The sequence below is a fragment of the Coregonus clupeaformis genome, chromosome 6, assembly GCF_020615455.1.
Source record: "Coregonus clupeaformis isolate EN_2021a chromosome 6, ASM2061545v1, whole genome shotgun sequence".
NCBI lineage: Eukaryota > Metazoa > Chordata > Actinopteri > Salmoniformes > Salmonidae > Coregonus > Coregonus clupeaformis.
Genome location: NC_059197.1, coordinates 17279643 through 17560771, shown reverse-complemented (window position 1 = coordinate 17560771; position 281129 = coordinate 17279643). Strand labels below are relative to the sequence as shown.

Below are 281129 nucleotides of genomic sequence, written 5' to 3'. Positions count from 1 at the left end.
GAGTTTGTTGTCAATGACAAGTGTAAATAACTGGGGTTGTTTTGAGTCTGACGCAATGAGATGATGCCACTTCCTCATTCAGTACCCTCCTTGTCTGTCTGTGTCTGTCTGTCCTTGTTTGTGTGAGTGACATCACTTATCTCAGAAGCCCTGAGGCACAAGGTGTTTGAAGTGCAGCTGGTTTTGGTCTCCAAAAGTTTGTTTTGGCATTTGTCAGGTTTGTTTCTTTGGGGAGACACAGTCTGTGCGTTCGCTTTTCATTTGGCCTACTTAGTGTTAGAAACAGCATTGGAAACAGAAAAAAAAAATACATCTGATAAAAATAAACGTCATGCAATGGTGGATTACTATGACAACCAGGGACCAATCAGTTTGAGTTTGATTTTAGATGGGCAGGGTTTTAAGTTAGGGAGTGGTAAACAGAGGTGCTGGGAAACAAAATGGTTCCCTACTAACTAATCTTATCTTTCAGAGAGGAAGAGGCAAAGCGAGAGGTTTCTCACCAAAATCTATCCAAAATAAGCCCAATGCATTTCTATGGGCTTATTTTGGACCTAAGCTTGTCGCCTGCCTTCCCGCCTTTGGGACAACGACTCCCATTGTTAGGGCAGAGACATGAGCATCTCGTCATTATACAGATCTCTGCTATCAACCAAAGCCAGTAAACTGTTGTTCCAGCTGACAGATAATATTGGCCACTCCTGAGATCATTAGTGTTTAGACAAGACAAAGAACTGCCTTCCATTATCGATCAGGTCAAGAACACTTACAGTGAGGGAAAAAAGTATTTGATCCCCTGCTGACTTTGTAGGTTTGCCCACTGACAAAGACATGATCAGTCTATAATTTTAATGGTAGGTTTATTTGAACAGTGAGAGACAGAATAACAACAACAAAAATCCAGAAAAACCCATGTCAAAAATGTTATGAATTGATATGCATTTTAATGAGGGAAATAAGTATTTGACCCCTCTGCAAAACATGACTTAGTACTTGGTGGCAAAACCCTTGTTGGCAATCACAGAGGTCAGACGTTTCTTGTAGTTGGCCACCAGGTTTTCACACATCTCAGGAGGGATTTTGTCCCACTCCTTTTTGCAGATCTTCTCCAAGTCATTAAGGTTTTGAGGCTGACGTTTGGCAACTCGAACCTTCAGTTCCCTCCACAGATTTTCTATGGGATTAAGACTGGCTAGGCCACTCCAGGACCTTAATGTGCTTCTTCTTGAGCCACTCCTTTGTTGCCTTGGCCGTGTGTTTTGGATCATTGTCATGCTGGAATACCCATCCACGACCCATTTTCAATGCCCTGGCTGACGGAAGGAGGTTCTCACCCAAGATTTGATGGTACATGGCCCCGTCCATCTTCCCTTTGATGCAGTGAAGTTGTCCTGTCCCCTTATCAGAAAAACACCCCCAAAGCATAATGTTTCCACCTCCATGTTTGACGGTGGGGATGGTGTTCTTGGAGTCATAGGCAGCATTCCTCCTCCTCCAAACACGGCGAGTTGAGTTGATGCCAAAGAGCTCGATTTTGGTCTCATCTGACCACAACACTTTCACCCAGTTCTCCTCTGAATCATTCAGATGTTCATTGGCAAACTTCAGACGGCCCTGTATATGTGCTTTCTTGAGCAGGGGGACCATGCGGGCTCTGCAGGATTTCAGTCCTTCACGGCGTAGTGTGTTACCAATTGTTTTCTTGGTGACTATGGTCCCAGCTGCCTTGAGATCATTGACAAGATCCTCCCGTGTAGTTCTGGGCTGATTCCTCACCGTTCTCATGATCAATGCAACTCCACGAGGTGAGATCTTGCATGGAGCCCCAGGCCGAGGGAGATTGACAGTACTTTTGGTTTTCTTCCATTTGCGAATAATCGCACCAACTGTTGTCACCTTCTCACCAAGCTGCTTGGCGATGGTCTTGTAGCCCATTCCAGACTTGTGTAGGTCTACAATCTTGTCCCTGACATCCTTGGAGAGCTCTTTGGTCATGGCCATGGTGGAGAGTTTGGAATCTGATTGATTGATTGCTTCTGTGGACACGTGTCTTTTATACAGGTAACAAGCTGAGATTAGGAGCGTTCCCTTAAAGAGTGTGCTCCTAATCTCAGCTCATTACCTGTATAAAAGACACCTGGGAGCCAGAAATCTTTCTGATTGAGAGGGGGTCAAATTCTTATTTCCCTCATTAAAATGCAAATCAATTTATAACATTTTTGACATGCATTTTTCTGGATTTTTTGTTGTTATTCTGTCTCTCACTGTTCAAATAAACCTACCATTAAAATTATAGACTGATCATTTATTTGTCAGTGGGCAAACATACAAAATCAGCAGGGGATCAAATACTTTTTTCCCTCACTGTAAGCAGTATTGTGGTTGGAAGATACCACAGTAACCACGGTTACTGGCCCAACACTCATAACCACTAGGCTACCTTAACTAAAGATCCACAGCAAAGACTAGAAATAACAGTTTTAAATGTCTTGGGAATACATCTATGTGCCCTATACAGTGGCTTGCGAAATAGTTCAACCCCCTTGCCATTTTTCCTATTTTGTTGCCTTACAACCTGGAATTAAAATTGATTTTGGGGGGGATTGTTTCATTTGATTTACACAACACGCCTACCACTTTGAAGATGCAAAATATTTTTTCTTGTGAAGCGAACAAGAAATAAGACAAAAAACTGAATACTTTAGCGTAAATACTTTGTAGAGCCACCTTTTGCAGCAATTACAGCTGCATGTCTCTTTGGGTATGTCTCTATAAGCTTGGCACATCTAGCCACTGGGATTTTTGCCCATTCTTCAAGGCAAAACTGCTCCAGCTCCTTCAAGTTGGATAGGTTCCGCTGGTGTACAGCAATCTTTAAGTCATACCACAGATTCTCAATTGGATTGAGGTCTGGGCTTTGACTAGGCCATTCCAAGACATTGAAATGTTTCCCCTTAAACCACTCGAGTGTTGCTTTAGCAGTATGCTTTGGGTCATTGTCCTGCTGGAAGGTGAACCTCCGTCCCAGTCTCAAATCTCTGGAAGACTGAAACAGGTTTCCCTCAAGAATTTCCATGTATTTAGCGCCATCCATCATTCCTTCAATTCTGACCAGTTTCCCAGTCCCTGCCGATGAAAAACATCCCCACAGCATGATGCTGCCACCACCGTGCCTCACTGTGGGGATGGTGTTCTCGGGGAGGCAAGAGGTGTTGGGTTTGCGCCAGACATAGTGTTTTTTCGTTGATGGCAAAAAAGCTAAATTTTAGTCTCATCTGACCAGAGTACCTTCTTCCATTTGTTTGGGGAGTCTGCCACATGCCTTTTGGCAAACACCAAATGTGTTTGCTTATTTTTTTCTTTAAGCAATGGCTTTTTTCTGGCCTTTAAGACCAGCTCTGTGGAGTGTACGGCTTAAAGTGGTCCTATGGACAGATACTCCAATCTCCGCTGTGGAGCTTTGCAGCTCCTTCAGTGTTATCTTTGGTCTCTTTGTTGCCTCTCTGATTAATGCCCTCCTTGCCTGGTCCGTGAGTTTTGGTGGGTGGCCCTCTCTTGGCAGGTTTGTTGTGGTGCCATATTTTGTGGTGCTCCATGGGATGTTCAAAGTTTCGGATATGTTTTTATAACCCAACCCTGATCTGTACTTCTCCACAACCTTGTCCCTGAACTGTTTGGAGAGCTCCTTGGTCTTCGTGGTGCCGCTTGCTTGGTGGTGCCCCTTGCTTTGTGGTGTTGCAGATTCTGGGGCCTTTCAGAACAGGTGTATACAGTTGAAGTCGGAAGTTTAAATACACTTAGGTTGGAGTCATTAAAACTCATTTTTCAACCACTCCACACATTTCTTGTTAACAAATATCGTTTTGGCAAGTCAGTTAGAACATCTACTTTGTGCATGACACAAGTAATTGTTTCAACAATTGTTCACAGACAGATTATTTCACTTATAATTCACTGTATCACAATTCCAGTGGGTCAGAAGTTTACATGCACTAAGTTGACTGTGCCTTTAAACAGCTTGAAAAATTATGGCTTTAGAAGCTTCTGATAGGCTAATTGACATCATTTGAGTCAATTGGAGGTGTACCTGTAGATGTATGTCAAGGCCTACCTTCAAACTCAGTGCCTCTTTGCTTGACATCATGGGAAAATCAAAAGAAATCAGCCAAGACCTTAGAAATAAAATTGTAGACCTCCACAAGTCTGGTTCATTCTTGGGAGCAATTTCCAAACGCCTGAAGGTACCACGTTCATCTGTACAAACAATAGTACGCAAGTATAAACACCATGGGACCACGCAGCCGTCATACCGCTCAGGAAGGAGATGCGTTCTGTCTCCTAGAGGTGAATGTACTTTGGTGCGTAAAGTGCATATCAATCGCAGGACAACAGCAAAGGACCTTGTGAAGATGCTGGAGGAAACAGGTACAAAAGTATCTATATCCACAGTAAAACGAGTCCTATATCGACATAACCTGAAAGGCCGCTCAGCAAGGAAGAAGCCACTGCTCCAAAACAGCCATAAAATCGCCAGACTACGGTTTGCAACTGCACATGGGGATAAAGATCGTACTTTTTGGAGAAATGTCCTCTGGTCTGATGAAACAAAAATAGAACTGTTTGACCATAATGACCATCGTTATGTTTGGAGGAAAAAGGGGAAGCTTGCAAGCCGAAGAACACCATCCCAACCGTGAAGCACGGGGGTGGCAGCATCATGCTGTGGGGGTGCTTGGCTGCAGGAGGGACTGGTGCACTTCACAAAATAGATGGCATCATGAGGAAGGGAAATTATGTGGATATATTGAAGCAACATCTCAAGACATCAGTCAGGAAGTTAAAGCTTGGTCGGAAATGGGTCTTCCAAATGGACAATGACGCGAAGCATACTTCCGAAGTTGTGGCAAAATTACTTAAGGACAACAAAGTCAAGGTATTGGAGTGGCCATCACAAAGCCCTGACCTCAATCCTATAGAACATTTGTGGGCAGAACTGAAAAAGCGTGTGCAAGTAAGGAGGCCTACAAACCTGACTCAGTTACACCAGCTCTGTCAGGAGGAATGGGCCAAAATTCACCCAATTTATTGCGGGAAGCTTGTGGAAGGCTACCTGAAGCGTTTGACCCAAGTTGAACAATTTAAAGGCAATGCTACCAAATACTAATTGAGTGTATGTAAACTTCTGACCCACTGGGAATGTGATGAAAGAAATAAAAGCTAAAATATATCATTCTCTCAACTATTATTCTGACATTGCACATTCTTAAAATAAAGTGGTGATCCTAACTGACCTAAAACAGGGCATTTTTACTATGATTAAATGTCAGGAATTGTGAAAAACTGAGTTTTAATGTATTTGGCTAGGGTGTATGTAAACTTCCGACTTCAATTGTATATACTGAGATCATGTGACAGATCCTGTGAAACTTAGATTCCACACAGGTGGACTTTATTTAACTAATTATGTGACTTCTGAAGGTAATTGGTTGCACCAGATGTTATTTAGGGGCTTCATAGCAAAGGGGGTGAATACATATGCACGCAACACTTTTCCGTTATTAATTTTTTGAAACAAGTACGTTTTTTTCATTTCACTTCACCAATTTGGACTATTTTGTGTATGTCAATTACATGAAATCCAAATAAAAATCCATTTTAATTACAGGTTGTAATGCAACAAAATAGAAAAAATGCAAAGGGGGATGAATACTTTTGCAAGGCGCTGTACATGCTGTAGGCATGATACTTAAATATTTAAACAATTCCAGGAATATACATTATTTTTGCTATTTTCTACATTGTAGAATAATAGAGAAGACATCAAAACTATGAAATAACACATATGGAATCATGTAGTAACCAAAAAAATGTTAAATAAATCAAAATATATTTTATATTTAAAATTCTTCAAATAGCCAGTCTTTGCCTTGATGACAGCTTTGCACACTCTTGGCATTCTCTCAACCAGCTTCACCTGGAATGCTTTTCCAACAGTCTTGAAGGAGTTCCCACATATGCTGAGCACTTGTTGGCTGCTTTTCCTTCACTCTGCCGTCCGACTCATCCCAAACCATCTCAATTGGGTTGAGATCGGGGGATTGTGGAGGCCAGGTCATCTGATGCAGCACTCCATCACTCTCCTTCTTGGTAAAATAGCCCTTACACAGTCTGGAGGTGTGTTGGGTCATTGTCCTGTTGAAAAACAAATGATAGTCCCACTAAGCCCAAACCAGATGGGATGGCGTATCTCTGCGGAATGCTGTGGTAGGCATGCTGTTTAAGTGTGCCTTGAATTATAAATAAATCACAGACAGTGTCACCAGCAAAGTACCCCCACATCATCACACCTCCTCCTCCTCCATGCTTCACGGTGGGAACCACACGTGGAGATCATCTGTTCACCTGCTCTGCGTCTCACAAAGACACAGCGGTTGGAACCAAAAATCTCAAATTTGGACTCCAGACCAAAGTACAAATTTCCACCGGTCTAATGTCCATTGCTCGTGTTTCTTAGCCCAAGCAAGTCTCTTCTTATTATTGGTGTCCTTTAGTAGTGGTTTCTTTGCAGCAATTCGACCATGAAGGTCTGATGCACACAGTCTCCTCTGAACAGTTGATGTTGCGATGTGTCTCTTACTTGAACTCTGTGAAGCATTTATTTGGGCTACAATTTCTGAGGCTTTTAACTCTAATGAACTGATCTTCTGCAGCAGAGGTAATTCTGGGTCTTCCATTCATGTGGCGGTCCTCATGAGAGCCAATTTCATCATAGCGCTTGATGGTTTTTGCGACTGCACTTGAAGAAATTTTCCGTATTGACTGACCTTCATGTCTTAAAGTAATGATGGACTGTCGTTTCTCTTTGCTTATTTGAGCTGTTCCTGCCATAATATGGACTTGGTCTTTTACCAAATAGGGCTATCTTCTTTATACCACCCCTACCTTGTCACAACACCACTGATTGGCTCAAACGCATTAAGAAGGAAAGAAATTCCACAAATTAACTTTTAAGAAGGCACACCTGTTAATTTAAACGCTTTCCAGGTGACTACCTCATGAAGCTGGTTGAGAGAATGCCAAGAGTGTGCAAAGCTGTTATCAAGGCAAAGGGGGGCTATTTGAAGAATCTCAAATATAAAATATATTTTGATTTGTGTCACGATCGTCAGGGAGAGAAGTAGACCAATGCGCAGCGTGATGAACGAACATGTTACTTTATTTAATAAAGCACGAAACAAAACAACAAACGACTCGTAACGTCCTTGGTAACAATGACCAACACGGAACAAAAACCCACAAACACAAAGGGAAAACAGACAGTTTAAATATGGCTCCCAATCAGAGACAACCAGCCAACAGCTGACACTCGTTGCCTCTGATTGGGAGTCACTCAGGCAAAACATAGAAATAGATGAACTAGAACCCCCAACATAGAAACACACCACATAGAACAAACACACCCTGGCTCAACAACTAGAGTCCCATAGCCAGGGTGTGACAGTACCCCCCCCTAAAGGCGCGGACTGCGACCGCGCCTCAAAAAGAGCAAAACAGGGGAGGGCTGGGTGGGCATCCCTCCTCGGCGGCGGTTCTGGCTCCGGGCTTGCTAGAGCTGGACTGGACGTAGCAGGAGCGGTTAGCTTCAACTCCGTAGTGGAGCCGTTGACCGGTACCTGGTTAGGCACCGGTGACCCAGGCACGGGTTGTGCCGGACAGACGACGCGCACCCCTGGCTTGGTGCGTGAGGCAGGCAAGGACCGGACCCGGCTGACGATACGCACCCCTGGCTTGGTGCGTGGAGCAGCAACGGGCCTCACTGGACTGACGACTCGCACCCCTGGCTTGGTGCGAGTGGCCGAACGGCTGGACCAGGCTGACGACTCGCACCCCTGGCTTGGTGCGAGTGGCAGGAACGGGCTGGACCAGGCTGACGACTCGCACCCCTGGCTTGGTGCGAGTGGCAGGAACAGGCCGGGCCGGGCTGGCGACGCGCACCGTAGACTTGGTGTGAGTAGCAGGAACAGGCCGGGCCGGGCTGGCGACGCGCACCGTAGGCTTGGTGCGTGGAGCAGCAACGGGCCTTACCGGGCTGGCGATGCGCACCGTAGGCTTGGTGCGAGGGGCAGGAACAGGCCAGGCCGGGCTGGCGACGCACACCGTAGGCTTGGTGCGGGGAGCAGGCACGGGCCGCGCCGGACTGACGAAGCGCACCACTGACTTGGTGCGGGGAGCAGGAACGGGCGGACCGGGCTGGACGGCGCACTACTGACTTGGTGCGGGGAGCAGGGACGGGCCGGACCGGGCTGGACGGAGCGTACCACAGGCTCGATGCGGGGAGCAGGAACAGGCCGGACCGGGCTGGCGACGCCGCACCACAGGCTCGATGCGAGGAACAGGAACAGACCGGACCGCACTGGGGACACACACCCCTGGCTCTACGCGGGGATCAGGAACGGGCCGGACCGGACTGGTAACACACCCCAGTACCTCTCGCCGTGCCTCCACACTTTCCTTCCCCTTAGTGACCAGTGGCCCCCTTAACATGGCGGCCTCCTCTGCCAACCCGCTGGACCGCTCTATCGCGGCCTCCTGCTGCCCCGACGTCGTGAGCCCCCCCCTAAAAATTTTCTGGGGGTCTCTCCTCCCCGTGGGCCAGGCCTCTATAGTTTTCGCCCAACTCTTCTGCCTCCAACTCCAGCCATTCTGCTCTTCATTAGGCTTGACCCAGTCGAGACTCTTCCTCCACTGTTCCCAAGTCCACCCTCTCTGCTCTTCACTCGGCTTAGCCCAGTCGAGACCCCTACTCCATCGATCCCAAGTCCTTCCTCTCTCCTCTTCACGCTGCTTGGTCCAGTTTTGGTGGGTTTTTCTGTCACGATCGTCAGGGAGAGAAGTAGACCAATGCGCAGCGTGATGAACGAACATGTTACTTTATTTAATAAAGCACGAAACAAAACAACAAACGACTCGTAACGTCCTTGGTAACAATGACCAACACGGAACAAAAACCCACAAACACAAAGGGAAAACAGACAGTTTAAATATGGCTCCCAATCAGAGACAACCAGCCAACAGCTGACACTCGTTGCCTCTGATTGGGAGTCACTCAGGCAAAACATAGAAATAGACGAACTAGAACCCCCAACATAGAAACACACCACATAGAACAAACACACCCTGGCTCAACAACTAGAGTCCCATAGCCAGGGTGTGACAATTTGTTTAACATTTTTGGGTTACTACATGATTCCATATGTATTATTTCATAGTTTTGATGTCTTCACTATTATTCTACAATGTAAAAAATAGTAAGAAATAAAGAAAAACCCTGAATGAGTAGGTGTGTCCAAACTTTTGACTGGTACTGTACTTAGTTAACATCTAACAGCAATATTTTAACACAATAATATATTCATATATTCATGGCTGAATATACTGTACAAAACTCAATTTCATAGGCATACTGCATCAGTATTTCTCATTTCATTCATTGATTCCTGTATTCCCCTGCTATAGCTCTGGATCATAATGTGTATAAAATGCTGAAGTCTGCCGTTTAGTACTCTCCGCACTCGTGCTTTTATAGAACCGTGCATTTATGGGAACAATCCCACTAAATCTCTGAAGATGAATCTGAAACCCTTTTATTGTTCTTGGTAGTAGGGGCCTGTGTTACAGCATGTGGTATTTGACCTGCTTTAACAAGGGCCAGGTGACCAGCAGTTGAAGGCAGCCACTGCCATCAGTTATACAGACACCAGAGCACTTTAAATCAGCCATAGAGCCACATCCTTCCCTAGCAAGCCAGGTAGTACTAGGGTATGATACCCTGGATTTCTTTAGCATGTATTGGAAGAGGGACCAATAATGCTTGTGCTACTGCCTCACTATAGCAGACCACTGTGAAAAACCTGCTACAATACTCCTATGCCTTTACAGTCAATACTTATGAGGAGAAGCACACAGCATGGTGTTAAAATGTTGCTGAGGTTGTACTAATAAAATATCAACTCCTCACGATGCTTAGCAGTAACAAGAATGAAGTGACTAGAAGGGCTAACACCCTAACCCTATCCTTGTGTTATTTCTGTCATCCTGTTCAGAACCTACTGGGATAACTGCCATAGGCCCTCCTCCATGGACTACCAAAAGCTACAAGTGTAGCTAAGCCCCAACAGAGTTCATAGTTAAGGTATGGAACTCTCACACTCCTACACCACCTCTCCCTATAGACAAGTACAAGTCCTCATGATCTTGCCTCTTCCTGATCCTGCCTCTTCCTGATCTTGCCTATTCCTGATCCTGCCTCTTCCTAATCCTGCCTCTTCCTGATCCTGCCTCTTCCTGATCCTGCCTCTTCCTGGTCCTGCCTCCATCCTCTAAAACTCGGAGTACTTGTTATTGTCTTCTGATGGCAGAGGTCTTACCCCTCCCCCCATTAGCAGTATTTAGCGCTGGGAAGGCCAACACTCCTAAATGATCAAATGGAACCCCAAAAGACTACAGACTATCACAGACTACAAAGGAAAATCCAGCTGAGCGGTGCCAACCGAAGTCTCCCTCCCAGATGAGTTGAACACATTCTATGCTTACTTCGAGGCATACAATACCGAGTCCATTCAGGAAGACTCTCGCTGCTTTGTATGACCAGGTGCTTTCGCTCTCCGAGGCTGACTTGAGGAAAATGTTCAAAAGAGTGAATACTCACAAAGCCGCCGGCCCAGATGGCATCCCTGGCTTCATCCTCAGAGTGTGTGCTGACCAGCTGGTGGGCGTCTTCTCATTTTTTACATTTACATTTTAGTCATTTAGCAGACGCTCTTATCCAGAGCGACTTACATGAGCAATTAGGGTTAAGTGCCTTGCTTAAGGGCACATCGACAGATTTTTCACCTAGTCGGCTCGGGGATTAGAACCAGCGACCTTTCGGTTACTGGCACAACGCTCTTACCCACTAAGCTACCTGCCGCCGTCGGCATGTCTTCTCAGACATCTTCAACCTGTAGTCCTGCTTTAAGGAGACCACCATCGTCCCAGTACCCAAGAAAAACAAAGTGACATGCCCAAATGACTATTACCCCGTCGCGCTCACCTCGGTCATCATGAAGTGCTTCGAGAGGCTGGTCATATCCCACATCAAGGCCAGGATGCCAGGCACACTGGACACAACTTAAATGGCGCCGGAGAAGATGGCTGCCGTTTTACAGCACTCTAGCCAATTGTACAATTGTGTTTTTTACATTATTTGTAATTTATTCTGTACATAATGTTTCTGCCACCGTGTCCTATGACCAAAAAGAGCTTCTGGATATCAGGACAGCGATTACTCACCTCGTATTGGACAAATATTTTTTCTTCAACGAGTCGGACGCGAAGGATATCCTACAGACACCCGACAAGGCCCAAATCCCCGTCATTCGCAGGACATAGGTTGGGGTGTGTTATGATGAGTTTCTCTGGTATCAAGGAATTCAGGATGCAATAATATAATTAAACACTTAGATGGAGAGTTGATACAATGTATTTCCAGAGGCTGCCTGTGTCACGGAGGCTCTCCGCACTGCTAAAGCTAACTCTCTCTCCTCTGCTCTTGTCCTTCTAGACCTGTCTGCTGCCTTTGATACAGTGAACCATCAGATCCTCCTCTCCACCCTCTCCGAGCTGGGCATCTCCGGCGCGGCTCACTCCTGGATTGCGTCCTACCTGACCGGTCGCTCCTACCAAGTGGCGTGGCGAGAAGCTGTCTCCGCACCACGTGCTCTCACCACTGGTGTCCCCCAGGGCTCAGTTCTAGGCCCTCTCCTTTTCTCCCTATACACCAAGTCACTTGGCTCTGTCATATCCTCACATGGCCTCTCCTATCATTGCTACGCTGACGATACACAACTAATCTTCTCCTTTCCCCCTTCTGATAACAAGGTGGCGAATCGCATCTCTGCATGTCTGGCCGACATATCAGTATGGATGACGGATCACCACCTCAAGCTGAACCCTGGCAAGACGGAGCTGCTCTTCCTCCCGGGGAAGGACTGCCCGTTCCATGATCTCGCCATCACGGTTGACAACTCCGTTGTGTCCTCCTCCCAGAGTGCGAAGAGCCTTGGCGTGACCCTGGACAACACCCTGTCGTTCTCCGCCAACATCAAGGCGGTGACCCGATCCTGCAGGTTCATGCTCTACAACATTCGGAGAGTACGACCCTGCCTTACACAGGAAGCGGCACAGGTCCTAATCCAGGCACTTGTCATCTCCCGTCTGGATTACTGCAACTCGCTGTTGGCTGGGCTCCCTGCCTGTGCCATTAAACCCCTACAACTCATCCAGAATGCCGCAGCCCGTCTGGTGTTCAACCTTCCCAAGTTCTCTCACGTCACCCCCCTCCTCCGCACACTCCACTGGCTTCCAGTTGAAGCTCGCATCCGTTACAAGACCATGGTGCTTGCCTATGGAGCAGTGAGGGGAACGGCACCTCCGTACCTTCAGGCTCTGATCAGTCCCTACACCCAGGCGAGGGCATTGCGTTCATCCACCTCTGGCCTGCTGGCTCCCCTTCCTCTGCGGAAGCATAGTTCCCGCTCAGCCCAGTCAAAGCTGTTCGCTGCTCTGGCACCCCAATGGTGGAACAAGCTCCCTCACGACGCCAGGACAGCGGAGTCACTCACCACCTTCCGGAGACATTTGAAACCCCACCTCTTTAAGGAACACCTGGGATAGGATAAAGTAATCCTTCTATCCTTCAGACTCTGTGGCACCAAGAGTGACCTATATTAATGGATTGACCTCATTCCTAAAACCCTGTATAAACACGTCATATCAGGGTGCCTTGTAAGGATCCGACGGTGAGCGAGTAAACTGCCTCTTCCAATCCTATTAGCCAATGTTCAATCATTTGAAAATAAATTGGACAACCTAAGATTAAGGTTATCCTACCAACGGGACATGAAAAACTGTAATATCTTATGTTTCACCGAGTCGTGGCTGAACGACGACATGGACAACATACAGCTGGCGGGATATACGCTACATCGGCAGGATAGAACAGCTGACTCCAGTAAGACAAGGGGTGGCGGTCTGTGTATATTTGGAAACAACAGCTGGTGCACAAAATCTAATACTAAGGAAGTCTCAAGGTTTTGCTCGCCTGAGGTAGAGTATCTCATGACATGTAAAATGTAGACCACACTATTTACCAAGAGAGTTTTCATCTACAGTGCCCTCCACTATTATTGGCACCCCTGTTTAAGATGTGGTCGAGGACTTCCAAAAATTATCATTTTTTTTTAAACAACATAGAACCCAAATGCAAAAAAATAGAAAAATCCAACCTTTTATTTAAGTACATTACTTTGGTGGTAAAAAAAAAAATCACACATTTAGAAAAAAATAAACTTGAAATCATGTGTCCCACAATTATTGGCACCCTTAACAATTCCGCTGAAAATTGTAATTGATTTTTTTTTAAATACATTTTTCTGTAGTTGCTAAAGTTGGTCAGGGTATCTAGGAACTTTTAATTAGTAATTCATGACTTCCTGTTTCCCTGGGGTATAAATATGACATGACACAGAGGCCTAATTCTCTTACCCATTTGTCAACATGGCAAAGACAAGAGAACACACCATTCAAGTAAGGCAGATGTGTCGACCTTCATAAGTCAGGCAATGGCTACAAGAAAATAGCCACTCGCCTTAACTTGCCCGTATCTACAGTCAGAGGAATCATTAAGAAGTTTAAAACAACAGGAACAGTGACAAACAAGGCTGGAAGAGGTCCCAAGTTTATCTTGCCACAACGCACAGTGAGGAGGATGGTAAGAGAAGTAAAAAAAAGTCCTAAGCTCACTGTCACAGAATTGCATCAAAGAGTGGCATCTTGGGGTCACAAAGTCTCCAAAACAACCATCAGACGCTCTCTACATGCCAACAAGCTGTTTGGGAGGAAAAAAAAAAAAAAGCCTTTTCTCACTAACACTCACAAACGTAAACGTCTGGAGTTTGCTAAGCGGCACTGGGACTTCAACTGGGATCGTGTGCTTTGGTCAGATGAGACTAAGATTGAGCTTTTGGCAACAAACACTCTAAGTGGGTCTGGCGTAAAACAAAAGATGAGTATGCCGAAAAGCACCTCATGCCCACCGTGAAGTATGGTGGAGGATCTGTGATGCTGTGGGCCTGTTTCTCTTCCAAAGGCCCTGGGAACCTTGTTAGGGTGCATGGCATTATGAACGCTTTGAACTACCAGGACATTTTAAATAAAAACCTGATGGCCTCTGCCAGAAAGCTGAAGATGGGTCGTCATTGGGTCTTTCAGCAGGATAATGATCCAAAACATGTGGCAAAATCTACACAAAAATGGTTCAGCAGTCACAAACTCAAGGTCCTCCCATGGCCATCTCAGTCCCCAGACCTCAACCCAATCGAAAACCTGTGGGGCGAGCTAAAGAGGAGAGTGCATAAGAGAGGACCCAGGACACTGGATGATCTAGAAAGATTGTGCAAAGAAGAATGGTCAAAGATCCCTCTCTCTGTGTTCTCCAATCTTGTGAAATGTTATAGGAGGAGATTAAGTGCTGTCTTGTTGGCAAAAGGGGGTTGTACAAAGTATTAACATCAGGGGTGCCAATAATTGTGGGACACATGATTTCAAGATTTTTTTTTTCTAAATGTGTGATTTTATTTTTTTTTACACCAAAGTAATGTACTTAAATAAAAGGTTGGATTTTTCTCTTTTTTTGCATTTAGGTTCTATGTTGTTTAAAAAAAAAGGAGAATTTTTGGAAGTCCTCGACCACATCTTAAACAGGGGTGCCAATAATTGTGGAGGGCACTGTATATTTTTCGTAGCTGTCTATTTACCACAACAAACCAATGCTGGCACTAAGATTGCGCTCAATGAGCTGTATAAGGCCATAAAGTAAACAGGAAAACGCTCATCCAGAGGCAGCGCTCCTAGTGGCCGGGGACTTTAATGCAGGGAAACTTAAATCCGTTCTACCTAATTTCTACCAGCATGTTAAATGTGCAACCAGAGGGAAAAAAACTCTAGACCACCTATACTCCACACACAGAGATGCATACAAAGCTCTCCCTCGCCCTCCATTTGGCAAATCTGACCATAACTCTATCCTCCTGATCCCTGCTTATAAGCAAAAACTAAAGCAGGAAGCACCAGTGACTCGGTTAGTAAGGAAGTGGTCAGATGACGCAGATGCTAAGCTACAGGACTGTTTTGCTAGCACAGACTGGAATATGTTCCGGGATTCTTCCGATAGCATTAAGGAGTACACCACATCAGTCAATGGCTTCATCAATAAGTGCATCAATGACATCGTCCCCACAGTGACCGTACGTACATACCCCAACCAGAAGCCATGGATTACAGGAAACATCCGCACTGAGCTAAAGGGTAGAGCTGCCGCTTTCAAGGAGTGGGACTCTAACCCGGACGCTTATAAGAAATCCTGCTATGCTTGAAACTTGAAAAACTATTACAGACTACAAAGGGAAGCACAGCTGCGAGCTGCCCAGTGACACAAGCCTACCAGACAAGCTAAAGCACTTCTATGCTCGCTTAGAGGCAAGCAACCCTGAAGCATGCATGAGAGCATCAGCTGTTCCGGATGACTATGTGATTACGCTCTCCGTAGCCGATGTGAGTAAGACTTTTAAGCAGGTCAACATTCACAAGGCCGCAGGGCCAGACGGATTACCAGAACGTGTACTCAGAGCATGCGCTTGTTGCATCACCTCCTGGCTGGTTGCAACACCGCCTGGTATGGCAACTGCTCGGCCTCCAACCGCAAGGCACTACAGAGGGTAGTGTGTACGGCTCAGTACATCACTGGGGCCAAGCTTCCTGCCATCCAGGACCTCTATACCAGGCGGTGTCAGAGGAAGGCCCTAAAAATTATCAAAGACTCCAGCCACCCTAGTCATAGACTGTTCTCTCTGCTACCGCATGGCAAGCGGTACCGGAGTGCCAAGTCTAGGTCCAAAAGGCTTCTTAACAGCTTCTACCCACCAAGCCATAAGACTCCTGAATAGCTAATCATGGCTACCCGGACTATTTGCATTGCCCCCCCACCCCATCCCATCCCCCTCTTTTACGCTTCTGCTACTCTGTTTATTATTTATGCATAGTCACTTTAACTCTACCCACATGTACATATTACCTCAACTAACCGGTGCCCCCGAACATTAACTCTGAACCGGTACCCCCTGTATATAGCCTCCCTACTCTTATTTTATTTTACTGCTGCTCTTTAATTATTTGCTATTTTTAATTTTTTACTTCTCTATATTTTACTTAACACTTCTTTTTTTTCTTTTATTTTAACTGCATTGTTGGTTAAGGGCTTGTAAGTAACCATTTCACTGTAATGTCTACACCTGTTGTATTCGGCGCATGTGGCAAATACAATTTGATTTCATTTGATTTGAATTTGCCTACCGCTCCAACAGATGCCATTTCCATCGCAATTCACACGGTCGTAACACATCTGGACAAGACAAACACCTATGTGAGAATGCTGTTCATTGACTACAGTTCAGCATTCAACAACAATTGTTCCCTTCAAGCTCGACACCAAGCTCAGAGCCCTCTGAGACTGGATCCTGGACTTCCTGACGGGCAGATCATAGGCTGTGAGGATTGGCAACAACACCTTCTCCACACTGACTCTTAAAACAGGGCCCCCCCAGGGGTGTGTCCTCAGTCCTCTGCTGTACTCCCTGTTCACCCACGACTGCGTGGCTTTGCACAACACCAACTCCATCATCAAGGTCGCTGACGACACCACGGTTGTAGGCCTGATAATCGACAACAATGAGTCAGCCTATAGGGAGGAGGTAACTGAACTGGCATTGTGGTGTCATGACAACAACCTCTCCCTCAATGTCAGCAAAACAAAGGAGTTGATTGTTGACTTCAGGAAGCAGAGGAGGGAACATGCCCAGATCCACATCAATGGGACTGTAGTAGAGAGAGTCAGGAGTTTTAAGTTCCTTGGTGTCCTCATCACCGAGGACTTGTCATGGACCAACAACACCATCACTCTTGTCAAGAGGGCACAACAGTGTCTCTACTTCCTAAGGCAGCTGAAATACTACCGCTACACCATCGAGAGCATCCTGACTGGTTGCATCACGGCCTGGTACAGGAATTACTCTGTCCACAACCACAAGGCCCTCCAGAGGGTGGTGAAGACGGCCCAGTACATCCCTGGGACCGTGCTTCCACCCATCCAGGACATCTACTCCAAACGGTGCCTGAGGAAGGCACGCAGCATCATAAAGGACCCCACATACCTCAGCCACGAGCTGTTCTCTACCTTACCGTCGGGCAGACGGTATCGGAGCATGAGGTCTGATACCAACCGGCTGAGCTAAAGTTTCTACAAGGCATCAGACTGCTGAACACTTCAACTGGACTGACCACCTGCTCTGATTCCCCGCACCTTTGCACCTTAGCGCACACACACATACACACACACACACACACACACACACACACACACACACACACACACACACACACACACACACACATTCATGTTACACATACGTCACAACTGCTACTACCAGACACTTATTAAACTGCTCAATGTATACACGTGCCCCCATCCTGCCATTCTCCAATAAACGTATAAATATTACACAATACATTGTGCCTTCCTGTATTATACTTATGCTAAAAAATATATATGCTGTATATTCTACTGCCATTTACTTTATATTCGTATTTTTTACTACTTCTTATTGTTGTTGCATTGTCAAAAAGGAACCTGCAAGTCAGCATTTTGTTGGACGATGTATACCATGCGTATCCCGTACATACGACTAATAAAACTTGAAACCTTGAAACCTTGAAAGGAACAGCTGTGGAGCATTTGTCAATCATTGAAGCCAAACTGTGAGCGTTTAACCAACCCTGGGCCTCGGGTATCCATTACTGTTCACCAGTGGCAGACGACAGGCCTTGAGAGCGATCTGTCATGTACAGAGAGATGGATGTGACCTGACAACGATGACTCATAAAAAGTTATCCACACGCTGACTTCTTGGGAGGGCTGAAAGACTGAGGGACTGGGGGACTCTGTTGTGCTCTCATGCTCTGACAGTGAGGTATTTTTGTGGTTTAGTTACAGAAAACTGAAGGGCCGTAACGTCATGGTGAGATCATGGTCATGCCAACTTCAGGACCATGTGTAGTACCTGACATCTCATAGGATGCTGCTGTAAACAGGATTTCAACTGGTTTATTGAGAAATTAGGTGCTTTTAGTAAAACAAAACATTTTAAAGCTAATTTCTTCAGTTGAAAATAAAACAAGACGTAGTTAGCCCACAATCTTTAATATGGTAATTACATTTCTAATTATGACACATTGTTTCTGTTAATCTGGGTTAATGCAAAAAGCCATGACAATTAGCAAAAACACCTCCTACAGGAATGAATATGACTGAGGCCTCTGTGGGAGAAGATTAAAATAATTGAATGCAATTTAACTAAAATATTTATGATAATTGCTTTAACCTTGAATGCCCACAAACATTGTCGGTAAAAAAAAGAAAGAAAGAAAGAAAGAAAGAAAGAATATATGGTAAGTGTGTGAGAGGGTGATATAGAGCACAAAGAGAGAAAGAAAGAGAGAGAGAGCAGGGGGATATAGTAGCTATCCACTCTCCCTTGTTGGGGCACTGGAACATAACAGCATTTGCAGTTCCCTGAGGATAATATAGCCAGTGTAGCGAGATACTTCAGCCTGGCTGTAAATGCACATAGAGGAAGAACACGCTTGGAGGGTTTTCCAACAAATAATAAAATATGAATTTGGCAAAACCAATACAAAAATGTACTTCATATTATTATTATTCATTATCATTTGGGACTTTGTCCAGTATCGTTTCAATGCTGGACTTCAAACAAACACTTGATGAGCAAAAGTCCCAATGAGGGAAAGAGAGGAGAAGCAACTAGCTGAGCAGATCTCTATGGCTCAAAACGTCTCTGCCTTCGGGGCATATCAGCTTTGTTATCACAACAAGACATTTGCTTAGACTGTCAAGGTATACAGTCAAGAATATCCATTCTGACCCTAAGGCCTTCCCTGGCTGCACATTCTGTTCCAATCCAACACTATCACACCTTATTGAACTAATCAACTAAACATCAAGCCCTGAATCAGGTGTAGCGGTTGGCAACAGTTCAGTGACACATTCCTATAGGATATCCATGGTTACCAGGCTACTAGTTCCTGGAACAGTGGGTGCTATGTTTTCTGAGAATCATCCTCTTCGCTTCATGCACCTACTGTTTTGATGTGAGCTATGTGATGTGTCCCGTTAAAAGTGGATGAAAATGAAGTAGGATACCACAACACAATAAAAAAAGCTTTTGGGATTTGTGTAAGATAACTGCAGTATAAATTAAATATGTTTACCCATGATCAATTCATCTTCAAAGCACACACACAGTCCATTGGGAGGGAGGTCAGAGTTGATTAACATTACAAAAGCAAAATCAGTGCTACAAAGCCAAAAACAAACCCATCTAAAACACAGGAATACAGAACAGAACCATCAGTAAATCCAATTGTGGTATTGCTACGGTACACATAACTTTTTAAAAAATGCAGCAGGTTTTAAGGAGTCTCCTCAATCATATATTTTTTTTAAGGGACTGACACACCCACAGATGAACTATGGAGAAAATATCAAGGACTTGTGAGAGCTGAGGTGGGATTGGCCTGTGCTGTTGTAGTATGAGGGGAAAACTGATATGATTCCCTTTGAATGTATTGGTTCTAAATGTACCAATTTTCTCCCCCATCTTACCGTGTGCTAGGCTGACCATGATATTGGCAGTAAATTGTCGTGTCAGAGTTAGGTTGAGCTGGTTTGTTCTTTTCTACAGCCCTGTTTTTATTTTGTTTCTGGCTATAGGCTTGGGAACATTGTTAGGGATAGCAACCAACAAGATGGAATCTAAGAGAGGTGGTTGCCTGTGAGATTGTGGGATAAGCATGGACCCCAAGTACTGTAGCAAAAGGGTTCCTGGTTCCTTTGAACAGCAGCAAAACAGATATTAAAAAGGTCTGCAACACTACACACAGGTATTCAGATGAGACATGTTCTGTGTTGTTCTCCATTGTGGTTTCATTTACTTTGGATGTCCAGAGAGGGGAAATAGAGAAAGTGTGGTAGGATAGGATTTAGGAGGCAATGACTAGGATTACTGTATACCTCAGTAATTACTGTGCAAGGTGTTACTACTACAGGAAACTGTGCAAGATGTTACTACAGGAAACTGTACAAGATGTTAATACTACAGGACACTGCTCAAGATGTTAATACTACAGGAAACTGTGAAATATGTTACTACTACAGGAAACTGTACAATATGCTACTACAGGAAACTGTACAAGATGTTACTACAGGAAACTGTACAATATGTTACTACAGAAAACTGTACAAGATGTTACTACAGAAAACTGTACAAGATGTTAATACTACAGGACACTGCTCAAGATGTTAATACTACAGGAAACTGTGAAATATGTTACTACTACAGGAAAGTGTACAAGATGTTACTACAGGAAAGTGTACAAGATGTTACTACTACAGGAAACTGTGCAAGATGTTACTACAGGAAACTGTACAAGATGTTACTACAGGAAACTGTACAATATGTTACTACTACAGGAAACTGTACAATATGTTACTACTACAGGAAACTGTGAAATATGTTACTACAGGAAAGTGTACAAGATGTTACTACTACAGGAAAGTGTACAAGATGTTACTACTACAGGAAACTGTACAATATGTTACTACTACAGGAAACTGTACAATATGTTACTACTACAGAAAACTGTGAAATATGTTACTACTACAGGAAACGGTACAATATGTTACTACAGGAAACTGTACAATATGTTACTACAGGAAAGTGTACAAGATGTTACTACAGGAAACTGTACAATATGTTACTACTATTACCATCTCATGATGTCACTTTAACAGTGTGACAGCTCCACGTGCATGTTTAATAGAAGGCTCTCCTGTCCTCCGACAGAGCATAAAGGCTAGCCAGAAACACTATGCTACTGCCATGCTAGGCTGCCTGGTTAAAAAGGGATAGAGGAGGAATGAGGCTTTGGATAGTTAGATTTATGCAGTTATTTAAAGACGTGTGATATGAATTAATAAGCAATGTGGGTTATTGACTAATTTGACATATGGTAAAACCATTCTGAATATCTGCAAATTTTTCTTCCTGGCTTCAATGAGCTGACACCTCTCTGGTGAATTCTTTAGGAAGGAGATCAGATCACATCAAAGACTGACTCTCAACAGACTATGGTTCCTCCGATCTTAAACAGTTTGGGGACCGTGGGGGGCATCGCAATATCTGGTTCCAGGGAACGGCAGCAAAACAGACATTCCTAAGGTCCCCAACACTAAAGACTGTTATTCAGAAGAGATATGTTCTGTCTTGTCCTCCATTGTGGCTTCATTTACTGTGGATCTGTAAAGAGGGGAAATAGAGAAAGTGCGTATTTGCTATAATGGCACGTCTCGATTTTTGAAATAGGATTGAAAAGGCTTTGACTGATCTTTGGAATTCTGCAATACAGGTAAATAATGCACTTAACAAACAGAACTCTGGCCTTTCAGCCTATAAGTACCCACTATAGAACATTGAGAATATTGCCGGGCGTCCCATTTAGCATACGCATCAGATAACATATCAACCCGCAAGGTACGCAAACATAAACACCAAGGCTTGATAAATAGTGCATAAACAGTTGTAAAGCATGAATTGCATTAAGAAATGTTCCCGAAAATATATCCATGTAAAGATATAACAAAAATAGGTATTTGTTAAGATACAGTGAGGGAAAAAAGTATTTGATCCCCTGCTGATTTTGTACGTTTGCCCACTGACAAAGAAATGATCAGTCTATAATTTTAATGGTAGGTTTATTTGAACAGTGAGAGACAGAATAACAACAACAAAATCCAGAAAAACGCATGTCAAAAATGTTATCAATTGATTTGCATTTTAAAATGAGGGAAATAAGTATTTGACCCCCTCTCAATCAGAACGATTTATGGCTCCCAGGTGTCTTTTATACAGATAATGAGCTGAGATTAGGAGCACACTCTTAAAGGGAGTGCTCCTAATCTCAGTTTGTTACCTGTATAAAAGACACCTGTCCACAGAAGCAATCAATCAGATTCCAAACTCTCCACCATGGCCAAGACCAAAGAGCTCTCCAAGGATGTCAGGGACAAGATTGTAGACCTACACAAGGCTGGAATGGGCTACAAGACCATCGCCAAGCAGCTTGGTGAGAAGGTGACAACAGTTGGTGCGATTATTCGCAAATGGAAGAAACACAAAAGAACTGTCAATCTCCCTCTGCCTGGGGCTCCATGCAAGATCTCATATTGTGGAGTTGCAATGATCATGAGAACGGTGAGGAATCAGCCCAGAACTACACGGGAGGATCTTGTCAATGATCTCAAGGCAGCTGGGACCATAGTCACCAAGAAAACAATTGGTAACACACTACGCCGTGAAGGACTGAAATCATGCAGCGCCCGCAAGGTCCCCCTGCTCAAGAAAGCACATATATAGGGCCGTCGGAAGTTTTCCAATGAACATCTGAATGATTCAGAGGAGAACTGGGTGAAATAAAGGTGAAATAAAAAATAAATAAATAAAAGTGTTGTGGTCAGATGAGACCAAAATCAAGCTCTTTGGCATCAACTCAACTCGGCATGTTTGGAGGAGGAGGAATGCTGCTTATGACCCCAAGAACACCATCCCCACCGTCAAACATGGAGGTGGAAACATTATGCTTTGGGGGTGTTTTTCTGCTAAGGGGACAGGACAACTTCAACACATCAAAGGGACGATGGACGGGGCCATGTACCGTCAAATCTTGGGTGAGAACCTCCTTCCCTCAGCCAGGGTATTGAAAATGGGTCGTGGATGGGTATTCCAGCATGACAATGACCCAAAACACACGGCCAAGGCAACAAAGGAGTGGCTCAAGAAGAAGCACATTAAGGTCCTGGAGTGGCCTAGCCAGTCTCCAGACCTTCATCCCATAGAAAATATGTGGAGGGAGCTGAAGGTTCGAGTTGCCAAACGTCAGCCTCGAAACCTTAATGACTTGGAGAAGATCTGCAAAGAGGAGTGGTACAAAATCCCTCCTGAGATGTTTGCAAACCTGGTGGCCAATCAGCAGGGGATCAAATACTTTTTTCCCTCACTGTACCAACATGTTTCAAGCAGACCACCATAGTCCACTCAAAGCTCATCACTAAGCTAAGGACCCAGGGACTAAACAAATCCCTCTGCAACTGGATCAAGGCCTTCCTGACGGGCCGCCCCCAGGTGGTAAGGGTAGGTAACAACACATCTGCCACGCTGATCCTTAACACAGGGGCCCCTCAGGGGTGCGTGTTCAGTCCCCTCCTGTACTCCCTGTTCACCCATGACTGCGTGGCCAGGCACGACTCCAACACCATCATTAAGTTTGCAGATGACACAACAGCGGTAGGGCTGATCACCGACAATGATGAGACAGCCTATAGGGAGGAGGTCAGAGACCTGGCTGTGTGGTGCCAGGATAACAACCTCTCCATCAACGTGATGAAGACAAAGGAGATGATTGTGGACTACAGGAAAAAAAAGAGGACTGAGCACGCCCCCATTCTCATCGACGGGGTTGTAGTGGAACAGGTTGAGAGCTTCAAGTTCCTTGGTGTCCACATCACCAACAAACTATTATGGTCCAAACACACCAAGACAGCCGTGAAGAGGGTATGACAAAGCCTAGTCCCTCTCAGGAGACTGAAAAGATTTGGCATGGGTCCTCAGATCCTCAAAAAGTTATACAGCTGCACCATCGAGAGCATCCTGACTGGTTGCATCACCGCCTGGTATGGCAACTGCTCGGCCTCCGACTGCAAGGCACTACAGAGGGTAGTGCGTACGGCCCAGTACATCACTGGGGCCAAGCTTCCTGCCATCCAGGACCTCTATACCAGGCGGTGTCAGAGGAAGGCCCTAAAAATTATCAAAGATTCCAGCCACCCTAGTCATAGACTGTTCTCTCTGCTACCGCACGGCAAGCGGTACCGGAGCGCCAAGTCTAGGTCCAAAAGGCTTCTTAACAGCTTCTACCCACAAGCCATAAGACTCCTGAACAGCTAATCATGGCTACCCAGACTATTTGCATTGCCCCCCCCTCCCCAACCCCCTCTTTTACGCTGCTGTGTAGTGTCTGAGGGTCTATGATTTTGCTGACGTTTGCAAAAAGTGTGTTAGAGGAAACAACTGGAAAGCATTACTACATAGGCTTCTTGGAATAGAGGATATGGGGAGATATGTGGAAGGCCAGGGATTGGTTTATTAAAATCACGCCATATTATGTTACATAGGATATAAATACCAGGTTCTGAACAAAGGGAGAGGGAGAGACAACATATTGGATCAACAGATTGGCCGTTTCTCTCCAGATATAACTGCAGATATCTGTAAATTAATACTGTGAACTTTGATACAATAAATCTTTATAATCAAAGAACAGTGTAAGCGGACTTCTTATCATCACAGCATAATTAGCAACGTTGACTTGAACACCACAGCTGCTACTCTGTTTATTATTCATGCATAATCACTTTAACTCTACCCACATATTACCTCAATTACCTTGACTAACCGGTGCCCCCGCACATTGAATCTGTACCGGTACCCCCTGTATACAATATATCCTCTCTACTGTAATTTTATTTTACTGCTGCTCTTTAATTATTTGCTGTTTTTATTGTTTCCTTAACTGAATTGTTGGTTAAGGGCTTGTAAGTAAGCATTTCACTGTAATGTCTACACCTGTTGTATTCGGCGCATGTGGCAAATAAAATTTGATTTGATTAGATTTTTATCAACATTCTCATACACTTGTGTTCACAGAAAACGGCCCTGACATCTTCCGACCAATAGAAGCCTGGAATGCGAGGCAACAATGAGTATGTTTACATGCACACTAATAATTCACTATTATTAAACTGATTATGGCAGTAGGCCAATTATGGCATTAATCATGTAAACACTTTACTCTGCATATCTGAATCGGCGTAAGGTCATAATTGAAGTAAACTAAAACACCTGGATTTCTGACCAATCCTTGGAATGATTAGGACGTGTAAACACCTTAATCAGAGTTCCAGCAGTGTATTTGATCTGCGCCAGCATGTGCCAGCACCAGCAACGCAAGCCTCCCTCTTTTGTGCGAGTGAATTGAGTTCGGAAAAACAGGAAGTCTGCATCTAAGAAATAGTTTTCACATAAAAACGTTATATTCCCGAACTCAATATCAAATAGGCTTCCCAAAAATAACATGTTTGCTGTGTTAGAAGGTTTATTTTGATTAGCGATTTTCTGCATTTATCAAAGTTCCATCAGGTAGCCTGACTTCAGATGTGTCAATGTAAAAATAATTATTAGGGAAATTGGGAAATTGTTCTTCTTGCAAAGCATGTAAACATTTTCATCAAACTATTATATTAATCTGAGTGTGCATGTAAACGTACCCAATACGTCTGAGATATGACAAAACCTAATACATTTGCCTCGTATTGAAAATGTACCCAGAACATCCCAAAGAGCTCAGACTATCAGACAACCTTGTACTAGACCTCTGTCTAAAACAAATTGCTCAGTGGCCAGGTCTGATATACATGACTGTGCGGGGTCTGAGCCTGAGGGAACCAGGCTGCCAGAGAGAGAACAGGGTAAGCCCCCCATCGCTATCCTCTCTGCCCCTTTGCTATAACAGCTTATGCAATGAATGAGTAATTCCCTCTACTTACCTTACAGTTCATTATGCAATTAAGGCAGAAGTCATCCAGACCAGCAGATTAGATTTTACTGACAGAGGAGGACTTTTAACCCTGCCCAGCGCAGCACAGCACAGCGAGCATGCGTGCGTGTGAGTCCAGCTCAGGCCACACAGCACTGGGCCAGCGAGAGATGAATAGTCACCCAGGAAAGGCTATGCAGACGACAGTAGTTTTCTTATAGCTACAGTATCCCCGCCTGGGCTGCTCCTCTGTGGGTCGCTACTCAAAAGGTGTAGTTGATCTGTCTCAGAATGTGTAAGTACCTTAATAACGTCTCAGGGCCAGGTCGGCTAATCATTTTCAACTCTTGCAGAAAATTGTCTTGTTTATTCTTCCATGGCTTATTCCTTCTTGGAAAATAAGATGTGCAAAGATGTTTTAACTCCCAGTGAACTATTTTTCCCAGTGAACAAAACTATTTAAATACAGTTCTCAGAAAGTGACTACTTTTGTAAACTATTTTAATACAGATCTGAGAAAGCAACTAATTAAAAACAATTATTTGAATATAGATCTCAGGAAGTGACTACTTTTCGGAAGCTACTGGATTGGCTGCCTTCAACTAATGGCATATCTGGAACTGCATGTTGAAGATAGAAATAGAATGAATAGAGCACACACAATCTCCTATACTATTCCAATCTATCTGACAGTCATATTTGATCTACACAATACATTTCTATCTGAACATTTTGTAAATGTCCATTCTACTGAATGTCCAATGCCCAAGGCGTACATAATCTAGTCAAACCAATTAGCCAATGATATTTTGTACAGATACGTATAAATAAGTTGTGAAGCTCAACTACTGTAGGACTCAACATGCCACTGAAAAGGTTGAACGCTGCAATTAATGCTTAAAATGCAGAGTAATTCAAAGCCATTTGCAAACAGCAATTTGGATGCTTAGCGAAAAGAACCTCAAAACTCTTTGTCCATCTGAGGGCAAGCCTACTTGTTTCAAACACACGCTATACCATCTTTAAAGGGATAGTTTACTCAGAATACAAACTAACATGATTTTCCACCTACCTTGGCTGTAGTTGATTTAAGAAGACAGTTTTGGGATTTTTAGTTTCCTTTCGACACTTAATAGCCATATGATGTTACTGTTAGCATTCTCAGTAAAACGTAACATTAAACTGTTATTGTGCCTGTGTAATAAAACTGTATTTTTGGAGCAACATTTTATTAGCATGTTGTTACATAATACTTTGGTAATTTCATTTTAATTGCAGATAAGTTTTGTAACTACTGTACACAAGAGGAATAGTGACTGTTCCTTATTCCACTTATGAAATTATAAAGCAATTTCCAAAGTCCTATGTAACAACAATGTTCCTATTGTAATACTCACAAAGTTACTAGACATGTATAAGAACTGGATGTCAAGTGTTAGTGCATTACCTTATGTCACTCATTATGAAAATATATTTATTAGTCATTTTGAAGCTGCACAAGTGGTCTACTGTAATGTTGAAGTGATTCCATGTCTCTCATGTATTTAGTTGTAGGCTGTATTAAAATTAATCTCTCTCTCTCTCTCTGCATTGCACCATCAGAAGCCTCTCAGATGCTGGGGCATGAGCATCCATATGAATGAGACTGCGCAGGCTTAATGATGCCTTAAAGCATGGCATTTCCCCACCACAAACTCGCCATCTCTGCGCCGCCGCAAAATGCTGATAACACAATAATGACGTGCATCTAAACCTCACCTCCAGACCTGACCGACCGGTGAGGGGAGGATGGCGAGAACCTCAGTCAGGGGAATGAACTCCTTATTGGGCTGAAGAAGCAGAAACAGCCAGCTTGGTTTGGAGCCACTCTCTGGAGCACTGTAAGGTCTCACAAGGACAATCATAGCTTCAGAAATCGGCAAAGTGATTACGGGAGGCTGATAGTGAGAGTGCCATTGTCAATAAGCTGATCAGTTGGCATTACCGCAGGACCAGGAAGAAGGGATGAGAGCAGATGCTTTCAGATCCATGACCACATTAATCCTGTGTGGACAGACACCTAATAGATTTGTCGGTACTAAATCATGCTGATGAAGCATGAGGATGGAAGGAGGAGAGTTCTGAACCCCATTTTAGACATTATCAATGTCAGTCACTGACTCACCACAACCCAAATGAAACTCTTATGATCGCCACATAAAAGTGGTCGAATCAATTGGCCAGTGGATGATAGTCAATATGGCGAGGTCCTGGGAATTTATTTCCGAAATTACCACTAATATAATATGAATACTATTAAATATTTTAGAGGCATCGGACTGGTCAATGTCCTACCATGCTATATGTAGCCTATATCTGGCAGTTTTTATTTTAAGTGAATGGTCAGGGATAGAGGCCGGAAATAGAATGTCCATCCCCGGAGATAATCTGCATATATATAGACATGGTTTGATTAATACACCCAACTCAGCCCAGTCTATTTGAGATTTCTAGTTTTCCAGTGTCCCTGCTGATTCTGAGAGAAAAATAATCTGCTGACAAATCTTCAGTAATAACCCAAAGCTCAAAGTCCACACAAACACACACACACACACACACACACACACAGAGAGAGCGACACAACACAGCTCTAGGAAAAGCAGAGTTAGGAAGGCAGCGGTTGCCTTAATAAGAATCCCCAGCCAAGCTCATTTTCATTATCTCCAGCTGTTACCACCGGACTAGCAGAGATAAATGATTAATGGAAGAAGCTGGTATTACAGACCTCATTACAAGCTCTTGTGCTGGCATTGTTTAAGAGGGAGAAGGACAGAGTGAAACAAAAATAAAAAGAGAGTTGAGTGGCAACTACGATGGATATCCATCAATATGCTCATCTGAATAAAGTGATAGCCTTTGCACCACAGAACATTATTCTATTTAAAAACACCTTAAGGTCTTACATCGGAGCTAGTGTTAAGCATATTAGTTATACGCTCGTTACACAGGAATGATTTCCACTTTCCACATCACAGTGGAGCATACTTTGACTGACTGGTATACGTCCTCATAAACAGCTTGTAGGATAGGATGTATTACTTTCCTTTGCTAAGTCAACAGAAAAACTCATTTTTCTTGAAAACATGGTGTGGCATGGGGGAGGAGGAAGGGAGGAATTCAAAAGTTATATATTGAACATAAAATGGACAAATCAGTGCCAAAGTGGCCCAGCTGTAAGAGCTTGCTGAACAGTGTTAGGCTTAATGTCGCTCTAGATTCATTTAGGTGTGGTATAAAGTATATTCCACTGTAAATGGATTTTCCTTGAGGCAGGCAGTGTGCTTCTGACTGTTTAAGACATTATATCTCTCCCAAACATCCCCAGCAGCAACCACAAGCGTGCACACGGACACACAAGAACGCGCACACACACACGTGCGCACACACACACGCGCACCCTACGTTAGATTAGACCCAGTGTTCCTCTGGAGTTATATCAAATAAGTAGCCCAAGTAAAAATGTGACCAGCTGCCAATCAATACAAAGCGAGTTAGTGTTTATGTGTGAGAGACATTTACATTTACGTCATTTAGCAGACGCTCTTATCCAGAGCGACATACAAATTGGTGCATTCACCTTATACAGTGGGGATAAAAAGTATTTAGTCAGCCACCAATTGTGCAAGTTCTCCCACTTAAAAAGATGAGAGAGGCCTGTAATTTTCATCATAGGTACACGTCAACTATGACAGACAAAATGAGAATTTTTTTCTCCAGAAAATCACATTGTAGGATTTTTTATGAATTTATTTGCAAATTATGGTGGAAAATAAGTATTTGGTCAATAACAAAAGTTTTTCAATACTTTGTTATATACCCTTTGTTGGCAATGACAAAGGTCAAACGTTTTCTGTAAGTCTTCACAAGGTTTTCACACACTGTTGCTGGTATTTTGGCCCATTCCTCCATGCATATCTCCTCTAGAGCAGTGATGTTTTGGGGCTGTCAGTGGGCAACATGGACTTTCAACTCCCTCCAAAGATTTTCTATGGGGTTGAGATCTGGAGACTGGCTAGGCCACTCCAGGACCTTGAAATGCTTCTTACGAAGCCACTCCTTCGTTGCCCGGGCGGTGTGTTTGGGATCATTGTCATGCTGAAAGACCCAGCCACGTTTCTTCTTCAATGCCCTTGCTGATGGAAGGAGGTTTTCACTCAAAATCTCACGATACATGGCCCCATTCATTATTTCCTTTACACAGATCAGTCGTCCTGGTCCCTTTGCAGAAAAACAGCCCCAAAGCATGATGTTTCCACCCCCATGCTTCACAGTAGGTATGGTGTTCTTTGGATGCAACTCAGCATTCTTTGTCCTCCAAACACGACGAGTTGAGTTTTTACCAAAAAGTTCTATTTTGGTTTCATCTGACCAGATGACATTCTCCCAATCCTCTTCTGGATCATCCAAATGCACTCTAGCAAACTTCAGACGGGCCTGGACATGTACTGGCTTAAGCAGGGGGACACGTCTGGCACTGCAGGATTTGAGTCCCTGGCGGCGTAGTGTGTTACTGATGGTAGGCTTTGTTACTTTGGTCCCAGCTCTCTGCAGGTCATTCACTAGGCCCCCCCGTGTGGTTCTGGGATTTTTGCTCACCGTTCTTGTGATAATTTTGTCCCCACGGGGTGAGATCTTGCGTGGAGCCCCAGATCGAGGGAGATTATCAGTGGTCTTGTATGTCTTCCATTTCCTAATAATTGCTCCCACAGTTGATTTCATCAAACCAAGCTGCTTACCTATTGCAGATTCAGTCTTCCCAGCCTGGTGCAGGTCTACAATTTTGTTTCTGGTGTCCTTTGACAGCTCTTTGGTCTTGGCCATAGTGGAGTTTGGAGTGTGACTGTTTGAGGTTGTGGACAGGTGTCTTTTATACTGATAACAAGTTCAAACAGGTGCCATTAGTACAGGTAACGAGTGGAGGACAGAGGAGCCTCTTAAAGAAGAAGTTACAGGTCTGTGAGAGCCAGAAATCTTGCTTGTTTGTAGGTGAACAAATACTTATTTTCCACCATAATTTGCAAATAAATTCATAAAAAATCCTACAATGTGATTTTTTTTTTTTTGGGGGGGGGGTAAGGGGGGGGTAGAAGGATTACTTTATCCTATCCCAGGTATTCCTTAAAGAGGTGGGGTTTCAAATGTCTCCGGAAGGTGGTGAGTGACTCCGCTGTCCTGGCGTCGTGATGGAGCTTGTTCCACCATTGTGGTGCCAGAGCAGCGAACAGTTTTGACTGGGCTGAGCGGGAACTATGCTTCCGCAGAGGAAGGGGAGCCAGCAGGCCAGAGGTGGATGAACGCAATGCCCTCGTTTGGGTGTAGGGACTGATCAGAGCCTGAAGGTACGGAGGTGCCGTTCCCCTCACAGCTCCGTAGGCAAGCACCATGGTCTTGTAGCAGATGCGAGCTTCAACTGGAAGCCAGTGGAGTATGCGGAGGAGCGGGGTGATGTGAGAGAACTTGGGAAGGATGAACACCAGACGGGCTGCGGCATTCTGGATGAGTTGTAGGGGTTTAATGGCACAGGCAGGGAGCCCAGCCAACAGCGAGTTGCAGTAATCCAGACGGGAGATGACAAGTGCCTGGATTAGGACCTGTGCCGCTTCCTGTGTAAGGCAGGGTCGTACTCTCCGAATGTTGTAGAGCATGAACCTACAGGATCGGGTCACCGCCTTGATGTTAGCGGAGAACGACAGGGTGTTGTCCAGGGTCACGCCAAGGCTCTTCGCACTCTGGGAGGAGAACACAACGGAGTTGTCAACCGTGATGGCGAGATCATGGAACGGGCAGTCCTTCACCGGGAGGAAGAGCAGCTCCATCTTGCCAAGGTTCAGCTTGAGGTGGTGATCCGTCATCCACACTGATATGTCTGCCAGACATGCAGAGATGCGATTCGCCACCTGGTTATCAGAAGGGGGGAAAAAAAGAGACGGTGTGTGTGTGAGTGAGACTGAATAAGGGAAAGGGACAGTGAGTGTGTGTGTATGTGACAGAGCTCCGAGGCTCCGCTGTTGGACTTAGCAGAGGAGAGGCAGGCACAGAGAGCTCTGACAGTGTGTGTGATTTCCCTGGTGGTCAGACCTCTTGAATAATATTACACAGCGTTATGTTTGAAGGCTCCCAGTGCAGCGTGAGGTGTGTGCTTACACTGCAGCATGCTGGGAACATAAATTACTTAAATATCATGTAAATTAAAACAGAGGGCGCCTGACCTGCAGAGATCACTGAGCGATCAGCGCACCAACCTGTAACTTTTAACAGCCCTAATGCCCACCAAAGCATGCTTCTGTATCATACAAACCCTCCACACAATAAACAGCCAATGTCATATTCAGCATTCACACACAGTGCACCGCTTCATACCACAATACCTTATCCTGTTAGATACAGTATTCATCATTTTACATTTTAGTCATTTAGCAGACGCTCTCATCCAGAGTAGTGTGGTAAACCATACGGTGTTGGGTTGAGCGTGCAGAGATGAACACAAAGACGGAGGTTCTAGTCAGGAAAACACGACTTTACTAGGCAACAAAATCAACAGAACAACAAAATAACTTAGGTTTGGCTCGGCCCTTCTTCTCAGACTCGGCTCTGTGCCTCCGGGAGCTTTGTACCCTTCGGTAGGCTCACTCCTTGCCTTTCTCTCTGTCTTCCTCGCGGTGTGCCACGGTGCTCCCTTTATGTCGCCTACACGGCTGGTTGGCACTATCCCCTAATTACAGTGAGGGAAAAAAGTATTTGATCCCCTGCAGATTTTGTACGTTTGCCCACTGACAAAGAAATGATCAGTCTATAATTTTAATGGTAGGTTTATTTGAACAGTATATGGCCGTTTACCCACTTTGTGTGGATATGATGGTACACGAGATCCGTGTGCCCCGGCACCTCAGAGAACGCGGCCGTATTCTGCTGGACCAACTCTCGGAGTGTTTGTCGTTGGGTCGGCCTGAGGTCTTCCCCCATGGAAACTTCGACAGGGGCGGGTTCGGCTGTGGCCGGGTCCACGTTGCGCACAGCGTGCCACTTCTTCAGCAGGTTCACATAGTAAAGCTGGAGGGGTCTTCTCCTCCCCGGTTGGCGGACCTTATAATTGACGTTGCCTACCCGCTCAATGATGTCTTAGGGCCCATACCATGTAGCCAGGAACTTGCTCTCCGTTGTGGGGATCAGCACCAAGACCTTCTTACCCGGGTGGAACTCTCGTGGTTGGGCCTACCGGTTGTATACGCGCTCCTGGGCGCGTTGCACTGGAGCCATGTTCTCCCTCCTTGGCTAGGTCCAGCAGTCTGCAGGGCTGACGGCCATACAGGAGCTCAATGGGGGAGAACCCAGTGGACACTTGGGGTACCTCGCGCACTGAGAACATCATGTGGGGCAGCAGCTGGTCCCAGTTCCTCCCGTCTCTCTCGATGACCTTCTTCAGAATCTGCGTCAGGGTCTTATTGAAGTGTTCCACTAGCCCGTCTGTTTGTGGATGGTACACACTGGTCCTCACCTGTTTGATTTGTAAAAGTTTGCAGACATCTTTCATTACACGAGACATGAATGCAGTGCCCTGGTCCGTCAGGATTTCCCGCGGAATACCCACCCGGCTGAATAAATGGAAGAGCTCCCTTGTGATAACTTTCTCTGCCACCGTGCGTAACGGCATCACCTCCGGATAGCGGGTGGCGTAATCCACTATTACCAGGATGTATTGGTGTCTCCTCTTGGTCTTCACCAACGGACCCACCAGATCCATCGCCACCCACTCAAACGGCACCCCTATAATGGGCAAGGGAACCAAAGGGTTTCTATAATGTGCCCTCGGGGCTGTGATCTGGCACTCCGGGCAGGTATGGCAGTAGTCCTCCACGGCGCGCTTGACTCCGGGCCAGTGGAACCGATTTCCGATCCGCTCCCTGGTTTTCTCCATCCCCAGGTGTGCCCCGAGGAGGTGGGTGTGGGCGAGCTGCAAGACAGTCCTAACATACCGTGTGGGTATGAGTAACAAGTCTTTCGTCTCCCCATTGTGCTTTACTACCTGATACAATAAATTACGCTTGATGGCGAAGTGTGGGTAGCGCCACTCACTTACCCCGGGTAATAGCGCACCATCCACCGCGATCACCTGGCCCCTCGCGTTCTGGAGGTTGGGGTCCTCTAATGGGGCCGTCCCGAACTGGCACATGAGGATTCCCATGTCGGGCGGCCCGTCTGGTGCCTCCACTTCCATAAAGTGGAGCCTGAGGTCCTCCTCGGATGAAGGCTTGCCTCCCGGTGCGGGGTAGTCTCCCTCCTCCTAGGTTGTGCAGGCGACCGTCCTTTTTCCTCTCCTTCCTACTGTGCCTCCCTAGGTCCCTCCTCCACAGTGCCTGGAAGAGAGGGCAATCTCTACTGAGGAGAATGGGCACGGGCAGGTTAGGAACAGCCCCCACGGGCATCTGGCACTCCCTCCTTGGGGTGGTTATCTGCATCGGCATGGTTGGGTACCTCTTTGTGTCCCCATGTACACAGGAGACTGTCATCTCCTCATCCCCAGGTTCATCTTTCCCCTCACGTGTGAGCCACTGCAGTTGGGCCAGGGTCACCATGCTGCCGGAGTCCAGCAGAGCGCTGGTATCGACGCCATCGATTTGTACTGGAACCATCGGAGGGGCAGTCTCGGTGTGTACCCAACAGGAGGTGACAAAACTCGCCATCCGGGTTACCCCGGAGCTGGGGGATGCTGAGGGCATGGACTCCTCCCAGCTGGGGCAGCTCCACGCGAGGTGTCCCGGGTCGCCGCACTCATAGCAGCGCCTCTGATCTAGGTATAGCTTCACGGCCTCGGCTGGCTCCGTCCGGGCCCCCTTCAGCCCCTCGCCTGTCTCTGTGCTTTTCTTCCCCCTCCCCGCGTCCGCTCTCTCCGCCCGGGCCCCTTTCAGCAGGTCCTGGGTGTTCTGGTGGGTTTCCACCGCGGTCAGCAACTCCTCCAGGCTCTGGGGGTTCTGTAGGCTCGCCGCCTTCTTCATCTTGTAGGGGAGGGCCCGAAGGTACCGATCCAGGACGACCTTATCGATTATCGGGAGGGACGGTACGTCGGTCAGTAGCCAGCCCTTGGTAAGGCGCACCAGGTCACTCATCTGAGCGCGGGGAGAGATAGTGGAGTCAAAGGCCCAATCGTGGACCAGTTGAGCATGGCGTGCGAGGCTGAATCCATAACGGCTCAGGATCTCGCGTTTGAGTCCCTCATAATTCGCTGCCTGGTCGGCGTTGAAGTTGAAGTAGGCCTTCTGGGCTTTCCCGGAGGGGTACGGTGCCACAAGGCTGGCCCACTTGGGCTTGGGCCATCCTTCCCTCTTGCGCCGTCCTCTCGAAGGTGCACAAATACGTCTCCACATCATCTTCCTCCATTAGCTTGGCCAGGAAATGATTTGGGCTAGACTCCTGAGCCCTCCCACCCTTCAACTGGGCTACCTCCGCTACCAGCCTGAGGTTTTGTTGACGCTGCTCCTCCAGCGCTTGCTCCTGGAGAGCCTGTTGCTTCTGCTGGCTGAGGATAAACTCAGCCACCAGTTCCTCCATGGAAATCTCCGTACACTCGACCCCACGGCACCCGTGGGGTGTTGGGTTGAGCGTGCAGAGATGAACACAGAGACATGGAGGTGACCTTACCATGACCTTATCAGAATAATGGACAGAATACAATGTTTTTCCTCAGTAAATATATATATTAATTTATTAAATCATAATAACGTGTTACACTGAATGAATTTATAATAACAGTAGTACATGTAATATATCCTCACGACACAAAGTAAAGGGGATATCTAGTCAGTTGTACAACTGAAATGTGTCTTCTGCATTTAACCCAACCCCTCTGAATCAGAGAGGTGCGGGGGACTGCCTTAATCGACATCATTGGCGACCGGGGAGCAGTTGTTGTTGGGGGTTAACTGCCTTGCTCAGGGGCAGAATGGCAGATTTTTACCTTGTCAGCTCGGGATACGATCCAGAAACCTTTCGGTTACAGGCCCAACGCTCCTACCCACCAGGCTACCTGCCGCCCCAGTATGACCCCCACCTACATATAAACTAGTCCTATACCTGGACTCATCCTATTACAGACCCTAGGTACCATCACCTTCAACAATAGTCCTTTTACAAGCTGGAACTTCAACAATAGTCCTTTTACAAGTAGGACCGTTTCCAAGGTACACAACTTATACATTTTTGTCAAAAGGAAACTTCATAATAGAAATGTATTTGGAAGTTGTGGTAAAAACTGTAGTCTGTAGTCAATTCTTACACTCCTACTCCTCATTGGTTATCAATCCATGCAGCGAGCGAGACTTTTTTTTCTGAGTGTTGTTCCCGAGTGGAGGGATCCATCCATGAATCATCGTCGCCCACTTTGCTCCAACTGAAAAGGTTTCTCCACGAACAGAACAGGGATAAATGGATGTCTTTAAGGCACAACAAAGCAAATCGTTTTAGAATGTCTGGGCGGGATTCGGCAGTGGTGGTGGGAACAGCAGCAGAGTGAGGAAATGCGTATGAATATGCAAAACATGTCATTAATACATATTGGTACATAGCACCGCAGGCCTCCTGCGAGAGGAGCGGATGCTGTTCTGTTGTTCACAGCAGTGTTAGAAGTTAGCTTGAAGCATTAGCGTACCATCTAACGCCCATCATCACCAATCAGCTAGGATTATTTAGGTTTAATTGGGGAACTCACTGGAGGACACCCTCAGAACAAACCAAGGGCCCTGGTGTTATTGAGCGTGTCTTGAGTGACGTTGACGTTGTGTGGAAATGACTGTTGGAGCCCTGGGACATTGTTTAACACCGTCTGACACTAACACTTAGGTTTAACAGCAGCGCAACAAATGAGACATAATGAAGACTTGAGCGTTAAAGGTTTTCAATCCCAGCAGCGTCAGAGGTCGTTGAGCCTTGTGATGGCCGGTAATAGGGAGCAAAGTTTGAGTTATTACCAGGTAGTACTTGCTTTATTGCACCATAAATTCACTAGTGTGTGGTCTATGCATACGGCCTGTACTTAAATACTGATTAAACTGACGGAACATTATCATTACCACAGACGACTGTAGAAAATCCTGAGGGACAAATTGGACACTGAATGATATGACATGATCATGTAGAATGGTCAGTTGAGAGGCAGTGGAATGGAATAGAGGAAATACATCCTGTAGTCAGGTAGCATAGAGAGGCCCTTATATGTTACAGTACAGTGGGTCCGAATACTCTTACATGGATTGTACTCATCATCTACTCTCCTTCGCCACGGTAACCTTCACAGTTGGTAACCGTCACAGTCGGTAACCGCTGATCTGAGAAGGCAGGCGTTAAACATCCCATAATGAAATGCAGCGTCACACATTCACTCAGCGGTAACACATCTAATCTCAGGCCATACACATAAAACCTGCAGGTCACATGATCATATGACAGAACTGACCAATCACTCCTGTTGACATACAATTGAATGGATTTGAAATGGAACAATGTGGGTCTTTTCATTGTTAATCTCGTAGAGGAAGCCAATCACAGCCTTCCCACTGGGCATAGACGTCTGTTCAAAGTCTAGTTTTGATTTACATTTGGTTGAGTTGTGAACTAACTAGGTTAAAAGTTGGGTGAAAAATAGATGAAATTCCCTTACATTGACGACTTCTTTCAAATCCAATCAGTTTTCCACGTTGATTCAACGTCATCACATTGGATTTCTTTGTTCAAATGACGTGGAAACAACGTTGATTCAACCAGTTTTTTTTATAATTGAGTATTGGTTTAGTCCTGGTTAAATATAGCCAAGGTAGACAGGTAGCCACAAACAAAGCTTAGTTGCCAACAGCAGGCATCTATAATGTTGCAATCTAATCTTGGCCGTTTACATATCAAAGACCCTTGATTGATTTGTCTATGAGAAAGTGTATGTTCCTGTAAAAGGGTATATTAATGTTATGCATACATGTCTATAGAGCACGACCTTGGGGAGTTCATGAGTTCATGACAGGTCAGGTTGACCTTGGGGAGTTCATGAGTTCATGACAGGTGAGGTTGACCTTGGGGAGTTCATGAGTTCATGACAGGTCAGGTTGACCTTGGGGAGTTCATGAGTTCATGACAGATCAGGTTGACCTTGGGGAGTACATGACAGATCAGTCTGACCTTGGGGAACTAATGAGTTCATGACAGATCAGGTTGACCTTGTGGAGTTCATGAGTTCATGACAGGTCAGGTCAACAGTTCAAAGGCCAAAAGTCAAGAACATGGGGCAGGGAATGAAGGGGCAGGACTCTGAGTCTCTTGGTTTTCGATAGTGTTCCTATCTGTATAGCTCCTACAGACACTAAACCAGAGGAGAAGACAAGCTGCAAGGCCGGTTTTGGTTTTGCCTTCACCTCACCAGCACGCCCGCACTTCTGCCTCTTTTTCGCCTGTGTTTCCCATTGGGTAGCATGAAGATTGGGTCGGAGGTACACAAAAAGCCCAGGGCAGATGAGTCGAAGTCTAAGTTGAAGCCGGAATTGAGGCTAGTAACTGCCGATCTGATTTTAAAAGGTTCTTGTCGATCATAAGAGATGGTAGCGGATACAGTCCCCACTCCCCAAGGGTTGAAAAAACATATTAGGGGTTATAGATTCACCAACAATACAACAAGGAGAACATGGTTTCAGATTATGTACTGTGAGACCTGCATACAGAAGGGCTGTTGTTTCCCTGCGACATCATACATTCATGATTTAGTTTTTTATTAGATTTTCCCTCTGATAGAGATGAGGCAGTGGAAATGTTACACTAGCCCTACTAGAGATGGAGAGAGAACGCTGATCACCACGGTGCAATGTGCTGAAGCTGGTGATATGTGGGTGAAGCTAGTTGGGGATGTTTATGCTCGTTTGTGTGTGTATGTGTGTGCATTTTATACACTCTGTGTGCCACAAATGGTGTTCTATGTCTGTGCAGTCCATAACATCCATATGAAATGGTCCTAAGTGGTTAGGGCTGTGTACAGTACAGTTTCTTTCCTATGTTTCTATGCTGTGTGTTTGGTTCTACTTTTTCATGTTCCTATGACTACACTGTGCAGAAGCAAACTCAAGCATTCCTGTCAGATCGTCGTCAGGGACGATCCTTTCCATTTCATTTTCTATAGATATGACAAAACAAGGATCCAGCACCCAACTATATGAAAAACAATCTGTAAGCGAACACAGTGTCTGCTCGTCATTTAATCTCATGCTGCCCTAGGAGCCATGCCTACAGGTCATTTTAAGGTCATCCAAGGTCATCCCAAGGTCACAGCAGCAGCAGCAGGTGTGGTCCAGTTCCAACCTAGCTCCTCAGACATCCTCAAGGCCCCAGCCACAGCAGTAGCAACAGTCAGGTTCTGAGCTGCTTCTCTGATGACGTCCGGAGGCTCCTCTGGGGAGACGATCTCGGCCAGGGTGACGTAGGTCCCAGCCAGGAACCCTATGAAGCCCACCACAGCGATGAGAAGGTCCTTGACCAACATGGCTGGCTTCAGCGGTCGGTCTGAGAAGGTGATGAGCTCCACCAGTGGGGGGAAGACCAGGGCCAGGGCACTGCTGGACACGGCACCCACCAGGGAGATGACCAAGTCCAGACGAGGGATCAGCACTGCAAAGGAGACTGGAGAGAGAGAGGGAAGGGGAGAGGAAGAGGAGGAGAGAGGTGATAAAGGAATCCGAGAGAGGGGGGAGGGGGTGGGCAATAAAGAGGGGAGGGGGAGGAAAGAGGGGGGAGGTGAAGTGAGAGAGGAGGTAAGGAAAGGAAGGGAAAAGGATGGAGTGGGGGGGGAGATAGGGAGAGGAGAGAGGGAGAGAAGTGCAGAGGTCATCAAACAGAGCATGGAAACAGATGTCTAGAGACAAATGAATCAATATTCCACACATGCATACCACAGCACAGACACTTCCCATACAATATACATGAGCTTCCTTGTAGGCCATCCCAACAATTTAGGTGGCTGCAAACCACCTTCCAGCTGGAACTGGTTATCATCTAACAATGAGTCACACAACATGAAAGCAGTGGTCGATATAATGTTCTGGGCCCTTAGGGGCCCCCACAGACACACTGAAAAACCAACCCCAGACCACAGTACCAACTAAACCTTTGATATGTAAACTTCCCTTTTAAGTTGGCCTCCTAATTTCACTTTCCCAGGGGCCAGTTGAGGGGAGGGGAGAGGAGGAGAGGGGAGTACGAGAGGTAACTGTGAACATGGGTTAGTGTTACTGTTAGCATGCTGACAGTAATCCCTCTTAGTGTCACAGACAGGCAGGCCCCCACTGCAGGGGATGTGTTTGTTGGCAGAGAGAGGTATGGAACAGGGGATAAAGGGAGGTAGGGAAGGGGAGATAGCAGGACTCGTTCCAAGATGGCGTAGTAGTGCAGTTGTGTTTTTATCGTATGTCTGTAAATAGCCTGTAAATACCCTATTTTTCGTACATATTTCCCTATCAGACTTTTCATCCTTCTACAAGATATACTTTCCTGCAACCCGCCTCACTCAATGTGGAACGGATTCTATTATTGACTTACCTTTATCTAGAATCTAGAATCTCCAGTTGAAACTAGCTAGCCAGCTAACTAGCTACTTGCTATTAGCCACAGCTAGCGGTGTTTCACCCAGAACATTGGATTTTTTTTTCTGTGGGATTAATTTTAATCACTGGACATTGATCACCGGATATTCGGCCAGTCTGCACAGCGCGTTATCGACCCAGAACATATCAGTTTTTCCGCCGGAATCACTGAATCACTGGACCTTTAACTCCCGGATTCATCGCTACCAGCTAGCTACAACAAAACGGACGCTGTGGTCTGGCTAATCATCCTGAGCTAGGCCCATCTCCCGGCTATCTACCTCTCTGTCAACCGGACGGGACCACCTAGTGTTGACACGGAGCCCCGCCGATCCTACACGACTGTTCTGCCGACGAAATCGTCTGATGTGGTTACGACGTTAACCACGAAGATTCCATCCATCTGCTAGCCCTGGCCCGCTAGCACACGCTAGCCGTGGCCTCTTACTCACTAGTGCTTCACCACCGGACCTTATGATAACTCAGCTATACAGCTGATATCTGCTGGACTGTTCCTTTTTACGGTACTACATCCTGTTTATGTTTAGCCTCAGCCCAAACATGGTTAGTTTATTGTTGTTTCGGTTATTTCTAATTGTACTATATCACTGTAGATCCCCCAGCCCAGCTAAACCTGCCTTAGATAGCTCCTTTGCCCCTCCCCCTATACACGCGGAGACCGACTCAATTGATGCCTCCAGCGATGCTATCTCTTTCATTGTTACCCAACGCTTAGGTTTACCTCCACTTTACTCATATCCTTCCATATCCTTGTCTGTACATAATGCCCTGAATCTTTTCTATAACACCCGGAAATCTGCCCCCTTTATTCTATGTACCCAACGCACTAGAAGACCAGTTCTTAAAGCCTTTAGCCGTATCCTTATTCTAGTCCTCCTCTGTTCCTCTGGTGATGTAGAGGCTAACCCAGGCCCTGCAGCCCTCAGTATCACTCCTACTCCCCAGGCGCTATCATTTGATGACTTCTGTAATCGCAAAAGTCTTGGTTTCTTGCACATAAATATCAGAAGTCTACTTCCTAAGTTTGAGTTATTCACTGCGTTAGCACACTCTGCCAACCCTGATGTTCTAGCAGTGTCTGAATCCTGGCTCAGGAAGGCCACCAAAAATTCTGAAATGTCCATCCCCAACTATAACATTTTCCGTCTAGATAGAACTGCCAAAGGGGGTGGAGTTGCAATCTACTGTAGAGATAGCCTGCAGAGCTCTATCATACTATCCAGGTCTGTGCCCAAACAGTTTGAGCTTCTACTTCTAAAAATCCACCTTTCCAGAAATAAGTCTCTCACTGTTGCCGCTTGCTACAGACCCCCCTCAGCCCCCAGCTGTGCCCTGGACACCATATGTGAATTGATTGCCCCCCATTTATCCTCAGAGTTTGTACTGCTTGGTGACCTAAATTGGGATATGCTTAATACCCCAGCCATCCTACAATCCAAGCTAGATGCCCTCAACCTCACGCAAATTATCAACGAACCTACCAGGTACAACCCTAAATCCGTAAACATGGGTACCCTCATAGATATCATCCTGACTAACATACCCTTTTAAATACACCTCAGCTGTCTTCAACCAGGATCTCAGCGATCACTGCCTTATTGCCTGCGTCCGTAACGGGTCCGCGGTCAAACGACCACCCCTCATCACTGTCAAACGCTCCCTAAAACACTTTAGCGAGGAGGCCTTCCTAATTGACCTGGCCCAGGTATCCTGGATGGATATAGATCTCATTCCGTCAGTAGAGGATGCCTGGTTGTTCCTTAAAAGTAATTTCCTCTCAATCTTAAATAAACATGCCCCATTCAAAAATACAGAACTAAGAGCCGATATAGCCCCTGGTTCTCCTCAGACTTGACTGCCCTTGACCAGCACAAAAACATCCTGTGGCGTACAGCATTAGCATCAAATAGCCCCGCGATATGCAACTTTTCAGGGAAGTTAGGAACCAATATACACAAGCAGTCAGGAAAGCAAAGGCTAACTTTTTCAAACAGAAATTTGCATCCTGTAGCACTAACTCCAAAAAGTTTTGGGACACTGTAAAGTCCATGGAGAATAAGAGCACTTCCTCCCAGCTGCCCACTGCACTGAGGCTAGGAAACACTATCACCACCGATAAATCTACAATAATCGAGAATTTCAACAAGCATTTTGCTACAGCTGGCCATGCTTTCCATCTGGCTACCACTAACCCGGCCACCAACTCTGCACCCTCTGCTGCAACTTGCCCATGCCCCCCGCTTCTCCTTCACAAAAATTCAGACAGCTGATGTTTTGAAAGCGCTGCAAAATCTGGACCCCTACAAATCAGCTGGGCTAGACAATCTGGACCCTTTCTTTCTAAAACTAGCCGCCGAAATTGTCGCAACCCCTATTACTAGTCTGTTCAACCTCTCTTTCATAACGTCTGAGATCCCCAGAGATTGGAAAGCTGCCGCGGTCACCCCCCTCTTCAAAGGGGGTGACACTCTAGATCCAAACTGCTACAGACCTATATCCATCCTGCCCTGCCTTTCGAAAGTATTCGAAAGCCAAGTTAACAAACAGATCATCGACCATTTCGAATACCACCGTACCTTCTCCGCTATGCAATCCGGTTTCCGAGCTGGTCACGGGTGCACTTCAGCCACGCTCAAGGTCCTAAACGATATTATAACCGCGATTGATAATAGACAGTACTGTGCAGCCGTCTTCATCGACCTGGCCAAGGCTTTCGACTCTGTCAACCACCGCATTCTTATTGGCAGACTAAATAGCCTTGGTTTCTCAAATGACTGCCTCGCCTGGTTCACCAACTACTTCTCAGATAGAGTTCAGTGTGTCAAATCGGAGGGCCTGTTGTCTGGACCTATGGCAGTCTCTATGGGGGTGCCACAGGGTTCAATTCTTGGGCCGACACTTTTCTCCGTGTATATCAATGATGTCGCTCTTGCTGCTGGTGACTCTCAGATCCACCTCTACGCAGACGACACCATTTTGTATACATCTGGCCCTTCATTGGACACTGTGTTAACAAACCTCCAAACGAGCTTCAATGCCCTACAACAATCCTTCAGTAGCCTCCAACTGCTCTTAAACACTAGTAAAACTAAATGCATGCTTTTCAATCGAACGCTGCTGGCACCCGCCCACCCGACTAGAATCACCACTCTCGACTGGGTCTGACCTAGAGTATGTGGACAACTACAAATACCTAGGTGTCTGGTTAGACTGTAAACTCAACTTCCAGACTCACATAAAGAATCTCCAATCCAAAGTTAAATCTAGAATCGGCTTCCTATTTCGCAACAAAGCCTCCTTCACTCATGCTGCCAAACATGCCCTCGTAAAACTGACTATCCTACCGATCCTTGACTTCGGCGATGTCATTTACAAAATAGCCTCCAACACTCTACTCAGCAAATTGGATGTAGTCTATCACAGTGCCATCCGTTTTGTCTCCAAAGCCCCATACACTACCCACCACTGTGACCTGTACGCTCTTGTTGGCTGGTCCTCACTACATGTTCGTCGTCAAACCCACTGGCTCCAGGCCATCTATAAATCACTGCTAAGCAAATCCCCGCCTTATCTTAGCTAATTGGTCACCATAGCAGCACCCACCCGTAGTCTGCGCTCCAGCAGGTATATCTCACTGGTCATTCCCAAAGCCAACACCTCCTTTGGCCGCCATTCCTTCCAGTTCTCTGCCGCCAATGACTGGAACGAATTGCAAAAATCTCTGAAGCTGGAGACTCTTATCTCCCTCAATAACTTTAAGCATCAGTTGTCAGAGCACCTTACCGATCACTGCACCTGTACACAGCCCATCTGAAATTAGCCCACCCAACTACCTCATCCCTATATTGTTATTTATTTTGCTCTTTTGCACCCCAGTATCTCTATTTGCACATAATCTCTTGCACATCTAGCATTCCAGTGTTAATACTATTGTAATTATTCTGCACTATAGCCTATTTATTGCCTTACCTCCATAACTTGCTACATTTGCACACACTGTATATATATTTTCTGTTGTATTTCTGACTTTATGTTTTTTACCCCATATGTAACTCTGTGTTGTTTTTATTGCACTACTTTGCTTTATCTTGGCCAGGTCGCAGTTGTAAATGAGAACCTGTTCTCAACTGGCTTACCTGGTTAAATAAAGGTGAAATAAAAATTAAATAAAAAAAGTGAGAAAAAGACAGAGAGAAAGAGAGAGGGAGAGAGAGAGAGAAAGAGAGCGGGAGAGAGAGAGACGGAGAGGGGGAGGCAAGAAGGGGAATGGCAGGTAGAGAGGAGTGCAGGATTAAAGTGCAGGGGCTTATAAGGGGCACACACACGCGATACGCTACGATAGATCTGCCCAGGTTCTGGGGACAGTACATGGTCATTGAGACACCAACAACAGCAACCGAGAAATCTAATGTAACCGAATAGTCTCATCCAGCTCTCCCACCTCACATACATTTCCACAGGAGAGAGTCTCTGGAGAGACATGTTAACATGTTTGATCTCAGATCCACACTGCAGGAGCAGAGGTAGCGCTTACACACAAACACAAATATACACAAATAACTCTCAGACTAAACACAGACACTCTACAAAAAACAAAAATGGCTTCTTCCCCTCTGAGAGGATCCCACCCAAAAATCTGTCACGACTTTAGTTACATTTCTCTGCCATCACTAGCCGGCTACCACCCAGTTACTCAACCCTCCACCTTAGAGGCTGCTGCCCTATATACATAGACATGGAATCACTGGTCACTTTAATAATGGAACACTAGTCACTTTAATAATGTTTACATACTGCTTTACTCATTTCATATGTACAGCGCATTCGGAAAGTATTCAGACCACTTGACTTTTCCCACATTTTGTTACGTTACAGCCTTATTATAAAATGGATTCAATAGTTTTTTTCCTTCATCAATCTACACACAATACCCCATAATGACAAAGCAAAAACAGTAAAAAAAATAAAAAATGTTTTAATGTACACTGCTCAAAAAAATAAAGGGAACACTTAAACAACACAATGTAACTCCAAGTCAATCACACTTCTGTGAAATCAAACTGTCCACTTAGGAAGCAACACAGATTGACAATACATTTCACATGCTGTTGTGCAAATGGAATAGACAACAGGTGGAAATTATAGGCAATTAGCAAGACACCCCCAATAAAGAAGTGGTTCTGCAGGTGGTGACCACAGACCACTTCTCAGTTCCTATGCTTCCTGGCTGATGTTTTGGTTACTTTTGAATGCTGGCGGTGCTTTCACTCTAGTGGTAGCATGAGACGGAGTCTACAACCCACACAGGTAGTGCAGCTCATCCAGGATGGCACATCAATGTGAGCTGTGGCAAGAAGGTTTGCTGTGTCTGTCAGCGTAGTGTCCAGAGCATGGAGGCGCTACCAGGAGACAGGCCAGTACATCAGGAGACGTGGAGGAGGCCGTAGGAGGGCAACAACCCAGCAGCAGGACCGCTACCTCCGCCTTTGTGCAAGGAGGAGCAGGAGGAGCACTGCCAGAGCCCTGCAAAATGACCTCCAGCAGGCCACAAATGTGCATGTGTCTGCTCAAACGGTCAGAAACAGACTCCATGAGGGTGGTATGAGGGCCCGACGTCCACAGGTGGGGGGTTGTGCTTACAGCCCAACACCGTGCAGGACGTTGGCATTTGCCAGAGAACACCAAGATTGGCAAATTCGCCACTGGCGCCCTGTGCTCTTCACAGATGAAAGCAGGTTTACACTGAGCACATGTGACAGACGTGACAGAGTCTGGAGACGCCGTGGAGAACGTTCTGCTGCCTGCAACATCCTCCAGCATGACCGGTTTGGCGGTGGGTCAGTCATGGTGTGGGGTGGCATTTCTTTGGGGGGCCGCACAGCCCTCCATGTGCTCGCCAGAGGTAGCCTGACTGCCATTAGGTACCGAGATGAGATCCTCAGACCCCTTGTGAGACCATATGCTGGTGCGGTTGGCCCTGGGTTCCTCCTAATGCAAGACAATGCTAGACCTCATGTGGCTGGAGTGTGTCAGCAGTTCCTGCAAGAGGAAGGCATTGATGCTATGGACTGGACCGCCCGTTCCCCAGACCTGAATCCAATTGAGCACATCTGGGACATCATGTCTCGCTCCATCCACCAACGCCACGTTGCACCACAGACTGTCCACCACCGCCACCTCATCAGGAGCATGCCCAGGCGTTGTAGGGAGGTCATACAGGCACGTGGAGGCCACACACACTACTGAGCCTCATTTTGACTTGTTTTAAGGACATTACATCAAAGTTGGATCAGCCTGTAGTGTGGTTTTCCACTTTAATTTTGAGGGTGACTCCAAATCCAGACCTCCATGGGTTGATAAATTTGATTTCCATTGATAATTTGTGTGTGATTTTGTTGTCAGCACATTCAACTATGTAAAGAAAAAAGTATTTAATACGATGATTTCATTCATTCAGATCTAGGATGTGTTGTTTAAGTGTTCCCTTTATTTTTTTGAGCAGTGTATATACAGTGGGGAAAAAAAGTATTTAGTCAGCCACCAATTGTGCAAGTTCTCCCACTTAAAAAGATGAGAGAGGCCTGTAATTTTCATCATAGGTACACGTCAACTATGACAGACAAAATGAGGAAAAAAAATCCAGAAAATCACATTGTAGGATTTTTAATGAATTTATTTGCAAATTATGGTGGAAAATAAGTATTTGGTCAATAACAAAAGTTTCTCAATACTTTGTTATATACCCTTTGTTGACAATGACACAGGTCAAATGTTTTCTGTAAGGTTTTCACACACTGTTGCTGGTATTTTGGCCCATTCCTCCATGCAGATCTCCTCTAGAGCAGTGATGTTTTGGGGCTGTCGCTGGGCAACACGGACTTTCAACTCCCTCCAAAGATTTTCTATGAGGTTGAGATCTGGAGACTGGCTAGGCCACTCTAGGACCTTGAAATGCTTCTTACGAAGCCACTCCTTCGTTGCCTGGGCGGTGTGTTTGGGATCATTGTCATGCTGAAAGACCCAGCCACGTTTAATCTTCAATGCCCTTGCTGATGGAAGGAGGTTTTCACTCAAAATCTCACGATACATGGCCCCATTCATTCTTTCCTTTAACGGATCAGTCGTCCTGGTCCCTTTGCAGAAAAACAGCCCCAAAGCATGATGTTTCCACCCCCATGCTTCACAGTAGGTATGGTGTTCTTTGGATGCAACTCAGCATTCTTTGTCCTCCAAACACGACGAGTTGAGTTTTTACCAAAAAGTTCTATTTTGGTTTCATCTGACCATATGACATTCTCTTCTGGATCATCCAAATGCACTCTAGCAAACTTCAGACGGGCCTGGACATGTACTGGCTTAAGTAGGGGGACACGTCTGGCACTGCAGGATTTGAGTCCCTGGCGGCGTAGTGTGTTACTGATGGTAGGCTTTGTTACTTTGGTCCCAGCTCTCTGCAGGTCATTCACTAGGTCCCCCCGTGTGGTTCTGGGATTTTTGCTCACCGTTCTTGTGATCATTTTGACCCCACGGGGTGAGATCTTGCGTGGAGCCCCAGATCGAGGGAGATTATCAGTGGTCTTGTATGTCTTCCATTTCCTAATAATTGCTCCCACAGTTGATTTCTTCAAACCAAGCTGCTTACCTATTGCAGATTCAGTCTTCCCAGCCTGGTGCAGGTCTACAATTTTGTTTCTGGTGTCCTTTGACAGCTCTTTGGTCTTGGCCATAGTGGAGTTTGGAGTGTGACTGTTGACAGGTGTCTTTTATACTGATAACAAGTTCAAACAGGTGCCATTAATACAGGTAACGAGTGGAGGACAGAGGAGCCTCTTAAAGAAGAAGTTACAGGTCTGTGAGAGCCAGAAATCTTGCTTGTTTGTAGGAACCAAATACTTATTTTCCACCATAATTTGCAAATGTGATTTTCTGGATTTCTTTTTCTCAATTTGTCTGTCATAGTTGATGTGTACCTATGATGAAAATTACAGGCCTCTCTCATCTTTTTAAGTGGGAGAACTTGCACAATTGGTGGCTGACTAAATACTTTTTTTCCCCACTGTACATTTAAACACTGAAATATCACATTTACATAAGTATTCAGACCCTTTACTCAGTACTTTGTTGAAGCACCTTTGGCAGCGATTACAGCATCGAGTCCTCTTGGGTATGACGCTACAAGCTTGGCACACCTGTATTTGGGGAGTTTCTCCCATTCTTCTCTGCAGATCCTCTCAAGCTCTGTCAGGTTGGATGGGGAGCGTCGCTGAACAGCTATTTTCAGGTCTCTCCAGAGATGTTCGATCGGGTTCAAGTCCGGCCTCTTGCTGGGCCACTCAAGGACATTCAGAGACTTGTCCCGAAGCCACTCCTGCGTTGTCTTGGCTCTGTGCTTAAGAACGTTGTCCTGTTGGAAGGTGAACCTTCGCCCCAGTCTGAGGTCCTGAGTGCTCTGGAGCAGGTTTTCATCAAGGATCTCTCTGTACTTTGCTCCGTTCATCTTTCCCTCGATCCTGACTAGACTCCCAGTCCCTGCCACTAAAAAACATCCTCACAGCATGATGCTGCCACCACCATGCTTCACCGTGGGGATGGTGCCAGGTTTCCTCCAAACGTGACGCTTGGCATTCATGCCAAAGAGTTCAATCTTTGTTTCATCAGACCAGAGAATCTTGTTTCCAAGCGGGCTCCATGCGGGCTATCATGTGCCTTTTACTGAGTGGCTTCTATCTGGCCACTCTACCATAAAGGCCTGATTGGTGGAGTGCTGCAGAGATGGTTGTCCTTCTGGAAGATTCTCCCATCTTCACAGAGGAACTCTGGAGCTCTGTCAGAGTGACCATCGGGTTCTTGGTCAACTCCCTGACCAAGGCCCTTCTCCCCCGATTGCTCAGTTTGGCCTGGCGGCCAGCTCTAGGAAGAGTCTTGGTGGTTCCAAGAGTCTTGGTGGTTCTTCAATTTAAGAATGATAGAGGACACTGTGTTCTTGGGGACCTTCAATGCTGCATAAATGTTTTGGTACCCTTCCCCAGATCGGTGCCTCGACACAATCCTGTCTCAGAGTGCTAGGGACAATTCCTTCGACCTCATGGCTTGGTTTTTGCTCTGACATGCACTGTCAACTGTGGGACCTTACATAGACAGGTGTGTGCCTTTCCAAATCATGTCCAATCAATTGAATTTACCACAGGTGGACTCCAATCAAGTTGTAGAAACATCAAGGATGATCAATGGAAACAAGATGCACCTGAGCTCAATTTCGAGTCTCATAGCAAAGGGTCTGAATTCTTATGTAAATAAGGTATTTCTGTTTTTAATTTTTAATAAATTTGCAAACATTTCCAAAAACCTGTTTTCACTTTGTCATTATGGGGCATTGTGTGTAGATTGATGGGGGGAAAAAAATATTTTATCAATTTTAGAATAAGGCCGTAACGTAACAAAATGTGGAAAAAGTCAGAATACTTTCCGAATGTATTCTATTCTACTGTATTTTAGTTAATGCCACTCCGACATTGCTCATCCTAATATTTATATATTTCTAAATTCCATTCATTTACTTTTAGATTTGTGTGTATTGTTGTGAATTGTTAGATACTAATGCACTGTTGGAGCTAGGAACACAAGCATTTCGCTACACCCGCAATAACAACTGCTAAATATGTGTATGTGACCAGTAACATTTGATTTGATTTGATTTCATCAAATCATTCATTATTTACCTCAGAGCAGGACATCAAATGGCAACTTACTATTATAACATCAGATGAACAATCATAGTCTATCACTGTCTGTTATGAGTTATTTCTAGACTAGCAGTTAAGAGCGTTGGGCCAGTAACCGAAAGGTCGCTGGTTCGAATCCCTGAGCCGACTAGGGGAAAAAATATGCCCTTGAACAAGACACCTAATCCTAATTGTTCCTGTAAGTCGCTCTGGGGAAGAGCATCTGCCAAATGACTAAAATGTAAAAATATATATATATTTCCACCCATAATGCAGCCTGTCAGTCAGAACTACATGCATTCACCTAGTAAAGTGGTTTCTTTTCAAATGCCATTTGGTTTGGTTTAACAAAAGCCCATCCACCCTCAAAAATAGGATGGTTTTTCTATGTTGTTATGTGACTCCTATTGATATGCTTTTTGGAGCATTAATGCTATTTTTGCATCATTTCATTGCATGTATATCTCACTGCATGCATTCATCTCATTTCAACATTTCATTGCCTTCAATTGAAATCAGTTGAGAGACTGAGAAAATAAAAAGTGTCTGAAAGGGAGCCTGCTGTGAATATCAACGAGATAAACATGTCAGTGATGCTTCACCTCAGGTGACTACCCAGGTATTTCACTGGAAACTCAAAAAGTAAATCTATTGCAGAGCCCTCAGAAGTTGTGTGTGTGTAAATGCGTGTGTGTGTACGTGCATGGCGAGACCGTAGACCAAGTCGAAAACATGGCACTATAAATATGATGGAACATAACATGACATGATATGAGCCTTGACCGCATACATCCATTAGTGCTGAGGTTGCAGCTCCTCCTCCAGCCCAAACCCTCCCTCTGTAAAGACCAGTCTAAAGTGCTATTGCTCCGTTTAACCAGTTACATCGAGCTAGTTTCCATATTAAACCAACACAACACAGCCCTGCCCAAAACCCTTCACGTGTTCATGGATTACTGTGTGAGGAGGGGAGTGTGTGTGCGTGACGTGGGTGTGTGTGCGTGTTATGTTGTGTTCACTACAGACACAACACACACACTGTCCACTGACACACACTCCCTCCCCCTCTCCCTCCCTCCCAGTCCTCAGAGGGATGACATCACTTTAACAATGTTTACATATCTTGCATTACTCAACTCATATGTATATACTGTATTCTATACTATAATATTCTACTGTATCTTAGTCTATGCAGCTCTGACATTGCTCGTCCATATATTTATTTGTATATTCTTAATTCCATTGCTTTACTTAGATTTGTGTGCATTGTGTATATGTTGTGAAATTGTTAGATATTACTTGTTAGATATTACTGCACTGTCAGAGCTAGAAACACAAGCATTTCGCCACACCCGCAATAACATCTGCTAAACACGTGTATGTGACCAATCAAATTTGATTTGATTTGATCACAGTCTGGATAGAGCAGATGGAATTGACAGTCCAATGTCTTTACTGTATGTAATGTAGTCCAGGAAGACTAGCGGTCACAGAAGAATGTCATTATATATAGCACTTCTGAGAGGGTGCAAAATGGAAGGAGAGTAATGTAGAGATGAATTGTCTCTATCTGTCATCAGTCTAGATAATTGTATGACCTTTACCCAGAGTTGGGATCAATTTCAATTCCTCATTGAAAAGCATTGAAGATAATTGGAATTGGAATTTCTGTGTACTTCCTGAATTGACAGGAATTTAAATGGAATTGACTCCAACCCTGCATTACCTACAGGAATTCTTCATTCTTTGAGTGGTGCTTGTTATCTCATTCTTATCATAGAGTGAAAGCAAAAGTTGAACCAGACACTTTCATTACTTTGTATTTGAAGAGATTTTCAAAGAACCAAGCATTAAGGAAGTGATTTGGAGTTCAGAGACTGTGTGAGCCAGGGGGGTGTCCGTCGGACCGACAGAACAGCAAACAGAACTGGCAAACACTCGAATATTATTTGAAACACTGGGCGATAGCAATCTGTGTGTGTGTGTGTCTGTGTGTGTGTGTGTGTGGGGGGGGGGACCTGTGGTATTGAAACAGTGACCTGTGTAGAGCTCATACTGGGGCCTGTCCTCTGTACTCTGTCTCCTGCTGTGCCATCGCTCCAATCACAGGACAGCAGTGTCCTCTGGCCCAAACCATACTAGGAGGGTTTGGCTGGCTGGCTGGCTGGCTGGCTGGCTGGCTGGCTGGCTGGCTGGCTGGCAGGCAGGCAGGCAGGCAGGCAGGCAGGCAGGCAGGCAGGCAGGCAGGCAGGCAGACAGACAGACAGACAGACAGACAGACAGACAGACAGACAGACAGACAGACAGACAGACAGACAGACAGACAGACAGACAGACAGACAGACAGACAGACAGACAGACAGACAGACAGACAGACAGACAGACAGACAGACAGACAGACAGACAGACAGACAGACAGACAGACAGACAGACAGACAGACAGACAGACAGACAGACATAGGTGATAAATACTAATGTCTAGACTTCAAACAGTTTTTTTTTTTTATAAAGCAACTCCCTTGTCTGTTTCGTTCTCATGTCCCTCTAACTTGGGCCCAAGTTTTTCAAGATGGCTGTCCTTGAAGTGTGAGAGAGGAACATTTCGGTGAGAGATTGTGTCAGACCCCAGCAAACTACTTAAAGAGAGAATTGTCATCTTGATAACTTTACCTGGTTCCTGACACTGTGGTTATTTTTGTTTCTAACAGAAACCCCTTTTCAATACAACCACATTTCTGACTTCCTCTCCAGATTTCTCCAATCACTCTCTCTGTCCAATCTGCCACTATTCTGTCAAGACCCTCTCTCCTTCTCCCATCCTCTTTTCCTAAGCCGTCCCACCTTATATTTCTCATCCATCTCACGGAGTATCAATTCTGACCCTTTAAACTCTCGCTCCCTGCTACAACACTCCCCTCCATCTCTTCCTCTCTCCCCATTTCCCCTGTGTTATATATTATTTTCTCCCTCCAGGCCCCAAACCATCCTCTCATTCTTTCCATCTCTTACTCTCTCATATACTTTCCTTCATTTCCATCTCTTATTCCAATTATCTCTCGTTTCTTTCCCCTCCTATCCCTTCTCATTCACACTAAAGCATGGTGTCATGGCCAAGCTTTTCATTTATCCATCTTTCAGCGTACTAACAACTTGCTCTTCTGGACAGAAGCTGTCACACCCTGGCTCTGGGACTCTATATGTTGAGCCAGGGTGTGTTCATTCTATGTGGTTTATTTCTATGTTGGGGGTTCTGGTTTGTTGTTTTCTATGTTTGCCTTAGTGACTCCCAATCAGAGGCAACGAGTGTCAGCTGTTGGCTGGTTGTCTCTGATTGGGGGCCATATTTAACTGTCTGTTTTTCACTTTGTGTTTGTGGGTTTTTGTTCCGTGTTCGGTCTTTGTCACCGTGGACGTTACGAGTCGTTTGTTGTTTTGTTCGTGCTTTAATTTAATAAAGTAATCATGTTCATTCATCACGCTGCGCATTGGTCTCTCCCTGACGATCGTGACAGAAAAACCCACCAAAACTGGACCAAGCAGCGTGTCCAGGAGCCATCGCCAGGGGAATCGCTTGCAGATCTCCGTGGCAACCTCGACTGGGTCCAGCCTTGTAAAGAGCAGAGTGGATGGACTTGGGAACAGTGGAGGAAGAGTCTAGACTGGGTCAAGCCTAATGAAGAGCAGAATGGCTGGAATTGGGGGCAGAAGAGCGAGAGTTGGGCGAGAACGATAGAGGCCTGGCCCACGGGGAGGAGAGACCCCAGAACATTTTTAGGGGGGCTCACGACGTCGGGGCAGCAGGAGGCCGCGATAGAGGCGGTCCAGCGGGTTAGCAGAGGAGGCCGCCAGGTTACGGGGGCCACTGGTCGAAGAGGGGATGGAAGGTGGAGAGGCACGGCGAGAGGTACTGGGGTGTGTTACCAGTCCGGTCCGGCCCGTTCCAGATCCCGATGTAGGGCCAGTGGTGTGTGTCCCCAGTACGGTCCGGTCTGTTCCTGCTCCCCGCACCAAGTCAGTGGTGCGCTTCGTCAGCCCGGCTCGGCCCGTTCCTGCTCCCCGCACCAAGTCAGTGGTGCGCTTCGTCAGCCCGGTCCGGCCCGTTGCTGCTCCACGCACCAAGCCAGGGGTGCGAGTCGTCAGTCCGGTGAGGCCCGTTCCGGCTCCACGCACCAAGCCAGGGGTGCGTATCGTCTGCCCGGTCCGGCCCGTCGCTGCTCCACGCACCAAGCCAGGGGTGCGCATCGTCAGCCCGGTCCGGCTCGTTGCTGCTCCACGCACAAGCCAGGGGTGCGAGTCATCAGTCCGGTGAGGCCCGTTCGCTCCACGCACCAAGCCAGGGGTGCGTATCGTCAGCCCGGTCCGGCCCGTTGCTGCTCCACGCACCAAGCCAGGGGTGCGATCGACAGCCAGGTCGGTCCTTTCTGCCTCACGCACCAAGCCTGGGGTGCGCGTCGTCAGTCGGCACAACCCGTGCCTGGGTCACCGGTGCCAAATCAGGTACCGCTTTATTGCTCCCCAACGGAGCTGAAGCTAGCCGCTCCTGCTACGTCCAGGTCAGCTCCAGCCAGCGGGGCCAGACCGGACCAGGGCGCTATGGGGGGTTTATTGGAGGGTGGTGGGCAAGCCCGGAGCCAGAACCGCCGCCGAGGAGGAGTACCCACCCAGCCCTCCCCTATTTTCTCTGGTTGAGGCGCGGTCGCAGTCCGCGCCTTTAGGGGGTACTGTCACACCCTGGCTCTGGGACTCTATATGTTGAGCCAGGGTGTGTTCATTCTATGTGGTTTATTTCTATGTTGGGGGTTCTGGTTTGTTGTTTTCTATGTTTGCCTTAGTGACTCCCAATCAGAGGCAACGAGTGTCAGCTGTTGACTGGTTGTCTCTGATTGGGAGCCATATTTAACTGTCTGTTTTTCACTTTGTGTTTGTGGGTTTTTGTTCCGTGTTCGGTCTTTGTCACCGTGGACGTTACGAGTCGTTTGTTGTTTTGTTCGTGCTTTAATTTAATAAAGTAATCATGTTCATTCATCACGCTGCGCATTGGTCTCTCCCTGACGATCGTGACAGAAGCTCCATCAAACGTGCACAGTAAAGATCAAGGCCTAATCTCCTTCAACTCTGTATGTAAAACCCCTGCATCTACAGCAGCCCACTTTAAACCTGCACCACTACTGAATGGAAATTCAACCTCTTATCCTAGCACTGTATACCACAATGAAACAACCAACCTCTTATCCCAGCATTGTACACTGGACTGTAACAACCAACGTCTTATTCCAGCACTGCATACTGCACTGTAACAACCAACCTCTTATCCCAGCACTGCATACTGCACTGTAGCAACCAACCTCTTATCCCAGCACTGCATACTGCACTGTAGCAACCAACCTCTTATCCCAGCACTGCATACTGCACTGTAGCTCCTGTCTCTAGTGTAGTCCACCCATACACAAAAATGTATGCACGCATGACTGTAAGTCGCTTTGGATAAAAGCGTCTGCTAAATGGCATATTATTATTATTATTATTAGTCCTGAACCCAACCCCTGTCCTAGCCCTGCATACTGTACTCTACCTACTGTCCCTAATGTAGTTTACAAAGGTTCAATCAGGAAGGCTGGTCTGAATGGCTTGTCATATTTTTATTCCTCTAGTAAGCACACTATAATTCACATTGCTTCCTATCTCACGGGCATAGCAGGTATCCATACGGTAGTGTTAATAATGTTACTTCATTAGAATAGCATGACGTCTCTCCTCCTCTTTACCATTAGCAAACATGCGGAATGTCATTCACCTATTAACTTCAGCCTATGAGCATGGCACACTAAGGCAATTCCACCACGCTTGCTGATTAACCTATGGGCTCACTCGTCCAATAATCACTTCCCTTTCTTTCAACCAATGGGCATAAATCTAGGGGAGTATTTATATGTCAACTCACCCAGTCTCTCACTTGCTGTTTTGCAGCAACAGTCTTCCAACGACGGTCTATGCGCTCCATGTTGTTTAAGTCATGTCAGACGGCGTAATCTCCCCTGAGCTAGAGGTTACGTCCCTCGTTCCAGCGATCGATCTACACCCACTCCCAGGTTCCAGTTGATTCCTCCACGACTAGATTTCCCCGAGAAGAAGTTAGAGAATCACATTAGGCAAGTGGGACATTTTCCGACGATCAACTTCTGGGTGGTTCCAGGCATTTTTAGCCATGAGCTCCTCTCAACTGGCTACGAATGTACTCCGCTCATCTCTGCATTCCCAGACGACGGTATTTATTTCTCTGGAGAAGAAGTCGTTTTTCACAGAGGAAAGAAAAGTCTCCAGGAATCAGCTTCGCCAGCGAAAGGGGAATATTCAAAGATGTGAGGCTAGGGGCGTGTCCGACCGGGCGAGTCCCTCTTCCTCCGCTCCCTAAGCCGTGTGCGGCCTCTTCCACCGCCTCCACCCGGAGCCCTCTCGCATGGCCCAAGGACCCAGAGCTGGCGGCTATCCGTCTTTAAAACCTGGATGTGGGTACGCAGACCCGCAAGCAACTGTGGCCCCTCATTCATTTCAGTTATCAGATCTGGCCAGATTTATTGTAAATGCAAATGTTATGGATAGTCTCTCGAGGCTATTCAGGGGGTACACTCTACCATATGGGCTTTCTGTACATCCGGGTTTCATATTCACTATCATGAATGTAATGTTTAGCGGCTGAAATAATCACGATTGACTATTACTCAGAACTTCTTTATTAAAACTCAGATGAGTTTCAGGTTGTGCTTCTCCTCAGCGTCTCGTCAGGAACACACAAAAAAGTACTTCCGGGTCAAAGAATTTCTGAAATGTTTAAAATAAAAGCAAAATTAAGGCAGCTATACAAATGTCAAAACGATAGATTTCACAACACATTAAGTTAGTAACTCTATAGTGGGCCTCAACAGCATGGTGAACCCTCAGAATCACATCATTTCAGGCACTATTAGGTGTAGTGGCTTTGTCTCCTGCCATCTCTTTCCCATTCCTATTCAATCAGCACGACATCACAACATTGCAACACAACCGTTTTAATCTCACCCCCAAGCTACTGGCTACTTCCTATTCTCCAGCATAGGCTCGCAGCCTCAGACAAAGCGGTTTCCCTCCGCATTATTGTCTCCGCGAGGCTGTCTTCTTACTGGTTTGCCATGGTTTCCTTCTAATGGTGCGTTCACAACTCCTTATTCCTTCATGTGATTTAGGTTTTCTGACCTGGTCTTGTCACCCTATTCACTAGCCTCACTCTGAAGCATTCTAAATCGGGTTCCTGGGGTACTATCATAATAGCTCACACTTACTCTCAATCCTTTCTCATGCTTTACGATTACTTATACCATTGCATTGTTGAATACTCCATTCTGATTGGCTTGAAGGGCATTGTGGAGCGTGCATTACTTCCCTATAACGCACGGTAGAATTCAATGGCTATAGTTCATGTTTACAAGTTTAGTTTGAGCGGCACACTCGACCCTGCTCTTCATCATTCGCTTCTCTTCCGTCCTACTCCACCTTAATCTGTTTCACTTCTCTCCTTTCTCGTCATAAAAAGGAGTTATCTTTCCCCTCTACGCTACACTGGTCTTTCTTTCAGAACTGGAGCTGGAACCACTGCAGCCACACTACGTATAATTTCGCCCTCACTCTCAAGCATCTAGATCACTGTTCATGCTCTGCTACACCTCATATGTTAGGCCCAATCTATTTGCCATCCTCTCAGCAATGGTCCCTTTACCATAGCTATCAATAGCTAACTTAGTTGGCGAATGTCCACTTACACTGTCACTCATTATTACATTAGGCATTGGGTCAAACACCTGTCATCAGCATCTTTTCTCGGAGACGAGGCTATACCCCAAACTATTCAATCAAATTCCATATTGCATTCTGTCTTTGTTGTCATTCAGTTAAGCCTGTACTCGATTGAAGTGTAGCTCCTTCCCAGTCTGGACACTCCTAACTTATTTATTTAATTAAAAGCTTGTGGCAATCTGCCCTGTCACACTCTGACACAAATTCCATTAGTGTAATTTTGTTGGTCGCCGGTTTCCCCCCTGAGAAGATGAGGCTCTAATGGAGTCCATAGTGTAGCCTGGTTAAACCAGACAATGCTGCACTGCATGGTTTACCAGGCTATCCATAGTATGGACTGCAGGAAAGTAGGAAGGAGCCATCTGAATGTAGCATCGTTTTGGAATGCACTGATGTCTCATTAAAGCCTAACAGGGTTTATGCTGCCTTGTTTGAGAGGTGGAGGGAGGGATGGAGAGAGAGAGAGGAGAGAGACAGCTATAGAAGAGGGGAGATGAAGAGAGTGGGATAGGGAGAGAGAGAGAGAGAGAGAGAGAGAGAGAGAGAGAGAGAGAGAGAGAGAGAGAGAGAGAGAGAGAGAGAGAGAGAGAGAGAGAGAGAGAGAGAGAGAGAGAGGAAGAGGAAGAGGGAAGAAGGGAGAGAAAGAGCAAGTGAAGATTATATTGAAGTATGGATGAGAGGGACATAGAAAAAAGAGAGTGAGTGAAAAAGCAAATAGAGGGAGAGAGAGAAAGAGAGAAGAGAGAGATTGAAAGCTCTGTGTTAGAATTCCAGCACCACCTTTGTGCTCCCGCTAAAGCAGGAACGCTATTAGGATGTCTAAACAGCTCAAACCTCAGCCGGATACCTCTCCTCTCCGTGTGTGCGTACGTGTGTGTGTGTGTGTGTGCGTACGTGTGTGTGTGTGTGTATGTGTGTCCGTTCGTGCGTGTGTGGTAACTCCCTGACATTTAAGCTGCACTGGAAAAACCCAGAAAGCAAACTTGTTAACATTTGTGCTGCGAACTACGTGGTTTTGGATGAGCAGGGAACATTACGTAGCCATGTTTGTAATCCTGATCCAACACCCAGGGTAACTCAATCAGGATTTGAAGGTGTTTGGTGGAGAAAAGAACGATAATTCAAACCTAACTCTGTATATGAGACCCATACTTCAGGACCTGTCAAGACTTTAGGGGGATAATGAGAGGAAACAGTAAGAGGAGAAGAAGAAGAGAGCAGGAGAATGACATATAGATGAAATAAAACTACATTCATCTGTCCTGGCTGTGTAGGGAGCTGCCTATGTCCTTCTGAACACTGAGTCATGCCTCTCTAGAACTCTACTATAGTATATCTCTGTACTACAGTATTATATCTCTAGAACTGTACTATAGTATATCTCAGTACTACAGTTTTATACCTCTCTAGAACTGTACTATAGTATATCTCTGTACTACAGTTTTATACCTCGCTAGAACTGTACTATAGTACATCTCTGTACTACAGTTTTATACCTCTCTAGAACTGTACTATAGTACATCTCTGTACTACAGTATTATACCTCTCTAGAACTGTACTATAGTATACAACGCTTGGGAAAGTATTCAGACCCCATGACTTTTCCCACATTTTGTTACGTTACAGCCTTATTCTAAAATGGATTCAATTATTTTTTCCCCTCATCTATCTACACACAATACCAAATAATGACAAAGCAAAAACAGTTGTTTTTTTCTTTTTGGAAATGTATGAAAAATAAATAAATAAAATATGTAATTTACATAAGTATTCAGACCATTTACTCAGTACCTTGTTGAAGCACATTTGGCAGTGATTACAGCCTCGCATCATTTTGGGTATGATGCTACAAGCTTGGCACACCTGTATTTCGGTAGTTTCTCCCATTCTTGTCTGTAGATCCTCTCAAGCTCTGTCAGCTTGGATAGGGAGCGTCGCTGCACAGCTATTTTCAGGTTTCTCCAGAGATGTTCGATCGGGTGCAAGTCCGGGCTCTGACTGGGCCACTGAAGGACATTCGGAGACTTGTCTCGAAGCCACTCCTGCGTTGTCTTGGCTGTGTGCTTAGGGTTGTTGTCCTATTGGAAGGTGAAACTTGACCCCAGTCTGAGGTCCTGAGCACTCTGGAGCAGGTTTTCATCAAGGATCTCTCTGTACTTTGCTCCGTTCATCTTTCCTTCAATCCTACCTAGTTTCCCAGTCCCTGCCGCTGAAAAACATCCCCACAAAATGATGCTGCCACCACCATGCTTCACCGTATGGTTCCAGGTTTCCTCCAGGGATGGTTCCAGGTTTCCTCCAGACGTGACGCTTGGCATTCAGGCCAAAGAGTTAAATCTTGGTTTCATCAGACTAGAGAATCTTGTTTCTCATGGTCTGAGAGTCCTTTAGGTGCCTTTTGGCAAATTCCAAGCGTGCTGTCATGTGCCTTTTACGGAGGAGTGGCTTCTGTCTGGCCACTCTACCATAAAGGCCTGATTGGTGGAGTGCTGCAGAGATGGCTGTCCTTCTGGAAGGTTCTCACATCTCCACAGAGGAACTCTGGAGCTTTGTCAGTAACCATCGGGAGAAAGTAAGGAACTTGTCTGTCGGCCTTGCATTAAAGAACATAATTGGTTAAGGAAAACTGTGATAAATAAAAAAGTATATCAGTTTCATTTAAGGACCAAAGGATTGACAGCCGTCCCATATAGATTGCAAAATAGTTGGGAAGAGATATTTTATGCACCAATCCCATGGCATAGTGGTGGTCCTCTGTAGCTCAGCTGGTAGAGCACGGCGCTTGTAACGCCAAGGTAGTGGGTTCGATCCCCGGGACCACCCATACACAAAAAATGTATGCACGCATGACTGTAAGTCGCTTTGGATAAAAGCGTCTGTTAAATGGCATATTATTATTATAGTGTTTATGAACTGACACGCAAAACGACACCGGATTCAAAAATGTGAATCTAATTTTATTTATTTATTATTATTATATAAAATTCTTGCTACCAATAGAATGTTATTTATATGGGGGATACAATCTTCCCAGCTCTGCAGATTTTGCTGTGAAGAGACAGAATCATTAGATCATTTGTTTTGGTTCTGTCCATTTGTAGCTTGTTTTTGGACACAGGTCCAGGAATGGCTAAAGGATTGCAATATTTACCTGGAGCTAACCTTGCAGATAGCATTACTGGGTGATCTGAAAAGTCATAGTCAATCGATCAATAATATAATAATACTTTTAGCAAAAATGTTTATTTTTAATTCACAATCTGTAGAAACAATGAAAATAGAAAGGTTCAGAACTTTTGTAAAACATCACAGTACAGTTGAAATATATATGGCAAATAGAAATCCAATATGGATGGTGTTAAGAGATAGATGGGTGGTGTTGAATGGAGTTGAAGGATGGGACTAATAACAATTAACAACAAATAATAACAAGATAACTAATAATGTAAGCATACTGTGTCCATAATAAGTATATAGGTTGTATGTTGGGAGCTTTTGGGAAAGAGCACAGTTAGAAAGATATGGCGTGTAGAGGCAGGCCGGATGGACATCATGAAAATGATCGGAGAGGTTGAGAGTAGAAGAAGTTCAGGAGAAAAAACAAACAAAATATAATTATTGTAAAATTGACTGTGTCCATAAAATGTAGATAGTAAGTATAAGCTGGAAGTAGAGGCCTAAGCATTGTTGTTCATTAATTTACCCCAAGTAGGGAAAGGATGGCGGGGTTGAAAAGTAATAAAGGGGAGTATATATATAAAAATCATGGGGGATTGGAAGTGATGCAGACAATTACATTGATGGAAGTTACAATCTATCTGCAATATTAAGCTGATCTACCCCCCAAAAAATTGTTTTATATATATATATATATATATATATATATATATATATATATATATAAACATCGGGTTCTTGGTCACCTCCCTGACCAAGGCCCTTCTCCACCGATAGCTCAGTTTGGCCGGGCAGCCAGCTCTAGGAAGAGTCTGGGTGGTTCCAAAATTATTTCATTTAAGAAGGATGGAGGCCGCTGTGTTCTTGGGGACCTTCAATGGTACCCTTCCCCAGATCTGTGCCTCGACACAATCCTGTCTCGGCGCTCTACGGACAATTCCTTCGACCTCATGGTTTAGTTTTTGCCTTTCCAAAACGTTCCTTCTGAAAGCATCCATAGCCCTTGAACTATTCCACATTTTGTTATGTTACACCTTGAATTGGATGAAATAGATATTTTCTCTCACCCATCTACACCCCATAATGACAACGGAAAACATGTTTTTAGAAATTTTTGCAGATTCATTGAAAATGCAATATAGAAATATCTCATTTACATAAGTATTCACACCCATGAGTAAATACATTATAGAAGGACCTTTGGCGGCGATTACAGCTGTGAGTCTCTAAGAGCTTTGCATACCTGGATTGAACAACATTTGCCAATTATTATTTTCAAAATTCTGCAAGATCCTGTCAAATTGATTGTTGATCATTGCTAGAGAGCCATTTTCAAGTCTTTCCATTGATTCTTAAGCCAATTTAAGTCAAAACTTTAACTAGGCCACTCAAGAACATTCGATGTCGTCTTGGTAAGCATCTCCAGTGTAGATTTGGCCTTGTGTTTTAGGTTATTGTCCTGCTGAAAGGTGAATTTGTCTCTCTGTGTCTGTTGGAGAGCAGACTGAACCAGGGTTTCCTCTAGGATTTTGCCTGTGCTTATAGCTGTATTCCGTTTATTTGTATCCTAAAAAAACTCCCTAGTCCTTGCCTAGGGAGCATACCCATAAAATGATGCAGCAAAGCCAAGCTTGAAAATATGAAGAGTTGTACTTAGTAATGTGTTGTGTTGGATTTGCCCCAAACATAACACTTTTTATTCAGAACAAAAAGTTAATTTCTTTGCCACAGTTTTTGAAGTATTACTTTAATGCCTTGTTGCAAACAGGATGCATGTTTTGTAATATTTTGATTTCCTTCTTTTCACTCTGTCATTTAGGTTAGTGTTGTGGAGTAAAGTACAATGTCGTTGATCCATCCTCAGTTTTCTCCTATCACAGCCATTAAACGATGTAACTTTGTAAAAATCCCCATTGGCCTCATGGTGAAATCCCTGAGCAGTTCCTTTCCTCTCCGGCAACTGAGTTAGGAAGGACGCCTGTATTTTTGTAGTGACTTTGCCATAACAAAGGGGTTGAATACTTATTGACTCAAGAAATGTAAACTTTTAATTGTTGTAACACAACAAAATGTGGAAAAAGTAAAGTGGTGTGAAAACTTTCTGAAGGCGCTTACTTGTTGTCCTACCTTATCAGAACCCCAATGTCTTAACAATGTGTGTGTGTGTGTGTGTTGGGGGGGACTCTCGCCCTGTGCTTCCGCGCTCTCTAATCACTTAATTACAGTAGTGATAAAATGCTCATTAGATGAAACGCCTACCACATTAAGATGAAAATCATCCACTGCATTAAAAGAGAAAATGCCTAGTCCCCAATGACAGCGGAGGATGTAGAGACGCTGTGAGAGTGGGGGCCGTGTAAAGCTCAGGCGGTGGGCGCCATGGAACCATGGCGGTGCACTTACATTACAGTGGCTTCAGAAAGTATTCACACTCGTTGACTTTTTTCACATTTTGTTGTGTTACAACCTGAATTTAAAATGGATTAAATTTAGATTTATTGTCACCGACAATACACAATACCCCATAATGTCAAAATAGAATTATGTTTACAAATTAATTACAAATTAAAAGCTGAGATGTCTTTAGTCAATAAGTATTCAACCCCTTTGTTATGGCTAGCCTATATAAGTTCAGGAGTAAATATGTGCTTAACAAGTTACATAATAATTTGCATGGACTCACTCTGTGTGCAATAATAGTGTTTAACACGATTTTTGAATGACAACCTCATCGCTGTACCCCACACATACAATTATCTGAAAGGTCCCTCAGTCGAGCAGTGAATTTCAAACACAGATTCAACCACAAAGACCAGGTTGTCACGCCCTGGCTCTGGGGACTATGTTATGTTGAGCCAGGGTGTGTAAGTCTATGTTTTGTATATCTATGTTGGCCTGAGTGACTCCCAATCAGAGGCAACGAGTGTCAGCTGGTTGTCTCTGATTGGGAGCCATATTTAACTATCGGTCTTTTCACTTTGTGTTGTGGTTTCTTGTTCCGTGTTTGTTGGTTTATGTAACCAGGGACGTCACGTTTCGTTTTTGTTATTTTGATCGTGTGATCATCTTGATAAAATAAAATGCTCGCATTCAACGCTGCGCCTTGGTCCTCCTCATTGGTAGACGATCGTGACACAGGTAGGTTTTTCCAATGCCTCGCAAAGAAGGGCACCTACACTACCGTTCAAAAGTTTGGGGTCACTTAGAAGTTTAAATATCTAGCCAACATTTTGAATTGAATAACATTTCTAGTGAACTTCAGAGCTGTAACGATTTGTCAGTTTGGCTTTGGTTAAAGGCAGGTACAAACTCATACTAGTAGTAGTCATGGCTCCTGCTGGAGAGTCTACACATCCGGGGTGATGCGAAACAACGTCTCTGGCTTCTTCTCTGGCCAGCTCTCATTGGCTATTGCTGATCACCGTTCACAAAACTTGTTGCAGATTTTGTGCCGATAAAATCAAACATGTTTGAAAATATCAGGATGACTGGGACTGCTCAAAGACGGGATCGGTAGCCATCAGATTGAGTCTCTGACAATCTCACCATAAACTAGCTTTGGTGATGGGCCACGCGCCCCGAGTAAGGCAACAACATGGGGATTTTGTTTCCGATCTCAAAAACTTGGGACAGCAAAATCGAGGCCAAAATCGTGTAGTGTACACCCGGCTTATGTCTCTAACAACTTTCCACACCTTGATTGTGGAACATTTGCCCATTATTCTTTTCAAAATTCTTCAAGCTCTGTCAAATCGGTTGTTGATCATGGTTATACAAACTTTTTCACATCTTGCCATAGACTTTCAAGTATATTTAAGTCAGAACTGTAATTCGGCCACTCAAGAACATTCGCTGTCTTCATTCAATGTTGTCTTGGTAAGCATCTCCAGTGTAGATTTGGCCTTGTGTTTTAAATTATTGTCCTGCTGAAAGGTGAATTCATCTCCCAGTGTCTGGTGGAAAGCAGACTGAACCAGATTTTCCTCTAGGATTTTGCCTGTGCTTAGCTACATTCCGTTTACTTTTTATCCTGAAAAACATCCCAGTCCTTAATGATTACAAGCATACCCATAACATGATGCATGGACCCCTCTAGCTCAGTTGGTAGAGCATGGCGCTTGCAACGCCAGGGTTGTGGGTTCGTTTCCCATGGGGGGCCAGTATGAAAAATGTATGCACTCACTAACTGTAAGTCGCTCTGGATAAGAGCGTCTGCTAAATGACTAAAATGTAAATGTAAATGATGCAGCCACCACTATGCTTGAAAATATTAGATTTGCCCCAAACATAACACCAAAGGTTTTCTTGCAGTATTGCTTTAGTGCCTTGTTGCAAACAGGATGCTCGTTTTGGAAAAATTGTATTCTGTACAGGCTTCTTTCTTTTCCTTCTGTCAATTAGGTTAATATTGTGGAGTAACTACAATGCTGTTGATCCATCCTCAGTGTTCTCCTATCACAGCCATTAAACTCTGTAATTGTTTTAAAGTCACCATTGGCCTCATGGTGAAATCCCTGAGCGTTTTCCTTCCTCTCCGGCAACTGAGTTAGGAAGGACGCCTGTATCTTTTTTAAATTTTAACATTTTTTTAGGGGATAGATCAGCTTAATATTGCAGATAGATTGTAACTTCCATCAATGTAATTGTCTGCATCACTTCAAATCCCCCATGTTTATATATATATATATACAGTGGGGGAAAAAAGTATTTAGTCAGCCACCAATTGTGCAAGTTCTCCCACTTAAAAAGATGAGAGAGGCCTGTAATTTTAATCATAGGTACACGTCAACTATGACAGACAAAATGAGGAAAAAAAATCCAGAAAATCACATTGTAGGATTTTTTATGAATTTATTTGCAAATTATGGTGGAAAATAAGTATTTGGTCACCTACAAACAAGCAAGATTTCTGGCTCTCACAGACCTGTAGTTTCTTCTTTAAGAGGCTCCTCTGTCCTCCACTCGTTCCCTGTATTAATGGCACCTGTTTGAACTTGTTATCAGTATAATAGACACCTGTCCACAACCTCAAACAGTCACACTCCAAACTCCACTATGGCCAAGACCAAAGAGCTGTCAAAGGAGACCAGAAACAAAATTGTAGACCTGCACCAGGCTGGGAAGACTGAATCTGCAATAGGTAAGCAGCTTGGTTTGAAGAAATCAACTGTGGGAGCAATTATTAGGAAATGGAAGACATACAAGACCACTGATAATCTCTCTCGATCTGGGGCTCCACGCAAGATCTCACCCCGTGGGGTCAAAATGATCACAAGAACGGTGAGCAAAAATCCCAGAACCACACGGGGGGACCTAGTGAATGACCTGCAGAGAGCTGGGACCAAAGTAACAAAGCCTACCATCAGTAACACACTACGCCGCCAGGGACTCAAATCCTGCAGTGCCAGACGTGTCCCCCTGCTTAAGCCAGTACATGTCCAGGCCCGTCTGAAGTTTGCTAGAGTGCATTTAGATGATCAAGAAGAGGATTGGGAGAATGTCATATGGTCAGATGAAACCAAAATATAACTTTTTGGCAAAAACTCAACTCGTCGTGTTTGGAGGACAAAGAATGCTGAGTTGCATCCAAAGAACACCATACCTACTGTGAAGCATGGGGGTGGAAACATCATGCTTTGGGGCTGTTTTTCTGCAAAGGGACCAGGACGACTGATCCGTGTAAAGGAAAGAATTAATGGGGCCATGTATCGTGAGATTTTGAGTGAAAACCTTCCATCAGCAAGGGCATTGAAGATGAAACGTGGCTGGGTCTTTCAGCATGACAATGATCCCAAACACACCGCCCGGGCAACGAAGGAGTGGCTTCGTAAGAAGCATTTCAAGGTCCTGGAGTGGCCTAGCCAGTCTCCAGATCTCAAACCCATAGAAAATCTTTGGAGGGAGTTGAAAGTCCGTGTTGCCCAGCGACAGCCCCAAAACATCACTGCTCTAGAGGAGATCTGCATGGAGGAATGGGCCAAAATACCAGCAACAGTGTGTGAAAACCTTGTGAAGACTTACAGAAAACGTTTGACCTGTGTCATTGCCAACAAAGGCATATATAACAAAGTATTGAGAAACTTTTGTTATTGACCAAATACTTATTTTCCACCATAATTTGCAAATAAATTCATCAAAAATCCTACAATGTGATTTACAGGATTTTTTTTCCTCATTTTGTCTGTCATAGTTGACGTGTACCTATGATGAAAATTACAGGCCTCTCTCATCTTTTTAAGTGGAGAACTTGCACAATTAGTGGCTGACTAAATACCTTTTTTCCCCCACTGTATATATATATATATATATATATATATACAGTGGGGAGAACAAGTATTTGATACACTGCCGATTTTGCAGGTTTTCCTACTTACAAATCATGTAGAGGTCTGTAATATTTATTATAGGTACACCTCAACTGTGAGAGACGGAATCTAAAACAAAAATCAAGAAAATCACATTGTATGATTTTTAAGTAATTAATTTGCATTTTATTGCATGACATAAGTATTTGATCACCTACCAACCAGTAAGAATTCCGGCTCTCACAGACCTGTTAGTTTTTCTTTAAGAAGCCCTCCTGTTCTCCACTCATTACCTGTATTAACTGCACCTGTTTGAACTCGTTACCTGTATAAAGACACCTGTCCACACACTCAATCAAACAGACTCCAACCTCTCCACAATGGCCAAGAACAGAGAGCTGTGTAAGGACATCAGGGATAAAATTGTAGACCTGCACAAGGCTGGGATGGGCTACAGGACAATAGGCAAGCAGCTTGGTGAGAAGGCAACAACTGTTGGCGCAATTATTAGAAAATAGAAGAAGTTCAAGATGATGGTCAATCACCCTCGGTCTGGGGCTCCATGCAAGATCTCACCTCGTGGGGCATCAATGATCATGAGGAAGGTGAGGGATCAGCCCAGAACTACACGGCAGGACCTGGTCAATGACCTGAAGAGAGCTGGGACCACAGTCTCAAAGAAAACCATTAGTAACACACTATGCCGTCATAAATTAAAATCCTGCAGTGCACGCAAGGTCCCCCTGCTCAAGCCAGTGCATGTCCAGGCCCGTCTGAAGTTTGCCAATGACCATCTGGATGATTCAGAGGAGGAATGGGAGAAGGTCATGTGGTCTGATGAGACAAAAATAGAGCTTTTTGGTCTAAACTCCACTCGCCGTGTTTGGAGGAAGAAGAAGGATGAGTACAACCCCAAGAACACCATCCCAACCGTGAAGCATGAAGGTGGAAACATCATTCTTTGGGGATGCTTTTCTGCAAAGGGGACAGGACGACTGCACCGTATTGAAGGGAGGATGGATGTGGCCATGTATCGCGAGATCTTGGCCAACAACCTCCTTCCCTCATAAAGAGCATTGAAGATGGGTTGTGGCTGGGTCTTCCAGCATGACAACGACCTGAAACACACAGCCAGGGCAACTAAGGAGTGGCTCCGTAAGAAGCATCTCAAGGTCCTGGAGTGGCCTAGCCAGTCTCCAGACCTGAACCCAATAGAACATCTTTGGAGGGAGCTGATAGTCCGTATTGTCCAGCGACAGCCCCGAAATCTGGAGAAGGTCTGTATGGAGGAGTGGGCCAAAATCCCTGCTGCAGTGTGCGCAAACCTGGTCAATACCTACAGGAATAGTATGATCTCTGTAATTGCAAACAAAGGTTTCTGTACCAAATATTAAGTTCTGCTTTTCTGATGTATCAAATACTTATGTCATGCAATAAAATGCAAATTAATTACTTAAAAATCATACAATGTGATTTTCTGGATTTTTGTTTTAAATTCCGTCTCTCACAGTTGAAATGTTCCTATGATAAAAATTACAGACCTCTACATGCTTTGTAAGTAGGAAAACCTGCAAAATCGGTAGTGTATCAAATACTTGTTCTCCCCACTGATATATATATATATATATATATATATATATATATATATATATATATATATATATATATGTGTATATTCATACACATATATACATACATACATACATACACATATATACATACATACATACATACATACATTTGAGATTTATTTTAAACTGCAAAACCTTTACGCACCACTGTACTTTGTATACCAGGGTTGGCTGGCCTTCTCTAGTCACTCGTAGGCTCAGTCACTGGTATACTTTTATTTACAAAGCCATTTTGGGTTTACTACCTTTTTATTTGGGCATTTTTATTGTTCAGAAATGTGGTGGGTACTCTCTTCGTTCACTGGACTTTATCCTGCTAACTGTTCCAAATGTCCGAACTGAATTTGGTAAAAGGTCTTTTATGTACTCTGCGCCATCGTCTTGGAACACCTTACAAAATAATTTTAAACTGGAAGAACTTGTCCCGATTGGTGTTTTTAAATCTCTGATGAAGGATTTTGAGGCTGATTCCCTGACCTGTCAATGTCTTTAATTTGCTGTTTTTGATATTGTTATACTCTTGTGAATTCATGAATGGTTTTTACTAGATTACTTGTAGTTTTTCATGTTGTCTGTCTGTAATTTTTTGTAATGACTTGGTGCTGCCTATCTTGGCCAGGACGCTCTTGAAAAAGAGATTTTAAATCTCAATGAGCCCTTCCTGGTTAAATAAAGGTTAAATAAAATAAAAAAAATAATACACACATACACACACATACACACATACACATTGATACACTGCCGACTTTGCAGGTTTTCCTACTTACAAAGCATGTAGAGGTCTGTAATTTTTATCATAGGAACATTTCAACTGTGAGAGACGGAATTTAAAACAAAAATCCAGAAAATCACATTGTATGATTTTTAAGTAATTAATTTGCATTTTATTGCATGACATAAGTATTTGATACATCAGAAAAGCAGAACTTAATATTTGGTACAGAAACCTTTGTTTGCAATTACAGAGATCATACTATTCCTGTAGGTATTGACCAGGTTTGCGCACACTGCAGCAGGGATTTTGGCCCACTCCTCCATACAGACCTTCTCCAGATTTCGGGGCTGTCGCTGGACAATACGGACTATCAGCTCCCTCCAAAGATGTTCTATTGGGTTCAGGTCTGGAGACTGGCTAGGCCACTCCAGGACCTTGAGATGCTTCTTACGGAGCCACTCCTTAGTTGCCCTGGCTGTGTGTTTCAGGTCGTTGTCATGCTGGAAGACCCAGCCACAACCCATCTTCAATGCTCTTTATGAGGGAAGGAGGTTGTTGGCCAAGATCTCGCGATACATGGCCACATCCATCCTCCCTTCAATACGGTGCAGTCGTCCTGTCCCCTTTGCAGAAAAGCATCCCCAAAGAATGATGTTTCCACCTTCATGCTTCACGGTTGGGATGGTGTTCTTGGGGTTGTACTCATCCTTCTTCTTCCTCCAAACACGGCGAGTGGAGTTTAGACCAAAAAGCTCTATTTTTGTCTCATCAGACCACATGACCTTCTCCCATTCCTCCTCTGGATCATCCAGATGGTCATTGGCAAACTTCAGACGGGCCTGGACATGCACTGACTTGAGCAGGGGGACCTTGCGTGCGCTGCAGGATTTTAATCCATGACGGCATAGTGTGTTACTAATGGTTTTCTTTGAGCTTGTGGTCCCAGCTCTCTTCAGGTCATTGACCAGGTCCTGCCGTGTAGTTCTGGGCTGATCCCTCACCTTCCTCATGATCATTGATGCCCCACGAGGTGAGATCTTGCATGGAGCCCCGGACCGAGGGTGATTGACCGTCATCTTGAACTTCTTCCATTTTCTAATAATTGCGCCAACAGTTGTTGCCTTCTCACCAAGCTGCTTGCCTATTGTCCTGTAGCCCATCCCAGCCTTGTGCAGGTCTACAATTTTATCCCTGATGTCCTTACACAGCTCTCTGGTCTTGGCCATTGTGGAGAGGTTGGAGTCTGTTTGATTGAGTGTGTGGACAGGTGTCTTTGATACAGGTAACGAGTTCAAACAGGTGCAGTTAATACAGGTAATGAATGGAGAGCAGGAGGGCTTAAAGAAAAACTAACAGGTCTGTGAGAGCTGGAATTCTTACTGGTTGGTAGGTGATCAATTACTTATGTCATGCAATAAAATACAAATTAATTACTTAAAAATCATACAATGTGATTTTCTGGATTTTTGTTTTAGATTCCGTCTCTCACAGTTGAAGTGTACCTATGATAAAATGTACAGACCTCTACATGCTTTGTAAGTAGGAAAACCTGCAAAATCGGCAGTGTATCAATTACTTGTTCTCCCCACTGTACATATCCTTTTTTAAAAATATATTCCCCTTTATTACTTTCCAACCCCACCACCCTTTCCCTAATTGGAGTAAACTAGTGAACAACAATGCTTAGGCCTCTACTTCCAGCTTATACTTACTATATACATTTTATGGACAGTCAATTTTACAATAATTCCATTTTGTTTGTTTTTTCTCCTGAACTTCTTCTACACTCAACCTCTCCAATCATTTTCATGATGTCCATCCGGTTTGCTTCTATATGCCATATCTTTCTAACTGTGCTATTCACAAAAGCTCCCAACCTACAACCGATATACTTATTATGGACACAGTATGCTTACATTATTAGTTATCTTGTTATTAGTTGTTGTTAGTTGTTATTAGTCCCATCCTTCAACTCCATTCAACACCACCCATCTATCTCTTAACACCATCCATATAGGATTTCTATTTGCCATATATTTTTCAACTGTACTGTGATGTTTTACAAAAGTTCTGAACCTTTCTATTCGCATTGTTTCTATGATAGCCTTGAACTGAAAGGGATATAATCCTATAAAAACAAGCTAATAGTCAACTCACATAACTCTGAGCCAGAGGTGGAGGAGACTAGTCCATTAAACAGTATTACCAGCAGAGCCCAGAACAAAGTCTTCAAGCAGTTTACTTTTGGGGAACATTAATGAATAATTAATTATGAATAAAATAATCCTGCGCACACACAATAAAACAACCTCTGATACATCGAAGATTAGGAACACTGAGCAACTCAATCGTACAACGAAAACTCTAACATTGTTCCCTACACCTCCAAAATCTTTAAGCCTGCCAGGTCAGGTTTCCACAATAACCAAGCCAATAGTCAACACAGATAACTGTGAGCCAGTGGTGGAGAATAGACAAATCCCAGAGCAAAGCAGTTTAATCTTGGGGAACAATACTAAACGAATCCATAAAACTAATGTTTGGATCCTTCTTTGGTGCATAAAGCTTTTTGACGTAACGCAGACACACACCCAGTCAATAACTCTGGGTCTTCTAACACAAACAAAAACAGTGCAGACACCATTCTAGACAAACTACAGACATCAGTCCCAAACCATGCCAATGCATAAAGGCACACACCCACAAACCAGTCCCAGCTGGGTGACAGCTAGAACAAGAGAGCAGATGTTGTGATTGTGAAGCAGGTGTCTACTGAGCTAGGTGGTAACCAGGTGCTGGTCTCTGTTCTGAGGCTTTCTTCAGTCTCTGATGACATTCATTATGGTGTGCGCCACAGCAGCAGTAGCAACAAGCCTTCTGGTCCATTGTTCAAGGGATTGTTCGGGATTTTGGCAGTTATGTCTCTGCTTCCAGTATGAAGAAAGTTAGAGGTAGTTTTCGAGCCAATGTTAACTAGCTTAGCGCAAAAACGGGAAGTCTTCGGGTGTAGCTAGCATGCGGCTAAGCTAGCGCTAACGCTAGTGAAACTACCTCCAACTTAACATAAACATGGTATCCACAAGTTCATCTGACTCTGGGGAAGTAGATAAATGCATTGCCAAAATCCCGAACTTTCCCTTCAAGGTACATTTACATAACACATTGACGTGATGAGAGAACCCATTGCCCAGTACTGCGCTGTGTGTGTGTAGGGCTGCCCAGCTCTGTCGGACATCAGACGCTGCATTGATGCAAATTATTTTCCCATTGTTAAAGGGATTATGTGGGATCGTTCAAGGGGGTGTCTGCCGTCCTCATCCTCTTTTTGGAGATGACTAGCAGAGAGAGAGAGAGAGAGAGAGAGAGAGAGAGAGAGAGAGAGAGAGAGAGAGAGAGAGAGAGAGAGAGAGAGAGAGAGAGAGAGAGAGAGAGAGAGAGAGAGAGAGAGAGAGAGAGAGAGAGAGAGACTCTTACTCAAACAACGTGTTTCCACTGCTCCAGAGTCCAATGGCGGCGAGCTTGTCATTGCACATGTTGATTTTAGGCTTGTGTGTGGCTGCTCGGCCATGGAAACCAATTTCATTAACAGTAGCGGTGTGTGTGTAAAATCCCTATCTCCATCCATGGTTAATTTAGGAAAAGGCTAGCTAGCCACTGGAGGACAACAACACAACGAGATGCAACAATTGTAGCTCAGTTCGTAGAGCATGGCGTTTGCAACGCCAGGGTTGTGGGTTCGATTCCCACGGGGGGTATGAAAAAAATAAAATAATGTATGCACTAACTGTAAGTCGCTCTGGATAAGAGCGTCTGCTAAATGACTAAAATGTAATAAAAAATGCTCAGTCAACATTGCACTCACACATGTTTTAAAGGAATAGAGACATTTCAGATGTCATATTATGGCTAAAGTGAGGGGGGAAAAGTATTTGATCCCCTGCTGATTTTGTACATTTGCCCACTGACAAAGACATGATCAGTCTATAATTTTAATGGTAGGTTTATTTGAACAGTGAGAGACAGAATAACAACAAAAAAATCCAGAGAAACGCATGTCAAAAATGTTATGAATTGATTTGCATTTTAATGAGGGAAATAAGTATTTGACCCCTCTGCAAAACATGACTTAGTACTTGGTGGCAAAATCCTTGTTGGCAATCACAGAGGTCAGACGTTTCTTGTAGTTGGCCACCAGGTTTACACACATCTCAGGAGGGATTTTGTCCCACTCCTCTTTGCAGATCTTCTCCAAGTCATTAAGGTTTCGAGCCTGACATTTGGCAACTCGAACCTTCAGCTCCCTCCACAGATGGGATTAAGGTCTGGAGACTGGCCAGGTCATAGGCAGCATTCCTCCTCCTCCAAACACGGCGAGTTGAGTTGATGCCAAAGAGCTCGATTTTGGTCTCATCTGACCACAACACTTTCACCCAGTTCTCCTCTGAATCATTCAGATGTTCATTGGCAAACTTCAGACGGGCGTGCATATGTGCTTTCTTGAGCAGGGGGACCTTGTGGGCGCTGCAGGATTTCTGTCCTTCACGGCGTAGTGTGTTACCAATTGTTTTCTTGGTGACTATGGTCCCAGCTGCCTTGAGATCATTGACAAGATCCTCCCGTGTAGTTCTGTGCTGATTCCTCACCGTTCTCATGATCATTGCAACTCCACAAGGTGAGATCTTGCATGGAGCCCCAGGCCGAGGGAGATTGACAGTCCTTTTGTGTTTCTTCCATTTGCGAATAATCGCACCACCTGTTGTCACCTTCTCACCAAGCTGCTTGGCAATGGTATTGTAGCCCATTCCAGCCTTGTATAGGTCTACAATCTTGTCCCTGACATCCTTGGAGAGCTCTTTGGTCTTGGCCATGGTGGAGAGTTTGGAATCTGATTGATTGATTGCTTCTGTGGACAGGTGTCTTTTATACATAGTCAAAGCTTTCCTTAAGTTTGGGTCAGTCATAGTGGTCAGGTATTCTGCCACTGTGTACTCTCTGTTTAGGGCTAAATAGCATTCCAATTTGCTCCGTTGTTTTGTAAATTCTTTCCAATGTGTCAAGTAATTTTCTTTTTGTTTTCTCATGATTTAGTTGTGTCTAATTGTGTTGCTGTCCTGGGGTTCTGTGGGGTCTGTTTGTGTTTGTGAACAGAGCCCCAGGACCAGCTTGCTTAGGGGACTCTTCTCCAGATCTCTCTGTAGGTTTTGGCTTTGTTATGGAAGGTTTGGGAATCGATTCCTTTTAGGTGGTTGTAGAATTTAACGGCTCTTTTCTGGATTTTGATAATTAGCGGGTATCAGCCTAATTCTACTCTGCATGCATTATTTGGTGTTTTATGTTGTACACAGAGGATATTTTTGCTGAATTCAGCATGCAGAGTCTCAATTTGGTGTTTGTCCCATTTTGTGAATTCTTGGTTGGTGAGCGGACCCCAGATCTCACAACCATAAAGGGCAATGGGTTCTATAACTGATTCAAGTATTTTTTAGCCAGAATCTAATTGGGATGTTGAATTTTATGTTCCTTTTGATGCCATAGAAGGCCCTTCTTGCCTTGTCTTTCAGGTCGTTCACAGCTTTGTGGAAGTTACCTGTGGCGCTGATGTTTAGGCCGAGGTATGTGTAGTTTTTTTTGTGCTCTCTCTCTAATGAAGGACATCTGAATAAAGATATTTTATATTAGCCCAGCAGCAGCCGCAGCAAGGAACACGCCTCCGTCCCCTGCATCTTACCTGACAGTCCCAGCCACACACATTCCCAACCACATTCATCCTACTAAGTGGCCTTCTCCAAGAAGGGGTGACTTGTAATAATTGCCAATGTGACATATTTCAAGTAGACGGCCTGGCCTATGCTGTCTCTAGTAACTTCTGCTATTTATTGTGGAGGCTGACAGGTGAGGTCCCAGTCACCTCGGAGGAGGAGGCAAGGTTGCGCTAACTTAATAAAACCAGTTCAACGATGACACTTTTTAAATTGCTGAAGATTCATCACACAACTCATTCAGTTGCTCTCTGTCTATTCAACCACACAAATCCTATTGAGCCTACATGTTCCTAGATCCTTTGCTTCCGAAGCCACCGTGAGTTCAGCGTGACAACAGAACAGAATAGAAAAGATGTGAGGGTGAAGTGGTTAGCCATGGTCAGGTCATGTCATGTCCTCATTTTGTATCTCACATCCCATTGGACCAGACCTCCTTCTCAATGTGCCAACACAGCCAGGGCTTATTGCAATGTTCCTCCATCTTTAATGACGTGTTTCAACGAAGACAACAGGACAGCCAGAGGTTCAATCTGGACAGATGACCCTCTTCTCACCTCAGGCCACAAAAACAAACAGGTGGAAGAAGAAGAAAACAAATATATTTTAATCTAACTTATTCTAAACTTTGTTTTCTAACCCAGCAGCCAAGGAACACAGCCAAGGGTAAGAGACAGACTGTCCCCCCTGTTGGCATATCCATCTGGGGTCAACGGGCTGTTGGAGTGGAGACTTTTTCATCCCAGGCTGTAAAAACAATATCTCCCTCCCTGCTCAGTCTCAACTATTCACAAGTATTGCCATAAAGAAGTGGCAAACTGGTGAAAGAAAACAAACATATTGATATATTAATATAAACTATTCTCTGTGTACCCAGCTAGAGATCAGCAACATCAAGCAGTTTCCTCTTCATCATGTTTCACTGTGTCATCTTTTGCCCTGCACTATGGGATATCTATTACCCGCATGCTCTTTCTCAACGACAGACTCCAATTTAGACTAATTTAGATCAGAACTCACTGACAGCAGACTGAACAGGCAGACCAAAATTGCTCAAATGTAGGGCACAAAACAATTTTGTAATTTATCAAAACTGTGAAGCAGTTTAAAAAGCACTGAGACACAATGGCAGCATTTACACAGGCAGCCCAATTCTGATATCTTTTCACATCAGATCTTTTTCAGCGCTGATCTGATTGGTCAAAAGACAAATTAGTTTTAAAAAAAGATGGGCTGCCTGTGTAAACACAGCCAAAGACTGATGACCTTTGCCCTTTGCTGGAAAACAACCCCACTGTTTGATGATAACAAAATAGAAAACCTCTCTGTGGGTGAGAGGGGAAATCATCGGCGTGTTAAGATGGTGCCTTTGTGAATATTAAGACAAAGCTATCTATCGTTGGCCGCATCAGCATTATAGAGCTTCACAACAGCTATATTTAAATGGGTAAAACAGCAAAAGAAAAGTTCAAGCACAGCATGGAGTAACTAACACAGCATACAAATGAATAAATTCAAAACCCATAAAAATGCTGATTTATCACGGGTGAGTTTCCGGTGACGGCTGGTGATTATTGTTACTATAGAGAAAATCAACGGTTATGAATTGCTATTTAACAAGGCCCTAAACCATACATACTGCTCAATAAAGATCAGAGAGAATCGTAACTTAAAGGGTTTTGTTGGTGTAGAGTGAGTTCTCTGTTGTTTGTGAGGCATTTATCAATTATATGGGTATATAATGGGTATATAATCGGGTATATAATTAATTTAACTTAACACTTGGTAGGTGTAGAGTTCTGTGTGTGTGTATATGTGTGGGTTTTCTGTTGGTTGCCTATGACTCATAGTCAGTGGAGTGTGTACTCCAGCAGTACACAGGACAGCCAACCACTGTACTGTTGTTGGCTTTTCACTGAATGCCAGGAGGAGTAGGGGAGAACGGATGCGCTTGGTTAGCCCACAGCCCCCCCCACACACACACACACAGGCACACACACACAAAGGTGGGTCCTTTGAGACCGTCACCTGCCAGTGGCTGAATCTTGTATCGTTGGTTACAGCGGCAGCAAGGTGTGTGGCATCGTCGACTATGAGTCATGTTCTGTCCCAAAACACCTCTGAAATCCCATCCAGTGACGGAGGACAGTCTGTCAAATTGTATTCTATGCTAATGATAATCTAGGTCGAAAATATACAGGTTAAGACAACGTCGTCACAAATCTGGGACCAGCACCGTTGCTAACTAGCATAGCTGGCCCCATTGTGGCAAAGAGTTATGGGATATTAGAATCCCATTGTTTTAACCTTTGTCATCTTCAACCTAGATGATAATGAGGAAGTAAGGGAGGGGGGATTGAACTTCATTGGACTCACTAGACTCACTAAGACATTCTGCATTCCTAGACTGTTCTAGAACTAGAACACATTCTGCATTCCTAGACTGTTCTAGAACTAGAACACATTCTGCATTCCTAGACTGTTCTAGAACTAGAACACATTCTGCATTCCTAGACTGTTCGAGACTTCCAATCAAAACCAAAACTATGAGTCAGAAAAATACCTTGATGTATCCGTCAATGTAATTGTGATGTATCCTAGTGTTGAACTGTGGTGGAGCGCAAAGCTCAATAAATGGGTGATTTGAGCTCTGTAGCACATCTGTATTGCCTACTGCCTAGTGACTTAATACCACTGGACTGTTCTAGACACATTCTGCATCCCTAGACTGTTCTAGACTTCAGACACCAAAAGTAGCCAATGCAAAATGCCGTGATGTACACTACCAGTCAGTTTGGGCACACCTACTCATTCAAGGGTTTTTCTTTATTTTTTACATTGTAGAATATTAGTGAAGACATCAAAACTATGAAATAACACATATGGAATCATGTAGTAACCAAAATATATTTTATATTTGAGATTCTTCAAATAGTCATCCTTTGCCTTGATGACAGCGTTGCACACTCTGATGTGCAGAGTCCGACAAAAGTTGTTCACAGTAGCTGTTCAACTATAGAAAAAGACCGTAGTACTGCACTGTGGAGGAGCTCAAAGCACAAAGAACGGATGATCCCCATCAGTCTGCTGAACAGCTGCCTCCCATCCGGCCTTGAACCGCTCCCCACCCAGGGACACCCACCAGCTCACTGCAGCCATACACATCATTAGCAGCCCAATTAAATAGCGCAAGCAGCCAGGACGTAAACTGCAATACTGCAACTCTCCATCTACTCCATCCACTCTGCGTGACCAATAATACTGAGGACTGCAGAGCAGTGAATAGGGATCTGGATGGAAAGGATCATTTTGCATTTTGAAGCTCAATTATCTCCATTTCTGTTTTGATTAGTGCTGACAGAGACCATTCATCCGATGCCATGAACTTTGCTTATCTAGAGCCTGGAATCCTAACCGATATGCTCCATTTCACTACTGTTTCATTGGAGATTCAACTGCTGCCTTCCAGGGTTTTTTGGGGATCAAAATGGGGCTTAGGTGGTGGGTGTGGCCAATTGTGCGGTCACCAACCCAACATTTTAGAGGTCCTCGGCCGAAGTGACAAAATATAGCTGTTTTAAAGCTAATTTCCTGCAATTCTAAACACTTTGCTATGGCTTACGCTATCTGAGTGACTAAAACAATATAACAAAATCAACGGAGGCCCCATGCCATGACAAAAATGCTCCTGAATGCATAATTTGGGGAATTTTAGATTCTCCCTGACTGTCTAGTTTTTATTTTGGTGATTGTTAGTTCTCAAAGATTACCTTATTTAAAAATATATAGGTCCATGATCTTTTCTACATACTCCATATCTGGTTTTAGTCTTTTAAGTTTACACAAATGTTTTTCCATACCGAAAATTATATTTTATTTGACTGTTTGGACAGTCAAAAAAAGACAGGCGGCCCGCTCAATACTTTTCTATGCAGAAACCCTGCCTTCCTAACTCTGCTCCTCCTAGCTGTGTTTAGTGTGTGTGTGAGAGTGTGTGTGTGTGTGTGTAGAGTGTGTAGGGTGTGTGTGTATGAGTGTGTATGGTGTGAGTGTGTAGGGTGTGTGTGAGTGTAGAGTGTGTAGGGTGTGTGTGTAGAGTGTGTTTAGTGTGTGTGTGTGTGTGTGTGTGTGTAGTGTGTGTATGTGTGTGTGTAGAGTGTGTAGGGTGAGTGTGTGGGTGTGTGTGTGTGTAGGGTGTGTGTGTATGAGTGTGTATGGTTTATGAGTGTGTGTGTGTGTGTGTGTGTGTATATGAGTGTGTATGGTGTGTGTGTGTAGAGTGTGTAGGGTGTGTGTGTGTGTGTGTGTGTGTAGTGTGTTTACTGTGTGTGTGTGTGTGTGTAGAGTGTGTAGGGTGTGTGTATGAGTGTGTGGGTGTGTGTGTAGGGTGTGTCTCCCTCAACGTGACCAAGACAAAGGAGATTATTGTGGACTACAGGAAAAAAAAGAGGACTGAGCACGCCCCCATTCTCATCGACGGGGCTGTAGTGGAACAGGTTGAGAGCTTGAAGTTCCTTGGTGTCCACATCACCAACTAACTATCATGGTCCAAACACCAAGACAGTCGTGAAGAGGGCACGACAAAGCCTATTCCCCCTCAGGAGACTGAAAAGATTTGGCATGGGTCCTCAGATCCTCAAAAACTTCTACAGCTGCACCATCGAGAGCATCCTGACTGGTTGCATCACCACCTGGTATGGCAACTGCTCAGCCTCCGACCATAAGGCACTACAGAGGGTAGTGCGTACGGCCCAGTACATCACTGGGGCCAAGCTTCCTGCCATCCAGGACTTCTATACCAGGCGGTGTCAGAGGAAGGCCCTCAAAATTGTCAAAGACTCCAGCCACCCTAGTCATAGACTGTTCTCTCTGCTACCTCACGGCAAGCGGTACCGGAGCGCCAAGTTTAGGTCCAAAAGGCTTGGTCAACTAATCACCAAGCCCTTCATTAGTTGAATCAGGTGTGCTAGTTCTGGGAATACATCAATGGCTGGGTGTACTCCAGTAGAGGTTTGGAAATCACTTATATAACTCTAACTGTGTCCTGATGTCTGAGACTGAGTTTTTGAATCAGATTTTCCTCTTTATCACAACCAATTACTTGTATTTTAATGTTTAAGGACTCTTGGAAGATTAGTCCAAATGAGGACAAAGAGATCCTAATAAAATAAAATCAAGGGCCTTGGTCTGAGTTTTCAAGTTTAGCTCTCTGCTGATTTAAGAAACTCAGATGACAGAGAAACTCCGATGACTTTAAAGATGTCTGAGGAGGATATCAACTTACTGTTATCTCCAGTCAAAACTTTTTTGACAGAAACCCATTAGAACGAATGCTGACAAGTCTTAAGCTGAACTGAGTCTGACTTTAAGGCCTGCAGCGTTTATAGTCTTCATATCCAAATCCCTTTTAAATCTGGAGGATTAAATATGTACAACTATCACTCATGGGGATTTCCTCAGGATGTTAAGATCACTTAGGCTTAATCTGCAGGACCCAAATACCTCCCTCAGCAATTTCATAACAAAGACAGTGGACAGGGTAAAGTTCCCATCACATAATAACCCACCCACAGAGTCTATAGGTTCACAGCATGTGAGAATCTCAAAAGTATTTCCCACAATTCCTCAGGTCGTCTTTCCTCTGCCTCCTTCTTAAAACCTGAACATCTTACTCCTCAGGTTGTTTCCTCTAATACTTTCCTAACCTCCCTCTGGTATTTTGAGAAGGAGGCGAGGAGAGAAGATGTGCGGAATCAAGGAAAATACTGTTGAGATTCCCCCAAGGTTTATCAAAGTTTGCAGGAATCCGTACCATCTCCAGTGTTGGTTTCAGGAGGCAAAAAACAGATGATGCACTTAAGTTAATAAAACCACTTATGAATAATTTATGCAAATACATTTGACAAACAAACACCCAAAGAGCCATTGTCCATACCTATCTGGGATTAAAACTGCATTCAAAAATTGTATTAAAATGATCAAGTAGGTTATTCAGCATGTGATAGATTTTCATCATTCAGGGAATGTTCAGTGGAGAGGAAGCAGTTTTTTAAATAACGTGCTATAGAATAATACTATGATCCGAAGACAGTGAGTGAACTGGTTTTTAGTTAATCCGCCACATAAAACACTCAGACAATGTGTGTATCCTCATACAGTGCATTCGGAAAGTATTTAGACCCGTTCCTTTTTTCCACAATTTGTTACGTTATAGCCTTATTCTGAAATGGATAAAATAATTGTTTTCCCTCATCAATCTACACACAATACCCCATAATGACAAAGCGAAAACAGGTTTTTAGAAATCTTTGCAAATGTATTAAAAATAAAAAACAGTATTACATAAGTATTCAGACCCTTTGCTATGAAACTCGAAATTGAGCTCAGGTGCATCCTGTTTCCATTGATCATCCTTTAGATGTTCTACAACGTGATTGGAGTCCACCTGTGGTAAATTCAATTGCTTGGACATGATTTGGAAAGGCATACACCTGTCTATTCAAGGTCCTACAGTTGACAGTGCATGTCAAAGCAAAAACCATGCCATGAGGTCGAAGGAATTGCCTGCAGAGCTCCGAGACAGGATTGTGTCGATGCACATATCTGGGGAAGGGTACCAAAACATGTCTACAGATTGATGAGGAAAAATAACAATTTAATCAATTTTAGAATAAGGCTGTAATGTGGAAAAAGTCAAGGGGTCAAGGGGTCTGAATATACTCATTAGGTTATTAATCATAAAGATTTTACAATGTTCCCCTCCTCAGTAATAAGGCCAAGCTCACACACAGGGGAGTCTCATCTATCTTACTTAACAACCACTGATTATTCATCACTCCAGTATTGATGAACCTCATAGACTTCTTCCAGGGACGGATCAATAGTCTAAATTCAGAGAAATGGAGAGTGAGGATCGCATTAAGCTTTATTATAAACTGGGTGGTTCAGCCCAGAATGCTGATTGGCTGACAGCCGTGGTATATCAGACCGTATACCACAGGTATGACAAAACATTTATTTTTACTGCTCTAATTACGTTGGTAACCAGTTTATAATAGCAATAAGGCACCTCAGGGGTCTGCGGTATATGGCCAATATACCACGGCTAAAGGCTGTATCCAGGCACTCTGCGTTGAGTCGTGCATAAGAACAGCCCTTAGCCGTGTTATATTGGCCATATACCTCACTCCCTCGTGCCTTATTGCTTAATTAAGACACGGGTGATGAAAAGTAAATTAAACAAACAACCGAGTACGTCTGTGGTCGGTTGGCAGAAATATTTCCTCACTCAGGACAACTCATGACAACAACAAGAAGCAGATAAGAGGAGGAGGAAAAGGTCTGACTACAACTGCAAAGCCGGCTTTGGCGACGACACTTGGCCACAGACATACCATGACAGGCTAAACCAAAGCTCATGCAGGACAACCTCAATAAACAAAATGAAAAGGACAGGACAGCCTAAAACACAAATCAAGTTCAAACTCCTTCATGCCAAACTTCAGAACTTCATAAACAGAACTAAACAAACGCCAGAGACAGACAACGCAGCTGCCTCAAAGGGAATAACTAAGACACTTGAAACAAACCTGAGGCAGCTGCCCTCAACTTAACATTAACTGCTGCATACCACACGTTGCAGAAATAACTTTTACAGAATACACCAATCACATCTCAACAACTTAATTACAACCGACAGAATCTTACAGTAGCAGACTCAACAAACCTGCCCTGAAAGACTGAACGTTTTGTGAGGAATTCCCAACTTCACCATTCACTCAGAACCCTTTTCAGTGTTCTTACTTGAACTTAATTCAGTCTCTTTGAAATGTTATTTGATAAAGCTCCCTTATGCTTCATTACATTCCTTTTCAATGCTCTCTCCTTCATGTTTTCCATTTGGGACCAGAGCCATTTGGGAACAGTGGGTTTACAGGAATGATTAGGAGTCAGGGGATATGCATGAAATAGCACCCTATTCCCTATATAGTGAACGGATCGGGCTCTGATCAAAAGTAGTGCACTAAATAGTGAATAGGGTACCATTTCAGATGCAGCCTGATAGTCTCTCTATTCAGGCACAGTAAACGTACAGGTGACTCACAAGAAGGTGAGGTTGGAGAAGAAAAATTCTAAGTTCAGATGTCTGATGACGTGTGTGTGTGACCCTAAGGTCATTCTGTAAGTGACAGTGGATAATCACGCTGTTGTCAGCCTACTGCACTGTAGCTCCCAGCATAGATTAGTTAGATGGTTAGATGTACACATTCTTCAATCAGACCTCTTGCTCTTTCATAGTTTCCTTTAGCACTAAGGAGGAGAAAAAAAGATTGTGACTATGGATATACAGTTGAAGTCGGAAGTTTACATGCACTTAGATTGGAGTCATTAAAACTCGTTTTTCAACCACTCTACAAATTTCTTGTTAACAAACTATAGTTTTGGCAAGTTGGTTAGGACATCTACTTTGTGCATGACACAAGTAATTTTTCCAACAATTGTTTACAGACAGATTATTTCACTTATAATTCACTGTATCACAATTCCAGTGGGTCAGAAGTTTACATACACTAAGTTGACTGTGCCTTTAAATAGCTTGGAAAATTCCAGAAACAGGTACACCTCCAATTGACTCAAATGATGTCAATTAGCATATCAGAAGCTTCTAAAGCCATGACATCATTTGAGTCAATTGGAGGTGTACCTGTGGATGTACTTTGGTGCGAAAAGTGCGAATCAATCCCAGAACAACAGCAAAGGAAAACAATTTAAAGGCACCACCCCAGCAGGAAGGATCCACAGCCCCATTCAGGTACCACCCCAGCAGGGAGGATCCACAGCCCCATTCAGGTACCACCCCAGCAGGAAGGATCCACAGCCCCATTCAGGCACCACCCCAGTAGGGAGGATCCACAGCCCCATTCAGGCACCACCCCAGCAGGGGATACACAGCACGGTCCAGCCAGGCGCCATACCGCCCCAGCGTCTGTGTCTGAGACTCAGTCAGCCACAGCAGGACACACATAAATCACTGTTCTTCTCCTCTCCTCTGCTTCTCTCCTCCGCTCCGCTCGCTTATTGAGACTGATAGGCTTGTCAGCCCAGGTGGAAGTTCACAACTCTGGGTGATCATGGTGGAAGGGAAGAGACAGAAGGGAAAAAGAACACTGACTCTGCCAGTTCAACTCACTGCATTGTAAATCATGCAGGCGGGGGGTGGGGCAGGGTCCACAAAATGTGGTTGTGATGGTCAGACCATACTGTGGTTGTGATGGTCAGACCATACTGTGGTTGTGATGGTCAGACCATACTGTGGTTGTCGTGGTGCGCGTTGTCAGCCCGGTCCGGCCCGTTCCTGCTCCCCGCACCAAGCCAATGGTGCGCGTCGTCAGCCCGGTCCGGCCCGTTCCTGCTCCCCGCACCAAGACAGTGGTGCGCGTCGTCAGCCCAGTCCGGCCCGTTCCTGCTCCCCGCACCAGGCCAGTGATGCGCGTCGTCAGCCCGGTCCGGCCCGTTCCTGCTCCCCGCACCAAGCCAGTGGTGCGCGTCATCAGCCCGGTCCGGCCTGTTCCTGCTCCCCGCACCAAGCCGATGGTGCACGTCGTCAGCCCGGTCCGGCCCGTTCCTGCTCCCCACAGCAAGCCAGTGGTGCGCGTGCCGCCAGCCCGGTCCGGCCTGTTCCTGCTCCCCGCACCAAGCCGATGGTGCGCGCGTCAGCCCGGTCCGGCCTGTTCCTGCTCCCCGCACCAAGCCAATGGTATGGCGTCGTCAGCCCGGTCCGGCCCGCTCTGCTCCCCGCACCAAGCCAGTGGTGCGCGTCGTCAACCGGTCCGGCCCGTTCCTGCTCCCCGCACCAAGCCACTGGTGCGCGTCGTCAGCCCAGTCCGGTCCGTTCCTGCTCCCCGCACCAAGCCAGTGGTGCGCGTCGTCAGCCCAGTCCGGCCCGTTCCTGCTCCCCGCACCAAGGCAGTGGTGCGCGTCGTCAGCACGGCACGGCCCGTGCCTGTTCCACCGGTGTCTGGTCCGGCACCGGTCAGCGGCTCCAGTCCGGAGCCGGTAAGGTTTGGTCCACCGTCGTCGGGTCCAGCTCCAGTCAGCGGGACCAGACCAGGGGCGCAACGGGGAGGTGGAGAAAGGGTGGTGGTCACGCCCGGAGCCGGATCCGCCTCCGAGGCGGAATGCCCACCCGGCCCCTACCCTCTTGTGTTTGTGTGGCGCGGTCGCAGTCCGCGCCTTTGTGGGGGGGTACTGTCACGCCCTGGCTCTGGGGACTCTTTATGTTGAGCCAGGGTGTGTAGGTTCTATGTTATAGTTTTCTAGGTTTTGTTCTAGATCATTTATATCTGTGTTGGCCAGGGTGGTTCCCAATCAGAGACAGCTGTAGCTCGTTGTCTCTGATTGGGAACCATGCTTAGGCAGCTTGTTGGCACTAGTTATTTGTGGGATCTTGTTCCGTAAAGGTTTGGTGTGTGTAACCTCAGGACTTCACGTATCGTTTGGTTTGTTGTTTTGGTTCGCGTTGTGTACACAAATAAAAATATGTACGCTTATCACGCTGCGCCTTGGTCCGCTTCCTGTAACGATCGTGACAGCTACGTTATGTCACGCTACGTTATGTCACGCTACGTTATGTCACGCAACGCCCTAACCCAACTGAGTGTTACATTGAGTTCTGCTCATTCAACAGACAAATCATGAATAAAATATCCTTCATTTGGTTCTTATATAACTACACTCATTCAGTTGGCAGGTGAAGAGGATGTTTGATGATTCAAATGGCCCAGGGTGTGTATTCAACCCTAGGAGAGAAAAAAAGACAAGACAATAACAAAATATTTTATTGAATTCAGATTAACATTGTGCTGATCACATTCAAATGAGGGCTTTTGTTGTTTCATTACACTTGATTATCACATGTACTTCAAATCAAATTTTCAGTGTTTTTCCGATGAACAGGACAAATTGGAGTGTTCAGAGTTCAGATGCAGCCAGATATGTATCATGTGCATCATTATATATAATATTAATAATAATAAAAACAATAATAATAATATATGCTATTTAGCTGACGTTTTTATCCAAAGCAACTTACAGTCATGCATGCATACAGTTTACATACGGGTGGTCCCGGGAATCGAATCCACTATCCTGGCGTTGCAAACACCATACTCTACCAACTGAGCTACAGAAGACCACATCATGATGAACAGGAGAAGACTGCAGGCCAAGTGGAGGAGCAACCCCAAGTATGGTGTAATAATATTGTTTGTAGTTTCTAAACTCATAGTAAGATAGTGGGTAAACACTACACTATCAGGGAGAATGTCCTGGTAATAGAGAGGGTGATCTCTGACTACTGAAGAGGGAGAAAGCCCTGGTAATAGAGAGGGTGATCTCTGACTACTGAAGAGGGAGAAAGCCCTGGTAATAGAGAGGGTGATCTCTGACTACTGAAGAGGGAGAAGGTCCTGGTAATAGAGAGGGTGATCTCTGACTACTGAAGAGGGAGAAGGTCCTGGTAATAGAGAGGGTGATCTCTGACTACTGAAGAGGGAGAAGGTCCTGGTAATAGAGAGGGTGATCACTGACTACTGAAGAGGGAGAAGGTCCTGGTAATGGAGAGGGTGATCACTGACTACTGAAGAGGGAGAAGGTCCTGGTAATAGAGAGGGTGATCACTGAGTACTGAAGAGAGAGAAGATCCTGGTAATAGAGAGGGTGATCTCTGAGTACTGAAGAGGGAGAAGGTCCTGGTAATAGAGAGGGTGATCACTGAGTACTGAAGAGAGAGAAAATCCTGGTAATAGAGAGGGTGATCTCTGAGTACTGAAGAGGGAGAAGGTCCTGGTAATAGAGAGGGTGATCACTGAGTACTGAAGAGAGAGAAGATCCTGGTAATAGAGAGGGTGATCTCTGAGTACTGAAGAGAGAGAATGTCCTGGTAATAGAGAGGGTGATCTCTGAGTACTGAAGAGGGAGAAGGTCCTGGTAATAGAGAGGGTGATCTCTGAGTACTGAAGAGGGAGAAAGCCCTGGTAATAGAGAGGGTGATCTCTGAGTACTGAAGAGGGAGAAAGCCCTGGTAATAGAGAGGGTGATCTCTGAGTACTGAAGAGGGAGAAAGCCCTGGTAATAGAGAGGGTGATCTCTGAGTACTGAAGAGGGAGAAAGCCCTGGTAATAGAGAGGGTGATCTCTGAGTACTGAAGAGGGAGAAAGCCCTGGTAATGGAGAGGGTGATCTCTGAGTACTGAGAAGGTGAAAAAAATGGGAGACTCACTCCAATGAGACATGCTGTATTCTTCAGTACTGTGTGTGTGTGTGCGTGCGCAATGTTTTGACACCACCTGCACTACACTGAGGTTTGTGGACCAGCAGTCAAATTTATTGAACTTAAACTCTGCATAAATACTTTATCTTCAACTTTCCTGGCCATCAAATAGTAAAATCAACCAAATGTATACCAAACAACACAGTTATAACTCCTGTATTTCAAGTAGTCCATAACACCTGTTGCAAAATGTCATAATAGACAGCTGAAATGACAATAATCTCTCTCAGGTCTTAATGAGATCATTCATCAGGTTAATTACTCCTTTATTTTGATAGCATATAAGGAGAGAGAGATACAGAGAGAAACAGAAAGGGGAAGAGTGAGAACCTGAAAGAGGATGAAACCCAAAAGGTAGAGAAAGTGAATAAGGATGTAACAAAGCTAGAGAAAGAGGATGAGTGAAAAGCACAGAAAGAGACAAAAGTAAAAGAGGGCGGGACTGAAATCAGTCAGAGTGTGTCTTGACTAATTCACTTCATGGCATTGTACTTGTCCTCCAAGAACTTGGGTTGTCTCTTTCAAAGTACCACATAACTTGGTACAGCTGTCATCCTAACTCAAGACCATTACAGCTATAGGTCCTTCACAAGACCATTACAGCTATAGGACCTTCACAAGACCATTACAGCTATAGATCCTTCACAAGACCATTACAGCTATAGGTCCTTCACAAGACCATTACAGCTATAGGTCCTTCACAAGACCATTACAGCTATAGGTCCTTCACAAGACCATTACAGCTATAGGTCCTTCACAAGAGCATTACAGATATAGGTCCTTCACAAGACCATTACAGATATAGGGCTTTCACAAGACCATTACAGATATAGGTCCTTCACAAGACCATTACAGATATAGGTCCTTAACAAGACCATTACAGCTATAGGTCCTTCACAAGACCATTACAGATATAGGCCCAACACATATTCATGTGGTTTAAACACTTGGAATTGTGGAATGATTATGGGGAAATCTGTTCGCGCGTTATAGATTTATTTATAAAATAATATGATTCTGTCTGTGTGAACGCCTCAGACTGAATCATCGGACAAATAAAATATAAATAAAAGGTTTCTAAAGAACAATGGCCAGCCAGTGTGACTTCAAAACAAATAAGCTATGTTACATCGGCAAAAACAATGAAGCCAACATCAAAACCCTGATCTTCTATCCACTAGAACAGCTTTCAATCCCCACTGCCACTCTTAGACATATACTCCATAGAACACAACACGTTCAATCTTTATCCTATTTCGGAGTGACATTGTCCACTCCGTTTTTCAGAGGGGGATTTCCAAGGAGCATTGAATTACGCCACTAATCCGTGTGGCCTACATGAAAAGCTGATTGCTGAGAGAGGAGAGGAGAGGAAGCCACAGCCACATCTCAATATCAACAAAACAGCCCAGATCAACAGCCGGGATAAAAACAAAACAGAATGCGGGGAGCTTCCTCTTGCGGTAATGTTTTCCCTTGGCTCCCCGGTGATTCAACATGGCACAAATCTGTGGCCTTTTGTTAGATTTGAAAGGGAATAATGCGCGACACGAGGTGCACGAACTCTGCAGGAGAAATAAGGTCCCTGACTCCACATCAGTGGGGGTTTGAACTGAGCGGACGAGGCATAACCGGAGAAAATGCTTGTCTGCTAAAATCACAGGGAAGGAAGGGGGGGTAACAAAAAAAACATGTTCCCTAAAAAAAAAATTGCTCCTCCTGCTGTGGCTGGCTGAGTGCACTCTATTAAAGCAACAGATATGTTCCCCTATCACAGGAGCTTGCACGAGAGGTTAGCTATGCAGAGTCATACACAGATACACAAACGAAAGAGGTTAGCTATGCAGAGTCATACACAGATACACAAATGAAAGAGGTTAGCTATGCAGAGTCATACACAGATACACAAACGAAAGAGGTGCATGTGAAAGAGGCAGACGGAGGTAGGTGTGCACGTGAGACTAGCCAACAAAGACTAGCAGGAGAGAGCATGAAAGGGAGCTGTTATGTACTGTATGATGTACTGTACGGTTGTTACAGTTCACGACAGTGTGCTGCTTTACGGAGACTGTGTGTGTGTGTGTGCATGAGAGAGCCAGACAGCTTGGAGTTAGAGGTGACCAGGAGTGTGCATGTGAGTGGGCCTGTATTCTGATGAAGACCGACAGAACGTGCACATGGGTATAATAGGGTCTGTTGCCAGCTGTACGCTGGAACACACCAGGTTACTAATATGCCGATTAATGGCTAATGAAAACATGCTGGAAAGCATAGCAGCACTGGCCTGACACAGGAATGTGCACGTGCGCCTAGCTATGTTGGCTAAGGCATGGTGCGCACGTGAGCCTACAGCAAGAGAAGTCAACACTGGGCGTGCACATGAGTCTAGCAACAGAGGTTAACAGGAGAAAGCACGTTTGTACCACTAAATGCCAATAGGAACAGGAAAATGCTGACGATGATTCTATAGCAACATGTTGATGTACCTAGCGACACAGGCTAACAGGGGCGTGCATGTGAGCCAGGCTACACAGATTAGTTGGAGAGTGCACGAGAGGGCAGGGGCAGAGGTCAGAACAAGTGTGCACATGAGCCTTGAGAAACATAATGAAGTTAGTCACCTGCCATACCACCTAACCTTTGGAGTCTCAGACATGGAAGAGCCCCAGACCAAAAACCTGAATAAGTCTAACAAAAAGTGACACATTTTAAAAACCATGGGCCTGAGGTGTCAGTCAGAGTATCACACAGACAGAAGGACCTGGCTGAAAGTCATCCTCTCTCTCAACTCTCTCAGACAGCCAGGTGACTTCTTTACCGCTCATCTTTATTTATACATTCCCAGACAAAACAAAACAGACCGAGACAAGAGTCACAATCAGAAAGAAAGTGACAATTTCTGATACTATCTTATAATGGCAGCTAGCCCAAAACAGAGAGGAGAAAGAAGCTGAGACAGACCCAAAATAGACGTGTGAGATTAAACAATGACGCCTGTTGTCTTCAACCTGCTCAGAGCGTCAGCTCTCAGACGGGTTTGAATGACATTTGAATAAGCCCTTGAACAATCTCAGGTGAGCCAAGATGATATGTTTTTGTGTGTGTGAGGAGGGGAGGTATGGGACATTCGAGTGGTTAATATGGTCTGTGTATAGGTTATCTGGCGGCCACCAAATGCCATTGGTGTCACAACGGTGCTCAAGTCACTGTATTACAACCTACACTGAGTGTTCAAAACATTAGGAACACCTGCTCTTTCCATGACATAGACTGACCAGGTGAAAGCTATGATCCCTTATTGAGGTCACTTGTTAAATCCACTTCAATCAGTGTAGATGAAGGGGAGGAGACAGGTTAAAGAAGGATTTTAAGCCTGGAGACAATTGAGACATGGAATGTGTATGTGTGCCATTCAGAGGGTGAATGGGCAAGACAAAATATTTAAGTGCCTTTGAACGGGGTATGCTAGTAGGTGCCAGGCGCACCGGTTTGAGTTTGTCAAGAACTGCAACGCTGCTGGGTTTTTCACGCTGAACAGCTTACCGTGTGTATCGAAAATGGTCCACCACCCAAAGGACATCCAGACTACTTGACACAACTGTGGGATACATTGGAGTCAACATGGGCCAGCATCCCTGTGGAACACTTTCAACACCTTGTTGAGTCTATCCTCCTGCTGTTCTGTTCTGAGTGCAAAAGGGCGGTGCAACTCAATATTAGGAAGTTGTTCCTAATGTTTTCAACACTCAGTGTATACATAGTGTGTACATAGCCAGTACATATTCCAACATCAGTCAGCAGAATACAGCAGAATACTGCATTCAGAACATCTGACAGAGAAACCTAAAGCTCAACAACACTTACAGACCAAAGGTTCATTCAAAGCCAAGGGTTGTGATATTTCCATTTTATGTACTACAGTCTACAAGCGTCTAATTGTTCAATATAAAGATTAATACACTTCATCTATGGGATAATTTGACATGCAATCTGCAGACTATTACGACTCAATATCCAAATTCACTCTATACACTCAACCTATAATTAATCACTACAGAGCAGGCCAAATCAATTACCACAGTCCAGGAGGGCATCAGTTAAGTGGACTCTCTGGCCAATCAATGATATTAATTTATAAATTAACTGAACAGAAAACAAGCAAATCTTTGGTAAATGCTGCACCTGCTATAGAGCCTATTTGCACACTAATTCTACAGGCTAGATCACATCTAATTTCATTAGTATAATAAATAAATAGTCCATTCAACTCCATAAGCAAACACTACAGCTGAATCAGACAAACTATTACCATGATCAATCTGAGTCTTAACACTGTTCTCCATCTGCACGGTTCCTAATGCTACGCTACGCTACAGTTGCAGCACATAATATGCTTTTCCACATTTCAAAGAGCTTTATCCCCTCTGTATTCTGTCGCTCTCTCTCTACATTGCCTGTGGCAGTCTGTGTAATTATGGAGTAAGAGCCTCACATCCCAAAATTAAATATTCGCGGGCTTTATCAATTATTTGGTGTTGTGATTATCTGGCCCATCTCCTTTCCTCCTCTCGCTCCCAAAAAGAAAACTTATTTCAAAAGTTATTTTTTCTAAATGAATTAATAAAATTAGAGTATAGCCTCTAATGTCGCTGATGATGACAAACTCCGGGGCATCTTGTTTGCATAATGCCCGTTCCTCAAAACTGTGTTGAATAGTTTGTGTGGGAAATTGGAGCAGACCTCCTCCATAATCTCTCAGCATCACAAACACATCACACGGCTGAGACTTCCCAAATCTCACTTGTCACAGTGACAGAAGGACGTTGGCTATGTATCTATCTGGAGAACTGAACTGAGGGTGAGGGGCCTGTCATTGCAGAGTGAGCAGTGTATCTATAAACACTATGGCTGCTTCTTTCTTCACTAAGTTTCTTAGGCCTCGTTCCTCCTCTCCTATTGCCTCTCTGTCTCTCTACTGCGACAGGTCCTTCAAGTTCAGACAGTAACCACTTGTTGTAGAAAAGGTAAAAAAAAAAAGCTACAGGTTTGGACTGTACCCCTGTGGAGGAGGCAGTGCCATCTCAGTCAGAGAGATATTGCTGAATCTCCTGGCAAGGAAACTATATGTATTTTCCCATACCCCGGTCTGACGCTCCCCGTCATTGGCTCCTGCCGAGGCTGTCATCTCGGCCTCGGCATCAAGGCACAGCGGAGACACACTTCTCTTCCCAGGCCTCGGCCAGACCAGGTGCTCTGCACCGGAGGCGTTCCTGTCAGAGCAGTGCAAAGGTTCATGGGACAACTACATCAATATGTCAAACAGCAGGAGTCTCTGTGCAGTAAAGAAGATGCATGAATAAATGAAATAGGTCAAGGAGACAAGACGATGTAAACAGAGGTTGAATCAGCTCTACCACATCATCAGTTTGAACCAAGGAAGACATAATATAGCAGGTCCATGTAGGCCTACAGTATAAAAAGAAAACTTCTACTGCACTGTCTCACTCATTTGATATGAGGAAAAATCTAACAGTAACAACGTGAACAGCGCATGCAGAGGTTATTTAGGTCTTCCGTCCAAGACTCTGATTTAGATAAGGGAAGTTGTTCTCGCGTGCAAACTTCTAATGGATTCATCTATCTCTTCTCCTCTCCTACTGTTTTGTTAGTGAGCAATGGCTTTGCATGCAGTAAACAGGACAGTAAATCTCAATGAAGGAGGATGTTTACTCTTTAATGCGGTGATGATATATTGACTCAGTAATTTATTTGCTAACAAACAATAGCAAGAGAGGCATATTAACAACGTTATGTTTTATGTGACCTTTACTTTACAGTGCACTAAAATAAGTGCATTTTGGGTGCCGGTACTGTTTATATTTAGGTGCAGGAGCTCTACAATACTTGTGTGCTAATATTCTATAAGATGAACAGGAGCTCAAGCAGCAGAAAATGTGAGGTGCCAGTACTCAGCTCTGGTGAGCTCCTGCCCAAGTCCAGCACTGCCTTAAACTTCAGAGAAACAATCTATACAGATTGTAGAAGAGTGAGAAGTAGAGCCTGCCAGGAAAACCTGTAATGCTAAAAAGATACACTCTACTCAATGGTATCCTTACATCACTAAACAACCAGCAAGGAAAGTGAATGGGTTACTGAATCAATTACTTGTGATTGAATTATTAAAATCAATGGCCTACAGTAAATCAATAATGGACCAGGTGAAAAAAACGGTATATTAGTGCTAATGACAATGGTTGTATCTTTGACCTAAAGTTGATCTAAGGTTGCATTTAGACTACTGGCGAACAATGAATGAGACTGTGAATGAGAGAGTGACAGAGAGAATGAGTGGGACTGTGAATGAGGGAGAGACAGAAAGGGAGTGTAGCAATTAACTGAATGAGTAGAGTCGCTGGTGAATAAATCCTAATGGCTCTCCATCTGTCTACAGCTCTGTTCTGTTGGTAGACTGCAGGGGACGTGGTTGTGAAGACAACACAGGCTTCTCTCTCTCCCACTCTCTCTTTCTCTCTCTCTCTCCCACTCCCTCCCTCTCCTCGTCTATGAAGCTGACCTGGAACTGTCAGCGACGGTACAGACCATCCTGGCGTCAGGAAGCATCGCAGACAATAAGCCAAACTGGAAAACACAAAGTTGCTTCTTCCCCCCCACCTCTTCCTCTTCTCTGCCACACGCTTTCCCCTCTGTATCCAGCTATGCTGTGCCAGAACCATTCAGTACTCTGTTTGTTCAGAGAGAAGACAGCGAAAGAAAGGGGGGAGATACAGAAATACACTAATAAAAAATAAAAAACAGCATGACAGAAAAAAGCTCAATGTGATTGAAGAATCCAAATAATCAAATCCTTTCTGGGGGAAATGGAACGCACTAAACAAACAACAACACAAAGACCTTTTTGGCCATATAACAAAGAAGAGCAAAAACATATACATGGGAATTTACAAAACTTAGAATCAGCTATTGAAGACTACCAGAACCCACTGGATTCTCCAACTATATTGGATGAGCAACACCACAAATATATACTAAACTAAATGATAAAATATACAGACCACAAATTCAAATGGGCTACTCTTAAACTCTTCAACATTATCCTCAGCTCTGGCATCTTCCCCTAATATTTGGAACCAAGGCCTGATCACCCCAATCCACAAAAGCTGAGAAAAATTTGACCCCAATAATTACAGTGGAATATGCATCCACAGCAATCTCAGAAAAATCCTCTGCATTATCATCAACAGCAGACTCCAACATTTCCTCAGTGAAAACAATGTCCTGAGCAAATGTCAAATTAGCTTCTTACCAAAATACCGTAGAACAGACCATGTATAAACACTACACACCCTTATTGACTAACAAACAAAACAAAGGCAAAGTCTTCTCATGCTTTGTTGATTTAAAAAAAGCTTTTGACTCAATTTGGCATGAGGTTCTGCTATACAAATTGATGGAAAGCGCTGTTTGCGGAAAAACACACAACATTATAAAATCCATGTACATAAACAACAAGTGTGCGGTTAAAATTAACAAAAAACACACCCATTTCTTTCCACAGGGCTGTGGGGTGAGCCAGGGATTGAGTTTAAGCCCCACCCTCTTCAACATATATATATATATATATATATATATATCTCAACGAATTGGCGAGGGCACTAGAACAGTCTGCAGCACCCGGCCTCATCCTACTAGAATCTGAAGTCAAATGTCTACTGTTTGCTGATGATCTGGTGCTTCTGTCCCCAACCAAGGAGGGCCTACAGCAGCACCTAGATCTTCTGCACAGATTCTGTCAGACCTGTGCCCTGACAGTAAATCTCAGTAAGACAAAAATAATGGTGTTCCAAAAAAGATCCAGTTGCCAGAACCACAAATACAAATCTAGTTTCCCTAGAGCACACAAAAAACGATACACACTCGGCCTAAACATCAGAGCCATAGGTAACTTCCACAAAGCTGTGAACGATCTGACAGACAAGCCATCAAAAACAGCATAAAATTCGACATACCAATTAGGATCTGGCTAAAAATACTTCAATCAATTATAGAACCCATTGCCCTTTATGGTCGTGAGGTCTGGGGTCCGCTCACCAACCAAGAATTCACAAAATGGGAAAAACACCAAATTGAGACTCTGCATGCAGAATTCTGCAAAGAATATCCTATGTCCAGCATTAAACACCAAATAATGCATGCATGCAGAGCAGAGCAGAATTAGGCCGATACCCGCTAATTATCAAAATTCAGAAAAGAGACGTTAAATTCTAGAACCACCTAAAAGGAAGCGATTCCCAAACCTTCCATAACAAAGTCATCACCTACAGAGAGATTAACTTGGAGAAGAGTCCCCTAAGTAAGCTGGTCCTGGGGCTCTGTTCACAAACACAAACAGACCCCACAGAGCCCCAGGACAGCAACACAATTAGACCCAACCAATTCATGAGAAGAAAAAAAGAAAAAGATTATGACTTGACACATTGGAAAGAATTAACAACAAAAAACTAGAATGCTGTTTGGCCCTAAACAGAGAGTGCACAGTGGCAGAATACCTGACCACTGTGACTGACCCAAATTTAAGAAAATCCTTGACTATGTACAGACTCAGTGAGCATAGCCTTGCTATTGAGAGAGGCCGCAGTAGGCAGACCTGGCTCTCAAGAGAAGACAGGTTATGTGCCCACTGCCCACAAAATGAGGTGGAAACTGAGCTGCACTTCCTAACCTCCTGCCAAATGTATGACCATATTAGAGACACATATCTCCCTCAGATTACACAGACCCACAAAGAATTTGAAAAACAAATCCAATTTTGATAAACTCCAATATCTATTGGGTGAAATACCACAGTGTGCAATCACAGCAGCAATATTTGTGACCTGTTGCCACAAGAAAAGGGCAACAGTGAAGAACACACACCATATTTATGTTTGTTTATTTTCCCTTTTGTACTTTAACTATTTGCACATTGTTACAACACTGTATATAGACATAATGACATTTGAAATGTCTTTATTATTTTGGAACTTTTGTAATGTTTACTGTTTCTTTTTTATTGTATCTTTTACTTTTCTCAATCTAAGGCAGAGTGATTGGCATCCTGCCAGGTGGAATGGACAAAAATACAATTGGCTCAGAATGGAGTGATTAACATGACCTACACTACCGTTCTAAAGTTTGGGGTTACTTAGAAATATCCTTGTTTTCGAAAGAAAAGCAATCATTTTGTCCATTAAAATAACATCAATTTGATCAGAAATACAGTGTAGACATTGTTCATGTTGTAAATGGCTATTGTAGCTGGAAACAGCAGACTTTTTATGGAATATCTACATAGGCGTACATAGGCCCATTATCAGAAACCACCAATCCTGTGTTCCAATGGCACGTTGTGTTTGCTAATCCAAGTTTATAATTTTAAAGGGCTAATTGATCTTTAGAAAACCCTTTTGCAATTATGTTAGCACAGCTGAAAACTGTTGTGCTGATTAAAGAAGCAATAAAACTGGCCTTCTTGAGACTAGTTGAGTATCTGGAGCATCAGCAATTGTGGGTTCGATAACAGGCTCAGAATGGCCAGAAACAAATCACTTTCTTCTGAAACTCATCAGTCTATTCTTGTTCTGAGAAATGAAGGCTATTCCATTCGAGAAATTGCCAAGAAACTGAAGATCTCGTACAACGCTGTGTACTACTCCCTTCACAGAACAGCGCAAACTGTCTCTAATTAGAGTGTCTATTTTGAGAAACAGACGCCTCACAGGTCCTCAACTGGCAGCTTCATTAAATAGTACCCGCAAAACACCAGTCTCAACGTCAACAGTGAAGAGGCGACTCCGGGATGCTGACCTTCTAGGCAGAGTTGCAAAGAAAAAGCCATATCTCAGACTGGTCAATAAAAATAAAAGATTAAGATGGGCAGTCTGAGATATGGCTTTTTCTTTGCAACTCTGACTAGAAGGTCAGCATCCCGGAGTCGCCTCTTCACTGTTGACGTTGAGACTGGTGTTTTGCGGGTACTATTTAATGAAGCTGCCAATACACAAGGCCATGTGTACGTCTGCATTTCACCACGTGACTGTGAGCCTCACCTCAACCCACCTTGCATTGTAAACAGCACTACCCAACGCAATAATATAATGCATCTCAATATCGCTACACTGTTGTAACACCATTAACAGCAGCAGGTTTGATAAAGGTTTTATTTAGATGACAACATTGTCAAAAGCATCAATCATCCACTTAAAGCCCTTGATTAAAGAGTAGGTACACTACATCTAATTGTTGTTCTAAACAATGAAAGTTTTATTGTTGTAATTATCTAATGTGGTGATGGGGATGGGGTGCTGAATGGAAGTGGGCATTTGATGTGCTACTTAAGGCGTTTGTGCTACTTTTATAATGGACTGTTATCAATAAGCTTTTCCATAATGTGCTTGTCTTCATGACAATTATTATGACTTATTTAAGACAGAGGCACACACACACTTTCTGCACGCACTCGTCTACAGACATTCACAATGCCACACGCGCACACACAATCAAACACATACCCATTCACCAACATGGGCCAATCTGAAATTGCCATGTCTCCTATCTCTTATCGACCGTGTGTGTTTGACCTCCTCGGCCCGTCTTATGTAGGTCACATCTCTAAATCACTGGGCCTCTTATTAAACACCCCTCGTTGCTCACACACACACACACACACACACACGCAGACACACACGCCTAAGCTCCTCACTCTGGTGTGCAGCTGATAATGGAAATGCTGATAAAGACGGAGCGAGTCGAGCCTCGCACCGCCAACCACGCCTCTCCATCAAGACTTCCAGAAAACAAAATATGAAGACTGTACCAGTTGAACCAGGTCACCAGGTCTGAAACTTTATTTAAATCTGCAGCAAAGCTGCACTACAAGCCGAAACTTCCTCAAAAACACTAAAGGTAAGGCTAATTCGACCCAAATATACATTTTGCCTGAACTATCCTTTTAAATGGGGAACAGAACAACAGTCACCAATGACTCTTCCTAATGTGTCTCAGAGACAGAAAGAATAGAGAAGAGTTGAGCTCAGGTCTTCACTGGCTCTGACTCTTATGTATGTCTGAGTATGTCTGAGATGTAAGGACGCTCTGCAGGCCCATGTCTCATTTAAAGTGTTTTTCTACCATGATTCTGAAGTAGATGCTGTTTTGGTTGCTCCAGCCACCTGCTGTGTTTACATTTTTTATCCGAATTCAATATTGCCCGCAGTGAGTAAATAAGAAAGAGAAACATGTTTTGGCTGCCATCTACAACCAGGGAGTTCTTGTAATATTATCGACGTGAGATGTGAGGGAGGCAGGGCTCTCAGAGAACTGGCAGAACAAAGCCTGAGGGCATATGAGAGCCTACTTCCTGGGTCAACAGAGGTCACTGAACCAATCGACCAATCAGTGATCAATTTCCTCCTCCAAACTGTGTGTGTGTGTGTGTCCTCCTCATTGCGAGCCCTAAGGGTGGTAGGAGCCATCGATCCCAGGCAGTGCTGATCAGTGGAGCCGTCGTTGTGAAGATCCATAAACAGCGGAAACCTGGAACGCTTTACTTACTGGCTACTGGAGCACATTATGCTGCCTCCATGCCTGGCAGCCAGTGTGTTGGCTCCACTACATTTCCTCCACAGCCCTTTAGTTTCATAAACTACTGCGGTATGTATATGGACACACACATTAAATCTGCTCGACTAACTCTGAGAGTGAAGTAACATCAATCTCCTCCAGTGACTGAGCATTTATTACTCAATCCAACTGTTGTGGTCTTTTGTTTTGCAGTCTTACAGCTTTCATCATTCATCCATGAACTTCCTATTTATTCCATCTCAAGTTGCATCGATTAATGCTATAGTCTCTCTTTTTTCTGTAAGTTTCAACTGTTCCTTTTTGGAGTCTTCAGGAGTTTTCTGACTTCCATTTTCTTATTGACTCATTGTACATCAAGCTACTACAACATCATTCAAAGTGTAATGCCATCCCATGCATTATCCCTAACCCATTTCAGTTAGAACACAACAGCAATGGATGGGTTACTGTGTGTCACTAGTACCTTTAGAGGTAAAACATACAGTGAGGGAAAAAAGTATTTGATCCACTGCTGATTTTGTACGTTTGCCCACTGACAAAGACATGATCAGTCTATAATTTTAATGGTAGGTTTATTTGAACAGTGAGAGACAGAATAACAACAAAACAATCCAGAAAAATGCATGTCAAAAATGTTATAAATTGATTTGCATTTTAATGAGGGAAATAAGTATTTGACCCCTCTGCAAAACATGATTTAGTACTTGGTGGCAAAACCCTTGTTGGCAATCACAGAGGTCAGACGTTTCTTGTAGTTGGCCACCAGGTTTGCACACATCTCAGGAGGGATTTTGTCCCACTCCTCTTTGCAGATCTTCTCCAAGTCATTAAGGTTTCGAGGCTGACGTTTGGCAACTCAAACCTTCAGCTCCCTCCACAGATTTTCTATGGGATTAAGACTGGCTAGGCCACTCCAGGACATTAATGTGCTTCTTCTTGAGCCACTCCTTTGTTGCCTTGGCCGTGTGTTTTGGGTCATTGTCATGCTGGAATACCCATCCATGACCCATTTTCAATGCCCTGGCTGAGGGAAGGAGGTTCTCACCCAAGATTTGACGGTACATGGCCCCGTCCATCGTCCCTTTGATGCGGTGAAGTTGTCCTGTCCCCTGAGCAGAAGAACACCCCCAAAGCATAATGTTTCCACCTCCATGTTTGACGGTGGGGATGGTGTTCTTGGGGTCATAGGCAGCATTCCTCCTCCTCCAAACACGGCGAGTTGAGTTGATGCCAAAGAGCTCGATTTTGGTCTCATCTGACCACAACGCTTTCACCCAGTTCTCCTCTGAATCATTCAGATGTTCATTGGCAAACTTCAGACGGCCCTGTATATGTGCTTTCTTGAGCAGGGGGACCTTGTGGGCGCTGCAGGATTTCAGTCCTTCACGGCGTAGTGTGTTACCAATTGTTTTCTTGGTGACTATGGTCCCAGCTGCCTTGAGATCATTGACAAGATCCTCCCGTGTAGTTCTGGGCTGATTCCTCACCGTTCTCATGATCATTGCAACTCCACGAGGTGAGATCTCGCATGGAGCCCCAGGCCGAGGGAGATTGACAGTTATTTTGTGTTTCTTCCATTTGCGAATAATCGCACCAACTGTTGTCACCTTCTCACCAAGCTGCTTGGCGATGGTCTTGTAGCCCATTCCAGCCTTGTGTAGGTCTACAATCTTGTCCATGACATCCTTGGAGAGCTCTTTGGTCTTGGCCATGGTGGAGAGTTTGGAATCTGATTGATTGATTGCTTCTGTGGACAGGTGTCTTTGATACAGGTAACAAGCTGAGATTAGGAGCACTCCCTTTAAGAGTGTGCTCCTAATCTCAGCTCGTTACCTGTATAAAAGACACCTGGAAGCCAGAAATCTTTCTGATTGAGAGGGGGTCAAATAATGATTTCCCTCATTAAAATGCAAATCAATTTATAACATTTTTGACATTTTGTTGTTGTTATTCTGTCTCTCACTGTTCAAATAAACCTACCATTAAAATTATAGACTGGTCATTTCTTTGTCAGTGGGCAAACGTACAAAATCAGCATGGGATCAAATACTTTTTTCCCTCACTGTACATATAACGCACATACATCTTTGGCAACCTGACCCTTGATATATAACCCCAAGCTGACCTTCCTCGCCTCAGTGACCTGAGCTGCCTGTATCTGTACTGGAATTGCTTCTGAGCAGATTACGCCATAGACCGGGGCAGTGTCAAACAACAAGCCAAAAAGAGAACATCCTGTAGGTCTTTATTAGATCCTGTTTGAGGCCAGATGAGACTACAGTGTATCAATGTGATGTATCAGTCTCTCTCAGAAAGTGACAGAGGAAGGGAGACAGGGGGGGACAAGGGAGGAGGGGGGGGGTTATCGGATGGCATCCTCAGTCCTGGAGATCCCCATCTCTCCATCTATATATCTTCCACTGCAGGACTTAGCACTGACTGAGCTAGCCTAATGTCTCCCTATGGAGACTCACTGGGAGGATGCTAGGCTAACGTCTCCCTATGGAGACTCACTCGGAGGATGCTAGGCTAACGTCTCCCTATGGAGACTCACTGGGAGGATGCTAGGCTAACGTCTCCCTATGGAGACTCACTCGGAGGATGCTAGGCTAACGTCTCCCTATGGAGACTCACTGGGAGGATGCTAGGCTAACGTCTCCCTATGGAGACTCACTGGGAGGATGCTAGGCTAACATCTCCCTATGGAGACTCACTGGGAGGATGCTAGGCTAACGTCTCCCTATGGAGACTCACTGGGAGGATGCTAGGCTAACGTCTCCCTATGGAGACTCACTGGGAGGATGCTAGCCTAACGTCTCCCTATGGAGACTCACTGGGAGGATGCTAGCCTAACGTCTCCCTATGGAGACTCACTGGGAGGATGCTAGGCTAACGTCTCCCTATGGAGACTCACTGGGAGGATGCTAGGCTAATACCAACGCTAAGGCTGATGCTAAGGTAGCCCAGTGTTTTTCAGAAATGGTGAGTGGGAGTGGACCGACTGGTGAGTAGCAGCTAATTTGTTGGTTCATCTCGAGTCTCAAAGGAACATTTAGTTCGAGAACCGCTGAGCTATGCTAATGCTAAACTAGAGTTGCAACCACTTGAACTTCAACCCTAACAAGGTCAGCAGGGATTGTGGTTAGTCAACACGCAGGCTCCATTTTGTTCGACAAGGGCAAATAAAAAAATTATAATAATAATAATAATAAATAAAAAAGTGTATATCCTCCCGTACCACCACCACCCACCATTGCCCTACCCTTTAACAATGCACTGTGAAATCAACAATGTCTGAAATCCCACATTAACTACTAGTAGCAGTTTTTACAATGCTGTAACTCCTACAGATGGAAAGGAAAAGGCTTTCTCTTTTTACTGCTTCAGGGTTTTGTCTAGAGTCCTGAGTCATGACATTGAAAAGACTGCAGAGGGAAGGCCAAAATATGTAAGACTGTGTAGTAGAGTTATAGCTACCTTCTGAGAAGAGAGAAAACTCTGTCTACTAAGTATGGTGTTGGACTCTCTCAGCAGATATAAAAATAATCAAACTCATCAAAAAGTATGAATCTACATAATCGAATGTGCAGTGCAGCAAATCATGGTACTTTTACTCAAATCCAACTAACCCATGATGGCAATATTAATAGCAGGCTACCTGCAGTGAAAACAAAAAGCCCTAAAAACCTCATTACCTGGCACGTGAACACACACACACACACACACACACACACACACACACACACACACACACACACACCTCCCAGACGAATTAGCCTGCCCTGCCTTGGTAGAAACACAGCTGTCCCATCTACTCTGCTTATCTCCGGGTCAAAGGCCAACCTTTTTTTTATTACACAATCCCTCTGTGGCTATAAAGCCCCCCATTCAGAGACTTGTCCCGAAGCCACTCCTGCGTTGTCTTGGCTGTGTGCTTAGGGTTGTTGTCCTGTTGGAAGGTGAACCTTCGCCCCAGTCTGAGATCCTGAGCGCTCTGGAGCAGGTTTTCATCAAGGATCTCTCTGTACTTTGCTCCGTCCATCTTTCCCTCAATCCCCACAGCATGATGCTGCCACCACCATGCTTCACCGTAGGGCTGGTGCCAGGTTTCCTCACGCCGTGACACTTGGCATTCAGGCCAAAGAGTTCAATCTTGGTTTCATCAGACCAGAGAATCTTGTTTCTCATGGTCTGAGAGTCTTTAGGTGCCATTTGGCAAACTCCAAGCAGGCTGTCTTGTGCCATTTACTGAGGAGTGGCTTCCATCTGGCCACATTACCATAAAGGCCTGATTGGTGGAGTGCTGCAGAGATGGTTGTCTTTCTGGAAGATTCTCCCATCTCCACAGAGGAACTCTAGAGCTCTGTCAAAGTGACCATCGGGTTCTTGGTCACCTCCCTGACCAAGGCCCTTCTCCCCCAATTGCTCAGGTTGGCCAGGCGGCCAGCTCTAGGAAGAGTCTTGGTGGTTCCAAACTTCTTCCATTTAAGAATGATGGAGGCCACTGTGTTCTTGAGAACCTTCAATGCTGCAGAAATGCTTTGGTACCCTTCCCCAGATCTGTGCCTCGACACAATCCTGTCTCAGAGCTCTACGGACAATTCCTTCGACCTCATGGCTTGGTTTTTGCTCTGACATGCACTGTCAACTGTGGGACCTTATATAGACAGGTGTGTGCCTTTCCAAATCATGTCCAATCAATTGAATTTACCACAGGTGGACTCCAATTAAGTAGAAACATTATTAGGTATTGTGAGTAGATTGATGAGGAAATTGTTTAATTTAACCCATTTTAGAATAAGGCTGTAACGTAACAAAATGTGGAAAAAGTCAAGGGGTCTGAATACTTTCCGAATGCACTGTATGACATCCTATTTCTGTGCATTTCTCTCTCTCCGTCTCTCTCTCTCTCACACACACAAAACAAATAGAAGACAAAACACACACACACAGTCTGCATCTGATGATTGGCATGTTAGGTGTACCTCCAGTTGGATGCAGGTGGCATTTGAGAAAGCTGGCACAGTAGTAGAACAGATGCTAGGACTGTGCAAGCCATTACCTGCAGACTGCACACACACAGAGAAGAGATCCTCCCACTGAAAGGTTATTAATCCTGGAGGGACTCACCCACCATCGTCTTCAGAAAATGAGATCTCTGACAAGCTGCTTAAATACCAGTCCCTCGTGTCACGCCTGAACAGCCCTGGATATCAGTTCAAGCTTTCTGTGGTGATATTGGGACGTCTGGACCATGTTCACAGTCTCACAGTACCTTCCTTCAGTGTGATAGTGTGTGAGAGTGTGTGAGTGTGTGAGTGTGTGAGTGTGTGAGTGTGTGAGTGTGTGAGTGTGTGAGTGTGTGAGTGTGTGAGTGTGTGAGAGAGAGAGAGAGAGAGAGAGAGAGAGAGAGAGAGAGAGAGAGAGAGAGAGAGAGAGAGAGAGAGAGAGAGAGAGAGAGAGAGAGAGAGAGAGAGAGAGAGAGAGAGAGAGAGAGAGAGAGAGAGAGAGAGAGAGAGAGAGAGAGAGAGAGAGAGAGAGAGAGAGAGAGAGAGAGAGAATACCAGAGGGGTATACTACGATTGAAGCTAGACCTACACAGGGTTTTCTAAAGCTAGCCAGCTTCAGTTAGCTTCACATTCCAGGTCAGGCTTCATCCATACTATGACGGTGCATATTGCTCATCCGCCTGCCGCTAATTCTAGCAGGCTTGTAAACTGCGCGTGCATGTTACACTTGGCTAGTTGAAACATCAATCCATGGGTGAGTCAGTGCCACATTTTTACGAGCACCTTTTTTTCTCACTACTATCGATAAATGATTTGTAATTAAGTCATACACAAGTTTTACTGTGTGTTAAGTTTCAAATGCATTCTGACATTTCTCAATCCAAGATGGCGAAGTAGTGCAGTTCTGTTTTTGTCGTGTGTCTGTAAATAGCCTGTAAATACCCTGTTTTTTTTGTATTTTTCATACATATTTCCCTATCAGACTTTTCATCCTTCTACAAAATATACTTTCCTGCAACCCGCCTCACTCAATGTGGAACGGATTCTATTATTGACTTACCTTTTATCTAGAATCTCCAGTTGAAACTAGCTAGCCAGCTAACTAGCTACTTGCTATTAGCCACAGTTAGCGGTATTTCACCCAGAACATTGGATTTTTTTTCTGCTGGATTAATTTAATCACTGGATATTAATCACTGGATATTCGCCAGTCTGCACAGCGTTATCGACCCAGAACATATCAGTTTTTCTGCCGGAATCACTGAATCACTGGAGCTTTAACTCCGGATTCATCGCTACCAGCTAGCTTCAACTAAATGGACGCTGTGGTCTGGCTAATCATCCTGAGCTAGGCCCATCTCCCGGCTATCTACCTCTCTGTCAACCGGACGGGACCACCTAGTGTTGACACGGAGCCCCGCCGATCCTACACGACTGGTCTGCCGACGAAATCGTCTGATGTGGTTACGACGACGTCGACCACGAAGATTCCATCTGCTAGCCCCGGCCCGCTAGCACACGCTAGCCGTGGCCTCTTACCTGCTAGTGCTTTAGCAGCCTCCGAACTATCCTATTGCTGTTCACTGGACCTTATGATAACTCAGCTATACAGCTGATGTCTGCTGGACTGTTCCTTTTTACGGTACTACATCCTGTTTATGTTTAGCCTCAGCCCAAACATGGTTAGCTTATTGTTGTTTCGGTTATTTCTAATTGTACTATTTCACTGTAGATCCCCCAGCCCAGCTAAACCTGCCTTAGATAGCTCCTTTGTCCCACCCCCATACACGCAGAGACCGACTCAATTGGTGCCTCTAGTGATACTATCTCTTTCATTGTTACCCAACGCTTAGGTTTACCCCCACTTTACTCATATCCTTCCATATCCTTGTCTGTACATAATGCCCTGAATCTTTTCTACAACACCCGGAAATCTGCCCCTTTATTCTATGTACCCAACGCACTAGAAGACCAGTTCTTAAAGCCTTTAGCCGTATCCTTATTCTAGTCCTCCTCTGTTCCTCTGGTGATGTAGAGGCTAACCCAGGCCCTGCAGCCCTCAGTATCACTCCTACTCCCCAGGCGCTATCATTTGCTGACTTCTGTAATCGCAAAAGTCTTGGTTTCTTGCACGTAAACATCAGAAGTCTACTTCCTAAGTTTGAGTTATTCACTGCGTTAGCACACTCCGCCAACCCTGATGTTCTAGCAGTGTCTGAATCCTGGCTCAGGAAGGCCACCAAAAATTCTGAAATTTCCATCCCCAAATATAACATTTTCCGTCTAGATAGAACTGCCAAAGGGGGTGGAGTTGCAATCTACTGTAGAGATAGCCTGCAGAGCTCTATCATACTATCCAGGTCTGTGCCCAAACAGTTTGAGCTTCTACTTCTAAAAATCCACCTTTCCAGAAATAAGTCTCTCACTGTTGCCGCTTGCTACAGACGCCCCTCAGCCATGAGCTGTGCCCTGGACACCATATGTGAATTGATTGCCCCCCATTTATCCTCAGAGTTCGTACTGCTTGGTGACCTAAATTGGGATATGCTTAATACCCCGGCCATCCTACAATCCAAACTAGATGCCCTCAACCTCACGCAAATTATCAACGAACCTACCAGGTACAACCCTAAATCCGTAAACATGGGTACCCTCATAGATATCATCCTGACTTAACATACCCTCTAAATACACCTCAGCTGTCTTCAACCAGGATCTCAGCGATCACTGCCTTATTGCCTGCGTCCGTAATGGGTCCGCGGTCAAACGACCACCCCTCATCACTGTCAAACGCTCCTAAAAACACTTTAGCGAGCAGGCCTTCCTAATTGACCTGGCCCAGGTATCCTGGATGGATATAGATCTCATTCCGTCAGTAGAGGATGCCTGGTTGTTCCTTAAAAGTAATTTCCTCTCAATCTTAAATAAACATGCCCCATTCAAAAAATACAGAACTAAGAACCGATATAGCCCCTGGTTCTCCTCAGACTTGACTGCCCTTGACCAGCACAAAAACATCCTGTGGCGTACTGCATTAGCATCAAATAGCCCCCGCGATATGCAACTTTTCAGGGAAGTTAGGAACCAATATACACAAGCAGTCAGGAAAGCAAAGGCAAACTTTTTCAAACAGAAATTTGCATCCTGTAGCACTAACTCCAAAAAGTTTTGGGACACTGTAAAGTCCATGGAGAATAAGAGCACTTCCTCCCAGTTGCCCACTGCACTGAGGCTAGGAAACACTATCACCACCGATAAATCTACAATAATCGAGAATTTCAACAAGCATTTTGCTACAGCTGGCCATCACTACCCCGGCCACCAACTCTGCACCCTCCGCTGAAACTTGCCCATTCCCCCCCCCGCTTCTCCTTCACACAAATTCAGACAGCTGACGTTTTGAAAGAGCTGCAAAATCTGGACCCCTACAAATCAGCTGGGCTAGACAATCTGGACCCTTTCTTTCTAAAACTAGCCGCCGAAATTGTCGCAACCCCTATTACTAGTCTGTTCAACCTCTCTTTCATAACGTCTGAGATCCCCAGAGATTGGAAAGCTGCCGCGGTCATCCCCCTCTTCAAAGGGGGTGACACTCTAGATCCAAACTGCTACAGACCTATATCCATCCTGCCCTGCCTTTCGAAAGTATTTGAAAGCCAAGTTAACAAACAGATCACCGACCATTTCGAATACCACTGTACCTTCTCCGCTATGCAATCCGGTTTCGAGCTGGTCATGGGTGCACTTCAGCCACGCTCAAGGTCCTAAACGATATTATAACCGCGATTGATAATAGACAGTACTGTGCAGCCGTCTTCATCGACCTGGCCAAGGCTTTCGACTCTGTCAACCACCGCATTCTTATTGGCAGACTAAATAGCCTTGGTTTCTCAAATGACTGCCTCGCCTGGTTCACCAACTACTTCTCAGATAGAGTTCAGTGTGTCAAATCGGAGGGCCTGTTGTCTGGACCTATGGCAGTCTCTATGGGGGTGCCACAGGGTTCAATTCTTGGGCCGACACTTTTCTCCGTGTATATCAATGATGTCGCTCTTGCTGCTGGTGACTCTCAGATCCACCTCTACGCAGACGACACCATTTTGTATACATCTGGCCCTTCATTGGACACTGTGTTAACAAACCTCCAAACGAGCTTCAATGCCATACAACACTCCTTCAGTAGCCTCCAACTGCTCTTAAACACTAGTAAAACTAAATGCATGCTTTTCAATCGAACGCTGCTGGCACCCGCCCACCCGACTAGAATCACCACTCTTGACGGGTCTGACCTAGAGTATGTGGACAACTACAAATACCTAGGTGTCTGGTTAGACTGTAAACTCTCCTTCCAGACTCACATAAAGAATCTCCAATCCAAAGTTAAATCTAGAATCGGCTTCCTATTTCGCAACAAAGCCTCCTTCACTCATGCTGCCAAACATGCCCTCGTAAAACTGACTATCCTACCGATCCTTGACTTCGGCGATGTCATTTACAAAATAGCCTCCAACACTCTACTCAGCAAATTGGATGTAGTCTATCACAGTGCCATCCGTTTTGTCTCCAAAGCCCCATACGCTACCCACCACTGTGACCTGTACGCTCTTGTTGGCTGGTCCTCACTACATGTTCGTCGTCAAACCCACTGGCTCCAGGCCATCTATAAATCACTGCTAGGCAAATCCCCGCCTTATCTTAGCTCATTGGTCACCATAGCAGCACCCACCCGTAGTCTGCGCTCCAGCAGGTATATCTCACTGGTCATTCCCAAAGCCAACACCTCCTTTGGCCGCCATTCCTTCCAGTTCTCTGCTGCCAATGACTGGAACGAATTGCAAAAATCTCTGAAGCTGGAGACTCTTATCTCCCTCACTAACTTTAAGCATCAGTTGTCAGAGCACCTTACCGATCACTGCACCTGTACACAGCCCATCTGAAATTAGCCCACCCAACTACCTCATCCCTATATTGTTATTTATTTTGCTCTTTTGCACCCCAGTATCTCTATTTGCACATAATCTCTTGCACATCTAGCATTCCAGTGTTAATACTATTGTAATTATTTTGCACTATAGCCTATTTATTGCCTTACCTCCATAACTTGCTACATTTGCACACACTGTATATATATTTTCTGTTGTATTTTTGACTTTATGTTTTTTACCCCATATGTACCTCTGTGTTGTTTTTATCGCACTGCTTTGCTTTATCTTGGCCAGGTCGCAGTTGTAAATGAGAACTTGTTCTCAACTGGCTTACCTGGTTAAATAAAGGTGAAATAAAATAAATAAATAACATGCATTTTTAACACACAAATAAACATTTGAAATATTGAATCCGTCGTCTTCCTCAAATGAAGGGGATGATGACGCATTCTTTTTTGCGAGAGGGAGGGAATCTGATGTCATTGGTCCTCATCTCACGGCTCAGACACTTCATTCAGGATAAATGGAGTTAGCCCCGGGTGCAGGTTAGTTCTGAAGGATTCGTTGCTATAGAAATGTACCTGGCTAAAAAGGTGAGCCACTTTCATGGTGCCGGTTATCCAGAGTTGAACTCAGAGTTGACCAAAGTTACTTTGCTAACTCCTCAAACCACGCACATAGTATAGGGCTCAGATTTGAATAGAAAAGTGTTTACTCAATACATTTCCAGTCTCCCACACCAGGAGAATTCAAACCATTTCTGAGAAAATGCCTTTAAGACATGCATATGTATCCAATTAAACAGATTCCTGACCAAAATACTTATTATGATGAGCTAGTTATCTCCCTATACAGCTTGCTATGGTAACATATTACAGAAATGCATTCTTCACAACAGCTTACAAATATTGATCAGAAACTGCCTTTACAACAGCTTGTGATACCAGTTATATCAAGCTTGTAAGAGCACAGAGCAGTGACTTGTCAGTTCTACGAAGGGATAAAGGAAGGTCAACTGACATCGGAGGTGAAACCTTTCTTCCACTGGCTACAGAACAGTATGCTCACTGGAGCCGGCTGCAGAACACTGGCTACAGAACATTGGCTACAGAATACTGGCTACAGAACACTGGCTACAGAACAGTACGATCACCAGAACACTGGCTGCAGAACACTGGCTGCAGAACACTGACTGCAGAACACTGGCTGCAGAACAGTGGCTGCAGCACAGTGGCTGCAGAACACTGACTGCAGAACACTGGCTGCAGAACAGTGGCTGCAGCACAGTGGCTGCAGAACACTGGCTGCAGAACACTGGCTGCAGAACAGTACAATCACCAGAACACTGGCTGCAGAACACTGGCTGCAGAACACTGGCTGCAGAACCCTGGCTGCAGAACACTGGCTACAGAACACTGGCTACAGAACACTGGCTACAGAACACTGGCTGCAGAACACTGGCTACAGAACTCTGGCTGCAGAACACTGGCTACAGAACACTGGCTGCAGAACACTGGCTGCAGAACACTGGCTACAGAACACTGGCTACAGAACAGTACACTCACCAGAGCCCAGAGCCTGCTGGTGCAACAGCACCCACATATGTTGCAATTCACAGGTAACTGTCTCGCTCTCACCCACTACGGCTGCCGACGAAGTGTTGCGTCCCAGCATGGGAGGAGTGTACACACGCGCACACACACAAGACCGGGTTGATCAAAGGGTTGATGCTTGGCTGAGACAGATGCGTATTTGCTGTGTATGTTTTTGGGCGTGTGTGTGTGTTTTGACACGTGCAGAGGCATGAATGAATTATGTTCTCTATGAACAAGCCTGCTTATTATAATACCACAACACAGAATGCTCTGTGCTATCTAGCAGTTATTTAAATGACAATGTGTGATGATAACTAGGGGATTACTAGGAACATAATTAGCTGCTTATTGTATTTATTTAGTCAAAATACATTCTAGGAATGCGCACATATTAAAATATGTGTTCCATCAAGGTCAACACAGTGTATTGGTAATTTAGTAATTACTCCAATTCTTTATAATTAGCATTGACTAGAGCACTCATGAAGTCCTTATAACTTAGCTGTTAAAGGAATTATTCATAAAATCCCTGCACAACTTTGATTTGGGAGTTGCTTTCAGTACATTTTCAAACTTTTAAGTGTATGAAGTAGCATCCCCCTACGATTCCATTAGCCGCTAGTCGGGGAAAGAGAATGCTAGGCAGAGGCTTCTGAACGTTACCTAACAACCCAAATATGTACTTTAAAATCTGTCTGGGTCAGTTGGCAACAGCCCAGGTAAGTAGAAAATCATCAGTGAACCATTCCTTTAAGAGTTTTAACTAATGTCAGTCATATTTTACAGATTAATGCATTGGCAGTAGACTGTATATCTGTTGGCTCCTACCAACGTGCATTAATGTGCATCCCTTCTAAGTGTTAATTTTAATGTTTTTGAGTTTATGTTTGTGCCAAAACTGTTTCCTGGCTGTTTCCTGGCTGTGTTTGAGTCAGTCATCGTTATCAAGTCAAAACAACAACAACAGCAGCAGAACAGCCTGAATGGGATTAACAGATTTACTAAACACCTCTGTCTCCATGTCCTTTATTTAGTCTTTCTTTGTTTTTAACTATTTCTCTCTCACACACAACTTGCTTTTTTAGAATAGCTTGGGAAGAGGCAGCAGAGCTCAGAGAGTGAATGAGTGAATTAACTCAAATGTAAAGTCTGTGAATTGAATGGTGCTTGTGAGGGTTGGAGGATCTGTGAGTGATTTGTATGAAGGTTGAATCTGCTGTTTGGTCTGTGAACTGCTGTGTGTCTGTGAGTTGTGCTTGTTGTGTGTCTGTGAGTTGTGCTTGTTGTGTGTCTGTGATGTGTGCTTGTTGTGTGTCTGTGAGTTGTGCTTGTTGTGTGTATGTGAGTTGTGCTTGTTGTGTGTCTGTGAGTTGTGTGTCTGTGTGTTGTGTGTCTGTGAGTTGTGCTTGTTGTGTGTCTGTGAGTTGTGCTTGTTGTGTGTCTGTGAGTTGTGTGTCTGTGAGTTGTGCTTGTTGTGTGTATGTGAGTTGTGCTTGTTGTGTGTCTGTGAGTTGTGCTTGTTGTGTGTCTGTGAGTTGTGCTTGTTGTGTGTCTGTGAGTTGTGTGTCTGTGAGTTGTGCTTGTTGTGTGTCTGTGAGTTGTGCTTGTTGTGTGTCTGTGAGTTGTGCTGGGTGTGAGTGAGTTCACAGTTGTGCTGTCGGTGAGGACCCAGTCAGGGGTAAAGCCTGTAGGTATAGTGGTTGACAAGACAGTCGTAGTGAGGGGGGACGTTGGGAAATTGAAGGTACCAGGCAGCACTACGGCTGAGGATTACACAGCTGTCTACCAAATGTCTGGCGGAGCTGTAAGAGATGAGATGTCGCACTCCGTTACATAACGCCACAACACTGACAGGTGACACTAACGTGCTCAACTGGAAAACACGCACATACAGTATGTGTGAAAACACACACACACACACCAAGAGAAAGAGGGCGAGAGAGAGAGAGAGAGAGAGAGAGAGAGAGAGAGAGAGAGAGAGAGAGAGAGAGAGAGAGAGAGAGAGAGAGAGAGAGAGAGAGAGAGAGAGAGAGAGAGAGAGAGAGAGAGAGAGAGAGAGAGAGAGAGAGAGAGAGAGAGAGAGAGAGAGAGAGAGAGAGAGAGAGAGAGAGAGAGAGAGAGAGAGAGAGAGAGAGAGAGAGAGAGAGACCAAGAGAGAGGCAGGGTATATAAAACATACCAATAAAAAAACAGAAAGAGGGAGAGTAGAGTGCAAACACACCCCAATTGTCCTCTCATGTGCCACGCATGTTAGCCATTTCCCAGTCTGGAAACAGCCATGTCCACAACACAAACTGTATCTACACATCCAACTCAGACACATGCCCTTTAAGCCCCTGGTTATACACAGTACCATGGTGAATATAGAACTCTCAGGGGTGAATATAGAACTGTCAGGGGTGAATATAGAACTGTCAGGGGTGAATATAGAACTGTCAGGGGTGAATATAGAACTGTCAGCAGTGAATATAGAACTGTCAGGGGTGAATATAGAACTGTCAGCAGTGAATATAGAACTGTCAGGGGTGAATATAGAACTGTCAGCAGTGAATATAGAACTGTCAGGGGTGAATATAGAACTGTCAGCAGTGAATATAGAACTGTCAGGGGTGAATATAGAACTGTCAGGGGTGAATATAGAACTGTCAGCAGTGAATATAGAACTGTCAGGGGTGAATATAGAACTGTCAGGGGTGAATATAGAACTGTCAGCTGTGAATATAGAACTGTCAGCAATGAATATAGAAATGTCAGGGGTGAATACAGAACTGTCAGGGGTGAATATAGAACTGTCAGGGGTAAATATATAACTGGCAGGGGTGAATATAGAACTGTCAGGGGTGAATATAGAACTGTCAGCAGTGAATATAGAACTGTCAGGGGTGAATATAGAACTGTCAGGGGTGAATATAGAACTGTCAGGGGTAAATATAGAACTGTCAGGGGTGAATATAGAACTGTCAGCAGTGAATATAGAACAGTCAGCAGTGAATATCGAACTGTCAGGGGTGAATATAGAACTGTCAGGGGTGAATATAGAACTGTCAGGGGTGAATATAGAACTGTCAGGCCCTTTAAGCCTGATCCCTCCCAGGGCCAGAGGGCTTAGAGCTTCGCTGGGGTCTTTGGAAAGAAAAAGGCTTCATATTAAAAGAGAATAGGAGGGGAAGTTGGCTGCTACCACGTCAGAGAAATCAGGAGAGAACAGAGGAAGTTGTGCAGGGCGCGCACGCACGCACATACACACACACACACACACACACGCATACACACACACACACACACGCATACACACACACACACACACACACTCTCCCTCTCTCCTTTAAACTTACAACAAAGGACTTGTAACAAATCCTTTGTTGAGTGAAAGCCCGAAGAGCCGAGGTGCGTGTGCACTGAACGGGATCTGAAAAGTGTGTGCGTGCGTACATGTGCGGGTTTGGTTGAGCATCAAGCAGGTTTTGAGAGGTGTGTTTGTGGCAGTGTTAGAGAGTACAGGGTCTCAGGTGTGAGTGGGTCTGCTAGGTCCGCTCTATGATGTGATTAGGGGAGACAGACAGGTCCTCTGATCTGTTCTGATGGATTCTCTGTCTGGCCCGGAGGTTCCGCCACCTCCACTCCCTTTACTCTCCACTACACTACCAGCTGCATGCCGCTTTACACAACACCAACCCAAACTGCACTTCAGTCACTTCTTCTGACAGATCCTGTCTTATTAGACACTGTAATTGGTTAGAGCACTGACTGACCACTCCTCCAAACATACATTAGAGTTGACAAAGTCTGTTTAATCATCTGCTGCTGTAAGAAGTTGAAGACAAGGTAAGAGATGTTTTGTCCTGTGGACAGCTGCTAGTTATAGTTCTGCCCTTTTTATAATTAGAGGTTATAAAATAAACGTTGCTTCTAGTATCAAGAGTAACAGGCATCTTCTGACAATAGCGCCGCTTCTTTATGGAGTCTAATTGGAAGCTAGAAACGTATAACATCTGAACAAAAGGCTATTACCGTAACACTTAAATTAATAGCCTGGCCGTTTATTTGCTTTAATCACTGAACACAACCACCGCTTATTAGAGACAGGCCTCAATTTGAGCCAGGCATCTATTTCCTTAATGCACACAGCTTTTGCTCAATAAAATGTTGAAAAGACTACCACACTGTTTACTGTGAACAGTATGACCAGTATAAACATTACAATAACAAATCCATTGCAGATCAGACTTGCAAAGACTAGTGTGCCTATCGTACACCCCCGATTTCACACTTCAGCACCATTCTCTCACTTGTTGTGCCTTGTTGTGCCTTGTTGTGCCTTGTTGCGCCTTGTCTCCCCCATAGCTGCAACGTGATCACACCAGATAGACTTCGGTATTCAACGTTTGTCCAGGTCCCCAGGACATCGGGAGATGCCTTCAATACCGTCCGCTAGGGGCAACTTAACCGTCAAGCCTTTTCAGTTTAACAACCTTAACCCCTTACTTTCACTTCACCCATAGATGTTTATCCCCCACCTGGATAAATGTGGAATACTGAAGTGACATGAGATATTGTTGCTAGTTGAGCCGACCATATCAAAGCACACTGCTTGGGCTCCTTTCTCTTCTTTTGCACAATCTTTACGGTACTTACTGAAGTTCACTAGTAAACCCAGCGTTTATTTCTTTTTTTTTTTTGCTGAAATGTGTGCCAATACCTGGCTATTAAAAGGGAAAGGCGGCTATTTGAGACTGTGTTTAATTGGAGTTTCATGGTATACGTCACGGGGCTGACTGGGTCTTAACTCCATCTTAGCAACTGCTTTCAAACTTCTTCAAGGGCATGCCATAATGAGATCTGGATCGATGCAGACCAAAGAAAAGCCTGGATGGCCCCCAAAAAGAGCAGCCTTAAGATCAAATGAATCCTAACCATGGCCAGCTCCCAACAGCATTCAGCTGAGAATTTCTTTTTGCAGTTTACAGATAATTTCATGCAATTCTACACATTTTGCCATAGGGGTGGAGAGAAATGTTTGCAGTTTTTAATATGATATCTGAGTGAGAGGATTACTAACAAAATCAATGGGGCCCCCCAGTCGGTAATTCGACCATGATTACTACAAATGTAGTTAGCTGGCTAGACTAATTTACCAATCAAAACAATTGGGCTAGCTATTTGGGCTAGCTAGGTTTCCATCCAATTGGCAACATATTTTAATTTATAAAATATGCACATTTTCCTATCAGTGGTGTGTTTCCACCAAACGGACTTGCTGCGGATAAAAATCAGTGCGTGAAGACATAAGCAAAAAAGTGGCACTAAGTTTAAATGTGACGAATAAAAATCTACCGATAGTTTTATCACAAAACCTGTTGCTTTAAATAGCAAATGTGCCTACTGTGTGGGTAGGCTAGTCTACATGATGAGATTATTATGGATAAGAGCGAGAATATTTTTAATTGTTTTATTTTATTTTATTTGTCACCAGAATAAGACTCTCAATATTTATTGGAAAGGAGCATTAAGCTCATCACCTTGCCCTTTCACCACCCTGTGAAGGTCATAATAATGTATTTAATCTGTAGCCTAATAAACTGCATGGTTTCCCGAGTCGTAGTGGGAGGACCATATCATCGTGTGACTCCAAAGTTTACTCAGATATGATGGTTATTATATCAGTATTTGCGCGTAAAGGTGTTTCCACCACCATTATTCATTTTACCGACACAAAAATATACCACCATGTTGAACAAAAGGAATTATCTGTCAGCATTTATAACCGAAACGTCCTGTTTCCATCACAGCTGTCGTGAATGTTTTTATTTTATTTTATACTGTATGACTTTATTTGCATAAAAACTGTAGATGGAAACATGGTTAATGATTGACATAAGTGAAAAATTGCTGATGCACAACCACATTTCTAAATGGCACCTTGAGTATTCTACTATTCTAACCCTCAACAGTAATTTTCGACCACGACTTAGTTCCTAAAAGCTAATTTTTTTTAGAACTCATTGTTTATGGACAGCACGCTTGTTGGTGTTTCCCACCCGACCACCTGAAGAGTTAGACGTCAATCTGTGGGAGTTTAAGCAGTTTATTTTGTCTCGCCGACCGAGTGCTTGAAAAGAAAAGTGGCCTTTGCCCTTCAAAGGCACATTGATGCTTAAGACGAGGGGGGAAACATAGAAAACGTGGCTAATTCAGAATAAGGTCAACAGAAGCAAGCTTTGAAGTGAACATATAAGTAATGACATGGAGTGCCAGTGGGCGGCACAGCCAACGCAAAGCGGACCCTTTCATCAGAACTCCAGCTGAGACGTTCCCACACCCAAACCCTCAACCACCCCTAACCTTGAGAAAACCTTAATCTAACGTCCAACCAAATCCATCCACTATAGCATAAAGCTTCATCTAACATCCTAACCCCAACACAACCAAATCCATCCACTATAGCATAAACCTTCATCTAGTCTTAACCCCAGAATGTACTTCTAAATGCAATGATGCTGTCGGTCTGATCAAGGCAGGACTCACTGTGCTCAGCTGACCCCTGACCCCACAAGTTGACAGGTGAGCATCACTCCAGGAGTGTGTGGAGGCGTGATGTGTGATTACCTTGCTACAGTTATGCTATGAGCTTGGATAGATAAAAATTGGCAGATTATTATCAATGACTTATCAACAGCTGTAACACGTTGTCCAGTGTAGGAAATCCTCACTGGTACCCTAGTTTATAGAAATACGCATGTGAAATGTGTTTGTTTGCATATCCCACTCCCCCTGAGACACCCTCGGAAAGTGGGGTCACAGCCAGGGATCAATAATAATAATAATAATAATAGATTGGATTTATATAGCGCTTTCTAACAACTGAGGTACTGAAAGCGCTTTACATAGTAAGGGGGAAACTCACCTCATCCACCATTAACGTGTAGCACCCACCTGGGTGATGCATGGCAACCATTTTGTGCCAGAACACATCAGCTATCAGGTGGAGAGCTGAGAAATGATATATGCCAATAAGGAATGAGGGGGATGGCCATGATAGAATGGGGCCAGGTTGGGAATTGAGCCAGGACACCGTGGTTAACACCCCTACTCTTACGATAAGTGCCATGTGATTTTTAATGACCACATAGAGTCAGGACACCCGTTTAACGTCCCATCCTAAAGACAGCACCCTACGCAGGGCAATGTCCCCTTCACTACCCTGGAGCGTTGGGATCTCCTTAGACCAGAGGGAAGAGTTACCTCTACTGGCCCTCCAACACCACATCCAGCAGCATCTGGTCGCCCATCCAGTGACCAACCAGGACCGACCATGTTTAGCTTCAGAGGCAAGACAGTAGTGGAATGCAGGGTGGTATGCTGCTCGATAGTGGTATGCTGCTGGTATGCAGCCATTGACATTAATATAATGCATTCACAAAGTAGCAAACTAGTTAATCTAATATACAAGTAGAGAACAAACTAAATCAAGAAGTAGGCTGGCTAATGTAATATTTAAAAAAAAACTAAACACTAACTCACACACAGTGGCAATCTAATCAACCGCAATTAAATAAAGCAAGTCTAATTCACAAACAGGCCAGCTAATCTAACAGAGAACTCTCATTCACACAAACAAGAGCTTATGGAGATTTGAGAATAGAGGAGTAGAAAAGTAGCCCATTCACAGAAGTGTCATGCTAATACCGCAGATCATACAGTAGAACCGGACTCATTCACAATTCTGACCAACAGGCAGGCCAATGGTTCTAGAGTGCCGGAACATTCAGCTCTCATCACTGAGAGGTTAATTAATTTCTTAGCCTTATACTCACAGATGCACTTGGGTCATGACAAAAGGTTTAGAGAGGGCACCAGGTCGACTCGAGGGGGGGACCAAAAAATTCTATAAAATGGAGGGTGGCATGGGCCTCCACATCACCTGTCCCGTCAGCTGGTTCCTCCTCTGCCTCGGCTTAGGGACAGCTGCTCTCCCCGGGATATGACTATGGAATATGAACACAGACTATGAATATGGAGGAGATGACCTGCTCTCTATTTCCATCTCTGAACTCATTGTTTATGGACAGCACGCTTGTCTGAGTTTACCAGCCGATGACCTGAAGAGTGAGATGTAAATCTGTGGGAGTTCAAGCAGTTTATTTTGTCTCGCCGACCGAGTGCTTGAAAGGAAAATTGATTAAGCTTATTTACTTTGCACTTCAAAGGCTCATTGGTGCTTAAGACGAGGGGGGGAAACATACAACATTTGGCTATTCAGAATGAGGTCCATAGAAGTGAGTTTGGAAGTGAACATATAAGTAATGACATGGAGCGCCAGTGGGCGGCACAGCCAACGCAAAGCGGACCCTTTCATCAGAACTCCAGCTGAGACGTTCCCACAACTTAACCCTCAACAAACCTTGAGAAAACCTTCACCTAACGTCCAAACACTAACAACCAACCCTAACCTTGAGAAAATCTACATCTAACGTCCTAACCCCAACACAACCAAATGTATACACTATAGCATAAACCTTCATCTAGTCCTAACCCCAACATAACCAAATTTAAACACTACACCAGGGGTGTTCAACTCTTACCCTACGAGGACCGGAGCCTGCTGGTTTTCTGTTCTACCTGATAATTAATTGCACCCACCTGGTGTCCCAGATCTAAATCAGTCTCTGATTAGAGGGGAACAATGAAAAAATGCAGTGGAACTGGCTTCGAGGTCCAGAGTTGAGTTTGAGGGCACTACACTATAGCATTAACCTTCATCTAAAATCCTAACCCCAACACAACCAAATCCATCCACAACAGCATAAACCTTCATCTAACGTCCTAACCCCAACACAACTAAATCCATCCACTATATCATAAACCCATAACCCTTACCTCATAATCCCAAGGCATCCTCACGCCTAAAGACCAAATACGCCTGACCTTGTCAGTAGCTAATCCTCACACGACGACCCCATCTCAACATAAACCTAGCAACTTTATGACCTTAAAAATAAATAAATAAATAAATAAATAACAAATAATAATATATATATATATACATACAGTGGGGAAAAAAAGTATTTAGTCAGCCACCAATTGTGCAAGTTCTCCCACTTAAAAAGATGAGAGAGGCCTGTAATTTTCATCATAGGTACACGTCAATTATGACAGACAAAATGAGAAAAAAAAATCCTGAAAATCACATTGTAGGATTTTTAATGAATTTATTTGCAAACTATGGTGGAAAATAAGTATTTGGTCAATAACAAAAGTTTCTCAATACTTTGTTATATACCCTTTGTTGGCAATGACACAGGTCAAACGTTTTCTGTAAGTCTTCACAAGGTTTTCAAACACTGTTGCTGGTATTTTGGCCCATTCCTCCATGCAGATCTCCTCTAGAGCAGTGATGTTTTGGGGCTGTCGCTGGGCAACACGGACTTTCAACTACCTCCAAAGATTTTCTATGGGGTTGAGATCTGGAGACTGGCTAGGCCACTCCAGGACCTTGAAATGCTTCTTACGAAGCCACTCCTTCGTTGCCCGGGCGGTGTGTTTGGGATCATTGTCATGCTGAAAGACCCAGCCACGTTTCATCTTCAATGCCCTTGCTGATGGAAGGAGGTTTTCACTCAAAATCTGACGATACATGGCCCCATTCATTCTTTCCTTTACACGGATCAGTCGTCCTGGTCCCTTTGCAGAAAAACAGCCCCAAAGCATGATGTTTCCACCCCCATGCTTCACAGTAGGTATGGTGAACTTTGGATGCAACTCAGCATTCTTTGTCCTCCAAACACGACGAGTTGAGTTTTTACCAAAAAGTTCTATTTTGGTTTCATCTGACCATATGACATTCTCCCAATCCTCTTCTGGATCATCCAAATGCACTCTAGCAAACTTCAGACGGGCTTGGACATGTACTGGCTTAAGCAGGGGGACACGTCTGGCACTGCAGGATTTGAGTCCCTGGCGGCGTAGTGTGTTACTGATGGTAGGCTTTGTTACTTTGGTCCCAGCTCTCTGCAGGTCATTCACTAGGTCCCCCTGTGTGGTTCTGGGATTTTTGCTCACCGTTCTTGTGATCATTTTGACCCCACGGGGTGAGATCTTGCGTGGAGCCCCAGATCGAGGGAGATTATCAGTGGTCTTGTATGTCTTCCATTTCCTAATAATTGCTCCCACAGTTGATTTCTTCAAACCAAGCTGCTTACCTATTGCAGATTCAGTCTTCCCAGCCTGGTGCAGGTCTACAATTTTGTTTCTGGTGTCCTTTGACAGCTCTTTGGTCTTGGCCATAGTGGAGTTTGGAGTGTGACTGTTTGAGGTTGTGGACAGGTGTATTTTATACTGATAACAAGTTCAAACAGGTGCCATTAATACAGGTAACGAGTGGAGGACAGAGGAGCCTCTTAAAGAAGAAGTTACAGGTCTGTGAGAGCCAGAAATCTTGCTTGTTTGTAGGTGACCAAATATTTATTTTCCACCATAATTTGCAAATAAATTCATTAAAAATCCTACAATGTGATTTTCTGGAATTTTTTTTCTCTATTTGTCTGTCATCTTTGACGTGTACCTATGATGAAAATTACAGGCCTCTCTCATCTTTTTAAGTGGGAGAACTTGCACAATTGGTGGCTGACTAAATACTTTTTTTCCCCACTGTATATATAAAACACTTAACTACCTCAATACCAGCCTGACCAAGTACCTGAACCTTAAAAACGAACACAAACTCTCATTGTGTGTGTGTGTTTGGTGGTGCTTTCCAAGACTGTTTCGCACAATTACCTCATCAGGCTGACTCACTGTACTCAGCTGACCCCTTGACCCCACAAAGTGACGGCTGAGCATCACTCCAGGAGTGTGTGGACGGGTGATTTGTGATTACCTTGCTATCGTTATGCTACGATCCTGGATAGAGCCAGGGATTGTCTCCTGGGTGCATAGTTTGTGTGTGTGTGTGTGTGTTGTGGTGGTGTGGTGTGTGTGTGTGTTGGAGCTGATTATGAAATGGAATCACCCCCTCAGAAGAACTGGCCTGGTTCATAAAGCACTTCATTACATCCTGCACTTCTCACCAATATTCAGTAATTCTCCGGGCCACTGAATAGGAATGGTATTTCCTCAAAAGCTCTGCAGGTTTCGCTGACACGGAAAAGCCCAGGAATCACGTAGAAATAACTTTCTTTTAGTACATTAGCATGACTGAGTAGCATGGTGCTGCGGTGCGGTGGCGGTGTTCTGTTGTTCCACCGAATCAAAGAACTATTAGCTAAAATGAATAAAACAATGAGTAAACTTTTCTCTCTCTCCCCACTCCCTTCTCTCCATCCATTCTCCCTTTCTATGCCTTTCTTCTCGGTCTCTGATATATTTTGGGGGGGGCTAATTTGTGAACTTAGTATTGGCTGGGATTAGTTTTGTGGTTCTTCACAGGGAGATGGGATTACTGGCTGGGACTATAGTGGGGTGGGATTGGGGGAGGGCACCATATCTCACTGGTCATCCCCAAAGCCAACACCTCCTTTGGCTGCCATTCCTTCCAGTTCTCTGCTGCCAATGACTGGAACAAACTGCAAAAATCTCTGAAGCTGGAGACACTTACAGTGGGGAAAAAAAGTATTTAGTCAGCCACCAATTGTGCAAGTTCTCCCACTTAAAAAGATGAGAGAGGCCTGTAATTTTCATCATAGGTACACGTCAACTATGACAGACCAATTGAGAGAAAAAATTCCAGAAAATCACATTGTAGAATTTTTTATGAATTTATTTGCAAATTATGGTGGAAAATAAGTATTTGGTCACCTACAAACAAGCAAGATTTCTGGCTCTCACAGACCTGTAACTTCTTCTTTAAGAGGCTCCTCTGTCCTCCACTCGTTACCTGTATTAATGGCACCTGTTTGAACTTGTTATCAGTATAAAAGACACCTGTCCAAAACCTCAAACAGTCACACTCCAAACTCCACTATGGCCAAGACCAAAGAGCTGTCAAAGGACACCAGAAACAAAATTGTAGACCTGCACCAGGCTGGGAAGACTGAATCTGCAATAGGTAAGCAGCTTGGTTTGAAGAAATCAACTGTGGGAGCAATTATTAGGAAATGGAAGACATACAAGACCACTGATAATCTCCCTCGATCTGGGGCTCCACGCATGATCTCACCCCGTGGGGTCAAAATGATCACAAGAACGGTGAGCAAAAATCCCAGAACCACACGGGGGGACCTAGTGAATGACCTGCAGAGAGCTGGGACCAAAGTAACAAAGCCTACCATCAGTAACACACTACGCCGCCAGGGACTCAAATCTTGCAGTGCCAGACGTGTCCCCCTGCTTAAGCCAGTACATGTCCAGGCCCGTCTGAAGTTTGCTAGAGGATTGGGAGAATGTCATATGGTCAGATGAAACCAAAATATAACTTTTTGGTAAAAACTCAACTCGTCGTGTTTGGAGGACAAAGAATGCTGAGTTGCATCCAAAGAACACCATACCTACTGTGAAGCATGGGGGTGGAAACATCATGCTTTGGGGCTGTTTTTCTGCAAAGGGACCAGGACGACTGATCCGTGTAAAGGAAAGAATGAATGGGGCCATGTATCGTGAGATTTTGAGTGAAAACCTCCTTCCATCAGCAAGGGCATTGAAGATGAAACGTGGCTGGGTCTTTCAGCATGACAATGATCCCAAACACACCGCCCGGGCAACGAAGGAGTGGCTTCGTAAGAAGCATTTCAAGGTCCTGGAGTGGCCTAGCCAGTCTCCAGATCTCAACCCCATAGAAAATCTTTGGAGGGAGTTGAAAGTCTGTGTTGCCCAAGCGACAGCCCCAAAACATCACTGCTCTAGAGGAGATCTGCATGGAGGAATGGGCCAAAATACCAGCAACAGTGTGTGAAAACCTTGTGAAGACTTACAGAAAACGTTTGACCTGTGTCATTGCCAACAAAGGGTATATAACAAAGTATTCAGAAACTTTCGTAATTGACCAAATACTTATTTTCCACCATAATTTGCAAATAAATTCATTAAAAATCCTACAATGTGATTTTCTGGATTTTTTTTTCTCATTTTGTCTGTCATAGTTGACGTGTACCTATGATGAAAATTACAGGCCTCTCTCATCTTTTTAAGTGGGAGAACTTGCACAATTGGTGGCTGACTAAATACTTTTTTTCCCCACTGTATCTCCCTCACTAACTTTAAGCATCAGTTGTCAGAGCACCTTACCGATCACTGCACCTGTACACAGCCCATCTGAAATTAGCCCGCCCAACTACCTCATCCCTATATTGTTATTTATTTTGCTCATTTGTACCCCAGTATCTCTATTTGCACATCATCTCTTGCACATCTATCATTCCAGTGTTAATACTAATTGTAATTATTTTGCACTATAGCCTATTTATTGCCTTACCTCCATAACTTGCTACATTTGCACACACCGTATATATATTTATTTCTGTTGTATTTTTGACTTTGTTTTGTTTTACCCCATATGTAACTCTGTGTTGTTGTTTTTATCGCACTGCTTTGCTTTATCTTGGCCAGGTCGCAGTTGTAAATGAGAACTTGTTCTCAACTGGCTTACCTGGTTAAATAAAGGTGAAATAAAATAAAAATAAATAAAATCTTCTGTACCCCACACACCATTCATTCACAACTCCAGGCTGAAGGATGGAGGAGATGAAGGTGATGCCATTCATTCACAGGGCTTGTGTTTGAAACTCAAACTTCCTGAGCTCCTGAAAACTGACAATGGCTCACAATTTCTGTATGTCAAACAATGTAACATGGCTTTATACTACATAAACTCAGCAAAAAAAGAAACTTCCCTTTTTCAGGACCCTGTCTTTCAAAGATAATTCGTAAAAATCCAAATACCTTCACAGATCTTCATTGTAAAGGGTTTAAACACTGTTTCCCATGCTTGTTCAATGAACCATCAACAATTAATGAACATGCACCTGTGGAACGGTCGTTAAGACCCTAACAGCTTACAGACGGTAGGCAATTAAGGTCACAGTTATGAAAAGTTAGGACACTAAAGAGGCCTTTCTACTGACTCTGAAAAACACCAAAAGAAAGATGCCCAGTGTCCCTCCTCGTCTACGTGAACGTGCCTTAGGCATGCTGCAAGGAGGCATGAGGGTGGCCAGGGCAATAAATTGCAATGTCCTTACAGTGAGACACCTAAGACAGCGCTACAGGGAGACAGGACGGACAGCTGATCGTCCTCACGGTGGCAGACTACGTGTAACAACACCTGCACAGGATCGGTACATCCGAACATCACACCTGCGGGACAGGTACAGGATGGCAACAACAACTGCCCAAGTTAGACCAGGAACGCACAATCCCTCCATCAGTGCTCAGACTGTCCGCAATAGGCTGAGAGAGGCTGGACTGAGGGCTTGTAGGCCTGTTGTAAGGCAGGTCCTCACCAGACACAAACCCACCGTCGCTGGACCAGACACGACTGGCAAAAAGTGCTCTTCACTGACGAGTCGCGGTTTTGTCTTACCGGGGGTGATGGTCGGATTCGCTTTTATCGTCGAAGGAATGAGCGTTACACCGAGGCCTGTACTCTGGAGTGGGATCGATTTGGAGGTGGAGGGTCCGTCATGGTCTGGGGCGGTGTGTCACAGCATCATCGGACTGAGCTTGTTGTCATTGCAGGCAATCTCAACGCTGTGCGTTACAGGGAAGACATCCTCCTCCCTCATGTGGTACCCTTCCTGCAGGCTCATCCTGACATGACCCTCCAGCATGACAATGCCACCAGCCATTCTGCTCGTTCTGTGCGTGATATCCTGCAAGACAGGAATGTCAGTGTTCTGCCATGGCCAGCGAAGAGCCCGGATCTCAATCCCATTGAGCACGTCTGGGACCTGTTGGATCGGAGGGTGAGGGCTAGGGCCATTCCCCACAGAAATGTCTGGGAACTTGCAGGTGCCTTGGTGGAAGAGTGGGGTAACATCTCACAGCAAGAACTGGCAAATCTGGTACAGTCCATGAGGAGGAGATGCACTGCAGTACTTAAAGCAGCTGGTGGCCACACCAGATACTGACTGTTGCTTTTGATATTGACCCCCCTTTGTTCAGGGACACATTATTCCATTTATGTTAGTCACATGTCTGTGGAACTTGTTCAGTTTATGTCTCAGTTGTTTAATCTTATCATGTTAATTCAAATATTTACACATGTTAAGTTTGCTGAAAATAAACACAGTTGACAGTGAGAGGACGTTTCTTTTTTCTCTGAGTTTAGTAGCTCAAAGTAATGTCTAGTGTCTTAGATTACTGTGTTGTCCGATAAGAGAGTGAAATCAAGCCCTGTGATTGGATCTATTGTCTGGAGAGTCCAGGGCAGAGAGCCAGGGATGTCCCCTGATTGGCTATCTCTGCTAAAAGACTCTACGAGCCCTCTGTGGTTTATAAAGAGGTCTGACATGTAGCTGATGATGAAATGTATCTTATGGGCCAAAATACATTTCTCCTGTCAACGGTGAAAAGGGGCCAAAAGATTAAAGTTCAACTTTTTTGTGGTGATTTATGACTGGCTGGATTACACAAAGACAACTGCTTCATCTTCTTGGTGACAGCGGAGCGGAGGGGAACAGAAACACAGCGTCCTGCGGGACCATGCTGTCCTGCCCTGCTGTACCTAATATGTAAACTTGGCTGAAATGGGGTTGGAAGGCAATTATTCAAACCACAAAAAAATAAAAATAATCATAATAGGCTTATTTATAGTTTCCTGGTATGAAGGGGAATTACAGTGTGAGCAAAGTATTAAGTAAAAAGATTTTTGGAGGAGCCGATGCACTTGTGATCCCTGTCCCCATTGGGTGCACGTTTTCCACAATCTGTCTGTCCGTGTGTGTGTGCATGTATCTACTAATGTGTTTGCATGTATCTGCTAGTGTGTGTGTGTGTGTGTGTGTTTGCGCGCAAGCATACGTGTGTGTGTGACGGATAGACTTCTGGTGGGCAGCATATGGACCTGCCACTGGCTGGCCCGTGTCCCCCTGATCACTGGCCTGATCACAGCAGTAGAGTGCAGGGCTGGTGTACTACAGGTCAGAGAGACAGGTTGTCTGGTGTACCACAGGAGGGAGAGAGTGAGAGAGAGTGAGAGAGAGAGGAGAGAGAGAGAGAGAGAGAGAGAGAGAGAGAGAGAGAGAGAGAGAGAGAGAGAGAGGTGGAGGGAGAGAGAAAGAGGTGGAAGGATGGGATAAGAATGGTTCAAGTGGTCAGGAATGACATATACTGCACTCCATTCCAATTTCCTATACCCTGCACTTGATCACCCCCTTCATGGGTTTCAAAGCGCCTTACTGTCTGAGTAATGTAATGTATTCTGCTGTCTTATAGTGAACCTGCAGAGGGTTTAAGGGCTTAGAAGTTGATAAGAGCCAAACTATACATGCTTGGAGATGGGGCCTACTACTGCATGCTACTGTATTAACAGCAAGCTGGAGAGCCATTCCTCTTTCTAAACCCCACTCGCACATGCCAGCAGCATACCACTCTGCATCCCACTGCTGACTTGCTTCTGAAACTAAGCAGGGTCGGTCCTGGTCAGTCCCTGGATGGGAGACCAGATGCTGCTGGAAGTGGTGTTGGAGGGCCAGTAGGAGGCTCTCTTTCCTCTGTAGTCATTAAAGATCCCATGGCACTTATCATGAGAGTAGGGGTGTTAACCCTGGTGTCCTGGCTAAATTCCCAATCTGGCCTTCATACCATCATGGCCACCTAATCATCCCCAGCTTCCAATCGGCTCATTCATCCCCCCTCCTCTCCCCTGTAACTATTCCCCAGGTCACTGCTGTAAATGAGAATATGTTCTCAGTCAACTTACCTGGTAAAATAAAAACATGAATTAAATTAGTTGAGCTTTCACAGCTTAGCCTAAGTGATGAGAAAACTATTTAAATCTCTAAACGTCTGTCCTACAGCCAGAACCAAGCTGTGATACATGCCTATTACTTTAGCACATTTTCACTTCATTAACATTTCCCTCAAAGTATACGCACCACGCTACATTAGTTGAGGCCATCTGTCTTATAAATTGATTAGAAAAAATTGCCAGTTTCATTGAGTGCTGCATCTCCTACAGGCTACAGTACATGACCCTGTATTAAGGTCTACAGTGGCGCCCCGTCATTCAGGGCAGGTGGGGCAGAGCCCCGCACATTTTTAACTAAATGTATTTTTTTATGTATATTATTGTCTTTGGCGTGCCTGTTTTGCATGTTATTTTGACATTAATACGTGTCACATATCAGTTTGTAAACAATGTAAAAAAAAAAAATACAATCATTGAGTTAATAAAGCCACATACAAACATGGTCTCTTTTTTGCTTTCTTGAGTAAGGCAGCTACAAAATGCAGGAGTTTCAGCCTAGCTCAGTGCTTTCTGTGGTGGTGGTGCAGCCAGCGGAAAATACGGAGCGTAGGTGTTGGTAATGTTCTCTAGTTGCGCCGTGATTAGCTCAGTGTTCTGTCACTTGTGGGGGCAGTACGTCACCACCAAGTCTAAGGGTAGAGCTCAAAAATGCAAGCCCCTTGGGTGCTGCCATAGAGTTACATTAGAAGTGCCCATCCAAGAAGGCTCAAGGTCATTGGCCACAGTTAAAATGACATCAAATCACGTTATATCTACAGTAGCTTTGATTGGACTGATCATGTCAACATCATACTTTCAAAATCTTAGCTAGCAGTCATCATCATGAATCAAGTCGACAATCTACTGGCAAATCCTTTTTAATCCTGGTTTTATGAAGAGAAATAATGAAGAGAAATTATAGATAAAACGTATCGGTGCTCATCGGCCATTGGACATGAACATTACACAACAAGTTGGAAATCGCAAATTCAACAATGAGAGGTTTGGAAGGAATCAATGGCTAACTGTAAGCATTGCAAAGCAATCACTAGCATGCTATTCAGTGGATTGGCTGTGTGGTCCCAAATCTGGGATTAAGCGTCTCTTTTCCAAGTTTAAAATGATAAACATTCAACATTGGCAATGCTGTCAATGAAGCATGATTTGTGCCGCGCTCAAAACAACTGTTAACTCGGAACTGCGAAAACTTGACTTCAGTGAGTTCAAGACAACTTGGGAACTCGGGAAAAAACTAGCTCCGACTGGGAAAATACGTTTTGAATGATCATCCAACTCGGAATTGTAAATCCGGAACTCGGGCCTCTTTCTAGAGCTACGACCTGAAGATCAATGATGTCATCATGATTCGACCTTGTTTTTTCAGAGTTCCCAGTTGTCTTGAAAGCACCATAAATCCAGAGAATGCCAGACTTTGATGACAAAATGCGCCCACGAAGGACCGCCGCACCACCTTCCTGTTCAAGTGAGCACAGCACAACAAGGTGAGTCCAAAAATGTATTGTATGCTGCTGCATAAATGATGTAATATGCCAGGGAGATATGTATACTGTAGCTAAGAAAGTAATACTAAGTGTATGTTGTGTAGTAAGCTGTTAGTAGCCCATGTGCCTCACCCTAATAATTTGGTATATTTTCCCCTCTTAATATTGCCTACTGTTCTGACTTGGTGGTGTACATGTAACCTATAACCTGTTTTAGAGAAATGTAATCATTGAATATTGTAAGAACTTTCATTGTCTGCTTATATGCCCCCTTTATTTATCCTACGGTTCTGACTTGGTGTACAGGGAGAACACTGTAAGAACGGCCCATGTTCTGAATTTGTGACGATCCCGGCTGTCTGAGTCGGGTCCTGTCTGGTGACTAGTGTTCCTGCTCGTATTCTCCAGTTTCCCGAGGGTTCGGGAACGCTCCGGGGAGCGCTCTGGTTTTCCGCACCTGCATCCCATCAGCAATCTGCACACCTGGTCCTGATCATCACCCTTCTTAGGCTCTGGCCCAACATCCAGTTCCTGCCGGATCGTTAGCCATGAACAGTATGTTGTCAGCGTATCAGTCTCTGAGCCAGTAGTGTTAGTTTTGTTGTTTTGCACCTTTTTGACTTGCTGTGTACTGACCTCCGTTTTGTTCTGTCTGCAGTCTCTCACCCGGAACCTTCACCCAACCTCTGCCTGATGGTCGGCGGCTGCCGAGCCAGTACCGAGACCAACCACCGCACCCTCAACAACCCATCCACGCCACCCGCTCTGTTCCCTGGATTATTCAGCTTCACTCGGACTCTAACAATAAACACTCACCTTTGTCTCACGTGCCGTGTCCTGGTCTGCTTCTGGGTTCTGGCTTAGTTAACCGTGACAGAACGATCCGGCCAGTAATGAACCCAGCGGACCTGGACTCTGTTCGCCATGCTATTACCCAGCAGGAGAAGATGTTGGGCCATCATAGCACGGTACTACAGGAGATCGCGTTGTCAGTTCGAACCTTTCTACCGGTCTGACGGAGGTCCAGAACCAACACAAGTGTCCGGTGGAGGATCCACTACCGGTTTCACCCATCTCGCCTGCCGCTTCTGAAGCTGTGTCCATCCGTGAGCCCAAGGTTCCGACGCCGGATAAGTATGAGGGAGAGCTGGGAAGATGCCGTTCCTTCCTTATGCAGTGTGGACTAGTGTTCGATCTACAGCCCTACTCTTATGCCACAGACAAGGCTAGGATAGCCTTTGTGATTGAGTTGCTGCGTGGTCGAGCGCTGGAGTGGGCTTCAGCCGTTTGGGAACGACAGGATCCCTGCATGGCTTCATACCAGGGGTTCACGGCCGAGATGAGGAGGCTCTTCGACCATTCCGTCCGAGGGAGGGACGCAGCTAGGCGCCTGTTTTCGCCGCCAAGGAACTCGCAGCGTGGCCGACTTCGTGATCGAGTTCAAGACGTTGGCTGTGGAGAGTGGGTGGAACGAGGAGTCTCTGCAAGCGGCCTTTTACCAGGGTCTGTCGGAGCAGCTCAAGGATGAGTTGATCTCCTATCCGGAGCCTAGTGACCTGGACAGCTTGGTAGCTTTGTCTATTCGGGTGGATAATCGAGTCCGAGAGCCGAAGGAGGGAGAAGCAATGGGTTCCGTCCAACCGATCAGCTTCTCAGGATCCAGTCGGGTCGTCAAACTGCGCGGCTCGCTAAAGTTGGGAGGACTTTTAGCGAGCCAGTTTCGACCTCTCAATACCTCTGTCAGACCCCGTTTCCCGGCTACCCTTATGAACAGGAATCAGAGCTTAGCGATTAACGCTTTTATCGATTCAGGTGCCGGTGGAAGCTTTCTAGATGCCGAGTTGGTGGAACAGCTGGGGCTTTCCAAGGAGCAATTGCCGGAAGCCATTGAAGCTACCACTCTGAACGGCAGTAGTCTGGCACGTATCACGATGAGGACTGAACCGGTTAAGATGCGGTTGTCGGGGAATCATTCTGAGATGATTTCATTCTTCATTCTGCCGTCTTCCCATGTTCCTCTGGTCCTTGGATACCCCTGGCTGAAGGAACACAATCCCACGTTCGATTGGGTGACGGGCAAGGTAACGAGTTGGAGCCTTGATTGTCATGCTAACTGTCTCAAGACTGCCTGCCCCATTCGGTTCCCAGTCAGGTGATTGAGGCTAAACCCCCCAGATTTGTCCCTGGTTCCCGAGACATATCACGATTTGGGGGAAGTTTTCAGTAAGCAGAAGGCTCTGTCACTCCCTCCCCACCGACCATATGATTGTGCCATCAACCTGGTCCCTGGAGCTGTCTACCCCAAGGGAAGGTTATACAGTATCTCCCGATCTGAACGTGAGGCGTTGGAGACCTACATCAAGGAGTCCCTAGCTGCTGGTCTCGTTCGTCCTCGTCATCACCCCTGGGGGCAGGATTCTTCTTTGTGGGTAAGAAGGATGGCTCTCTTCGACCGTGTATTGATTATCGGGGGTTGAATGACATCACGGTCAAGAACAAGTATCCCCTGCCCTTGATGAGTTCTGCCTTCGACTCCTTACAGGGTGCTACGGTGTTCACCAAGCTAGACCTACGCAATGCGTATCACCTGGTCCGGATCGAGAGAGGGGAACGAGTGGTTGACGGGTTTCAATACACCGATGGGTCACTCGAGTATCAGGTGATGCCGTTTGGACTGACCAATGCTCCAGCGGTATTCCAGAGTATGGTGAACGGCGTCCTGAGAGATATGATCGGTCTCTTTGTGTTTGTTTACCTGGATGACATTCTGATCTTCTCGAAGGGAACCTTCCGACCACGTCCAGCATGTCCGGCAGGTTCTGCAGCGATTGTTGGAGAATCGCCTGTTTGTGAAGGCCGAGGAAGTGCGAGTTTCACGCCCACACGACATCCTTTCTCGGGTACATCATCTCCAGGGGAGAGATTAGGATGGACCAGGAGAAGGTTAGAGCGGTTCTGGAATGGGCCCAGCCCGGTACGAGATTGCAGCTCCAGAGATTTTTGGGGTTTGCGAATTTCTACCGCAGATTCATCCGGGATTACAGCCGTGTGGCCGCTCCGTTAACTGCCTTGACTTCCAGCATCAGGACCTTCAAGTGGAATCCGGAGGCGGATCGAGCGTTTCTGGATTTGAAGAGGCGATTCACCAACGCACCGATTCTCTCTCAACCGGACACGGCCCGTCAGTTCGTCGTTGAAGTGGAACGGCGTCTGATGTGGGAGTTGGCGCCATCCTGTCGCAGCGATGCTCCACGGACAGTAAACTCCATCCCTGCGCCTACTACTCTCGTCGCCTTTCGCCTGCGGAGAGGAATTACGATGTGGGTAACCGGGAGCTTCTCGCGGTGAAACTTGCCTTGGAGGAGTGGCGCCACTGGTTGGGAGGGGCGGAGCAACCGTTTATTGTCTGGACGGACCACAAGAATCTTGCTTACGTGCAATCGGCTAAACGTCTCAACTCCCGTCAGGCCAGGTGGGCGTTGTTTTTCGGACGATTCAAGTTTGCCCTGACGTTCCGACCTGGATCTAAGAACGGCAAGGCGGACGCCTTGTCCCGGATGTTCTCCAAGACGGAGGAGAGTGGGTCCAAGACCGAGACAATCCTCCCCCGGAACTGCGTCGTGGGAGCAGTTATGTGGAAGATTGAGGAGGAGGTGCTGGCGGCCCCTTCGGACTCAGCCCGGTCCCGGTAACGGTCCACCCGGTCGGTTGTTTGTGCCTGAGTCGGTTCGTCCTGCTGTCCTCAAATGGTCCCACGCCAGCAAGATGGCTTGTCACCCTGGCGTGGCTCGGACTATGGCGTTTCTTCGCAGACGTTTTTGGTGGCTGCCATGGCCGAGGATACTCGGGGGTTTTGTTGCTGCCTGTCCAGTGTGTGCGCAGAATAAGAGTACCAATCGGCCCAGCTCGGACTACTTCACCCCCTTCCTATTCCCCGGCGACCATGGTCGCATCTGGCCCTGGACTTCGTCACGGGGTTGCCCGCTTCTGAGGGGAACACGGTCGTTCTGACTATCGTGGACAGATTCAGCAAGTTCGCCCACTTTGTGCCAATTGCCAAGCTTCCCTCTGCCTCGGAGACGTCCGAGATCCTGGTTAGGGAGGTTTTCAGGGTCCACGGTTTGCCCAGTGATATCGTTTCCGACCGTGGCCCTCAGTTTACCTCTGCTGTCTGGAAGTCCTTCTGTTTGGCCATTGGAGCTACGGTCAGTCTCACATCTGGTTTTCACCCCCAATCCAATGGTCAGGCGGAGAGAGCCAACCAGAAGATGGAATCAACGCTACGCTGTCTGGTCTCTTCCAACCCCACCTCCTGGGTCTCTCAGTTGCCTTGGGTTGAGTATGCCCACAATACTCTTCCTACATCTGCCACTGGGATGTCTCCCTTCCAGTGCCTGTATGGCTACCAACCTCCCCTGTTTCCTTCTCAGGAGAAGGAGCTCTCAGTGCCTTCTGTTCAGGCCCATATTCGGCGTTGCCACCGGACCTGGCATCGGGCCAGAAAGGCACTCCTTAGAGTTTCGGACCGGTATCAGCTCCAGGCGAATCGTCGCGGATTCCCGCTCCCACCTATACCATCGGAGATAGGGTTTGGTTGGCCACACGGGATCTTCCGTTACGGACTGAGTCTAGGAAGTTGTTACCGAAGTTCATTGGTCCGTTTGTGGTGGAGAAGGTGATCAATCCAGTGGCAGTTCGACTCAAACTACCGAGGACGCTCAGAGTCCATCCCACCTTTCATGTCTCCTGCCTCAAGCCTGTCTTCCTCAGTCCTCTGTTGCCTCCTCCGCCTCCTCCTCCTCCTCCTCGGATGATCGGAGGTGGTCCTGCCTACACGGTGCGTCGCATCATGGATTCCAGACGGCGGGGCCGGGGTTTCCAGTATCTCGTGGACTGGGAGGGGTATGGTCCTGAAGAGAGGAGTTGGATTCCGCGGCGACAGGTCCTAGACGCAGACCTCATCAGTGACTTCTACCGCCTCCATCCTGGCGCTCCGGGAAGTCCGCCCGGTGGCGTTCGTCGGAGGGGGGGTACTGTGACGATCCCGGCTGTCTGAGTCGGGTCCTGTCTGGTGACTAGTGTTCCTGCTCGTATTCTCCAGTTTCCCGAGGGTTCGGGAACGCTCCGGGGAGCGCTCTGGTTTTCCGCACCTGCATCCCATCAGCAATCTGCACACCTGGTCCTGATCATCACCCTTCTTAGGCTCTGGCCCAACATCCAGTTCCTGCCGGATGCGTTAGCCATGAACAGTATGTTGTCAGCGTATCAGTCTCTGAGCCAGTAGTGTTAGTTTTGTTGTTTTGCACCTTTTGACTTGCTGTGTACTGACCTCCGTTTTGTTCTGTCTGCAGTCTCTCACCCGGAACCTTCACCCAACCTCTGCCTGATGGTCGGCGGCTGCCGAGCCAGTACCGGACCAACCACCGCACCCTCAACAACCCATCCACGCCACCCGCTCTGTTCCCTGGATTATTCAGCTTCACTCGGACTCTAACAATAAACACTCACCTTTGTCTCACGTACCGTGTCCTGGTCTGCTTCTGGGTTCTGGCTTAGTTAACCGTGACAGAATTCTGTCGCTGTACATTTCAAAAGTGCTAAACAAATAGTTATATTGACTACGTCCGTCCTAGCTCGCTCATTAATGTCTTTATCGAAATTACGGATTGCCTCTTATCCGCTTGTCGTCCCCTTATGCCATAGTTTGTACATCTCAACTGTCATTAGAAACCACATATACTGTAGGCCTTAATACAGGGTCATATACTGTAGGCCTTAATACAGGGTCATATACTGTAGGCCTTAATACAGGGTCATATACTGTAGGTCTTAATACAGGGTCATATACTGTAGGCCTTAATACAGGGTCATATACTGTAGGCCTTAATATAGGGTCATATACTGTAGGCCTTAATACAGGGTCATATACTGTAGGCCTTAATACAGGGTCATATACTGTAGGCCTTAATACAGGGTCATATACTGTAGGCCTTAATACAGGGTCATATACTGTAGGCCTTAATACAGGGTCATATACTTTAGGCCTTAATATGACCCTGTCAGCCAGCTGGTCTTCATGTAGCAGGGGACGCTGTAGCTTTAGCCCCTCACACAATTTACAATTTAATGAAGGACAGTGGTAATTTGATTAAGAACAATGCACCCCAAGCCAAACTGACAAGACATACAGAATCCTTGGTGACGCAGACAGCATAACCTAAGCCTTTAAAGGAGGGGAAAAAAGAGAGGGGGAGAGAAAGGAGAGAGAAGGAGAGGAAAGAGGGAGAAGTTTGTTGAATCTGTCTGCTGAGGGAGTGATTGCACCTCCTCTCAAAATCCGTCATATTTCTGACTCATCCCCAACCATGCTAATAAACTCTCTGGACTGATAACCCTGTCAGGCCAGGGGGAATACACACACAAGCACGGACGCACACACCACCACACACACCACCTCATCCGAACCCATCTAACCAACCCTGCCCAGCCTATGAGATCACCACAGTCAACTGAGTGATGGGGATGATCTGTCAAACAAGCGAAGCCACAGGATACAGACAGGGATAGGTCACCAGTCAGTCAGTCAGTCAGTCAGTCATCTGACGGATAGTAGGGACTGATGGCCTGAATGTAACTGACGTCTGACCAGCCCTACTTCAGCTTTGACACGCCGATGACACAAGTCACATCCCAAAGACACACACGCATGCACGCCACACACACACACATAGCTCTGACCAGCCCTCCTAGTGCTCAGAGAGTCCTGTGACACACTGTAACACATGATGCTTGGGGAGTCAGTGACGGGAGGCCTGAAGAAGGCATGTTAGGTAACTGTCCCCACAGAGCCTGTTAGTTTGGAGGATACGAAACGGAGGAATATTCCCTGTGGCCTAAAGCTAAGAGGGAAATATACGCCGACTCTGTCAGTCTGTCTCTCTGACTGTCACTTCCTATGTTACTCCAGGCCTCTCCATCTCTCTGTTTCTTTTGTTTCCTTCTCTTTCTCAACCTGCCTTCTCTTTCGGTTTCTTTAGTTTTCCTCTTCTTTCGTTCAGATCTTGCTATGTCTCTCTTTCACTTCCTCTCTCTCCTTCTCTCCACTTCCTCTCTCCACTCCCCCTCTCCTCTCTTCTCTCGTGGGACTCTTGTCAGGTAATCAGAAGGCTTTCAGCACAGCCTTGTGAAATACCAGTGGTCTGTTCAGATGAGAGAGCGGGAGAAATGCAGTCTCCTCCCCTCCATCTCTCCTTTCCTCTCAAAGTCCAATCACTCTCAGAGAAAAGAACAGGTCCCCAGAGAGTTTGTCCTTCCTCCTTATTATATCTCTTCTTTAAGGTCTCCTTTCTGTTAAATCAGTTAGTTTTTTTACACATTCTTAATGGTTTTTTGCAATGGTGGTCCCTATAGACAACAGTTTTACATGTTCATACTGTATGTAGGTGGACAGCTGACTACAGATATTACTTTTCTTGGAAATCACAGTTTCTTGCAGTGAGTTGCAGAAAGTCGGCAAAGAGTTGGTAAAGAAATGTATCATTGCCAACACTAACTTTGCGGCAAAGACTACTTAAAACGTTCATAAGCATGACATAAGGACTTATGACAGCTTATGATATGGGATCCTTTATAACTGCTGATAGCAACATAACGAGCCTTCATCAAAAGAGCTCAAGTAAAACGTTGTCCAATCATGACCCCCTAACATTCCAGGTTACACCTACAGCCTCATTATGAAAACCAAAGGGAACATGGGGACACTAACTCTGAAACATGGTCAACCTCCGGGCATGAAGAAGAAGAAAACAGGCCTGGGGTAGCAGTGAGTAGTGAGGTCCGGCCGTGCAGGCTGTGCTGTGGTCGTGGCTGTGGCTGTGGTAGTGGTTGTGGCTGTGGTAGTGGCTGTGGTCGTGGCTGTAGCTGTGGTAGTGGTTGTGGCTGTGGTAGTGGCTGTGGCCATGCAGGCTGTGGTAGTGGCTGTGGTAGTGGTAGTGACTGTGGTCGTGGCTGTGGTAGTGGTTGTGGCTGTGGTAGTGGCTGTGGTCGAGCAGACTGTGGTCGTGCAGGCTGTGGTAGTGGCTGTGGTAGTGGTCGTGGCTGTGGTAGTGGTCGTGGCTGTGGTAGTGGCTGTGGCCGTGCAGACTGTGGTCGTGCAGGCTGTGGTAGTGGCTGTGGTAGTGGTTGTGGTCGTGGCTGTGGTCGTGGCTGTGGTCGTGGCTGTGGTCGTGGCTGTGGTCATGCAGGCTGTGGTAGTGGCTGTGGTCGTGGCTGTGGTTGTGGCTGTGGTAGTGGCTGTGGTCATGCAGGCTGTGGTTGTGCTATCACACACACCACCTCATCCGAACTCATCTAACCAACCCTGCCCAGCCTATGGGGTCACCCCAGTCAACTGTCAAAATAAGCGAAGCCACAGGATACAGACAGGGACAGACCACCAGCCACCCAGTTATCTGACAGATAGGAGGGACAGATGGACTGACTGTAACTGACGTCTGACCAGCCCTGCCTAAAACAGCTCAGACAGCCCGGTGACACACTTTGAGACACCATCAAATCCCGAAGACGCACACACGCACACACACCTCTGACCAACCCTCCTACAGCTCAGACAGCACTGTAACACATGATGCCTGGGGCGTCGGAGACGGGAGGCCTGAAGGGAGCATGTTAGGTAACTGTCCCCACAGAGCCTGTTAGTTTGGAGGATACGAAACGGAGGAATATTCCCTGTGGCCTAAAGCTAAGAGGGAAATATACGCCGACTCTGTCAGTCTGTCTCTCTGACTGTCACTTCCTATGTTACTCCAGGCCTCTCCATCTCTCTGTTTCTTTTGTTTATTTCTCTTTCTCAACCTGCCTTCTCTTTCGGTTTCTTTAGTTTTCCTCTTCTTTCGTTCAGATCTTGCCATGTCTCTCTTTCACTTCCTCTCTCTCCTTCTCTCCACTCCCCCTCTCCTCTCTTCTCTCGTGGGACTCTTGTCAGGTAAACAGAAGGCTTTCAGCACAGCCTTGTGAAATACCAGTGGTCTGTTCAGATGAGAGAGCGGGAGAAATGCAGTCTCCTCCCCTCCATCTCTCCTTTCCTCTCAAAGTCCAATCACTCTCAGAGAAAAGAACAGGTCCCCAGAGAGTTTGTCCTTCCTCCTTATTCTATCTCTTCTTTAAGGTCTCCTTTCTGTTAAATCAGTTTGTTTTTTTACACATTCTTAATGGATTTTTGCAATGGCGGTCCCTATAGACAAAAGTGTCACATGTTCATGCTGTATGTAGGTGGACAGCTGACTACAGATATTACTTTTCTTGGAACTCACAGTTTCTTGCAGTGAGTTGCAGAAAGTCGGCAGAGAGTTGGTAAAGAAATGTATCATTGCCAACACTAACTTTGTGGCAAAGACAACTTAAACATTTCATAAGCATGACATAAGGGCTTATGACAGCTTATGACAGGTGATCCTTTATAACTGCTGATAGCAACATAACGAGCCTTCATCAAAAGAGCTCAAGTAAAATGTTGTCCAATCATGACCACCTTAACATTTCCAGGTTACACCTACAGCCTCATTATGAAAACCAAAGGGAACATGGGGACACTAACTCTGAAACATGGTCAACCTCCGGGCATGAAGAAGAAGAAAACAGGCCTGGGGTAGCAGTGAGTAGTGGGGCCGGGCCGTGCAGGCTGTGCTGTGGCTGTTCTGTGGTGTGGCTGTGCTGTGGTAGTGGCTGTGGCTGCGCTGTCGCTGTGGATTTGCTTGTAGCTGTGGCCGTACAGGCTGTGGCTGTGCTTGTGGCTGTGGATGTCGGATCCCGGATGGCAGGTAATAACTCAGGGGCTTTGTGAGGTGACAGAGGCATGTCAGGTCCTAAATAGATTACTAGTGAGTGTGAAGCGCTGCCAGATCTCAGCCTGGTTCCTGGTCTCAGACAGCAGGTCTGTCTAACTCATCATGCTGAACCGTGATCCCTCAGCCCCCCTCTTCACACAGCCATTACTCAGCCTGAGTTCACCTCCGCCAGGGCACAGGGGAGAGGGGGTGAGGCCAGAGAGATAAGGGGTGAGTGGAGGGAGAGAGGGGTGAGGGAAGGGGCTAGAAGGAGGAGGTGAGGGAGAGAAGGGGTGAAGGAGTGACAGGAAAAGAGAAGGAGAGACAGGGCAATGTAATGAGGGTGTGGGGAAGGCACCTACACAACAGAAGAAGAGGGGAGGGAAAGAAGTGGTCAAGGAAATCGGCCAGTTGGGTAGCTAGCTCCATCTGAAGAGAAGGGAGAAAGGGTGAGAGAGAGGGTGAGAGAGTGATGGGCCGAGATTAGGGAGAGCGGGTGAGAGAGATGGGTCAAGATCAGGGAGAGAGGGTGAGAGAGAGAAAGTGAGAGAGAGGGGAAGAGAGGGTGAGAAAGAGGCTGAGAGAGGGAGTGAGAGAAAGATGGGTCAAGATCAGGAAGAGAGAGTGAGAGAGAGTGGGTGTGAGAGAGAGAGAGAGAGAGAGAGAGAGAGAGAGAGAGAGGGAGAGAGAGAGAGAGAGAGAGAGAGAGAGAGAGAGAGAGAGAGAGAGAGTGGGTGAGAGAGAGAGAAAGAGCGAGAGAGAGAGAGAGAGAGAGAGAGAGAGAGAGAGAGAGAGAGAGAGAGAGAGAGAGAGAGAGAGAGAGAGAGACAGAGACAGAGACAGAGACAGAGACAGAGACAGAGAGCAGAGAGAGACAGAGAGAGAGACAGAGACAGAGACAGAGACAGAGACAGAGACAGAGACAGAGAGAGAGAGAGAGAGAGAGAGAGAGAGAGAGAGAGAGAGAGAGAGAGAGAGAGACGAGAACAGAGAGAGAGAGGAGACAGAGACAGAGACAGAGACAGAGAGAGAGAGAGAGAGAGAGAGAGAGAGAGAGAGAGAGAGAGAGAGAGAGAGAGAGAGAGAGAGAGAGAGAGAGAGAGAGAGAGAGAGGAGACAGAGACAGAGACAGAGACAGAGACAGAGACAGAGACAGAGACAGAGACAGAGAGAGAGAGAGAGAGAGAGAGAGAAGAGAGAGAGAGAGAGAGAAAGAACCAAGGAAGAGGGGAAAGCCCGAAGGGCAAAAAGGGTAGTGAGAGAATGGGAGAGAAGAGGACAAGGGCCCGGGAGAATACCCCAGAATAGCAATGAGGAGAAAAGGGAGGGAGAAAGAAAGAGGGTCAAAAAAATGATGGATTAGGTCAAATGACAAGACTACAAGGCCAGAGGAAAAGGGGATCGGATACAGGAAGAGGAGGCGAAGCGAGAGACAATGCCAACAAAACAATGAAGAGACAGGGGAATGGGGCCAAGCAGTAATCGGATGCGGCAGCGAGGAGACGTGACTACTAGGGGGACATGGAGCAACTTGGGAATTACAGCTAGTGTAGATCCAGCCTGTCTTGTTAAATTCCAGCACTAGAGCTCTAGTCACATCTATCCACACAGCCTCTTCTCTCCTATAACATACAGTATATATAACATATCTCTACCACATACATAGTGTCAACTGCATGCTAAAACCTGTACAGTGAGGGAAAAAAGTATTTGATCCCCTGCTGATTTTGTACGTTTGCCCACTGACAAAGAAATGATCAGTCTATAATTTTATTAGTAGGTTTATTTGAACAGTGAGAGACAGAATAACAACAACAAAATCCAGAAAAATGCATGTCAAAAATGATATAAATTGATTTGCATTTTAATGAGGGAAATAAGTATTTGACCCCCTCTCAATCAGAAAGATTTCTGGCTCCCAGGTGTCTTTTATACAGGTAACGAGCTGAGATTAGGAGCACACTCTTAAAGGGAGTGCTCCTAATCTCAGTTTGTTACCTGTATAAAAGACACCTGTCCACAGAAGCAATCAATCAATCAATCAGATTCCAAACTCTCCACCATGGCCAAGACCAAAGAGCTCTCCAAGGATGTCAGGGACAAGATTGTAGATCTACAAAAGGCTGGAATGGGCTACAAGACCATCGCCAAGCAGCTTGGTGAGAAGGTGACAGTTGGTGCGATTATTCGCAAATGGAAGAAACACAAAAGAACTGTCAATCTCCCTCGGCCTGGGGCTCCATGCAAGATCTCACCTCGTGGAGTTGCAATGATCATGAGAATGGTGAGGAATCAGCCCAGAACTACCCGGGAGGATCTTGTCAATGATTTCAAGGCAGCTGGGACCATAGTCACCAAGAAAACAATTGGTAACACACTACGCCGTGAAGGACTGAAATCCTGCAGCGCCCGCAAGGTCCCCCTGCTCAAGAAAGCACATATACAGGCCCGTCTGAAGTTTGCAAATGAACATCTGAATGATTCAGAGGAGAACTGGGTGAAAGTGTTGTGGTCAGATGAGACCAAAATCGAGCTCTTTGGCATCAACTCAACTCGCCGTGTTTGGAGGAGGAGGAATGCTGCCTATGACCCCAAGAACACCATCCCCACCGTCAAACATGGAGGTGGAAACATTATGCTTTGGGAGTGTTTTTCTGCTAAGGGGACAGGACAACTTCACCGCATCAAAGGGACGATGGACGGGGCCATGTACCGTCAAATCTTGGGTGAGAACCTCCTTCCCTCAGCCAGGGCATTGAAAATGGGTCGTTGATGGGTATTCCAGCAGGACAATGACCCAAAACACACGGCCAAGGCAACAAAGAAGTGGCTCAAGAAGAAGCACATTAAGGTCCTGGAGTGGCCTGGCCAGTCTCCAGACCTTAATCCCATAGAAAATCTGTGGAGGGAGCTGAAGGTTTGAGTTGCCAAACGTCAGACTCGAAACCTTAATGACTTGGAGAAGATCTGCAAAGAGGAGTGGAACAAAATCCCTCCTGAGATGTGTGCAAACCTGGTGGCCACCTACAAGAAACGTCTGACCTCTGTGATTGCCAACAAGGGTTTTGCCACTAAGTACTAAGTCATGTTTTGCAGAGGGGTCAAATACTTATTTCCCTCATTAAAATGCAAATCAATTTATAACATTTTTGACATGCGTTTTTCTGGATTTTTTTCGGTCTTTGTCAGTGGGCAAATGTACAAAATCAGCAGGGGATCAAATACTTTTTTCCCTCACTGAACATGAGTGTATAAATGAGGGAATGAGTGAAAGACTACTACATGAATTATTTGTCTAAACCAGTGACATCTACAACTAGCACTGTCTAAACCAGTGACATCTACAGCTAACACTGTCTAAACCAGTGACATCTACAAATAGCACAGTCTAAACCAGTGACATCTACAAATAGCACTGTCTAAACCAGTGACATCTACAGCTAGCGCTGTCTAAACCAGTGACATCTACAGCTAGCACTGTCTAAACCAGTGACATCTACAACTAGCACCAGTGGCGGCTCCTGAAAAAATTCTCAGGAGGGGCAATTTTTCTGATGATTTAGGTGACCTACACACATTTTAAAAAAGATATGTCCAGCAACAACATGAAGACAGGGGCAGCATATAAGTCAATACCAGAAGCATTTATTGACTGATCTGGGGAGATGGATTCCAGTTTCTGTGACAGATTATAAATAATCTCTGATGCCTTTGTTATATTAGCTTTTGGTTGAATGTACTGTCGTAGTAAATATATAATGTTATAGCTTGGTCTGACTAAAATCTTGTGCATGACCCATTTTGTGTTGGGCATTTGTTTTCAATCAATGCTGTTCCTATCCTATAACAATGGACAAAGAGTCCTATCTTGTCAGCCTTGTCAGCAGGTGGCCAAGGACAACACCCACGCCATAGGTCTCTCAGTTCTTCCAACTCACGAGTTCTTGCTCTGAGGACACACACACACACACACACACACACACACATCATCACTGATAACACACACACACACACACATCATCACTGTTAAACACACACACACACACACATCATCACTGTTAAACACACACACACACACACAAAAATCCCCTCTCTTTAGGCTGAACATTTGAAGACAGAGAACCCGACTCAGAGCCAATGCAACAGTGGAGGGGACCTCGCCCAACTCATCAGGACCAATCAGAAGATCAGAACTACTAGATTCAACCTACATCATTTATTGTATAAAATGTCAGCACACAATGTTTTCGGGGCTCTCTTCAGATAGCTCCCTAAGAGTTTGACGAACGAGTCCGTGCACGCGATTCCAGATATCTTTACCTCTGAATAAACTGCCTTTATTATACCATATCCACCCTGTCCAAAGTCTCTACTTGGTCTCAGTTCTCCAGTAAACTTGTGATTATCAACAGTACACAACAGTAACAAACAATTGGGGGAACTCACGGGGCAGATAGTAAGGTCGCAGTGACACAGAAAGCAGTTCAATGTCGGGGCTCGGGGTACAGAGTCGCTCTCTTACCAGGATCGATTTTCCCTGTGACTGTCAGATCGAGGTCCGCTCCGACCAGGGTGAAGCCGGCCGGCTCCACTTCTCTGTCCGGGACTCTGTCATCCAGCCAAGTCTCCCAGCTGTATTGGATTCCGCTGCCAGCAACGTTTTCATTATTTAGTCCGTTCGTAGCGGGTATGTACCACGATCAACAAGATCAGTCCAAAACCCACCACTGGAAATCCATGGTTGGCAGAATGTTTGTAAACTAAGTGTACAAATTAAAAACATAAAATAACGCCACTAAGTGTACAAATTAAAAACATAAAATAACGCCTACATTGCAGGTCGCAACAGAGACGCTGCTAGCCGCTATTTGCTTAGTTACGTTCATGGTTACGTCACGTATGACGAAAGCGCGTAAGTGCAAGCCCACAGACACCCATAGAGAATGTATTGAAAGCTTTGAAATTTGAAAAAAATAGATTTTACATGACAGGCTATGAGAGACTTCTGGGCGATTTTCAACCTGACTGAAATCGCCCAAAAACGGGCGGGGCCATTTGAAGCACGACTTTAGCCTGATTTGACATTTAGTGGCAGTCAGATCAGATTACAACACTGATAACTACTGTTGCCGTGATATAATTGATTAGAAAAAAAATCCCTTCCTTTTCCCGTTTGGCAGTGCGTCGCCCATATCGCCCTATTGAACAGGCCGTCCCTGACTAGCACTGTCTAAACCAGTGACATCTACAGCGAGCGCTGTCTAAACCAGTGACATCTACAGCTAACACTGTCTAAACCAGTGACATCTACAACTAGCACTGTCTAAACCAGTGACATCTACAGCTAACACTGTCTAAACCAGTGACATCTACAGCTAACACTGACTATACCAGTGACATCTACAGCTAACACTGTCTAAACCAGTGACATCTACAGCTAACACTGTCTAAACCAGTGACATCTACAGCTAACACTGTCTAAACCAGTGACATCTACAGCGAGCGCTGTCTAAACCAGTGACATCTACAGCTAGCACAGTCTAAACCAGTGACATCTACAGCTAACACTGTCTAAACCAGTGACATCTACAACTAACACTGTCTAAACCAGTGACATCTACAAATACCACTGTCTAAACCAGTGACATCTACAGCTAACACTGTCTAAACCAGTGACATCTACAGCTAACACTGTCTAAACCAGTGACATTACAACTAGCACTATGTCTAAATCAGAGATATCGACAACCAGCACTATGTCTAAACCAGAGATACAGTGGATTCGGAAAGTATTCAGACCACTTGACTTTTTCCACATTTTGTTAGGTTACAGCCTTATTCTAAAATGGATTAAATTGTTTTATTGCTCATCAATCTACACACAATAACTCATAATGTTTGTAGAAATTTGTGCACATAAAATTTTTTAAATAAATGAAATATAACATTTCCATAAGTATTCAGACCCTTTACTCAGTACTTTGTTGAAGCACCTTTGGCAGCGATTACAGCCTTGAGTCTTCTTGGGTATGACGCTACAAGCTTGGCACACCTGTATTTGGGAAGTTTCTCCCATTGTTCTCTGTAGATCCTCTGAAGCTCTGTCAGGTTGGATGGGGAGCGTCGCTGCACAGCTATTTTCAGGTCTCTCCAGAGATGTTCGATCAGGTTCAAGTCTGGGCTCTGGCTGGGCCACTCAGAGACTTGTCCTGAAGCCACTCCTGCATTGTCTTGGCTGTGTGCTTAGGGTTGTTGTCCTGTTCGAAGGTGAACCTTCGAAGCAGGTTTTCATCAAGGATCTCTCTGTATTTTGCTTGTCCTTCTGGAAGGTTCTCCTATCTCCACAGAGGAACTCTGGAGCTCTGTCAGAGTGACCATCGGGTTCTTAGTCACCTCCCGGAACAAGGCCCTTCTCCCACGATTGCTCAGTTTGGCCAGGCGGCCAGCTCTAGGAAGAGTCTTGGTGGTTCCAAACTTCTTCCATTTAAGAATGACCAAGGCCACTGTGTTCTTGGGGACCTTCAATGCTGCGGAACTGTTTTGGTACCCTTCCCCAGATCTGTGCCTTGACACAATCCTGTCTCGGAGCTGCCATGATAATTCCTCAGACCTCATGGCTTGGTTTTTGCTCTGACATGCACTGACAACTGTGGGACCTTATATAGACAGGTGTGTGCCTTTCCAAATCATGTCCAATCAATTGAATTTACCACAGGTGGACTCCAGTCAAGTTGTAGAAACATCTCAAGCATGTTCAATGGAAACAGGATGCATCTGAGCTCAATTTTGACTCTGAAAGCAAAATGTATGAATACTTATGTAAATAAGGTATTTCTGATTTTTATACATTTGCTAAAATTTATAAAAACCTGTTTTCACTTCGTCATTATGGGGTATTGTGTGTAGATTGATGAGGATTTTTATTTATTTAATCCATTTTAGAATAAGGCTGTAACGTAACAAAATGAGGAAAGTCAAGAGGTCTGAATACTTTCCAAACACACTATATCTACAACTAGCACTATGTCGAAACCAGTGACATCTACAACTAGCACTATGTCTAAACCAGTGACATCTACAACTAGCACTATGTCTAAACCAGTGACATCTACAACTAGCACTATGTCTAAACCAGTGACATCTACAACTAGCACTATGTCTAAACCAGTGACATCTACAACTAGCACTATGTCTAAACCAGTGACATCTACAACTAGCACTATGTCTAAACCAGTGACATCTACAACTAGCACTATGTCTAAACCAGTGACATCTACAACTAGCACTATGTCTAAACCAGTGACATCTACAACTAGCACCATGTCTAAATCAGAGATATCTACAACTAGCACTATGTCTAAACCAGTGACATCTACAACTAGCACTATGTATAAATCAGTGACATCTACAACTAGCAGTATGTCTAAACCAGTGACATCTACAACTAGCACTATGTCTAAACCAGTGACATCTACAACTAGCACTATGTATAAATCAGTGACATCTACAACTAGCAGTATGTCTAAACCAGTGACATCTACAACTAGCACTATGTCTAAACCAGTGACATATACAACTAGCACCATGTCTAAACCAGTGACATCTACAACTAGCACCATGTCTAAATCAGAGATATCTACAACCAGCACTAACCAGTGACATCTACAGCCTGTGATATACAGTGCCTTCAGAAAGTAAGTGATTCGATTAATCATTTTGCTCACAATGTAATTTCCCTTCATTTAAATCGAGTAACACCAATGACACATATTATTTAAACACACCAAATTATCAATGTACACTTCACATTTATGACATACTAAAAGGGTGTGATTAGCTAATAAATCAAGCCGGTAACACCAATGACATAAAACATAGGGACACATATTATATATACAGTGCCTTCAGAAAGTATTCACACCCCTTGACTTATTCCACATTTTGTTGTCTTACAGCCTGAATACAAAATGGATTAAATGTATTTATTTTTCTCACCCATATACATTTAATACCCCATAATGACAAAGTGAAAACATGTTTTTATAAATGTTAGCAAATGTATTGAAAATGAAATACAGAAATATCTCATTTACATAAGTATTCACACCCAAGTCAATATTTTGTAGAAGCACATTTGGCTGTGTTTACAGCTGTGAGTCTTTCTTGGTAAGTCTAAGTGCTTTCCACACTTGGATTGTGCAACATTTGCCCATTATTCTTTTCAAAAATTCTTCAAGCTCTGTCAAATTGGTTGTGGATCATTGCTAGACAACCATTTTCAGGTCTTGCCATAGATGTTCAAGTAGATTTAAGTCAAAACTGTAACTCGGCCACTCAGAAACATTCACTATCTTCAAAGTAAACAACTCCAGTGTAGATTTGGCCTTGTGGTTTAGGTTATTGTCCTGCTGAAAGGTGAATTCATCTCCCAGTGTCTGGTGAAAAGCAGACTGAACTAGGTTTTCCTCTAGGATTTTGCCTGTGCTTGGCTCCATTCAGTTACTTTTCTATCCTGAAAAATTCCTCAGTCCTTAACGATTACAAGCATACCCATAACATGATGCAGCCACCACTATGCTTGAAAATATGGAGAGTGGTACTCAGTCATGTGTTTTATTGGATTTGCCCCAAACAAAACACTTTGTATTCAGGACAAAAAGTTAATTGCTTTGCCACATTTTTTGTAGTATCACTTTAGTTCTGTTGGGTTTAATTTGAAATACTTTCTACACCAGAAGTTAATGGTTATATGTAGGAGGAATGTATATGGTGGGGTCAATGGAGGGTGGATAAGAAGTAGGGGCTTTGAAAGTTACTAAGTAAGGGAAAATGCAATCACTTGGTTGCGGCCACTGATAAGGTTGGATAGATGTGGAAAGTTGAGGAATGTGGGCTAGGTCAGGTCAGATGAAGTGAAGAGGAACAGTCCTATGACATACCCACATAGGAGGCAGGGTTTTGACTAAACCAATGAGTGGAACCACTTAAGTTACTGCCAAGCAACAGAGATGTATTGGCTGTCTAGATGTGCAAGGAGTTGACTCTGCCCAGTGGAGGGTATATGTACTTGTGGAAACATGTCTTCTTCATTTTCTGCTTTGTGACCCAGTGGGTGAATAAACTTGGTTTGAGCTTTTCCTAGTTGTCCGTGAGTTGTACTCTGTTTATTTAGAACCTAACAGTGCCTTGTTGAAAACAGGATGCATGTTTTGGAATATTTTTATTGAGTACAGGCTTCCTTCTTTTCTCTCTGTCAATTAGGTTAGTATTGTGGAGTAACTGCAATGTTTTTGATCCATCCTCAGTTTTCTCCAATCACAGCCATTAAACTCTAACTGCTTTAAAGACACCATTGGCGTCATGGTGAAATCCCTGAGTAGTTTCCTTCCTCTCTGGCAACTATGTTAAGAAGGACGCCTGTATCTTTTTAGTGACTGGGTGTATTGATACACCATCCAAAGTGTAACTAATAACTTCACCATGATCAAAGGGATATTGAAAATCTTTTTTTTTTACCAATCTATATATATATATAATAGATGCCCTTCTTTGTGAGGCATTGGGAAACCTCCCTGGTCTTTGTGGTTGAATCTGTGTTTGAAATGCACTGCTCTACTGAGGGACCTTATGTGGGGTACAGAGATGAGGTAGTCATTCAAAAATCATGTTAAACACTATTATTGCACATACAACTTATTATGTGACTGGTCCTGAACTTATATAGGCTAGCCATAACAAAGGGGTTAAATACTTATTGACTCAAGACATTTCAGCTTTTAATTTTTTATTAATTTGTTTGAAAAAAAATTGAAATACATAACTCCACTTGGGGTGTTGTTTGTAGGCCAGTGACAATACAAATCTCAATTGAATGCATTTTAAATTCAGGCTGTAACACAACTAAATGTGAAAAACATCAAGGGGTGTGAATACTTTCTGAAGGCACTGTATCAATGACCAGAGGGTTAAGTTATCTACCGGGGGCTCACACACACACACACACACACACACACGCACGCACACACATACACACAAATATTTATTATCTTTCTTCTTGTGTGTTTTTTCTATCATTACATTGTTATTGATTATTGCATGATTGGGTTTTGAGTTTGCAAGAAAGGCATTTCACTGTAGTTGTGCATGTGACATTAAAAACTCGAAATACATGCACACACAGATGTGATATTTACCTGCAGTGTTCTGTATCAGTGTCCACCTCTATCTGAGGTCATCGACTCCCTCTACTAGATAAATGGCACATTTACCCATACTAATGTTTCTATACCACCCTTACACACACTCACTCACCCACAAAAACACACACCTCCTTGGTAAAGTGCATTTAGACGGAAGTGGAGGCAGGAGCAGAAAGTCTCAATTTGGTGGAAAATGGTTCCCCTGAGGCGTGGACATCAAGATAAACAACTTTCTACCAGAGAGAAACACTCCGACACGGATGAAAGGCACACTCCATTTCTAAACGTCAGGCTAAATAATGCAGGGAACAGACTACTGAGGCGGTGTGTCGTCCGAGTCAGGCCCGGTATGCTATTTTGGAGCTATTTTTCCATACTGCTGTAAAGTTCGGGTTTTGTTATCGTTGTTGTTGTTTGGTTGAGTGATTACCAGCTGTGTCAGGTTCAGGTGTTGGGAAGGTGCCCAGAGGGTTTTCAATCCAACCACCATGTCAACCTTCAACAACAAACATCAGTTGGAATATAACCCTCAACCACAGAGGATATCCCTCAGGACCATTGGACTGAACCCAAACTCTCTACTTGCTTCAAATGTCTTTCACTCTGTTTCAAACAAGTCAATGATGGCTTTAATGATGGCATATGAATCGTCTGAATCAGCATGTCTCTATGGGTTGAAGCTGAGGTCAACCACACACAGCCTATAGCAGCCAGACACAGGTGTGTGTCATACATATGTACCCCTTTCTCATTAGGAAGCCTCTCTTTGCTTTCAACCTCAAACTGTCGATTTTGTGTGTGTGAGCGCGCGCGCATGTGTGTAGGGCGACAGTCTCATATAAAAGTCTAGCTTTGAGGCAGATCCCCACAGGCATGATGAGCTTAGCATAATTTGAATCGACCTCAACTTAGAGCAGACTTGTTAAGGGCCTTGATCCTGGTCCTCCATATTGATTTATCAAGCTAAATGACACAGGACATAGAGAGGAGTGGTGGTGGGTGGGGTGCCAGAGTGGGCCTGCCTGACACAGTTGACTGGACTGAACTATACACCCCGGAGGCCACTCTAATGAATGTTGCATCCGTGTGTGCTCCTATTCCAGATTTAACCCTTTTTCCCTCTTTCTAAAAGTCAACAGTCCACTACTAGGCTAGGGTTAACTCATCAGTCCACTAGTAGGTTAGGGTTAAGGGTCTACTAGTAGGTTAGGCTTAACTCATTAGTCCACTAGTAAGTTAGGGTTAACCCAACGGTCTACTAGTAGGTTAGGGTTAACCCAACGGTCTACTAGTAGGTTAGGGTTAACCCAACGGTCTACTAGTAGGTTAGGGTTAACTCAACGGTCCACTAGTAGGTTAGGGTTAACGGTCCACTAGTAGGTTAGGGTTAACTCAACGGTCTACTAGCAGGTTAGGATTAACTCAACGGTCCAACTAGCAGGTTAGGATTAACTCAACAGTCCAACTAGTAGGTTATGGTTAACTCAACGGTCCACTAGTAGGTTAGGGTTAACTCAACGGTCCAACTAGTAAGGTTAGGGTTAACTCAACGGTCCACTAGTAGGTTAGGGTTAACTCAACGGTCCAACTAGTAGGTTAGGGTTAACTCAACAGTCCACTACTAGGTTAGGGTTAACTCAACAGTCCACTAGTAGATTAGGGTTAACTCAATAGTCCACTAGTAGGTTAGGGTTAACTCAATAGTCCACTAGTAGGTTAGGGTTAACTCAACAGTCCACTAGTCGGTTAGGGTTAACTCAACAGTCCACTAGTAAGCTAGATGGCTTCTCCAGAGTCAAGCAGGTGGGACTAACAGAACAGGATATTTATGTCTGTACTGTATGACTCATGTTTTGAGGCTATTGGTGACTCCTGAACGACACTGTAAAGGTTGATAAGACTGAAGTGGGAACAATGTAGAATGATGATAACCAGAGATTATCTCTGAGATTCTTCTCCTATGTATATACAGTGGGGAGAACAAGTATTTGATACACTGCCGATTTTGCAGGTTTTCCTACTTACAAAGCATGTAGAGGTCTGTAATTGTTATCATAGGTACACTTCAACTGTGAGAGACGGAATCTAAAATCTAGAAAATCACATTGTATGATTTTTAAGTAATTCATTCGCATTTTATTGCATGACATAAGTATTTGATACATCAGAAAAGCAGAACTTAATATTTGGTACAGAAACCTTTGTTTGCAATTACAGAGATCATACGTTTCCTGTAGGTCTTGACCACTGTATAGATGGAGTGCAAACAGTACAGAAATCTACCAAAAAGCAATTAGTAGCCAAAAAATACAATCTCTCCTTGACAACCTTTTATGTATATACACACATACATACATACACCAGGATGAGCCTTGCAGACAAACAAACAAACATTCTGGAGGAATCCCTTTGACGATACTTTGTCTTATCAGTCTTTTTCATCAGGACCTATTAAGGACAGACCCCAGAAGCACTGACTTACACTGATACACACACACACACACACACACACGTGTTGTCACGATATAATAATTTTGACTTTGATACCGATACCAGGTTTAGTATCACAATACTCAATGCCATCATGATACTCAATACCAGAATGATACCAAAATGATACCATGGCAAAAAAATATGGCATATTAGCCAAAGTCACAGAATAGCACTTGATCCAGACAGATGAACTCAGCTACTGCTCTGTTCAATTGTTGGACATTTCTTGAGTTCAATATCATTACATTTGCTCTTCTTTTTTTTTTTTTTTTTACATCAACAGTTTTCAGAGACAGCCATGTATGCATTAAGGAATCAATTATACAATCAATTAGACTTTGTTTTTACAAATCTAACTACATCATGGTAATAGTTTATTTGATTGGTAAATCTCTATTGATAAACTGGGTAAATCAAGATGTAGCCTTTCCATAATACAGGTGAATGCATATTCAATAGGAGTGTGTGCATGCATTGAGTTATTGAGCATGTTTTGGCTTTAATGGGCCTACAGATGACAAACAATATGTTCCCCTTTGATTTGGGACTTATTTGATTGTACTGATCACCAACATTTGCATAGTAGCTTCTTCTATTTAAAAAAAATTGCAAGTAGTGATGTCATTCACAAGGCAGTCAGTTCTCTCTCTCTCCCGCTGTCTCAACTTCTGAATGCTCGGTTATGAAAAGCCAACTGACATTTACTCCTGAGATGCTGACCTATTGCACCCTCTACAACCACTGTCACTATTATTTGACCTTGCTGGTCATCTATGAACGTTTGAACATCTTGAAGAACAATCTGGCCTTAAATGGCCATGTACTCTTATAATCTCCACCCGGCACAGCCAGAAGAGGACTGGCCACCCCTCAGAGCCTGGATCCGCTCTAGGTTTGTTCCTAGGTTCCAGACTTTCTAGGGAGTTTTTTCTAGCCACTGTGCTTCTACATCTGCATTTCTTGCTGTTTGGGGTTTTAGGCTGGGTTTCTGTATAAGCACTTTGTGACATCTGCTGATGTAAAAAGGCCTTTATAAATAAATGTGATGATAGAAGCAATCGATAATCTTTGGGAGAGACGTGAGAGACCGAATAAGTGAATTAATAAAGTTTCTGGTGGCAATCAGTTTTGAAATCAGCATATTTTCCATTATGGTTTCACAAATCAAAGTAGTAGGGTAGTGAATTGATGTTAGCTTCAGCTGTCAGCTAGCAAGGAATGTTAGCCTACAAAGCTGGAAGCTACCGGTATCTTCTTCCATTGTAAAGTGTTCTAGCCTCTATGGACATTGTTTTGCGAACAGTAATAAACAGTTTCAACATTTCTACATGCTGTGTCGCATTATTCAAGTGTGTTAACTTCTGTGCATCATGAGTGGGGAGCTAACATGATACAGCCCAGACTCCCAGTGCAGGCTAGCAGTGAGTAAGTGGAGCAGCCATGGTGGTCTATAATAACATGATACAGCCCAGACTCCCAGTGCAGGCTAGCAGTGAGTAAGTGGAGCAGCCATGGTGGTCTATAATAACATGATACAGCCCAGACTCCCAGTGCAGGCTAGCAGTGAGTAAGTTGAGCAGGAATGGGGGTCTATAATAACATGATACAGCCCAGACTCCCAGTGCAGGCTAGCAGTGAGTAAGTTGAGCAGGAATGGTGGTCTATAATAACATGATACAGCCCAGACTCCCAGTGCAGGCTAGCAGTGAGTAAGTGGAGCAGCCATGGTGGTCTATAATAACATGATACAGCCCAGACTCCCAGTGCAGGCTAGCAGTGAGTAAGTTGAGCAGGAATGGTGCGGTCTATAATAAGGGGTTGGCTGTGCTGATAGACAGGCTTGATCCATGAGACACATTTGACAGAAGTACCAAAAGTAACACAAATTCTAGTACTGAAGCGTTTTTCATGTTCTAGTATCGAAAAAGTCCAAAGTTTGGGTATGCCGTGCAACAATAACATACACACACACACACACACACACACACACACACACACACACACACAGAAGCTGCAGTTGATGCGTGCAAAGAGAGCACAGAGACCTCAGCCAAGTAGCAGAACGATCAGTGATGATGAGTTATCTTCATATTATCTCTATATATTCAGGTTTCAGTTTTTCTCATTTTTTCAGGTTTTCACTCTCAAAATCACACTTTTTTAATAGCAAAACAACAAAATTGAATGTTCTAAGACCACAACAATGCTTAAACCACATCAGGAGATTTTTGGGTATAGATACCCTTTAAAGCAAGTGCGCACCCGCAAGAGACTGTTGTTTGGTTAGCGATGTTTCTGTAGCGCTCATGTGATGTCCAAGATGGCGTAGCAGTGCGGTCGTGTTCTTTGTTGTGTGTCCGTGTAAATAGCCAGTTTTTTTTTTTTCGTACTTATTTCCCTATCACACTTTTCATCCTTCTACTAAATATACTTTCCTGCAACCCGCCTCACTCAATGTGGAACGAATTCTATTTTTGACTTACCTTTTATCTAGAATCTCCAGTTGAAACTAGCTAGCCAGCTAACTAGCTACTTGCTATTAGCCACCGTTAGCGGTTTTCACCCAGAACATCGGATTTTCTGCCGGAATAACTGAATCACTGGACATTAACACCGGATCGCAACTAGCTAGCCGCAACTGGATGGATGTTGCTGTTGGCTAATCTCCGCTGCCCCCGAAGCTAGCACCAGTTAGCCTTGAGCTAGCCTCGAGCCAGGCCCATATCCCGGCTATCTACCTCTCTGTCTACCGGACGGGATAGCCAGCTAACTAGCTACTTGCTATTAGCCACCGTTAGCGTTTTTTCACCATTGTCCGTGGCCTGCACTACCTACCAGCCAGCTCTAGCCTGGACTATTATCGGCCAGTCTGCACTGTCTGCACAGCGCGTTATCGACCCAGAACATATCGTTTTTTCACTGAATCACTGGACCTTTAATACAGGATCATCGCAACTAGCTAACTGCAACCAAATGGATGTAGTTGTTGGCTAATTAGCCCTGAGCTAGCCTCGAGCCAGGCCCATCTTCCGGCTATCTACCTCTCTGTCAACCGGACGGGACCTCCTAGTGTTGACACGGAGCCCCGCCGATCCAACACGATTGGTCTGCCGACGAAATCGTCTGATGTGGTTTCAACAGGCTTCCCGTTACGACGTCGACCACGAAGATCCATCTGCTAGCCCCGGCCCGCTAGCACACGCATGCAGTGGCCTCTTGCTCGCCAGTGTTGTAGGAGCCCCCAAACTACCTCCAAACTCTCCTATTGCTGTTCACCGGACCTTATGATAACTCAGCTATACAGCTGATGCCTGCTGGACTGTTCCTTTATACGGTACCGCATCAGGTTTATGTTTAGCCTCAGCCCAAACTTTGTCACCATTACCAGCTGTTGTCTTAGCTCTCTCGAATAACACCTGTGATTGCTTTATGCCTCTCTCCCATGTCAATATGCCTTGCTTATTGCTGTTTCGGTTATTTCTTATTGTACTATTTCACTGTAGATCCCCCAGCCCAGCACAACCTGCCTTAGATAGCTCCTTTGTCCCATCCCCCATACACGCGGAGACCGACTCAATCAGTGCCTCCAGTGATACTCTCTTTCATCGTTACCCAACGCTTATGTTTACCTCCACTGTACTCGTAGCCTTCCATATCCTTGTCTGTAAATAATGCCCTGAATCTATTCTACAACGCACGGAAATCTGCCCCTTTTTTTCTCTGTACCTAGAAGACCAGTACTTAAAGCCTTTAGCCGTATCCTTATTCTACTCCTCCTCTGTTCCTCTTGTGATGTAGAGGTTAACCCAGGCCCTGTAGCCCCCAGTATCACTCCTACTCCCCAGGCGTTATCATTTGTTGACTTCTGTAACCGTAAATGCCTTGGTTTCTTGCACGTTAACATCCGAAGCCTCCTCCCTAAGTTTGAGTTATTCACTGCATTAGCACACTCCGCCAACCCTGATGTTCTAGCAGTGTCTGAATCCTGGCTTAGGAAGGCCACCAAAAATTCAGACATTTCCATCCCCAACTACAACATTTTCCGTCTCGATAGAACTGCCAAAGGGGGTGGGGTTGCAATCTACTGTAGAGCTCTATCGTACTATCCAGGTCTGTGTCCAAACAGTTTGAGCTTCTACTTCTAAAAATCCACCTTTCCAGAAATAAGTCTCTCACTGTTGCCGCTTGCTACAGACCCCCCTCAGCCATGAGCTGTGCCCTGGACACCATATGTGAACTGATTGCCCCCCATCTATCCTCAGAGTTCGTACTGCTTGGTGACCTAAACTGGGATATGCTTAACACCCCGGCCAACCTACAATCTAAACTAGATGCCCTAAATCTCACACAAATTATCAACGAACCTACCAGGTACAACCCTAAATCTGTAAACATGGGCACCCTCATAGATATCATCCTGACAAATGTACCCTCTAAATACACCTCCGCTGTCTTCAACCAGGATCTCAGCGATCACTGCCTTATTGCCTGCGTCCGTAATGGGTCCACGGTCAAACGACCACCCCTCATCACTGTCAAACGCTCCCTAAAACACTTTAGCGAGCAGGCATTTCTAATTGACCTGGCCAGCGTATCCTGGATGGATATTGACCTCATTCCGTCAGTAGAGGATGCCTGGTTGTTCTTTAAAAGTGCTTTCCTCTCAATCTTAAATAAGCATGCCCCATTCAAAAAATGCAGAACTAAGAACAGATACAGTGGGGGGGAAAAGTATTTAGTCAGCCACCAATTGTGCAAGTTCTCCCACTTAAAAAGATGAGAGAGGCCTGTAATTTTCATCAACTATGACAGACAAATTGAGAGAAAAAAATCCCGAAAATCACATTGTAGGATTTTTTATGAATTTATTTGCAAATTATGGTGGAAAATAAGTATTTGGTCACCTACAAACAAGCAAGATTTCTGGCTCTCACAGACCTGTAACTTCTTCTTTAAGAGGCTCCTCTGTCCTCCACTTGTTACCTGTATTAATGGCACCTGTTTGAACTTGTTATCAGTATAAAAGACACCTGTCCACAACCTCAAACAGTCACACTCCAAACTCCACTATGGCCAAGACCAAAGAGCTGTCAAAGGACACCAGAAACAACATTGTAGACCTGCACCAGGCTGGGAAGACTGAATCTGCAATAGGTAAGCAGCTTGGTTTGAAGAAATCAACTGTGGGAGCAATTATTAGGAAATGGAAGACATACAAGACCACTGATAATCTCCCTCGATCTGGGGCTTCACGCAAGATCTCACCCCGTGGGGTCAAAATGATCACAAGAACAGTGAGCAAAAATCCCAGAACCACACGGGGGGACCTAGTGAATGACCTGCAGAGAGCTGGGACCAAAGTAACAAAGCCTACCATCAGTAACACACTACACCGCCAGGGACTCAAATCCTGCAGTGCCAGACGTGTCCCCCTGCTTAAGCCAGTACATGTCCAGGCCCGTCTGAAGTTTGCTAGAGTGCATTTGGATGATCCAGAAGAGGATTGGGAGAATGTCATATGGTCAGATGAAACCAAAATAGAACTTTTTGGTAAAAATTCAACTTGTCGTGTTTGGAGGACAAAGAATGCTGAGTTGCATCCAAAGAACACCATACCTACTGTGAAGCATGGGGGTGGAAACATCATGCTTGGGGGCTGTTTTTCTGCAAAGGGACCAGGACGACTGATCCATGTAAAGGAAAGAATGAATGGGGCCATGTATCGTGAGATTTTGAGTGAAAACCTCCTTCCATCAGCAAGGGCATTGAAGATGAAACGTGGCTGGGTCTTTCAGCATGACAATGATCCCAAACACACCGCCCGGGCAACGAAGGAGTGGCTTCGTAAGAAGCATTTCAAGGTCCTGGAGTGGCCTAGCCAGTCTCCAGATCTCAACCCCATAGAAAATCTTTGGCGGGAGTTGAAAGTCCGTGTTGCCCAGCGACAGCCCCAAAACATCACTGCTCTAGAGGAGATCTGCATGGAGGAATGGGCCAAAATACCAGCAACAGTATGTGAAAACCTTGTGAAGACTTACAGAAAACGTTTGACCTGTGTCATTGCCAACAAAGGGTATATAACAAAGTATTGAGAAACTTTTGTTATTGACCAAATACTTATTTTCCACCATAATTTGCAAATAAATTCATTAAAAATCCTACAATGTGATTTTCTGGAGAAAAAAAATCTCAATTTGTCTGTCATAGTTGACGTGTACCTATGATGGAAATTACAGGCTTCTCTCATCTTTTTAAGTGGGAGAACTTGCACAATTGGTGGCTGACTAAATACTTTTTTTCCCCCACTGTATAGCCCCTGGTTCTCCTCAGACTTGACTGCCCTTGACCAGCACAAAAACATCCTGTGGCGTACTGCATTAGCATCGAACAGCCCCCGCGATATACACATTTTCAGGGAAGTCAGGAACCAATATACACAATCATTTAGGAAAGCAAAGGCTAGCTTTTTCAAACAGAAACTTGCATCCTGTAGCACTAACTCCAAAAGGTTTTGGGACACTGTAAAGGTTTTGGGACGCAGCCGTCTTCATCGACCTGGCCAAGGCTTTCGACTCTGTCAACCACCGCATTCTTATTGGCAGACTAAATAGCCTTGGTTTCTCTAATGACTGCCTCACCTGGTTCACAAACTACTTCTCAGATAGAGTTCAATGTGTCAAATCGGAGGGCCTGTTGTCTGGACCTCTGGCCGTCTCAATGGGGGTACCACAGGATTCAATTCTCGGGCCGACTCTATTCTTTGTGTATATCAATGATGTCGCTCTTGCTGCTGGTGACGCTTGGATCCACCTCTATGCGGACGACACCATTTTGTATACATCTCGCCCTTCATTGGACACTGTGTTAACAAACCTCCAAACGAGCTTCAACGCCATACAACACTCCTTCTGTAGCCTCCAACTGCTCTTAAACACTAGTAAAACTAAATGCATGCTCTTCAACCGAACGCTGCTGGCACCCGCCCACCCGACTAGAATCACTACTCTCAGCGGGTCTGACCTAGAGTATGTGGACAACTACAAATACCTAGATGTCTGGTTAGACTGTAAACTCTCCTTCCAGACTCACATTAAGCATCTCCAATCAAAAGTTAAATCTAGAATCGGCTTCCTATTTCGCAACAAAGCCTCCTTCACTCATGCTGCCAAACATGCCCTCGTAAAACTGACTATCCTACCGATCCTTGACTTCGGTGATGTCATTTACAAAATAGCCTCCAACACTCTACTCAGCAAATTGGATGTAGTCTATCACAGTGCCATCCGTTTTGTCACCAAAGCCCCATATACTACCCAGCATTGTGACCTGTACGCTCTTGTTGGCTGGCCCTCACTACATTTTCGTCGCCAAACCCACTGGCTCCAGGTCATCTATAAATCACTGCTAGGCAAATCCCCGCCTTATCTTAGCTCACTGGTCACCATAGCAACACCCACCCGTAGTCTGCGCTCCAGTAGGTATATCTCACTGGTCATCCCCAAAGCCAACACCTCCTTTGGCCGCCATTCCTTCCAGTTCTCTTCTGCCAATGACTGGAACGAACTGCAAAAATATCTGAAGCTGGAGACTCTTATCTCCCTCACTAACTTTAAGCGTCAGTTGTCAGAGCAGCTTACCGATCACTGCACCTATACACAGCCATTCTGAAATTAGCCCACCCAACTACCTCATCCCCATATTGTTATTTATTTTGCTAATTTGCACCCCAGTATCTCTATTTGAACATCATCTTTTGCACATATATCATTCCAGTGTTAATTACGAAATTGTAACTATTTTTGCACTATGGCCTATTTATTTATTGCCTTACCTCCATAACTAACTCCATTCGCACACACTGTATATATATTTTCTGTTGTATTTTTTACTTTATGTTTTGTTTACCCCATATGTAACTCTGTGTTGTTGTTTTTATCGCACTGCTTAGCTTTATCTTGGCCAGGTCGCAGTTGTAAATGAGAACTTGTTCTCAACTGGCTTACCTGGTTAAATAAAGGAGAAATACAAAATAAATAAAAATTGCAGAGTTTGCATATCAAATGGCCACTGGATTGATGCAAATAATCAGGGGCGCAACATTGCATTGTTATCCCCCCCTCCAAGCGGTCGGGTAGGAGTATTTATCCGACTGGATAAAAATAAAATAACAATAATTATGTCCCCCCCACTTCTAAAACCAAAGCTGCACCCCTGTAAATAATCATTATATAATTCTGCCAGGTATACATAAGCTACTATATTTAATTGACAAGGTTTTGGGGAAAGACTTCCCATCTCTTCCAGATGGTCATCATTAGCATCATCGCTAACGACTACACAAGGTGTAGCCATAGGAGCGCACCGCACACACACACACACACACACACACACACACACACACAAACACACACTCACACACACACAGGCATTCCTGTGCCGTTTCAGAAAGTTTCAGGAAAATACGAATCACTGATACATTTTGTTCATGTCTTTAACTTGGGCAAATTAATGATTTTTTTCAATAGATTTAGTTGATTTCCTACTAAGTTCAATACATTTTTGAATATCGTTGAATTCCGTTTTAATGTCTAGATTCCTTGATTTCGTCCACGTTCTCCGCAAGGCAAATTCTATAGGACCCTTGATATGAGGCTCAGACTGACATGCGACTCCAGAGGTTCTGATTGATCTGTCAATGAAATACCTGCATATTGAAGTGGCTCTTGATCTGGTTACGGCTGGATTTAAATGAAGTCTATGTGTGTGTATTTCTATACAATACGTCTGTTTAGTTTGTTATTGCTTCTGAGAAAACTGAAAAAGGTTTTCCTGAGAGATTCCATTGTTAAAGAAAGATCAATGGTAAAAAAAACTCTTTAGTACCCAAAAAACACCCAGAATTTCTTCTTTCTAACCTTCTCTCTAACCTTCTCTCTCCCTGTCAGAGGAGTGATTTCTTCTGTCTAACCTTCTCTCTAACCTTCTCTCTAACCTTCTCTCTCCCTGTCAGAGGAGTGATTTCTTCTGTCTAACCTTCTCTCTCTCCCTGTCAGAGGTGTGGAGGCGCTGGCACTTTTGAAGTTTCTCTCCACAGCAATAACAGATACAGTGGGGAAAAAAAGTATTTAGTCAGCCACCAATTGTGCAAGTTCTCCCACTTAAAAAGATGAGAGAGGCCTGTAATTTTCATCATAGGTACACGTCAACTATGACAGACAAATTGAGAAAAAAAAATCCAGAAAATCCCATTGTAGGATTTTTTATGAATTTATTTGCAAATGATGGTGGAAAATAAGTATTTGGTCACCTACAAACAAGCAGGATTTCTGGCTCTCACAGACCTGTAACTTCTTCTTTAAGAGGCTCCTCTGTCCTCCACTCGTTACCTGTATTAATGGCACCTGTTTGAACTTGTTATCAGTATAAAAGACACCTGTCCACAACCTCAAACAGTCACACTCCAAACTTCACAATGGCCAAGACCAAAGAGCTGTCAAAGGACACCAAAAACAAAATTGTAGACCTGCACCAGGCTGGGAAGACTGAATCTGCAATAGGTAAGCAGCTTGGTTTGAAGAAATCAACTGTGGGAGCAATTATTAGGAAATGGAAGACATACAAGACCACTGATAATCTCCCTCGATCTGGGGCTCCACGCAAGATCTCACCCCGTGGGGTCAAAATGATCACAAGAACAGTGAGCAAAAATCCCAGAACCACACGGGGGGACCTAGTGAATGACCTGCAGAGAGCTGGGACCAAAGTAACAAAGCCAACCATCAGTAACACACTACGCCGCCAGGGACTCAAATCCTGCAGTGCGAGACGTGTCCCCCTGCTTAAGCCAGTACATGTCCAGGCCCGTCTGAAGTACATTTGGATGATCCAGAAGAGGATTGGGAGAATGTCATATGGTCAGATGAAACCAAAATATAACTTTTTGGTAAAAACTCAACTCGTCATGTTTGGAGGACAAAGAATGCTGAGTTGCATCCAAAGAACACCATACCTACTGTGAAGCATGGGGGTGGAAACATCATGCTTTGGGGCTGTTTTTCTGCAAAGGGACCAGGACGACTGATCCGTGTAAAGGAAAGAATGAATGGGGCCATGTATCGTGAGATTTTGAGTGAAACCCTCCTTCCATCAGCAAGGGCATTGAAGATGAAACGTGGCTGGGTCTTTCAGCATGACAATGATCCCAAACACACCGCCCGGGCAACGAAGGAGTGGCTTCGTAAGAAGCATTTCAAGGTCCTGGAGTGGCCTAGCCAGTCTCCAGATCTCAACCCCATAGAAAATCTTTGGAGGGAGTTGAAAGTCTGTGTTGCCCAGCGACAGCCCCAAAACATCACTAATCTAGAGGAGATCTGCATGGAGGAATGGGCCAAAATACCAGCAACAGTGTGTGAAAACCTTGTGAAGACTTACAGAAAACGTTTGACCTGTGTCATTGCCAACAAAGGGTATATAACAAAGTATTGAGAAACTTTTGTTATTGACCAAATACTTATTTTCCACCATCATATGCCAATAAATTCATTAAAAATCCTACAATGTGATTTTCTGGATTTTTTTTTCTAATTTTGTCTGTCATAGTTGACGTGTACCTATGATGAAAATTACAGGCCTCTCTCATCTTTTTAAGTGGGAGAACTTGCACAATTGGTGGCTGACTAAATACTTTTTTTCCCCACTGTATGAGCGATTAGAAGTAACTGACATATTCTATTTCCAAGCTTTAATATTTCCAGATGTCTTTCTCTCCACAGCACTCTGATCTCCACTGTAATCATCACTAATGAAAGAGCAGCGCAGAAGAGAAAAGGAGAGAGAGCGTGTGGAGGGAAAGAAAAATGCATCAAATGGGTTTTAAATTGGGTTCAAAGTAATAGAGCAGTTCTTCAGCTCCACGTGACGCTGTTTTCCCCCAACAGGTAGACCTTTGAAAAACAAATCAAAATGACTTGATGGTAAAATACAATTATTTCCAAATTTTTAGCTAAATTGTTGTCGTGCGCATCTTCATAAATATCAGCATTTGGACAATGTGGCAGTGGGTATTCAAACACAGCAAGACTTGCCCTACAAACCAAGCCTTTACTGAACAGTAAAACAACATAGGCCTACAGAGACAATAAACTATAATTATGGAACATGTTAGCTAATCACATGCTAACAAGAAGACCCTGGGGTTTCTTCATATTCTGAAGACTGAAGAGAAAATTGGACCGAGACAATCCATGTTTCACACAAAGGATTTCACAGACAATGGCAATAGTCTGTAGAGTTAATATACGTTTTGCGGGCAATTTACATGGATCGTTTTGTGGGAAAAACAGTGGACTATTTTCATCACCGTAAAGTTCTGCATGATAGTATGCATTTGCATGACAGTGAAGTTCTATGAATACATTATACTCGGGGAAAAACCTGCTGACACACTAAAATCCCCAGTTAGGTTATATATATTCACCCAGCCAGTTCAGCACCATGGACAGGGCTCTAACTATTCACCCAGCCAGTTCAGCACCATGGACAGGGCTCTCACTAGTCAGCCAGCCAGTCAGCACCATGGACCGGGTTTTACTATTCACCTACCCAGTTCAGAACCATGGACAGGGCTCCTGGTAACTACAAGGCAGAGTGTGGAGTAGGTGTGCCTCCCTCACCCTCTCCACATTCTGCCCTTGAGATCAGACGCCGGCCTTTAACCGAGAACAGAAAGAGAAGAAAGACAGAACACTATAGAAGAACAGTTACCTAGGCACCAGTTTTGAAACTGTACCAACATGAAGGAGACCTGCAATGTTCAAACAGTAACGACTTTGATCAATAAGATTATTCTGGGCTGTTCTGTCTGCCTGCTGGAGTGTAGGTAAAGTTCAATCCCTGAAGAACTTCTATCAACACGTCTCGTCTTCGTCTTTGTGTGTTCATACGTACAGTAACAGTCAAAAGTTTGGACACACCTACTCATTCAAGCGTTTTTCTTTATTTTTACTATTTTCTACATTGTAGAATAATAGTGAAGACATCAAAACTATGAAATAACACATATGGAATCATGTAGTGACCAAAACAGTGTTAAACAAATCAAAATATATTTCATATTTGATATTCTTTATAAAGCCATCCTTTTGCCTTGATGACAGCTTTGCACACTCTTGGCATTCTCTCAACCAGCTTCATGAGGTAGTCACCTGGAATGCATTTCAATTAACAGGTGTGCCTTGTTAAAAGTTAATTTGTGGAGTGTATTTCCTTTTTAATGTGTTTGTGTTGTGACAAGGTAGGGTTGGTATACAGAAGATAGCCCTATTTGGTAAAAGACAAAGTCCATATTATGGCAAGAACAGCTCAAATAAGCAAAGAGAAACAACAGTCCATCATTACTTTAAGACATGAAGGTCAGTCAATACAGAACATTTCAATAACTTTGAAAGTTTCTTCAAGTGCACTTGCAAAAACCATGAAGCGCTATGATGAAACTGGCTCTAATGAGGACCGCCACAGGAATGGAAGACCCAGAGTTATCTCTGCTGAAGAGGATAAGTTCATTAGAGTTACCAGCCTCAGGAATTGCAGCCCAAATAAATGCTTCACAGAGTTCAAGTAATAGACACATCTCAACATCAACTGTTCAGAGGAGACTGTGTGAATCAGGCCTTCATGGTCAAATTGCTGCAAAGAAACCACTACGAAAGGACACCAAGAAGAAGAAGAGACTTGCTTGGGCCAAGAAACATGAGCCATGGACATTAGACCGGTGGAAATCTGTCCTTTGGTCTAGAGTCCAAATTTGAGATTTTTGGTTCCAACCACCGTGTCTTGCGTCTGTGAGACGCAGTGTGGGTGAAGGGATGATCTCTGCATGTGTATCTCCCACCATAAAGCATGGAGGAGGAGGTGTTATGGTGTGGGGGTGCTTTGCTGGTGACACTGTCTGTGATTTACTTAGAATTCAGCATGGCTACCACAGCATTCTGCAGCGATACGCCATCCCATCTGGTTTGGGCTTAGTGGGACTATCATTTGTTTTTCAACAGGACAATGACCCAACACACCTCCAGGCTGTGTAAGGGCTATTTTACCAAGAAGGAGAGTGATGGAGTGCTGCATCAGATGACCTGGCCTCCACAATCCCCCGACCTCAACCCAATTGAGATGGTTTGGGATGAGTCGGACCGCAGAGTGAAGGAAAGCAGCCAACAAGTGCACAGCATATGTGGGAACTTTGAGACTGTTAGAAAAGCATTCCAGGTGAAGCTGGTTGAGAGAATGCCAAGAGTGTGCAAAGCTGTCATCAAGTCAAAGGGTGGCTAGTTGAAGAATCTCAAATATAAAATATTTTGATTTGTTTAACACTTTTTTGATTACTACATGATTCCATATGTGTTATTTCATAGTTTGATGTCTTCACTATTATTCTACAATGTAAAAAATAGTAACAAATAAAGAAAAACCCTTGAATGAGTAGGTGTGTCCAAACCTTTGACTGGTAGTGTATGTATGTACTGCGTGACAGTCTATCGTGTGAGCATCTAACAGACTACAACCCTTACACACAGACAAATGACACATGCACAAACTCTCTCTGTCTCACAGGTGCACTGCACACAGACGCACAGTGTCTTTTTCTCACCTGCACACAAACAATTATCTCTCTCTCTCTCTCACACCACACACCCTCAGTGGAAGCCGATACAGCATATTAGTGTTGTCACGATACCAGAATTTTGACTGCGACACCGATACCAGGTTTAGTATCACGATACTCGATACCAACGGTTAACACAACAAAGAAAAGAAGACGGATAAACTCAGCTACTGCTATCTTCAATCATTGGACATCTTTTGAGTTTAATATCATTACACTAAAACATTTTTATGTATATTTTTTAGAGACAGCCATGTGTGCATTAATGAAACAACATAATGGTAGACATTTATTTGACTGGTAAATCTCTACTGATAAAACTGGGTAAGTCAAGATGTAGCCTATAGGTCTATTCACAATACAGGTGAATGCATATTATTCAATAGTAGTGTGTGCACACATTGAATTGTTTTGCTTGTTTTAGCTGATTTCATGGGGCTACAAATTACAAAAAAGCTAGCAAGGAAAGTCAGCCTAAAATTAAACTGGAAGCTACCGGTATCGTCTTGCATTGTAAAAGTGTTCTAGCCTGTATGGACATTGTTTTACGAACAGTAATGAACAGTTTCAACATTTCAACATGTCGTTGCATTATTCAAGCATTTTAACTTATGTGCAGCATGAGTGGGGAGCTAACAATGCAGCCAGACAGCTCTAGCAATGAATGAGGAAGTAGAACGGGCACTTTGCTCTTCGCGCTATAAGATGCTGCGCTGATACAGACTTGATCCTCTCAATCATGTGAGACACATGACAGAAGTACTAAATGTAATTCTAGTACTGAACCAGGTTTTTTTGTATCGAAAAAGTACCAAAGTTTCGGTATACCGCGCAACACTACAACATATACATACCACTAAATGAATCCGTACAGCACGGCAGGGGGATAATAATATTGATTTATGTTGCATTTCCCCTGGAGTAGGGGTGCTGGAGCTCATTACATATTGAAATGGCTCCTAATCTGAAGTGTCCTCTTCCCCCACACACCTGCTCTACCCATCTGGTACAGGCTACCACCTGCCCCAGGGAGGAGAGGGGGAGAGAGGGGAGGAGAGACCTTGAACCTGTTTTCTCCTTTCTGCAGCGCTGGTCTTTTGGCTGTGCAGAACAATGGTACAAAGAAATAGAATTCCCTAGATATCACATCAATCTAGATATGTCCCTCTGATGTTCGCTCTTTGTGTGTTTGTCGGTGTGTCTGTCAATGTGGTGTATGTGTGTGTTTGTTGTGTGTCTGTCAACGTAGTGTATGTGTGCGTGTAAAAAGCATGCAAAGCCTTTTACTTCCCTTCTTAGCTAACAAACAAGTTGAGACAAAGACCACTTTAGAACTAATATCTGCCAGTTGGCCTGTTGACCAGTGTTTAATGTCTTGTACCGGCCAAACTTCTGCTCTGGTAATTACATTATTACATCATCACAACAAGCACAGTGACTCTTAGCTAGCTTATAGCAGTAAACAAAAAAGTTTCAAGGTAAATAACTTTGAGGAACGTCAAAGGGTAACTTTGACACATCACCCCAACATTAACGCCCTCACCCACACATTTTCCACAACAGACACACTTCCAAACTACACAGAGTAAATTCCAGGCCCAGTTCACATCTCCTCTGTATCCACAACCCTCACAGTACTCTCTCAGTAGAGTTCAGAGTCAAACAGTTCTTCACAGTGGGGGTGAACTTAACTTTCCCCCCCATCCGCTGTGCTCTTCTCTGCTGTTCATTCACAGAGTAGATGAACTCTCTCTTTCAGATGCTCTTTTCACACCAGCAACTCACTGCATGGCCCCACTGAGTTGGCTTCTGGAAATGGGAGGCCCTAAGTTCCAAGTTCCAATTATTTTGTAGTTATGTGTGTGAGTCTGTATCTGCGTGTGCGCATAAGTACGTGTATGTGTGTGTGTGTGTGTGTGGGGGGTAATGAGAGACATCCAGAGCATGCGTTAGAACCGGAGGCAGATGGAGAACAACAGCAACATTTGCTGCAGAGCGGAGGTGGGTGTTTTCCATAAAGATGAGATGTGTCCGGATTAGTAATGTCTGTTTTCTATCAATGATGTCTGTTGCCAGGCACAGAGACTGAAAGAGACACACTCAAAGACAAATAGAGATAGAGAAAAGGGACAGACACACTCACAAAGAGAGACAAAAAATACACACACAGTTAAACCAAGGTGAGCGCTGCACACTGCCAATGCAATCTGGAGTGTTGGTCCTAGGAGACTTCATCAGAAAGAAAGAAAGAAAGAAAGAAAGAAAGAAAGAAAGAAAGAAAGAAAGAAAGAAAGAAAGAAAGAAAGAAAGAAAGAAAGAAAGAAAGAAAGAAAGAAAGAAAGAAAGAAAGAAAGAAAGAAAGAAAGAATGAAAGAATGAAAGAAAGAAAGAAAGAAAGAAAGAAAGAAAGAAAGAAAGAACTTATTCCGGGAAACTTATTAGAAACGGGCATGCATATGGCATTTCTCAGAATCCTTATTTCATTAGACTGACATATCCCTGGTTTCTGGAGTTTAAAATACTACTGCTGTTAATGAAGGGATGAAAGAGCACACAGACACGTGTCCCCATATTTCATATCTATCTCTCTCTCACTTGCACACACACACTTTTACATTTTTGTAATTTAGCAGACACTCTTATCCAGAGCAGTAGTGGGTTCATAAATTTTCAACAATGTTTCCGACAAGGAGAACGGTAAAAGGAATAATAATATATTGAATGCATTAACAGAAATTACCGTAACCAAACAAACATTGTAGATTAGAAGTAATGGGAATTACCGGTAAATGTAGGCTACCACTGGGGAAATATGTCATGGAGAATTGATATACAATAACAATCAAATGCAAGCAATTCACAAAATGAAGTTATGAAACAATGAATATGCACAAATTGGCGGGAGAGAGCGCATTCTGGAGAGAAGTGCATTGTGCATCTGGGCAATGCATGGTCAATCCAACGTCTGCATTGGCCATGCAGCATTTACGGTGATACGGCCTCTGCAGAAGTCAGGGCATTCATACGCATTCAGCCAACTGAGGATCGGATAGTCGAAAGGACAGAACAGACAAAAATATACATACATGAAGAAATAGATGGATTGGGGGATGAACAGACAAAGGAATAGATGGTTGGAGGAACATTCTGTCATCATGCCCAACTTCATGAATATCATAAATAAGGGTATCCACGAGTGACGGCGGTAAACTGATATTTATTTTAATATACAGTGCAATCGGAAAGTATTCAGACCACTTGACTTTTTCCACATTTTGATACGTTACAGCCTTATTCAAAAATTGATAACATAAACAATTTTCCTCATCATTCGACACACAATACCCCATAATGACAAAGCAAAAACAGGTTGTTAGGAATTTTTGCACATAAAAAAAGAAAACACGGAAATATCACATTTACATAAGTATTCAGACCCTTTACACAGTACTTTGTTGAAGCAACTTTGGCAGTGATTACAGCCTCAAGTCTTCTAGGGTATGACGCTACTAGCTTGGCACACCTATATTTGGGGAGTTTCACCCATTCTTCTCTGCAGATCCTCTCAAGCTCTGTCAGGTTGGATGGGGTGCATCGCTGCACAGCTATTTTCAGGTTTCTCCAGAGATGTTCGATCGGGTTCAAGTCCAGGCTCTGGCTGGGCCACTGAAGGACATTAAGAGACTTGTCCCAAAGCCATTCCTGCGTTGTCTTGGCTATGTGCTTAGGGTCGTTGTCCTGTTGGAAGGTGAACTTTCACCACAGTCTGAGGTCCTGAGCGCTCTGGAGCAGGTTTTCATCAAGGATCTCTCTGCACTTTCCTCCGTTCATCTTTCCCTCGATCCTGACTAGTCTCCCAGTAACTGCTGCTGAAAAACATCCCTATAGCATGATGCTGCCACCACCATGCTTCACCGTAGGGATGGTGCCAGGTTTCCTCCAGACGTGACGCTTGGCATTCAGGCCAAAGAGTTCCATCTTGGTTTCATCAGACCAGAGAATCTTGTTTCTCATGGTCTGAGAGTCCTTTAGTTGCCTTTTGGCAAACTCCAAGCAGGCTGTCATGTGCCTTTTACTGAGGAGTGGCTTCCGTCTGGCCACTCTACCATAAAGGCCTGATTCTCCCATCTCCACAGAGGAACTCTGAAGCTCTGTCAGGTTCTTGTTGACCTCCCTGACCAAGGCCCTCCTCCCCCGATTGCACAGTTTGGCCGGGCGGCCAGCTCTAGGAAGAGTCTTGGTGGTTCCAATCCTCTTCCATTTAAGAAGGATGGAGGCCAATGTGTTCTTCTGCAGAAATGTTTTGGTACCCTTCCCCAGATCTGTGCCTCGACACAATCATGTCTCGGAGCTCTATAGACAATTCCTTAGACCTCATGGCTTGGTTTTTGCTCTGACAAGCACTGTCAACTGTGGGACCTTATATAGACAGGTGTGTGCCTTTCCAAATCATGTCCAATCAATTGAATTTACCACAGGTGGACTCCAATCAAGATGTAGAAACATCTCAAGGATGATCAATGGAAACAGGATGCATACATGAGCTCAATTTCGAGTCTCATAACAAAGGGTCTGAATACTTATGTAAATAAGGTATTTAATTTTTTAATTTTTAATTTTATCAAAAAACCTCTTTTCGATTTTGTCATTATGGGGTATACTGGGTAGATAGATTAGGAAAATTGTTTATTTAATCCATTTTAGAATAAGGCTGTAACGTATCAAAATGTGGAAAAAGTCAAGGGGTCTGAATACTTTCCGAATGCACTGTATATCAATTCTGGGTGGCTCCACGGTTCAGTGGCTGATTCAATTTATCCAAAGATGGGTTTTACGACAAACCATAGAGATACTATAAGATCACAGAATATTCCCTCAGTCAACATAAATTCATCAATTACTTTTTTAGGATATATATATTTATAAACTTGACAGCTTCAATGCAAGCTAATGCATGTTAAGCTTCATAGTTGATGCTGCATCACGTTGTACTGTAGAAACAAGGTTGGAGGGGGAAGTCTGGGAACAGGGATTACATGTTGTGTTGATGATGTGGATGAGGGACTAGTAATGCTTAGTTCATGGAATGAAGTTGTCCCTAGCTTTCACTTATAACCTCCCTCTGGTAAAGGTCAGGGTAAGTCTACCATGGGCAGCACTGTCTGGTCACCCAGCCAGTACAGCACCATGGACAGGGCTCTCACTATTCACCCACCCAGGATGTTTTGGAGGATGTTTTTCCTGGAGAGAAGTGGCTTCTTTGCTGCCCTTCTTGACACCAGGCCATCCTCCAAAAGTATTTGCCTCACTGTGCGTGCAGATGCACTCACACCTGCCTGCTGCCATTCCTGAGCAAGCTCTGCACTGGTGGTGCCCCGATCCCGCAGCTGAATCAACTTTAGGAGACGGTCCTGGCACTTGCTGGACTTTCTTGGGTGCCCTGACAACTGAACCTCTCTCCTTGAAGTTCTTCATGATCCGATAAATGGTTGATTTAGGTGCAATCTTAGTAGCAGCAATATCCTTGCCTGTGAAGCCCTTTTTGTGCAAAGCAATGATGACGGCACGTGTTTCCTTGCAGGTAACCATGGTTAACAGAGGAAGAACAATGATTTCAAGCACCTCCCTCCTTTTAAAGCTTCCAGTCTGTTATTCTAACTCAATCAGCATGACAGAGTGATCTCCAGCCTTGTCCTCGTCAACACTCTCACCTGTGTTAACGAGAGAATCACTGACATGATGGCAGCTGGTCCTTTTGTGGCAGGGTTGAAATGCAGTGGAAATGTATTTTGGGGATTAAGTTCATTTTCATGGCAAAGAGGTACTTTGCAATTAATTGCAATTCATCTGATCACTCTTCATGACATTCTGGAGTATATGCAAATTGCCATCATCAAAACTGAGGCAGCAGACTTTGTCAAAATGAGTATTTGTGTCATTCTCAAAACTTTTGACCACGACTGTAGAGTTGGTTAAAATCAAACTGGGCAAACAGGCCTCCACACATTGACAGTGCAGTATCCTATCCTAGCAGGCCCCGACTGGCCACATTGGTTGGTATGCAGCGTCTGTTGACAGACAGACATCTCCTGAGGATCTGTTTCTAACGCTCTCCTCCTCCACCTCCCCCTCAGCAGTTTCCTCTTTTACAGTCATGCTACTCTTCCTTCCGTTAGCCAGCTCTACCTAAATGTTTCCAATTGAACATTTCCATCATTTCAGACAGGAGAGGAGGGAAACTAACAGCATCAGTGTTTACTTTGAGATGGAGAGGAGAGGAGGGAAACTAACGGCATCAGTGTTTACTTTGAGATTAAGAGGAGAGGAGCTACATCTGTACCTCCCTGGGTTGGGTTCTCCCTGGGGTATCCCATTAGAACACCCCATACGTACAGACACAGACACACCATAAAAGGATTTGAACTCAGACACAGTGAGATGATTGAAAGCACCATTTCAACCAGCCATTCCGCAGTCAATCTTCTGCTCGTTCATTCATTCAACATCTGGGGGCTGCCTGTCTGTCTGCCTGCCTGCCTGCGTAGGAAAAAATATGTCAAGTCTTTCATATTTCATGATTTATATTCATTTAAGTACTTAGCCAGAACGTGGCACAGACGAAAAGAGATTCTCAGCAAAACAGATTAATTCCAGGTCCGATCAACTGAGACCACTCCCACTACGTAAATCACACAGAGGACAGACAAGATTCTCAGAGGTTTCTCACAGCCCAGCTACATGGATACACAGGCAGCCGTGCTACCCACAAACCCTAGAGAAACAATCTCCCTTGGGATAGTTTGTAGCAAACGTATAAAGGCTAGGATCATCACACTCACAGCTCTAATACACCATCACCATAGATACAGTGTAAGTACTCACGGGTCAGACGAACAAGCAGTCAGTCAGTCATTCAGTCCACCATACATACACCATATATATATACACACTTTAGCCAGAGAGAAGGTACTCACAGGTGAGGCAGACGAGCAGGCCTCTGAGGATCATCTCACAGGGTGCCCTCCAGCTCTCCCGTAGCCTTGCTTGGACCGGGGGAATCATGATCTCCGCCGGGACGAAGAACTGGATGGCAAAGCTGACAAAAACTCCAAAGGAGTACAGGATCTTCACCATCTGATTGGTCCTGCAGAGAGACATACACACAGAGGAGATAAGAGTGAGAACTGCTAAGTGGATTTTTAACATAGCCTGGAGTGTTTGGAATGGAGGCCCTGCCATGGCTGGAATGGAGTGAATGGAATGGTATCAAACACATGGATGTCTTGTATAACATTCCATTTATTCCCTTCCAGCCATTACTATGAGCCCATCCTCCCCAATTAAGGTGCCACCGGCTGCCTGTGGTCTAAAGTATGTTTAACAAACTTTTTGCACATTTATTAAAAATAAAAAACAGAAATATTTACATAAGTATTCAGACCCTTTGCTATGAGACTCGAAATAGAGCTCAGGTGCATCCTGTTTCCTTGAGATGTTTCTACAACTTGATTCGAGTCCACCTGTGGTAAAATCAATTGATTGGACATGATTTGGAAAGGCATACACCTGTCTATATAAGGTCCAACAGTTGACAGTCCATGTCAGAGCAAAAACCAAGCCAGAGGTCGAAGGACTTGTTCGTAGAGCTCCGAGACAGGATTGTGTCGAGGCACAGATCTGGGGAAGGGTACCAAAAAGTACAGAGAGATCCTTGATGAAAACCTGCTCCAGAGCACTCAGGACCTCAGACTGGGGCGAAGGTTCACCTTCCAAAAGGACAACGATCCTAAGCACACAGCCAAGACAACACTGGAGTGGCTTCGGGACAAGTCTCTGAATGTCCTTGAGTGGTCCAGCCAGAGCCAGGACTTGAACCCGATCGAAATAGCTGTGCAGCGACACTCCCCATCCAACCTGACAGAGCTTGAGAGAATCTGCAGAGATGAATGGGAGAAACTCCCCAAATACAGGTGTGCCAAGCTTGTAGCGTCATACCCAAGAAGACTCAAGGCTGTAATCGCTGCCAAAGGTGCTTCAACGTAGTACTGAGTAAAGGGTCTGAATACTTATGTAAATGTGATATTTCAGGTTTTTTATGCTTTGTCATTATGGGATATTGTATGTAGATTGATGAGGGAGGAAAAAAATTATAATCCATTTATATTGAATGTATTCACAGATATTAACATAACCAAACAAACATTGTAGATGGAGGGAAATGTCCCGACGCGGCGATGGCTCACAGGCATATCATCACCGTTCATTTATAAGCTCTGTGATCGTCACACTACCTCCAGGAGGAAACAGTTTTGAAGTTTTCCAGCTGCTTGGCCTGCGCTTTTTTTTGCCTCTGGCCATGACAAGTGGATGTTCTTGACTGGGGAAGCAGAGCCCACTGTATTCTTAGTTCCTACTGTACTCCACAGCCAGCCAGGAAGAGTCAGAGTTTGGTCGTGCCACTGCAGGATATAGTCTCCCGAGTGGCGCAGTGGTCTAAGGCACTGCATCGCAGTGCTAGCTGTGCCACTAGAGATCCTGGTTCGAATCCAGGCTCTGTCGTAGCCGGCCGCGACCGGGAGACCCATGGGGCGGCGCACAATTGTCTCAGCGTCGTCCAGGGTAGGGGAGGGAATGTAGGGGTGTAGCTCAGTTGGTAGAGCATGGCGTTTGCAACGCCAGGGATGTGGGTTCGATTCCCATGGGGGGCCAGTATAAAAAAATTATGTATGCACTCACTAACTGTAAGTTGCTCTGGATAAGAGCGTCTGCTAAATGACTCAAATGTACTATAGACTAGAGAGCTTTGTTGTCTGTCAATGGCCCTATAATGTTCTATTTCGGAACTACACCTTGTTAATATATTTAGAAGAAACATTTTTCATATGCATATCATTTGTTTATGGCTTTAATGCAGATGTTTTTTTTATAGTGCTGCTATTCTTTTTTTTTTCATACAGAAGTGGTGAGTTTTCGGTTGGCGTTTTATGTTTGTGATTTAAAATGCAAACCGATGCCAGAATATCAAGTATCCAGTCTCATCACACAAACATGTCACACTTTGCGGCAGCTCTCGCCCGGCACCGCCTGTCACACACAAACACCAGACCTGGGTTCAAATACTATTTAAAAAATATAATTTACTTTCAAATACATTCATACAAGTAAGTGTTCAGATAGTTGAATATTTTAATGTATTTGGGAATACAACACTTGGAAAGTATTTTAAATACTCAAAGACACTAAGTAAAATGCACTCCCATACATTTAACCCAGGTATTTGAAATAAGTATTTCAAAATCCTGTCAAATGCAATTTGTCAGACTATTTGGTTTTTACAAATAACCATTAAAATAGAAAAGGGTCTGAATACTTATGTAAATAAGGTATATGTTTTTTTATATTTAATAAATGTGTAAGAAATTCAAAAAAACTGTTTTTGCTTTGGCATTATGGGGTATTGTGTGTGGATTGATGAGGATTTGTATTTATTTAATCAATTTTAGAATAAGGCTGTAACGTAACAAAATGTGAAAAAGGTCAAGGGGTCTGAATACTTTCTGAATCCACTGTATACACACACACATACATAGATACACATACAGTACACATACACATGTAAGAATATTTGAAGATAAATACACACAACGCAGAGGACTAGTGGTCAAGAGGACTAGTGGTCAATAGAGGACTAGAGGTCAAGATCAATGGAAATAGTTGTTTTTCAGTTCAACATCTGTTTAGAATCTTTGTAGGGGTTCCAACCAGGGACTCATAGCTACATGGGGCAAGTTCTAATTTGTATACATTGAGCCTGAAACAGGATACTTGGGGTTTTGGCCAGTAGCCCAATGTTATTGCAAGGAATGCTAAATGGTCAGCAACATTCTAGGCTTGAGGCTATAAACTGCATCCTGTCTCTTTGTTCAGTGGAGAAAACATTGAGGACAGGGAAGAATTAACATATACCATCTACTTTCCAGCTCAACAACTATGATTAGTTCTCTTTGAATAAATATATTTTTCTCCCCCTGATTTGCTTTGGGGTCTGTGTTATTGAAGAATAACATCAACTGCTAACACTTGGTGCTGTGACCCGGATGAATTGGTCTTGACCAACAACAAGAAAAAAACAGAAACGTTTTATTGACCCAGGGGAAAAAGAGAGGGCTGTGCACAACCCACTTCGGGATTCAGTTCTTAATCTCCTGATTGATGGCATAATTGCTGGGTGAGTCTAGACCTACATCATCTAAAATAACGAAATCAGGTTAAAATAAGTGCATGCAATGAGTGATATGTATATGTGATGTATAAAGGTCCTTTGGTTAGAGTCATTTGTTAAAGGTTAAAACCCTGTTTTTGCTTTGTCATTATGGGGTATTGTTGTGTAGATTGATTAGGATATTTATTTAATACATTTTAGAATAAGGCTGTAACGTAACAAAATGTGGAAAAAGTCAAGGGGCCTGAATACTTTCCGAATGCACTGTATACACACACACACACACACACACACACACACACACACACACACACACACACACACACACACACACACACACACACACACACACTACCGTTCAAAAGTTTGGGGTCACTTAGAAATGTCATTGTTTTCCATGAAAACATACATTAAATGAGTTTGAATAGGAAATATAGCAAAATGCATAGGAAATGTAGTCATTGACAAGGTTAGAAATAATGATTTTTAATAGAAATAATAATTGTGTCCTTCAAACTTTGCTTTCATCAAATAATCCTCCATTTGCAACAATTACAGCCCTGCAGACCTTTGGCATTCTAGTTGTCAATTTGTTGAGGTTATCTGAAGAGATTTCACCCCATGCTTCCTGAAGCACCTCCCACAAGTTGGATTGGCTTGATGGGCTCTTCTTACGTACCATACGGTCAAGCTTCTCCCACAACAGCTCAATAGGGTTGAGATCCGGTGACTGTGCTGGCCACTACATTATAGACAGAATACCAGCTGACTGCTTCTTCCCTAAATAGTTAATGCATAGTTTGGAGCTGTGCTTTGGGTCATTGTCCTGTCGTAGGAGGAAATTGGCTCCAATCAAGCGCCATCCACAGGGTATGGCATGGCGCTGCAAAATGGAGTAAATAAAAATAATAAATTGGTCATTTAGCAGACGCTCTTAATCAGAGCGACTTACAGGAGCAATTAGGGTTAAGTGCCTTGCTCAAGGGCACATCGACAGATTTTTCACCTAGTCGGCTTGGGGATTAGAACCAGCGACCTTTCGGTTACTGGTACAACGCTACCTGCCGCCCCAAGGAGTGATAGCCTTCCTTCTTCAAGATCCCTTTTACCCTGTACAAATCGCCCACTTTACCACCACCAAAGCACCCCCAGACCATCACATTGCCTCCACCATCCTTGACAGACAGCATCAAGCACTCTTCCAGCATCTTTTCATTTGGTCTGCGTCTCACAAATGTTCTTCTTTGTGATGCGAACACCTCAAACTTCGATTTGTCAGTCCATAACACTTTTTTCCAATCTTCCTCTGTCCAGTGTCTGTGTTCTTTTGCCCATCTTAATCTTTTCTTTTTATTGGCTAGTCTGAGATATGGCTTTTTCTTTGCAACTCTGCCTAGAAGTTCAGCATCCCGGAGTCGCCTCTTCACTGTTGACGTTGAGACTGGTGTTTTGCGGGTACTATTTAATGAAGCTACCAGTTAAGGACTTGTGAGGCGTCTGTTTCTCAAACTAGACATTCTAATGTATTTGTCCTCTTGCTCAGTTGTGCACCGGGTCATCCCAGTCCTCTTTCTATTCTGGTTAGAGGCAGTTTGCGCTGTTCTGTGAAGGGAGTAGTACACAGCGTTGTACGAGATCTTCAGTTTCTTGGCAATTTCTCGAATGGAATAGCCTTCATTTCTCAGAACAAGAATAGACTGATGAGTTTCAGGAGAAAGTTATTTGTTTCTGGCCATTTTGATCCTGTAATCGAACCCACAATTGCTGATGCTCCAGATACTCAACTAGTCTCAAGAAGGCCAGTTTTATTGTTCTTTAATCAGTACAACAGTTTTCAGCTGTGCTAACATAATTGCAAAAGGGTTTTCTAATGATCAATTAGCCTTTTAAAATGATAAACTTGGATTAGCAAACACAACGTGACATTGGAACACAGGACTGATGGTTGCTGATAATGGGCCTCTGTACGCCTATGTAGATATTCCATTAAAAATCTGCATCAATAGCCATTTACAACATGAATAATGTCTACGCTGTATTTCTGATCAATTTGATGTTATTTTAATGGACAAATAAATTGCTTTTCTTTCTAAAACAAGGACATTTCTAAGTGACCCCAAATGTTTGAAAGGTAGTGTACATAGATACACATATACATATACACTACCAGTCAAAAGTTTGGACACACCTACTCATTCAAGGGTTTTTCTTTATTTTACTTCGTATAATAATAGTGAAGACATCAAAACTATGAAACAACACATATGGAATCATGTAGTAACCAAAAAAGTGTTCAACAAATCAAAATATATTTTATATTTGAGATTCTTCCAATAGCCACCCTTTGCCTTGATGACAGCTTTGCACACGCTTGGCATTCTCTCAACCAACTTCATGAGGTAGTCACCTGGAATGCATTTCAATTAACAGGTGTGCCATCTTAAACGTTAATTTGTGGAATTTCTTTCCTTCTTAATGCGTTTGAGCCAATCAGTGGTGTTGTGACAAGGTAGGGGGGTATACAGAAGATAGCCCTATTTGGTAAAAGACCAAGTCCATATTATGGCAAGAACAGCTCAAATAAGCAAAGAGAAACGACAGTCCATCATTACTTTAAGACATGAAGGTCAGTCAATACGGAAACTTTGAACGTTTCTTCAAGTGCAGTCGCAAAAACCATCAAGCGCTATGATGAAACTGGCTCTCGTGAGGACCGCAACAGGAATGGAAGTTAATTAGAGTTACCAGCCTCAGAAATTGCAGCCCAAGAAATGCTTTACAGAGTTCAGTAACAGACACATCTCAACATCAACTGTTCAGAGGAGACTGTGTGAAATCAGGCCTTCACTGTTGAATTGCTGCAAAGAAACCACTACTAAAGGACACTAATAAGAAGAAGAGACTTGCTTGGGGCAAGAAACATGAGCAATGGACATTAGACCGGTGGAAATGTGTCTTATGGTCTGGAATCCAAATTTGAGATTTTAGGTTCCAACCGCCGTGTCTCTGTGAGACGCAGTGTGGGTGAACGGATGATCTCCGCATGAGTATTTCCCACCGTAAAGCATGGAGGAGGTGTTATGGTGTGGGGGTGCTTTGCTGGTGACACTATCATTTGTTTTTCAATAGGACAATGACCCAACACACCTCCAGGCTGTGTAAGGGCTATTTGACCAAGAAGGAGAGTGATAGAGTGCTGCATCAGATTACCTGGCCTCCACAATCCCCAGACCTCAACCCAATTGAGATGGTTTAGGATGAGTCGGCCCGCAGAGTGAAGGAAAAGCAGCCAACAAGTGCTCAGCATATGTGGGAACTCCTTCAAGACTGTTGGAAAACCATTCCAGGTGAAGCTGATTGAGAGAATGCCAAGAGTGTGCAAAGCTGTCATCAAGGCAAAGGGTGGCTATTTGAAGAATATAAAATATATTTATATTTGTTTAACACTTTTTTGGTTACTACAGGATTCCATACGTGTTATTTCATAGTTTTGATGTCTTCACTATTATTCTACAATGTAAAAAATAGTTTAAAAAAAAAGAAAAACCCTTGAATGAGTAGGTGTGTCCAAACTTTTGACTGGTACTGTACATATACTGTACACACAAACATATATTACTTTTTATGGCACACGAGACAGCTTTCTAATTCGCACCCATCTCAGTGAACTAATCCATTGCAGAGGCCGAGACTAATCCATTGCGGAGGCCGCGGGGATGGCACAGTCCAAGAAGAAGGGGAGTGTGGCTGCACAATGCACGTCTCTCTCCAGAATGTGCTCTCTCCCGCCAAATTGTGCACATTCATTGTTTCATAACTTAATTGTTGTGAATTGTTTGCGTAGATTGTTAGTCTATCAATTCTCCATAACATATATCACCAGTAGTACATTTACTGTTAATTCCTATCATTTTAATCTACAATGTTTGTTTGGTTATGTTAATGTCTGTTAATGCATTCAATATAATATTATTCCAGTCTTTTACCGATCTCATAGTCGGAGTGGACACGTTGTTTGCAGAGCGCACAACCTATGCTACACTTGTGAGAAACAAGTTTTGGTTGATTTCATTCCATTTACGAGTTTTGTTAATTTAGTCATTGTCTTTTGTTTAGAGCGCTACTGTCAATGTTCAGTAATGATGCACACCTGATTACGCAAGGAAGTAGCCCTATAGGCTACCAGGCCCGCGCGCAAATGTAGGCATATAAATGTGCTCATTTGGGGATCTGATAGTATTTCTGATTGGCTTAACGCACCACCTCTAATGACCTTTGGAGCTTCTCAAAGTAATGTTTTCTTCACCTCAAACAGCAAGCAAACAAAGTCTGTTTTTACAGCCTTTGAGAATGACATGTATTTGAACAATCTTTCCAGCTCTCTTCCTTTTGACAACCACTCAGCGGGAAAGGGAAAAATGTCATGCTCTGATCCAGTGGAAATATCATAAAATAGGCCTACCTGATTATTTCTTATCCCTTGCACAAATAGCATACAGCTGTGTCTGTCCCGAGTTCACTGGCAGTGGAAACTCTGAGGGCCCAGAATATTTTATACAATGTTGCATGTTTGCAAGCACTAGGTTCGGGCCGGACCCAAGTTGATAGTTGATACATTGTTTCAAGTTCGTTGCAGACAGGCCATGTGTAGCCAATGTGATTTATAGGATATTTATTTTTATCAGGATATTTTCTACTTGGCTTTATGTAGGCTATTTTTACATAGTTGGCAATGGCAATAGAATCATTTTGATTAACCACATAACAATGATTTTGAGATACGAAGACGATATTATAAATGAAATGAAACTGTTCCACGTAAATGTGCATATGAAAACCATAACTGGCACGCAGATCGGTAAAAATGGTAAGATAAATTCGCATTCCACATGAGAACGTTTGCAGACTCCTCGTGTAGCCTATTACCGGCAAATTCAGTAGAGTAACGGCAGAATCTCTGAAAGTCAGTCTGAGCGTGTTAAGGTTTTTTCTTCTGGTTATACTGATCTCTGGCTCTCTCTTGAGTCATTTGTGTCTTATTTCATCAAACAGTGCGCTTATTAAAGCATCAGACAAGCTCAATGTATATATAGTTGATTTTATTAAAACACATAGGGTGTGACTATACAGTGGGGAGAACAAGTATTTGATACACTGCCGATTTTGCAGGTTTTCCTACTTACAAAGCATGTAGAGGTCTGTAATTTTTATCATAGGTACACTTCAACTGTGAGAGACGGAATCTAAAAATCACATTGTTAGATTTTTAAGTAATTAATTTGCATTTTATTGCATGACATAAGTATTTGATACATCAGAAAAGCAGAACTTAATATTTGGTACAGAAACCTTTGTTTGCAATTACAGAGATCATACGTTTCCTGTAGGTCTTGACCAGGTTTGCACACACTGCAGCAGGGATTTTGGCCCACTCCTCCATACAGACCTTCTCCAGATCCTTCAGGTTTTGGGGCTGTCGCTGGGCAATACGGACTTTCAGCTCCCTCCAAAGATTTTCTATTGGGTTCAGGTCTGGCTAGGCCACTCCAGGACCTTGAGATACTTCTTATGGAGCTACTCCTTAGTTGCCCTGGCTGTGTGTTTCGGGTCAGTGTCATGCTGGAAGACCCAGCCACGACCCATCTTCAATGCTCTTACTGAGGGAAGGAGGTTGTTGGCCAAGATCTCACGATACATGGCCCCATCCATCCTCCCCTCAATACGGTGCAGTCGTCCTGTCCCCTTTGCAGAAAAGCATCCCCAAAGATTGATGTTTCCACCTCCATGCTTCACGGTTGGGATGGTGTTCTTGGGGTTGTACTCATCCTTCTTCTTCCTCCAAACACGGCGAGTGGAGTTTAGACCAAAAAGCTCTATTTTTGTCTCATCAGACCACATGACCTTCTCCCATTCCTACTCTGGATCATCCAGATGGTCATTGGCAAACTTCAGACGGGCCTGGACATGCGCTGGCTTGAGCAGGGAGACCTTGCGTGCGCTGCAGGATTTTAATCCATGACGGCGTAGTGTGTTACTAATGGTTTTCTTTGAGACTGTGGTCCCAGCTCTCTTCAGGTCATTGACCAGGTCCTGCCGTGTAATTCTGGGCTGATCCCTCACCTTCCTCATGATCATTGATGCCCCACGAGGTGAGATCTTGCATGGAGCCCCAGACCGAGGGTGATTGACCGTCATCTTGAACTTCTTCCATTTCCTAATAATTGCGCCTACAGTTGTTGCCTTCTCACCAAGCTGCTTGCCTATTGTCCTGTAGCCCATCCCAGCCTTGTGCAGGTCTACAATTTTATCCCTGATGTCCTTACACAGCTCTCTGGTCTTGGCCATTGTGGATAGGTTGGAGTCTGTTTGATTGAGTGTGTGGACAGGTGTCTTTTATACAGTTAACAGGTTCAAACAGGTGCAGTTAATACAGGTAATGAGTGGAGAACAGGAGGGCTTCTTAATGAAAAACTAACAGGTCTGTGAGAGCCGGAATTCTTACTGGTTGGTAGGTGATCAAATACTTATGTCATGCAATAAAATGCAAATTAATTACTTAAAAATCATACAATGTAATTTTCTGGATTTTTGTTTTAGATTGCATCTCTCACAGTTGAAGTGTACCTATGATAAAAATTACAGACCTCTACATGCTTTGTAAGTAGGAAAACCTGCAAAATCGGCAATGTATCAAATACTTGTTCTCCCCACTGTATATGGAAAAATACAAGTTTTAACATTTCTACCAATCGATTGGTCGAAAGAACAGACGACTTTCAGTCGACCAAGATTTTTCTTCGTCGGGGACAGCCCTAGTTTGTTCTAAAGTGTGTTTAACAACAGGGGTCAGTGACAGTGTTTGGTCTAAAGGAGGAGAAAGTGTGTTGCAACAGGAGTCTCATAGGTGTGTTGGAAGCAAGTGTGGCCAATATACAGGCAGCCTGCTGAGATGAGGCCAGTGTCTGTCTCTCTCTCTCTCACACACACTCACTCACACACACACACCACCCCAGAGGAATAAAGCTGTGCGTGGTGTGATTAACCATGGGTCGACTCTGTGGAAGCAGGAGATTATGGGTTATGGCCACCTCAGGCAACCCCAGCCCATCTGACACCTAACGCTAAATCTCCCAGGTTGCTACCAGCCATAAACAGGCCAGGAAGTCATCCAATCCAAACACTTTAACCCACGCACCCCGCCTTGCCTCACGGCCCAAGCCACCAGATATCAAAAGGCATCTGCACCCCAGCGTGTGTGTGTTTGTGTGTGTGTGCGCGGGCGCGTCAGACCTTGGTTCAAATACATGTGTATTTGAGTATCTGGTATTTTAAAACTTTGTGTATTTGAGTATTTTCCAATACACAGCCTAAAACAAGTACTTTTATTTGAGTATTTGAATGGTTATTTGTAAAAACCAAATAGTCTGACAAATTGTATTTGACAGGATTTTCAAATACTTATTTCAAATACCTGGGTTAAATGTATGGGAGTGCATTTGAGTTAGTATATTTGAGTATTTAAAATACTTTCCAATCGTATTCCCAAATACATTAAAATATTCAACTATCTAAACACTTACTTGTATGAATGTATTTGAAAGTAAATGAGATTTTTAAAATAGTATTTCAACCTAGGTCTGGTGTGTGTGTTTGTGTGTGACAGGCGGTGCCGGGCGAGAGCGGCAGCAAAGTGGAACACATTTGTGTGATGAGACTCCATACTTGCAAAGGCACTCACAAGGGTTTGATATTCTGGCATCGGTTTGCATTTTAAATCACAAACATAAAAACGCCAACCAAAAACTCACGACTTCTGTAAAATAAATGAATAAGAGCACTATAAAAAAACATCTGCATTAAAGCCATAAACAAATGATATGCATATGAAAAATGTATCTTATAAATATATTAACAAGGTATAGTTCCGAAATAGAACATTATAGGGCCATTGACAGACAACAAAGCTCTCTAGTCTATATCCTGCAGTGGCACTACCAAACTCTGACTCTTCCTGGCTGGCTGTGGAGTACAGTAGGAACTAAGAATACAGTGGGCTCTGTTTCCCCAGTCAAGAACATCCACTTGTCATGGCCAGAGGCAAAAAAAGCGCAGGCCAAGCAGCTGGAAAACTTCAAAACTGTTTCCTCCTGGAGGTAGTGTGACGATCACAGAGCTTATAAATGAACGGTGATGATATGCCTGTGAGCCATCGCCACGTCGGGACATTTCCCTCCATTTCTCCCCACGCATTGTTTGGTACGCGTTCTGTCTTAATAAAACACAATTTTCCACCACCATGCTAGGGTGGCTAATGCTACTCCTGTCCATTTTATTTACAGCGGTCAGACAGGGGTAAACAACAGATGCAACTTGATTGGCTGAACAATGTACGCAACGCACGGGAGTAGCATTAGTCACCCTAGCATGATGGTGGAAAATTGTGTTTTATTAAGACAGAATGATCATTTTCCCCGTTTTTTTCCCCCGGCTGCACGCCATTAAAGCTAGTTAAGGAGGAAACCGATGCCTTTGCAGCCTGAATGAATGGGTGGGGTTAGGAGAGCATTGCCCGCTACGCTACCTGCGTTAGGACGCTAAAGACCAGACGACGCGTACTTTGGCGAACCTTGGGGCTGATTTCTTGCTATCGCTACTCTCATCAAATATTATGCTTTGTATTATATAAGAACACAAAACACCAGAGTCTGGTTATCATATTATTTATTTAGAAATGTTTAGCATTGTTTTGTCTTTGTTTGGTATCGCCAACCTGGCTACTTACTACAGCTATTGCACTGGCTTCTTAGGTGAGCCCGCACCGGTCATGTTCGCACTTTTAGCCACATATTGCGCACCTCTAGTTTATTGGTTTCTTCCGCTTCAGGATGTTTTGAAAGGTTTATTGTAAATGCTAATGTTGATGCTAATTATGCCTTTGTTTTCATTAGCGAGTTTAGTAGTGGCCATTCTAATGTCAATAGTATTGCTGTTCATTGAGAAATCAAATCAAATCACATTTTATTTGTCACATATTCGTGTTTAGCAGATGTTATTGCGGATGTAGCGAAATGCTTGTGCTTCTAGCTCCGACAGTGCAGTAATATCTAACAAGTAATATCTAACAATTTCACAACATATACCCAATACACACAAATCTAGTAAGGAATGGAATTTAAGAATATATACATGGACAAGCAATGACAGAGCGGCATGGACTAAGATACAGTAGAATATTATAGAATACAGTATATACATATGAGATGAGTAGAGCAAGATATGTAAACATTATTAAAGTGATTAGTGTTACATTTCTTAAAATGGCCAGTGATTTCAATATGCAGCAATAGCCTCTAGTGATGGCTATTTAACAGTCTGATGGCCTTGAGATAGAAGCTGTTTTTTATTCTCTCAGTCCCAGCTTTGATGCACCTGTACTGACCTCGCATTCTGGATGATACCGGGGTGAACAGGCAGTGGCTCGGGTGGTTGATGTCCTTGATGATCTTTTTGGCCTTCCTGTGACATCGGGTGCTGTAGGTGTCTTGGAGGGCGGGTAGTTTGCCCCCGGTAATGCGTTTGGCAGACCGCACCACCCTCTGGAGAGCCCTGCGGTTGCAGGCGGTGCAGTTGCCGTACCAGGTGGTGATACAGCCCGACAGGATGCTCTCAATTGTGCATCTGTAAAAGTTTGTGAGGGTTTTAGGTGCCAAGCCAAATTTCTTCAGCCTCCTGAGGTTAAAGAGGCTCTGTTGCGCCTTCTTCACCACACTGTCTGCGTAGGTGGACCATTTCAGTTTGTCAGTGATGTGTACGCCAAAGAACTTGAAGCTTTCCACCTTCTCCACTGTTGTCCCGTCGATGTGGATAGGGGGGTGCACCCTCTGCTGTTTCCTGAAGTCCATGATCATCTCCTTTGTTTTGTTGACATTGAGTGAGAGGTTATTTTCCTGGCACCACACTCCCAGAGCCCTCACCTCCTGCCTGTAGGCAGTCTCGTCATTGTTGGTAATCAAGCCTACTACTATTGTGTCGTCTGCAAACTTAATGATTGAGTTGGAGGCGTGCTTGGCCTGTTCTGAAAGGCCCCAGAGTCTGCAACACCACTAAGCAAGGGGCACCACCAAGCAAGCGGCACCATGAAGACCAAGGAGCTCTCCAAACAGGTCAGGGAAACAGTTGTGGAGAAGTACAGATCAGGGTTGGGTCCTAACATTTTTTATCTGAAACTTTTAACATCCCACGGAGCACCATTAAATCCATTATTAAAAAATGATTAGAATATGGCACCACAAAAAAAACCTACCAAGAGAGGACCACCCACCAAAACTCACGGACCAGGCAAGGAGGGCATTAATCAGAGAGGCAACAAAAAGACCAAAGATAACCCTGAAGGAGCTGCAAAGCTCCACAGCGGAGATTGGAGTATCTGTCCATAGGACCACTTTAAGCCGTACACTCCACAGAGCTGGGCTTTACGGAAGAGTGGCCAGAAAAAAGCTATTGCTTAAAGAAAAGAATAAGCAAACACGTTTGGTGTTCGCCAAAAGCCATGTGGGAGACTCCCCAAACATATGGAAGAAGGTACTCTGGTCAGATGAGACTAAAATTGAGCTTTTTGGCCATCAAGAAAAACGCTATATCTGGTGCAAACCCAACACCTCTCATCACCCTGAGAACACCATCCCCACAGTGAAGCATGGTGGTGGCAGCATCATGCTGTAGGGATGTTTTTCCATTGGCAGGGACTGGGAAACTGGTCAGAATTGAAGGAATGATGGATGGCGCTAAATACAGGGAAATTCTTGAGGGAAACCTGTTTCAGTCTTCCAGAGATTTGAGACTGGGACGGAGGTTCACCTTCCAGCAGGACAATGACCCTAAGCATACTGCTAAAGCAACACTCAAGTGGTTTAAGGGGAAACATTTCAATATCTTGGAATGGCCTAGTCAAAAAACCAAAAAATCCATTTTAATTCCAGGATGTAAGGCAACAAAATAGGAATACTTTCGCAAGCCACTGTATAGGCTACATTGAGGTTTTTCGTTCATTATATTAGGCTATCTGGCATTAACGCATAAGCCTAAGCTTGGGCCTAACTGTCCGCATACCAAATTGCCTACACGCAAAATGCTTTTGGGAAGGGGCAGAAAAAGTGAACGTCTATCCATGGAGGCAAAAAGGACAATGTTGCCGTTTAATTCAATGAGAGAAAAGCTGCGAAATGGAGAGTTGAAAATAAAGCGGCCAGAAATATTTAGTGAGGCATCTTGAGAGAATGCAAATGAGCAGTTAGACACCATCTGTAGCATCATAAAAGTTGATAGTGGGCTATTTCAACCACATAAAATGTGCCTCCAGTCAGGAACATGTTGGGTCGTCTTCCCAGCTTTCTATTTCCTTACAAGCAGTCGATGTGATCTATCAATTCAATTGAAGGGCTTTATTGGCATGCGAAACGTATGTTAACATTGCCAAAGCAAGTGAAGTAGATAGTAAACAAAAGTGAAATAAATCCTCTCTCTCTCTCTCTCACACTCTCTCGCTCTCTCCCCCCCCCCACACCCCGCCACACACTACCAGAGGGAAAGCCATGAAAGACGTTCTCCTCCCAGTTCTGACAACAGACAAGGCCCACTGGCAGCAACCCGGCGGAGGGGAAGAAAGGACAGGACGTATAGGCAATTAAGGAAAGAGAGGAGGCAATGGAGCCAAGTACAGACCCATTGAGGAAGGAAAGTACAGTGGAGACCTGGGAGGAGATGTAATGCTGGGTGCTGAGCTGTGAGTGAAGGGTTGGGTGAATGAGACACAATGAGAGAGAGAGAGAGAGAGAGAGAGAGAAAGGGGGGACAAGACAAGTGGCAATGGTGTAAGTCCCTACTAGCCAGGAGCCCAAGAGGATGGAGAATAGCAAGTCATACTGTGAGGACAGCAACTCATACTATGAGGACAGCAACTCATACTATGAGGACAGCAACTCATACTGTGAGGACAGCAACTCATACTATGAGGACAGCAACTCATACTGTGAGGACAGCAACCCATACTATGAGGACAGCAACTCATACTATGAGGACAGCAACTCATACTATGAGGACAGCAACTCATACTATGAGGACAGCTACTCATACTATGAGGACAGCAACTCATACTGTGAGGACAGCAACTCATACTATGAGGACAGCAACTCATACTATGAGGACAGCAACTCATACTATGAGGACAGCAACTCATACTGTGAGGACAGCAACTCATACTATGAGGACAGCAACTCATACTGTGAGGACAGCAACTCATACTGTGAGGCCAGCAACTCATACTATGAGGACAGCAACTCATACTGTGAGGACAGCAACTCATACTATGAGGACAGCAACTCATACTGTGAGGACAGCAACTCATACTATAAGGACAGAAACTCATACTGTGAGGACAGCAACTCATACTGTGAGGACAGCAACTCATACTGTGAGGACAGCAACTCATACTGCGAGGACAGCAACTCATACTATGAGGACAGCAACTCATACTGTGAGGACAGCAACTCATACTGTGAGGACAGCAACTCATACTGTGAGGACAGCAACTCATACTGTGAGGACAGCAACTCATACTGTGAGTGTACAGGGAGCGGAGGAGAAGACAGTAAACAACCCTTAAATATGAGAGAAGAGGAAGTGGACAGGAAATATCAACTCAACCAAATGCAAATCCAAACTAGACGTTGAAATGACGTCTGTGCCCAGTGGGTAGTTTCTCTTACCACTTTCTCCCTCTCTCTCTAAAGTGAGATACAGATCCAATATGTCTTGCCAGTGAAAAATTGAGAACCTCATACTCATAATTGTTATGCAGGCATGGGGCATCTTGGGGTGCATGAGCATTTTCGCAAATATCATCTTTACAAAAGCTGTCGCAAGTTCACGCCAAGGAGATGTGTGAGGGTGAGTGTACTCGGAAGCTAGTGTTTGTGTGCTTGCATGTGTTTGTGTTTTTGTTTAACTATCCTTGTGGGCACCCGAAGTCCTCACAAGGATAGTAAAACAAGGAATATTGGGGACATTTTGCCAGTCCCCACAATATTTTTTTTTATTTTAGGCTTAGGGGCTAGGTTTAGGGTTAGGGTTATAATTAGGGTTAGGGTTATAATTAAGGTTAGGAGTTAGGGTTAGGCATAGTTTTAGGGTTAGGGTTTTGGGTTAAGGTTAGGTTTAGGGTTATTGTTAGGATTATGTTTAGGTTAAGGGTTAGATTTAGGGTTGGGGAAATTAGGATTTTGGATGGGAATCAATTATTTGGTCCCCACAAGGATAGCAATACAAAACTGTGTGTGTGTGTGGGGGGGTCTGGCTGGCACTTGATGAAGCTGCGTTTATCAAACATGAGGGATAATGAAATTTGCAGTCATCAATCACCTGAAAGCTGTAACGCTAGTCCCCCCTCAATCTAATTACATTTGGGCCTGTTGATTAATTAAATAAGACCCAAACGACTTTGGCAATTAAAGTACATTTCTTCTTTCTCACTCCCCGAGTGACAAACCTCACCATGGGCTTCACCATAGCATACCTCATCTGGGCATTTTACACTGGGCTGGGCCATACCTACAGTATTATAGAAGACCAGTGGTCCCGACAGATATCTTTGCTGCGCGGTCAGCATTTTTCATGCTGCGGTTGGGAGCAGGCGGTCAGACAGACAATTTTGGGATTAATTATATTTTTTTGTCCCGTAGATAATTTGTAAAACGGTTGTCTTTCTGCTTTGTATGCGTTAGCCCTACCTATTGGATTAAAAGCACATATTTTTCGCATTATTCACAGACTCTCAGAATTCACTGCTTCAAGTTTAGTAGCCTACCTCTTCTCTCCTAGTTGGGCGTGAGAGATCAAGTGCACCATTTATGTGTGGTCTCAATATAATAGAGTAGGCATGCATGGGCAGAGAATCACGAGGCAGTTATCTTTCCAAGGAAATTTAATAAAATATGATTAGACCATAGTTTATTACAGTGTCTGTAAATAAATATTGACAATGGAAAGAAGAGGAGGGCGAGGCGAGTTTCGGTGCAATCAAAAACATTTATCATCATTGAAAAGGAAAATATGCAACGTGCGCATAGGCTACCATGGTGAGCGAGCGTTGCGCCTTTTCGTTTTCAATAAATATTGATTACCATGTATCTGTCTCTGCCTGCAAATCGTCCTCCTAAAAGTTAGACTATATTCTATATACAAAATGTAGCTCAAGAGAAAGTCCGCTCTCATCATTCCTGCTGCGTCAAGTTCAGTAGCCATACGTGCAAGATTAGGTGTGTGTGTGGTCTCAATTAAATAGAGTAGGCTATAGCCCAGGGGTATAAACTTTTTTGGCCCACGACCCCATTTTGATATCTGAAAATTCTCGCGACCCCAACCATGTGAAAATAATTATGTAATTAACAGCCGATAGCACTGAAGAGCACTGAATCCAGCTTCACACAGATATGAGCTGGCGAAGGGTACCATTAGTTTTATGGTGCTTTCGAGACAACTTGGTACTCTGAAAAATACGAGGTCAAATCATGACGTCAGTGATCTTCAGGTCGGAAAGTCGGAGCTCTAGAAAGATGCCACAGTTCCCGAGTTGGAATTCCGAGTTGGATGACTTTTCAAAACGTTTTTCCTCAGTCTGAGCTCGTTTTTTTTCTTTGAGTTCCTAGTTTTCTTGAACGCACTGAAGTCGGAAGTCAGATATTTCCAAGTTTCCAGTTCAGAGTTCCCAGTTGTTTTGAACACGGAATTAATGCTCAGAGGGAGACGGCAGGGTATTGCCTTTGAGTCAGGAACCAAAATTCCTCAGCAGTGACCCGTGAATGCATTCGGTCACATTATAGCTCGATCAATTGTTCAATTTCACTTACCGGTATGTCAACTGAGCCAGGATCACAATCAAACGGATTGGGAAGTAGTTCCCAAAGTGCTCTTCCAAGCGTTGGAGGTGAGCAGTCATCACTCGTGTGGGACACTTAGAGTGCAGAGGCCTGCCCGCCGTTCCGCCATAGATGGGGATCTATCTGAGCAATCCCATCTGTGCAAAAGCCCACCATTCGATCCCATGGAATCTGTTTTTCGTCAATATAGCCATGGCGCACACTGAACATCACCTGTGCAGTTTCATGCTTGGGAATCATGAGACAGAACAATATGTCCTCGTGAATATCATCTCCCCACATGCATGGGCATCTCGGCCCTCACAGCTAACATCCATTTGGAGAGCATAAGCTGGGGAGTTTTGGAGTCGTTCAGTCACAGTTTCCTCTTGATTGCTAGCAATAGCATACATTATTTGTTTAACAGTGTTATCTGACAAAGGTATTGATGTGAGTTTCTGTGCCTCTGCCTCCCCACACATTGTTTCACCATATCAATTGCGGGCGGTAATATCAAAGTTTCTGCAATAGTGTGTGGTTTCATAGCGTAGCGGGCCTAGTCATTCACCGTGGGAATGATTCAAGTGCAACGGTCAAGTGCGGCCTTTTCCCATGATCTAAGGGCGCTCTCTGGTTGAATTTTGTCTTTTAGATTGTAATAATTTTAGTTTAGATTTTGAAGGTTAAACACATTACAATGATTTTGAGATACAAAACATATATTATAATATATCAGTATACCAGTAATACCGATAGCCTAATATAAATGGGCCATGTGAGAATCTCTGGTAATGTAACCTGTTTCTTAGGTTATTTTGGCACATTTTGATATTGCCTATAGGGCGAAAAATTGCTGGGACTGACCATGACCCCCAGGCGTTCCATGAATGCTTTCCATACGCGTGAGGGACACGTGAACTGAGGGACACGATCTGACACAATGTCCTCCGGGATCCCGTAGTGCCGGAAGACGTGCGTAAAAAGAGCCTCCGCAGTTTGCATGGCCGACGGGAGCCCAGGCAGAGGAAGGAGGCGATAGCTGTCAAGTGAGCTGCGTCACATACACCTAAAATAACATTGCGGGACTGCGGTTGGGTTCGGGACAAGTTCTTGCAGTAGCGGGTGGGAGTCAGACAGAAAGCCACCAGGAGCGGGCGGGGTGCGTCTGCCGGTGCGGGATGAATAAATCAGTCCAGCGCAGACCTCTGAAGCAATAAACATAACTGACATATCACAGACACACTACATCCATACTAGGCTTGGACCATATACCACATACCGGGGTATTTGAAAATAGCCATGGGATGGTTTATCAATACCGTTGAAACTATTTCTTTGACGTTTTTAAATAAAATTTGAATATTTGTAGCTACAGATCGCGTTCTTCATTTCACCTGTCACATTATTTTACAATATTAATGCTTACCGGTAGTCCCCAGTACGTGGTCTTTGTTTACAAGCACACAACAACGAGAGACCGGAGCCCTGTGAGTCACTCACTGCTGTGCAGCACGTGCCAGTTGACCTAGTTACAGTATGGAATTCACAACTTTAAATGTTTGCCAACTAAATATAACTATTAAGTTAACTGTCTTCAGTTGTGCATTTGGTTTGCTAATTTAGTTGTTAGTCATCTAGCTAAGTGGTTAGCTTCATCTAAAATCAAGCTTTTCTTGTTAACAGAAGAGAACCCCCTCCTGGATCAAGATCCTTGCTGTCCAATATAGATTTTGTGAGCGCAAAAAAATGTGAATAGCAGTTTTTTGTTACTTGTATAACATTATGAGCTGGGATGTCAGTCCTGCAAATATTTTGTCAGAGACTGCATAATATTTTCGCATTGCACTTGTTAGCATTTAGCTAGCATTCGCTATGGGATTCTTCATGTAATTGTTAGCATTGCTAACCTTCGGATTAAAGAGGCTCAATGGGGTTTGACAATAGCGCCCCTGTGTTTAGTGCCGGTATTACCGAATATCCCAGGATGGCACAAGGTCAGTATGAAGGTAGGACAATCTGGACACCGCCCAAGCATAGTGGAGACAGCGCATAATACTCTCACACATGCAAATCATAATCAAACATGATGTAACCACACACACAGATTACACAGTTGAACATTGAACACAAACACACAGTACACATCCACACACGCAAATCATAAAACAAACATGATGTTTATTTTTTATTTTTTTTATTTCACCTTTATTTAACCAGGTAAGCCAGTTGAGAACAGGTTCTCATTTACAACTGCGACCTGGCCAAGATAAAGCAAAGTAGTGCAATAAAAACAACACAGAGTTACATATGGGGTAAAAAAACATAAAGTCAAAAATACAACAGAAAATATATATACAGTGTGTGCAAATGTAGCAAGTTATGGAGGTAAGGCAATAAATAGGCTATAGTGCAGAATAATTACAATAGTATTAACACTGGGAATGCTAGATGTGCAAGAGATTATGTGCAAATAGAGATACTGGGGTGCAAAAGAGCAAAATAAATAACAATATGGGGATGAGGTAGTTGGGTGGGCTAATTTCAGATGGGCTGTGTACAGGTGCAGTGATCGGTAAGGTGCTCTGACAACTGATGCTTAAAGTTAGTGAGGGAGATAAGAGTCTCCAGCTTCAGAGATTTTTGCAATTCGTTCCAGTCATTGGCAGCAGAGAACTGGAAGGAATGGCGGCAAAAGGAGGTGTTGGCTTTGGGAATGACCAGTGAGATATACCTGCTGGAGCGCAGACTACGGGTGGGTGCTGCTATGGTGACCAATGAGCTAAGATAAGGCGGGGATTTGCCTAGCAGTGATTTATAGATGGCCTGGAGCCAGTGGGTTTGACGACGAACATGTAGTGAGGACCAGCCAACAAGAGCGTACAGGTCACAGTGGTGGGTAGTGTATGGGGCTTTGGAGACAAAACGGATGGCACTGTGATAGACTACATCCAATTTGCTGAGTAGAGTGTTGGAGGCTATTTTGTAAATGACATCGCCGAAGTCAAGGATCGGTAGGATAGTCAGTTTTACGAGGGCATGTTTGGCAGCATGAGTGAAGGAGGCTTTGTTGCGAAATAGGATAGGATTTAACTTTGGATTGGAGATTCTTTATGTAAGTCTGGAAGTTGAGTTTACAGTCTAACCAGACACCTAGGTATTTGTAGTTGTCCACATACTCTAGGTCAGACCCGTCGACAGTGGTGATTCTAGTCGGGTGGGCGGGTGCCAGCAGCGTTCGATTGAAAAGCATGCATTTAGTTTTACTAGTGTTTAAGAGCAGTTGGAGGCTACTGAAGGATTGTTGTATGGCATTGAAGCTCGTTTGGAGGTTTGTTAACACAGTGTCCAATGAAGGGCCAGATGTATACAAAATGGTGTCGTCTGCATAGAGGTGGATCTGAGAGTCACCAGCAGCAAGAGCGACATCATTGATATACACGGAGAAAAGTGTCGGCCCAAGAATTGAACCCTGTGGCACCCCCATAGAGACTGCCATAGGTCCAGACAACAGGCCCTCCGATTTGACACACTGAACTCTATCTGAGAAGTAGTTGGTGAACCAGGCGAGGCAGTCATTTGAGAAACCAAGGCTATTTAGTCTGCCAATAAGAATGCGCTGGTTGACAGAGTCGAAAGCCTTGGCCAGGTCGATGAAGACGGCTGCACAGTACTGTCTATTATCAATCGCGGTTATAATATCGTTTAGGACCTTGAGCGTGGCTGAAGTGCACCCGTGACCAGCTCGGAAACCGGATTGCAAAGCGGAGAAGGCACGGTGGTATTCAAATGGTCGGTGATCTGTTTGTTAACTTGGCTTTCAAATACTTTCGAAAGGCAGGGCAGGATGGATATAGGTCTGTAGCAGTTTGGATCTAGAGTGTCACCCCCTTTGAAGAGGGGGATGACCGCGGCAGCTTTCCAATCTCTGGGGATCTCAGACGTTATGAAAGAGAGGTTGAACAGACTAGTAATAGGGGTTGCGACAATTTCGGCGGCTAGTTTTAGAAAGAAAGGGTCCAGATTGTCTAGCCCAGCTGATTTGTAGGGGTCCAGATTTTGCAGCGCTTTCAAAACATCAGCTGTCTGAATTTGTGTGAAGGAGAAGCGGGGGGCATGGGCAAGTTGCAGCAGAGGGGTGCAGAGTTGGTGGCCGGGTTAGTGGTAGCCAGATGGAAAGCATGGCCAGCTGTAGCAAAATGCTTGTTGAAATTCTCGATTATTTTAGATTTATCGGTGGTGATAGTGTTTCCCTAGCCTCAGTGCAGTGGGCAGCTGGGAGGAAGTGCTCTTATTCTCCATGGACTTTACAGTGTCCCAAAACTTTTTGGAGTTAGTGCTACAGGATGCAAATTTCTGTTTGAAAAAGTTAGCCTTTGCTTTCCTGACTGCTTGTGTATATTGGTTCCTAACTTCCCTGAAAAGTTGCATATCGCGGGGGCTATTTGATGCTAATGCTGTACGCCACAGGATGTTTTTGTGCTGGTCAAGGGCAGTCAAGTCTGAGGAGAACCAGGGGCTATATCGGTTCTTAGTTCTGTATTTTTTGAATGGGGCATGTTTATTTAAGATTGAGAGGAAATTACTTTTTAAGGAACAACCAGGCATCCTCTACTGACGGAATGAGATCTATATCCATCCAGGATACCTGGGCCAGGTCAATTAGGAAGGCCTGCTCGCTAAAGTGTTTTAGAGAGCGTTTGACAGTGATGAGGGGTGGTCGTTGACCGCGGACCCGTTACGGACGCAGGCAATAAGGCAGTGATCGCTGAGATCCTGGTTGAAGACAGCTGAGGTGTATTTAGAGGGTATGTTAGTCAGGATGATATCTATGAGGGTACCCATGTTTACGGATTTAGGGTTGTACCTGGTAGGTTCGTTGATAATTTGCGTGAGGTTGAGGGCATCTAGCTTGGATTGTAGGATGGCTGGGGTATTAAGCATATCCCAATTTAGGTCACCAAGCAGTACAAACTCTGAGGATAAATGGGGGCAATCAATTCACATATGGTGTCCAGGGCACAGCTGGGGGCTGAGGGGGTCTGTAGCAAGCGGCAACAGTGAGAGACTTATTTCTGGAAAGGTGGATTTTAGAAGTAGAAGCTCAAACTGTTTGGGCACAGACCTGGATAGTATGATAGAGCTCTGCAGGCTATCTCTACAGTAGATTGCAACTCCACCCCCCTTTGGCAGTTCTATCTAGACGGAAAATGTTATAGTTGGGGATGGAAATTTCAGAATTTTTGGTGGCCTTCCTGAGCCAGGATTCAGACACTGCTAGAACATCAGGGTTGGCAGAGTGTGCTAACGCAGTGAATAACTCAAACTTAGGAAGTAGACTTCTGATATTTATGTGCAAGAAACCAAGAAGTCATCAAATGATAGCGCCTGGGGAGTAGGAGTGATACTGAGGGCTGCAGGGCCTGGGTTAGCCTCTACATCACCAGAGGAACAGAGGACTAGAATAAGGATACGGCTAAAGGCTTTAAGAACTGGTCTTCTAGTGCGTTGGGTACATAGAATAAAGGGGGCAGATTTCCGGGTGTTATAGAAAAGATTCAGGGCATTATGTACAGACAAGGATATGGAAGGATATGAGTAAAGTGGAGGTAAACCTAAGCGTTGGGTAACAATGAAAGAGATAGCATCGCTGGAGGCATCAATTGAGTCGGTCTCCGCGTGTATAGGGGGAGGGGCAAAGGGAGCTATCTAAGGCAGGTTTAGCTAGGCTGGGGGGTCTACAGTGATATAGTACAATTAGAAATAACCGAAACAACAATAAACTAACCATGTTTGGGCTGAGGCTAAACATAAACAGGATGTAGTACCGTAAAAAGGAACAGTCCAGCAGACATCAGCTGTATAGCTGAGTTATCATAAGGTCCGGTGGTAAAGGACTAGTGAGTAAGAGGCCACGGCTAGCGTGTGCTAGCGGGCCGGGGCTAGCAGATGGATGGAATCTTCGTGGTTAACGTCGTAACCACATCAGACGATTTCGTCGGCAGACCAGTCGTGTAGGATCGGCGGGGCTCCGTGTCAACACTAGGTGGTCCCGTCCGGTTGACAGAGAGGTGGATAGCCGGGAGATGGGCCTAGCTCAGGATGATTAGCCAGACCACAGCGTCCGTTTTGTTGTAGCTAGCTGGTAGCGATGAATCCGGAGTTAAAGGTCCAGTGATTCAGTGATTCCGGCGGAAAAACTGATATGTTCTGGGTCGATAACGCGCTGTGCAGACTGGCCGAATATCCGGTGATTAATGTCCAGTGATTAAAATTAATCCCGCAGAAAAAAAATCCAATGTTCTGGGTGAAATACCGCTAGCTGTGGCTAATAGCAAGTAGCTAGTTAGCTGGCTAGCTAGTTTCAACTGGAGATTCTAGATTCTAGATAAAGGTAAGTCAATAATAGAATCCGTTCCACATTGAGTGAGGCGGGTTGCAGGAAAGTATATTTTGTAGAAGGATGAAAAGTCTGATAGGGAAATATGTACGAAAAATACAGAAAAATAGGGTATTTACAGGCTATTTACAGACATACGATAAAAACACAACTGCACTACTACGCCATCTTGGATTTTGAAAAGTTTCTGTGTGTAAACACACACACAGATTACACAGTCGAACACAATACCTTCACCATGTCAGCACCGCTCCATACTACTGAGATGGCCGCCCTAGCCTCTCTGTATTCTACAGGATCAGAGAAAGTTTTACTCGGAGGCAGAGCAGGTCAATTTGTTTCTAGCTCTCTTTACAACGGGCTCGTTTAAAGGCCAGCCACCCAGACCGAATCCACTAACAGACACCGTGTCCCGGAGCATTATGGAAATTGATTAGTTCTCTCTATCTCTCTCGCTCGCCCCCCAGTAAGCTATACACCATGTTCCTGTTTATGTGATAGGGCTTACCATGCGTTATGAGGAAGGTTAAGGGTTATGCTCCCTTTGATGTCGTCACCAAAGTGGAGGTAGCCCAGCGTTGCCAAGACAACATAGAGGACGATGGTGATGCCCATCCCGATGTTCAGAGCCACGGGGAACCGCTTCGGTTCCTTCATCTGGTTCTCTAGAGGAAGAACCTTCCGCACACAAACACAGGGAGAGCTAATTGTCAGGAATGGTGTATAATAAAAGCAATACAAGACAAATACATTACCATCTTGAATAAAAGGATGGAAACAGTGCCCCGAAAAACAAAGTATTGAGATCTGAAAAAGCCATGAAAAGATGAAAAGCATCAGCCTTCTACTGAATAACAAACTCTTGGCATAGAGAACGATAATGGAGCAGTCAGGAGGACTAGTCTCTGATTACAATATACATGGTGACCTACATTAGCCCCAGACGTTTACCAAGTTCTCCGTTTTGAGCGGGATCAGAATTTTGCTGTGGATGAGGATCGTTGGATGCTGGGTGAGTGGGAGGGTGGGGGTTGGATGTTTGAGGTGTTGCCGTTTGGCTAGTACCCTGTGGGGATGCTGCATGGTGGGTGGCAGGGAACATTATCACTGCTAAGTACCACACACTGACTGAGGAATTGCTCTCCGCTCTCTGCCCCGGGAACGCCTCTCGATCTGGGCAGAGGAATTAATGATCGCCATTCATCACCAAACATCCACATAAAGAAACAGTGGTATAATGAGATCCCCAGACACTCGCACCTTTCTCTTTCTTTCATTCCCTCTCTCTCTCTCCCCTCCCTCTCTTCTCCTCCTTACCTCGAGAAAATATGGATGCTTTCTAATTGGGGTAAACAACAGTTTAATTTGAACAGGTTTAAACCTGGCTGTCAAAGTCACATACATATTCAAAGAACAGATGTATTTTTCTTTCCTATCTTCGCTTGTTCCTTAGTTGTTTTTTTCCCCTTCCCTTCTTTGCTGTGACTGATCAGTTTTTAACAAGGGCTTGTTACCTCTCCTCCTGATGCGACTGATGTGTTTTCTGACTGCTGTTTGATTTGGTGATTCACGAGGGATGGGGAACACTTCAACGACCTGGACTCTGATGCACTGATTATACATACAAAACGCTATTAGACTGTAAGGTATGAAAGCACACAGCCAACAGGAACATAGCTTTCTGTGTCAGAGTAAGTGGATACATTAAGCCACAATAAAAAGTTGGAAAGGGCCTCTCCTGTTTGGCTACCTGTCCAAGAACCTTGCCTCACTCACAACAAAACGTCTCAAAGACACATTGCTTTCAAACCACATTAACCCCGTAACAGGGCCAGCCAGCCAAGACTCCAACAGTGAGGGAGTTGCTTCAGAGCCAGAGAAGTAACATGCCAAAACTCCACCGATCTAAGAGACCAAAGCCACCGTGCCATGAGCCTCCGCCTTCTTACCGCCACATCAAGCAGGGTGTGTGAGACGGCAGCATTGGGCAGACAGCCAGTCTGCATTGAGCTGAGAACAACAGGTGGTTCAGTTAACAAACTAATAACACTGACCTCTCAGCCTGGGGCACAGCCCACTACTGAGAGAAGAGCAGCCACATACAGAGAGAGAGAGATGGAGGAGAGGAGGAGAAACAGAGACAGGAAGAGACTGAGGATTGGAGACGGGGAAGAGAGGGGGGAGAGGGATGGATAGATAGATGGAGAGAGAAAGAGAGAGAGAGAGAAGAAAGGGAGAGAAGATAACAAAGAAGTAGAGACAGCAGAGAGGAGCATGCAAATGAGAAACAGAAATAGAAAAGAGAGAGAGAGAGAGAGAGAGAGAGAGAGAGAGAGAGAGAGAGAGAAGTCGAGAGAAGTGAGAGAGAGAAAGAGAGAGAGAGAAAGAGTGAGAGAGAGAAAGAGAGACAAAGTGAGAGAGAGAGAAAGTGAGAGAAAGAGAGAGATCGAGAGAAAGAGAGAGCGAGAGAAAGAGAGAGAGAAAGAGAGAGACAGAGAGCAAGAGAAAGAGAGAGAAAGAGAGAGCGAGAGAAAGAGAGAGAGAAAGAAAGAGAAAGAGAGCGAGAGAAAGAGGAGAGAGTGAGAGAGAAAGAGAGAGAGAAAGACAGCGAGCAAGAGAGCGAGAGAGCAAGAATGAGAGCGAGAGCGGCTGGTGGAAAGAGAGAAAATGAAAGCAAGAACATTGAGACAAGGTCAGATATTGAAAGACAAAAAAGATTGAATGAGGAGACTAAACTATTTGAAGTTTATGAAAGTGATAATCATCATTAATCCCCCCAAATATGTGTTCTTGACCGTGAAGATCAAAGTGAGAAGTAATTTATTTCTCAAGGTGTCCGTCCGACACAACACTGTCTGAGGTTGAATCACGTTCATCAGCCCCCCTCTCCCCTTCGGTTAGACATGCTCTCTTGCTCGCCACTACCTTAGCACTCGAACAGCTAATATGCAGTCACACATAATAACTCTAAAGAACAGCCTCTCTCTCGCTCTTGGCTGCAGTCATTACGACAGTTCTCCTTCGTTGATCTAGCCAACTAATTTGTCCTCAATCAAAGGTTAATTGACAGCAATTTAGTATTAAGGCAATGAAGAGGGCAATATGGGATTGTCAGTGGGGAAGGGAGGCCTAGCCAGCTATTACCTCTCAGCCAATCGCCTGCCGCCAACAGCGCCTTGCAACAAATCATCTGGCAGGAGTAGCAGCCTTAAGCCAATCACCTGAGTCATTGTGTCGTCTTTCTCTCACCACAGCAACCCAACGGCCATTTTGTGTGCATGCCAAAAGGTTGAGAACTCAACTAACTACTGCTGACCTCTGGTTGGCCACAATCCCCTTGTAATGAGAGAAGAGGTCAAAAGTCCATGCTACCAATGAGACACGGAACATGATTAATCAACATTATATTCCATCTGTATGATATTACATTACCCTAAGCAGATTCTCTCCACTATTAGTCTTGGGACAGAAGATAGCGCCAGACCTGCCCTGTCAGCCTGCTGTAGTCCTGGCCTGCTATAGTCCTGGCCTGCTATAGTCCTGGCCTGCTATAGTCCTGCTGTGTGTGGATCTGTTCATACATCACTCTGGACAGAGGCAGAGTGGGAAAAGAGAGTGACAGAGACAATGTGTGTGGGTGTAAATGGGAGATGTGTGTGGGTGTAAATAGGCATGCCATGAATGCGAGTTTTATTATGCATAAAGTGCCTTGCAAAGTATTCATCCCCCTTAGCATTTTTCCTATTTTGTTGCATTACAACTTGTAATTTAAATGGATTTTTATTTGGATTTCATGTAATGGACATTCACAAAATAGTCCAAATTGGTGAAGTGAAATTTAAAAAAATACTTGTTTCAAAACATTCTAAAAAATAAATAACGGAAAAGTGGTGCCTGCATATGTATTCACCCCCTTTGCTATGAAGCCCCTAAATAAGATCTGGTGCAACCAATTACCTTCAGGAGAAGTCACATAATTAGTTAAATAAAGTCCACCAGTGTGCAATCTAAGTGTCACATGATCTGTCACATGATCTCAGTATATATACACAGACCTGTTCTGAAAGGCCCCAGAGTCTGCAACACCACTAAGCAAGGGGAACCACCAAGCAAGCGGCACCATGAAGACCAAGGAGCTCTCCAAACAGGTCAGGGACAAAATTGTGGAGAAGTACAGATCGGGATTGGGTTATAAAAAAATATCAGAAACTTTGAACATCCCATGGAGCACCATTAAATCCATTATTAAAAAATGGAAAGAATATGGCACAACAACACAACAACAAACCTGCCAAAAGAGGGCTGCCCAGCAAAACTCACGGACCAGGCAAGGATGGCATTAATCAGAGAGGCAACAAAGAGACCAAAGATAACCCTGAAGGAGCTGCAAAGCTCCACAGCGGAGATTGGCGTATCTGTCCATAGGACCACTTTAAGCCGTACACTCCACAGAGCTGGGCTTTACGGAAGAGTGGCAAGAAAAAAGCCACTGCTTAAAGAAAAAAATAAGCAAACACGTTTGGTGTTCGCCAAAAGGCATGTGGCAGACTCCCCAAACATATGGAAGAAGGTACTCTGGACAGATGAGACTAAAATTGAGCTTTTTGGCCATCAAAGAAAACGCTATGTCTGGCGCAAACCCAACACCTCTCATCACCCCAGGAACACCATCCCCACAGTGAAGCATGGTGGTGGCAGCATCATGCTGTGGGGATGTTTTTCATTGGCAGGTACTGGGAAACTAGTCAGAATTGAAGGAATGATGGATGGCGCTAAATACAGGGAAATTCTTGAGGGAAACCTGTTTCAGTCTTCCAGAGATTTGAGACTGGGACGAGGTTCACCTTCCAGCAGGACAATGACCCTAAGCATACTGCTAAAGCAATGCTTGAGTGGTTTAAGGGGAAACATTTAAATATCTTTGAATGGCCTAGACCAAAGCCCAGACCTCAATCCAATTGAGAATCTGTGGTATGACTTAAAGATTGCTGTACACCAGCGGAACCCATCCAACTTGAAGGAGCTGGAGCAGTTTTGCCTTGAAGAATGGGTAAAAATCCCAGTGGCTAGATGTGCCAAGTTTATAGAGACATACCCCAAGAGACTTGCAGCTGTAATTGCTGCAAAAGGTGGCTCTACAAAGTATTGACTTTGGGGGGGGTGAATAGTTATGCACGCTCAAGTTCTGTTTTTTTGTCTTATTTCTTGTTTGTTTCACAAAAAAATATATTTTGCATCTTTAAAGTGGTAGGCATGTTGTGTAAATCAAATGATACAACCCCCCCCAAAAAAAATCTATTTTAATTCCAGGTTGTAAGGCAACAAAATAGGAAAAATGCCAAGGGGGGTGAATACTTTCGCAAGCCACTGTACATGTCAAAATGAGCTTGGGATGTGCTTGTGTACATACGTCATGTCGATGTATATCACTGAACAGATAGTGTGTGTTGTCATGGCTGTCCTGGGAGGATCCAAATGGGCAGATCAGGTTTGCACGGCCTGTTGTAAATTTATGGAGAAGGAGACTCTCTCTCCCCCTCCAGTATTAACGAAAGGAATGTCTTTGTTAACAGACTTGTCCCACCAATACTCTAACACGTTCAAAAAGTGAATACTGGAACAATATTTCTAACATAAGAATGTGGGGAATGGTCAGAGGAGGTCTATAGAACAATAATGTCAATTGGGTTGTTATTTTGTGATGTCATTATAAATGCTATAAAAGGAAATACTGTAACTTAGTAAGTATACCCACTACATATACGAAGTTTTCATCCGATGCGTTGTGTATGAAATATGAAAAATGATAAAAGTATTTTTGTTAAGATGGGAATGTGATTTTAGGAGCCAAAAGAGATCAAGGCTATCTATAAACTTTGCACAGTAAGTAGCCACGCCCGAGTGAGGTCAGAGAGCGTGTCAACCTGACGGAACAGCCCATTTCGACAAGAGGGCATAAAGGCTTGGTAGAGAAATTAACCTTTAGACCAGAAAGACGTGAAGCAGCTGCTACACGTTAAAAATGGTTGGAATATATCAGGCCAGAAGGACGTTCAAAGTAGTTCGAACCCTGAATCGCAACACGAGGTAGAGACGATAAGTCACCTCCCCGACAATCACTGGTACGGCTGATTAGCTGTTCTGAGCAAAGCGAATTTAAGTGGGACCATTCTACTACTCTATCCAAACCATCCAACTAAGTAACTCTCATCACCCCACTGGGGAACCATGGACAGGGCTGGGTAGCCTATCTTCAAAGAACCAATCTTCCAGAAGACGGTGAAAGGAAAATCCATTCTGTAGTTCTGTTTAGGACTACATGACAAGTCACCGGACCTCGGACAACTAGAAGACCACAACAGTAGAAGATTTGCTGTAACTGTTGGACAATCAGAGCCTTAAGAGCGAGCCGCGAGAAGACCCAACTTACTCCCTTCCAAGGGCGGCCCGTTTCCGAATACTACACGGCGGCATCTCACGTAAATACATTCATGATTTCTTACTCCAAGCGGGCGGCGGTTCGTGTGCAAAGTATATGATTACTGAGAGAGTTGTTTCCAAACATATGAAAGTGTTGTGCCTCTGTCTCTCTCTCTCATTACCTCTTTTGTAACAAGCAGTCATATTACCTCTGCTGCAGAGGATAAGTTCATTAGAGTTACCAGCCTCAGAAATTGCAGCCCAAATAAATGCTTCACAGAGTTCAAGTAACAGACACATCTCAACATCAACTGTTCAGAGGGGACTGTGTGAATCAGGTCTTCAAGGTCGAATTGCTGCAAAGAAACCACTACTAAAGGACACCAATAAGAAGAAAAGACCTGCTTGGGCCAAGAAACACGAGCAATGGACATTAGACCGGTGGAATTAGCAATATGTCCTTTGGTCTGGAGTCCAAATTCGCTGTGTCTTTGTGAGACGTGGTGTGGGTGAACGGATGATCTCCGCATGTAGTTCCCACCGTAAAGCATGGAGGAGGAGGTGATATGGTGTGGGGGTGCTTTGTCTGTGATTTATTTAGAATTCAAGGCACAATTGACCAGCATGGCTACCACAGCATTCTGCAGCGATACGCAATCCCATCTGGTTTGGGCTTAGTGGGAATATCATTTGTTTTTCAATAGGTCAATGACCCAACACACCTCCAGGCTGTGTAAGGGCTATTTTACCAAGAAGGAGAGTGATGGAGTGGTGCATCAGATGACCTGGCCTCCACAATCCCCCGACCTCAACCAAATTGAGATGGTTTGGGATGAGTCAGTCGGCAGAGTGAAGGAAAAGCAGCCAACAAGTGCTCAGCATTTGTGGGAACTCCTTCAAGACTGTTGGAAAAGTAATCCAGGTGAAGCTGGTTGAGAGAATGCCAAGAGTATGCAAAGCTGTCATCAAGGCAAAGGGTGGCTATTTGAAGAATCTAAAATATAAAATATATTTTGATTTGTTTAACACTTTTTTGGTTACTACATGATTCCATATGTGCTATTTCATAGTTTTGATGTCTTCACTATTATTCTACAATGTAGAAAAACCCTTGAATGAGTAGGTGTGTACAAACTTTTGACTGGTACTGTATGTCTACATGTATGCATACATACGAGTGTGCCAGTGGTTTCAACACTCTCCAACTTGGCCTGGGGCCTTAGATGAACTCTTATCAGTGAACAAGACTTTCTATCGGCCCACTGCAGAGCTCACCTCCTGGGCAGAGAGGCAGGCAGCTCTGGGTACAGGAGCCAAGCACGGTGCATGTATTAGCATTACATAAGTCACCCTCCACACCCCCAGAGAGCCTTTAAGAAACCCCTAGCCCAATAAAAACCTGGTCTGAGACAAGTACTGAATTCCCATCCCTCATTGCAATATTTATGTCCTGAAGAAGCTTCAGCCACAGAATTTTAGTTCAAAAGAAGAGTGTCTCCAGCAGGCTTTCATAGGGAAAGAGCTGCCATTAAAGAGAAAGAAACCAAGACCAAGTGAAAACAAGTCACATAATCTTGTTTTGCCTGCTGCACTTACTATGTCAGCATTGCTGTTAGGAAAGGGGGAAAGAGGGGAAGAGAGAGAGAGAGAGAGAGAGAGAGAGAGAGAGAGAGAGAGAGAATTTCTCCTTTAACAGATCTAGTTTAAAATGTCCTTCTCGCTCTGCAGAGTGGCTTTCTGAAAAGAAAAACGGATCCCCAGAGGAACCCAGAGCAGTATTTTGTAAATCAGAGGAGTAGATCCCTGGCAACTGATCTCTTGGTGCACAGCGAATCTACTGTAGAGTGACCACACAAATAAGCAGCAAAGCCTTCTCCTTTCAAGTAGAAAGGAAAGCTCAGGGAAAGATCAAAGTAATGGAAATCTCTCTCAATTCAATTCAATTCAAGGGGCTTTCTCTCTCTCACTTTCTCTGCACAAAAGAGCCTATTTATACAGTATACAAATAACCTTCCAAGAGGACCAGGGAGGCTGTCTCAACCTCCACGAGTAGTGCTCCCTGTTTTAAAAAGATTAGAACAATTATTCTGTGCCGCACCACATTTTTTCGCTTTTCTCTCCCACTCTCCCTTCCTCCTTGGAGCCAGAGGAGAAAACTTGAACAAATTCACCAAAGACTGTAGCCATCTGCCAACTGCCCTGGACTTGATGGAAGAGTGAGCGGTAAGAGGCCAAACACTTGCTACCTATAAACTCCCTAGAACCAAAAGCAGAGGCATCCAAAGGTGCAGCACGCAGCCTTCCGCTAATCTACCGTCTTATATTTACTTACAGTCTGTTAGTTTATCCTTGAGAGAGGAGGGAGAGAGATCTTCAGACAAGGAGGAGATTAAAGGGGTTTCGATTATTGTTTGGAAAGGCCCCCACAACCCCCCTTAATAACCTTCGTTTAAACCCTGAAGCCCAAAGCACAAACACCTAACAGACTACCTTTAGTTGGCCTAGCCAAAACAATCAGCGTTAGCTCCAAGAGTATCTGCAGGGAGCTGAACTACTTCTCTGCTTTATAAACCCTGTGCTGGAGAGACAGGTGGAGGGTGTACAGATAAAGGTATGTCAGTAAGCGAGAAGCACACCAAAGCACTTTGGGCCAGTTTGTAGTGCTGGAAGGAACCATAGTTAGAGCTAACAGAAGTCAAGTACCTACTGGAGATCCGGGAAAGGGGATACCTAGTCAGTTGCACAACAATGCATTCAAACAAAATGTGTCTTCCGCAGTTAACCCTACCCCTTCTCTCTGTTAGGTACGTTTTTACTGGCACCAGCCAATAAGTTATTCCCAATTGGCCCAGTGACACCCATTTCAGGCCGGCTCTCTCCCTTTCCCATTGGTGTGAACATCGCATCCCCAGGCAGATAATTACCCTGTCAGGGTGACAGAGAACCCATATGGTCGTGGATCACTCCCAGAGAGAGAGAAAGAGAGAGAGAGAGAGAGAGAGAGAGAGAGAGAGAGAGAGAGAGAGAGAGAGAGAGAGAGAGAGAGAGAGAGAGAGAGAGAGAGAGAGAGAGAGAGAGAGAGAGAGGGAGAGAGCGAGAGAGCGAGAGAGAGCGGGAGAGAGAGAGAGAAAGGCACACAAAGAAAGTGTAATGGGATAGTTAGAGGAGGCTTAACTACTTTCATTCTGTCTTTACTTTATCCACTATCATTTGTGCTTTCTATCCCTATCTGAGCAGGAGCAGAGTCGGCAATTCTCTCCACTTCTCTCTTCTCTCCTCCTTCCTCTCCTCCCTCTCGCTCTCTAGAGACGTTCTGATCCGGAGTGGCCTGGCTGTCATCGCTGTCTGTCGGGTCGTCGTGGTGACGTGTCGGCCATCACTCTGTGCCCGCCGTTTGGCTGATTAATGGGTGAGCAGCGGTGAGTGAGCATTCCTCTGCCTCTCAGTCAATACACCCTGGTACCACCTCATACATCATCCTGCCTACGGCCAGCACACACATACTGAAACATTTAAACACACACACACACACACACACACACACACACATACATACATACACAGAAACATTTAAACACACACACACACACACAGACACATTCAAACACACACGCACACACACAGCCTCATCTGCAGGACACCATCCCCATCCCCGCTGAGGGTGAGATGAGGTTAGTGCTGTCACTATCCTCTCTATTAACCCTGGATCAATTACATTACATTAACATTAATGCTACCCTTGACCTGAACTATCTCTTAGCCATGCAGTATTCAAGGCTTTCAACTGCAACCGTGGCCAGTGGGCCCCAGTCACCAGCCAATCCAGAGTCGGTCACATAAGGGCCGGAACCAATCAGGTGTTACTAACTACATAAGGGTTTGGACAAATGGAGTCCCAGTTGTTGAAGAGTACTTACCACTCCGATGCCTTCGAAGGCGAAGATGGCTGTTCCGAAGAAGAAGGGGAACTTGGCCAAGGGGGAAGTGAGAGGGAGACGCTGAAGGTCCCCAAAATCCTGTCAGAGAGGGGCGACAGCAGACAGAGGAGCAGGCGATTAGGAAAACAGGGACAGTGACACATTAGTCTGTCAGAGGAGCTACTCCCATAAGGGCCTATAGAACAGAATCTACTTCCTCATCACTGCCAAAGACAAGATTTCCCCTGACTCACTGATCACACAGACAGACAGACAGACAGACAGACAGACAGACAGACAGACAGACAGACAGACAGACAGACAGACAGACAGACAGACAGACAGACAGACAGACAGACAGACAGAGAGAGAGAGAGAGAGAGAGAGGAGAGAGACAGAGAGAGAGAGAGAGAGCGAACTGAGGAAAAGGAGAATCCCAGTAAATGGAAGGAATGAAAGACACTAATAAAGAAAGACCATCAAAAAGAGCTTCCATAACACATTAGTCAGAGATTAAGAGACAGAAAGAGGGAGGAAAAATTGAGAAAGGAGAGGTTGTGGGGTTGACGGCTAGGTGACCTAATGGTGAATTAGGGATGCAGTGTTGTGTTTCCCTGTGGACGCGTTTCGTCTACCGCGTCACACAGAGACGCCCAGCGACTGACAGGGGTCCTAATGAATCTTTTAAAAACATAATTCAGCTGGTGATTGATGAGGGCTGTTCACAACGGCACCTAGACCACTGCCCAGAACACCGCCCAGCCACCCACCTACACACACATACAGCTGAGGGATGAGCTGTGCCACACACACTGGCTGGCACAACCTTCTGGGAAATCTAAAACAGCAATCAACGCTGGATTACACCACACGTCAGGAACGCTTACATCTGATGTCAATCTGCTCCAAAATGCCTAATTGTATTCTTAGAATGACCTTGGGAATGGTCCAAGTAGACAAGCGTTTAAAAGTTGTTCCTGATCGAAACTAAGTGCACTCTGACACTAACTGTTCAATCTTTAATTGAGAAGACCAGCCATAGCCAAACAATGGACCCTATACTTTATTGGAAATGAAAATGGCCTGGAGAACCATGTCTCACAGGAAACGTGTAATGGCTACAAGGGAGAACCATGTCTCACAGGAAACGTGTAATGGCTACAAGGGAGAACCATGTCTCACAGGAAACGTGTAATGGCTACAAGGGAGAACCATGTTCCACAGGAAACGTGTAATGGCTACAAGGGAGAACCATGTTCCACAGGAAACGTGTAATGGCTACAAGGGAGAACCATGTCTCACAGGAAACGTGTAATGGCTACAAGGGAGAACCATGTTCCACAGGAAACGTGTAATGGCTACAAGGGAGAACCATGTTCCACAGGAAACGTGTAATGGCTACAAGGGAGAACCATGTTCCACAGGAAACGTGTAATGGCTACAAGGGAGAACCATGTTCCACAGGAAACGTGTAATGGCTACAGGGAGAACCATGTTCCACAGGAAACGTGTAATGGCTACAAGGGAGAACCATGTTCCACAGGAAACGTGTAATGGCTACAAGGGAGAACCATGTTCCACAGGAAACGTGTAATGGCTACAAGGGAGAACCATGTTCCACAGGAGTAGTGCTGAGCGATTAGTACTTTTTGAGGTCAGTTCGGTTAGATTATTTAAAAAATATCACGTTTTTTAGACGTTTAATGAACTATGCATTATGTGGGTTGAATGCAGTAACAACACTGAATAAAACAATTAATAAAAGTCCCAAGATGGTAGTCATAGCCGCGGGAAGTAGTTTGTGGGTGGGGGGTGCTGCGATGTTTTTGCACATGGGAGGGGGGGGCTTATATCCTACACCCGGCTATATCAGTCCGCTAATACAGGACTATTAAAGGCCCAGTGCACTACTTGTGAGAAAAAAAGTTTCACTTTTTTTAAATTCAGATTTTCAGGGGGTGCTGCACCCCTTCTTCCCGTGACTGCTTATTAACCATCATTTATTCACATTACTTTACTAAAATATGTTTTATTAGATTACTTTGATTTCATTCCAAGTCATCATCTCATCTCTACAGAGCTGCTACCTATGCTGTCTGACAAAATCACTATTTTAGCAGTTCTTCAAATAAATAAAGTATACTTTTATGACTGTTGGATAACAACTATCAATCACTAAGATCATGTATTTTCAGTCTCGCGAAGCAACTGCTTTCTATCCCTCTCAATCACACGTTCTCTCTTCTCCCAGTGTCTGCTCCGCACAGACCGGACAAGTTTAAGAGGGCCCGCAATGGATTATGGTCATTGTAGTTAATTACCACTTTTTCTGCGCAAAACTATGTAGAATATTGGCCTGTTGGAAACTACAACATCGCACAGTTCAGGCTTAATCTGATATATCACTACAGAAACTGCACATCGAGCTCACAGAAGAAAAAAAAAAACGAAATAGAATTCAAATAATTGAACAGACGTCGGTCAATTAGTTGTTTAAAAATCGGTTAATCACTCAGCCCTACACAGGAGACATGCAGTGGATACAAGGAAGTCTCATGTTTCACAGAAGCAGACAGTACAGACACAAGGGGTACAGACACAGGGAGGTTCCATCTTTTACACACAGACAGCTACTTCCCAGTTCCCACACACACAGACAGCTACTTCCCAGTTCCCATACTCACAGACAGCTACTTCCCAGTTCCCACACACACAGACAGCTACTTCCCAGTTCCCACACACACAGACAGCTACTTCCCAGTTCCCACACACACAGACAGCTACTTCCCAGTTCCCACACACACAGACAGCTACTTCCCAGGTCCAACTCACAGACAGCTACTTCCCAGTTCCCACACTCACAGACAGCTACTTCCCAGTTCCCACACTCACAGACAGCTACTTCCCAGTTCCCACACTCACAGACAGCTACTTCCCTGTTCCCACACACACAGACAGCTACTTCACAGTTCCCACACACACAGACAGCTACTTCCCAGTTCCCACACACACAGACAGCTACTTCCCAGTTCCCACACACACAGACAGCTACTTCCCAGTTCCCACACTCACAGACAGCTACTTCCCAGTTCCCACACTCACAGACAGCTACTTCCCAGTTCCCACACTCACAGACAGCTACTTCCCAGTTCCCACACTCACAGACAGCTACTTCCCAGTTCCCACACTCACAGACAGCTACTTCCCAGTTACCACACACACACAGACAGCTACTTCCCAGTTCCCACACTCACAGACAGCTACTTCCCAGTTCCCACACTCACAGACAGCTACTTCCCAGTTCCCACACTCACAGACAGCTACTTCCCAGGTCCAACTCACAGACAGCTACTTCCCAGTTCCCACACACACAGACATCTACTTCCCAGGTCCCACTCACAGACAGCTACTTCCCAGTTACCACACACACACAGACAGCTACTTCCCAGTTCCCACACTCACAGACAGCTACTTCCCAGTTCCCACACTCACAGACAGCTACTTCCCAGTTCCCACACTCACAGACAGCTACTTCCCAGTTCCCACACTCACAGACAGCTACTTCCCAGTTCCCACACTCACAGACAGCTACTTCCCAGGTCCCACTCACAGACAGCTACTTCCCAGTTCCCACACTCACAGACAGCTACTTCCCAGTTCCCACACTCACAGACAGCTACTTCCCAGTTCCCACACTCACAGACAGCTACTTCCCAGGTCCAACTCACAGACAGCTACTTCCCAGTTCCCAGGTCTCTATCTGAGGTACACTACATGGCCAAAAGTATATGGACACCCCTTCAAATTAGTAGATTTGGCTATTTCAGCCACACCCATTGCGGACAGGTGTATAAAATCGAGCACACAGCCATGCAACCTCCATAGACAACCATTGGCAGTAGAATGGCCCGTACTGAAGAGCTCAATGACTTTCAATGTGGCACCGCCATAGGATGCCACCTTTCCACCAAGTCAGTTCCTCAAATGTCTGCCCTGCTAGAGCTACCCCAGTCAACTGTAAGTGCTGTTACTGTGAAGTGGAATCGTCTAGGAGCAACAACGGCTCAGTCACTAAGTGGTAGGCCACACAAGCTCACAGAACGGGACCGCCAAGTGCTAAAGCGCGTAGTGCGTACAAATCATGTCCTTGGTTGCAACACTCACTACCGAGTTCCAAACTGCCTCTGGAAGCAACGTCAGCATAAGAACTGTTTGTCGGGAGCTTCATGAAATGGGTTTCCATGGCCGAGCAGCCACACACAAGCCTAAGTTCACCATGTGCAAAGCCAAGCGTCATCTAGAGTGGTGTAAAGCTCGCCACCATTGGACTCGAGCAGTGGAAACGTGTTCTCTCTGTGGTCCTCTGTAGCTCAGCTGGTAGAGCACGGCGCTTGTAACGCCAAGGTAGTGGGTTTGATCCCCGGGACCACCCATACACAAAAATGTATGCACGCACGACTGTAAGTCGCTTTGGATAAAAGCGTCTGCTAAATGGCATATTATTATTATTTCTCTGGAGTGATGAATCACGCTTCACCATCTGCCAGTCCGACAGACTAATCTGGGTTTGGCGGATGCCAGGAGAACGCTACCAGCCCGAATGCATAGTGCCAACTGTAAAGTTTGGTGGAGGAGGAATAATGGTCTGGGGCTGTTTTTCATGGTTTGGGCTAGGCCCCTTAGTTCTAGTGAAGGGAAATCTTAACGCTACAGCATACAATGACATTCCAGATAATTCTGTGCTTCCAACTTTGTGGCAACAGTTTGGGGAAGGCCCTTTCCTGTTTCAGCATGACAATTCCCCTGTGCACAAAGCGAGGTCCACACAGAAATGGTTTGTTGAGATCAGTGTGGAAGAACTTGACCGGCTTGCACAAAGCTGACCTCAATTCATCCCAAAGGTGTTCGATGAACTCAACCCCATCGAATACCTTTGGGATGAATTGGAACGCTGACTGTGAGCCAGGCCTAATCGCCCAACATCAGTGCCTGACCTCACTAATGCTCTTGTGGCTGAATGGAAACAAGTCCCCGCAGCAATGTTCCAACATCTAGTGAAAAGCCTTCCCAGAAGAGTGGAAGCTGTTATAGCAGCAAAGGGGGTCCAACTCCATATTACTGCCCATGATTTTGGAGTGAGATGTTCGACGAGCAGGTGTCCACATACTTTTGTAGTGTACATTAATGACAGGCTTCAGGTCAATATCAAAGCCACCCCAAGGGGTCGCCTCTCCACAACACTTTTAGATTGGTTAACGCTTGTCTTGAACTGTCTTGTCTAGGGTTTAAAAATGGTTTCCCGAAATCCCTGTTGGAGGGTTCCCGGAATCAGGAGGGAAGAATAGGAAATCCAGGATTTCTGGAAAACCAGGAAATGTATTGAAAGCACCCTAGTCTTGTCACTGTCAGTAGCGTGGCAGAGCTAACATCAGTCCTTTGAGTGACAACTTATTTTTTGTCACAATCACGACACATTCCCTTTGACTGATTGTCATGACACCAGTCAGGCTATGGTAATGAGAGTGTAAAACAGCTAGGGGGGATATGGTCAGGTGTTAATCTCACAATAGCGTGTGCCTCACACACCCATTTGTGGGACAATTATACAGAAGAATGTATAATTGTCCCACACACCCATTTGAATCACAGATTTTAAGTGCCCAGGTTGAGAACCGTTGTGCAGGAGGATGACATCATCTGGAGCGTGACAAACACATAACCAAACTGTACTAGGGGAGTGTTAAGCATGGACAACAGTTTCCCATTGACTTCTTCCACTTACCGTCGTGATGTACTGGAAGATGATGATGACGCTGACGGCCATGCAGACGTTGGCCAGCAACGACAGGACGGCCATGTTCTTCAGGTCCTTCATGAACACCAGCAGGATGAGGAAGGGCAGGAAGAAGAGCATGTAGAGACGCAGGTCCAGCGCCCAGGGCTCAGAGGGCACCGTGGTGGGTAGAGGGACCAGGGGCTCAGAGGGCACCGTGGTGGGTAGAGGAACCAGGGGCTCAGAGGGCACCGTGGTGGGTAGCGGGACCAGGGGCTCAGAGGGCACCGTGGTGGGTAGAGGGACCAGGGGCTCAGAGGGCACCGTGGTGGGTGGAGGGACCAGGGCTGGCACCATGGAGGTGTTGGCGAAGGACAGGGATTCATCTGCCAGGGTGATGTTTACACCTTGGTAGCCCTCAACAACCTAGAAAGGAAGGAATGAATACACACAGGTGCAGGCAGGCATACGCACACACACACACACACACACACACACACACACACACACACACACGCAAACACCCACACAAAAAGGTGTGATTAATGGAGGTGTGTTCATGAGTGAGGCTCACCTCTCCCCTTCACCCTGTCGACCTTCAGGAAGGCACCTTCAGATAGACCTTCAGACAGAGATCACACTAAACTAAATCTACAGCAATTACGGCTGCTGTGTGTTCTCTCCTCGCCAGAGAAAACCATTTTAGGAGCTGAAGTGAAGAAGTGGATTGGTCTCTTGATTGTCGATAAGCAGCTCTCCCGCTCCTATCAACAACAAAAAACTTTCCCCAGAGAAATAACGATCAGAAAACTTTCTGGGATGAAAGAATATTCAACACAACACCAGGGAGAGGACTAGAGATGGGAGGGGGTAGTGGAGAGGAGGGAGGGGGTAGTGGAGAGGAGGGAGGGGGTAGTGGAGAGGAGAGAGGGGGTAGTGGAGAGGAGGGAGGGGGTAGTGGAGAGGAGGGAGGGGGGGCTCACAGCTCAGGCAAGAGAGAAAGCAGATCAGGGTTGCATTAAATTAGACTGTCTGCTTATACATTTTAGTCATTTAGCAGACGCTCTTATCCAGAGCGACTTAGAGGAGCAATTAGGGTTAAGTGCCTTGCTCAAGTGCACATCGGCAGATCTTTCGCCTAGTCGGTTCCATCAGCAGTGTGTACACTGTACTGTATGTATGTAGCTAGCTGTTGTCATACTATGAACACATACAGAGATGGGTACGTACAGGTAACTGCCAAAATTAAGGAAACACTTTTGTAAATGAGGGATACCAGAATCTGTCCACGAAAATAAGCAGACGAAGTGAGGAATTTTTGTATGGAGGTCAATGAGAGAGTGTCGAATTTGGCCAACAAATTTAATTTCTAATTTGCTTCATGAGGCTTTTTGATCTAATAGAAGTTTTGTAATGGTTAGGTTGTTTACGAATGCACTGATATAAACGTGAATGCACGTGGCATGTCGGCAACTTTGACTATATCGGAGTTGTGCCTGTTGTCATCGAGATAGAGGACTCATCGTGGATATAACCCATCTTAACATGGACGATGCCATTGAGTGCTTCCACCATTTTAAAGTAGTCAACTGTGTCGGGATTCCTAAGAGTTGGGAGCAATCAGACAATGAAGAAGAAAATGGACTACTTCAAAATGGTGATAGCATCTGTGACTGCATGGGCAGCGCCATTAAGGCTATAATGGCACAGATACAAAGATGAGTCCTCTACCTCCCACCTGCCTTCCATATTTTAGGACATGTATTTCCATTGTTAGAGCGGTCACTGGAATAGCTTGTTAATATAATAGACAATCTTTGGGGATACAAAGTATATTGAAAGCAGGTACTTCCACACGAGTTTGGTTCCTGAGTTAATTAAGCAATTAACATCCTATCATGCTTAGGGTCATGTATATTATTTTGTCTACCATGGCTAGAAGAGATTTCAGTTACTTTGAAAGAGGGGTCTCAAAGGAGCGTAGGGGGTTTAAAGGGTGTGTGTTTGTATCAGTCACTAGATCTCAACCCAACTGAACACTTATGGGCGATTCTGGAGTGGCACTTGAGACAGCGTTTTCCATCACCATCAACAAAACACCAAATGGAATTTCTACATTTTAGCTCTTATCCAGAGCGACTTACAGTTAGTGGGGTGCATACATTATTTTTTTATTTTTTTCATACTGGCCCCCCAACTGAGCTACATCCCTGCCGGCCATTCCCACCCCTACCCTGGACGACGCTGGGCCAATTGTGCGCTGCCCCATGGGTCTCCCGGTCGCGGCCGGCTATGACAGAGCCTGAATTCGAACCAGGATCTCTAGTGGCACAGCTAGAACTGCGATGCAGTGCCTTAGACCACTGCGCCACTCGGGAGATAATTTCTCATGGAAGAACGGTGTCACATCCCTCCAATAGAGTTCCAGACACTGGTAGAATCCTATGCCAAGGTGCATTGAAGCTGTTCTGGCAGCTCATGGTGGCCCGACGACACTATGTTGGTGTTTCCTTTATTTTGGCAGTTAACGGCATGTGCTGCTGTAGGTTGAATGACACAGACCCGAGAGTGCATTTACTACAGTAAAGTATGCCTGCTTGTATAAACTGTGTAGTAAACTCAATATCTACCATGTTTATGCTTGTAGCTTGTTTGTTGTTGTTGCCAGGAAATAAATTATGCGAGAGAGAGAGAGAGAGAGAGAGAGAGAGAGAGAGAGAGAGAGAGAGAGAGAGAGAAAGAAAAGGCAGTGTGTGGTAGTGATTTCATTTGATAGAGTAGTACAGGGCTTCCTTCCTTGGTAAACTCTACTCTAGACAACTAGTACTGATATACAGTAGCCTCATATTATCCCATAAGGTGGAATACTGCATCACATCATCTCATAACCAAGCACCATAGAGAGATGGACACCAAACAAGATAGATAATAATAATAATAATAATAATATGCCATTTAGCAGACGCTTTTATCCAAAGCGACTTACAGTCATGTGTGCATACATTTTTACGTATGGGTGGTCCCGGGGATCGAACCCACTACCCTGGCGTTACAAGCGCCATGCTCTACCAATTGAGCTACAGAGGACCCTAGATACTACACACAGTGCATTCGGAAAGTATTCAGACGGTATCACTTTTTCCACATTTTGTTACGTTACAGCCTGTTTCTAAAATAGATTAAATCGTTTTTTTCCCTCATCAATCTACACACAATACCCCATAATGACAAAGGAAAAGCAGTTTTTTAGAAATTTTAGCAAATGTATTAAAAATAAAAAACTTAAATATTACATTTACATCAGTATTCATACCCTTTCCTCAGTACTTTGTTGAAGCACCTTTGGCAGCGATTACAGCCTTGAGTCTTCTTGGGTATGACGCTACAAAACAAATCAAGTTTTATTTGCCACATGCGCCGAATACAACAGGTGTAGACATTACCGTGAAATGCTTACTTACAGCCCTTAACCAACAATGCATTTATTTTTTAATAAAAAAGTAAAATGAAACAACAACAAAAAAAGTGTTGCGAAAAAAAGAGCTAAAGTAAAATAAAATAACAGTAGGGAGGCTATATACAGGAGGGTACCGGTGCAGAGTCAATGTGCGGGGGCACCGGCTAGTTGAGGTAGTTGAGGTAATATGTACAAGTGGGTAGAGTTAAAGTGACTATGCATAAATAATTAACAGAGTAGCAGTAGCGTAAAAAGATGGGGTGGGGGTGGGGGGGGGCAGTGCAAATAGTCCGGGTAGCCATGATTAGCTGTTCAGGAGTCTTATGACTTGGGGGTAGAAGCTGTTGAGAAGCCTTTTGGACCTAGACTTGGCGCTCCGGTACCGCTTGCCGTGTGGTAGCAGAGAGAACAGTCTATGACTAGGATGGCTGGAGTCTTTGATCATTTTTAGGGCCTTCCTCTGACACCGCCTGGTATAGAGGTTCTGGATGGCAGGAAGCTTGGCCCCAGTGATGTACTGGGCCGTACGCACTACCCTCTGTAGTGCCTTGCGGTCGGAAGCTGAGCAGTTGCCATACCAGGCGGTGATGCAACCAGTCAGGATGCTCTCGATGGTGCAGCTGTAGAACTTTTTGAGGATCTGAAGACCCATGCCAAATCTTTTCAGTCTCCTGAGGGGGAATAGGCTTTGTCGTGCCCTCTTCATGACTGCCTTGGTGTGTTTGGACCATGATAGTTCGTTGGTGATGTGGACACCAAGGAACTTGAAGCTCTCAACCTATTCCACTACAGCCCCGTCGATGAGAATGGTGCTCAGTCCTCTTTTGTTCCCTGTAGTCCACAATCATCTCCTTTGTCTTGTTCACGTTGATGGAGAGGTTGCTATCCTGGCACCACATGGCCAGGTCTCTGGCCTGCTCTGGTGGTCTGCTTGAAACATGTTGGTATTACAGACTCAGTCAGGGACATGTTGAAAATGTCAATGAAGACACTTGCCAGTTGGTCAACACATGCTCGGAGTACACGTCCTGGTAATCCGTCTGGCCCTGCGGCCTTGTGAATGTTGACCTGGTTAAAAGTCTTACTCACATCGACTACGGAGAGCGTGATCACATAGCCATCCAGAACAGCTGGTGCTCTCATGCATGCTTCAGTGTTGCTTGCCTCGAAGCGAGCATAGAAGTGGTTTAGCTCGTCTGGTAGGCTTGTGTCACTGGGCAGCTCGAAGCTGTGCTTCCCTTTGTAGTCTGTAATAGTTTTCAAGCCCTGTCACATCCGACGAGCGTCAGAGCCGGTGTAGTACGATTAAATCTTAGTCCTGTATTGACTCTTTGCCTGTTTGATGGTTCGTCGGAGGGCATAGCGGGATTTCTTATAAGTCCCGCTCCTTGAAAGCGGCAGCTCTACCCTTTAGCTCAGTGCGGATGTTGCCCGTAATCCATGGCTTCTGGTTGGGGTATGTACGTCCGGTCACTGTGGGGACGACGTCATCAATGCACTTATTGATGAAGCCAGTGACTGATGTGGTGTACTCCTCAATGCTATCTGAAGAATCCCGGAACATGTTCCAGTCTGTGCTAGCAAAACAGTCCTGTAGCTTAGCATCTGCGTCATCTGACCACTTTTTTATTAACCGAGTCACTGGTGCTTCATGCTTCAGTTTTTGCTTATAAGCAGGAATCAGGAGGATAGAGTTATGGTCAGATTTTCCAAATGGAGGGCGAGGGAGAGCTTTGTATGCGTCTCTGTGTGTGGAGTAAAGGTGGTCTTGAGTTTTTTGCACATTTAACATGCTGGTAGAAATGAGGTAGAACGGATTTAAGTTTCCCTGCATTAAAGTCCCCGGCCACTAGGAGCGCTGCCTCTGGATGAGGGTTTTCCTGTTTACTTATGGCCTTATACATCTCATTGAGTGCAATCTTAATGCCAGCATTAGTTTGTGGTGGTTAAATAGACAGCTATGAAAAATATAGATGAAAACTCTCTTGGTAAATAGTGTGGTCTACAGCTTATCATAAGATACTCTACCTCAGGCGAGCAAAACCTTGAGACTTCCTTAGTATTTGATTTTGTGCACCAGCTGTTGTTTACAAATATACACAGACCGCCACCCCTTGTCTTACCAGAGTCAGCCGTTCTATCCTGCCAATGTAGCGTATATCCCGTCAGCTGTATTTTGTCCATGTCGTTGTTCAGCCACGACTCGGTGAAACATAAGATATTACAGTTTTTAATATCCCATTGGTAGGATAACCATAATCGTAGGTCATCTAATTTATTTTCAAATGATTGAACATTGGCTAATAGGATTGATGGAAGAGGCAGTTTACTCGCTCGCCGTCGGATCCTTACAAGGCACCCCGACCTACGTCCACGATATCTCCGTCTCTTTCTACTGCGAATTAAAGGGATTTGGGCCTTGTCGGGTGTCTGTAGGATATCCTTCGCGTCCGACTCGTTGAAGAAAAGATCTTCGTCCAATACGAGGTGAGTAATTGCTGTCCTGATATCCGGAAGCTCTTTTTGGTTATAAGAGACGATGGCAGAAACATTATGTACAGAATAAATTACAAATAACGCGAAAAAACACACATAATAGTACAATTGGTTAGAGGGCTGTAAAACGGCAGCCATCTTCTCCGGCGCCTTCTCAATGCTTGGCACACCTATATTTGTGGAGTTTCTCCCATTCTTCTCTGCAGATCCTCTCAAGCTCTGTCAGGTTGGATGGGGAGCGGCGCTGCACAGCTATTTTCAGGTCTTTCCAGAGATGTTCGATCGGGTTCAAGTCCGGGCTCTGGCTGGGCCACTCAAGGACATTCAGAGACGTGTCCCGAAGCCACTCCTGCGTTGTCTTGGCTGTGTGCTTAGGGTCGTTGTCCTGTTGGAAGGTGAACCTTCGCCCCCAGTCTGAGGTTCTGAGCGCACTGGAGCATGTTTTCATCAAGGCTCTCTCTGTACTTTGCTCCGTTCATCAGAGTTCAATCTTGGTTTCATCATACCAGATCATGTTGTTTCTCATGGTCTGAGAGTCCTTTAGGTGCCTTTTGGCAAACTCCAAGCGGGCTGTCATGTGCCTTTTACTGAGGACTGGCTTCCGTCTGACACTCTACCATAAAGGCCTAATTGGTGGAGTGCTATAGAGATTGTTGTCCTTCTGGAAGGTTCTCCCATCTCCACAGAGGAACTCTGGAGCTCTGTCAGTGAGCATTGGGTTCTTGGTCACCTCCCTGACCAAGGCCCTACTCCCCCAATTGCTCAGTTTGGCCGGGCGGCCAACTCTAGGAAGAGTCTTAGTGATTCCAAACTTCTTCCATTTAAGAATGATGGAGGCCACTGTTTTCTTGGTGACCTTCAATGCTGCAGAAATCTTTTGGTACCCTTCCCCAGATCTGTGCCTCGACACAATCCTGTCTCAGAGCTCTACGGACAATTACTTCGACCTCGTGGCTTGGTTTTTGCTCTGACATGCACTGTCAACTGTGGGACCTTATGTAGACAGGTTTGTGCCTTTCCAAATCATGTCCAATCAATTGAATTTACCACAGGTGGACTCCAATCAAGTTGTAGAAACATCAAGGATGATCAATGGAAACAGGCTACACCTGAGCTCAATTTCGAGTCTCATAGCAAAGAGTCTGAATACTTATGTAAATGTAAATGTGCAAAATTTATAAAAACCTGTTTTCGCTTTCTCATTATGGGGTACTGTGTGTAGATTTATGAGGATTTGTTTTATTTAATCCATTTTAGAATAAGTCTGCAACGTAACAAAATGTGGGAAAAGGGAAGGGGTCTGAAAGCTTTCCGAATGCACTGTATGTCCCAAAGACCTCTACTGAAATATATCCAGTAACCTATTATTTATTGAGTATGGACAATGATAAAAGATGAGTCCTTTATCGCTATTGCCGGTTGTTCACACGCGTATCTGCCCTCTCACTGGCTAGAATGGTACCACCTGATCTCGCCTCCTCCCGCCTGCCTTCCGTCTTTGAGGATATTGTATTTCCATTGTTAGAGCGGTCACTGGAATATCTTGTGAATATAATAGACAATCTTGCCTTTAATGAACTCTTATTTTCGTAAATGAAGTACTATAATATAAAAGAGGTGGGCAGACCCAATGTCCTCTAACATGGACCAATGGCTGTCCAGAATATGATCCTGGCTATACCATCAAAAACTGTAAAGAACAAAAGACTACATGGTAAAACTGAGAAAATTGCATATTAGAGATTTTAAAGAGTTTGAAAGATTATTTACAGAGTGAAAACAAAGGTATACATTTTTATAAGAATCAAAATGGAAGACAAATGACAAACGCTGTCCTCATTAGAACCTAGTCTGGGAATAGAGATGTACCCACAATGCAACGGGCCTATCTGACCTCCAGGCCCAGGCCCCCACTGACTGCTGACCTCTTCCCCACTCCACTCACCCCAGTGTCACTCACACACATTGGCCAAGCCAATCAACCAGCGGCATACAGATCATTAAAGCAATCTAAATATTGTATCAGATTTGTTTACTTTTTCTAATTCAGAATAAATAGTCAAACTCACATCTCATCTGCCATTTTTGTAATTCTGAAGCTCTGGTGGCTTTGACCCGTTCAACCCCACTGTTTGTTTAACAACCAATAAAAAGCTTAGCTCAGATTTTGACAAATAAACTATTCTGTAAGTACTACTACATGAGCGTAAACAATTAGTAAATTGAGCACATTAGCCCAAACACACACCCGGGTCAGCAGTAAATGTTTTCTGATGAGCTGAGAACACAGAGGGTATGTGGGAGGTCAGTTAGCAGAATGCCTAATTAAGCTACATGTTTGGACTGAGGAGTTGCAACCCAACAAGTAACAAACTGCACTCCGCACAGACAGAGAGAGAAAGAGAATGGAGAGACAAAAAGAGGGAGAGAGGAGAGAGAGAGAGAGAGAGAGAGAGAGAGAGAGAGAGAGAGAGAGAGAGAAAGAAAATGGAGAGAAAAAGAGGGAGAGAGGAAAAAGAGAGAGAGAGAGAAGAGAGAGAATGGAGAGACAAAAAGAGGGAGAGAGGAAGAGAGAGGAGAGAAAATGGAGAGAAAAAGAGAGAGAGAGGACAGAGAGAGAGAAGAGAGAGAGAGAGAGAGAGAGAGAGAGAGAGAGAGAGAGAGAAAATGGAGAGAAAAGAGGGAGAGAGAGGAAAGAGAGAGAGAAAAGAGAGAGAGAGAGAGAGAGAGAGAGAGAGAAAATGGAGAGAAAAAGAGGGAGAGAGGAAAGAGAGAGAGAGAGGAAAGAGAGAGAAGAGAGAGAGAATGGAGAGACAAAAAGAGGGAGATAGAGAGAGAGAGGAAAGAGAGAAATATATATTTAAAATGTTCTGTCATAACCGTTTTAGAGTTTCAGTATATTTTCATTTAAATATAAGATTGTACCATACTTCATCACTCTGATAGTACTACTCCTGGCAATGTCCTACCAAATAATCACATTTGAGTTTTGAATTAAAGAGGCATGAGGTCTTTATCGTTGTCCATATATACGGAAATGGTTGACCATCAGGAGGAGATCACCATTTAATACAGAGAGATAGACAGTTCATAAATTGTGAGGGAGAAAGAGTGAGAGAAAGAAAGAGAGAGTGAGAGAAAGAAAGAGAGTGAGAGAAAGAAAGAGAGTGAGAGAAAGAAAGAGAGAGTGAGAGAAAGAAAGAGAGAGTGAGAGAAAGAAAGAGTGAGAAAGTCAGGCAAGCAGAGAGCTCAGGGATGAAACACCACTAGCATCTCCTAGGGAACGTTGTGTGTCACTGCAAGTCTACTATTAGAACAGCTCAATAGTTGGGATGACGATGGAAATACTGGGTGGTTCGAGCCCTGAATGCTGATTCGCTGACAGCCGTGGTATATTAGACAGTATACCACGGGTATGACAACTGCTCTAATTATGTTGGTAACCAGTTTATAATAGCAATAAGGCACCTCTGGGGTTTGTGGTATATGGCCAATATACCACGGCTAAGGGCTGTATCCAGGCACTCAGTGTTGTGTGGTATATTGTCCATATACCACACCCCCTCGTGCCTTATTGCTTAAACATACTATCTAACTGAGGGGTATATCACAATGCAACAGGGATTGATAGGTTAGGCAGCTTAGTTGAATATGGGTTATTGAGAATATCAAGTTATGATACCAAGTCAGTATCTGTACCGGATTGATTTGGATTGGTCAGTGACACAACACATTTCATTGCTTTTGAAAGATAGGAATACTACAGTTTTATTTGATTTATTAGGATCCCCATTAGCCGACACTAATGGCAACAGCTAGTCTTAAATCTCCATCTCTACATTCAAAGACTCAATCATCCGACACTCTTACTGACTCTTGTGGCTGTTTCGTGTGACGTATTGTTGTCTCTACCTTCTTGCCCTTTGTGCTGTTGTCTGTGCCCAATAATGTTTGTACCATGTTGTGCTGCTACCATGTTGTGTCACTACCGTGTTGTTGTCATGTGGTGTTGCTACCATGCTGTGTTGTCATGTGTTTCTGCCATGCTATGTTGTTATCTTAGTTCTCTCTTTAAGTGGTGTTGTGGTGTCTCTCTTTAAGTGGTGTTGTGGTGTCTCTCTTTAAGTGGTGTTGTGGTGTCTCTCTTTAAGTGGTGTTGTGGTGTCTCTCTTTAAGTGGTGTTGTGGTGTCTCTCTTTAAGTGGTGTTGTGGTGTCTCTCTTTAAGTGGTGTTGTGGTGTCTCTCTTGTCGTGATGTGTGTGTTGTCATATATTTTTAATCCCAGCCTCCGTCCCCTTGGTAGGCCGTCATTGTAAATACGAATTTGTCCTTAATTGACTTGCCTAGTTAAATTAAGGTTAAATACAAATAAATTACAAATAAAATAAAATACTGAGACACTTCCACAGTCATTTGTTTTGATTGGTAGGCTTTTTAGAACACAACACACTGGTCTGTATTTGATTGGTGGGAATAGAGCCTACCTGTTTGATATTCTCTGCCAGGAACACAAAGTATGCACTGCAGAATCCCAGCTGTGTCAACACCAGGAAGAAGTTGACCAGGTGCCTAGAACAGGACAGAAGGACAGGAGGGGGGACACATAAACATGTTAAAATAGCTCTGAAACATCTGGATGGCTTCTACGATGTTAGAATACAGCAGTTCTGTTCTGTACTATTTTACTCTTTAATATTCTATGAGCATCAGGGCATCTTCACTGCTAGCATGACATTTTTCTAAAGTAGCAATAATAACCTAATCAGAATCCCGTCGCGACTGCTCCTCTTGCCTGTGGCTAAATATGTTCCTTACTATAGCTGGTGATTAGCTAAACCAAATGTAATCAGCATATGAAGCGTAAGACTGGTAAATCTGGTGAGCACACACCGACAAGACATCTAAAGACTCTCGAACAAAAGGTACATGTTAAATTAGTTTTTCAACTAAATCAATAAAGTGGGTATAAAACATTGTCAGACGTACTCAGGTAGTATATTACTGCTGTTGTAGTCAGGTAGTATATTACTGCTGTTGTAGTCAGGTAGTATATTACTGCTGTTGTAGTCAGGTAGTCTATTACTGCTGTTGTACTCAGGTAGTATATTACTGCTGTTGTAGTCAGGTAGTATATTACTGCTGTTGTAGTCAGGTAGTATATTACTGCTGTTGTAGTCAGGTAGTATATTACTGCTGTTGTAGTCAGGTAGTATATTACTGCTGTTGTAGTCAGGTAGTATATTACTGCTGTTGTAGTCAGGTAGTATATTACTGCTGTTGTAGTCAGGTAGTATATAACTGCTGTTGTAGTCAGGTAGTATATTACTGCTGTTGTAGTCAGGTAGTATATTACTGCTGTTGTAGTCAGGTAGTCTATTACTGCTGTTGTACTCAGGTAGTATATTACTGCTGTTGTAGTCAGGTAGTATATTACTGCTGTTGTAGTCAGGTGGTATATTACTGCTGTTGTAGTCAGGTAGTATATTACTGCTGTTGTAGTCAGGTAGTATATTACTGCTGTTGTAGTCAGGTAGTATATTACTGCTGTTGTAGTCAGGTAGTATATTACTGCTGTTGTAGTCAGGTAGTATATTACTGCTGTTGTAGTCAGGTAGTATATTACTGCTGTTGTAGTCAGGTAGTCTATTACTGCTGTTGTACTCAGGTAGTATATTACTGCTGTTGTAGTCAGGTAGTATATTACTGCTGTTGTAGTCAGGTGGTATATTACTGCTGTTGTAGTCAGGTAGTATATTACTGCTGTTGTAGTCAGGTAGTATATTACTGCTGTTGTAGTCAGGTAGTATATTACTGCTGTTGTAGTCAGGTAGTATATTACTGCTGTTGTAGTCAGGTAGTATATTACTGCTGTTGTAGTCAGGTAGTATATTACTGCTGTTGTAGTCAGGTAGTATATTACTGCTGTTGTAGTCAGGTAGTATATAACTGCTGTTGTAGTCAGGTAGTATATTACTGCTGTTGTAGTCAGGTAGTATATTACTGCTGTTGTAGTCAGGTAGTCTATTACTGCTGTTGTACTCAGGTAGTATATTACTGCTGTTGTAGTCAGGTAGTATATTACTGCTGTTGTAGTCAGGTGGTATATTACTGCTGTTGTAGTCAGGTAGTATATTACTGCTGTTGTAGTCAGGTAGTATATTACTGCTGTTGTAGTCAGGTAGTATATTACTGCTGTTGTAGTCAGGTAGTATATTACTGCTGTTGTAGTCAGGTAGTATATTACTGCTGTTGTAGTCAGGTAGTATATTACTGCTGTTGTAGTCAGGTAGTCTATTACTGCTGTTGTACTCAGGTAGTATATTACTGCTGTTGTAGTCAGGTAGTATATTACTGCTGTTGTAGTCAGGTGGTATATTACTGCTGTTGTAGTCAGGTAGTATATTACTGCTGTTGTAGTCAGGTAGTATATTACTGCTGTTGTAGTCAGGTAGTATATTACTGCTGTTGTAGTCAGGTAGTATATTACTGCTGTTGTAGTCAGGTAGTATATTACTGCTGTTGTAGTCAGGGAGTATATTACTGCTGTTGTAGTCAGGTAGTATATTACTGCTGTTGTAGTCAGGTAGTATATTACTGCTGTTGTAGTCAGGTAGTATATTACTGCTGTTGTAGTCAGGTAGTATATTACTGCTGTTGTAGTCAGGTGGTATATTACTGCTGTTGTAGTCAGGTAGTATATTACTGCTGTTGTAGTCAGGTGGTATATTACTGCTGTTGTAGTCAGGTAGTATATTACTGCTGTTGTAGTCAGGTAGTATATTACTGCTGTTGTAGTCAGGTAGTATATTACTGCTGTTGTAGTCAGGTAGTATATTACTGCTGTTGTAGTCAGGTAGTATATTACTGCTGTTGTAGTCAGGTTGTATATTACTGCTGTTGTAGTCAGGTAGTATATTACTGCTGTTGTAGTCAGGTAGTATATTACTGCTGTTGTAGTCAGGTAGTATATTACTGCTGTTGTAGTCAGGTAGTATATTACTGCTGTTGTAGTCAGGTAGTATATTACTGCTGTTGTAGTCAGGTAGTATATTACTGCTGTTGTAGTCAGGGAGTATATTACTGCTGTTGTAGTCAGGTAGTATATTACTGCTGTTGTAGTCAGGTAGTATATTACTGCTGTTGTAGTCAGGTAGTATATTACTGCTGTTGTAGTCAGGTAGTATATTACTGCTGTTGTAGTCAGGTAGTATATTACTGCTGTTGTAGTCAGGTAGTATATTACTGCTGTTGTAGTCAGGTAGTATATTACTGCTGTTGTAGTCAGGTAGTATATTACTGCTGTTGTAGTCAGGTAGTATATTACTGCTGTTGTAGTCAGGTAGTATATTACTGCTGTTGTAGTCAGGTGGTATATTACTGCTGTTGTAGTCAGGTAGTATATTACTGCTGTTGTAGTCAGGTGGTATATTACTGCTGTTGTAGTCAGGTAGTATATTACTGCTGTTGTAGTCAGGTAGTATATTACTGCTGTTGTAGTCAGGTAGTATATTACTGCTGTTGTAGTCAGGTAGTATATTACTGCTGTTGTAGTCAGGTAGTATATTCCTGCTGTTGTAGTCAGGTAGTATATTACTGCTGTTGTAGTCAGGGAGTATATTACTGCTGTTGTAGTCAGGTAGTATATTACTGCTGTTGTAGTCAGGTAGTATATTACTGCTGTTGTAGTCAGGTAGTATATTACTGCTGTTGTAGTCAGGTAGTATATTACTGCTGTTGTAGTCAGGGAGTATATTACTGCTGTTGTAGTCAGGTAGTATATTACTGCTGTTGTAGTCAGGTAGTATATTACTGCTGTTGTAGTCAGGTAGTATATTACTGCTGTTGTAGTCAGGTAGTATATTACTGCTGTTGTAGTCAGGTAGTATATTACTGCTGTTGTAGTCAGGTAGTATATTCCTGCTGTTGTAGTCAGGTAGTATATTACTGCTGTTACAATAAGTAATTAAAGGTCTCATTAAGATATATTCAATGAATGAAGTCAAACTGAAGTCATTTAAGGGGAAACAATAATACTCAGACCACCACTCAAACCTTTTATTCTAACGCTACATTAAATGCACTTTTTCCTCATCTATAACAACACTTAATAAACCAGTAAGCATTCTGTTGGACCAAAACCGCATCTATGAATCTCAAATGAAATGCTGTGGTAGTGAATTTAAGTGAGTCAGCCCAAATCAATGGAGAGTGCTTTTGGATTGTCAGTCAATTCATAACATGCACTTCATAAATGCAATCCATTATCATGGGGGAGTCGCATAGATTAAAGCTTCCTCTTTGTCAAACATGAACACACAGCCGGCGAACCTCAGTATTGAACTGACTGTAGAGATACAATATATTCGGAGAGTATTCAGACCCCTTGACCTTTTCCCCATTTTGTTATGTTACAGCCTTATTCTAAAATTGATTAAATACATTTTTTCCTCATCAATCTACACACAATACCCTATAATGGCAAAGCGAAAACAGGTTTTAAGAAATTTTTGAAAATCTATTAAAAAAACGGATGTACCTAATTTATATAAGTATTCAGACCCTTTGCTATGAGACTCGAAATTGAGCTCAGGTGCATCCTGTTTCCATTGATAATCCTTGAGATGTTTCTACAACTTCATTGGAGTCCACCTGTGGTAAATTCAATTAATTGGACATTATTTGGAAAGGCACACACCTGTCTATATAAGGTCCCACAGTTGACAGTGCATGTCAGAGCAAAAACCAAGCCACGAGGTCGAAGGAATTGTCCGTAGAGCTCCGAGACAGATTGTGTTGAAGCACAGATCTGTGGAAGGGTACCAAAACATTTCTGTAGCATTGAAGGTCCCCAAGAACACAGTGGCCTCCATCATTCTTAAATGGAAGAAGTGTGGAACCACCAAGACTCTTCCTAGAGCTGGCCGCCCGGCAAAACTGAGCAATCGGGGGAGAAGGGTCTTGGTCAGGGAGGTGACCAAGAACCCGATGGTCACTCTGACAGAGCTCCAGAGTTCCTCTGTGTTGATGGGAGAATCTTCCAGAAGGACAACCATCTCTGCAGCACTCCACCAATCAGGCCTTTATGGTAGAGTGACCAGACGGCAGCCACTCCTCAGTAAAAGGCACATGACAGCCCACTTGGAGTTTGCCAAAAGGCACCTAAAGGACCCTCAGACCATGAGAAACAAGATTTTCTGGTCTGATGAAACCAAGATTGAACTCTTTGGCCTGAATGCCAAGTGTCACGTCTGGAGGAAACCTGGCACCATCCCTACGGTGAAGCATGGTGGTGGCAGCATCATGCTGTGGGGATGTTTTTCAACAGCAGGGACTAGGAGACTAGTCAGGATCGAGGGAAATGAACGGAGCAAAATACAGAGAGATTTTTAATGAAAACCTGCTCCAGAGCGCTCAAGACCTCAGACTGGGGCGAAGGTTCACCTTCCAACAGGACAACGCAGGAGAAGTCTTTGAATGTCCTTGAGTCGCCCATCCAGAGCCTGGACTTGAACCCAATCGAACATCTCTGGAGAAACCTGAAAATAGCTGTGCAGCGATGCTCCCCATCCAACCTGACATAGTTTGAGATGATCTGCAGAGAAGAATGGGAGAACATCCCCAAATACAGGTGTGCCAAGCTTGTAGCGTCATACCCAAGAAGACTCGAGGCTGTAATCACTGCCAAAGGTGCTTCAACAAAGTACTGAGGAAAGGGTCTGGATATTTCAGTTGATTATTTTTTATAAATTTGCTAAATAAAATAAAAACCAGTATTTGCTTTGTCATTATGGGGTATTGTGTGTAGATTGATGAGTGGGAAAAAACAATTTAATCCATTTTAGAATAATGCTGTAACGTAACAAAATGTGGAAAAAGTCAAGGGGTCTGAATACTTTCTGAATGCACTGTATGTATTGTTAACCACAGTGGGGGTCGGGGCTGTTTAAGATGAGGAAGGGCGATTTTTGTTTTTTTCATGAGCATGGTCTTATTTCTATTCCATTCACCCACTTCAATAGGTTTAGGCTACTACATGATACTCAAATGTTCCCTATACCCATCATGAGGTTGCTACAACCTAGCCTATGAATGAAAGTTTACAACGTAGGTGCGCAGAGATCAAGATAAAAATTTGAGGTGACAGACAGTGACACATGGACAGACAGTGACACATTCAATACTGCCTTGAATATACCCCTGATCACATGTAAACACAGTTCTTCACTTTCATAGCAGCCACGTTGTATTCCTTCTCGCATCTACACGCTCTCCTCCTCTCACCTTTTCCCTTCGCTTGTGGACTTCAATGCACAACACATCAGCTGTATGTGACCAGGCGAAAAAACCTTTCCAAGCCAAACCATATCATAACCGCTACACACAGCCTACATCGTTGTCACCATATTAGCTAAAGTAACGTCATAGTCAACATAGCTAATAGAACTACTAGTAACACGTTAGTAAACCCGCTACAATCATGCAGTAACGTTACAGTGTACAGTCAGTTAGCAGTTTAGCACTTACATTTGTAAAACCAAAAGCTTACCTTGAGTTCCAATGTCGTGTTGGATAGTCATAGCCAGCTAGCTAACATAGCATCCATCTGTTTGAGCCGGTTGTTTGAGTAGGCTAAACTAGCAAGTTGAATTTGCTAGCTAAGTAAGTGAAAGTTAAATGAAATGACAACATATCTCTCTCTCTCCATCTTCCTTCTCCTAAAATTTTGAAGAAATTCATTTGTTTTATCTAAAAAGGATAACTTATTTTTATGAAATTCAATGAGGATGGTCCTCCCTTCCTCCGAGGAGCCTCCACTGGTATAGACGTCTTTAAATTATGGATGTGATCCCAAACGGTCTGATATATCAAAATCAATTCTTACCATTAGGCCCTTGTTGACCATTGTCACATATATGAGGGACTTGAATAGCTTCTAGGGGCCAAGGGATAGGGGTGAGTCATCAATTTGGGATTGGGCATTTTTCAACACCTGCAGCACCCATTGGCCCCAAGAGGAGTCATGTGACTATATGGGTGATGGGTCATAGGTTGACCTCCAGATGCCTAGAGCGTTCTCATCTCACCTCCCAAATCTGGCACTCTTCCTGAAGCACTGGTAGGAGCTGTGCTCCATGGAGAAGGCCACTGTGTCACTGTACCCCATGGGAGGTCTCTTCAACCTGGGAGGGAGAGGAGAGGAGAGGAGAGGAGAGGAGAGGAGAGGAGAGGAGAGGAGAGGAGAGGAGAGGAGAGGAGAGAGAGAGGAGAGGAGAGGAGAGGAGAGGAGAGGAGAGGAGAGGAGAGAGGAGAGGAGAGAAGGGTGAGAGAAGAGGGAGAGGGTAGAAGAGGGAAAGAAAGAAGGAGGCTGATTCTATAATCACTTTATTTAATTTATTTTACATTTTAATTTCCCCCAGATTTCTAATCTTACTGAAAAACGCTCAACTAATGAATATTTCATATTGTGGAAAAAAGCTTGGCTGTCATCCCCTTACTCAGTACTTTGTTTTCGTTTTGCATTTTTCTATTTGGTCTTGAATCAAACACACCCCTATGTTAGCGTGTCCATAGACGACTGTATCGTCCTGCTGCATTATTCTAATGCTCAAGTCAACTGTCTTCCCCTCCTCTCCTTCTCAGCTCTTCTCCCCTCTCCCCCCTCCCCTCCTTCTCAGCTCTTCTCCCCTCTCCCCCCTCCTCTCCTTTTCAGCCTTCTCCCCTCTCCCCTATCCCCCGCACATTGGTGCGGCTGGCTTCCGGGTTAAGCGGGCGGGTGTTAAGAAGCGCGGTTCGTCGGTTGATGTTTCGGAGGACGCATGACTCGACCTTTGCCTCCACAGCCCATTGGGGAGTTGCAGCGATGACACAAGATCAAAATTGGGGAGACAAAGCAATAATAATTATAATAATAATGCCCAATAGCATTAGCCTATTGCTGCCATTTGTTGGGTAGGCCTACGGTAGGCAATCGCCTTTGTTGTTAATTAATTTAATGCCACAATACAATAACCTGTTGGTATTTTCCCTATAAACAATGACTTGACTTACTTTTGATATTACCCTAATAAAGGTTTGGTGTGGTATGGCTATCATTAGGCTTAGCTACAGCAGGCCTATGAAGGCAGTGCACACCGGCACTCAAAATTAATGAATAAGCCTCCTTCTGTACACCTATATATATATTAATAGCAGTAGTAGCCTAACTGACAAGTATAAAGAAATCCACGTCGATGTTGGGAACATGGCACCGGCATATATCTATCTGTCTTTCGGTCTCTCTAGGGCTAGGCCTAAGCTTGTCTCCTTTAATATTTATTTAGTAAATATGAATATCACACAGTGGAAGGCCTATAGGCCTACAGTATATGCATGCGATGCCCTGATGCATTTATCGCTCCAATCTCTGACAGCTGAACCGTGAGGTAGACTACTATTGTTTAAGGAAAGTAAAAACCAATAAAACAATAGACTATAAAGTTTTGAAAATGCTACACATCGAAACACAACAAATCGTTTTTTTGAAATTTGTTATAGGCAGTTAAGGACACGTAACTGTGGATCATTTGACCAATATCGCTTGTTTATTGATGGCGCTGGCAGCGCCCAGTTGGAGGTTTCCTTCTCGCTCTCCTTCTTTCAGATCTGAACAGGTCTCTTGGATCTAAACCAGCACGGGTCTGTTTGGGTCAGTTTTCCACGGTGCTTCTCAGGAACGGGTCTGACTGTGTTCGGGTACATTCGGAACAGGTCTCCGTTTTTGCTCTCAGCACTAACACGGTAAACACGCTGGGGATTTAGACACAATAAAAAGCAAATAACAGAGGAAAAGAGAGTAAATACTTCTCTCTCTCTCTCTCTCTCTCTCTCTCTCTCTCTCTCTCTCTCTCTCTCTCTCTCTCTCTCTCTCTCTCTCTCTCTCTCTCTCTCCCTCTCTCTCTCTCTCTCTCTCTCTCTCTCTCTCTCTCTCTCTCTCTCTCTCTCTCTCTCTCTCTCTCTCTCTCTCTCTCTCTCTCTCTCTCTCTCCCTCTCTCTCTCCCTCTCTCTCTCTCTCTCTCTCTCTCTCCCTCCCTCTCCCTCTCTCTCTCTCTCTCCCTCCCACTCTCTCTCTCTCCCTCTCTCCCTCGCTCTCCCTCTCCTTCTCCCTTTCCCTTTCCCTTTCCCTCTCCCCTCCCTCTCGCTCTCTCTCTCCTCCCTCTCACTCCCACTCCCTCTCAATGTTTTGTACTCCCACCCAACACTCAGTTGGAATACATGACACACTGTTTGTATGCACTTTATTTTGTTTGATCGGGAGTGTGTGTGTGTTTAGGGAGGCGGGTTGATGTTGTTGCTAGAGCACTTGTCAGTAGAGTAATGGAGATGTGGGTGGGCCACCTCCAGGGCTCATTTACACCGTGCCATATCCAGGAAGCACTTAACACTCCCTTTAACATCTCACGTCTGACCAACCTATCATTAGATCCGCCAAAGGAAATGACGGCTCATTAGCCACTGTATTAAGCAGAGCGGTGTGCTCACAGACTAAGTGATGCGGAGAGAGAGGGAGAGAGACAGAGAGAGAGATGTGATAGCATGGTTATTACCTCTCACACAGATGGTGGCTACAGTGGACCAGGATATGCATACAGTGAACGCAGACCACACCCATCAGCACCAGGCAAAGAGGCCCCACCTGGAGAAATAGAAATACAAAGAACAGTCTGAGAACACACTGACAGTAATGTCAACACCAACTGAAACCAACTGTGAACCAGATAGGAACACTCTACAGCAAACATCAGTCCATAGTAGTGCAAACGCATCAGATATAACCCTGAGAAATAGGCTACTTCTCACTTATACACAATCAGTAGTGCTATTCTATGTATGTCACCGAAAACCTCATTTCACATAGCGGTGTTGTGATATAGTCTCCTGAGTGGCGCAGTGGTCTAAGGCAGTGCTAACTGTGCCACTAGAGATCCTGCTTCGAATCCAGGCTCTGTCGCAGCCGGCCGTGACCGGGAGACTCATGGGCGGCGCACAATTGGCCCAGGGTAGGGGAGGGAATGGCCGGCAGGGATGTAGCTCAGTTGATAGAGCAACAGCAGGGTTGTGGGTTCGATTCCCACGGGGGGCCAGTATAAAAAAAAAAAAATGTATTCATATATGTAAGTCGCTCTGGATAAGACCGTCTGCTAAATGACTAAAATGTAAATGTAAAAATTTGATCGTCATTTCGCCCTGTTCAGTTTTGTCCTCCACGCACAAGATCTCTCGGTCATGTGACATGATCACAGCACAAAGGAGGGGAGATTAAGCAAGAGGTTACACAACAACGTTTTGGGTTTTGTTCTCAACCAAGATACAATACTAGCACTGGAACATCATCTAGTCTGGGGAGCCTGCAGATTCTCTGGGGAAAGTCCAGCAAACGCAATGTAACCTTGGCAACGTCATAAATGTGACATGCAGGCTACCTCTGTTTCAATGGTATGGCAGCAGTGATCATCTGTGTCTGCTGTTTGTCTGACACTAACCTCGTTCTCAGTCTCAATTGCAACAGAGCCGGCTAGTAGACGAGATTAGTCTGAAGTTTACAAATTGACCTGATTGTCCTTTCAAATAATGACAGTTGTCTAGCCTGATCCTGCCCTCCTTTTGTCCGTTTAGCAAATGGAGGATTCACAGGAAAGATATGAGGCAATAAACTGATCTGAGATCAGCCACTAGCCAGTGCCACAGCTGCAAAGCAGGCAGACACACAGGCAGGTTTATCCCATGGTGCTGAAGCACTGGTGGTGGGGACTAGTTTGATGAACACCTCACTAACTGATTAACCAGGCCTTGGTTCAGAGAAGAAGCTGCAGCAATCTACAGATTCAAATATTAATCTGATAACACATCACATCCATGACACACACACTGTACTTTAAACCAATGTACATGATCATGTAATCACACTCACATCCATGTGTAATACTCAGAGATAAGGGTTGTGTGCCCAGCCCAGTTAGCAGGGCCAAACCAGGTCAATACAAATACAAGGCTACAACTGTTGTGTAAATATCTCGTATAACGCAAAGGACCAAATATAAAACCCCAAATCCACTTAACATGAGCCAGGATCCACAGCAAGGAATCATTGTCTGTAGACAGAGGAGTCTAGCAGGTCCACTGACCACTTAAATGACTCATGAAATACATATTTATGCATAATCCATTTTCATGCCCAGCTCATTACTTTATCTTGCTTTTCTGGTAAAGCACTAGCAAATTCCAATTATTTTTACCAACCAATATCATTGATGTATAATGCAATGCAGTAGGAATGATACATCAATGCACAAATTCTCTCAGTAACTTCACAACCAAGGCCAAGTTTTCGGACTAATTTATTTGCCAATATAGTGGGTTGCCAGCCTTTTCTCTGCCCTGACTCTCAAAAGAGATTGTGTCCTTTCTTCGTACTGAATAAACCAAAACAATCTTACACTGTACTGACAGCAGTACACAAGGACACTAATGTACTGTAAAGTGTGACCCAGCCCTGTTTGTGTTATGGTGTGAACGGTGTAAGGCGGCAGGTAGCCTAGTGGTTAAGAACATTGGACCAGTAACCGAAAGGTCGCTTGTTCGAATCCCCCAGCCGACAAGGTGAAAAATCTGTAGATGTGCCCTTGGAGTTAGGCAGTTAACCCTAATTGCTCCTGTAAGTCGCGCTGGAGAGTCTGCTAAATTACTAAAATGTAAAATGTAGTATCCCTAGTGGGACATTAGTTACTCACTATGACCCCTGCGTTGCGTACTGCCAGGGGAAGACCCAGCAACCCAGTCCCAATGTTTCCCTTCAGCAGGTGGATGAGAGCCTGAGTAAACCTGTGGAACACAGAGAGGGTTAGGGGTCCACTCTGCATTTTTTATTTGATCAAAATCAATTCCTGAAGGGCCTCACTGTCCACTTACAGTGGGGAAAAAAAGTATTTAGTCAGCCACCAATTGTGCAAGTTCTCCCACTTAAAAAGATGAGAGAGGCCTGTAATTTTCATCATAGGTACACGTCAACTATGACAGACAAATTGAGGAAAAAAAATCCAGAAAATCCCATTGTAGGATTTTTAATGAATTTATTTGCAAATTATGGTGGAAAATAAGTATTTGGTCACCTACAAACAAGCAAGATTTCGGGCTCTCACAGACCTGTAACTTCTTCTTTAAGAGGCTCCTCTGTCCTCCACTCGTTACCTGTATTAATGGCACCTGTTTGAACTTGTTATCAGTATAAAAGACACCTGTCCACAACCTCAAACAGTCACACTCCAAACTTCACAATGGCCAAGACCAAAGAGCTGTCAAAGGACACCAAAAACAAAATTGTAGACCTGCACCAGGCTGGGAAGACTGAATCTGCAATAGGTAAGCAGCTTGGTTTGAAGAAATCAACTGTGGGAGCAATTATTAGGAAATGGAAGACATACAAGACCACTGATAATCTCCCTCGATCTGGGGCTCCACGCAAGATCTCACCCCGTGGGTCAAAATGATCACAAGAACGGTGAGCAAAAAATCCCAGAACCACACGTGGGGGACCTAGTGAATGACCTGCAGAGAGCTGGGACCAAAGTAACAAAGCCAACCATCAGTAACACACTACGCCGCCAGGGACTCAAATCCTGCAGTGCGAGACGTGTCCTCCTGCTTAAGCCAGTACATGTCCAGGCCCGTCTGAAGTGCATTTGGATGATCCAGAAGAGGATTGGGAGAATGTCATATGGTCAGATGAAACCAAAATATAACTTTTTGGTAAAAACTCAACTCGTCATGTTTGGAGGACAAAGAATGCTGAGTTGCATCCAAAGAACACCATACCTACTGTGAAGCATGGGGGTGGAAACATCATGCTTTGGGGCTGTTTTTCTGCAAAGGGACCAGGACGACTGATCCGTGTAAAGGAAAGAATGAATGGGGCCATGTATCGTGAGATTTTGAGTGAAACCCTCCTTCCATCAGCAAGGGCATTGAAGATGAAACGTGGCTGGGTCTTTCAGCATGACAATGATCCCAAGCACACCGCCCGGGCAACGAAGGAGTGGCTTCGTAAGAAGCATTTCAAGGTCCTGGAGTGGCCTAGCCAGTCTCCAGATCTCAACCCCATAGAAAATCTTTGGAGGGAGTTGAAAGTCTGTGTTGCCCAGCGACAGCCCCAAAATATCACTGCTCTAGAGGAGATCTGCATGGAGGAATGGGCCAAAATACCAGCAACAGTGTGTGAAAACCTTATGAAGACTTACAGAAAACGTTTGACCTGTGTCATTGCCAACAAAGGGTATATAACAAAGTATTGAGAAACTTTGTTATTGACCAAATACTTATTATCCACCATCATATGCCAATAAATTCATTAAAAAATCCTACAATGTGATTTTCTGGATTTTTTCTTCTCATTTTGTCTGTCATAGTTGACGTGTACCTATGATGAAAATTACAGGCCTCTCTCATCTTTTTAAGTGGGAGAACTTGCACAATTGGTGGCTGACTAAATACTTTTTTCCCCCACTGTATATGGTACAATAACTGTAACCACTAATAGTGTTTCATGGTTGAGGTGGGTAACTTACGTGATGCCTTGGTGAGGTAGTTGAGGTGTGTTAACTTACGTGACGCCCTGGTGGCTGCTGAAGTAGTTGAGGTATGTTAACCTACGTGATGCCCTGGTGGTTGTTGAAGTAGTTGAGGTATGTTAACCTACGTGATGCCCTGGTGGCTGCTGAAGTAGTTGAGGTATGTTAACCTACGTGATGCCCTGGTGGCTGCTGAAGTAGTTGAGGTATGTTAACCTACGTGATGCCCTGGTGGCTGCTGAAGTAGTTGAGGTATGTTAACCTACGTGATTCCCTGGTGGCTGCTGAAGTAGTTGAGGTATGTTAACCTACGTGATGCCCTGGTGGCTGCTGAAGTAGTTGAGGTATGTTAACCTACGTGATGCCCTGGTGGCTGCTGAAGTAGTTGAGGTATGTTAACCTACGTGATGCCCTGGTGGCTGCTGAAGTAGTTGAGGTATGTTAACCTACGTGATGCCCTGGTGGCTGCTGAAGTAGTTGAGGTATGTTAACCTACGTGATGCCCTGGTGGCTGCTGAAGTAGTTGAGGTATGTTAACCTACGTGATGCCCTGGTGGCTGCTGAAGTAGTTGAGGTATGTTAACCTACGTGATGACCTGGTGGCTGCTGAAGTAGTTGAGGTATGTTAACCTACGTGATGCCCTGGTGGCTGCTGAAGTAGTTGAGGTATGTTAACCTACGTGATGCCCTGGTGGCTGCTGAAGTAGTTGAGGTATGTTAACCTACGTGATGCCCTGGTGGCTGCTGAAGTAGTTGAGGTATGTTAACCTACGTGATGCCCTGGTGGCTGCTGAAGTAGTTGAGGTGGGTTAACTTACGTGATGCCCTGGTGGCTGCTGAAGTAGTTGAGGTATGTTAACCTACGTGATGCCCTGGTGGCTGTTGAAGTAGTTGAGGTATGTTAACCTACGTGATGCCCTGGTGGCTGTTGAAGTAGTTGAGGTGGGTTAACCTACGTGATGCCCTGGTGGCTGCTGAAGTAGTTGAGGTGGGTTAACCTACGTGATGCCCTGGTGGCTGCTGAAGTAGTTGAGGTATGTTAACCTACGTGATGCCCTGGTGGCTGTTGAAGTAGTTGAGGTATGTTAACTTACGTGATGCCCTGGTGGCTGTTGAAGTAGTTGAGGTGGGTTAACCTACGTGATGCCCTGGTGGCTGCTGAAGTAGTTGAGGTGGGTTAACCTACGTGATGCCCTGGTGGCTGCTGAAGTAGTTGAGGTATGTTAACCTACGTGATGCCCTGGTGGCTGTTGAAGTAGTTGAGGTATGTTAACTTACGTGATGCCCTGGTGGCTGTTGAAGTAGTTGAGGTATGTTAACCTACGTGATGCCCTGGTGGCTGTTGAAGTAGTTGAGGTGGGTTAACCTACGTGATGCCCTGGTGGCTGCTGAAGTAGTTGAGGTGGGTTAACCTACGTGATGCCCTGGTGGCTGCTGAAGTAGTTGAGGTGGGTTAACCTACGTGATGCCCTGGTGGCTGTTGAAGTAGTTGAGGTATGTTAACTTACGTGATGCCCTGGTGGCTGTTGAAGTAGTTGAGGTATGTTAACCTACGTGATGCCCTGGTGGCTGCTGAAGTAGTTGAGGTGTGTTAACCTACGTGATGCCCTGGTGGCTGTTGCCCAGCTCCTGGTGTCTGACAGGCAGCAGCTCTGGATCCTGGTCTCCTTCAGAGTTCTCCTCCTCCTGCCCTCCTCCAGGGTTCTCGATGAGGGGGGTCATCACCTCCATGTCTGGAAGGGTTAACCAGGAGGTTGGAGGTTAAGGTCAATCACTAGTTCATATAGATTTCCTTAATCTCATGCCCCCTCCAAAATCGAGCCCTAGCCCTGAAAGCCTAGCCCGTAAGCATCTGAAAATATAGGATAGGTAATATCAAAGTAATATCAATATTTTTAACACCTTTCATAAATGGTTTTAGTATACAAAACATTAAGAACACCTGCTCTTTCAATGACATACAGTGCATTCGGAAAGTATTCAGACCCCTTGACTTTTTCCACATTTTGTTACGTTACAGCCTTATTATAAAATTGATTAAATTGTTTTTTCCCCCTGATCAATCTACACACAATACCCCATAATGACAAAGCAAAAAATAGGGTTTTAGAAATGTTTGCAAATGTATAAAAAATAAGAAATGGAAATATTACATTTACATAAGTATTCAGACCCTTTCCTCAGTACTTTGTTGAAGCACCTTTGGCAGTGATTACTGCCTTGAGTCTTCTTGGATATGACGCTACAAGCTTCGCACACCTATATTTGGGGAGTTTCTCCCATTCTTCTCTGCAGATCCTCTCAAGCTCTGTCAGGTTGGATGGGGAGCGTAGCTGCACAGCTGTTTTCAGGTCTCTCCAGAGATGTTCGATCGGGTTCAAGTCCGGGCTCTGGCTGGGCCACTCGAGGACATTCAGAGACTTGTCCCCGAAGCCAGTCCTGCATTGTCTTGGCTGTGTGCTTAGGGTTGTTGTCCTGTTGGAAGGTGAACCTTCGCCCCAGTCTGAGGTCCTGAGCGCTCTGGAGCCGGTTTTCATCAAGGATCTTGGCATGGTTCTGTTATAATCTCCACCCGGCACAGCCAGAAGAGGACTGGCCACCCCTCATAGCCTGGTTCCTCTCTAGGTTTCTTCCTAGGTTTTGGCCTTTCTAGGGAGTTTTTCCTAGCCACCGTGCTTCTACACCTGCATTACTAGCTGTTTGGGGTTTTAGGCTGGGTTTCTGTACAGCACTTCGAGATATTAGCTGATGTAAGAAGGGCTATATAAAATAAAATTGATTGATTGATTGATCTCTCTATACTTTGCTTTGTTCATCTTTCCTTCGTTCCTGACTAGTCTCCTAGCCCCTGCCGCTGAAAAACATCCCCACAGCATGATGCTGCCACCACCATGCTTCACCGTAGATATGGTGCCAGGTTTCCTCCAGACGTGACACTTGGCATTCAGGCCAAAGAGTTCCATCTTGGTTTCATCAGACAAGAGAATTTTGTTTCTCATGGTCTGAGAGTCCTTTAGGTGCCTTTTGGCAAACTCCAAGTGGGCTGTCATGTGCCTTTTACTGAGGAGTGGCTTCCATCTGGCCACTCTACCGTAAAGGCCTGATTGGTGGAGTGCTGCAGAGATGGTTGTCCTTCTGGAAGGTTCACCCATCTCCACAGAGGAAATCTGGAGCTCTGTCAGAGTGACAATCGGGTTCTTGGTCACCTCCCTGACCAAGGCCCTTCTCCTCTGATTGCTCAGTTTGGCTGGGCGGCCAGCTCTAGGAAGAGTCTTGGTGGTTACAAACTTTTTCCATTTAAGAATGGAGGCCACTGTGTTCTTGGGGACCTTCAATGATGCAGAATTATTTTTGTACCCTTCCCCAGATCTGTGCCTCGACACAATCCTGTCTGAGCTCTACGGACAATTCCTTCGACCTCGAAGGAATTGTCCGTAGAGCTATAAGACAGGATTGTGTTGAGGCACACATCTGGGGAAGGGTACCAAAACTTTTCTGCAGAAGAACACAGTGGCCTCCATCCTTCTTAAAAGGAAGAATTTTGGAACCACCAAGACACTTCCTAGAGCTGGCCGCCCGGCCAAACTGCGCAATCGAAGGAGAAGGGCCTTGGTCAGGGAGGTGACCAAGAAGCCGATGGTCAATCTGACAGAGCTTCAGAGTTCCTCTGTGGAGATGGGAGAACCTTCCAGAAGGACAACCATCTCTGAAGCACTCCACCAATCAGGCCTTTATGGTAGAGTGGCCAGACGGAAGCTACTCCTCAGTAAAAGGCACATGACAGCCCACTTGGAGTTTGCCAAAAGGCACCTAAAGGACTCTCAGACCATGAGAAACAAGATTCTCTTGTCTGATGAAACCAAGATGGAACTCTTTGGCCTGAATGCAAAATGTCACGTCTGGTGGAAACCTGGCACCATCCCTACGGTGAAGCACGGTGGTGGCAGCATCATGCTGTGGAGATGTTTTTCAGCGGCAGGGAGACTAGTTAGGATCGAGGGAAAGATGAACGGAGCAAAATACAGAGAGATCCTTGATGAAAACCTGCTCCAGAGCGCTCAGGACCTCAGACTGTGGCGAAGGTTCACCTTCCAATAGGACACCGACCCTAAGCACACAGCCAAGACCACGCAGGAGTGGCATCGGGACAAGTCTCTGAATGTTCTCGAGTGGCTCAGCCAGAGCCCGGACTTGAACCTGATCGAACATCTCTGTACAAACATGAAAATAGCTGTGCAGCAACGCTCCCCATCCAACCTGATAGAGCTTGAGAGGATCTGCAGAGAAGAATTGGAGAAACTCCCCAAATGCAGGTGTGCCAAGCTTGTAGTGTCATACCCAAGAAGACTCGAGGCTGTAGTCCTTCAACAAAGTACTGTGTAAAGGGTCTGAATACTAATGCAAATGTATTATTTCAGTTTCTTTATTTTTTCATAAATTTGCAAACATTTCTAAAAACCTGTTTTTAATTTGTCATTATTGTGTGTAAATTGATGAGGGGCGGGAAAACAATTTAATCCATTGTAGAATAAGGCTGTAACGTAACAAAATGTGGAAAAAGTCAAGAGGTCTGAATACTTTCCGAATGCACTGTACATGGGCACTTATGGATGTATCATATTCAATAACATACAACCCATAGCCATTACATTTACATTTTAGTCATTCAGCAGACGCTCTTATCCAGAACGACTTACAGTTAGTGCATTCATCTCAGGATAGCTAGGTGGGACAACCACATATCACAGTAAGTACATTTTTCCTCAAAGTAGGGTTTCAGATGTTTGGCCAGGGTAATATCGGGGGCAAAGATCAGTTATTCATTCTATTGCAATCCTATTCTTTAACCTTTGAGCAGGTTCACTCAAGGCAACCTCAACCTCCAGCCACACACAGGGAAAAGAGAAGAGACTATGCCTTGAGTTCCTTCTTTGCGAAGAGCCTCTTCACTCCCTCTACCCTTTTAAGAAACTACAATATCAACATTGTTACTCCGACTTTCTCTGTTGACATGGACTGTTGACATTGAAATACTACCAGGAAAAAGCACCAAAAAAAGAGGCTACGAGAGGAAGGGAATAAATAGCACGGCTGCATCAGTTTCCACCACAACTTTGATATGTCGGTTGTTCCCTTTAATTCCAGCTAGTTCCAACCCCTAAATTATAGCCTCATCAGGATCGTCATAATTCCCAGAGAGGCTAGTAACTACCTAGTTGTTGCGAAGGCATCCTCCACCGGGCATCTGGGCAGTAGTCGACACAGACAGTCCTGTCACTGTGCGGTGGGTAGGCTTGCAGTTGGCCTACTGACACGATAATATAACGAAACATCAACAATGTTATTGGATCGCTATTGACGCGTTGGCTTGCTCGTAGTAGACACCAGCAAGCCTCCTTGATAATAAAGACATTGTAGCTAACTAAACTAATAGCAGCTTAGGCATTTAGCCTAATATATTGTAACGTATCTAAATAGAACGTGCAATTTACTAGTTTTGCAGTGAAAGTTAAGGGCTAAAATATGCCGTCAAGAGGTAAATCAGTGCTACTGTTGGTCGGACAAACAGACAAGAAATAGAAACGTAGCCAAACCAGCTGTCAAATCTGTAGCCGTGCTATCATGGATAAATTGTAACAGTGACAGCAGTGCTATCAATATAACGTGGCCCTATGAATGATGTTAGTTAGCGCTAGTTACATTGTAGTCAAGTCAGTCATAAGCAGTGTGGGGTTTCTGAATGGTCCTACCAAACTGTCTAGCGGTTCAGAGTCAGGGCAAAGATAACTTGCTACTGTACTTCGGTCGAAAGCTCTGTCAAAGCCCAGACGTTCCTGTGCGCACTCGAGACGTTCTGTTGTTCTTTTTGGATGGATGTTGAAATGACGGTTACACTTCCATGGAGATTATGATTGGATACAATTTAATTAACAGGTTGAAAAATTCTCCGGATTAGAAGGCGTGGGACAGCATCGTTTCCTTAGCCGACGAGAAATGTGGAAAACGTCACACCCGCTACAATTGTCAACCAGGGAAGGGGGGTCTTAAAGGAAACGTGTCCACATATTGACGATTCCACTTGCAGTTCTGAAATGTTATTTCGCTTCGTGCCTGAAGTAGGCCTAATTAGAGTTTGGTTGACAGTCCTCAACTCTTCACCCCTGGCTGGCTGGGTCTCTTGCAGTCCCTGTACAAGACTGATGGTATATCAGCTGAACTAATGCCCTGGTCCCATATTGGTACGGAAGTACTCAGAGGACCAGGGTTGGGAAACACTGCAACCTGGTCTCAGACTAGAGGTAACATATTACATGTAAATCCGGGACACTCATAACTTATTTTTATTTATTTATTTTTTATTTCACCTTTATTTAACCAGGTAAACCAGTTGAGAACAAGTTCTCATTTACAACTGCGACCTGGCCAAGATAAAGCAAAGCAGTGCGATAAAAAAATAACACACAGTTACATATGGGGTAAACAAAACAAGTCAAAAATACAACAGAAAATATATATATACAGTGTGTGCAAATGTAGCAAGTTATGGAGGTAAGGCAATAAATAGGCCATAATGCAAAATAATTACAATTTAGTATTAACACTGGAATGATAGATGTGCAAGAGATGATGTGCAAATAGAGATACTGGGGTGCAAATGAGCAAAATAAATAACAATATGGGGATGAGGTAGTTGGGTGGGCTAATTTCAGATGGGCTGTGTACAGGTGCAGTGATCGGTAAGGTGCTCTGACAACTGATGCTTAAAGTTAGTGAGGGAGATAAGAGTCTCCAGCTTCAGATATTTTTGCAGTTCGTTCCAGTCATTGGCAGCAGAGAACTGGAAGGAATGGCGGCCAAAGGAGGTGTTGGCTTTGGGGATGACAAGTGAGATATACCTGCTGGAGCGCATACTACGGGTAGGTGTTGCTATGGTGACCAGTGAGCTAAGATAAGGTGGGGATTTGCCTAGCAGTGATTTATAGATGACCTGGAGCCAGTGGGTTTGGCGACGAATATGTAGTGAGGACCAGCCAACAAGAGCGTACAGGTCACAGTGGTGTGTAGTATATGGGGCTTTGGTGACAAAACGGATGGCACTGTGATAGACTACATCCAATTTGTTGAATAGAGTGTTGGAGGCTATTTTGTAAATTACATCGCCGAAGTCAAGGATTGGTAGGATAGTCAGTTTAACGAGGGCATGTTTGGCAGCATGAGTGAAGGAGGCTTTGTTTGCGAAATAGGAAGCCGATTCTAGATTTAACTTTGAATTGGAGATGCTTAATGTGAGTCTGGAAGGATAGTTTACAGTCTAACCAGACACCTAGGTATTTGTAGTTGTCCACATACTCTAGGTCAGACCCGCTGAGAGTAGTGATTCTAGTCGGGTGGGCGGGTGCCAGCAGCGTTTGATTGAAGAGCATGCATTTAGTTTTACTAGTGTTTAAGAGCAGTTGGAGGCTACGGAAGGAGTGTTGTATGGCATTGAAGCTCGTTTGGAGGTTTGTTAACACAGTGTCCAATGAGGGCCAGATGTATACAAAATGGTGTCGTCTACGTAGAGGGGGATCTGAGAGTCACCAGCAGCAAGAGCGACATCATTGATATACATAGAGAAAAGAGTCGGCCCGAGAATTGAACCCTGTGGCACCCCCATAGAGACTGCCATTGGTCCAGACAACAAGCCCTCTGATTTGACACATTGAACTCTATCTGAGAAGTAGTTGGTGAACCAGGCGAGGCAGTCATTTGAGAAACCAAGGCTATTTAGTCTGCCAATAAGAATGTGGTGGTTGACAGAGTCGAAAGCCTTGGCCAGGTCGATGAAGACGGCTGCACAGTACTATCTATTATCGATCGCGGTTATAATATCGTTTAGGACCTTGAGCGTGGCTGAGGTGCACCCATGACCAGCTCGGAAACCGGATTGCATAGCAGAGAAGGGACGGTGGGATTTGAAATGGTCGGTGATCTGTTTGTTAACTTGGCTTTCAAAAACTTTCGAAAGGCAGGGCAGGATGGATATAGGTCTGTAACAGTTTGGATCTAGAGTGTCGCCCCTTTTGAAGAGGGGGACCGCGGCAGCTTTCAAATCTCTGGGGATCTCAGACGTTACGAAAGAGAGGTTGAACAGGCTAGTAATAGGGGTTGCGACAATTTTGGCTGCTAATTTTAGAAAGAAAGGGTCCAGATTGTCTAGCCCAGACGATTTGTAGGGGTCCAGAATTTGCAGCTCTTTCAGAACATCAGCTGTCTGAATTTGTGTGAAGGAGAAGCGGGGGGGGGCATGGGCAAGTTGCAGCAGAGGGTGCAGAGTTGGTGGCCGGGGTAGTGGTAGCCAGGTGGAAAGCATGGCCAGCCGTAGCAAAATGCTTGTTGAAATTCTCGATTATTGTAGATTTATCGGTGGTGATAGTGTTTCCTAGCCTCAGTGCAGTGGGCAGCTGGGAGGAGGTGCTCTTATTCTCCATGGACTCTACAGTGTCCCAAAACGTTTTGGAGTTAGGGCTACAGGATGCACATTTCTGTTTGAAAAGGCTAGCCTTTGCTTTCCTAACTGCTTGTGTATATTGGTTCCTAACTTCCCTGAAAAGTTGCATATCGCGGGGGCTATTCGATGCTAATGCAGTAAGCCTGTAATGATGTCATGTCATAGTATCGTGGGGAATAGGTTAGAGTTACTAGATAAGTGGTTAGGAGACAGAAAGTCTACATTACATTATGTCAAAGGAGATCACTGATGTTTAGGATAGCATGAGTGATGGGCAGGATAGTGACTTGGGGTGAAGAGTGATGAACATCAAAGACAGGGAGTGCCCATGGAGACTTGCCAGATGTATGCCAGGAAGAGGGTAATAAAGGGTATATAAGGTAGAGTGTCTTCTTTGTTCAAGTTAATTCGTAACACCAAGGGGCAAAGCTCTGGTCATTGCTGTAACGAACCCTGTCTACAGTGTCTAAGTATATCCTTGCATCCTTGATTCTTTGATACCCGAGAAACTCATCATAACAACGCCATAGGATGTTTTTGTGCTGGTCAAGGGCAGTCAAGTCTGAGGAGAACCAGGGGCTATTTCTGTTCTTAGTTCTGAATTTTTTGAATGGGGCATGCTTATTTAAGATTGAGAGGAAAGCACTTTTAAAGAACAACCAGGCATCCTCTACTGACGGAATGAGATCGATATCCATCCAGGATACCTGGGCCAGGTCAATTAGGAAGGCCTGCTCGCTAAAGTGTTTTAGGGAGCGTTTGACAGTGATGAGGGGTGGTCGTTTGACCACGGACCCGTTACGGACGCAGGCAATAAGGCAGTGATCGCTGAGATCCTGGTTGAAGACAGCGGAGGTGTATTTAGAGGGTAAGTTAGTCAGGATGATATCTATGAGGGTGCCCATGTTTACATATTTAGGGTTGTACCTGGTAGGTTCCTTGATAATTTGTGTGAGATTGAGAGCATCTAGTTTGGATTGTAGGATGGCCGGGGTGTTAAGCATATCCCAATTTAGGTCACCAAGCAGTACAAACTCTGAGGATAGATGGTGGGCAATCAATTAACATATGGTGTCCAGGGCACAGCTGGGGGCTGAGGGGGGTCTGTAGCAAGCGGCAACAGTGAGACTTATTTCTGGAGAGGTGGATTTTTAGAAGTAGGAGCTCAAACTGTTTGGGCACAGACCTGGATAGTATGATAGAGCTCTGCAGGCTATCTCTACAGTAGATTGCAACTCCACCCCCTTTGGCAGTTCTATCTAGACGGAAAATGTTGTAGTTGGGGATGGAAATTTCTGAATTTTTGGTGGCCTTCGTAAGCCAGGATTCAGACACTGCTAGAACATCAGGGTTGGCGGAGTGTGCTAACACAGTGAATAACTCAAACTTAGGAAGGAGGCTTCTGATGTTAACATGCAAAAAGCCAAGGCTTTTACGGTTACAGAAGTCAACACATGATAGTGCCTGGGGAGTAGGAGTGATACTGGGGGCTGCAGGGGTTAACCTCTACATCACCAGAGGAACAGAGGAGGACTAGAATAAGGATACAGCTAAAGGCTTTAAGAACTGGTCTTCTAGTGCGTTGGGTACAGAGAAAAAAAGGTGCAGATTTCCGGGCGTTGTAGAATAGATTCAGGGCATTATGTACAGACAAGGATATGGAAGGATATGAGTACAATGGAGGTAAACCTAAGCGTTGGGTAACAATGAAAGAGATAGCATTACTGGAGGCACCGATTGAGCCGGTCTCCGCGTGTATGGAGGGTGGAACCAAGGAGCTATTTGAGGCAGTTTGAGAGGGACTTGGGGCTCTACAGGGAAATTGTATAATAAGAACTAACTGGAACAGCAATAGGCAAGGCATATTGACATGGGAGAGAGGCATAAAGCAATCACAGGTGTTATTCGAGAGAGCTAAGATAACAACTGGTAATGGCGATGAAAGTTTGGGCTGAGGCTAAACAGATAAAACAGGACAGGGTACCGTGTAAAGGAACAGTCCAGCAGGCATCAGCTGTGCAGCTGAGTGATCATAAGGTCCAGTGAACAGCAATGAGAGTCCGAGAGCAGTTCGAATTGGTGCTACAGCACAGGCGATCAGGAAGCACGGCTGTTGAATTGCGTGTGCTAGCGGGCAGGGGCTAGCAGATGGATCTTCGTGGTTGTCGCAACGGGAAGCCTGTTGAAACCACAGACGATTAAGGCGGCAGTCCAGTCGTGATGGTTCGGCAGGGCTCCGTGTCGACACTAGGAGGTCCCGTCCGGTTGACAGAGAGATAGATAGCCGGGAGATGGGCCTGACTCGAGGCTAGCTCAAGGCTGATTAGCCAACCACAACATCCATTTGGTTGCAGCTAGCTAGTTGCAATGATCCGGTGTTAAAGGTCCAGTGATTCAGTGATTCCGGCAGAAAATCCGATATGTTCTGGGTCGATAACGCGCTGTGCAGACTGGCCGATAATAGTCCAGGCTAGAGCTGGCTGGTAGGTAGTGCAGGCCATGGACAGTGGTGAAAAAACCCGCTAACGGTGGCTAATAGCAAGCTAGTTAGCTGGCTACTCCCGTCCGGTAGACGGAGAGGTAGATAGCCAGGATATGGGCCTGGCTCGAGGCTAGCTCAAGGCTAACTGGTGCTTGCTTCGGGGGCAGTGGTGATTAGCCAACAGCAACATTCATTCGGTTGCGGCTAGCTGGTTGCGATCCAGTGTTAAGGTCCAGGGATTCAGTTATTCCAGCAGAAAATCCGATGTTCTGGGTGAAAACCGCTAACGGTGGCTAATAGCAAGTAGCTAGTTAGCTGGCTAGCTAGTTTCAACTGGAGATTCTAGATAAAAGGTAAGTAAATAATAGAATCCGTTCCACATTGAGTGAGGCGGGTTGCAGGAAAGTATATTTAGTAGAAGGATGAAAAGTGTGATAGGGGAAATATATACAACAAAAGACAAAAAAAGAAAAAACAGGCTATTTACACGGACACACAACAGAGTACACGACCGCACTGCTACGCCATTGTGTGCAAGTTGGTTGCAGAACAAGGGGAGTTTTTATAGAATGCCAGCAAAAAAAAGCCTTTATTACATGTTCCTTATGAGTGAATTTCACACTACTTTTCGATTATAATTGGATTTTAAGGCCTATTAAATGATCTGCTTACGTACAGAATAATACGAAATGCTCTGAGACCAGGCTGCAGCCCAGCCAGCAAAAACAACAACATAAAGAACATGGAATATGTAAAGAATGCTGATGAATGAACAGATTTTAGCTGTGAAATAGGCAGCTGATCACATATTGACCATACAATGTTATTGATGTTTCGTGCAAACAAACAATTGAATTCCCAGAATGAAAAAGGATCTCTTAGACTGTTATGTACTGACACCTACTGTATGTGCAACTGAACTCTGTGTTTGAGTCTATTGCTTGGGGGTTAATGTGAGGGCAGTAATTTAGTGATGATGAAAGTGGAACATGGTGTTTTATTACCATCAGGTGCATAATAATGTCATTGTAACATACTGCTACACGTTTGTCTATGATTGACTCTCACAAGGTTGTTGTCCATATGATTCAGTGTCATAGTGAGGGGAGAGAACAGCACTTTCACCAAGAGGCTTACAGTACTGTATGACCTGACCTATCCAAGCATTTGGTTTCTAAAGAGAGGTCTACAGTACTGTATGTCCTGACATATCCAAGCATTTGGTTTCTAAAGAGAGGTCTACAGTACTGTATGTCCTGACATATCCAAGAGGTTGGTTTCTAAAGATTACATTGTGTCCATGACTTTATGGCGTAGATCGTAATTCTTATGATTTCTGGGGGTTTTGGCACTGTGCTGTCGAAGGCCTGTAACTAAGGTATTGTATGAAAAAATGAGTGTATGGGTGCCCTGTGTGGTTTTAAACTGTAGGCTGAAGTACATAAATAAAGATAAATCAACTAGTGAACACTGACTCTGTACTCCTTAATATACTAGGCGCTTTTTCTCATCACTATCAACAAATTAAGAAATAGCACTAATAGAGTTAGTCATTCTATGTGTTTTCAACATTTGGCCAAATATTACAATTAGCAAAAGTGTATTTATCCAAATTGAACTAAATCTGCTGCATACAGAATCAATCTGCTTTATTATAATAGTTATGATTCATTGAGCGCTCAATAAGTCACCATACATGAATTATTCATAGAATTCGTCGTTTAATTCAGATATTAACTGAGGATTGCTTTACAATACTTCAAAGTTGAAAGGATGAACCTGCTATTGTCACCTCCACTGTGGCAGGCAAATTGGTAGGAAAACATGAGCTTATAATTTATCTCAAAAGGCAGTTCAATGACTAGTGCTCCACATAGTGTACATACTGAATGTGGATTGTGTAAATTCTGCGTCTATATATTTTGTCCATATACTCTGTTCATCATCTGTCTGTGTATTCTGTTTATTGTCGCAGCACCATTCCACCGAGTCAAATTCCTGTACATGGAAATGGATTTGGCAAATAAAGGTGATTCTGATCTATACTCTCTCTTGTCTTTGATATCCGGTTTCATTTGAGACGTGTAATTCATTCACAACAGTCCTCCAAAAAGAAGCAGACTTTTAAAAACCAGGAATCAGTTTTCTGCCACATCTAAGATGTAATGTCCCTTTAGAGTAGAGTTCTTCTCTAAAATTGTATTTGCTCTATGCATTTGTCGGTTCAATCGGCATGCAAAATCAAATCAGTTTTCAACTGAGCTGAAAACACTTGCTACAGGCCAGACACATTGTGAAGATATGACTAGACCAGGTAGATTATTCAAGCCCCAGAGAGTTAATTACAGTGTAAGAAATAACACTATCTGTAACAATAAACAGAGGATTTTCACCAAATGTTTTGAGGTGCTCCCTCCTAATGTGAAGGCTTTTCACTACAGAGGTATCTGACCAAGTCACTCGGTGCTCTTGTCCATGTCAGTGCATGTGATTAATATAGTAAACAAAACTGTTATTCTAACGGCTTTTCCCATTTCTTATCTGCCCAATTCGAGAGATATGAATCAGAGACTAAAATTAGCTATTAGCATTTGCAACATTACAAAATAGCTTCAATAGGTTAATCCATGGGGAGTTAATCTTGTAAGTCATTCTTAATTAAATTATGGTTGAACTATAGTAGTTACGGATAATTGTAATCTAACAGTTCCCATTTCATCATTGAAACCTGCTGTTTCAGAGGTGAACAAGTTTAGATTTGTAGTGGAAAAACTTGCAGGCCAATTAAATTCGCCCTTCAGTCAGTCATTATACTTAATAATAATAATAATAATATGCCATTTAGCAGACGCTTTTATCCAAAGCGACTTACAGTCATGTGTGCATACATTTTTACGTATGGGTGGTCCCGGGGATCGAACCCACTACACTGGCGTTACAAGCGCCATGCTCTACCAATTGACCTACAGAGGACCACTTGGTAAGCAAACTTAGCTGAGGGCAATGACCAACAATGGAAAGCAACACAGTGTTAACAGATGTGATTCCCCCTAATTTGTGACAGCATTGAACCTAACAACAGCATTTATGTTTAAATACACTCCCTCGGGGTAGTCCTCCATTACAACAAGAAACAATTATTCACAAGTTAATTTAAAACAAAATGGAGTGAAGAAAAGCTATCAGTACCAAGTTTTATTTCTTCTTACAATTGGAAATTAATTGGTTGTGAAAGAGAGATAGAGAAATGTTCTCAGAGAGACATGGAGACAGTGTGGTAGAGAGGCTGAGTAACACTGAACGCTACAGAGAGAGAGAAAGACAGAGGAGGACAGAATAAGAAGGATACTGTTGTGCCCTTTTGACACGACCATGCCCGACCCAAACCTTACTATGCTAGTTTGGATATTTTATTTTCACATTGACTTTTCTAGAATGGTTCTGTTCCTCAGTAGTGCTGTTCATAATGTAGGTGGGGGCCACAGAGAGAGAGAAACACAGAGGAAAAGAAACTGTTTTGAAACTGATATAGAGGAACAGAGAAAGATAGATCTATGAAAAAGTGGCAATGACTCCTATGGCCATGTCAAAACCTGCTTGGGGCTGCACCTATTGGGATACACTTTAAATTAGGCTACACTACCTCTACACTACTTTATCTGTTGGAGACAAATCCAAACTTTGTAATTAACTTCCTTGAACCGAGGCTGAACAAACAGCCTTTTCCTAATTTCATACTTGTGTCATTTAAGTGCTGTTTGAGCAATACCAGAACAACTATAGAATTTCCTCCTCCCGCTTCTCTCCCTCGAACTGAAATGTCTCACTTCCCAAGAGCCAGACAAATTGGAGAGAAAAAAATTGTACATTTAGGGATCCCAGCCAAATTCGGCGACTTATCACGTTAGTATTTGGAATTACCTTCTGTCATGATAATGAAACTGTAATTTTCAGCCTATTGCAATTTTAATTAAAGCCTATTTCCCATTCATTATAGGTGAAATGTAATTGGACTGGTAGCTGGTTCCGTTTGCAGCTGGATGGTCTCGTCTAGCCAGAGAATGCCCATGCACCCTGAAATGGAACTCCAGGGTTTGATCTAGCGGAGAATGCCCACGCACCCCTAAAATGGAACTCCAGTGTTTGATCTTGCCGGAGAATGCCCACACACCCCTTAAATGGAACTCGAGGGTTTGATCTAACCGGAGAATGCCCACGCACCCCTGAAATGGAACTCGAGGGTTTGATCTAACCGGAGAATGCCCACGCACCCCTGAAATGGAGCTCCAGGGTTTGATCAAAAAGGAGAATGCCCACTCACCCCTGAAATGGAACTCCAGGGTTTGATCTAACCGGAGAATGCCCACTCACCCCTGAAATGGAACTCCAGGGTTTGATATAGCCGGAGAATGCCCACTCACCCCTGAAATTGAATACCAGGGTTTGATCTAGCCGGAGAATACCAACGCACCCCTGAATTGGAACTCCATGGTTTGATCTAGCCTGAGAATGCCCACTCACGCCTGAAATGGAACTCCAGGGTTTGATCTAACCGGAGAATGCCCACTCACCCCTGAAATGGAACTCCAGGGTTTGATATAGCCGGAGAATGCCCACTCACCCCTGAAATGGAACTCCAGGGTTTGATCTAGCCGGAGAATAACAACGCACCCCTGAATTGGAACTCCATGGTTTGATCTAGCCTGAGAATGCCCACTCACGCCTGAAATGGAACTCCAGGGTTTGATCTAACTGGAGAATGCCCACACACCACTGAAATGGAGCTCCAGGGTTTGATATAACTGGAGAATGCCCACTCACCCCTGAAATGGAACTCCAGGGTTTGATCTAGCCGGAGAATGCCCATGCACCCCTGAAATGGAACTCCAGGGTTTGATCTAACTGGAGAATGCCCACGCAAACCTGAAATGGAGCTCCAGGGTTTGATCTAACTGGAGAATGCCCACGCACCCCTTAAATCAAACTCCATGGTTTGATCTAGCCTGAGATTTCCCACGCACCCCTGAAATGGAACTCCAGGGTTTGATCTAACTGGAGAATACCCACGCACCCCTGAAATGGGGCTCCAAGGTTTGATCTAACTGGAGAATGCCCTCGCACCCCTGAAATGGAACTCCATGGTTTGATCTAACTGGAGAATGACCACGCACCCCTGAAATGGATCTCCATGGTTTGATCTAACTGGAGAATGGCCACGCACCCCTGAAATGGAACTCCAGGGTTTGACCTAGCCGGAGAATGCCCACGCACCCCTGAATTGGAACTCCCTGGTTTGATCTAGCCTGAAAATGCCCTCGCACCCCTGAAATGGAATTCCATGGTTTGATCTAACTGGAGAATGACCACGCACCCCTGAAATGGATCTCCATGGTTTGATCTAACTGGAGAATGGCCACGCACCACGCACCCCTGAAATTGAACTCCAGAGTTTGAACTAGCTGGAGAATGCCCACGCACCCCCTGAAATGGGGCTCCAAGGTTTGATCTAACTTGAGAATGCCCTCGCACCCCTGAAATGGAACTCCATGGTGTGATCTAACTGGAGAATGCCCACGCACCCCTGAAATGGATCTCCATGGTTTGATCTAACTGGAGAATGGCCACGCACCTCTGAAATGGAACTCCAGGGTTTGATCTAGCCTGAGAATGCCCACACACCCCTGAAATGGAGCTCCAGGGTTTCATCTAGCGGGAGAATGCCCACGCACCCCTGAAATGGAGCTCCAGGGTTTGATCTAGCCGGAGAATGCCCAAGCACCCCTGAAATTGAACTCCAGAGTTTGAACTAGCTGGAGAATGCCCACGCACCCCGGAAATGGAGCTCCAGGGTTTGATCTAGCCGGAGAATGCCCACGCACCCCTGAAATGGAGCTCCAGGGTTTGATCTAACTGGAGAATGCCCACTCACCCCCGAAATGGAACTCCAGGGTTTGATCTAACTGGAGAATGCCCACCCACCCCTGTAATGGAACCTCATGGTTTGATCTAGCCGGAGAATGCCCACGCACCCCTGAAATGGAGCTCCAGGGTTTGATCTAACTGGAGAATGCCCACTCACCCCTGGGAAATGGAACTCCAGGGTTTGATCTAACTGGAGAATGTCCACCCACCCCTGTAATGGAACCCCATGGTTTGATCTAACTGAAGAATGCCGATGCGCCCCTGAAATGGAACTACATGGTTTGATCTAACTGGAGAATGCCCACGCACCCCTGAAATGGTACTCCAGGGTTTGATCTAGCCGGAGAATACCCACGCACCCCTGAAATGGAACTACAAGGTTTGATCTAACTTGAGAATGCCCACGCACCCCTGAAATGGAACTCCAGGGTTTGATCTAACTGGAGAATGCCCACGCAACCCCTGAAATGGAACTCCATGATTTGATATAACTGGAGAATGTCCACGCACCCCTGAAATGGAACTCCAGGACTTGATCTAGCCGGAGAATGCCCACGCACCCCTGAAATGGGAACTCCAGGGTTTGATCTAACTGGAGAATGCCCACCCACCCTGAAATGGAACTCCATGGTTTGATCTAACTGGAGAATGCCCACTCACCCCTGAAATGGAACTCCAGGGTTTGATCTAACTGGAGAATGCCCACCCACCCTGTAATGGAACCCCATGGTTTGATCTAACTGAAGAATGCCGATGCCCCCTGAAATGGAAACGACATGGTTTGATCTAACTGGAGAATGCCCACGCACCCCCTGAAATGGTACTCCAGGGGTTTGATCTAGCCGGAGAATGCCCACGCACCCCTGAAATGGAACTACAAGGTTTGATCTAACTGGAGAATGCCCACACACCCCTGAAATGGAACTCCAGGTTTTGATCTAACTGGAGAATGCCCACGCACCCCTGAAATGGAACTCCATGATTTGATATAACTGGAGAATGCCCACGCACCCCTGAAATGGAACTCCAGGACTTGATCTAGCCGGAGAATGCCCACGCACCCCTGAAATGGAACTCCAGGGTTTGATCTAACTGGAGAATGCCCACCCACACCTGAAATGGAACTCCAACGTTTGATCTAACTGGAGAATGCCCACTCTCCCCTGAAATGGAACTCCATGGTTTGATCTAACTGGAGAATACCCACCCACCCCTGAAATGGAACTCTATGGTTTGATCTAACTGGAGAATGGCCACGCACCTCTGAAATGGAACTCCAGGGTTTGATCTAGCCTGAGAATGCCCACACACCCCTGAAATGGAGCTCCAGGGTTTCATCTAGCGGGAGAATGCCCACGCACCCCTGAAATGGAGCTCCAGGGTTTGATCTAGCCGGAGAATGCCCAAGCACCCCTGAAATTGAACTCCAGAGTTTGAACTAGCTGGAGAATGCCCACGCACCCGGAAATGGAGCTCAGGGTTTGATCTAGCCGGAGAATGCCCACGCACCCCTGAAATGGAGCTCCAGGGTTTGATCTAACTGGAGAATGCCCACTCACCCCCGAAATGGAACTCCAGGGTTTGATCTAACTGGAGAATGCCCACCCACCCCTGTAATGGAACCTCATGGTTTGATCTAGCCGGAGAATGCCCACGCACCCCTGAAATGGAGCTCCAGGGTTTGATCTAACTGGAGAATGCCCACTCACCCCTGAAATGGAACTCCAGGGTTTGATCTAACTGGAGAATGTCCACCCACCCCTGTAATGGAACCCCATGGTTTGATCTAACTGAAGAATGCCGATGCGCCCCTGAAATGGAACTACATGGTTTGATCTAACTGGAGAATGCCCACGCACCCCTGAAATGGTACTCCAGGGTTTGATCTAGCCGGAGAATACCCACGCACCCCTGAAATGGAACTACAAGGTTTGATCTAACTTGAGAATGCCCACGCACCCCTGAAATGGAACTCCAGGTTTTGATCTAACTGGAGAATGCCCACGCACCCCTGAAATGGAACTCCATGATTTGATATAACTGGAGAATGTCCACGCACCCCTGAAATGGAACTCCAGGACTTGATCTAGCCGGAGAATGCCCACGCACCCCTGAAATGGAACTCCAGGGTTTGATCTAACTGGAGAATGCCCACCCACCCCTGAAATGGAACTCCATGGTTTGATCTAACTGGAGAATGCCCACTCACCCCTGAAATGGAACTCCAGGGTTTGATCTAACTGGAGAATGCCCACCCACCCCTGTAATGGAACCCCATGGTTTGATCTAACTGAAGAATGCCGATGCGCCCCTGAAATGGAACTACATGGTTTGATCTAACTGGAGAATGCCCACGCACCCCTGAAATGGTACTCCAGGGTTTGATCTAGCCGGAGAATGCCCACGCACCCCTGAAATGGAACTACAAGGTTTGATCTAACTGGAGAATGCCCACACACCCCTGAAATGGAACTCCAGGTTTTGATCTAACTGGAGAATGCCCACGCACCCCTGAAATGGAACTCCATGATTTGATATAACTGGAGAATGCCCACGCACCCCTGAAATGGAACTCCAGGACTTGATCTAGCCGGAGAATGCCCACGCACCCCTGAAATGGAGCTCCAGGGTTTCATCTAGCGGGAGAATGCCCACGCACCCCTGAAATGGAGCTCCAGGGTTTGATCTAGCCGGAGAATGCCCAAGCACCCCTGAAATTGAACTCCAGAGTTTGAACTAGCTGGAGAATGCCCACGCACCCCGGAAATGGAGCTCCAGGGTTTGATCTAGCCGGAGAATGCCCACGCACCCCTGAAATGGAACTCCAGGGTTTGATCTAACTGGAGAATGCCCACCCACCCCTGAAATGGAACTCCATGGTTTGATCTAACTGGAGAATGCCCACTCACCCCTGAAATGGAACTCCAGGGTTTGATCTAACTGGAGAATGCCCACCCACCCCTGTAATGGAACCCCATGGTTTGATCTAACTGAAGAATGCCGATGCGCCCCTGAAATGGAACTACATGGTTTGATCTAACTGGAGAATGCCCACACACCCCTGAAATGGAACTCCAGGTTTTGATCTAACTGGAGAATGCCCACGCACCCCTGAAATGGAACTCCATGATTTGATATAAAAAGGTGCTTCTACACCTGCAAAAGGTGCTTCTACACCTGCATTACTAGCTGTTTGGGGTTTTAGGCTGGGTTTCTGTACAGCACTTCGAGATATTAGCTGATGTAAGAAGGGCTATATAAAATAAAATTGATATAACTGGAGAATGCCCACGCACCCCTGAAATGGAACTCCAGGACTTGATCTAGCCGGAGAATGCCCACGCACCCCTGAAATGGAACTCCAGGGTTTGATCTAACTGGAGAATGCCCACCCACACCTGAAATGGAACTCCAACGTTTGATCTAACTGGAGAATGCCCACTCTCCCCTGAAATGGAACTCCATGGTTTGATCTAACTGGAGAATACCCACCCACCCCTGAAATGGAACTCTATGGTTTGATCTAACTGGAGAATGCCCACTCACCTCTGAAATGGAACATCATGGATTGATCTAACTGGAGAATGCCCACTCACCCCTGAAATGGAACTCCAGGGTTTGATCTAGCCGGAAAATTCCCACGCACCCCTGAAATGGAGCTCCAGGGTTTGATATAGCCGGAGAATGCCCACGCACCCCTGAAATGGAACTCCAGGACTTGATCTAGCCGGAGAATGCCCACGCACCCCTTAAATGGAACTCCAGGGTTTGATCTAACTGGAGAATGCCCACCCACCCCTGAAATGGAACTCCATGGTTTGATCTAACTGGAGAATGCCCACTCTCCCCTGAAATGGAACTCCATGGTTTGATCTAACTGGAGAATACCCACCCACCCCTGAACTGGAACTCTATGGTTTGATCTAACTGGAGAATGCCCACTCACCCCTGAAATGGAACATCATGGTTTGATCTAACTGGAGAATGCCCACTCACCCCTGAAATGGATCTCCAGGGTTTGATCTAGCCGGAAAATTCCCACGCACCCCTGAAATGGAGCTCCAGGGTTTGATATAGCCGGAGAATGCCCAAGCTACCCTGAAATTGAGCTTCAGGGTTTGATCTAGCTGGAGAATGCCCACGCACCCCTGAATTGGAGTTCCAGGGTTTGCTCTAGCCGGAGAATGCCCACGCACCCCTGAAATGGAGCTCCAGGGTTTGATATAGCCGGAGAATGCCCAAGCTACCCTGAAATTGAGCTTCAGGGTTTGATCTTGCTGGAGAATGCCCACGCACCCCTAAAATGGAACTCCAGGGTTTGATCTAGACGGAGAATGCCCACGCACCCCTGAAATGGAACTTCAGGGTTTGATCTAACTGGAGAATGCCCACGCACCCCTTAAATTGAACTCCATGGTTTGATCTAGCCGGAGATTTCCCACGCACACCTGAAATGGAACTCCATGGTTTGATCTAACTGGAGAATACCCACGCACCCCTGAAATGGAACTACAAGGTTTGATCTAACTGGAGAATGCCCACGCACCCCTGAAATGGAACTCCAGGGTTTGATCTAACTGGAGAATGTCCACGCACCCCTGAAATGGAACTCCATGGTTTGATCTAACTGGAGAATGCCCACGCACCCCTGAAATGGAACTCCAGGACTTGATCTAGCCGGAGAATGCCCACGCACCCCTGAAATGGAACTCCAGGGTTTGATCTAACTGGAGAATTCCCACCCACCCCTGAAATGGAACTCCATGGTTTGATCTACTGGAGAATACCCACTCTCCCCTGAAATGGAACTCCAGGGTTTGATCTAACTGGAGAATGCCCACGCACCCCTGAAATGGAACTCCAGGGTTTGATCTAACTGGAGAATGCCCACGCACCCCTGAAATTGAGTTACAGGGTTTGATCTAACTGGAGAATGCCCACTCACCCCTGAAATGGAACTCCAGGGTTTGATCTAACTGGAGAATGCCCAAACACCCCTGAAATGGAACTCCATGGTTTGATCTAACTGGAGAATGCCCACCCACACCTGAAATGGTATTACATGGTTTGATCTAACTGGAGAATGCCCACTCACCCCTGAAATGGAGCTCCAGGGTTTGATCTAGCCGGAGAATGCCCATGCACCCCTGAAATGGAGCTCCAGGGTTTGATCTAGCCGGAGAATGCCCACGCACCCCTGAAATGGAACTCCAGGGTTTGATCTAGCTGGAGAATGCCCACGCACCCCTGAAATGGAACTCCAGGGTTTGATCTAACTAGAGAATGCCCACGCACACCTGAAATGGAGCTCCAGGGTTTGATCTAACTGGAGAATGCCCACGCACCCCTTAAATCGAACTCCATGGTTTGATCTAGCCGGAGATTTCCCACGCACCCCTGAAATGGAACTCCATGGTTTGATCTAACTGGAGAATTCCCACGCACCCCTGAAATGGAATTTCATGGTTTGATCTAACTGGAGAATGCCCACTCACCCCTGAAATGGAACTCCAGGGTTTGATCTAGCCGGAGAATGCCCACGCACCCCTGAAATGGAGCTCCAGGGTTTGATCTAGCCGGAGAATGCCCACGCACCCCTGAAATGGAGATCCAGTGTTTGATCTAGCCGGAGAATGCCCACCCACCCCTGAAATGGAGCTCCAGGGTTTGATCTAACTGGAGAATGCCCACGCACCCCTTAAATCGAACTCCATGGTTTGATCTAGCCGGAGATTTCCCACGCACCCCTGAAATGGAACTCCAGGGTTTGATCTAACTGGAGAATGCCCACGCACACCTGAAATGGAGCTCCAGGGTTTGATCTAACTGGAGAATGCCCACGCACCCCTTAAATCGAACTCCATGGTTTGATCTAGCCGGAGATTTCCCACGCACCCCTGAAATGGAACTCCATGGTTTGATCTAACTGGAGAATGCCCACGCACCCCTGAAATTGAATTTCATGGTTTGATCTAACTGGAGAATGCCCACTCACCCCTGAAATGGAACTCCAGGGTTTGATCTAGCCGGAGAATGCCCACGCACCCCTGACATGGAGCTCCAGGGTTTGATCTAGCCGGAGAATGCCCACGCACCCCTGAAATGGAACTCTAGGGTTTGATCTTACCGGAGAATGCCCACGCACCCCTGAAATGGAGCTCCAGGGTTTGATCTAACTGGAGAATGCCCACCCACCCCTGAAATGGAACTCCAGTGTTTGATAATAATGAAGCTTCTCATTTTCCTCTTCCTTTATTTTAAATAATCTAGCTACTACTCTCCTGTGGGCATTACACAGTGTTTTTGCTTTTCCTAAACTTCCTCTCAGCTTGTGGCTGTAGCAAAAGTGAGTTAAATCTAACACCACACAAGTTGAGGCTGAAGTAGGTTCAACATGTGGGCACACAACTTATGATCGACCAGGGTTTCGAAACATGGGTCTCCTGTGTGCCACAAGACTGTGTAAAACCACACACAGAACTCCATGACAGTCTGAGCCCATCCCTTTGAAGTCTGAGTCACTGTAAACCGACACAAACTAAGTTGTATGTTGGGGGAGCCAGGGGTGACACAATGTCAGAAATATCTATTAATTTCTACTTCAAAGCAAATAAAACCTTGACGGAGCGAGACGGTAGTGTGTTTACCTTCAAGAGACTGCAGGGACTATCTGTGGGAGTTAATATGAAGAAATACATTATTTGATCAATTAGGATTAAGACACGATTTCACAAGCACCTATTCATTTGCTGAAATACTTGACAAAGTCATAATTTCTTTCGAGTAAACTTCACAAAACATTTATTTTTTTAACATTATCAAGAACAAGAGCCACATTTGTGTCTCATTGAGAGAAGAAAGTTAAACTGACCAAGTCAATCCTATTGTTGAATCTGTGGTCGGTAAATATAAAGAGGGTTTGAAATATATTCAACTTCTTAACTGAGGGGTTCAGCTTGATTAGCCGTCTCCTCCACTGAAATCTGCATACATGGCTTTAGTAGAGAAAAGTTGAGTCAGTGGTTCTACTTTGAGGGTCAGTTTCCCGGACCCAGATTAAGCCTGGTCCTGCTAATTTTCCATTGTGCATACTTTTTAGTCCAGGAGTAGGATCAATCTGGGTCTGGACAACTGGCTTGTGTTTCTATAACCTCATTATAACATCCCTTTATTCAGGGTTTAAATTATACATTGAGTTCCCGGGGGTGTCGGACATCAGTATCTTTGACCATTGTGGGGGACTAACATTCATATTTCCATTCTAATGGGGGTGGCCTTAATGAGCTTTGGATGTGCCTAGCCCCCCCCTAGATGTGTCAAAGGGCAATGTGGAATCGATTCAGAGTGCAGCGAGCTTCTGCTCCAGTTAAGCTGTTATAAAATTGCTCAGTGATTTACTCTGTCATGTCTCCTGCTGTTTTCAAATGAATAACTATTTCATACTGGTATTCTTCTTTATGAAAGCCTTTTCAAACGTAATAGTTTGGCCAGCTCTGATGTTGGCCACTTGGTGTGAAATGTGTCTCCTGCTGTTTTGAAAGTAATCAAATCATCTCTAATGTCCTCTTATTCATTAAAAGGTGTAGCTCAGTTGGTAGAGCATGACGTTTACAACGCCAGGGTTGTGGGTTCGATTCCCACAGGGTGCCAGTATGAAAAAAGAAAAGAAAAATGAAAGAAAAAAATGTATGCATGACAGAGTAAATCACTGAGCAATTTTATAACAGCTTAACTGGAGCAGAAGCTCGCTGCACTCTGTATAAGAGCGTCTGCTAAATGACTAAACATTTAAAATGTAAAAGTCTCTTGAAATTGCATCATTGGCCCCATTATGAAAGTCACAGAAAGGTGTTAGTCGTGAGCAGGTAATTCATGTTCCAGTGCCAACAACCCTAATGCCATGGCTATGAGCTGACTAAACTGAGCACCCTCTGAAACAAACAATAGGACTTTGCCTGTGACAAGCTAATTATGAAACGCCACAACTCAGCCGGCCCTATAATGAACCAATTTACTCAGAGAACAACACAACCCTGCCTGTAATGAACTGATTGGGGAACAGCAGCTAGCGCTCCATGCGCATTTAGACTTTCACAGCAGATCTGACTGCTGAGCTGCTGTGACCTACATTCAGGGGTTAATTTGCTGCTCCACAGAAGGGTCTTCCTTCCACACTCCCTCCTATGCAGCCACCCCCACTTCTACCCTCTCTTCCTCTCCATTCCTCCACACACAACCATGCGCTCCACATTAGTCATCACTTACACCAGCTGTCTGTGTGTGTGTGTGTGTGTGTGTGTGTGGACGTGTTTAACTATTCTTGTGGGGACTTCTGGTCCCCACAAGAATAGTAAACAAACAAAAATTTGACCAACTGGAGACATTTTGTTGGTCCCCACAAGGTCAAGGTTAGGGTTAGGGTAAGAGTACGGGTTAGGGTTAGGTTTAGGGTTAGGGGTTAGGGGTTAGGGAAAATAGGATTTTGAATGGGACTGAATTGTGTGTCCCCACAAGGTTAGCTGTACAGGACTGTGTGTGTGGGTGTGTGGATGAGTGTGTGCAGTGTGTGTGTGTGTGTGTGTGCATGAGTGCATGAGTGCATGTGTGTGTGTGTGTGTGTGTGTGTGTGTGTGTGTGTGTGTGTGTGTGTGTGTGTGTGTGTGTGTGTGAGAGAGTGAGTGTGCATGTGCGTGTGTGTGTGTGTGTGTGTGTGTGTGTGTGTGTGTGTGTGTGTGTGTGTGTGTGTGTGTGTGTGTGTGTGTGTGTGTGTGTGTGTCTACTACTGTATGTGTGGGGGCATGTTTTTGTTTTTTGCAAGGATGCATGGTATTGGTTGTTGCTAGGATACATGGTATTGGTTGTTGCTAGGATGCATGGTATTGGTTGTTGCTAGGATGTATGGTATTAGTTGTTGCTAGGATGCATGGTATTGGTTGTTGCTAGGATGCATGGTATTGGTTGTTGCTAGGATGCATGGTATTGGTTGTTGCTAGGATGTATGGTATTAGTTGTTGTTAGGATGCATGGTATTGGTTGTTGCTAGGATACATGTTATTGGTTGTTGCTAGGATGCATGGTATTGGTTGTTGCTAGGATGTATGGTATTAGTTGTTGTTAGGATGCATGGTATTGGTTGTTGCTAGGATGCATGGTATTGGTGTGAGCAGGTTCATTGTCGTCCTGTATCTATTTCATTTGAATGTGTGAATGGACAGATCTAGGTTAGCAGTACCAGTTATCAAGCAGCACATAATGGCAGTTACGAAATCCTTTGACACCCACTCTCTCTCTGCCTCCCCATTTTCCTCCCTCCCCCATTCTGACCTCCCCATCCCTCCTTCCCCCATTCTGACCTCCCCATCTCCACCATTCTGACCTCCCAATCTCCCTCCCTTGACTCCCCCATTGTGATCCCTCTCTGTTACATAGCCAATCCTGTTGCTTGGTAATTGGATGCCAAGTGGGCAATACATGACATCCCTATTAGTGCCTTAGAAAGTGTAGCATAATCACAGCGACATTATCAATAGGATGAGCACGCACAAGGAGTTACACAACTGAATGTGGGTCATTTTTAAATGTCATAATAGCTCATGGTTAAAGGACCAGTGCAGTCAAAAACGTGCATTTCCTATGTTTTACAGTGTACATATTTCCACACTATGAGATTGGAATAATACTGTGAAATTGTGCTAATTATGATAATGCCCTTTTAGCGTAAGAGCTGTTTGAAAAGACCCCCTGAAAGTTCAGCCTGTGTTGTTGGGATGTAGTTTTGGCCTGCCTGGGGACATCACCAGGTGGTAAATTAGCTAATAGACCAAACCTCTCTGCCAATAACATTTTTCAGTTTTCCCCTCCCCAACCAGACAGTCCAAGTTAAATTATTGCTTGAGAAATTGCTCTTTAAAGGGTGGTTTAGATAAATCAAAAGAGCTTTTACAGTTGTGTGTACAATATGAATGAATGCATGTATCATTTACTAATACTTTCCATATGTGTAGTAAGCCATATGACAATAACTTAAGATAATAAGTGGGTATTTCTTTATGATTCACGTACGCATGCATCATACACAGGATAGCGCAATAGAGACATTTGTTTATATTGAAACTGTTTTCTTCTGAGTATTAAATGGTTTTATTTTGTGTGAAGTAAGCTATCCTGGGGGATAAACAGAAAGTAAACGTTATGAATAGAAACAAACAGAGTTTTATGAACTAATAAGTTGTATGATACAAATATAAAACCGTGGAAAATAAAGTTTATACTGTGATTTGGAGAGAATAGACAAGAGCATGCATTATTGATGGGAATCAGGTTTCTAATCCCAAAGGTTTCTTTACCCAGGTGTGCACACACTGCATTCAGAATTTGAAGATATAATTGATTTGTTTGACTTTGAGCTCTTTCAAGGAGACATTGAGGATGTTGTGAGGTAAAAACTTATCTTCAGCGCCCTCTGCTGACCACTACACATAATGACATCTGGCTGGAGCCAACAACTATAATAATAATAATATGCCATTTAGCAGACGCTTTTATCCAAAGCGACTTACAGTCATGTGTGCATACATTTTTACGTATGGGTGGTCCCGGCAATCGAACCCACTACCCTGGCGTTACAAGCTCCATGCTCTACCAATTGAGCTACAGAGGACCACAATTAGACAGGACTCACAAGTTTTTTATTTTCCAAAGTAAGTCATGTTTACTTTTTTTCTGATAAGTCAGCTGTTCAGAGAAGAGTGAAAGCAAACATAGTGTAGTCCTTATAGATAAGTGTTTTGGATCCTACAAATGTAGTATTTGTAATTGTATCCACATGCTACAGATGACTGATACAGAATCCTTTATGCAGATCTGCCTGTTTTATGATACAGGGTTTCATTAAAAAAAGGAAAAGATTGTAATAATAATAATAATTAGATTATTGTTATTATAAGTGTATTGCTGTGCAAATGTGTTGCCTATGCATTAGGCCGGACTAGGACATCATACCAGAATATCATTTTAATTTTTTTATTTCACCTTTATTTAACCAGGTAGGCCAGTTGAGAACATACACCAGAGACTAAACATGAGTGAATTCACAGCCAACAACAGAGACACATTTTGTGACCAGACTACTTCAAAGTGCATTGAAAGAATTGAGGAAGGAATTTGTATCCTTTGTTCATATGAATATTATGAACATATCAACAAGAGATCATGCAGATGCAGAAACACAGAGAGGCAGACTCACCACCAGAACCGATGGGTAGGTCCAGGTTAGTAGCCCAGTCCTGAGTGAGGTTTGAAGTGGTAACTCTAAAACTCACAGTCACCGGACAGACAGTCATCTGAGTGTTATTAGACCACAGCTTCTGCAGATAGCTAGGCTATAGGCCAATACCACATCACATGGATTAGATTAACCTCCTAGACAAGTCACCAGGCTATAGGCCTTGATATTATACAGAGATAGTTCTCCCTTAGTTTACTTTATTTGGATAGGACCCCTGAGTGAAGGGATAGACTGACACTAGGGTCATGCTGACTTGTCCTAATTTCTAGTGTCCCACCATGATTAAAATGTGTTTCACTATGATGTATTTTCTATGACCACTGCATTCAAAGACAAATCTGTTTGACATATTTGTTTTGTTTTATAATAGAAACTGCCTTGATATCACTGTGGTTGCCCGTGAAATCATGCCCTACGAATCCCCAAATGAAATTCCTCAATTTAATAAAAAAGTAGTGTATTATGGACATCAAACCAGTATTCAAATGAAAGTTCTTCTTCTTCTTCTGTGATTTTTAAACAGCAGTTGGTAACCAAAAAGTGCATTACCACCACCAACTGGCCTGAAGTGTAATTCCATTGCACTGTGAAACAAAAGGGGAAATAAAATCACCCTTCCAAGTCCAACTAACCCTACACTCATTAACATCCACCACCCCATTCCACTACTTTGACCCTATCTGCTCCTACACCAGGCCAACGGCCTTGGAGGACGGGACACTACCACTCAGCACACCCTGTAACTCTTCTGAAGTTAAATCTCATACACCCAAGTAGCCTACTTCTCTACAGCTGCCACCACAATATCAATTTTCTGTGATTTACATTCCATTTCTGCAGTACAGTTGATAACCACTGCTATGAACTCTAAGAAGCACATATCACTCATTGGTCTATCCCTCTGCGCTGGCACAGATCTACTATTCTGAGGGATCCTCTCAAGATCTCTCCCCGACCCATCCTCCTCTACTGCCTCAGCATACGACACCTTCTGCACTACTCTGACCCTGGCCACCTCAACCTGCCTCTCTCGCACCGGACATCTCTGATCCCCAGCAACATGGGCACCCCTACAATTGACACACACAACTTGCTCCACTACGACTACATTTTACATTTTAGTCATTTAGCAGACGCTCTTATCCAGAGCGACTTGCAGTCAGTGAGTGCATAATTTTTTTCATACTGGCCCCCCGTGGGAATCGAACACACAACCCTGGCATTGCAAGCGCCATGCTCTACCAACTGAGCTACACACTTCTTTGTCCCATGCCCTCCTACACATTTTACATTTACATTTTAGTCATTTAGCAGACGCTCTTATCCAGAGCGATTTACAGTTAGTGAGTGCATACATGTTTTTTTTCATACTGGCCCCCCGTGGGAATCAAACCCACAACCCTGGCGTTGCAAGCGCCATGCTTTACCAACTCAGCTACACGGGGCCACACACCTCCCACATCTTGGAATCTCTCTCCTACAAATTAAAGTTTGTTTCTGGCAAGGAAGTAAAGTTTGTTCTGCTGGGTCCCTGCCCATTTGGGAGGGAGCGGGAATGAAAGAGTAGACCAGGTAGCCAAAAGGGCTTTAAAACGAGATAGAATTGATAATCATGCTCCATTGGGTAGAGGTGAGGCCAATTGTAAGATTAGAGCCATCTCAATTTGCACCAACAACATAGCTCAGGCAGTAGCAGTGGTGTAAAGTACTTAAGTAAAAATACTTGAAAGTACAACTTAAGTAGTTTTTTTTGGGTATCTGTACTTTACTTTACTATTTATATTTTTGACAACTTTTACTTTACTACATTCCTAAAGAAAATTATGTACTTTTTACTCCATACATTTTCACTGACACACATTTTGAATGCTTAGCAGGACAGGAAAATGGTCTCATTCACACACTTATCAAGAGAACATACCTGGTCATCTACTGCCTCTGATGTGGCGGACTCACTAAACACATGCTTCGTTTGTAAATGATGTCTGAGTGTTGGTGTGCCCCTGGCTATCGGTAAATTAAAAAAACAAGAAAATTGTGCCATCTGGTTTGCTTAATATAAGGAATTTGAAATGATTTATACTTTTACTTTTACTTTTGATACTTCAGTATATTTGAGCAATTACATTTACTTTGATACTTAAGTATATTTAAAACCAAATACTTTTAGACTTTTACTCAAGTAGGATTTTACTGGGTGACTTTCACTTTTACTGTAGTCATTTTCTATTAAGGTATCTTTACTTTTACTCAAGTATGACAATTGGGTACTTTTCCACCACTGGGCAGTAGGAAGGTTACTTATACATTTATATGCAGATGATACAGTCTTATCCTCAGCTGGCCCCCTTTGTGTTAAACGCTCTACAACAAAGCTTTCTTAGTGTCCAACAACCTTTCTCTGCCCTTAACCTTGTTCTGAACACCTCCAAAACAAAGGTAAGTGGTTTGGTAAGAAGAATGCCCCTCTCCCCACCGGTGTGGTTACTACCTCTGAGGGTTTAAAGCTTGAGGTAGTCACCTCATACAAGTACTTGGGAGTAGACGGTACACTGTCCTTCTCTTAGCACATATCAAAGCTGCAGGCTAAGGTTAAATCTAGACTTGGTTTCCTCTATCGTAATCGCTCCTCTTTCACCTCAGCTGCCAAACTAACACTGATTCGGATGACCATCCTACCCATGCTAGATTAAGGAGACGTAATTTATAGATCGGCAGGTAAGGGTGCTCTCGAGCGGCTACATGTTCTTTACCATTCAGCCATCAGATTTGCCACCAATGCTCCTTATAGGACACATCACTGCACTCTATACTCCTCTGTAAACTGGTAATCTCTGTATACCCATCGCAAGACCCACTGGTTGATGCATATTTATTAAACCCTCTTAGGCCTCACTCCCACCTATCTGAGATACCTACTGCAGCCCTCATCCTTCACATACAACACCCGTTCTGCCAGTCACATTCTGTTCAAGATCTCCAAAGCACACACATCCCTGGGTCGCTCCTCTTTTCAGTTCGCTGCAGCTAGCGACTGGAACGAGCTGCAAAAACTCAAACTGGACAGTTTTATCTCCATCTCTTCATTCAAAGACTAAATCATGGACACTCTTACTGACAGTTGTGGCTGCTTCGCGTGATGTATTGTTGTCTCTACCTTCTTGCCTTTGTGCTGTTGTCTGTGCCCAATAATGTTTGTACCATGTTTTGTGCTGCTAACATGTTGTACTGCTGCCATGTTGTGTTGCTACCATGTTGTTGCCATGTGGTGTTGCTACCATGCTGTGTTGTCATGTGTTGCTGCCATGCTATGTTGTTATCTTAGTTCTCTCTTTGTGTAGTGTTGTGGTGTCTCTCTTTATGTAGTGTTGTGGTGTCTCTCTTGTCGTGATGTGTGTGTTGTCCTATATTTTTATTTTTAATCCCAGCCCCGTCCCCGCAGGAGGCTTTTGCCTTTTGGTAGGCCGTCATTGTAAATAAGAATTTGTTCTTAACTGACTTGCCTAGTTAAATAAAGAACAATAGTGATGGGTTGTTCGTAAACGAACGGCTCTTTTTGAACTGATCTTTTTGTCGGGAACCGAATCGCATCGGTGAAAGAGCCGTTCATTTGGCTCCCTGATTTGAATATTGCTACTACTGCTTTTTCAGCTCAAAACAACGTTTTTCTGAAAATAAATTAGAAAATAATTATTTAAAGAGGGTTTATGCTAACTAGCTAGCTGGCTAGCATTTACTGCTAGTATAAGTTGATAGCTAGCAAGTTAACATAAACTAGCACTAACTGGGCTAGTCATTGTCTAACTTTGCACCCCAACTCAACAACAACTTCATTTTGGGCCCTGTTAATATTAGCATGTCATCTCACCAGACAGGTAGGTGTATCTGCTATGATTCTAATCAGAATCATGACATTTTAGAATTACTCGTATGAATAACATTAGCTCCATTAGGGAGACCTTGTGCTTTGATTTCTTATTTCTTATAGAATGTGCCCCTCTCAAATTCCAAATGATTTGTATCCTAAGCAATATTTATGTTTTGTATATTCCAGTAGTCTTGTCACAGTCTCCACAAGGCAGTGATCAAGGGTAAGACAAAATATTTTTTAAATCTAATTTAAAGAAATATACTATATTACAGTGTATTATGTAAATTATTAGTGTATCTGTAGTAGCAGTAGTAGTATTAATAGTAGTAGTATTAGCAGTAGGTGTTTTTAAATAAATAAATACATTTCGTCATTTAGCAGACGCTCTTATCCAGAGCGACTTACAGGAGCAATTAGGGTTAAGTGCATTGCTCAAGGGCACAGACAGATTTTTCCCATAGTCTGCTCTGGGATTTGAACCAGCAACCTTTTGGTTACTGGCCCAACATTCCTAACAGTTAGGCTGCCTGCCCTGAACTGGATCAAAATTGAGTCAGCATTTATATTGACCATTTTTTTGTTTCCATCCTGTGCCTACAGTAAGTGAAGGTTGCCCTGACATCCTTTTCCTGTACCTGGTGCACATCTAAGCTAAAGCAAAGCAGGCACACAGAAGACCTTCTACTGCTATGTAGATATCATATTATACATTATTGGAGGACTTGGCAATGTGATTATTTGACTTGGGCTATTTGTCATCACCTCATACCTTTTTTTAATGTGTTTTGTGTCCCTGTAACTTCGTCCTTGCAGAGGATGCTGTCCTACAGAGAGTCAAAGCGAAGCATAAAGACAGAATGAAAAGCCACTGTGAACACCTGTTTGAAGGCAACTCCAGAAATGAAACTCTTCTCAACAATATTTACACAGAACTCTACATCACAGCATCCAGAACATACACATCAGAAGACACTCCTGTCAATTGCAACAACATCTTTAAACCTTTACCTGGACAGGACAGAATAATCACAACTGTGATGACCAAGGGCATTGCTGGGATCTGAAAAACAGTCACTGTCCAGAAGTTGATCCTTGACTGGGCAGAAGGAAAAGCCAATCAGCATCTGGATTTTATATTTCTGCTTCCATTCTGGGATTTGAATTTGGTCAAAAAGCAGTCTTCATGGCCTTCTGTGTGGCTTCTACCATGAACTTGGAGATATAGAGGATGCAAAGAAAATTGCAGATTGTCAAGTTCTGTTCATCTTCGAGGGTCTGGATGAAAGCCAATTTCCACTTGATTTTAATCAAAATGAGACATTGTTTGACATAGCAGAAGAAGCGCCCATTGATGTTCTATTGACAAATCTCATTAAGGGGAATCTGTCACCCAGAGCTAGCCTCTGGATAACCTCCCAACCAGCAGCAGCCAATCAAATCCCCAGGAAGAACATTACAAAGATGACAGAAGTGTGTGGGTTCAATGACTTGCAGGAGGAGGAGTACTTCAGGAAGAGATTCTGTTTGAATGCGAAGCTGGCCAACAGAATCATCTCACACATAAAGACAACAAAGAGCCTCAACATCATGTGCCACATTCCAGTCTTCTGCTGGATCACTGCCACAGTTCTATGGGAGAAGTTCAGAAATTACTGCAAAGAAATCCCTAAAACCCTTTCTGAGATGTACACACACTTCGTGCTCATTCAGACAAACCTGAAGAACCAAAAGTACCATAACAGCAATGAGACAGATGCGCGGAGGATCAATACATTGGATAAATAAATCATTCTAAAGCTGGCCAAGCTAGCTTTTGAACACCTGAAGAAAAGCAATTTCATATTTTATGAGAAGGATCTGAGAGAGTGTGGCATTGACATCAAAGCAGTTTCAGTTCAATCTGGATTGTGCACAGAAATCTTCAAACAAGAGGTTGGGCTCTACAGCGAGACAGTATACTGCTTTCTGCATTTGACCATCCAGGAGTACTTTGCCGCTCTGTATTTGCTCTACTGCTACACAACTGATAACATGGAGGTGCTGGAGTCTTTCCTCAATGAGACGTTGGTTGAGGAAGACTCTCTGTTGAGCGAAAATGTTGGAGACCATTCAGACGCTTCACAGAGGGATGGGCCTGGAGAAAGTCTGGAGTCTCACCAATGGGAAAACAGTGAAAACTCCACTCTGGAGGAAGAGCCTGAGGAACATCATCTTTTGGATGATGAGGCTGAAGAATGGTCTGACTCTGAGTCTTCAGGGCTGGTTCTACATGAAAAACCATCCTTTCATGTGTTACTGAAGAGCGCAATGCTCAATGCCTTGGGGAGTGCAAATGGACATCTGGACCTTATGCTCCGCTTCTTTCTTGGCCTCTCACTGGACTACAATCAGATATTCCTACAATACCTACTGCCAGAGATGGAGAGCTGTGCAGAGAGTGTTGAGGAAACAAAGAAATACATAAAGGAGATGCTGAGGTCTTACAAATCCCCTGAGAGATGCGTCAACCTTTTATTCTGCTTGGCTGAAGTCAATGACAATACCCTTCTTGAAGAGGTTCAAGCAAACTTGAGGTCAGGAAATCATGGAGGAACAAAGGTCTCACCTGAACAATGCACATCTCTGGTTTATGTACTGATGTCAGCTGGGATTCTGGATGGGTTTGACCTAAATAAGTACAATACATCTGAGGAGGGCCAATGGAGGATGATTCCAGTTGTGAAGTGATGCATAAATGCCCTGTGAGTGTTAAGTCATTTTTACACATTTGTACAGGAAGTTAGTTTGAATGTATATTCACTCTGCCATTGTAGACTTTCTAATTGTAACATCCTGGAGACATCGTGTGGAGTAGTCGCTTCAGCTCTCAAGTCATCAAACTCCCCACTGCGAAAGCTGGGCCCGAGTTACAATTACCTGCAGAACTCCAGTATGGATATAATCTGTGCTGGGTTGAGTAGTCAATGCAGTAAACTGAAGATCTTGAGGTGAGCAATTTTGTTTGTTACACTTTTTGGTGTAATTATGTGTAGACTATTACTCATAATTTGAGCATGATTTTGTCTCCATTTCCAAAGGCTAAAACGATGCAATCTAACAGCGGAATGCTGTTCAGCTTTGAAGTTTGCTCTTAGCTCAGACTCATCACACCTGAGAGAACTGGACCTGAGTGACAATGATCTACAGGATTCTGGTGTGAAACTGCTCTCTGCTGGACTGCAGAAATGGGAAACATTAAGGTATGCCCTTTTGTTTTCAAAATCAGACATTACATTTTCTTGAATATAATAAATAGTAATGTTTTTTATGGTTTTCAAAATCAGTGGGATCATCACAGTTTTATTACCGGATACCAGTCCAATTTTACTACACAGAAAACAATCTCACAAATGGTTTGGTATTTATACATTTGACAATTTCAAGATTTCTCTGACCTCTTCTTGTAGGCTGTCATCCTGTTGTGTGACAAAGGAAGGTTGTACCTCTCTGGCTTCAGCTCTACGTTCAAACCTCTCACACCTGAGGGAGCTGGACCTCAGTGAGAAAAACCTGCATTATTCAGGAGTGAAGCTGCTGTCTGCTGTACTGGGGAATCCACGTTGTAAACTGGAGACACTGAGGTAGTTATAAATTTCACTTATCACCCAATAAGAGATTAAGAAATTGCCATACACAGCACATTTCATTAGGTTATATTTAGAAATTAAATAAATTATCTATTTACATACAGTACCAGTCAAAAGTTTGGACACCTACTCATTCAAGGGTTTTTCTTTATTTTTTACTATTTTCTACATTGTAGAATAATAGTGAAGATATCAAAACTATGAAATAACACATATGGAATCATGTAGTAACCAAAAAAGAGTTAAACAAATCAAAATATATTTTAGATTCTTCAAAATAGCCACCCTTTGCCTTGACAGCTTTGCACATTCTTGGCATTCTCTCAACCAGCTTCATGAGGTAGTCACCTGGAATGCTTTTCCAACAGTCTTGTAGGAGTTCTCATATATGCTGAGCACTTGTTGGTAGCTTTTCCTTCACTCTGTGGTCCATCTCATCCCAAACCATCTCAATTGGGTTGAGGTCGGGGGATTGTGGAGGCCAGGTAATCTGATGCAGCACTCAATCACTCTCCTTCTTGGTCAAATAGCCCTTACACAGCCTGGAGGTGTGTTTTGGGTCATTGTCCTGTTGAAAAACAAATGATAGTCCCACTAAGCGCAAACCAGATGGGATGGTGTATCGCTGCAGAATGCTGTGGTAGCCATGCTGGTTAAGTGTGCCTTGAATTCTAAATAAATCACTGACAGTGTCACCAGCAAAGCACCCCCACACCATCACACCTCCTCCTCCATGCTTCACGGTGGGAACCACACATGCGGAGATCATCCGTTCACCTACTCTGCGTCTCACAAAGACACGGCGGTTGGACTCATCAGACCAAAGGACAGATTTCCACCAGTCTAATATCCATTGCTTGTGTTTTTTGGCCCAAGCAAGTCTCTTCTTCTTATTGGTGTCCTTTAGTAGTGGTTTCTTTGCAGCAATTTGACCATGAAGGCCTGATTCACGCAGTCTCCTCTGAACAGTTGATGTTGAGATGTCTGTTACTTGAACTCTGTGAAGCATTTATTTGGGCTGCAATCTGAGGTGCAATTAATTGCCGATTTCTGAGGCTGGTATCTAACAAACTTATCCTCTTCAGCAGAGGTAACTCTGGGTCTTCCTTTCCTGTGGTGGTCCTCATAAGAGCCAGTTTCATCATAGCGCTTGATGGTTTTTGTGACTGCACTTGAAGAAACCTTCAAAGTTCTTGAAATTTTCCGGATTGACTGACCTTCATGTCTTAAAGTAATGATGGACTGTCATTTCTCTTTGCTTATTTGAGCTGTTCTTGCCATAATATTGACTTGGTATTTTACCAAATAGGGCTATCTTCTGTATACCAACCCTACCTTGTCACAACACAACTGATTGGCTCAAATGCAATAAGAAGGAAAGAAATTCCACACCTGTTAATTGAAATGCATTCCAGGTGACTACCTCATGAAGCTGGTTGAAAGAATGCCAAGAGTGTGCAAAGCTGTCATCAAGGCAAAGGGTGGCTACTTTGAAGAATCTAAAATATATGTTGATTTGTTTAACACTTTTTTGGTTACTACATGATTCCATATGGGTAGAAAATGTAGAAAATAGTAAAAATAAAGAAAAAACCTCAAATGAGTAGGTGTGTCTAAACTTTTGACTGGTACTGTATGTCAAATCAGCAAGTAGATGTCTTCTCTTTGGAGGCTGTCTGGCTGTATTGTCTCAGTGGAAGGATGTGCTTCTCTGACTTCAGCTCTGAGGTCAAACTCCTCAAACCTGAGGGAGCTGGATCTGAACTACAATCACCCAGGAGACACAGTAGTGACTGCTCTCTGCGGTACTGGAGGATCTACACTTCATACTAAAGTAAATCAAGTAATTTGAAAGTGCTCCTTAGTCCAAGACTAGGCTTAATCTGTGTGTGCAGGTTTCAGTGAGTTACAGGCAGTCTCGTGTCGGTCACTAAATCACTGTTCCTCGGCTTCCCTTACAGTGAAGAGTGCTACTTAAAATCAGGCCTGGAGAAGTTTGACATTGTTAACTTATCCTTGTCTCCTATATGCATAAATTAATCTTGGCACGTCTACCTTCCTTCCTAACCTCAGTAATTTCCTGCAGATGCCTGTGCACTCACACTGGACCCTAACACAACACACAGAAAGCTGTCTCTGTCAAACAACGGAAGAACTGTGATATGGGAGGCTGATGATCATCAATATTGGCCTCACACCGAGAGATTTGATGACTGTCCTTAGGTGCTGTGTACAGTCGTGGTCAAAAGTTTTGAGAATGACACAAGTATTGGTCTTCACAAAGTTTGCTGCTTCAGTGTTTTTAGATATTTTTGTCAGATGTTACTATGGTATACTGAAATATAATTACAAGCATTCCATAAGTGTCAAAGGATTTTATTGACAATTACATTATTTTATTTCACCTTTATTTAACCAGGTAAGCCAGTTGAGAACAAGTTCTCATTTACAAGTTATGGAGGTAAGGCAATAAATAGGCCATAGTGCAAAATTATTTCAATTAGTTTTAACACTGGAATGATAGACGTGTAAGAGATGATATGCAAATAGAGATACTGGGGTGCAAATGAGCAAAATAAATAACAATATGGGGATGAGGTAGTTGGGTGGGCTAATTTCAGATGGGCTGTGTACAGGTGCAGTGATCGGTAAGGTGCTCTGACAACTGATGCTTAAAGTTAGTGAGGGAGATAAGAGTCTCCAGCTTCAGAGATTTTTGCAATTTGTTCCAGTCATTGGCAGCAGAGAACTGGAAGGAATGGCGGCCAAAGGAGGTGTTGGCTTTGGGGATGACCAGTGAGATATACCTGCTGGCACGCATACTACAGATGGGTGTTGCTATGGTGACCAATGAGCTAAGACAAGGCGGGGATTTGCCTAGCAGTGATTTATAGATGGCCTGGAGCCAGTGGGTTTGGCGACGAATATGTAATGAGGACCAGCCAACAAGAGCGTACAGGTCACAGTGGTGGGTATTATATGGGGCTTTGGAGACAAAACGGATGGCACTGTGATAGACTACATCCAATTTGCTGAGTAGAGTGTTGGAGGCTATTTTGTAAATGACATCGCCAAAGTCAAGGATCGGTAGGATAGTCAGTTTTACGAGGGCATGTTTGGCAGCATGAGTGAAGGAGGCTTTGTTGCAAAATAGGAAGCCGATTCTAGATTTAACTTTGGATTGGAGATGCTTAATGTGAGTCTGGAAGGAGTGTTTACAGTCTAACCAGACACCTAGGTATTTGTAGTTGTCCACATACTCTAGGTCAGAACCGTCGAGAGTAGTGATTCTAGTCGGGTGGGCGGGTGCCAGCAGCGTTCGATTGAAGAGCATGCATTTAGTTTTACTAGTGTTTAAGAGCAGTTGGAGGCTACTGAAGGAGCATTGAAGCTTGTTTGGAGGTTTGTTAACACAGTGTCCAATGAAGGGCCAGATGTATACAAAATGGTGTTGTCTGCGTAGAGGTGGATCTGAGACAGTCACCAGCAGTAACAGCGACATCATTGATATACACGGTGAAAAGAGTCGGCCCAAGAATTGAACCCTGTGGCACCCCCATAGAGACTGCCATAGGTCCAGACAACAGGCCCTCCGATTTGACACATTGAACTCTATCTGAGAAGTAGTTGGTGAACCAGGCAAGGCAGTCATTTGAGAAACCAAGGCTATTTAGTCTGCCAATAAGAATGCGGTGGTTGACAGAGTCAAAGGCCTTGGCCAGGTCGATGAAGACGGCTGCACAGTACTGTCTATTATCGATCGCAGTTATAATATCGTTTAGGACCTTGAGCGTGGCTGAGGTGCACCCATGACCAACTCGGAAACTGGATTGCATAGCGGAGAATGTACGGTGGGATTTAAAATGGTCGGTGATCTGTTTGTTAACTTGGCTTTCAAAAACTTTCGAAAGGCAGGGCAGGATGGATATAGGTCTGTAACAGTTTGGATCTAGAGTGTCACCCCCTTTGAAGAGGGGGATGACCGCGGCAGCTTTCCAATCTCTGGGGATCTCAGACGTTACAAAAGAGAGGTTGAACAGGCTAGTAATAGGGGTTGCGACAATTTCGGCGGCTAATTTGAGAAAGAAAGGGTCCAGATTGTCTAGCCCAGATGATTTGTAGGGGTCCAGATTTTGCAACTCTTTCAGAACATTAGCTGTCTGAATTTGTGTGAAGGAGAAGCGGGGGGCATGGGCAAGTTGCAGCGGAGGGTGCAGAGCTGGAGGCCGGGGTAGTGGTGGCCAGGTGTGGCCAGCCGTAGCAAAATGCTTGTTGAAATTCTCAATTATTGTAGATTTATCGGTGGTGATAGTGTTTCCTAGCCTCAGTGCAGTGGGCAGCTGGGAGGAGGTGCACTTATTCTCCATGGACTTTACAGTGTCCCAAAACATTTTGGAGTTAGTGCTACAGGATGCAAATTTCTGTTTGAAAAAGCTAGCCTTTGCTTTCCTAACTGCTTGTGTATATTGGCTCCTAACTTCCCTGAAAAGTTGCATATCGCGGGGGCTATTCGATGCTAATGCAGTGTGCCACAGGATGTTTTTGTGCTGGTCAAGGGCAGTCAAGTCTGAGGAGAACCAGGAGCTATATCTGTTCTTAGTTCTGTATTTTTTTAATGGGGCATGCTTATTTAAGATTGAGAGGAAATTACTTTTAAAGAACAACCAGGCATCCTCTACTGACGGAATGAGATCGATATCCATCCAGGATACCTGGGCCAGGTCAATTAGGCCTGCTCGCTAAAGTGTTTTAGGGAGCGTTTGACAGTGATGAGGGGTGGTTGTTTGACCGCGGACCCGTTACGGACGCAGGCAATAAGGCAGTGATCACTGAGATCCTGGTTGAAGACAGCAGAGGTGTATTTAGAGGGTAAGTTAGTCAGGATGATATCTATGAGGGTGCCCATGTTTACGGATTTAGGGTTGTACCTGGTAGGTTCCTTGATAATTTGTGTGAGATTGAGGGCATCTAGTTTGGATTGTAGGATGGCCGGGGTGTTAAGCATATCCCAATTTAGGTCACCAAGCAGTACGAACTCTGAGGATAAATGGGGGGAAATCAATTCACATATGGTGTCCAGGGCACAGCTGGGGACTGAGGGGGGTCTGTAGCAAGCGGCAACAGTGAGAGACTTATTTCTGGAAAGGTGGATTTTTAGAAGTAGAAGCTCAAACTGTTTGGGCACAGTTTGGGCACAGACCTGGATAGTATGATAGAGTTTATGCAAAGAGTCAATATTTGCAGTGTTGACCCTTCTTTTTCAAGACCTCTACAATCCGCCCTGGCATGCTGTCAATTAACTTCTGGGCCACATCCTGACTGATGGCAGCCCATTCTTGCATAATCAATGCTTGGAGTTTGTCAGAATTTGTGGGTTTTTGTTTGTCCACCTTCCTCTTGAGGATCGACCACAAATTCTCAATGGGATTAAGGTCTGGGGAGTTTCCTGGCCATGGACCCAAAATGTTGATGTTTTGTTACCCAAGCCACTTAGTTATCACTTTTGCCTTATGGCAAGGTGCTCCATCATGCTGGAAAAGGCATTGGTCGTCACCAAACTGTTCTTGGATGGTTGGGAGAAGTTGCTCTCTGAGGATGTGTTGGTACCAGGGGCGGTGTGTTCATTAGGGCGATATGGGCGACGCACTGCCAAACGGGAAAAGGAAGGGATTTTTTTTCTAATCAATTATATCACGGCAACAGTAGTTATGAGTGTTCTAATCTAGACGTCTGATCTGCCACTAAATGTCCAATCAGGCTAAAGTCGTGCTTCAAATGCCCCCCCCTTTTGGGGCGATTTCAGTCAGGTTGAAAATCGCCCAGAAGTCTCTCATAGACTCCCATGTAAAATCTATTTTTTTCAAATATCAGAGCTTTCAATACAATCTCTATGGGTTTCTGAGGGCTTGCACTTACGCGCTTTCGTCATACGTAACGTAACCATGAACGTAACTAAGAAAAGAGCGGGTAGCCTCATCAATCAATTCACTACTACTGTAAAAATGGCTAGCCTTCAGTGCAACTCGATTGTCTCTTTGAAATAAGTTACTTTTTGTCGGCGAACAAATCAAGATAAATTGGCAACGAAACAATTAGGACCTCCCAGACCAAATTTAATAATTCAACAGGTTTCTACTAAAGGCGGAAAGTCCTACACCCGAGGATTTTCCAAAAATTGGTACGACGAAAAACCTGGCTAGCAGGCTGCGATGTAGCTAATGCAGTCTTCTGCTACCCCCTGCTTACTCTTTCACCCTGAAGGCGGCACGGCAGACAGCACCGCTTGGACAGCGACTGGTGTGTAACGGACATGCACCATCTTTCAGGAAAGATTAAGAAACATGAGCTGTCAAAGACCCACATGGATAGCTGTTTGAGATTGTCTGCTTTGGGGAGAGTGAACATTGCCACTCAACTGGATGAGGGATACAGGCTAGCTGTCCGCCGCCACAACGATGAGGTTAGTGTTGATAATCACAAGTTTACTGGAGAACTGAAACTGACAAGGCTGACAAGATAGGACCCTTTTGTCCATTGTTATTGGATAGGAACAGAACTTATAACCAGCTCCTGACCTAAATAGATCTTAGCACAACATTTTACTCAACATATCATATTCCATATTCACTATAACAAATATATTTACTACGACATTAGCAAGAACCGCCACATCCTCAGCCGGCTAATCCAGTGTGTGAAGTTTTGCGGAGTGTTTGAGTTAGCTTTGCGAGGCAAAGATGAAACTGAGGGCTCCACCAACCCTGGTAAGCCAACACTTTTGAGATCAGTCAATAAATGCTTCTGGTATTGACTTATATGCTGCCCCTGTCTTCATGTTGTTGCTGGACATATCTTTTTTAAAATGTGTGTAGGTCACCTAAATCATCAGAAAAATTGCCCCCCCTGAGAATTTTTTCAGGAGGCGCCACTGGTTGGTACCATTCTTTATTCATGGCTGTGTTCTTAGGCAAAATTGTGAGTGAGCCCACACCCTTGGCTGAGAAGCAACCCCACACATGAATGGACTCAGGTTGCTTTACTGTTGGCATGACACAGGACTGATGGTAGCGCTCACCTTGTCTTCTCCGGACAAGGTGTTTTCCGGATGCCCCAGACAATCGGAAAGGGGATTCATCAGAGAAAATGACTTTACCCCAGTCTTCAGCAGTCCAATCCCTGTACCTTTTGCAAAATATCAGTCTGTCCCTTATGTTTTTCCTGGAGAGAAGTGGCTTCTTTGCTGCCCTTCTTGACACCAGGCCATCCTCCAAAAGTCTTCGCCTCACTGTGCGTGCAGATGACAAAGCAAAAACTGTTTATCAATTTTAGCAAATGTCTTAAAAATAACACACTTAAATATGACATTTGCACAAGTATTCTGACCCTTTACTCAGTACTTTGTTGAAGCACCTTTGGCAGCGATTACAGCCTCAATTCTTCTTGGGTATGACGCTACAAGCTTGGCACACCTGTATTTGGGGAGTTTCTCCCATTCTTCTCTGCAGATTCTCTCAAGCTCTGTCAGGTTAGGTGGGGAGCGTCGCTGTTCGATCAGGTTCATGTCCGTGCCCTGGCTGGGCCACTCAAGGACATTCAGAGACTTGTCCTGAAGCTACTCCTGCGTTGTCTTGGCTGTGTGCTTAGGGTCATTGTCCTGTTGGATCCTTCGCCCCAGTCTGAGGTCCTGAGCAGGTTTTCATCAAGGATCTCTCTGTACTTTGCTCTGTTCATTTTTCCCTCGATCCTGACTAGCCCAGTCCCTGCTGCTGAAAAACATCCCCACAGCATGATGCTACCACAACCATGCCTCACCATAGGGATGGTGCCAGGTTTCCTCCAGATGTGAAGCTTGGCATTCAGGCCAAAGAGTTCAATTTTGGTTTAAATCAGACAAGAGAATCTTGTTTCTCCTGGACTGAGAGTCCTTTAGGTGCCTTTTGGCAAACTCCAAGTGGGCTGTTATGTGCCTTTTACTGAGGAGTGGCTTCTGTCTGGCCACTCTACCATAAAGGCCTGATTGGTGGAGTGCTGCAGAGATGGTTGTCATTTTGGAAGGTTCTCCCATCTCTACAGAGGAACTCTGGAGCTCTTTCAGAGTGACCATCAGGTTCTTGGTCACCTCACTGACCAAGGCCCTTCTCCCCCGATTGCTCAGTTTGGCCGGGCGGCCAGCTCTAGGAAGAGTCTTGGTGGTTCCAAACTTCTTCCATTTTCAGAATGGTAGAGGCCACTGTGTTCTTGGGGACCTTCAATGCTGCAGAATTTTTTTGGTACCCTTCCCCAGATCTGTGCCTTGACACAATCCTTTCTCTGAGCTCTATGGACAATTCCTTCAACCTCATGGCTTGGTTTTTGCTCCGACATGCACTGCCAACAGTGGGACCTTATATAGACAAGTACGTGCCTTTCTAAATCATATCCAATCAATTGAATTTACCACAGGTGGACTCCAATCAAGTTGTAGAACCATCTCAAGGATGATCAATGGAAACAGGATGCACCTGAGCTCAATTGAGTCTCATA

At 44.4% G+C, this 281129-nt stretch overlaps 1 protein-coding gene across 1 annotated transcript; it reads right to left on the bottom strand.

The window, feature by feature from the left end:
• Positions 1-37621: 37621 nt before the first annotated feature.
• On the bottom strand, positions 37622-242927 carry LOC121567776 (proton-coupled amino acid transporter 4-like). Its single transcript, XM_041878046.2, has 12 exons — positions 242678-242927; positions 242140-242235; positions 238528-238660; positions 235095-235185; positions 232911-232999; positions 230412-230507; positions 223812-223896; positions 213384-213800; positions 207602-207700; positions 197773-197942; positions 172708-172877; positions 37622-39561 (listed from the first exon to the last, which is right to left on the bottom strand). Exons 2-12 carry the CDS (start codon positions 242156-242158, stop codon positions 39197-39199), a joined length of 1734 nt encoding a protein of 577 aa, XP_041733980.1. The 5' UTR covers positions 242159-242235; positions 242678-242927; the 3' UTR covers positions 37622-39196.
• Positions 242928-281129: the final 38202 nt, after the last annotated feature.

What these genes read in the sequence shown, in the direction of transcription:
- LOC121567776 (XM_041878046.2), bottom strand. An exon ending in TCTTCCAGTACATCACGACG is followed by an intron (nt 207,701 to 213,383) that starts GTAAGTGGAAGA and finishes CCTCTCTGACAG; the next exon opens with GATTTTGGGGACCTTCAGCG. An exon ending in AACCTTCCTCATAACGCATG is followed by an intron (nt 172,878 to 197,772) that starts GTAAGCCCTATC and finishes GTCTCTCTGCAG; the next exon opens with GACCAATCAGATGGTGAAGA.